The following is a 275,271-nucleotide window of genomic DNA, read 5'->3' on the forward strand; positions in this document are numbered from 1 at the left end:
GGGCATAGTAAAAGGAAAATAAGGAATTCAATTAACACTTAACTGGTTAACTGTATAAAAGAATAAAATCTATACATTCAATCCTTAAGGTTAAATTTACTCTTTAAGAAAACAAATCATTGTTTTAAGAATCCAAGCCCTGAAACTTTACTGTGTCTCTGTTCTAGGCTGAGTTAATAGCACTTTTGGCTTGCTTTTAAATCTAAGGTTGTGTGTGTCTGCAAACTGCCTGTCTGTTCTGGAAGGGGGGGGGGGGCACTGTCCCCCATAAGTAAGCCTGTAACATTGTATATGATACTTTTCAGGGAAAAAAAAGCTTTTTGCTTGCTGAAACAGTAACTGGCCAACACCTTGCGCTAAGGAAAAGCATTATAGCTTCACACATTAAGCCTAATCTGTAATACAAGAGAAAAATCAAGGCATGCCACCTTTAACTTAATAATTAAACAATAAAGTAATCCACTCAAACCCTCTAAAGCTGGTGTGCAAAATAAAAGCATACCATTGGGTAACAGGCTAATCAAAACTAACAAAAAACATCTGTAAAGAAAAAGTATTCTAAAATATAATGCACTACCCCAATATGGGTAGAAATGTTTTCTTGTCTTTCAGATCATCAAAAAGCGCTGGTGCCAGCTGAAGAAAAACAACAAACAACAACAAAAAACCATGGTTCTGAGTCATAACATAATAAGTTTGTGTTCTGTCCAAGTTTGTCTTGCGTGTCTTAATTGTAATACGTATTGCAAATATTGTTGTGTGTAGGATATTGTTTTAATAAAAGAATAATTTAAGTAAAGCAAAAGCATTAATTTAAACCAACAAAATTAATAATTGGGCCCAATCAATTGGCAACTCTAAACTTAATCAATTGGCAACTTTAAAATTCAGTGAAAGGATAATAGTTTAGTAATTGTTTAGGCTAGGAGAATGTTAACAATGTCTCCACAGGTAAACAAAAAAAAAAACTGGAAGGAAGCACGGAGCGCATCACGTAAACAGAAGGACTGGGAGTGGGGTACCAGCCCCTCCCCCACCGGATTGGTTTTGCTTTAATGGCTACACAAATAAAATATTTAGCTTCTGCAAATTTGCACACCAACCATAAAAGTGGTTTGGCCAGAGATAATAAAAAATCTATAAGAAACAACACGGGCAAGTGGGACATCAGCATATTTAAGTAAAGATGCCCACAACAATAAAAAAACTAGTAACCTCACCATTGCAATAACAGCTACTTGCCCTGCTACTCATTGGTACCTAATGCCTTAAAAGGCCTCAAAAATTATAAAATTGCATAGGTTCCTATTAACAATTAAACATCTGTAAACCATGCTTATTCCTATAAAAAAACGGTAATTCCAGTCAATAAAACCAAACTTCAAGTCACATACATAAAACAAATATACACTAATAGCAATAAAAAATACACGGCCTTGGGCCACCCCTCATTCACATATAATTATTTTATTTATAGTAACAACATAAACACTACAAAAACAAAAAATACACAGTCCTCTGAGTTAAAGTTTGTATGGCATATTGAAAAAAAGAAGCTAAACACTAACATCAGGCCACTAAAGTTAAACCTACTAACTTCCACTGGGGCTTACCACTTAAAGCCCAAACAAAGGTAACCCCTAAGACATGGCTGTCACTTGTTAAACAAGGGCCATTGCTAAATTGCCCTCATTTAGGTATTATTAACCAGGTCCTTAAGAACTAAATAAAGCCTCCCAGTTGTGTATCATGCCCTAAACAAACCCCTGTCCCAAAACCTAAACAATTGTCACTGGTCCTTACCTTGGCAATATTCCACACTGGTAAAAACTAAACTGGCTAAGTGGTTGGTAAACACCTAATTCAACAATAGGGCTTCACAAATACCATCGCAAATTGGTTTGGGCCTGGAAACTCTGTCGGCAACACTTATGTCATAGCCCAAAAATTGTATAAAATCCAAGCTGGTAAATGCAGTAATATCCGGTGCCTGTAAAGGCCTAAACACCAGCCAAGCTAATCAAGTAATCCTAAATAGTTTAAAGATCTGTCCAGCTCTGTGTCCACTTCACTAAACCTAACCAGATATTTGGACCAGAGACTAATTAAATTGTTAATTAATAAAACTAAATTAAAACAATTAGAAGGCCATTATTAAAGAATAGGGTAAGCTTTAGCCACTACCACCCAGCCCTTATAGAAGTAGTAAGTCCCCATCTTCCCCGTGCCTATCCATAAAAGTGGGAAAGTCGAAAATTCATAAGAACCCAAAGGCCCACCTAAACAGGCCATAGTATAACCGTTTGTTTTGGCCCCTCTGGGGATTCCTCACGCACAATAATCAAAATGGTAACCTCCCTGCCTCTACCAAAGCAGAAGCATATAAATAGAATAAAGGGCATTTCTTATTCTGAAGGTGTGGGAGCCTCCCTGTATCCAGGGATTATTGCACCCACTTTAATAAGGACATTTTATGTACCTGCCCATTTAACATCATAACAAATCTGCCTAGGTTTGATGTGGTTCTCACAAAAAAACAAATAAACATCAGGCTGGTCCAAATAAACAATACCTACTGGTGTTTAACTACCCAGACAGATCACTCCATCCTGCCCCTCTACATATCTGTCTGTGTGCATAACAGTCCCTCACCGGGCGATCCTAACCCTAACCCTCCTCCTCCACCTGGAAGCTCTCCTGCAGGGCTTCCTGGATCCGGACAGCCCCCCGCTGGGCCGCCTGGGAAGCGGCGGTGCGGGTCTACATGTACTGGCCAGCCATGTGGTCAGCCTCAGCCATCCAGGCTGGCAGGAAAGCCTTCCCGTTCCGTTCGCATAAATTGTGCAGCACACAACATGCTGCCACCACGGGAGGGATAGTGTGCTCGGCGAGGTCGAGGTGGGTGAGGAGGCACCTAAATTGTGCTTTCAGTCGGCCAAAGGCCCCTTCGACCACGATGTGGGCCCGGGTGAGCCTGGCATTGAAGGCCTGGTGGGAGGGGTTGAGGTGCCCCGTGTAGGGCTTCATCAGCCAGGGCTGTAGGGGATAGGCCACATCCCTCACCAGGCAGATGGGCATGTCCACGTCCCCAACCCTGATGTGGCGGTCAGAGAAGAAGGTCCCGGCATGCAGTCTCTGGCACACAGAGGAGTTCCGGAAAACCCTGGCATCATGTGCCTTGCCGGACCAGCCCACATTAATATCCATGAACTGTCCCCGGTGGTCAAACACGGCCTGCAGGAGGACGGAGAAGTACCCCTTTCGGTTGACGTACTGGGAGGCCTGGTATTCCGGGGCACGGATGTGCGTCCTGTCGATGGCCCTCCCACAGTAGGGGAAGCCGAGAGCACCAAACCCCCGGATGACGGCGTCCGGGTCGGTGAGGCGGACCACCCTGTGGAGCAGCACCCGGTTGATGGCCTTGACCACCTGCAGAGAGAGACAGAAAACCGCGAATCACTGGGGCGCCCAGGTGGCTGGGAGTGTTTGTTCCCTGGCACTGCCTCGTGCCCCACTCCTGGAAGCAACCCCCGCGGGCGGCGTGTAGTATGGCCGGGACAGACCGAACCCTCTGGTGCGGGGCACTTTCACCTCCTCCCCCCTACCTCCATTTTCCCTGGGGTGGCCCATCCTCTCCTTGCATCCCCCCCGGCCCAGTGGCTAGTGGGTTCCGTACCTGCATGAGCACTGCTCCGACAGTGGATCTCCCCACGCCGAACTGGTTCCTGACAGATCGGTAGCTGTCCGGCATGGAGAGCTTCCATAAGGTGATGGCCACACGCTTCTGGAGGGGGATGGCGGGCCTCATGCGAGTGTACCGTCACCGCAGAGCAGGGGCGAGCCACTCGCAGAGCTCCAGGAAGGTGTCCTTCTTCATCCTGAAGTTCTGGGTCCATTGTTGGTCTCCCCAGCTCTCCAGGATGATGCGGTCCCACCAGTTGCTGCTAGTGTCCAGACGCCAGGTGCGGCGGGGCATGCTGGTATCCAGGCGCTGCTGCCGCTCCTCCACGACCCCCAGGGAGGCCAGGGGGAGAGGCAGGGGGCTGACGTGCACCAGATGGTGCAAGGCAGTCTCCGCCCATTGCTGGCAGGCTTGCAGTAGCAAGTCCAAAAACTGGAGCAGCATGCCCAGGGTGAACTCTGACTCCATGGTGCCAACTGCGGCAGCGTCCCCAATGGGAAGCACCGACACAGGCAGGCGAAGAGAAAAACGCTTTGCTGTCCCTCGGCGAGGTAGGCAAGCAAGCGGAAAAGCTGAGAACCGGCTGTCCAGGGGGGTCCCTTTAAGCACGAGCCTCAGACAGCAGCCACACAAAGCAACTACTGACCTGATGCCCTGCTGGAACCGGTTTCAGCTGCCCTTAAATGCGCCATAGCGTCCAATCGGTGTGGACGCGCTAGCTTGAATTAGCAAAACACTAATTCGAATTAATTTTTAAGACTAGATGCCCTAATTCGAATTAGCTTAGTTCGAATTAGCTAATTTGAATTAAGTTAGTTCGAATTAGTGTTGTAGTGTAGACATACCCTTAGTGTGTTTGCCAACACCTCTGTGTTAGGGGAATCCAGGATCCCAGCTCCCAATCCAGTTCCACCCAAGTCCGCTTCCAATACGCCCCTGGGTCTTCTTCTTCTTCTGGTTCGGTCAATATATCATCATTGTAGCCATGCTGCCCTCTCCTTATGGAATGTTTGTGCATAGGGGGCAAACTGAGGTATGACCTTGGGCACATTTAGGGTCCAGCTCAATTTGCTTCAGCGATTGTATTGGAGATATAAAGACTTGCTCTCTGTGGTCCAGTTTTGCCACACATGGTCCATTTAATGGGTGTCTTCTTGATTTTTGCTAGGGCTTCCCCCCCCCCCCCCAAGCTGGATTAACTGCTCTGGGACCCCGGGGCTTGTAGATTTTGTGTGTCCCCTCGGCTCTGGGGTGGGGACAACAATAAGGGGTTCAATATGTGGGAGGGGGCTGCATGGGCCCAGGCTGAGGTGAGGTTTCAGGATTTAGGCAGGAGGCAGGATGCAGGAGCAGGCTGGGATCTGGGGTCTAGGAGGGTGGGAAGTGGAGGAGAGAGGTGGGTAGTCTGGGTGGGAGCTGGGGGTCAGGAGCAGCTGGGGATGGGGGTGCAGGATGTGGCTCTTGCCTTGGACTTTCTGTTCTCCATTCTCTATGCTAACGGAGTGATGCACACGAGGCGAGGGGAGCTTTCAGAGGGGTTTAGGTTAGGGATGTAAGCCTGTAGTCGACTACCCAATAACGGCACGTCTAGACTATGTTTTTCTTTGGAAAGAAGATATGCAAATTCGAATTTGCATATCTTCTTCCGATCGCTTTCTCGAAAGAGGTTTTTTCAAAAAAGCATGCCATCTAGGCACGGTTCTTTCAAAGAAAAAAACACCCCGTTTTCAAAAGAACACTGCACATCTCATTTTTTGCATATCTTCTTTCAAAAGAAAAACATAGTCTAGGCGTGCCCCTTGTATGGGCTTCTCAGGTAGTTGAGTCAACGACTTGCATTTCCCTCCCTCCCTCCCTCCCCTCGCCTTGCTGCCTCTGATACAGAGGCAGCAAGGGAGGGGAGCAGGAGCCAATGCTCAGGAACCAGCTTAAAACTGGTTCCCCCAGCACCATCTCTGAAGTGCCACCTACCCCCTCCTCTCTGCTGCCTCTTTCAAGGCAGCACCGCATGGTGGGGCCAGAGGTGGCTGCCACGAAGCAGCCTCTGATTTGGTTGAAGCAGAGACGGGAGTGGAGGGATGTCTTTCATAAGTCAGATAGGCTAGATACCACACCCTCATTTCCCCAGAATACAGAGCTGGTAGCAACAGACCCAACAGAATAAAACATGCTATAAAAAGGGAAAAAAGGTAAAATAAAATGTACAAATCAATGTACAAAGACTGCAGGAAGTGCTATGACAGGAACACCAGTGGAATTGCTAACTCCCATAACTAATAATCAAGTGAAGGATTTTGAGTATTAGCTTTTCAAACAAAAACAAATAGTGCTGTGACATGCATTGCACAACGATGATGTGGAGAAATGATGACATGGTGCATTGCACAATGATAACACAGAGAAATGAAGGCGTGGTGCGTTGCACAATGATCCCACGGAGGAATTATGACATGTTCACAGTAATAAAAGAAATAGAAATAACATTTGTAAAGGAGCAAAACTACAATTAACATGGGTTACAAGGACGGCATTAGGGAAGCTGTACCTTTAAGAGCACAGATGGGAAGCTGATGGTGACAGATACAGAACAAGGAGCAAGGTCTCAAATGGCTAGAGGGAGAGGACTAGGACAAACTATTTCCCTAGGAGGATGGGGAAATGTTGAGATGGGTTCCCTAGGGAGGGGTGGAATCTCCATCCTTACGGGTGTTTAAGTCCTGGCTGGACCAAGCCCTGGCTGGGTTGACGGAGTTGGGGTTGGTCCTGCTTTGAGCAGGGGGCTGGACTTGATGCCTCCTGCGGTCTCTTCCAACCCTGGGACTCTAGGATTCTGTGATCATCCACAGCTTCCAGCCAGCAAGTGGCTCGTCTCTGCAGGGTTACAAAACAGTTCCTGGCTATGAGTTTCTAGGGATGTCAAGTCCTCCTTTGGCCGTGGCCGCTGGGTCCCTCTCCTGCTCAGCACACTTGGGCACAGCTTTCTCCTCCTGTCGGATGCCCCCGGAGCCCTCGAGGTATCCCTGGGGATCTTTGGAGTGGAGGCGGGGTCACCCCCAAGTACATCAGCGAGCGCTTTGTGGTGCCTGCAGGTGGTTTGCTGGCCACGCCTGGTTTCACAGCTCCTTCACTTTGACCTTGCCTTGTGGTACGTCCCAGCCATGGCCCCTTTCAGTCATGCACCTAGAGATGTGCCCGTAGATATTGTAATTCCTACAGCTGGAGCCCAACAGCCTTCTCTCTCCAAACGCTGCTGAGGCCCCACACCTCGGCATGGCTCCAAGCTGGGGATCTCCTAGGGTACGTCTAAACTACATGGCTCCGTCGACGGAGCCATGTAGATTTGTTTGTTTGGCAAAGAGAAATGAAGCCGCGATTTAAATAATCGCGGCTTCATTTAAATTTACATGGCTGCCGCGCTGAGCCGACAAACAGCTGATCAGGCCAGTCAGGGTGCACCGTGTCCACACTGGCTAGTCAGGGTGCACCGTGTCCACACTGGCACCCGAGCATGCTAGCCACAGCGCAGCAAGCGCTACGGGTCTCGCAGAGCCCCGGGTCTGCTAGCACGCACTAAGTGCCTTGCCCGTGCGGACACCGCCAGCACAGGGGACTGATTGACTGAGCAGTAACTTGCCAAAGCAGACTTGGCCTTATCAAGCTGGCCATGGGGGGGGGTTCCTCTATGGTTGGGGCCATACATGAGAGGGAGAGCTAGGGGGAAAGGGATGGCTCAGGCCGGCTCATGGAGATCTTTGTCAGCTGGGTTGAGATTTGGGACGTGGAGACATGGAACATGCCCCTGCAGAGCTAGGGACAGGGTGGAAGTGGATGATGGAGCTGAGTTGGGGGAGACCGGCCCCCCCCCCATTGCCATCACATGATCCCAGTGTGTTTATCCATGTGGGGCTCTGCTATCGCCCTACGGTACAGGCAGGGTGGCTATGGGGCGGGAAAACATCTTGCTCATGCCTGACTCCTAAGCGAGCACCTCACCTGTGAGTCACCCGTCCCCCCCAAGACACCCCCGGCCAACGATTCCCTGTCACTCTCTCCCTGCAGTAAACCAGCGCCACCGCCAACTGTTCCCATCGCCACGGCCGCCATGCAGCTGCTGGTCCTTGCCGTGCCGGTCGCCAGGGCAGCAGCAGGTAGGAAAGAGCCTGGCGAGAAGCCAACTTTGGGTGGCGTGGGAGGGTTCGGCGGTTTCATCACAGGCCCTTCCTGGCGTGTCTCAGAGAGGTTGCAGAAGATAGGTTGATGATCAGGAAATGCAAAATTCTCGGCAGTCTCATGATCATTTCCTCTGCTTGCGAAAGGGAATTAATATTCTCCTGGACGCCAGGTTTGTTTCATCTTCATGGTGCTCACAATGGGTCCAAGCAGAGCCTGCCCTTCCATAGGGCGGCCAAAGGCAACAGTTGTGGGCCCTGTGCTTTGGGGGGGCCCATACTTCAGGGGGACACAAGGTCCAGGATGGTCTGGAGGGTAGAAGGAGGCCTGGTGCGGGGAGCATCAAGTGATCCGGCCCTAGCCCACCCATCCCCATCCCCCTGCTCTCGGCATCGCTCAGGGGAGGGGACTGAAGCTAGCAAGAGGCAAGGTAGGGCCAGACTGCTCACTTCTGCTGGCTCCTAGGCCTCCAGGCCACCTGGCCCCTGCATCGCCCTGAAGCGTGGGGGCCCGCCAAAGCAAGTGGTCTGGGGCAGTAGCCTCGGTCTCTCCTATGGACAGTTCGGCTCTGAAAATATCTGCCCATTGGAGCAGCCAGGCCCTTGTTCCAGAATATTGGTGGAGCACCACAGGCCCATAGAAACTGCGCTTAGGGACACATTTCCACTGTGTGTCCTGTTGCTGTTTAGTACGAGGAGAGCCGGCTGGGCGCCAGGGTTCCACAAGCTGTTTTCATCCCGAACCAGGCCTCATGGAAGCCATTTTGAAATTTCCCACAGAACAAAATGTTTGGGAGGGGGCGAGGGGAGAAAATAAACCTGCTTCACTGAGCACTTCAATGTCTTTACATTGACATATATCAGAGAATTAGGGGTATGTCAAAACCACGGCGCTATTTCGAGGACTCCTGAAATAGCTGTTCCGTGTCTTTAGAACCAGCCCGTTATTTTGAAATAGATTTCAAAATAATGGGCTCGCTATTCCGACGTCCCTGTAACCCTGATGCCACAAGAGTCAAGGGACATATCGAAATAAGCTATTTTGAAATTAGATCGAAATAAGAAACAATTTGCATAACGCAAATCGCATATCTGATTTCGACTTGCGGGCGCAGGATAGACGCACCCTAGAAGATTGACCTGGTGTTGCCAGGGTCCAACCCAGGGCGGGGCGGGGGAGGCAGCCTGGTCACCAGCTTCTTCCTGGCATGGCCTGCGAGGGGCGCACACCCTGGCCACTGGCTTCACCAGGAGGTTCTTGAACAACCAAACTCACAGATGTACAGACAGACACGCACACATTCCTAAAATACATAAATAGATATGTATTTATGTCTATATCTATAAAGTATATACAACTTTTATAGAGCATCTTTTCTAATGTAAATGCATTTAAGATACATGAAAAAAACAAGAAATTGTTTAAAAAACAAGTCAAAATGACCCTTTCTGATAATGTCCAATGCCTTCGTCAGACTGCTTAACCCTTGAAGAACCAGGCACCTCTTGCTGAGGAGAGGCTAGTGCATCATGGGAGTCCCTGGTGGTGAGGCATCATGGGAGATGCAGGTCGATTGTGAAGCCAAGCCCATACAGGAGACTGCTTCATTTTGATCTTTTTTAAAAAGTAATTAGCATCACAATCACCACATTCCTGTGGAAATTTTTAACTTTGACAAAATAGGTGTTCCGATCAGAACACATTCCATCTGAAAAAGTTTGACAGTTTCAATTAATTGTAGTGTGGCAAAGCCTCGAAACTCCAGCTGCTAACCCGCCCTCGGCTCTCCTGAGCATGTGTAAATTGTGGTTTTCAGAGGTTTTTAATTTAACCGAATCTTGGGATTTTTTTTGGGGGGGGAGACATCAAATAGCACCTTCCCAAATCCGGGGCTGTTTCCCTACAAAATTTCAAGTCCCTGCTGCTAAGGCATTAGAACCCATGGAAAAGTGGTTGGAAAATTGTTTGAACATTACCCAGATGACTTATCATTCCTGAACCTCATTCCTGGACATGGCAGAACCGAATCTTTCCGATGCACAGTCAGAGAGCCGGTGTGGAAATCTCAGCCGCAAGAGATTTGGCAAGGATTGCAGAAACAGAAATCAGGGCTTGATCAAGGGAAGTGCTAGGCATCCTTGACTGGAAGTGTTAATCTCAACGCCGCCTACAATAGTTTTAATCCCTGGCAGAGCAAGTTGGCTTTACACGCAAATTCTGCCTGCCCAAATATTCAGCTGCAGCAAAATGTGAATATCCTTAGCAGAAAATATCCTACAATTGTCCAGTCCAAAAGCCAAAGCATTCTGCTCCCTATCACAAAAAAATTGACAGGGAAATGCTACCACAATTCATCCTCTACCCACCGAGCTTTGTTGTCAGACTGCACCTCCCATGAAACACCACTCGTGGTGAGCCAAGGTGATGGCATTATGAGAATCCCTGACTGTGATGCATCATGGGAGATGTAGTCCCATTGAAGAGCACAGCCTATAGAGGAAAATGGGCCTCTATATTGCAGTACTTTAGAGACATGCTAACCCTCTGAAACTATTTCAAAATAGTACATCCACACGACAGGAAAGCTTCGAAATTAGTCCGAGGCAGGGTCCCTTAATGTGGACACGCTACCTCGACTTAGAGCCCCGGGAAGCACTTTAAATGTCTCTGCGGACATTTCGAAATAACAGCAGAGGGAGTTTTCAAAGCCAGCTGAAGACAGTAAGTGATTGCTTCCCACCCCTTACATAGAATTTCCCCAGGGCAGAAATCCTTTGATTCATTCTCCTTCAGTCTCCCCATTAAAGATGGATTCCAGCAACACGTGGCATGGTCACATGTCTTTGTAGGACAGCTTGGGCTGGTAGGAAAAACAAAACCGTTTACTGATCATTGTCTTGAGCACCAGGCCATTAAGTCCGCTAAATACCACTAATGGCTTTCACTAGAAGACCTGATTAATAAAACATGTTTATGCTTCATACTTCTAACTTCACCTACAAGAATGATACACACATACAAATAGAAACTACACATTCAGGGAAGCACAGGCTTTTGAACGATAGGCTACATGCCCTGTTCTGCACAAAGCATATTCGAGATACACATATTCCTATTAAAAAACATATTCTATCAGGGTGCATCTACACAGCACCCTTAGCTTGAAATAAGCTATGCAATTTGCGCTACGCAAATTGTGTAGCTTATTTCGATGCTATTTCGAAATACAGGCAGTCCCCGGGTTACATACAAGATAGGGACTGTAGGTTTGTTCTTAAGTTGAATTTGTATGTAAGTCGGAACTGGTACATATTGTAGGGGAAACTCTAGCCAAACATTTCTCCAGAGCTCAGTTTTATTCTCCCACACCTCACTTCCCTCAGTCCTTTATTCTCAAGCTGAGGTGTCTGCTGAGAAAAGCTGCTCCGCGTCTCCCTGGTCTGCTGGGGGGGAGCAGCTAGGGCGGGGTTGCCTCACCCCGTTTGTAAGTAGGAATCTGATGTAAGTCGGATCCATGTAACCCGGGGACTGCCTGTAGCTTATTTCGTAATTTGGCACTGTCAACACTGTGCCAAATTTTGAAATAACTCACTATTCTGAAAATAGCAAGGGTTACCAGGATGTTGGAATAAGACGCCTGTTATATCGAAATCTATTTCAAACTAACAGGCTGTTTCAATAGACGCAGAATAGGTATTTCAGGATATTTCCAGGATCCCGAAATAACTCCGCATTATGGACGTATCCTTACAAATATGGGGGCGCAGCGTGACACAGAGAAAGGAGACCAACGTGAGAGCAGAGCCACAGACCAACGGCCTTCGTCAGGCCGAGTCAGGATACCAGACAGAGGAGTGGTCCCCAACCTTTTGGGGCTGCTGAGCGCCCAGGGGCCGGGCCACTCATGTGCCGGGCACCTGGGGGCGGGGAGGCACACGTGCCGGGGGGCGGGGCTGTGCACGCGCACGGGGGCGGGGCCACCCATATGCTGCATGCCCAGTGCCGGTGCCACCTATGCGCTGCACTCCCGAGGCCGGCGCCGCTCCTGTGCCGCACGCTCAGGAGCTGGCATCACCCACGCACTGCGCACCTGGGGCCAGCGCTGCTCCTGCGCTGTGTGCACAGGGGAGGGGACGCCCATACACTGTGCGCCCGGGGCCGGCACAGCCCATGCACCGCACACCCAGGGGTGGGGCTACCCATGTGCTGCGTGCCCGGGGCCAGCGCCACGCCTGTACCATGCGCCATGGGGCCAGCACTGCCCTTGCACTATGCACCTGGGGCCAGGCCCGCCCATACGCCGCATGCCCGGTGCCGGTGCCACCCATGCGCCGCACTCCTGGGTCTGGTGCCACACCTGTGCCGCACACTCAGGAGCCAGCAGCGCCCATGCACTGCGCGCCTGGTGCTGGCACCGCTCCTGTGCCATGTGTCTAGGGGTGGGCACGCTCATACGCCACACGCCCAGGGCCAGCACAGCCCATGTACCGCATACCCAGGGACTGGCACCGCCCATGCACCACGTGCCAGGGCTGGCCCCGATCACTCGGCGGGTGCACAGAAATGGCCTGGAGGGCGCCATGGCGCCCGTAGGTACTGTGTTGAGGACCACGCTCTAGGGCTAGGTGGATGGTTCAGAGATTCGCTTGGGGCAACGGAGGAGGTTTAGATGTGGGGGTTGGGGACATGGAGAACAGGTTCCAAGTCACAGGACAGAGGTGGGGACAAATACCGGATTGGTCCCATTGATCCCCAGGATTGGGGTGGAGGGAGGTGCCTAGTTCTCGACATGTGGGACAGCTTCCCCGATATGGCAATCACGGGTATGACTCACCGGGCCGGGCCATTTCTCCGCGATATAAAGGAACCCGTCCCAAAACATCCTCAGCTTTCTCCAAGACGCGACTGCCGAAGCCTCTTCCGCTCCTGAAAGCCCCCTGCCAGGCGTTACAGGTGAAGCAGGGGCTATCCCGCAGTCAGGCTGGCTGGCGGGGAGAGTCATGGTGATGAGGTGGAAAGGAGAACGCGGAGGTTGCAAGAGCAAGGTTGGGTGGCGAGTTAGAGCACCGCCATGTAATGGGGTGATTATAGACATCTACCAGGGATGGTCCAGACGGTGCTAGGTCCTGCCAGGAGGGCAAGGGACTCGCATCGATGACCTCCCAAAGTCCCTTCCAGCTCTAGTGTTCTATGATTCCGTAATTATGGGGAGCCAGGGGGCAGTGCTCTGTTTTGGGGAGACAATGGGCTGCCACAGGGGCATGGCTGTGTATTCGGATGATTACGGGGTGGAATGGGGCACACAGTAGAGACGGATGGTTTGGTGGTTCACTGCTCAGCTGTCTTCTTACTGCTGGGCCACTGCAGCCTCTCTGTACTACCTGGGCCCAATCGCGTAGCTGCTCCGTGCCTCAGTTTCCCCATCTATACGGTGGGGATCGTAGCCCTGCCCAGCCTCATGAAGGAGCTCTGGGGAGAAATACGGCAATAGCTCCAAGGTGCTACAGTAATGGAGGCCAGCGGGCACCTTAGATCTAGTCATTTCTCTTTTAACAAGCTGGTTTGGGGGGAGTTGCCCTCCTTTGTTATTGTGGCAGCACATTGAAGGAGAACAGGTTGGCTCCAGCCAGCTCAGGGAAGCCTTTGACCTGTGGCTTTCCGCCCCAACAGATCAGATCTGGGGGGCAAGGGAGGCTAAAACCGGGCAGAGGAAGGGAACCTCAGGCCCGGAGGCCGGATGTGGCCCTTGGCTTGCCTGGATCCAGCTCTCAGGTTTCAGGTCCCCCCCCCCACAGCATTGGGGAGCCCAGGCTGGTGCTCCAGACCCCCTGCTACCCTCCCCCGGGGGCTAGAGTGCATAAAATCTAGCAGGCTGCCCCCCCCCCCCAGGCTCTGGTGCGCATGTGGAGTGTCTTTCTCCCACTCAGTCGGGGGCCACAGCGAGGGGTTTTTCCCCCGCTTCTCCCGTGTGTGCAGTCCCCGACTGATTTTTCTGTGGGACAGTGGCCCTGACCCAAAAAAAGTTCCCCACCCCTGCATTAGACCGTACAGCGCATCTATACGCCCACGTCCCCATTCCCTGCAATAACCTCCCGGGATAGGCAGGGCTGCCAAGGGGCAGAGGAAGTAGGAGGAAGAACGGACTCAAACATCGCTTTCCTGACACCAGAGCGAGCAACTTACCTGTGAGGCAGCCGCCCTCCTTAAGACACTCAGGGCCAACGATTCCCTTCCTATCTATTTCTCTGCAGTGAACCCAGCGACGCCACTGACTGTGTCCATCGCCACCGCCGCCATGCAGCTGCTGGTCCTTGCCGTGCTGGTCGCCGGGGCAACGGCAGGTAGGAAAAAGCCTCTCCCCCTCTCCCCCCGTGAGAAGCCAACATGGGGCAGGGTGAGCGGGTCCTGTGGTTTTACCGCAGGCCCTTCAGAAACGTCTCAAAGATTTTTCTGAAGACAAGTTGCTGCTCAGGAAATGCAAAATTCCTGGCAGTCCCTTTATCAAGTCCCCAGGTTACATAAGGGAATTAATATATTCTAATTTGTGTTTATTGTTCCCGGAACAGGCAGGGAGCCATGATTTCACAATGTGCTTTTATCTCAAATCAAGGCACAAGGAAACAGACATTTCCCACAAACAAAAATATTTCTGGAGGGGGAGGGGGAATCTGTTTCACTGAGATTTCGATGTCTTAAAATGTAAAGCGCTTTTAAAACTGTCACTTTTATCGAGCATCATTGCTCATAGAATGGCAAATCTCCAAAGAAAAATGTGCAACCAAGCAAAAAAGTCACAAAGGCCAGACTGCGTATCCCATAAAGCACCAGGCGCCTCTTGGTGAGGAGTGGCTTGTGCATCATGGGAGTCCCTGGTCAGGATGCATCCTGGGAGCAGTGCCGGACCAAGCCATACTTGCACCCAGGGCAGCAGACACATGGCACATGCGCGGCCCCACCCCCGGGCACGCGGCGCCTGATTGACATGGTAAGGGGCGCCGCAACCCTGGGCGTGCAGCGCATGTGCGGTGCCACCCCCCAGGCACCAACCTATGTGGGGCGCCTGACTGAAGTGGTGCCCCTTACCACTTCAATCAGGCACCCCCATAGTTTGGTACCCCGGGCAGCTGCCCGGCTAGCTCCCCCCTTTATCCAGCCCTGCCTGGGAGACATAGTTTGATAGTCTAGACCATGGGTTCCCAAACTGGGGGGTGTGCCCCCCCCCGAGGGGGCATGAAGAAATTCCAGGGGGGGCACGAGGCAACCCAGCCAAAAACACCCCCGTCAATCCCACCCCAAGCTTTGCTGCGATTTTTTTGGGAGGGTTTCTCAAAAATCAAAAAGGGGGCGTGATGCCGAAAAGTTTGGGAACCGCTGGTCTCTTCAGACGATTAGCTCATTTCGATCTATTTTTAAACCATTCGCATCCCATACAACACAATCCCGTAGACATTTTCAACTTTGAGAAAATGGCTGTCTCTGGAGGGAACACATTCCTTCTGAAAAACTTGGGCAGTTTTAATTATTTGTGTGGCGGGAAAGCCTAGAAAGGCCAGTCCCTGACCACTCCCCCTGCTCTCCGGAGCATCTCAGCAAATCCAGGTGGATTTTCATGTGAACAGCAAAAGGCTTTTCCCTGCCCCAGGGCTCTTCCCTAGTGAAAGTTCAAGTCCCGGCTGCCAAGTAGTCCAAAAAATGACTGGAAAATGGTTTGAACCTTGCAAAATGAAGGTGCCTCCTGGGTCGCTAGTCCAGGCCCTGCTCCTATGAATGTCTCAAGCGTGTGAGCGGTGGCTCATAGTCATCCTGTGGCCAGCCAATCCTCAGGGACATGCCTGATACTTGCCCCGCCCCTTTTCCTGCTCATGGCTTCTCTCCATTGCAGCCTCATTCTCAGAGAAGAATGAAGAACGAGTCCTCGGGGAGAAGCTCTGCGGCGTTGGCTTGCAGCCCTACCAAGCGGCTCTCCTCAGGAACGGCAACAACATCTGTAGTGGGAGCCTGGTGCACCCGAAGTGGGTGCTAACTGCTGCACACTGCAACATTGACATTGGGTAAGTCAGTGCGGGGGTGGAGAGGGATGGGGATGCCTGGGAATTACCCACGTCCCCAGATCTTATCTTCTCCCGTGGTGTCCTCCATCCATGCCCACGTCTCCCTCTTTTCCCCCAACCCAGCCCCAGCCACCTCTATTGTTTTCCAGCCCTCAAAGCATTTTTCTTCTCTGCACCAGCTGTGGTTTTCCAGCCACTTTCTGCAGATGTGCCCGTATTGGTCTGCCCTGCGGCGTGGGCAGGAGGGAACAGGCCCTGCACTCCCCAGCGTTACACCGTGTGGTTCCTGCTGCCGGCTCGTGGGCGGGCGGCCGAGGAGCTGGATGGAATGGGGGGGAGCTGTGGGAAAGATTTTCCCTTGACTCCGGCCGGATGCTGTTAGTTCTCAAGCTGGGGGAGGGGTGTGCCTGAGGCCCACTGTGGTTCAGGGAGTCCATGGGGCCCAGTAGCTAAACCCTGGAACCCTGAGTCCCAGCGCCTCCCACGTGGCTGAGGCCCCAAGCCTTGTGCACCCCGCAAGGCTAACGCCCAAGTGTGCCCACCCCCCAGCTGAGGGCTGGACAGCGGAAGAGACGGGCTGTGAGGGGCTCCGGGAACTACTCGATGAGAATGAAATCCCTGGAATGGAGGTGGGGTGTCCAGAACCATGGGGTGCCTCAACATTGAAAGCAATGGGGGTTTCCTTTCTAGAGCTCTGTCAATACTGCAGAGAGATCTGTCCTTCCCCTCCCCTCTGTGTGCCCTGACTCTGTTTGCTAGGACTCAGCAGGTACCTCTATTGCATTTAGAAAAACACGTTAAAGCACGTAAATAATATGTTACAGGCCCTTGAATAGCCACCCATTGATCTCATATATTGTTAATAGAAGAATTAGGGGCCACTAAATGAAATGAATAGGCAGCAGGTTTCAAACGAACAACAGGAAATTTGTCTTCACTCAGCACACAGTCAACCCGTGGAACTCCTTGCCAAAGGATGTGGTAAAGACCAGGACTTTAACAGAGTTCAAAAAGGAGCTAGATAGATTCATGGAGGTTAGGTTCATCAATGGCGATTAGCCAGGATGGGTAGGGATGGTGTCACTGGCCTCTGTTTGTCTGGAGGTGGGTAATGGGGGAGGAATCACGTGAGGATTACCTGTTGTGATCCCTCCCTCTGGGGCATCTGGCATTGGTCACGGTCGGCAGACAGAACACAGGGCTAGATGGACCTTTGGTCTGACCCAGAATAGCTGCTCTTATGTTCTCATGTTCTTCCTTTGTCCTGTCTCCATGCAGGACGTTGCAGGTGCATCTGGGGAAATACGATCTACGGGTGAAGGAAGACACGGAACAGATTCTAACAATTAAAAATGTCTTTGTGCACCCGGAGTATAACGTCCGCAGCCCTAGTGACAACGACTTCATGCTTGTGGAGTTGCAGAAGCCTGCTCAGCTCAACAACTTTGTGAAAACAATCCACCTGGCGACCCATTGTCCTGATCCTGGATTGCAATGCAGAGTCTCAGGATGGGGCTCCATCAACTCCACCCAAAGTACGCTGGGGCCAAGAGGGGAGGGGAGGGGACGAGGTCGGGTTCCTCAGGGGGAGGAGGTGGAAGCTCCTTCTGGAGACCTTGATAACAAGCTCTCAGGGGTCTTTGGCTTCTCTGGGGGGAATCAGCGTTGGTGAAAAACGCAGCTTTGAAACCACCAAATTGTCCCCCTGATTTGGGGTCAATTCCAAAACAAATATTCTGAAAGACCTTTGCATGTGAACCCTCTGAGATGCAAAGGCTTGATGGGCTGGTCCTTCTTGGGGCAGGGGGCTGGACTCGATGCTTCCAGAGGGTTCTTCCCGTCTTCTATGATGGGTAGATTTTGTTTCCATTTGGAAGGCCTCCTTTAGGAGCTTTCCTTTCCCTTCCTTTGCAAGGCAGTTCTAAAGCTTCGCACGCAATTCGCCTCAAAGGGAAATATTAAAATGGCTCATAATGCTAGAACTGCATGAAACTGTGTAATGCCAAAAGGCAGAACTGAACCTGCAACTTCTGGAGCAGGAGCGAGAAGCCAAGGGGCTCCTAGCTAAGACCGGAAGAGCTGAGTCATTACTCTCTGTCCAATTGGTCACTGTGTCACTAGGGGGGACTGTTCTGAACACCCGGGGAAACCAAGAGCATCCATGGGCAACAGGGCAAGGAGCGGGGGGGGGGGGAGGAAAGGGAGGTTTGCATCACTGACGGGGCAGGGCCTTGGGCAGAGCTGAGGCAGCCAACCCTCAGAGCTGTGCGGAGTCCACAGAGCACTACTCTGACCACAATTTCAATTGGTGGGCCTGGGCAATTTGCGCCCCCTGCCATGCCGTTGGGCGTGACCACACCCAGACGATGTGGGTTACACATTCATTGGCCATAAACTGGGGAGCGGGGTTTCTGCCTTTTCTCTTCACCCACAATTATCTTTTTTGGAAAATGAACATGGCCAGATCGCTACATGATTGGAATCTGCTGTAGCTCCACTGCAGTCAATAGGGCAGATCCCAGCTGGGTCATTGGGCCATAGCTCCACTGGAGTCAATGGGGCAGATCCCGGCTGGGTCAATGGGCCGTAGCTCCACTGGAGTCAATGGGACAGATCCTGGCTGGGTCAATGGGCCGTAGCTCCACTGCAGTCAATGGGGCAGATCCCAGCTGGGTCAATGGGCCGTAGCTCCACTGGAGTCAATGGGGCAGATCCCGGCTGGGTCAATGGGCCGTAGCTCCACTGGAGTCAATGGGGCAGATCCCAGCTGGGTCAATGGGCCGTAGCTCCACTGGAGTCAATAGGACAGATCCTGGCTGGGTCAATGGGCCGTAGCTCCACTGGAGTCAATGGGACAGATCCCGGCTGGGTCAATGGGCCATAGCTCCACTGGAGTCAATGGGACAGATCCTGGCTGGGTCAATGGGCCGTAGCTCCACTGGAGTCAATGGGACAGATCCTGGCTGGGTCAATGGGCCGTAGCTCCATTGGGGTCATGGATCTGTGTCGGTTTACACCAGTTGAGGGCCTTACACTAAGTTTTCTTCTTCTGCACCTTGTATTGAAACTCTTCTTTTCCTGCCATTGCCCAGGCCAGCCAACAGACGTCCTGCAGTGCGCGGATATCTACACCGTCAGCCAGGCCAGGTGTCTTGAGACTTACCCAGGCAAGATCACGGAGAACATGTTCTGCGCTGGTGTGGAGCAGGGCGGCATCGGCTCGTGCAAGGTACGTGTGTCTATTAGGGATGTCAGCGAGTAGTCGAGTACTCAACTGCTGAGGGGCAGCAGTGGGGGAGCGAACAGGAGCCGGTGCTGGGGGAGCCAGCTGAAGCACCGTCTCTGCAGTGCCGTCTGCCTACCCCCGCCCCACTGCCCTATCAGAGGCAACGGGGAGGGAGAGGAGGCTGCTCCAGCAGCAGCCCTGTTGACAGTGGCCCATGAACAAGGGTTGCTGGACCCAGTGCAAGCAGGGAAAGAGCAGGCTTGCTCCGGCTCCAGGAACCACCCATGCTGTGACTCTGCATTTAAATGTGGCCAGGGCCCGACGGCATTTCACAGGCAGATGCTCAGCACTCTGGAGCTGGCACAAGCCAGGACTGCTCAGTCCGGGCTCACGCCAGCTCGGGGAACTACCCCCGTGGTGGCTCTGTAGAGCGGCCCTTATCCGCTAATCGCATAGTCAATACAATTGTATCGACTTCATGACTAGCCCAATGACCGCTCCTTAGCATGCTTAGTGCCGGCGTGACCCTGCCGCCCCCTGCTGGAAGGTATGAGTCTGCTCTGTGTGCGTGCCCCCTGTGGAGGGACTGAGTCCCCGTGTCTGGGGTGCGGTTGTGGTTGCTGACGCTTGGCATTGTCTCCGCAGGGCGATTCAGGAGGCCCGCTGGTCTGCAACGGGATGCTGCAGGGTGTGGTCTCCTGGGGGGGGGGACATCTGTGGCCTGCCTGGACAGCCTGGGGTCTACGCCAATGTCTGCAAAGCTGCCGAGTGGGTGAAGAACACCATACAGAAGAGGCTGTCAGAGTCGGACTGAGAGCTCCCAGAGTGTCACACCCGCTCCAGTAACCCTCCAGCCCCCACCCCACCGTGCTCCTCCCCTGGCTGCCGCACCCAGCATGTGCTCACTAGGGCGTGGGGAGCTGGCCGGGGTGGGACGGGGATGGGGCGCTGCAGTGTGACCAGTCCAAAGCAGCCAACTGTTACTAGCCAGACCTGGCATAATCCTGAGCCTGGGTGGGAAATGGGGGTATGTCTACACTACAAAGTTAATTGGAACTAACAGACGTTAGTTTGAATTAACTTTAATAGGCGCTACACAGGCAAACCACTAGTTCGTATTTAATTCGAACTAGCGGAGCGCTTAATTCGAACTAAGTAGTTCGAATTAAGTAGTTCGAATTAAGGGCTGTGTAGCCCCTTAATTCCAACTAGTGGGAGGTTAGCCCTTCCCAGCTTGCCCTGGTGGCCACTCTGGGCACCACCAGGGAAACTCGTCTGTCCCCCTCCCGGCCACGGAGCCCTTAAAGGGGCACGGGCTGACTACGGTGCCCGTGCCAGGTGCAAGCCTGCCAGCACCCAGCCAGCAGACCCTGCACCTGGCACGGCACGAACCAGCCACCCGCTGCCACCCAGCCCTCCCCCTCTTCCCGGGACCAGGCTGGCGGCTCCCAGGAGCCTGCCCAGGTCCACAAGAGGCGGGCGCCGACCTGGTCTAGTGCAGACATCGTGGACCTCAACCATGACCTCCGCACTAGGCACAGGAAAGTGGCCAGCTAGGGCAGGAGAGCTGCCAGCCTGGCCACCCAGGAGCAGGTTTGCATGAAAATCAAGGTGGTCCACTGAGACCCCAGACCCTGAGCCCTGAGCTTACAATGGCCGTCCTGGGTCAGACCAAAGGTCCATCTAGCCCAGTAGCCTGTCTGCTAACAGCGGCCAACACTAGGTACCCTAGAGGGGATGGACCAAAACAATGACCAAGCCATTTGTCTCGTGCCATCCATCTCCAGCCTTCCACAAACAGAGGCCAGGGACACCATTCCTACTCCCTGGCTAGTACCACTCCATGGACCCAACCTCCATGAATTTATCTAACTTCTCTTTAAACTCTGTTCTAGTTCTAGCCTTCACAGCCTCCTGCAGCAAGGAGTTCCACAGGTTGACTATTTGCTTTGTGAAGAAGAACTTTCTGGTATTAGTTTGAAGCCTGCTACCCATTCCTTTCATTTGGTGTCCTCTAGTCCTTCTAATATGGGAACTAATGAAGAACTTTTCTTTATGCACCCTCTCCACACCACTCATGCTTTTATAGACCTCTATCATATCCCCCCTCAGTCTCCTCTTTTCTAAGCTGAAAAGTCCCAGTCTTTTTAGCCTCTCTTCATATGGGACCTGTTCCAAACCCCTGATCATTTTAGTTGCCCTCCCCTCTCCCACCCTCTCTCTTCCCCTCTACTGCCTCCTTTTCCCAATCTCCCCGAGTTTTGTTCAATAAAGGGAGTTTCTATTTTTGAACACACGTGTCCTTTATTTTGTACATCAGGAAGTGGGGGTTAGGGACGGGTAAGTGGAAGGATGTGAGGGAGGAATGGGGTACGAGCCCCCAATGTGGAGGACTGGGGTGGCTCTGCGGGCTCCTCGGGGTGGAAGCTCTCCTGCAGCCCCCCGATTGACACACCCCCCAGATGGCAGCCTGCAGCAAGTGCAGCCGGGCTGATGGCCGAGTGCTGTGATGTGCCGAGTGTGGGCACTCAGGGCACTCCAAGCCAGGACTGCTTTGCAAGCGGGGAACCCCTGAGAACTGTCTGTCTGGGGGGGGGGGTTGGGTCCCTTTAAGCACAGCCCTCGGCTAGCCTGAGACAGCAGCTCCACGCTCTAAGTCCTAATCTGATGCCCTGCCGGCACTGCTTCCGGCCAGCCTTAACCTCGGTTCAGGGTCCACTCAATGTGGACATGCTAGTTCGAATTAGCAAAACGCTAATTCAAACTAGTTTTTAGGTCTAGATGTGTTAGTTCAAATTAGCTTAGTTCGAATTAACTAATTCGAATTAAGTTAGTTCGAATTAGTGCTGTAGTGTACACATACCCTGGGTGAGTGGTTTACACAGCATGAATCAGCCCGACAATTGTGAGACTGGCTTGAAAAGATCACCAGACCTGCTTGAAATTCACAAGATTGACTTTTAAAAAAACCATCAGCTTGATTGAGAATGGGGAGGTTTGCTAAAACGTCCGGAGTCAACCTGACAACCACAAGATTGGTTGAAAAAAATCAGCAGCTGATTTCCACCTCCTGAGATTTGCTTTAGAATCATGGAATCCACCTGAAAAGCTACAGGCTCCCTCTGAAAATCGTCAGATCAGCCTGACAGTTGTGAGATGGGTTTCACGGTGAAGAGATTCGATTAGAAATGATGAGACGGGTTTCCCAATTCCCTATGTCACACACGGGTCTGGGATGTCTCTTGCCTTGGTACGGATGGGCTAAGGAGCTGTCGCCGCTATGAAGTCTTGAAGTCTGAGACGTGATAGAGTTCAAGTTTTATCAGGTGCCACTCCAGGAACAAGGCTGCAGTTACACAGCTGTTGTGCTTGTTGTGTGGACAAGCCCTGGGAAGTCATATTCAGCTGATTTTCCATCACAGCCCCCAAATCATTCTGGGCATGTCTACACTGGGGAAATTACTTCAAAATAACGTATTTTGAAATAAAAATTTCCAAAGTAACTATTTCGAAATAGCATGTCCACACTACGGGGAAGCCTCGAAATGAGTTTGAGGCCAGCTCCCTTAAAGTGGATACGCTACCTTGACTTAGAGTAGCTGAAACAAAAGACAGGACTATGTAGCACTTTAAAGACTAACAAGATGGTTTATTAGGTGATGAGCTTTTGTGAGCCAGACCCACTTCCTCAGATCAATTTGTGGAAGAAAATTGGCACAACCATATATACCAGACTAACACGGCTGCATCTCTGTCACTTGACTCAGAGTCGTTATTTTGAAATAGCAGCACTGAAGCATCCACACTACCGCTATTTTAAAAAATAATTTAGCGAATTTAGCATTATTTCTCGTAGAAAGCAGGAGTTTTTATTTCAAAATAACCATCCCATTATTTTGAAATAGCAGGCGCAGTAGTTAAACTAGATGGGTTTATGAAGGGGATGGTTTGATGAGATAATATGATCTTGGTAACTAATTGACCATTCATTATCAGTGGGAAATAGGTCAAGGGAGGGTTGATAGGAGTTACTATAGAGGATTTTCTGGCTGTCTGGCTGGTAAGTCTTGCCCACATGCTCAGGGTTTAGCTGATCGCCGTATTTGGGGTCAGGAAGGAATTTTCCTCCTGGGTAGATTGGCAGAGACCCTGGAGGTTTTTCGCCTTCCTCTGTAGCATGGGGCACAGATCACAGCTGGAGGATTCTCTGCATCTTGGGGTCTTCAAAGTATTTGAAGGCTTCAATATCTGAGGTATAGGTGAGAGGATTATTCTAGGAGGGGGTGGGTGAGATTCTGTGGCCTGCACTGTGCAGGGGGTCAGACTAGATTATCATAATGGTCCCTTCTGACCTTAAAGTCTATGAGTCTATGAGTAGTGTGGACACTCTACTTGTTATTTCAAAATAAGGGGAGTTATTTCAAAAAACTCCCTAGTGTAGACCAGGGCTCTGAGAGTAACTGCTAGTCTGGGTAGAGTCCCCCATCCTCTGAGTCTGGGCGACTTACTTTGCTTCTAGATGGATGAACTTACGTAAAGCCATTAACAACCCCATGTCAAACTTCAAGATCTGGCAATGATGAGACTCATGGACCCAAATCTCACATGATTTTAGGACAAGTCTCATGAGGATGGGTGGGTTTCACAAAGCCTCGAGCTCCTGGATCACGTGACTCATGGGAATCTGAGGTTTAGGCAAAAACAAAAAATCACTTTCTAGATTGAGGGTTGGGGAGGGGAAGCTGGGAAGCCAACGCTTAGATCCATCAAAAAACTGTGAATAAACAAGCCCAAGCTCTATTGGTTGGTTGTTTGGTGGTGGTTTATTTATTTTAATTCTGTGGGTTTTTTTCAGTCAATCTCACAACTTTGGGTTGGGCCCAGACTTGCTGATTTTGAACTCTTGGGGCAAGAGATACTAATGGCAAAAGATGGGGAAAGCACAGGCTGATTCTAGAGAAAAAGAGGCTGTGACAGAGAAAAGAGAGGTGGATTGCACTCATAAACCACAGCTGGCTGGAAAATGAGGTTCCCGTTCCATGGGAAATTCAGGGCTGCTTAGATATGCTGGAGGGCAGGGATAGACGAATTGAAGGATTAGGCCATTAGGCCAAAAGAAATCAGGATCAACAAGCACTAGTGCAGAGTCCTGCCTTTGGGACGGAAGAATCCCAAGCGTTGTTACAGGCTGGGGACCGACTGGCTAAGTAGCAGTTCAGCAGAAAAGGACCTGGGGGTTACAGTGGATGAGAAGCTGGATATGAATCAAGAGTGTGCCCTTGTAGCCAACAAGGCTAATGGCATATTTGGGTGCATTAGGAGGAGCATTGCCAGCAGATCTAGAGATGTGATTGTTCCCCTTTATTTAGCTCTGGTGAGGCTACACCTTGAGTATTGTGTCCGGACCCCCCACTATAGAAAGGATGTGGATACATTGGAAAGGGTCCAGTGGAGGGGGACCAAAATGATTAGGGGGTCAGCATATGACCTACGAGGAGAGGCTGAGGGAGTTGGGTCTGTTTAGTCTGCAGAAGCGAAGAGTGAGGGGGGATTTGAGACCAGCCTTCAACTTCCTGAAGGGAGGTTCCAAAGAGCTGGAGAGAGGCTGTTCTCAGTAGTGACAGATGCAGAACAAGGAGCAATGGGCTCAAGTTACAGTGGGGGAGGTCTAGGTTGGATCTTAGGAAAAACTCTTTCCCTAGGAGAGTGGGGAAGCGCTGGGATGGGGATGGTTGGGGAAGCGCTGGGATGGTTCCCTAGGAAAGTAGTGGAATCTCCACTTTATCCTCTAGTGGCCCCTTTTAGTGCTTCCCAGCGGGTTTCTAGCCCCACCTGCGGCTCTGTCTTTACAGAATCTCAGCCCTGGGTTGGGCTGTATCCTCAGGCTTCCCCCTTGGAGCCACTATTCTCTGGGGCTTCCCCCCGTCTCAGTCCTCACCCACCCTGCAGCCAGCCAGGGGCTCCCTCACTGCTCCCTCGGTCCCCCCTTGCAAATGGTCCTGAGCTCAGTCCAAGCTGCCAGCCAGGAGCCTCCTGACCCCCTCCCCTCGTCATTGCCTCCGACTTAGTCGTCGTGCTGCAGCTCCTGTCACTCAGCCATTTCCACGTCTCCATGCCGGATCCCTCCACCTGCCCTACCCACCCAGCCCCCGTAGTCCCAGCGAGCCACAAACTCGGAGCTGTGGAGGGACAGCAGGGACCTCGAAAGATCATGGAGAGAAGCCCATTGCCCCAGGCTGCGTCAGCAGACAGCGCATTGCGACCGTCCCTGACAGCTGCACGTCCAGCCTGCTCTCAATCACCTCCCGTCATGAAGGTTTCACCAGCTTCCCCGAACACCTACTCCCTGCTCAGCCCTGCAGAGAGGGAAAAGGTTTTCCTACAGGCAGAGTTGCCCGTAACAGCAAAGTGAAAACGAAATGCTCGAAATGACAATGGGACCTGACACGTTTTTTCCCAAAGGTTTTATTGAGGCCAAGTGACAATAGAACTTTCAAACAGCACGTCCCTGTGCAGGGTCAGATTGGTGGGCAAAGAACCACGCGAAAGAGTCAGGTTTAGCAGCTGGACCCTCATGTGCTGAGTGCACTGGGAAGGGTGGTGAACATCTAAATCCAGTCCACCTTTGGGCACGTTCCTTGTGAATTTCAAGCGGGTCTGGTGATTTTTTCAAGCCAGTCTCACAATTGTCAGGCTGATTCATGCTGTGTGAACCACTCACCCATTTTCCACCCAGGCTCAGGATTATGCCAGGTCTGGCTAGTAACTGTTGGCTGCTTTGGACTGGCCACACTGCAGCGCCCCATCCCCGTCCCACCCCGGCCAGCTCCCCGCGCCCTAGTGAGCACACGCTGGGTGCGGCAGACAGGGGAGGAGCGGCACGGCTGGGGTGGGGGTTGGAGGGTTACTGAAGCGGGTGTGACATGCTGGGAGCTCTCAGTCCAACCCAGAGCACCTCCTCCGTATGGTGTCCCTCACCCACCGGACGGCTTTGCAGACTTTGGCGTAGACGCCAGGCTTTTCTGGTAGGACACAGATGGGGCCCCCCCAGGAGACCAGGCCCTGCAGCCTCCCCTTGCAGACCAGCGGGCCTCCTGAATCGCCCTGCGGAGACAATGCTGAGTGTCAGCAACCACAACTGCACCCCAGCGCATGCGCACTGAGCTGAGCCACTCCCCTTCAGCAAGGACACAAATGCGCACACCCACACACCTACGCTCACCCCAGGACACATAGCGTCCAGGTACACGTATACACATGAACACATACAGAGCAGGCTTCATGCCCTCCAGCAGGGGGCGGCAGAGACACACACACACACACACACACACACACACACACACACACACATATGGACTCATCCCCTTTAGCAGAGGGTGGCAAAGACACCCACATAGGAAGGAATTCAGGGCAGAAATGGCTCCTACAGCTGAGCAGGGGGTCAGACAGCCCTAGTAGGGGGATGGGCCCAGCACTGAGGGCTCAATGCAGCTGGGGGGCAGCCTGGCTGCTCATCCACAAGGCACAAAGCCGGGCTGGGGCTGGGGCTGGGACCGAGTGATGATGGCCCCTCTGTAGAAGGCTGAGAAGAATTCGGAGGTTGTGTTGGATAAAGAGCATTGAGCCGTGGGAGTTCTGGCACCCGGCACCTTCCCCCCACCCCCAGGACACCTTCTTACCTGGCATGACCTGATGCTGCCACGTTCCATGCCAGCGCAGAGCATGTTCTCTGTGATCCGGCCTGGGTAAGGCTCAAGACACCTGGTCCGGCTGATGGTGCGGAGATCTGCACACTGCAGGTTGCCTAGCGTGTGGTCTGGGCAAAGACAGGAAAAGAAGAGTTCCAGTACAAGGCGCAGGAGAAGTAAACGTAGAGTAAGGCCCTTCGCTGATATAAACTGACACAGCTCCACTCACTCCAGTGGAGCTACGGCCCATTGACTCAGCTGGGATCTGCCCCATTCACTCAATGGAGCTATGGCCCATTGACCCAGCTGGCATCTGCCCCATTCACTCCAATGGAGCTATGGCCCATTAACCCAGTTGGGATCTGCCCCATTCACTCAATGGAGCTATGGTCCATTAACCCAGCTGGGATCTGTCCATGTTCGTTTTCCAAAAAAGGAAATTGTTGATGAACAGAAAATGCATAGAAAAAAACCCCTAATTTCAGGGCAAATGAAGAGTTTCAAAGAGATCTATATGGTATTTTAGTACTTTCTTTGGATTTGAAGCACATCTCTTAAGTTTTTAAAATGTTTTGAAAACAAAAGGAAAGGACATTCCGAAAGGAAACATTTTGACTAGGACACGGTCTCCTGAAAGAACTTCCACCTTCTCCCCATGAAGAACCCAACCTCGTCTCCTCCCCTCTATGGCCCAGCATACTTTTGGGAAAGTTGGTGATGCCCCATCCTGAGACTCTGCATCGCGTTCCAGGAGCGGGACAACGGGTCGCCAGGCGGATCGTTTTCACAAAGTTGTTGAGTCGAACAGGCTTATCCAGCTCCAGAAGCATGAAATCATAGTCAAGGCGGCGGAGGTTATACTTGGGGTGCATGAAGTAGCTGCGGATTCTTCTAATCTGTTCTGTGCCTTCCTTTACCTGTAAATTATAATCCCCCAGATGCACCTGCACTGAGCTGCATGGAGAGAGGACAAAGGAAGAGATGAATGGTGAGAGGCTATTCCAAGGTCAAAATGGGTACACATCTAGAATTGGGCCAAGTGATATCTATATCTATATCTATATCTATATCTATATCTATATCTATATCTATATCTATATCTATATCTATATCTATTAGAGTGTGTCTGTCTCTCTGTGGCTGTGTCTAGACTGCATCCCTTTTCCGTAAAAGGGATGCAAATCAGACACAGCGCAATTGCAAATGAATCGGGGATTTAAATCCCCCCCGCTTCATTTGCATAAACATGGCTGCCACTTTTTTCCAGCTCGGATTTAAATATCCCACGCTTTATTGGCATAAACATGGTCGACGTTTTTTCAACACAGTTTTGTTGACAAAAAACGACAGTCTAGATGTGGATCTGTCAACAATAAACCTTTTTTTGACGGATCCTGTAGACCTAATTTACTGAGGCATACAGGATCTGTCGAAAAAGGGTTTATTGTCAACAGAAACTCATCCAGACTGATGTTTTTGTCAACAAAACTCCTTGTCGAAAAAAGCAGCAGCCATGTTTATGCTAATGAAGTGTGGGATATTTAAATCCCTGCTTCATTAGCAATTTCTATGTGCTTCATTTGCACCCCTCTGTTGACAGAGGGATGCAGTCTAGACATAGCCAAAGTGAGGTCAGGGTTTGGCTGTGCCAGGATAACCGGAAGTCCCTGGAAAAGGACTGGTTTCCATAACACACAAAGGCTGTGTCTACACTGGGCCACTTATTCCGGAAAATCAGCCGCTTATTCCGGAAAATCAGCGAGCTGTCTACACTGGCCCTTGAATTTCCGGAAAAGCAACAATGCTCTACTGTACAAAATCAGCCACTATTCCGGAAAAACTATTCTGCTCCCGCTCGGGCATAAGTCCTTATTCTGGAACACTGTTCCGGAAAAGGGCCAGTGTAGACAGCCCAGTAGTCTTGGCGAAAATGGCGATCAGAGCTCTTTTCCGGAAAAGCGCGTCTACATTGGCCACAGATGCTTTTCCGGAAAAAGGGCTTTTCCGGAAAAGCAGCCTGCCAATGTAGACGCTCCTTTTCCGGAAAAACTGAAAACAGAATAGTGTTCCGTTTTAAGCATTTCCGGAAATTCATGCCAGTGTAGACACAGCCAAAGGGAGGGGCTGCTGTTCATAGGGACACGGTATGAGAGTGGCCACTGGGAGGCGGCTGCACAGCAAAGGAGAGACCAGCAGGGCTGGGGCTTCACCAACTTGCCTGGCAGCACTCTGCGTAAATAGCCCCCCCTCCCCTCCCACCGCCACAGATCCTTTCCCCCCTCCTGGTTCTTGGCTGCAGTGCTGGAAGGGAGAGAAAAAAGGTCACTGGTAGGCCCCTGGTGGCTGGACTTGGAGAAGAGAAACAGCCCCTGACCGGCAGGGCAGAGCCTGGCGGAAAAGAACAGGCCCTGGGGGGTGGGGTGAGGTCTGGAGAGAGAAAACAGGCCCCTGGCAGGTGGGACAGGGCCTGAGGGAGAGAACACATTGAAAAAAAGTGTCCTGGTTTTTCACACTTGCTATCTGCTCCCCCTCCTTTTGCGACCCACTTTACATGGTTATTTTTATTTTCCCTTGTGCTGGGTCACCGTGGCCTGCTCCTGCCAACTCAAATCTATATGCTGGAGCCCTGAGAATGGCAACCAGTCACATCTGCCTCAAAGAGTTTCAAATAACCTAGTCTTTCTAGGGAATTAAAAAATCAGGGAACCGCAACTTGGTTGGTCGTCATGAAACTTTTTGGAAAAGAGACTAACAGGGAAGCAGGGAAAAATCATGTTTGCCAAACGTCGACATCTATGTGATTTAATCCATGTAATTTAGAAAAAACATTGGGAAAAACTTCCTCGCTGTCAGGGCGGTTAAGCCCTGGAATAAATTGCCTGGGAGGTTGTGAAATCTCCATCACTGGAGATATTTAAGAGCAGGTAGGTTAGACATCTATTTGGGATGGTTTAGATGGGGCTTGGTCCTACCACGAGAGCAGGGGACTGGACTTCATGATCTTTTGAGGTCCCTTCCAGTTCTAGTGTTCTATGATACTATGCAATGTAATGACATTCTTTAATAGAATGAAGATACCTGCTGAGTCCTAACACAGAGAGAGGTGGGACAAAAGAGGGGAGGGGAAGGACAGATCTCTCTGCAGTATTGACAGAGCTCTAGAAAGGAAACCCCCATTGCTTTCAATGTTGAGGCACCCCCTGGTACTAGACACCCCACCTCCATTCCAGGGATTTCATTCTCATCGAGTAGTTCCCGGAGCCCCTCACAGCCCGTCTCTTCCACTCTCCAGCCCTCAGCTGGGGGGTGGGCACACTTGGGGGTTAGCCTTGCGGAGTGCGCAAGGCTTGGGGCTTCAGCCATGTGGGAGGCGCTGGGACTCAGGGTTCCAGGGTTTAGCTACTGGGCCCCGTGGACTCCCTGAACCACAGTGGGCCTCAGGCACACCCCTCCCCCAGCTTGAGAACTAACAGCATCCGGCTGGAGTCAAGGGAAAATCTTTCCCAGAGCTCCCCCCCATTCCATCCAGCTCCTCGGCCACCTGCCCATGAGCCGGCAGCAGGAACCACACGGCCTAATGCTGGGGCGTGCAGAGCCAGTTCCCTCCTGCCTGCGCCACAGGGCAGACCGATACGGGCGGCCCAGGCACATCTGCCGAAGATGGCTGGAAAACCACAGCTGGTGCAGAGAAGGTCCCAAAAAATGCTTTGAGGACTGGAAAACAATAGAGGTGGATGGGGCTGGGTTGGGGGGGCAGAGGGAGATGTCCGCATGGGAACGTGGGTAATTCCCAGGAACCCTCCTCTCTCTCTCCCACGCCTGCGCTGACTTACCTGATGTTTCTGCTGCAGTGCGCAGCAGTTAGCACCCACTTTGGGTGTATCAGGCTCCCAGCACAGTAGGTGGTGCCGTTCTTCAGGAGAGCCGCTTGGTAGGGCCGTGAGCCATTGCGGCAGGGATATCCAATAAAGAGCCGTTCTTTCACTCCCCCTGAGTCACAGCCTGCAAAGGAGAGAGGCACACGTCAGCCACAAGCAGGGAAGAATGCGGATAAATCGAGGCTAAGAATTAGAGGGAAGTTACTGAACAGCAAGGGAAGGTAGGTGTGAAGAGGGGAGGGGAAAAAACCCTCATTATTTCAAAAACGGTGCTTGAGTCACAGATACGACTGAGTTGCCCGTGGAAGCAGGGACTGGACAGGATGAGCCATGGGAATGTGATGATTATGCTGCTAATTAATTAAACCAAAGATCATAATGCAGCATTTTCCAGTGTAGACTGGACTCCACCATCAAACTACATCTCCCATGATGCCTCACAACCATGGATCCCCATGATGCACTGGGCTGTGCTCACCAAAAGGGGCCTGGTGCTTCATGGGATACACAGTCTGACCAGAGCATTGGACATTATCACAAAGGCCTTCTGAGATTTTTAAAATATTCTTTATACGTTTTTTAGCAGAATTAACATTCTACTAGAAGAATGCTCTAGAAAAGTGACACATTTCGATGTACGCTGAAAATTTAGAGACCTCGAAATCTCAGAGAAAGACTTATTGTTCCCAAACACCTTTTGCTTGGTGGGAAATCGCAACTTTGTTTCCTTGTTTCCTAATTCAGGAAGAAAACTCTTGTGAAACCACAGCTCCTTGCCTGTTCCAAAGCAATGGAGACTAATTAGAGACGAGGCCTGAATATGTTAATTCCCTTTTGCAATCTGTCCAATCGATGATGGGATAGCCAAGAATTTCCACTTCTAGCAACTTGGCTTAAGCAACGTCTGAGACACTCCTGTAGGGCCAGTGGTGAAACCCTCCCACCCACGCTGAATCCTCCCACCCCACCCAACGGTGGCTTCTCACCGGGCTCTTTCCTACCTGCTGCTGCCCCGGCGACCAGCACAGCGAGGACCAGCAGCTGCATGGCAGCCATGGCGATGGATACAGTCGGCGGCGGCGCTGGTTTACTGCAGGGAGAGAGTGACGGGGAATCATTGTCCGGGGGCGTCTTCAGGCAGACGGACGGTCTCCCATGTCCGGTGTTGGATTAGGATTCAGGAAAGGCTGGTTTGAGTGCCTGTTCTTCCTCATACTCCCATATGATCATGCAATTTCTCTGCGCCTCAGCTACCCTGCCTGTACCCGGGGGCGATAGCAGAGCCCCACATGGATAAACACACTGGGATCGTGTGGTGGCAAGGGAGCCCGGTCTCCCCCGAATCAGCTTCGTCGTCCACTTCCACACAGTCCCTGGCTCCCCCAGGGGCATGTTCCATAGAAAGATCTGATCTGCTGTGGGGGCGACTAAAACTGAAACCACCTGAAAAAGATCTCCATGAGCTGCTCTGAGCTCCCACCCCACCCCACCCCACCCCAGTTCCCCTTCTAGTTTGTCCCCCCAACAACAGAGCAGGGCAAAACTCCCACAATCAGCGTATTAAAAGAAAATTGAATAACTCTAAGGTGCTGTCTGGCCTCCATGATAGTATCTCAGCTCCTCCTGACTTCCACTGAATTCATCCCCACAAGTGCCTGCGGGAGAGCTGCAATCCCCATTTTACAGATGCAGAAATCGAGGCACAGAACAAGCAACAGAGCCCACATCCTACAAGGAGGCAGCGTGAGATTAGAAGCCACGTCTTCCGAGTACCCCCGGAGCACCGAACCACCAAAACATCCATCTTTCCTGCATGACCCATTCCACTCTGGGATCCCTCCAGTAACAGAACACTCATCGTGTGTTGCCGCAAGCCACCGCAATCTCCTGCACACCTGACCGCCATCCCCCACCCCCCAGCCAGACATCCTGATGTCAGAGGCTGGACTGGCCCTGCTTCACCTGTAGCTCCTGGTGGGGTCCTCGGGAGTGGAAGAGACACCAGCGGTTGTGACTTGGAAAAAGCTGACACTCCTCCAGGATGGGCCACTTTATATTCCGTGAAATGGGCCATCCCTGTGAGTCACTGTGGTGACTGGAGCGGGAGAGGTGTCCCACATGCGGGCAGCCAGGTGCCTCCCTCAGCCCCAGACACCTGGCTGCCGTCGGTTGGCACCGGGGAGCTGGGAGAGGGACCCAGCCTTTGCTCCCATCCCTGCCCCCTTCAGGGGAACCCGGCCCTTGGAACAGAACCTTCTCCACTGCCAAACCTGCCTCCTTGCGCCTCCCGCCCTGCTCGGGAGTGTGGCCTTCCTCTTCTCCCTGCAGTCCTGACTGAGGGGGTTGATCTCTGACCCTGCCCCACGTTTGCTGCCTCTGATCTCCCGGGAACCAGGCCCTGCCCCCTGACGCTCGGCGCTGGGCCTGCCTCGGACTCTGACCTCCGGGCGGGCAGCCCAGCCTGTGGGGCGGGGGGGCAGCGAGGGGCCTACTTGCTCGGGGGAGGTGCTGCAGTTGCCGAGTTGTGGGCCTGCCTCTGGCCAAAGGCAAAAACGACCCTCTGGTGGCTGCCACCCACGTGCCGATAGGTGACTGGGGCCCCTGCCATCGCTGTCCTGCTGCCATCGCCCAGCGCCGCAGGACTCGCACACGGACCTGAGTCTGGAAGAGACCTGGGCGTTTCTTCTTTCAGCACAGAGACAAGGGAGACGGAAGGTCCCTAAAAGCAGGGAAGCCAACCCGGCCTGTCCGCTGGCCCCTTCCTCACCCCGACCCTTCCCCCTGAGGCCCTGACTTCAGGCTGCTCCTTCCTCCGAGCTCCCAACCCCCGACCACCCCTTCCTCCCAATCTCCTGTCCTCGTGCCCCCCTTTGCTCTGCGGCCCTGTCCCCGTCCTGTTCTCTGGGCTCCCTCCCATGCCGCCCCTCTCCACCAGTCTCTTGGCCTCATCCTGTCCCTTCCGCCTATGCCCCATCCTCACGCCACCTCGCCCCCCCCCCGAAAACCACCTCCTGCTTGCTCCTCGCTCCCCTCACTACTGTTGCTCAATGTTACCGCATATAAAAAACCTCAGGGTCCCTCCTCTTCTAGGGACCCTGCATGGAGACGTCATTCTGCACTAGCATCCACACAAGTCTTCAGCCAATCACCAGGGCTGCGTCTAGATTGGCATGATTTTCCGGAAATGCTTTTAATGGAAAAGTTTTCCGTTAAAAGCATTTTCAGAACAGAGAATCTAGATTGGCACGGACGCTTTTCCGCAAAAGCACTTTTTGCGGAAAAGCGTCCATGCCAATCTAGACGCGCTTTTCCGCAAAAAAGCCCCAATTGCCATTTTCGCGATCGGGGCTTTTTTGCGGAAAACAAATCTAAGCTGTCTACACTGGCCCTTTTGCACAAAACCTTTGCACAAAAGGGACTTTTGCCCGAATGGGAGCAGACTAGTATTTCCGCAAGAAGCACTGATTTCTTACAGTAGGAAGTCAGTGCTTTTGCGGAAATTCAAGCGGCCAGTGTGGACAGCTGGCAAGTTTTTCCGGAAAAGCGGCTGATTTTCCAGAAAAACTGGCCAGTCTAGACACAACCCAGGTGAAGATCTGCACAAAGACCTTACTGGATGGGCTGCTACATTCAACATCCTAATGACGGTACCAGTTAATTATCGGGCATTTACACCCATTCTATTAGCCTCGTTTTGCACAGACACTCAAATTGGCAATTTTTCCCCCTTCTCCTTCCCTCCCCTCCCCTCTTTCTCTGCTATTTATTTGTGACTCTGGACCCCGTGCTCCATTCTTCTGAAGAAGTGGGTTGTGCTCACGAAAGCTCATGATACCATCTGCATCTTTGTTCCTCTAAGGCAGCAGTCACCAACCAGTCGATCAGGATCTGCTGGTAGATCTTGCAGCCTCTGACGAGTGATCCTGACAGGTTTGGCCACGTCAACTGTCCCTGTCCCCACTGCTGCGTATCTCCTGCCTTTTGCCTTGGAGCTGCCTCCCCCCATCCCTAGGAGCCTCCTGCTTGCTGGGCAGGGCAGGGAAGGGAGAAGAGGAACGCTGGTGTCAGGGTGCCCCCCACCCCCACCCTGTATTCTATCTCTACAGAGCAGAGAGGGGAAACAGGGCTTGGGATGGAGTTTGCTGGCTGCTTTTGGGAGTGGTGTGGGGCCAGGGTAGGGGCAAGTCTGCCTTAGCCCCCTGCACCAGCACCCAGGAGCCTCCTGAGGTAAGCAGTGTCCAGCCAGAGCTAGAATCCTGAGCCCCTGCCCCAGTCATGAACCCCCTCCTGCCCCCCAACCTCCTGCCCTAGCCTGGGCATCCCTTCATCTAAACACCCTCCCCGAGCCTGCACCTAGAACCCCCTCCAGCACCCCAAGTGTCTGCCCCAAGCTCAGCTCAGAGCCCCTCTCACACTCCAAAGAGCCCCTTCGTCCAAGACCAGAGTCTGCACCCCAACCCTCTTCCCCAGCCTGGTGAAAGTGGGGGAGGATGGAGTGAGCAGGGGTGAAGCCTTGTAAAAGGGGCAAAAGGTGGTGGGGCCAGAGTCTTTGGGTTTGAGGTAGATCTTGGGTTGCACTTAAATGGAAAAAGTGATCTCGTGCTTAAAAAGGTTGGAGACCCCTGGTCTACGGTGCTGTGGGACCACACATTGTTTTTTAAGTCTTTGTAGTTACAGACTAACACGGCTCCCCCTCTCAGACTTTTAACCAGGTGACCAGACAGCTAAGACAACTGGAGCTTTTATGTTGAAAAAAATGTTCCGAACACCCAAACGAAACGTTTACTTTCAGCTCAAGCAAAATGGTTTGGCTGATCCCAACTAATTTTTTTGATCCCAAAATTGCCGGCAAGCAGAAAAGTTTATTCTCTGCCCCGTGCTCTGTGCTGGCTTTGATGCTTTTCAGAGGAAACTGCTGAAATGATACTTCTCTTTTAGGGATGTGAAAACAGTTTGTTCAAATGAGATTCCAAGAGTGTGTTTTGATTTGATTGTTTTCATTCAGAAATTCATTTTAAAGATTTAATAAATATTCAGTGCAGTCAATAGAATCTGAGCAAGGTAGGGATGTGGGATGGGGCCGACGCCCACCTCTCATGAGCACCTCCTCCAGTTATGTGCGTCTGCATTATCCACTGGTGATCCCCCCGTCATGGCTCAATTCCCCAACCTGACACTCCGAGTGCAGGGATGGGGTGTCAGCTAGTAGAATAGCTCTGCAAAACCTGCCTCTGTGACTCCCAGACACAAACTTGTTTGATCTGAGTCCTCCTGAGATCCAAAAAGACAGAAGGTTGGTTCCTGGCTGCCACCACTCAAGTGATTAAAAGAAAATAGAAAATAAACCCTTTTCTAGGGAAGACATCACTTGGGAATCCCCTACCTAAGGTAAAGCTCTCCCCACTACCCCAACCTCCATTTTGCTTGGAGTTGGGAAAACGAACAGAGGGACTCTGCAGACAACAATGGACTGTTCCCAGGTAACTAGGCACGTAAACCTAAGGACACAATAATCAACCAATACCAGTTAATCAAAACAAAAGGAAAACTCATAGACTCATAGACTTTAAGGTCAGAAGGGACCATTATGATCATCTAGTCTGACCCCTGCACAGTGCAGGCCACAGAATCTCACTCACCCCTCCTAGAATAATCCTCTCACCGATAGCTCAGATATTGAAGCCTTCAAATACTTTGAAGACCCCAAGATGCAGAGAATCCTCCAGCTGTGATCTGTGCCCCATGCTACAGAGGAAGGGGAAAAACCTCCAGGGCCTCTGCCAATCTACCCTGGAGGAAAATTCCTTCCTGACCCCAAATATGGCGATCAGCTAAACCCTGAGCATGTGGGCAAGACTCACTCTTTTATTATCAAAACAAAACTGGGGTTGCAAGCATAATAGGTAACTAGGAGTTAAATAGACTCAGGGAATATCCCTGGGCTGTAATCCTTAGTTACAAAAATGGAAAACAATTAGCCAGCTCAGATATAATTTTCAAACCCCCAAACAAGGAAAACAACAAAACCTGATAGACTGTCTAAATTTTTCCCTACTTACACAATTCAAGAAGTCTGTTCTTGGAGAGAGAATGTCTCCCGTCTCCCTCAATACCTGAGAGAAACTGTTCTGATCTCAAAAAAGAAGAGAGAAAGAAAATCCCCCCCTCCCGCCCCAATCTGAAATTCTTATCTGCATTTTTATCGGCTGACTGCCTCAACCTCCTTCCTGGGTGCATCTCCAGTAGCTTAATCCTTTCCTCATTCTCCAGGTAAGTCAGACTCTCCTTAGCAGCTCCTATTTTTGACACTCCCTTGTTGTGGTTCTCAGGGGGGTTTACAGCCCCGCCTGGGACTCTGTCTTTATAAAATCTCAGCTCTGGGTTGGGGCTGCATCCCCAGGTGTCCCCCTTGGAGTCACTATTGTCCTGGGGCTTTCCCCCGGCTCAGTCCTCACCCAGGCCAGGGGCTCCCTCTCTGTTCCCCTGAACCCTTCCTTGCAAATGGTCCTGAGCTCAGTCTAAGCAGCCAGACGGGAGCTTCCTGCTCCCCCCATCACTGCCCCCCACTTAGCCGTCGTGCTGAAGTTCCTTCACTTTCTCTGGATCCTAGTAGCAGCTCAGTCCAAAAACTTGTACCAGCTGTCCCCTTCCACCCACCCACACTTTCCCCCTTTTATATGGCCCTCCTGGGCCCTGATTGGTTGCTTTCCATGCAGCCACTCTAGCCAGCTTGGAGGTCCTCCCCACTACTCTCTTCCTGGAATGGGTGTGGCAGAGTCCTGAGGTTTCCAGCAGGGGGCCTTTGGGTTTAGTCCACTCCCTCACAGGATGGAAGAGACCTCAAGTGTCACCCAACCATTTCCACCTCTCCATGCAGGATCTGTCTATCCACACAGCCGTCCACCTCCTCATTTCTAGCCATACAATCTTTGAAGGACATAGAAATTTGACACCGTGTAGGTTCAAGCATGGGGGTTTATTACGCACAGCGCTGGTGGAGTGTCACTTTGCTTCTTAGGCTCAGTGAGATTGCCATACAATGGATGACTATAGATTATATAGGGTGACAATGGGCGGAGAGAAGGGATGGGCGGGAGTTCCTGAGTCCCTGGATAGGTTCTAGCAGCAAGATGTAATGAGCACAGAAAGACAATAATCTAAAAGATTACATAAATGTTCCGCCCATGGCTCAGGTTTACATGTATGCTAATAAACAGGTGTTATGGGGCAAGTGTCCCCAGCCCTGCCTGCCTTTCCCCAGCCCTGCTCTGTCCCAGGAAGCCTCCAGCTTCCCTGGCAGCCAGGTCTGTCCTGCTCCCCAGCTAGAACAAGAGCCTCTCTTCCTCCCGCCTGAGCCCTTATTTATTTAGCCCCAGCTGGGCCCTAAGTGGCTATTATCAGCCCCCGCTGTGGCCTTTGCTCTCAGCCTTCTCCCAGGGTTGGGTTTTTACCCTTAAAGGGCCAGACCAAAGCAGACGCTCCCTCACATCGGGATAAAAGGGACCTTGAAAAATCATCAGATGAAATCCATTGCCGCTGACTGAGTCAGCACTCAGCACATTTAGACCATCTGTGAGAACTGTATGTCTAACTTGCTCTTAATCACCTGCAGCCATGAAAACGCCACTGTCCCAGGTAACCTACTCTAGTGCTAAATTCTGCATAAAGTTGGAAAGTTTTCCCTAGAATCTTAGACTGTGTTTAATAGTTTAACATAACATCAAAGTCAGGCCAAACTGCCAGTTGCTGGTGGCCAGTGGCTTCCAACTAGAGTATCTTCTGCCCCCTGTGGTCATTTCATGGTATAACTCCTTCCTGCCAGACCCCCCCCCCTTTCCAGTTTATGAGAAACAATCAAATTCTAGGCACATCCTATTGTCCTAGCACCAACAAACCCTGACCTTGCTTTAAATGAAGATAAGATGTAGCTACTTACCAAATTTGGTGTGTCACTTATCCTTTTAGGAGAAAGTCTTGAACAGACTCGCGGATGCACATTTCTAAAATATAGCTAGATTGCCCTCTTAATGAAAATAATCAAGTCAAAACAAAATATTGGGACCTAATTGAAATGAATTGTTTTGCCATCATCAAAACAAAATTATATTTTTAACTATTTCCTCTGAAAAGTATCAAAACTGACACAGAAAATGGCAGATAATGAATTTTTCTGTTCAGTGGCAATGTTGGATTAACAAAAACAAACCCTGTTTGAGAACAACCAAAACATTTCATCTCACCTGAAAGTAAACATTTCATTTGGGCGTTTGACATAAAAATTAAAGGAAACTTCTCAACAAAAGTCTTTTGGACGTGAAAGTTGAGGAAGGTTTTGTTCAGAAATTCTTTAAACAAAATGCTTTCACTTTTGTGAATTTTTTTATTGATTAGGTTTTATTATTTTTTTTTTTATCTAAAACATCCAGCCACACAGATGCATGCTCATCCTCCATGAAATGACAGATACTGAAGGTGGACCTGCAGGTAGCCTACAAGGCCAGTCTGGAATCTGCAGCTCTTGTCCTAGTAGGGCATTCAGTTCCCAGTGGAAGTAGCAGATGCAGATTGTCAAGTCGGGCTGCCGCACAACCTCCCCTCCTTCTCCATTTCCTTGTTTCCTGCTCTCATGGTTGGTCCTCGAAATGCTGGGATCCTTCCCACAAGGCCCTTCTCTGTTCTAGTCAGAGTAGATGGACAAAGAGACAGCCTCTCTTGATGGTGGTGCAGACAGGCAAAGGCTATAGCAGGATGGTGATCTCCAGTCGTCTTGGTTGCCGAGTCACCTGGTGTTTGGCTGAAGACTTGTGTGGACACTGGTACAGAATGATGTCTCCATGCAGGGTCCCTAGCAAGGGAGAATCCATGAAATTAGGCTCTCCCACATTTTACAGGCCGTAATGGTGAGCAATGGTGGTGGAAAAAGTTCCCCAAAAAGTTAGCTGAGTAAAAGTACTACTTTGAAAAAAATGTAACTAAGTAAAAGTCAAAGTATCCTTCTGGAAAACTACTTGAGTAAAAGTGCAAAAATATTGCATCTTAATTGTACTTAAGTATCCAGAAGTAAAAAGTAGTTGTTTGTTTGTTTGTTTGTTTGTTTGTTTGTTTGTCCTGAAAGAGCTAGAAACACCAAATTTTGCACGGATATGACTGATTTGCACGGATACTACTAAAAAGGCCATAGAGCAGTTTTTAAACTAAGAGATGGGGAAAAGCTGATTGGTGCAGAGATGCACATAAATCGGAGGGAGACTTCTCTTAGAGGAGAATCCATTGATAGAGATTCTCTAGCTATAGTCAGATAGAGAGGAGGGGAAAGGCCAAACCATGGGCCAGAGCAGAAAAACAACCGCATATAAAGAAATCCAATGCATCAGGGAAGGGCAGACAAATAAGCAGTGGCAAATTTTTAAAGTGCTTCTACACCTGTGGTCCCCAACCTTTAGAGGCTCCCGGGCGCCCGGGGGTGGGGCCATGCATCCGGGGGCACACCAGGGGATGGGGATGCCCTTGCACCCGGCGGCAGCACCGGCATGTGCCCCAGGGCCGGGGCTGGGGCTGCCCGAGCGCCTTGCGCCCAGGGCCGAGGCCGCCTAAGCACCTTGTGCCATGGGCCCAGGGCCAGCGCCGTCGCCCGAGCCGTGCGCCTGGGGCCGGCACCGGCGCTGCTCGAGTGCCGCGTGCCCGCATGTGCCCCGGGGCTGGGGCCGCCCGAGCGCAGCGCACCCGGAGCTGGTGCATGTCGTGCGCCTGGGGCCGGTGCCTTCCATGCACCAGGGGCGGGGCCAGCCCAGGTTGTCGGCGGGCACGCACAAATGACCCGGCAGGCGCCATGGCGCCCGCGGGCACCGCGTTGGGGACCACTATTCTACACAAATGGTAGGAGTTTGACTAATAAGATGGGTGAACCTCGTATTAAAGGAGGAGATTGACATAATAAGCATCACTGAAACCTGGTGGAATGAGGAAAATCTGTGGGATACAATCATACCAGGATATAAAATATATCGGAAGGATAGAGCAGGCTGGCTGGGTGGCGGAGTGGCACTGTATGTGAAAGATAATGTAGAATCAAATGAAATAAAAATACTAAATGAATCAACATGTTCAATAGAATCACTGTGAATAGAATTCCATGCTCCAATAATAAGAAATTAGCTGTAGGGATATATTATCGACCACCTAACCAGGACAGCGATACTGACATTGAAATGCTGAGGGAGATTAGAGAGGCTACCAAAATAAAGAACTCTATAATAATGGGGAATTTTAATTAGCCCCATATTGACTGGATACATGTCACCTTAGGAAGAGAAGCAGAGATGAAATTTCTCAATTCCTCAGATCAAATACTGGAAGGAAATTATCACAACCATATATACCAAAGGAAACAATTTTAAAAATGAACACATATGAAAAGGACAAATCAAATTTAGAACAGAAGGGGGATGGAAGTGGGGAAGGGGGAGAGGTAAACATCTGTGAGCTAATAATATTAGAGGTGATAATTGGAGAAGCTATCTTTGTAATGGGTAAGATAATTAGCGTCTTTATTCAAATTTGAGTGTAAAGTGTCGAATTTAAGCATGAATGACAGTTCAGAGGATTCTCTTTCAAGTGAAGTCTTAAAAGGTCTTTGAAGCAAGATGCAGGTAATCAAGTAGTTGAGACAATGTCCTTTCTGGTTGAAATGGCAAGAAACTGTTTTTTCTTTGTGATCCTTTCTGACATCTGTTTTGTGGGCATTGATCCATTTCAACCAGAAAGGACATTGTCTCAACGACTTGATTACCTGCATCCTGTTCAATTTATTTATAAATGATCTGGAGAAAGGGGTAAGGAGTGAGGTGGTAAAGTTTGCAGCTGATACCAAATTGTTTAGGATAGTCAAGACAGAAGCAGCAGAAAGAGATCTTGAAGTTATCGTGGATAGTTCTCTGAAAACTTCCACACAGTGTGCAGCGGTGGTCAAAAAAGCAAATGGGATGCTAGGAATTATTAAGAAAGGGATAGAAAATAAGACACAGAATATCTTACTGCCCCTGTATAAAACTATGGTACGCCCACATTTTGAATACTGTGTACAGATGTGGTCTCCTCACCTCAAAAAAGATATTTTGGGTTCAGAAAAGGGCAACTAAAATAACTAGGGGTTTGGAACGGGTCCCATATGAAGAGAGGTTAAAACAACTGGGACTTTTCAGTTTAGAAAAGAGGAGACTGAGGGGGGATATGATAGAGGTCTATAAAATCATGAGTTGTGTGGAGAGAGTGAATAAAGACAAGTTATTTATAAGTTCCCATAATAGAAGAACTAGAGGACACCAAATGAAATTAATGGGTAGCAGGTTTAAAACTAATAAAAGAAAGTTCTTCTTCACACAGCGTGTAGTCAACCTGTGGAACTCCTTGCCAGAGGAGGCTGTGAAGGCTAGGACTATAAGAGAGTTTAAAGAGAAGCTAGATAATTTCATGGAGGTTAGGTCCATACAAGGCTATTAGCCAGGGGATAGAAATGGTGTCCCTGGCCTCTGTTTGTCAGAGGCTGGAGAAGGATGGCAGGAGACAAATTGCTTGATCATTGTCTTCGGTCCACCCTCTCTGAGGTACCTGGTGCTGGCCACTGTCGGCAGACAGGCTATTAGGCTAGATGGACCTTTGGTCTGACCCAGTACGGCCGTTCTTATGTTCTTATGTTCTTATGATTGCCTAACTTCAATAACTGGATTGGTTATATCTCAACATTGATTCCGCCGGTTCCCCCAGAGCCCCAGTTGGGCCCACTGATAATTAGCTTTTAGTAGCACCTGATCATAGGCATTTGCTGGACTCTTCTATTAAGCGTGTCACAAACTGAAACTATGAGATCCTAGAGGATAAAGCATGTGGGCACCTGCAGCACCGTCACGGGAAAACCCATAGGGGAGAGGCTGCAGTGGGGCAGAGAATCAGCAACCTCCCTTAGACTAGGGCACCAGCAGGTCTCCAGGACAAACCCAAATGGGGCTGATGCTGGCTGGGGTCTAGCCTTGCTAATTGTGGCTGGAAGAAGCCTCCAGCTCTCACAGCCTCTCAACATCTTCATGCAGCCGGGCTCCGACTGAACCCCTTCTGGAAATTACAGTTGCTTCCCTCCCCACACACCCAAATGGCTCATCTCACCACTCGCCCTTCTTTGGGCTGCCTGCGTTCTCCTGGCAGGGCTGTGTGCGGTATCAGCAAGTGCCACAGGCATTATGCACTTTGCAGGATTCAGCTCACAGTACAAAGAGGAGGTGGGTAGGAGGACGAGGTTTTGAGCATCGTGGAGCCTGAGGAGGACACGGTACACTCAGAACAGCCTATTCTCATTAGAACAGGTACGGTCAGGTGCTGCATGTTCTGATCATCTAGACATCACTCATTGCACCTGGTCTGAAGGTGTTTCGCTTTGTCTGATCAATGCAACCGGTCCAGCTGCCGCTAGGAAGTCCATTCAGGTTGCCCCATGGAGTGTGCACTGAAGGCTCTCGGGGAGTGGCTACTTGGGGAGAAGGGATTTGCTGCTGCTGCAGAGCCCAGGAGACAGCCCCCCCATTTCTCAGGGCTTCTGGCAAGGAGGCTGCAGGCATTGGTTTGCACAGAGTCTTTAAGGGCAGATGGGCCTTCCTGATTTGTGGGGATTAATAAAAGAGACCCTATGGGATTTGTCGTTTTGTAAGCACATCACTAGCTATGTTAATTTCTTAAAGTAATATATAAGAGAAAAGTATTTCCAGTAAAATATGCTATGTTAATGTAATTGACGTAGTTCATTCATCACACCTTTTACTATATTTTCCCCAGGCAATGCCGGGTATTTCTGCTAGTATATATATATATTTTATATACATTTATATAATATATACACACATACTATCCATTTATATTTCAAAGCTGGAATTTAAATGTAGTCACAGCCTTAATTTATAAAGCTGAAGAGTGACCAAATTAAATACAGGAGTCAGATTACAGAAATGTATTTATTTTGCCCACATTCACAAGTGTGAATTTTGAGCCTTTGCCGTTTTGAATCCAGCTGGTCTAGTGTAGGAAGCAGCCATCCCATTTGTGCGCTGAACTCTGCTTGGAGAATATTTAGTGCCTTCGCCACTGGATCCAAGACCATGGCATATTTTGCCAAGAAGGCTAGCTCTGCTAGATTCAGCCTGTAGAATAGTTAAAAGACATTGTTAATTAAGTTGAATACAGAATTATCAGGGTTTTTTTTAACAAAAATAAAACTATAAAGCAAAGAACCACTACTTACATATTGGTTTTGAATGTTGGAAACACATTTCTGATGGTCCCTTCGCCTTGTTCATTTAGTATGCGCAGAATTTGGAGCGCAGGTGGTATTCTCTTCTATCCTTCCTGTCAAAGGTAGGGGCCCGGGCAGAGAGAGGTGCATTCTGGAGGTGAATGCCTGGCTGAGACGATGGTGTCACCAGGAGGGATTCGGCTTCCTTGATCACGGGGTGCTCTTCCAGGAAGGACTGCTTGGCGGAGATGGAGTTCACCTTTCCAGGAGCGGGAAGGCCTTGTTTGGACACAGACTGGCTAACCTTGTGAGGAGGGCTTTAAACTAGGTTTGTCGGGGGCAGGTGAGCAAAGCCCACAGGTAAGTGCTGAATGTGCGGTACTGGGAGATGGGTTGGAAATGGGGGGGACTACGGCCTATAATGGCAAGGAGAAAGGAGGGTCAGGGCACAACAGGGAGGCAAGATCAAATCAGTATCTTAGATGCCTATATACAAATGCGAGAAGTATGGGTAAAAAACTATCCAAAGCCCAAGATTTGGTGGTGATGGGGGACTTCAACTATCCAGACATATGTTGGGAAACTAACACAGCGAGGCACAGGCTATCCAATAAGTTTCTGGACTGCATTGGAGACAACTTTCTGTTTCAGAAGGTTGAAAAAGCTACCAGAGGAGAAGCTGTTCTGGATTTGGTTTTAACAAATAGGGAGGAACTAGTTGAGAACTTGAAAGTGGAAGACAGTATAGGGGACAGTGATCACGAAATAATAGAGTTCATGATCTTAAGGAAAGGTAGAAGGGAGACCAGCACAATTGAGGTAATGGATTTCAGGAAGGCAGATTTTGATAAGCTCAGAGAACTTGTAGGTAAGGTCCCATGGGAAGCAAGACTGAAGGGAAAAACAACTGAGGAGAGTTGGAAGTATTTCAAAGGGACGTTGTTAAGGGCCCAAAAGCAAACAATTCCGCTGTGTAGGAAAGATAGAAAATATGGCAAAAGACCAGCTTGGCTTAACAAGGAGATCTTGCACAATCTCAAAATAAAAAAGGAGTCTCATAAAAAATGGAAACTAGGACAAATAACAAAGGATGAATATAGGCAAGCAACACGGGAATGCAGGGGCAAGATTAGAAAGGCAAAGGCACAAAATGAGATCAAATTAGCTACAGGCATAAAGGGAAACAAGAAGACCTTTTATAAATACATTAAAAGCAAGAGGAAGACCAAGGACAGGGTAGGCCCACTGCTTAGTGAGGAGGGAGAAGCAGTAACAGGAAACTTGGAAATGGCGGAGATGCTCAATGACTTCTTTGTTTCGGTCTTCACCGAGAAGTCTGGAGGTGTGCCTAACGTAGTGAATACTAGCAGAGAGAGGGTAAGTTTAGAAGATAGGATACACAAAGAACAAGTTAAAAATCACTTAGGAAAGTTAGATGTCAGCAAGTCACCAGGTCCTGATGAAATGCATCCCAGGATACTCAAGGAGCTGATAGAGGAGGTATCTGAGCCTTTAGCTATGATCTTTGAAAAATCATGGCAGACAGGGGAGATTCCAGAAGACTGGAAAAGGGCAAATATTGTGCCCATCTATAAAAAGGGGAATAAGAACAACCCAGGAAACTATAGACCGGTCAGTTTAACGTCTGTCCCAGGGAAGATAATGGAGCAGGTAATTAAGGAAATCATAGGCAAACACTTGGAAGGTAATAAAGTGATAGGGAATAGCCAGCATGGGTTTGTGAAGAACAAGTCATGCCAAACTAATCTGATAGCTTTCTTTGATAAGATAACGAGCCTTGTGGATAAGGGAGAAGCGGTGGATGTCATATACCTAGACTTTAGTAAGGCATTTGATACGGTCTCGCATGATATTCTTATTGATAAACTAGGCAAATATAACTTAGATAGGGCCACGATAAGGTGGGTGCATAATTGGCTGGATAACCGTAGTCAGAGAGTGGTTGTTAACGGTTCTAAATCCTGCTGGAAAGGGATAACAAGTGGAGTTCCGCAAGGGTCTGTTTTGGGACCCGTACTGTTCAATATCTTCATCAATGATGTAGATATTGGGATAGAGAGTACGCTTATTAAGTTTGCAGATGATACCAAACTGGGTGGGGTTGCGACTTCTTTGGAGGATAGGGACATAATTCAGAATGACCTTAGCAAGTTAGAGAAATGGTCGGAGGTAAACAGGATGAGGTTTAATAAAGAGAAATGCAAAGTGCTCCACTTAGGAAGGAACAATCAGTTCCATACATACAAGATGGGAAGCGACTGTCTAGGAAGGAGCATGGCGGAAAGGGATCTAGGGGTCATAGTGGACCACAAGTTGAATATGAGTCAACAGTGTGATGCTGTTGCAAAAAAAGCAAATATGATTCTAGGTTGTATCAACAGGTGTGTTGTAAGCAAAACTCGTGAAGTCATTCTACCGCTCTACTCTGCACTAGTTAGGCCTCAGCTGGAGTACTGTGTCCAGTTCTGGGCGCCACATTTCAAGAAAGATGTGGAGAAATTGGAAAGGGTACAGAGAAGAGCGACAAGAATGATTAAAGGTTTAGAGAACATGACCTATGAAGCCAGGCTTCATGAACTGGGCTTGTTTAGTTTGGAAAAAAGAAGATTAAGGGGGGACATGATAGCGGCTTTCAAATATCTAAAAGGGTGTCACAAGGAGGAAGGAGAAAATTTGTTCCTCTTGGTTTCTGAGGACAGGACAAGGAGTAATGGGCTTAAAGTGCAGCAGGGGAGGTTTAGATTGGACATTAGGAAAAAATTCCTAACTGTCAGGGTGGTCAAATATTGGAATAAATTGCCAAGGGAGGTGGTGGAATCTCCCTCTCTGGAGATATTTAAGAACAGGTTAGATAGACATCTGTCAGGGATGGTGTAGACGGAGCTTGATCCTGCCTTGAGGGCGGGGGGCTGGACTCGATGACCTCTCGAGGTCCCTTCCAGTCCTATGATTCTATGATTCTATGATTCTCTCCACTGCCCGGAATACAGAGTTCCATCTTGTCTGGTTTGGCTGAATGAACTGTAGCTTGCATTCTGCTTCCACCATTTCTGCTCCAATAGTTGAGTGTTCAGTTTTATTCCAGAGTGCTTGGCATTTGGCAAAAGTGGACCTGGCCAGCTTTTTGTAGGTGTCATTTGATTCAGCCTGTACCACATCTACAGATGAAACCAGGTTCAACAAGCGACGGGCACAACAGCGGTATTTTGGTAGGTGGTACTCAAGGCCGTTATCTGTGTTCAGGTGCAATGTTTTGAAATTCAACAGATCTACAGAAAAAAAATCAGTCGGGGCTACATCTAGACTACGGGGGTTTTGCGGGATATGAGAGGTCCACTTTTTTTCGCGGAAGAGTAAATGTGCTCTGTTTATCTTGTTTCACGAGGCATAAGGACTCCCCTGAAAGAGGAGGCTTTTCTGCCATTTGCCAAATGGCGGAAAAGCCTTTTCCAAAAAAAAAAAAAAAAAGTGGAAAAAACTACACAAAATGCAAAAACATTGCAGTCTAGACCTAGCCTGAGAATACCTCAGGGTATGTCTACACTACAGCACTAATTCGAACTAACTTAATTCTAATTAGTTAATTCAAACTAAGCTAATTTGAACTAGTGCATCTAGACCTAAAAACTAGTTCAAATTAGCATTTTGCTAATTCAAACTAGCATGTCCACATTAAGTGGACCCTGAACCAAGGCTAAGGATGGCCGGAAGCAGTGCCAGCAGGGCATCAGATTAGGACTTAGAGCGTGGAGCTGCTGTCTCAGGCTAGCCGAGGGCTGCGCTTAAAGGGACCCGACCCCCACCCTGGACAGACAGTTCTCAGGGGTTCCCCGCTTGCAAAGCAGTTCTGGCTTGGAGTGCCCGGAGTACCCACACTAGGCACATCACACCACTCGGCCATCAACCCGGCTGCACTTGCCGCAGGCTGCCATCCGGGGGGGGGGGGCAATCGGGAGGCTGCAGGACAATATCCACCCCGAGGAGCCCTTAGAGCCACCCCAGTCCTCCCCATCGGGGGCTCGTACCCCATTCCTCCCTCACCTCCTTCCACTTACCCCTCCCTAGCCCCCCTTCCTGATGTACAAAATAAAGGACACGTGTGTTCAAAAATAGAAACTCTCTTTATTGAACAAAACGGGGAGACTGGCAAACGGAGGTGGGAGAGGGAAAGAGAGAGGGTGGGAGAGGGGAGGGCAACTAAAATGATCAGGGGTTTGGAACAGGTCCCATATGAAGAGAGGCTAAAGAGACTGGGACTTTTCAGCTTAGAAAAGAGGAGACTGAGGGGGCGGATATGATAGAGGTCTATAAAAGCATGAGTGGTGTGGAGAGGGTGCATAAAGAAAAGTTCTTCATTAGTTCCCATAATAGAAGGACTAGAGGACACCAAATGAAATGAATGGGTAGCAGGCTTCAAACTAATAAAAGAAAGTTCTTCTTCACAAAGCAAATAGTCAACCTGTGGAATTCCTTGCTGCAGGAGGCTGTGAAGCCTAGAACTATAACAGAGTTTAAAGAGAAGTTAGATCAATTCATGGAGGTTGGGTCCATGGAGTGCTATTAGCCAGGGTTAGAAATGGTGTCCCTGGCCTCTGTTTGTAGAAGGCTGGAGATGGCTGGCACAAGACAAATGGCTTGGTCATTGCCTTCGGTCCATCCCCTCCAGGGTACCTAGTGTTGGCCGCTGTCAGCAGACAGGCTACTAGGCTAGATGGACCTTTGGTCTGACCCTGTACGGCCATTCTTATGTTTTTATGTTCTAAGCTCAGGGCTCAGGGTCGGGGGCTCACTTGACCACCTTGATTTTCATGGAAACCTGCTCCTGGGTGGCCTAGGCTGGCAGCTATCCTGCCCTAGACGGCCACTTTCCTGTGCCTAGTGCGGAGGTCGTGGACATTGGAGGCTTCCCCCCAAACCTCGATGAGGTCCATGATGTCCGCACTAGACCACGTGGGCGCCCGCCTCTTGTGGACCCGGGCAGGCTCCTGGGAGCCGCCAGCCTGGTCCCAGGAAGAGGCGGAGGGCTGGGTGGCAGCGGGTGGCTGGCTCATGCCGTGCCTGGGGCAGGGTCTGCTGGCTGGGTGCTGGCAGGCTTGCACCTGGCACGGGCACCGTAGCCAGCCCGGGCCCCTTTAAGGGCTCCAGGGCCAGGAGAGGGGCAGAAGAGTTTCCCTGGTGGTGCCCAGAGTGGCCACCAGGGAAAGCTGGGGAGGGCTAGCCTCCCACTAGTTCGAATTAAGTGGCTACACAGCCCTTTATTCAAACTACTCAATTCGAACTAGACGTTAGTCATCATGGAATGAAGTTTACCTAGTTCGAATTAAGCACTCCGCTAGTTCGAATTAAGTTCGAACTAGCGGTTTACCTGTGTAGTGCCTATCAAAGTTAATTCGAACTAATTTCTGTTAGTTCGAATTAACTTTGTAGTGTAGACATACCCTAACATATCTCCCCATCCTTTAGTCATTTCTTTTCCACGCTGAAAAGTCCCAGACTTGTTAATCTCTCCTCATATGGATGCTGTTCCTTACCCCTAATCATTTCTGTTGCTCTTTCTGTACCTTCCAAATCCAATAAATCTTTTTTCTTAGGTGGGGTGACTAGATCTGCATGCAGTATTCAAGATGTGGGCATGCCATGACTTTATATAGAGGCAATTTGATACTTTCTGTGGATATGTCTACACTACCCCGCTAGTTCGAACTAGCGGGGTAATGTAGGCATACCGCACTTGCAAATGAAGCCCGGGATTTGAATTTCCCGGGCTTCATTTGCATAAGCGGGGCGCCGCCATTTTTAAAACCCCGCTGGTTCAAACCCCGTGCCGCGCGGCTACACGGGGCTCGAACTAGGTAGTTCGAACTAGGCTTCCTAGTTCGAACTACCGTTACTCCTCGTGGAATGACACAACACAACACTCATTGCTACTCCTCTCACCCCCTCCCAGCTTTTAAGTACCTGGCAATGTTTTCATGATGATCTAAGGATCCCTTAATTAACTTGAATGACCTGTCTTTTGTTATTCTTAATAACCCCTCCCTTTTTTTATAACAAACTCCCTGCCCCAAAGGCAAATCTGCAAGCCCTCAAACCCTATTGCAGTTAAGAGCTGCCTTTGGAGCCTGGGCATGCATCTTTAAGCAGACCTCAAGTATGAAATCCAGGAGTTCAGACTTGGTACCTAGCTCCCTCTAAATGGTACCCATGCGCCTGTGGCTATGTTTTAGCAAAACAGGATGCTGGCTTGTGATGCTGAAAGTCGTGAGTAACTAAGCGCTTCCAGAAATTGTAGTGGAGTAAAAAGTACAATATTTTCTAACAAAACTATTTGAGTAAAAGTCAATGGATAAAAAATGTACCTGAGGAGTGTAACGAAGTATTTCTACTTAGTGACTTTCCACCTCTGAGGGTGAGCAAAGGCAGCGAGGGAGGAGAGGAGAAAGTGGGGGGTGATTTTCAGGGGGGGCGAGGTGTCATGAGGCATAGGCAGAAGGGACAGCATGAGGCCAAGAGATTGGTGGAAAGAGAACTCAAAGAATGGGACGGGGACAGGGCCTCTGAGCAAAGGGGTGGCACAAGAATAGGAGATTGGGACGAAGGGGTGGTCGGGGGTGGGGAGCTCGGAGGAAGGGGCAGCCTGAAGTCAGGGCCTCAGGGGGAAGGGTCGGGGTGAGGAAGGGGCCAGCGGACAGGCCGGGTTGGCTCCCCAACTTTTAGGAACCCTTCCTCGCCCCATCTCCGTGCTGAAAGAGGAAACGCCCAGGTCTCTTCCAGACTCAGGTCCGTGTGCGAGTCCTGCGGCGCTGGGCGATGGCAGCAGGACAGCGATGGCGGGGGCTCCCAGTCACCGACCGGCACATGGGTGGAGGCCACCAGAGGGTCGTTTTTGCCTTTGGCCAGAGGCAGGCCCACAACTCGGCAGCCGCAGCACCTCCCCCGAGCAGGTAGGCCCCTCGCTGCCCCCTCCCCCCCGCAGGGAGAGGGGTCACAAATGGGTTATGGGCTGTCTGACCTAGTGCTCGGGAATCAGGCTGGGCTGCCCGCCCGGAGGTCAGAGTCCAAGGCAGCCCCAGGGCAGGCCCAGCGCCGAGCGTCAGGGGGCAGGGCCTGGTTCCCGGGAGATCAGAGGCAGCAAACATGGGGCAGGGTCAGAGATCAACCCCCTCAGTCAGGACTGCAGGGAGAGAAGAGGAAGGCCACACTCCCGAGCAGGGCGGGAGGCGCAGGGAGGCAGGTTTGGCAGCGGAGAAGGTTCTGTTCCAAGGGCCGGGTTCCCCTGAAGGAAACAGAGATGAGAACAAAGGCTGGGTCCCTCCCCCAGCTTTCCGGTGCCAACCAAGGGCAGCCAAGTGCCTCCCTCCACCCCCAGACACCTGGCTGCCCGCATGTGGGACATCTCTCTGTGTCTCTCGCTCCAGAAATCACAGTGACTCACAGGGACAGCCCATGTCCCAGCATATAAAGTGGCCCATCTGATAAGAGGATCCTTCCCTTCTACCAGGTCACGACGGCTGGTGTCTCATCTGCTCCCACGGGCCCCTGCCAGGAGCTACAGGTAACATCGGGTACGTCGGGCCTCTGTCACCAGCATGTCTGGCTGGGGGCAGAGGGCATGGTGGCTGGGTGCACAGGAAATTGCTGTGGCTGGGGGAGCAACGTAGGGAGGTGACTTGGGATGTCCCGCTGTTGTTGGGGAGGATTATGCTGTGCCAAGGGGCACTGCTCTGTTACTGAGGGATTATAGGGTGGCACAGGGCCCACAGTGAAGATGGATGGTTTGGTGGCTCAGCGGCACAGCTGGTACTAGGGAGACATGGCTTCCAATCACTGGGCTGCCGCTGCCTCCCTGTCAGACATAGGCCCAATAGCTTAGCCAAGCTGTGCCTCGGTTTCCCCATCGCTACAGTGGGTATTGTAGCCTTGTGCTGCATCACGAGGGATTGTGGGAATTGAATATTGTGGTGGGATGCAGTGCTCCCCTAATGGAGGCCAGACCGCATCTTACATCTGTTCAATTCTCATTTAATAATCTAGTGATGGAAGTTTGCCCTCCTCAGTTATTGGGGGGACAAGGCAGAAGGGGAACTAGGAGGAGGGGGTGGCTCAGGCCAGCTCAGGGGGACCTTTGGCAGCTGGGATAAATTTGAGGTCTCCTCCCACACACAAGAGATCAGATCTTTTCATGGAACATGCCCCGGCAGGAGACAGAAACCAGGTGGCAGTGGAGGAAGGAGCTATGTTGAGGGAGACAATCACCATTTTGAATCACAGAACCATAGAGCTGGAAGAGACCTCAGGAGTCATCAAATCCAGTCCCCTGCCCTAGGCAGGACCAATCCCAACTAAATCAACCCAGCCAGGGCTTTGTCAAGCCGAGACTTAAACACCTCTAGGGATACAGATTCTACCACCTCCCTAGGTATCCCATTCCAGTGTTTCACTACCTTCCTAGTGTGACAGACCGGGCCATGTCTGGGCACAGCTGAGGGCATCTGCTCAGGGCGAATTGCTCTACTTCGGGGCTCCTTACAGCCCCCAGACTGGTGACCTCTCCAAACAGGCCACCAACCAATCCCACAGAGCACTTCAGCTGCCTGCCTGAAGCCTCACGAGCAAAACCCCTCCGACACCCCAGCAATATCCATGCCCCAGAGGGTCCCGGGCCTCATAAACAGGTGGGGAGTCCTAGCACCCAATCCCACCTACCCCGAAAAAGTTCTGTCCGGTCCCAAGAAACCAGCCACAGATCCCTGGTCAATTTAGCCTTTGGACCTTACCCACAAATCATGCTGGGCCAATCCTTTAGCATCTAACATCTAAAGGTTTATTATTACAATAAAGAAAAGCATGAGAGTAAGGTTGTTAAAGAATCATACATTACATGCATCGAAACTCCCAGTTCTTGGTGCAGGCTCTAGCAGAGATGTTACAGCTGCTGGTTTAAAAGTCCTTGTTGCGCATCCTCGGATCAGGATGGGTCCACAGGTCTTTCTGGCTCTTCGATCCCTGCAATGCTGCCTCTGGGATGAAGTGCTGAGCTGAAGACCAAGATAGAGTCAGCCACATGGCCTATTTATCCCTCCTTCCTGGTCTCTTCTTGGCTACAGCAGGTCACCTGGCCCACGGCTTATTCCTGTGTTCCCTGCTGGTAGCCCTTAGGTATGAGTCACCACTCATTCTTTAGGTGTGTCCTTGGCCCATTGAGTGCCATTGTCCCACAGGGCCTCGCTGATTAGCATGTCCATAGGCACGGCTCTGCCCACTGCTCAACCACATGCAGAGAAATATTCAGTATCTACTCAGATTAGAGACTCCTAACTATACACACAGACATTATACAATCACATGACTAGCGTACATATGATTAGCAGACAGTAAGCTCCTATTCAACACCCCACATGGCCCCCTTTTATACCATTTTTGGGGCCAACACCCCCCCCCCCATGAGTGCAGCAGTGATCTGGCTGCTCCCATCAAAGTCCAGTAACGTGACACCTGGTGAAATAGTTTTTCCTAATATCCAACCTAGACATCTCCCACCGCAACTTGAGACCACAGCTCCTTTTTCTGCCATCCGTCACTACTGAGAACAGCCTGTCTCCATCCTCTTTGGAACCTCCCTTCAGGAAGCTGAAGGCTGCTGTCAAATCCCCTTTCTTTGTCCTTGTCACATAGGGCACTGCTGTTGTCCTCCTGGTACAAGCAGGGTAGCCGAGACGCAGAAAGTCGATGGCAGGAAGAGGCACAGGCCTAAGTTTTTCTGACTCCTAAGCAAATACCTCACTAAGAGAGTCACCTGTTCTCCTCACGACACCCGTGGCCAGCGTGTCTCTCTCTCTCCCTGCAGTAAACCAGCAATGCCGCCGACTGTTCCCATTGCCACAGCCACCATGCAGCTGCTGGTCCTCGCCACTCTGGTTATCGGGGCAGCAGCAGGTAGGAAAGAGCCTGGCGAGAAGCCACCATTGGGTGGAGTGGGAGGGTTCTGTGGTTTCACCATCCTTCCAGCAGTGTCTCAGGTATTCCTGAGGACAGGTTGCTGCTCAGGAAGTGTGAAATTCCTTGCAAACTCATCCTCAGTTGGACAGATTGCAAAAGGAAATTAACATATTCAGGACTCCTCTCTGATTAGCCGCCATATGATTTCACAAGGGGTTTTCATCCTGAATCACGAAACAAGGAAACAATTCTGAGTTTTCCCAGCAAGCAAAAGGTGTTTGGGAAAACAAGTCTGTTTCCCTGAGATTTCGATATCTCTAATTATAAAGCCTACGTAGAAATGTACCATTTGTACAGAGCATCTTTTCTCACTGTTTCTAATAGGAGCTGAATTCTGCTCAGAAGAAGATGCAAACAAACAATATTAAAAAATCACAAAGGCCCTTTCCAATAATGTCCCATGCTCTGCTCAGACTGCATGTCCCATGAAGCACCGGGTGGGTTTTGGTTGGGAGACGCTAGTGCCTCATGGGAGTCCATGCTTGTGGGGCAGCGTGGAGATGTAGTTTGATTGTGCAGCTCAGACCACAACTGTTTCATCTGTATTGAAAGAATTCGTATCATCCTCAGTGCACACCCATGGGAAATTCTCAGCTTTGACAAAATGGCTATTTCCATTGGGAACACATTCCATCCGAGAAGATCGGAGTGTTTACAATAGTTGTATTGCGGGAAAGCCCAGAAAGGCCAATCCCTGACCACCCCCGCCCACCGGAGCTTGTGTAAATTGCGATTCCCAGAGATTTATAAGATGAGCAAGTGTAGGTGGATTTTCACGCAAGCAGCAGAAGGCTCCTCCCTGCCCCGCAGAACTTCCCTGGTGAAAGTTCCTGGCTGCCAAGGCTTTAGAGTCTTTCAACAAACGACTGGAAAATGGGTTGGACCTTGCCAAAATGAAGGAGCCTCCTGGGTCGCGCGTCCAGCTCCCGTGGGCAACTCGGTCACATCAACGTCTCAAGCTCCAGCTTCGAAATAATGAGGCTCCCCCGCGATCCACGGCTCATCCCTCGCGGCCATAACGCCCTGCTAATTCTCAGCTGTGGCTGCTCCATCTGGGCCGGTTCCTCCCCCTCCCTGCCCTGCTGCATTTAGAGAGAACAAAGAGATCCCATCTCGGCCGTCCTGGCGCGCCCCTTCCATCTCCACGTGTTCCCCGGTCATCCTACTGCCCCCCTCTGCTGCTGCCCCGTTGGGATTCCTCTCTCTGCACGAGGGTGACGGGGCATCACGGTTTTCCCAGGGCATGAACGGGTCCCCGTCCCTGCTGCCTGGTGCAGCCTCGGATCGCCTTGTGCCTTTTCATGGCTGCATGCGAGAGGTGCCTCGTGATCCTCCTGCCACCCGCCAATCCGCAGGGACGTGACTGATGCTAGCCCCGCCCCCTTCCCCGCTCATGGCTGACATGCGCCTCTCTCCATTGCAGCCTCATTGGCAGAAGAGGATGAAGAACGAATCCTCGGGGGGAAGCCCTGCGGCGTTGGCTCGCGGCCCTACCAAGCGGCTCTCCTCAGGAACGGCCGCAGCTTCTGTGGTGGGAGCCTGGTGCACCCGAAGTGGGTGCTAACTGCCGCGCACTGCAGAATTGACATCGGGTAAGTCAGTGCGGGGGTGGAGGGAGATGGGGATGCCTGCGAATTTCCCACGTCCTCAGTTCTTATCTTATCATCCCCCATCTATGCCCACGTCTGCCTCTGCCCTCCCCCGCCCCCTCCAGCCCCAACCCCCTCCACCTGTATTGTTTTCCAGACCTCAAAGCATTTTTCGGGACCTTCTCTGTCCCCACTGAGGTTTTCCAGCCACCTTCGGCAGATGGGTCTTGGCCACCTGAATCGGCCTGCCCCACGGTGTGGGCAGGAGGGAACAGGCCCCGCACTTCCCAGCGTTAGGTCATGTGGCTTCCCGCTGCCAGCTCGTGGGCAGGTGGCCCAGGGGCTGAATGGAATCGAGTGGAGCTGCCTTTCTAGAGCTCCATAATTACTGCCGAGCCTGAAGACAGATCCACCTCCTCCCCTCCCTGTGGCCTAACTCTCTGGATTCATCCACACTGCAGCCCTCTTGCACAAAAGCCTATGCAAATCGACCGCAGATTAGCATATTGCTGCACTTCATTTGCATAATTAATGTGGGGGCGTTTTTGCACAAAAGGCTTTTGTGCCTGATACGTACAGCAACTGGGCTTGAAAATAACAGGCCCAGCCATGAAGTGCACGACAGCGCCGTTGGCACAGGGTTCTACTTGTGTATAAAACTGGGGCGGAGCCACGGGTGGGCCTGAGGAGACTGTGGGCTGCCATTTTGCATGCAGGCTCACCCCTGCACCCCACCGTAGCTCTGCTCACGCCGCAGTGCCCTGCCAGTCCGCCCGAGGGACCAGAGCTCAGCGGCTGTGACGGCACGTCGGGGTTCCTACGATCCTGCAGCCCCGTAGAAGCAAGAACAGATTCCACCAGCCAGTAGAATGGGGGGTTTATTGCTTCTCCCGGATACAGCACAGCACAGACGTGATGGAGTCTGGGCCACGCTGCCTCAGACCCCTTGAGTTGGGGTCCCTGGGCCCCTAGATCCCAGCCCCTCCTTAGTCTGTTTCCTTCATGGTTCCAGCCCAAGACAGCCTCACTCCCAGACCCTACCCCCAAACCAGGTGTTCGTCTCCACCTCCTTCCTTTGTCTCTCCCCAGGGAAAGAGCCTTGTTATCAGGGGTCTGGGGTAATACATGTTTTGGTGAGTCAGTGGAAATCACACATCACAACGCAGGGGGACACAGGTTACAGAGCAGACAGCTCCCCCCCCCCCACCCCCCATGTCACAGCAGCTTACACCGCTCTTCCAGGAGCTCCAGCTGAGGAAATGACTGGCCCCCCTCCGTCCGCCTGCATAGCAGGGCTAACACCCGCACGGGGACGCCGCCCCCAGCGGGCGGAACAGGGCCTGCCCCTGCACGCAGACCCTGCTCTCTGGGTGCACCCCCAGGTCTGCTGGACAGCACTTCTCTCTCCTGCACCCCAGGCTGGTGGAAGGGGACAGCCCCTCCCGTCCCCCTGCCCCGGTCCCACATCACTGCCCACCCAGCCAAAGTCGGGGCCCACCCAGTGGCTGTGTGATTGGGAATGGCAGTGTGACCCTTACCCACCCCAATACGTGACCCTGAAAGGATCTGTGAAGTGCCAGCGAAAAAGGAGATTGCACGAGATTGGAGTCAGACTAGGTTTGTGCAGAACTAAGCTGACGAGGACTCAGGCTACCCCAGCCTCACAAAATCCTTTACTGGCCTAACTCTAGTTGCTTGCCTGCTAGGACCTGTGACTAGCCTCCCACCGATCGCTGCCTTTGTCCTCTCCATGCAGGTCAGTGCGGGTGCATCTGGGGGATTATGACCTACGGGTGAGGGAAGGCACGGAACAGATTCGAAGAATCCGCAGCTACCACAAGCACCCCAGGTTTAAGGCCCAAGGTTTGGACAACGACTTCATGCTTCTGGAGTTGAATAAGCCTGTTCAACTCAACGACTTTGTGAAAACGATCCGCCTGGCGACCCGTTGTCCCACTCCTGGAACGCGGTGCAGAGTCTCAGGATGGGGCACCATCACGTCCCCCAAAAGTACGCTGGAGTATGGAGGGGAGAGGACAAGGCTGGGGCTAGCCTGGGGATGGGGGAGGCCTTTGTAACAGGCTCTTAAGGGTCTCTGGCTTTTCCAATGGAATCTTTTCAACCAAAAGGAGTTTGGGTGAAAAACCCAGCCTCAAACCCAACAAACGGTCCCACTAATTTGAGGTCATTTCATTCATTTCAGAAAAAATATCCCGAAAAACAACTTTGTGTTTGAAAGCTTTGAGGCACAATGGCTTGGTGTGTTTTTCTATTTGAAATGTTTCCATTCAATATGGCCTTTCCTTTTGTTTTCAACACAATTTTAAAGCATGACAGATGCGCCTCAGATCCGACAACTAAGTTAAAATATCACATAGAATGCTGGATCTGTTAGCAACTAATTACTTGCCATGAAAGGAGGGCTGGTTTTTTTCTAGATTTACTCTTCATCAAGAATTTCTTTGTTTGGAAGATGAATGTGGCCAGATACCAGCTGAGGTCAATGGGTCGTAGCTCCACTGAAATCCATGGGGCAGATCCCAGCTAGGTCCGTGGGTCGTAACTCCACTGGAATCCATGGGGCAGATCCCAGCTAGGTCAATGGGCCAAAACTCCACTGGAATCCATGCGGCAGATCCCAGCTAGGTCAATGGGCCATAACTCCACTGGAATCCATGCGGCAGATCCCAGCTGGATCAATGAGCTGTAGCTCCATTGGGGTCATGGATCTGTGTCGAGGACCTTACACTAAGTTTTCTTCTCCTGCACCTTGTATTGAAACTCTTCTTTTCCTGCCATTGCCCAGAGCAGCGACCAGACGTCCTGCAGTGCGCGGATATCTACACCGTCAGCCGGGCCAGGTGCCTTGAGACTTACCCAGGCAAGATCACGGAGAACATGTTCTGTGCTGGTGTGGAGCAGGGCGGCATCGGCTCGTGCAAGGTGAGGGGGCATCCCGGGGATGGGGGTAGGTGCCGGATGTCAGAGCTCCCTGGCTCAATGCTCTTTCATAGAATCATAGAGCTGGAAGAGACCTCAGGAGCCATCAAGTCCAGCCCCCTGCCAAGAGCAGGACCAGTCTCAACTCAGTCATCCCAGACAGGACTTTGTCCAGACGGGACTTAAACACCTCTAGGGATGGAGATTCCACCCCCTCCCTAGGGAACCCAGCCCAGAGCTTCCCCACCCACCTAGGGAAATAGCTTTTCCTAAGATCCAACCTAGACCTTCCCCACTGCCACTTGAGCCCTTTACTCCTTGTTCTGCATCTGTCACTACTGAGAACAGCCTCTCTCCAGCCTCTTTGGAACCTCCTTTCAGGAAGTTGAAGGCTGCTCTCAAATCCCCCCTCACTCTTCGCTTCTGCAGACTAAACAGACCCAACTCCCTCAGCCTCTCCTCATAGGTCATGTGCTCCAGCCCCCTCATCATTTTGGTCGCCCTCCGCTGGACCCTCTCCAATGCATCCACATCCTTTTTGTAGTGGGGGGCCCAGAACTGGACACAATACTCCAGATGTGTCCTCACCTGCCTCTTTATCCAACACAACCTCGAAATCCTTCTCAGCCTGCTACGAAGGGGCTGTCATCACTCAGCCCCAGCCAGGCTTTGTGCCCCGTGGGCAAGCAGCCAGGCTGCCCCCCAGCTGCACCGAGCCCTCAGTGCTGGGCCCATCCCCCTACTAGGGCTGTCTGACCCCCAGCTCAGGAGTAGGAGCCATTTCTGCCCTGAATTCCTTCCTATGTGGGTTTCCCTGCCACCCTCTCTTAAAGGAGATGAGTCCATGTGTGTGTGTGTGTGTGTGTGTGTGTGTGTGTGTGTGTGTGTGTGGTGTGTGTGTGTGTGTGTGTGTGTGTGTGTGTTTGTGTGTACCTGCCAACCCATGCTGGAGAGTATGAGACCTAGTTTGTGTCTGTGTTTTGTGTGTGTATTGTAACTGATGTCCCCTACTGAAGGGGATGAGGGGATGAGTTCTGGTGCGTGTGTGTGTATGTGTGTGTGTGTGTGTGTGTGTGTGTGTGTGTGTGTGTGTGTGTGTGTGTGTGTATGCCCCCTGCTGGAGGCTATGAGTGCTGGTGTGTGTGTGTGTGTGTGTATGCCCCCTGCTGGAGGCTATGAGTGCTGGTGTGTGTGTGTGTGTGTGTGTGTGCGCGTGCCCCCTGCTGGAGGCTATGAGAGCTGGTGTGTATGTGTGTGTATGTGTGATGCCTCCTGGTGGAGGGGATGAGTCTCGTGTCTGGGGTGTGGCTGTGGTTGCTGACCCTCAGCATTGTCTCTGCAGGGCGATTCAGGAAGCCCAGTGGTCTGCAATGGGAGGCTGCAGGGCGTGGTCTCCTGGGGAAAATTCATCTGTGGCCAACCCGGAGAGCCCAGGGTCTACTCCAACGTCTGCAAAGCCGTGCGGTGGGTGAGGAACACCATACGGAGGTGGTCGACTGAGATCTCCCAGCCTGTCACATCCACTACACAGTAACTCTCCAGCCCCCACCCCAGCCGTGCCGCTCCTCCCCTGGCTGCCGCAGCCAGCGTGTGCTCACTAGGGCGCGGGGAGCTGGCCGGGGTGGGACGGGGATGGGGCGCTGCAGTGTGGCCAGTCCAAAGCAGCCAACAGTTACTAGCCAGACCTGGCATAATCCTGAGCCTGGGTGGGAAATAGGTGAGTGGTTCACACAGCATGAATCAGCCCGACGATTGTGAGACTGGCTTGAAAAAATCACCAAACCCACTTGAAATTCACAAGATTGGCTTTTAAAAAAACCATCAGCTTGACTGAAAATGGGGAGATTGGCTAAAACGTCCAGAGTCATGCTTCTAGCACAAGTCCCATGAGGGTGGGGTTGTTTCACGACTACACGGACTTTTTTTGGCGGAAGGGGATATGCAAATTGCGCTGGCATTTGCATATCTCCTTCCGGTTCTTTTTGCGGAAGAGGTTTTGCCAATAAAAAGCCCGGTGTAGACTGGGCCATTTGTCGGGAAAAAAGCCCTCTTTCGCAAGATCCCTTGTTCCTCAAAAATCGAGGTTTATGGGATCTTGAGAAAGAGGGTTTTTTTCCCAACAAATGGCCCCGTCTATACCAGGCTTTTTATCTGCAAAACCTCTTCCGCAAAAAGAATCAGAAGAAGATATGCAAATGCAAGTGCAATCTGCATATCCTCTTCCTCAAACAAATGTCTGTGTAGCCATAGCCAAAGCCTCGAGCTCCTGGAGTCATGTGACTCTCGAGAATCTGAGCTTTTGACAAAAAGCACCGATTGCCAGACCTGGTGGCTGAGGAAAGAACACTGGGAAGCCAGCCTTTGGAGCAGGGGTGGGGAACCTTTTCTGGGTCAGGGGCCACTGGCCCACAGAAAAATCAATCGGGGGCTGCACACAAGTGAGAAGCAAAAAAGTCAAACCAAACCCTCACTGTTGTGATCCCCGACTGAGAAGGAGAAAAACTCTCCCCGCACCATAATAGAGGCTCAACTTAAATGTATACCCCAAATCAGGGCTCGTCAAACCGCGGCGAGCCCCACTCGCCAGCCATGCTATCGCCCGAACCCGGCTCTTCCGGGTTACAGTCTACTCGCCCATGGTGAGTAGATTGTATTATTTGTCGAGCCTTGCCCCAAATTTAAAAACATAGTAGAAGAACTAAAAAAGAGCCACCGTGACTTAACAACCATTTAAAGGAGCAGTGAGAGATAAAAAGGCATCTTTTAAAAAGTGGAAGTCAAATCCTAGTGAGATAAATAGAAACAAGCATAAACACTGCCAAATTAAGTATCAAAATATAATAAGAAAAGCCAAAAAGGAGTTTGAAGAACAGCTCGCCAAAAACTCAACAGGTAATAACAACATGTTTTTTAAGTACATCAGAAGCAGGAAGCCCTGCTAAGCAACCAGTGGGGCCCCTGGACGATCAAGATACCAAAGGAGCACTTGAAGACGATAAAGTCATTGTGGAGAACAGAGTGGGTGAGCCGGGCGGCTGCCCGGGGAGTCAAGCGATGGGGAGCGCCTGGTGGCAGCTGTAAGAGGCATCCCTTATAGCTGCCACCAGGTGCCGCGTGCCCGGCTCCCGCAGTGCCGGCCCGCCCCCATCCCTGCGGCGCCGGCCAGCAGTGCCCTGGCCCCCACGGCCACGATGCCCTGAATGTCCCAGCACACCTGCCAGCAGTGATGGCCGGGCTGGGCTGGCAGCACATGCACTGCACACCCCGGGGGCGGGCCCCGGGCTGCGCTCCTGAGGCCGTAGCCAGGCTGTGCATGCGCCGTGAACCCGGGGGTGGTGCCACGTGCCCGGGCCCAGGGCGTCAAAATGGCTCGGACCAGCCCTGGCGGAGAAACTAAGTGAATTCTTTGCTTCAGTCTTCATGGCTGAGGATGTTAGGGAGATTCCCAAACCTGACCCGTCCTCTGTAGGTGACAAATCTGAGGACTTGTCACAGATTGAAGTGTCATTAGAGGAGGTTTTGGAATTAACTGATAAACTTAACAGTGACAAGTCACCGGGACCAGTTCTGAAAGAGCTCAAATGTGAAATTGCGGAACTATTAACTATGGTGTGTAACCTATCCTTTAAATCAGCTTCTCTACCCAATGACTGGAAGATATCTAATGTAACGCCAAAATTTAAAACAGGCTCTAGAGGCGATCCCAGCAATTACAGACCTGCAAGTCTAACGTCAGTACCAGGCAAATTTATTGAAACAATAGTAAAGAATAAAATTGTCAGACACATAGAAGAACATAATTTGTTGGGCAAAAGTCAACATGATTTCTGTAAAGGGAAATCGTGTCTTACTAATCTATTAGAGTTCTCTAAAGGGGTCAACAAACATGTGGACACGGGGGATCCAGTAGATATAGTGTACTTAGATTTCCAGAAAGCCTTTGACAAGGTCCCTCACCAAAGGCTCTTATGTAAATTAAGCTGTCATGGGATCAGAGGCAAGATCCTTTCATGGACTGAGTACTGGTTAAAAGACAGGAAACAAAGGATAGGAATAAACGGAAAATTTTCAGAATGGAGAGAGGTAACTAGTGGTGTTCCCCAAGAGTCAGCCCTAGGACCAATCCTATTCAATTTATTCATAAATGATCTGGAGAAAGGGGTAAACAGTGAGGTGGCAAAGTTTGCAGATGATACTAAACTGCTCCAGGTAGCTAAGACCAAAGTAGACTGTGAAGAACTTCAAAAAGATCTCACCAAACTGAGTGATTGGGCAACAAAATGGAAAATGAAATGTAAAGTGGATAAATGTAAAGTAATACACAATGGAAAAAATAACCCCAACTATACATATAATATCATGAGGGCTAATTTAGCTACAACTAATCAGGAAAGAGATCTTGGAGTCATCGTGGATAGTTCTCTGAAGACATCCACGCAGTGTGCATTGGCAGTCAAAAAAGCAAACAGGATGTTAGGAATCATTAAAAAAGGGATAGAGAATAAGACGGAGAATATCTTATTGCCCTTATATAAATCCATGGTATGCCCACATCTTGAATACTTTGAGACTGGGACTGGGACTGGGACTGGGACTTTTCAGCTTGGAAAAGAAGAGACTAAGGGGGGATATGATAGAGGTTTATAAAATCATGAATGGTGTGGAGAAAGTGAATAAGGAAAAGTTATTCACTTGTTTCCATAATATAAGAACTAGGGGCCACCAAATGAAACTAATGGGCAGCAGGTTTAAAACAAATAAAAGGAAATTCTTCTTCACACAGCACATAGTCGATCTGTGGAACTCCTTGCCTGAGGAGGCTGTGATGGCTAAGACTATAACAGGGTTTAAAAGAGAACTAGATAAATTCATGGAGGTTAAGTCCATAAATTGCTATTAGCCAGTATGGGTGAGGAATGGTGTCCCAAGCCTCTGTTTGTCAGAGGGTGGAGATGGATGGCAAGAGAGAGATCGCTTGATCGTTACCTGTTCAATTCACTTCCTCTGGGACACCTGGCATTGGCCCCGGTCGGCAGACAGGATACTGGGCTGGAGGGACCTTTGGGCTGACCCAGTATGGCTGTTCTTATTTTCACATTCACTTCACTCACCAGAATGAGCGAGGGGCCTAGCCTAGTAGATTTTGTATGCTCCAGCCCCATGTCGAGATGGCAGGCGAGAGGGGGGCTGCAGTGCCAGTGCAGGCTCCCCACTGCTGGTGGGGGGAGCTCTGACTCTCGGGGGCCAGATCCAGGCAAACCAAGGGCCTAATCTGTCCCTCGGGCCTAACGTTCCCCACCCCCGCCTTAGAGCCAACAAAAAATAGCAAATAAACAAGCCCTAGCTCTGTTGGTTGGTTGTTGTTCTTTGGGGTTTTTTTGTTTTCATCTTGTGATTTTTTTCTCAATCAGCCTCACAATTTTGGGTGGGCTGAGACATGCCAGTTTTGAACTCTTGGGGTAAAAGAGACCAGTGACTGCAGACGAGGGAGGGAGCACAGGCTGACCCTAGACAAGAAGCTGTGCTCAGAGAGACAGAGATTGCGCTCATAAACCAGAGCCGGCTGGAAAACGAGGCTCCCATTCCGTGGGAAATTGCATGGTGGGGACAATCTATTGTGAATGGGACTGAAAAGCTGAAATGTCTAATGGCTGATGCAGCAGAAGACCGAAAAAAACCTGTTCTCCTCCTGCTGCAATTTAGTTCTATAATAAAAGCATGTCATTTCTCCTATCCTGCATGTTGGCGGGGGGCTTACACCAGATGCCCCATGCGGTCCTTTCCAGCTCACCAGTGCTATGAGTGTGCAATAATGTGAAAAACTTTTCACATCCACGGTGCATGCAAGAGACGTGCCCAAAGGAGGACTGGATTTAGACGTTCACCACCCTTCCCAGTGCACTCAGCACATGAGGATCCAGCTGCTAAACCTGACTCTTTCGCGTGGTTCTTTGCCCACCAATCTGACCGTGCACAGGGACGTGCTGTTTGAAAGTTCTATTGTCACTTGGCCTCAATAAAACCTTTGGGAAAAAATGTGTCATGTCCCATTGTCATTTTGAGCATTTCGTTTTCACTTTGCTGTTACGGGCAACTCTGCCTCTAGGAAAACCTTTTCCCTCTCTGCAGGGCTGAGCAGGGAGTAGGTGGCCGGGGATGCTGGTGAAACCTTCATGGCGGGAGGTGATTGAGAGCAGGCTGGACGTGCAGCTGTCAGGGACGGTCGCAATGCGCTGTCTGCTGACGCAGCCTGGGGCAATGGGCTTCACTCCATGATCTTTCGAGGTCCCTGCTGTCCCTCCACAGCTCCGAGTTTGTGGCTCGCTGGGACTACGGGGCCTGGGTGGGTAGGGCAGGTGGAGGGATCCGGCATGGAGACGTGGAAATGGCTGGGTGACAGGAGCTGCAGCACGACGACTAAGTCGGAGGCAATGACGGGGGGACAGGAGGCTCCTGGCTGACGGCTTGGACTGAGCTCAGGACCATTTGCAAGGGGGAGACCAGGGGAGCAGTGAGGGAGCCCCTGGCTGGCTGCAGGGCGGGTGAGGACTGAGCTGGGGGGAAGCCCCAGAGAATAGTGGTGTGAGGAAGTAGCCGTTTTGGGGGTTCAAAGAGGGGCTGTTGCTGGGGATATTGGAGGCTCTGCTGGGGGCTGTTTTGGGGGGAACTGAGGGCAAAGCAGGTGAGGCTCAGCTGGCTGCAGGGGGAGACTGACGTGAGGTTGAGGGCCCAGGCCGATTGGCCTGAGAGACCCGTTGCTGTGTTCAAACCTCAGTCCTCCTGTTTTGTGCTGGCTGAGTGTTGCTCTGGTCTGGAGAACAGGGGGGCACCGTTCCTTCTGGGAGTGGAGGCCCCGGGGGTCCAGAGGGAGTGGACCCCCCGAGGGGGCTCACGGCAGAGGCAGGCAGCTGAAGGCCCTAAGAGGCACCGTCCTGGAGGCAGAGGAGCGGACCCCCCAGGTGAGAGTGGGCACCCCAAGACAGGGTCACCACACTGGAGTGGACCCCTGAGGAAGGGCTGTCTCACTGCCGTGGGAGAGGAGTGGGCTCCCCGAGAAGGGGCTGCCGCACTGGAGAGGGGGGTTCCGCCCAGGAGCCGAGGGGCCAAGTGTGGGCACCACCTGTGAGTCGTGACAAGTGGCTCCAAGGAGGACGCCTGGGGATACAGCCCCAACCCAGGGCTGAGATTCTGTAAAGACAGAGCCCCAGGTGGAGCTAGAAACCCTCTGGGAAGCACTAAAAGGGGCCCCTGGAGCAGTGGTTCTCAAGCTGGGCTCTGCGAACGTCTTGCAGGTGATCTGTGGCTTGAGCTCAGCCCCACTCCCTTCCCCCCGCCGCAACAGGGAGCCCGAGCTGTCACTCCAACCTCTCCTCGCCCCTCCCCCCCGCCAAGGTTGTAGCGCCAGTGCTGGCTTCCTCCAGGGGGGAGGAGGAAGCCCTGAGCCTCTTCACTGAGTCTGCCTCGCTGGGAATAAGCGGAGACAGAAGCAGTTCCACAAGTTGCTGCTCCCCTGGCTGTGGGAACAGCTGCACATGGACCTGCTGCCTGGAGTCTTTCCACACTGCTCCCATTGGCCAGAATCCAGCCAATGGGAGCAGTGAGACGCTGCACCTGGGTCAATGCCTGGGAGCTGCACAGGGTGTGAAGTAAGTAAGCACACCCCCACCCCTTCATGCCCAAACCCTCCCGTCCCCACCCCAAGAGACCCTACAGCCCCAGCCCGTTCCTGCACCCTCCCCCCGCGACCAGACACTCTACCCTCACCCTGATCCTGCACCCTCCCCTCTGGCCAGACACCTTACTCCCAGCCTGCTCCCACACACTGTCTTCCACCAAGACCTCGCACCCTCACTACCTACTGAATCCCACCACCCACTCAGATCCTGCACCCCCATCCCTATTCCACTCACTGGTAGCCTTGTCCCACATAGTGATTTCCCCAGAGCCTGGGGCGGTCCACAAAGTCCACTAACCCCGGAACCCCAAATGAGTAAATTTGGCCTATGAGAAGCCCTGAGCTTCAGTCCTCCCTGTCCCTCCCCCCGCTCCATGGGGCTGAAGCACCATTGAAATAAGGTGTCAGTTGAGGGCCACATCAGTGAGGGTTGGGGAGTTTTGGAGGTGTTTTCTTTGCTTCTTTTTTTTTTTTTTTTTTTTTTCCCCCCAGCTGATTTTTCTGTGGGTCAGTAGCCCCTGGCCCAAAAAAGGTTCCCCACCCCCTGCCATAAATAAAGACAATGTTGAAACTTTTGGTGTTAGACATAAATTAATATTTTACTGTCTTTAAAATGAAATTTGGCAAACCAACATGAGAAAGTTAAAGCACTTGACCTGTTTAATAATTCTGATTAATATTTCCTTTCCTACTGGTTAATTAAACCATTCTCCCTCACTGCAGCACTAGCAAAATGGCTCAGGTGTAATTATATAATTAACGGCAAGTTTCCATTAGCAGCTGGAGGTCTGTAGAAAGGTTTGCATTCAGCCAAATGGGCCACAGGCCAAAAAGTTTGAGAACCACTGTATTAGGTATTATAAATTAGCAAGAAATTGTTTATAGAGTAATCCTGCCTGTTCCTTTGTACGAGAAATCGCTTTCTCTGAAATGAACTCTGGTGAGTGAGAGAGGAATGGGTGAGACACACGAGGCCGGAACCAGATGGTCAGACTCGTTAACAAGGAGGGGTGAACTCAGGCGTTGGTCAAATTTAGGGTGGCGGAAGAAGGGCAGAATTGAGGACTCTAGAGCAAAGGCGTGTGAACGAAATGGTGAACGAGGTAAAGCAGGTGCAGTCCCTCCCAGAATCTGATGGAACATGACAATAGAACCAGACTCCACGTAAACATCAATTAACAATTAGGTGACTCCAGCTTGACATTGTAAAACCCACAGACTGAAGTTGGAACTTACAAGCAGGGTGAGTAGCCATGAAGCTGTGGGTTTGGTCCTGCAATCAGTCCTGCAGTACGTCAGAGCACCACCTCACGATCACCAGAACCAGGCTCCTTCCTCCCGCCCCGCCTAATTGGTCACTGGGCTGGCATGAGCCCCAGTAAGAGTGGTAGCTGTGACACCATCTGCAGAACCAGTCTGTGTGTGATTGGAGCTCTGTGTGTGTGTATGAATGGATGCATATGCTGATTTCTATGCTGCAATAAACACGGCATATTGCCTTTTCCCTCAGAAAAAGATCCCGTGTGCTTTTTATGAGCATAACAGGGCTGCAGGAGCAGAGGCATAGCAAGGGTGTTATGCGCTCGGAGGCAAAGGCAAAATTTGCAGCCCCCAATCATTTGTTATTACGTATCTATTATTTATTTCTAAGTCAGCAAAAAATAAGAATGTTAAAAAAAAGAACAAATACTACTACTATCCACTGATACTGGGATCACCTAACAGATTGGTTAGTAGATCGTAACTATAGACAAATATAAATGATAGTTTTTGTGGTTTACATTCTGTTAAATAATTTCTTCTCTTTAAGTTGTTCATATCCCGGTCTCATTAGGTTCATGTCTTTCACATAAAAAATGTCAAATGCTTAAAATATGTAAGTTTTATAAAACACAAGGGAAATAAATGTTACAGCACCTAAATATGAATTTCATCACTATATTTCAATCAAGCATTTAAAACCACTGTTATAGCAAATGAGTAACTCGTAGCTTTAGTGCAGAGAAGGTCAAAAGATTTTGAGCATATCAAATTTATTGTAAGCAATCTGTAATGCTTCCTAACTGCCTAGTTACTTATCTAGTTAACTTAGTTGTTTTTCATACTATCGCACAGTGATAAACTAAATCATAGTTATGAATAGAAGAGATTAATTTACCTGTTAAAATAACATTCAGAAAAACTTTTGAATAAAACTAACACACAACACATGAATTGCCCTCATTTTCTTGAAGGTACTTCAAGCAATAAATAGCCTAAGGCTGTGGTTACACTGCAAGCATGGCTTTCTGTCTGCCACTAGGACTTTTTACTTCAGGCTGCTGTGAGATTCTATCCTTAAGTAAAGGAGGGTATGTCTACACTACAAAGTTAATTCGAACTAACAGCCATTAGTTCGAATTAACTTTGATAGGCGCTACACTAGCGCTCCACTAGTTCAAACTTAATTCGAACTAGGTAAACCTCATTCTACGAGGACTAACGCCTAGTTCGAATTAAGCAGTTTGAATTAAGGGCTGTGTAGACCCTTAATTCGAACTAGTGGGAGGCTAGCCCTCCCCAGCTTTCCCTGGTGGCCACTCTGGGCACCACCAGGGAAACTCATCTGCCCCTCTCCCGGCCCCGGAGCCCTTAAAGGGGCACGGGCTGGCTACGGTGCCCGTGCCAGGTGCAAGCCTGCCAGCACCCAGCCAGCAGACCCTGCACCTGGCAAGGCACGAACGAGCTACCCGCTGCCACTCAGCCCTCCGTCTCTTCCTGGGACCAGGCTGGCGGCTCCCGGGAGCCTGCCCGGGTCCGCAAGAGGCGGGCACCCGCCTGGTCTAGTGCGGAGATCGTGGACCTCATCCACAACGTCCGCACTAGGCACAGGAAAGTGACCGGCTAGGGCAGGATAGCTGCCAGCCTGGCCACCCAGGAGCAGGTTTGCATGAAAATCAAGGTGGTCCACTGAGACCCCAGACCCTGAGCCCTGAGCTTACAATGGCCGTACTGGGTCAGACCAAAGGTCCATCTAGCCCAGTAGCCTGTCTGCCGACAGCGGCCAACCCTAGGGATCCTGGAGAGGATGGACCGAAACAATGACCAAGCCATTTGTCTCGTGCCATCCATCTCCAGCCTTCCACAAACAGAGGCCAGGGACACCATTTCTACCCCCTGGCTAATAGCACTCCATGGACGCAACCTCCATGACTTTATCTAACTTCTCTTTAAACTCTGTTCTAGTTCTAGCCTTCACAGCCTCCTGCAGCAAGGAGTTCCATAGATTGACTATTTGCTTTGTGAAGAAGAACTTTCTGGTATTAGTTTGAAGCCTGCTACCCATTCATTTCATTTGGTGTCCTCTAGTCCTTCTATTATGGGAACCAATGAAGAACTTTTCTTTATGCACCCTCTCCACACCACTCATGCTTTTATAGACCTCTATCCTATCCCCCCTCAGTCTCCTCTTTTCTAAGCTGAGAAGTCCCAGTCTCTTTAGCCTCTATTCATATGGGACCTGTTCCAAACCCCTGATCATTTTAGTTGCCCTCCCCTCTCCCACCCTCTCTCTTCCCCTCTCCCACCTCCTTTTCCCAGTCTCCCCGAGTTTTGTTCAATAAAGAGAGTTTCTATTTTTGAACACGTGTCCTTTATTTTGTACATCAGGAAGGGGGGCTAGGGAGGGGTAAGTGGAAGGAGGTGAGGGAGGAATGGGGTAAGAGCCCCCGATGGGGAGGACTGGGGTGGCTCTGTGGGCTTCTCGGGGTGGAAGCTCTCCTGCAGCCTCCTGATTGACACCCCTCCACCCCCGGATGGCAGCCTGCGGCAAGTGCAGCTGGGCTGATGGCCGAGTGCTGTGACGTGCCGAGTGTGGGCACTCACGGCACTCCAAGCCAGGACTGCTTTGCTGTCCCTCATCGAGTTAGACAAGCGAGCGGGGAACCCCTGAGAACTGTCTGTCCGGGGTGGAGGTCGGGTCCCTTTAAGCACAGCCCTCGGCTAGCCTGAGACAGCAGCTCCACGCTCTAAGTCCTAACCTGATGCCCTGCCGGCACTGCTTCCGGCCATCCTTAACCTCAGTTCAGGGTCCACTCAATGTGAACATGCTAGTTCGAATTAGCAAAATGCACTAGTTCGAATTAGCTTAGTTCGAATTAACTAATTCGAATTAAGTTAGTTCGAATTAGTGCTGTAGTGTAGACCCAGAGAGAGATCTCTCTGAGACCTCTTCCAAATTTCACACAAGCCATTCAACTGAAGCCACAGATATCAATATTCAAGGCCAGCCCTGCCTTTGTCAGACTGCCTGGACAGATGTTCACAATCACAACATCCAAACACGTATCAGACTTTTAGTTGAGAAAGGCATGTAAATCCCAAGTCTCTGCTAGGACTGGGGGATGTGGGTGACCTGTAGAAAACACCAGCTTTTTCTCTGGAAAATCTACAACAAAACGTGGGGGGATCGATCACTTCAGTAGTGCCAGCTCCTTTAGAATGGAGGCCCTGATTCTCCAGCACCAGCTGAGTTCTATCAGACATGTGCACACAGTGCCTGCTCGATGTTTACCAAAACTGCTGCCTCCCCAACTCGCCAAAGGAGAAAGGAAACAGGGAGGCCAAAAGGATTGGTTTAGAGCAGTGTTTCTCACACCCCTAGCCCTAGGGTTGCCAGGTGTCCGGTATTCACCCAGACAGTCGGGTATTTTTGCCTCCTGTCTGGTAAAAAAAATTCAGAGAATACCAGACACCTAAAATGTCGGGTATTTTCTGATTTTTCCCCTGGCCAGGAAGCAAAAATGCCGGGCACCTGGCAACCCTACAAACACTCAGCGCCTGGCCTCCCCCCTCCTGAACCCACCCCTCCCCCCGATCCCCAACACACCCAGACCCCAGACCCCATGCTCACCTGGTTCCGCAAGGCTGCTGACACAAAATGACTACCTGCAAAAAGACTGAGAAGCAATGACTCCCCTGGGTCTTAGTGCTCAACCGCTCCCCTGTTCCTATCCCAGCACTAACTCTTAAAGGGGACATGCTGTTTTATTTTATGTATGTATTTATTTGTTTGCTCAATAAGTCTTTTTTTTCTCAACAACTTTGGTCTCCCCCCCTTTTATTTCTTCAACAGAGTGTTTCCCTGGTGGGTTTTTTTTGGGGGGGGCGGTATTTTTGTTTCAACCATCTGGCAACCCTACATAGTGCCCGGGGACAACTGCCTCCTCTGTCCCTCCCTCGCTATGCCTCTGTGCAAGGGTTAGGGCACAGGGGTGAGGGTGTGGGGGGAGGTGCAGGAGTCAGGGCAGGGGGGTGAGGGTGTGGGGGGAGGTGCAGGAGTCAGGGCAGGGGGCTGAGGGTGTGGGGGAGGTGCAGGAGTCAGGGAAGGAGCTGAGGGTGTGGGGGGAGGTGCTGGAGTCAGGGAAGGGGCTGAGGGTGTGGGGGGAGGTGCAGGAGTCAGGGCAGGGGGGTGAGGGTGTGGCAAAGGCGCAGGAGTCTGGGCAGGGGGTTGGCAATGGGAAGAAGAATTTTGGGGGGCTCGAGGGCCGGGTTACTTTAGCTGCCACTCCACAAGGGAGCTGGGAGCTGGCCTCATTCATTTTCCAAACAAGGAAATTCTTGACGAACAAAAAATCCAAAGAAAACCCCTATTTCATGGCAAATTAATAGTTTCAAAAGGATCTAGCATTCTGGGCGATACTGTAATATGTTCTCTGGATTTGAAGCACAACTGTAATGTTTTGAATTTGTTTTTAAAACAAAAGGAAAGGACATTTCAAAAGGAAACATTTTGACTAAAAAAAACCCCCATCAAGCCACTGTGTCTCAGAGTTTTTAAATGACTTTTTTTTCAGAATAATTTTTCTGAAATGAATGAAATCGCCCCAAATATGTGGGACCATTTGTTTGGGGGTATTCTTGAACCAGAACTTGTTTCAGTTGAAAAGATTCCTCCAGAGAAGCCAAAGAGCCTGGAGAGCCCATTACCAAAATCTCCTAGAGGAGCTTCCGCCCTCTCCCCAAGAAGAACCTGAACTTGTCCCCTCCCCTCTGTGCCCCGGCATCCTTTGGGGAGACAGGGTGATGCCCCATCCTGAGTCTCTGCATCGTGTTTCAGGACCAAGGCAACAGTTCGCCAGGCCAATTGTTTTCACAAAGTTCTTGAGCTGAGTGGGCAACTCCACAAGCATAAAGTCACAGTCAAGACGGGGAGGTTATACCCGGTGTTCATGGGGTGGCTGTAAATTCTTCAAATCTGTTCTGTGTCATCCTTCACTAGTAGATCATAGACCCCCAGCCAGACCCGCACTGAGCTGCAGGGCGAGAGGACAAGAGACCAGCATAGTGGAAGGCTATTCACATTTCATAGTGGGCACCCAGCTAGAATTGGGCCAATAACGTCAGCGTAGTTCTCCAAGAGCTCGATTTGACTCCAACCTCATCTGATCTCTGTTTTTTCTTGGCACACATCAAGACTCCACAGCGCAGGTCAGAGTCACGTAGACGTGGCCGTTACAAAGCGTGCAGCTGATCCGTGCCTTTCACGTGATATCGTGCACGTTATGTCCAATTCCTGTCCGAATCGCTCTTCAGTCTCCTGCCACGCGTGGGCGTATACTTCGCTCGGTTTCTCCCTGTCTGGGCAGGCTCCTTCCATGCATTCTTTGCCATTGTTGCTGATGCTATTGTTTCTAGCACCTGGTTCTACACAGTGGAAATGAACCATTTGGTAACCTTGTCTGGAAGTTGTGGGACGTTCTGGTGTTATTTAAGCCGCAGTTTTCACCAAAAATCATGAATTCTTTCTGCTTGGCTTCTGGGGAGGTTGACCAGACATCCCAATAACATCAGTATTGTCCCAGTATTACAGGTTTTGTCTTATGCAAGCGACTATCTGTCCCTGAAAAAAAGTGCCCCAATTTTCCACATTCTATTAACTCACTCTATTTTTGGAATCCATTTAATACAGTTATGTTTATTTCCTTCTGTCCTGGGTCACTGTGGCTTGCTCATGCCAAGTTGAACCTATCTACAGGAGCACTGAAAATGGAAACCAGTCACGTCTGGATTAAAGAGTTTCAAATTTTCCAGGGATTTCCATGATTTGAGGACTGGAAAACAAAAGAGGTGGCTGGGGCTGGGTTGGGGGGCAGAGGGAGACGTGGGTATGGATGGGGGACACCACGGGAGAAGATAAGAACTGAGGACGTAAGCAATTCCCAGGCATCCCCCATGCTGACTTACCCGATGTCAATTCTGCAGTGCACGGCAGTTAGTACCCACTTCGGGCGCACCAGGCTTCCACCACAGAAGCTGCGGCCGTTCCTGAGGAGAACCGCTTGGTAGGGCCGCAAGCCAACGCCGCAGGGCTTCCCCCCGAGGACTCGTTCTTCATCTCCCTCTGCCAATGAGGCTGCAATGGAGAGAGGCGCATGTCAGCCATGAGCGGGGAAGGGGGTGGGGCTAGCATCAGTCACATCCCTGCGGATTGGCTGGTGGCAGGAGGACCACGAGGCACCTCTCGCATGCAGCCATAAAAAGGCGCAAGGTGATCCGAGGCTGCACCAGGCAGCAGGGACGGGGACCCGTTCATGCCCTGGGAAAACCGTGAGGCCCCGTCACCCTCGTGCAGAGAGAGGAATCCCAACAGGGCAGCAGCAGAGGGGGGCAGTAGGATGACCGGGGAACACGTGGAGATGGAAGGGGCGCGCTAGGACGGCCGAGATGGGATCTCCTTGTTCTCTCCAAATGCAGTAGGGCAGGGAGGGGGCACCAGAGAGGGGGTGGAACTGGCCCAGATGGAGCAGCCGCAGCTGAGAATTAGCAGGGCATTATGGCCGCGAGGGATGAGCCATGGATCGCGGGGGAGCCTCATTATTTCGAAGCTGGAGCTTGAGACGTTGATGTGACCGAGTTGCCCACGGGAGCCGGACGCGCGACCCAGGAAGCTCTGTCATTTTGGCAAGGTCCAACCCATTTTCCAGTCGTTTGTTGAAAGACTCGAAAGCAGGGGTGTGCAAAAGGGCCTCTGCGGGCCACATCCAGCCCACCAAGTGGATAGATCTGGCCCACGGAGGCCCTGCTGCTCCTCCACCCCCAGGCCAATTAAGGCCTGGGGATGGGGGAACATGCAAAGCCTTCTCCGCTCTGGCCCCATCCTGCGAGCAGCACTTCAAAGAGCCACGTGTTCCTGGCAGGGCAGGAGGAAGCTTCGCGCGCTCCCCCCCCCCCCCAGTCCCTAACTGGCCTGGGGGAGAGGGAGCCCGCAAAGCCTCCTCCCACCTGCCAGGAGCACGTGGCTCTTTGAAGCACCGTGAGTTGCTCACAGGGGTGGGGAGAGAGCGGAGGAGGCTTTGTGTGCGCCCCCTCCCCCAGGCCTTAATTGGCCTAAGGGCAGGGGAACAAGGGAAGTCTCCTCCCACGCCAGGGGCATGGGCACCTTGGGGGAACGTAGGGTGGGGGCAAAGGCCTCCCTCACCCCCAGACCAACCATTATCTGGGGGTGGGGAACCCAGAAATATATTGGCCCTGCCCCTTCCACTCGGTGCCCCGCCCCTTCCTCTCCATGCCCCGCCCCTTTCCTGGGTGGCCCAGGGCCACTTTAAAAATTTTCAAAGTGGCCCCCGGCAAAAAATTATTTCCCACCCCTACTCAAAAGCCTTGGCAGCTGGGACTTGAAATTTCACCAGGGAAGAGCCCTGGGGCAGGAAGGTGCCTTTTGCTCTTGGCATGGAAATCCACCTGCCTTTCCTCAGCTTATAAATCTCTGGAAATCGCAATTCACACATGCTCAGGAGAGCGGGTGGATGGGGAGCGACTGGCCTTTCTAGGCTCCGGAGGCAGGGCCTGGTTACGGGAGATCAGAGGCAGCAAACTTGGTGGCGAGGTCACAGATCGACACCCACAGTCGTGCCGGGTCAGGGCACCAGGAAGAGAAGGCGGCGGCTGCACTCCGGAGCAGGGCAGGAGGCACATTTGGCGGTGGAGAAGGTGCCGTTCCAGGGGCTATTTCCTGCCAGGTCCCCCAGCACAGGACAGAGATGAGAACAAAGGCGGCAGCCAGGTGTCTGAGGGTGGAGGGAGGCGCCCGGTGGCTAAAACGTTGGTTACCTGCTTCAATCCAGTCACCACAGTGACTCACAGGGACAGCCCATGTCCCAGAATATAAAGTGGCCCATCCTACCAGAGATTCCTTCCCTTTTTCCAAGTCACAACTGCTGGTGTCTCTTCCGCTCCCGTGGGCCCCGTGCCAGGAGCTACAGGTGACCCAGGGCCAGTCCAGCCCCCCTGCTCCGAATGGCTGGGGGTCAGAGGTATGGTGGCTGGGTGATTTGGGGATGTGGCTTGGTGCATCCTGCTATTTTGGGGATAATTCTGGGCTAGTAGGGGGAATAGAAAAGTACTGGTGTGTCAACAGGATATAACTGGGGCTCTGCTCTGTTACTGGGGGATTATGGGAGTACGGGGGGCCTCAGGAAAGAGGGATGGTTTGGCCATTCAGCTGCTTGGCTGGTAGTAGGGAGACGTGGCTTCTAATTGCTGGGCTGCTGCTCTCTTCCTGTAGAACATGGGCCAATTGCTTAGGCACTCTGTGCCTCAGTTTCCCCATCTGTCCTGTTGTGGGGATGAATACAGTGGAGGTTAGGAGGGGCTGACAGCACCTTAGAGTTATTAAACTTTCTTTTAATAAGCTAAGAATGGGAGTTTTGCCCTGTTCTGTTGCTGGGGGGACAATCTAGAAAGGGAACTGGCGGGGGGGGGGCTCAGAGCAGCTCATGGAGATCTTTTCCAAGTGCTTTAATTTTTAGTCACCCCCACAGCAGATCAGCTCTTTCTATGGAACATGCCCCTGGGGGAGCCAGGGACCAGGTGGAAGTGGATGATGGAGCTGATTCGGGGGAGACCGGGCTCCCTTGCCACCACACGATCCCAGTGTGTTTATCCATGTGTGGCTCTGCTATCGCCCTCTGGGTACAGGCAGGGTAGCTGAGGCGTAGAGAAATTGCATGATTGTGGGAGTATGAGGAAGAACAGGCACTCAAACCAGCCTTTCCTGAATCCTAATCGAACACCGTACACAGGAGACCGTCCACCCTCCCGAAGACACCCCCAGACAACGATTCCCTGTCGCTCTCTCCCAGCAGTAAACCAGTGACAAAGCCGACTGTATCCATCGCCATGGCCGCCATGCAGCTGCTGGTCCTCGCCATGCTGGTCGCCAGGGCAGCAGCAGGTAGGGAAGAGCCCGGCGAGAAGCCAACGTTGGGCAGGGTCAGATGGTTCAGCAGTTTCACCACAGGGCCTACAGGAGTGTCTCAGAGATGTTGCTTAAGACAAGTTGCTGGCCGGGAAGTGGGAAATGTTTGGCCATCCCATCATCGATTGGACAGATTTCAAAAGGGAATTAACATATTCATGCCTCGTCTCTGATTAGTCTCCATTGCTTGTGGAGTAGGCAGGGAGCCATGATTTCACAAGGGATTTTCTTCCTGAATTAGGACACAAAAGAAAGAATTTTGATATTTCTTACCAAGCAAACTATTTGTTCGGGAAAAAGCAGACCTGCTTCACTGAGAGTTCAATGTATTTTCATTTAAAGCTTGTATAAAACTGGCCAATTTACTTATCGTTCTTGGGTCCTTAACTCAATCAAGGTGTTTTTTTGGGGGGGGAGGGGGGGTTAAAGGAAAATCTACATGCTTTATTTAAATGATTGCTTTTGTAAAAATACAGTTTTTATAAAGTCAATTTTTATTTTGTATTTCTTAAAAAAGGATTGTTACAACTTTTCTGTCAATTTTTCTTGGTATTTTTCTTTAAATAGGAATTCCATCAAGTCTATTTTTTCTTTGTCCCTATATATCCTTATCATTTGCTCTGTTTTAATAAAAAAGGGCCATAGTCAGTCTGGGTTCCAATAACATTTTCTTCTAGATTTAAAATCTTAAACATTGATTTAGAAGGGCCAAAACAGAGCACAAGTCTACATTTCTATATTTTCTCTCTTTTCTGTAATGTTCTAGGATCATCCTATTTTTCTGATGCATCTTAGTTCACTCTTTTTCAACTTTTGCTCAGTTTGGTCAATTTTGAGGACTGTACTCAGTGGTTGTCTCTTTTCTGTTTGGCTTTAAGAGAAGCAATCCCATTCGAGGCACATCCTGCTTTCCTGGCACAACCAAACCCCTATGTTGCTTTAAGTTATAAGAGGGAGATGTATACTGAATGTGGTGGGCCTGGCTCGTATTGTTTAGGAGAAGTTTTTGATTAAACAGACAAACAGAGAAAAACTTTCTAATATAAAGTGTACTGTCATGTCCAGCACGCTAGCCACTAGCCACATGTGGCTATTTGGTCGATTGAGCATGGCTAATTTGCTATATCAGTAGCCACTATAGTGGGACACCACGGATATACAAGTTTTGTAGAGCATCAGTACTAATATGATGTGAATTCTGTTATAAAGTGAATGAAAATTATTTACAAAATAAAAACAAATCAAAATGTCCCTTTCTGATAAGAGACTAACACGTTGGTTTGTGCTGAGTTCTAATACGTTGGTTTGTGCTGAGCATGCTCAGTAACACTGCTGCAGCTGCTATCCTCAGTCCGCCCCCTCATGCTCTCACTCTCTTCCCTCCTCCCCCCCCCCTGCCATCACGGCATGCAGAGGTCACCTCCTGCACCGAAATCTGAAATGGCTCCCCAACCCTGTTGTCACAATGTATCAAGCTCTCGCTGAGAATTGAGGAGGGTGTTTCCCCACCCCCGCTCCTGTTCTACAACTTCCCTCTGATTCTCAGCCCCAGTTTACCCACTTCCCCTGGCTCCCTCTGCCACATTTCCACGTTTGCCCTCTCCCTCCCTGTGGCGCGTCCCCCAACCTCCCGCTGCATTTGGCGAGCATGATCAGATCCTGTCTCGGCCTTCTCTTCAGGGGAAACCGTGGCGCTCTTTCCATCGCCCCTTGTACCAGGGGCCCTTATTTCCGCTGTTCATCCTAGGACCCTCCTCTGCCGCTGTCCCAGCTGAAATTCCTCTCCCTGGCACCTGGGTGACTGGAATTCAAGGTTTTCCCAGTGGCATTAGTGCGTCCTTATCCCGCCTGGAAATAGTTCACCTGCTGCATCCTAGTGCTTGATTGAGTTGGGGTTGGGCCTGCTTTGGGCAGAGGGCTGGACTCGAGGCCTCCTGCAGTCTCTTCCTGCCCTGGGATGCGAGGATTCTCTGATTACACAGCTGCATGCGCACAGAGGCTCGTGATCGTCTTGCCACACACCAACCCGTATGGACATGACTAATGCTGACTCCGCCCCCACCCAGCTGGCAGCTGACGCTTGCATCTCTCCATTGCAGGCTCAGACTTATACATAAACCGGCTTGTCGGGGGAGCCAACTGCTCTGTCGGCTCCCGGCTCTACCAGGCAGCTCTCGTGAGGAGAGGCCGTATCTACTGTGGGGGGAGCCTGATACACCCGAAGTGGGTGCTAACTGCCGCACACTGCAGCAAACGGGTCAGGTAAGTCAGTGCTGGGATGGAGGGAGAGAGGATGATGAGTGCAGGGGTAAAGAAACTTAAATTTCTTACAGGTACTGTCCTGTCAAAACACTCCCCCCCCCCCCCCCCATTGTGGAGAGATGGGCTTGGGGGGGCTGTAATATGACAGTACCTATAAGAAATGTAAGTATGGGGTGGAGTGCGGGGGGCCAGAGCAAGAGGGGGAGTGGGGAGAATTCTGGGAAGATGGGAGGGGGGGCCCAGGGGAGGGAGTGGGGGAGTGGAGGCGCTCTGGAGTCAGGGAAGGGGGTGGGCTGTGAGGTGCACAAAGGGGCTGCATTCAGAAGGGTAGTTTGCCAAGCTCCACCTCTTGTGCTGTCTGGGTAACGTGTGCAGGGGGGGCACTTTGGGTTTCTTGGTTTTCTGTCGGGTGGCTCCCGAAGAGTTAAACTGTAATCCAGTGAGGCCGCGGGCCAGACCGGGAGAGCGCGCGTGAGCTATACGGTGGGTTTGGGAGGGTCTCGGGGGAGAGGGAAGTTGGGATTTTGCAGTCTTCATGCCCAAGATGGTTGCCAGACACTAAACCTGCTTAGCTGCCCACCCAGCTTACCCCCAGCCCCAGCCCCTGCCGCCACCCAAGCTGTTTCTTCCCAGCCCCTACAGCCAGCTGAGAAACTGTTTGTGTCCCAATGCCTCACACACACACACACATCCCCCTCAGCCTAGCTCCCTGACACACACAAACACACATCCCCCCAGCCTAGCTCCCTGTCCCTGGACACCGGCTCGCCTGCCCACAGTCAGAGCCAGAGACCAGCCACCATCATGCAGCAAAACAGCTGAAAACCAACCAAGCCCGCACAAGGGGCATTGCACCAGAGAGCTGATTGGCCAGATGGGAAGAGCTGATTGGCTACATCCTCCCCGGCCGATCCTCCCCAGGTGATGAAGATGCTGGGTCTGCTCTCACCTGAGCTGCACTCTAGGGCGCCCCTCCCTCCTTTCACCTTTGGAGGCAGGTAAATAACCCATGTCCCCAATCCTCAGTGTCCCCAGTCCTTAGTGTCCTTAGTGTCTCCTCCCTTAGTGCCCCCACCGCTGGCCGGGGGACCCCAGGAACCCCTTCCCCATCCTCTTCCGTTTTCCTCCAGGCCTCAAATCACTTTTGTGGCTCTTCTCTGCAATTTCCCAGCATCTTTCTTCAGCCGTACCTGGGCCGGCGTGGGGGCTGGCATGCCAGCATCAGCCTCCGCAGAGACGGGGGCTGAGGGAAATGTCCCCCTCCCCGCTCTTGTAGCAGCTTGCTAGCACGGGAGTGGGCAATAATTTTAGATGGAGAGCCACTTCATTCATTTTTTAAGTGGCCCAGAACTGTCCAGGAAGGGGCGGGGCCTCTGGCAGAAGGGGCGGGGCCAGGACACTTCACACTCCCCCTCCCACAGACCCTGATTGGCCTGGGAGTGGGAGAGCGTGTGAAGTCTTTGCCCCGGCCTCCTACCCACCTAGGGAGAACTGCCAGCTGTTCAGAACAGCTGGTGGTTCTCTCTAGGCACCTGCCGCCTTGCAGGGCAAGAGGAGACTTTGTGTCCCCCCCGCTCTCAGACCAATCAGGGCCTGGGGGTTGGGAGGAGCACACAAAGTCAGTCGCCCCCCTGCCCCAGCCCTGCAAGGGGTGCATGGTGCTTGCAGGGTGGGGGCAGGGAGCGAGGGACTTTGCACACTCCTCCCACCCCCAGCCCTGATTGGTCCAGGGGCAGGGGAGTGGCAGGGCATCCGCTGGCCAGATCTACCTACTTGGGGGGCCGGATCCGGCCCACCCCTGCCCTAGAGGCTCTAGGAAGTGGAGACAATCAAGAGAAGCTCTAGGAAATAGTCTCCCTCGCCTCCAGGCTGACATTGTTGATTTTCATCTGGGATGGGGGAGGGGGCTGCAACCCCCTGTTGGATCCAAGGGATCCATGGGCTGAAGCCCTCAGTCCTGGTGTGTCTTGTGGGGGGAAAGTCCCAAGTCCACCAGCCCCACAGCTAGCACCCAGAGCCCCAGATGGAGCGGGGCGGGAGGCTGTGACAAGCTCCAGGAGCACCCATTGAAAGCAATAGAGCTCTGTAATTCCTGTAGATGCTGCAACCAAAGCTGCCCTCCCCCTCCCGCCTTTCATCCTCTGTGTGACGCTGGTAATGGGGTGGCATTTGCCTCTTGTGAAAGCCCCCCTCTAGCCACGTGCATGTGCTTCCCCCTCCCCCCACTGATTAGCCTCTTCAGCGCTTAGTGCTCCAGCCGAGTCACACACCCTGTGTGCAAATCAACAAACCCTTGCCTGGGTACACGGCTAACCGGGGCCCATCTAGGTGCCCTCTGTAGTGTCATTCTGAGTCCATTCCCCGCTTGGAAGAGAGGGGTGCATCCAGGGCTTCCCCCCACTGGAGGCAGCGTCTTCGCCCGTCCCTTAGGGCTTCATCTCAGAGTTACAGAATAGTCCAGCCATCTCCAAAAAGCTCTCCACACAGAGCTATCTATGGTGCTGCCACTCTCTCAGCCAGCTAGTTGCCTCGTCTGCACACTTTAAAGGTCTCAAGAGCAACTGAGGCTACGTCTAGACTGCGGGCTTCTTTTGGAAGAAGCTTTTTTTGGAAGAGATCTTCCGGAAAAACTTCTTCCCAAAGGCAGCGTCCACACTACCAAAGTGCATTGAAAAAGCGATCGTCTTTTTCGAAAGAGAGCATCCAGACTGAACGGACACTCTCGCATTTCAGCTGTGATTGCTACAGATGGAATGGCCACCAGGGCACCTGTGCTTTTTCCTCTTTCCTCTTCTTCCGAAAGAAGTCCCTCTTCCCCGTCCACACACGCCTTTTTGCAAAAGAGCTCTTTTGGGAAAAGGCTTCTTCCTTGTAGAATGAGGATTACCAGTGCTGGAAACACCCCTCTGTTCTTTTGATTTTCTTGCAGAAGAACTCAATGGCAGTGTGGATGTTCCTCAAGTTTTGTCGGAAAAACGGCTGTGTTTCCGACAAAACTCTGTAGTGTAGACATACCCTGACTGCTGCGCTGTTCCCCAGTTCCTTTTATTGGGCCTTCCTGGTCCCTGATTGGCTGCTTCCTTTACTTCCACTCTAGCCTGCATGGAGGACTTCTCTGTTGTTTGTCTGGGGCGGGGTGAGACAGGAGCACAGGACCTCTGGCAGAGGACCTCAGATTGATCCACTTCATCACAGGTTTATTTGGAAAATTCATTAAAACTCATAAATAATCTGTTAAAATATTGCAATGTCCCATGTCAACATTCTCAGTTTCCATTTAAGGCAACTTTTTTCTTTCAAAGTGCCGTTGAGTTTATTTTCAGGAATGTTTCGCTGCCACTGAAACAAACTCTTGATGCCTGATTTTTGAATTGGCTGGAATATTCAAAACTCTTTGACCCAGATTGAGTGGTTGTAAATTCTCAGGGCTCCCCCACGAAGCTGTAACTTGCGATGAGCAGGCTACCATTGTCATGGCTCCTTCCCCACTCTGGCATGATAAATGCAGAAGTGGGGGCCAGCAAGTGTACCCCAAAGCCTTATCTACCAGGCTTTGGCATAAAACTTCCCCCAAGATCTTAAAACCCTAGATCTTGGGAATAAAACTTCCGCTGCCACCACCCAAATGTTGCTAAAGAAACCAGGGGAAAGATCATTTGGGAAATCTCACCCCTAAAATAAAAATCAGGACACACAATTAACCACTGCCAGGTTAATAAAAGAAAAGAAAGAACTTTTTATTATTACAACAATATTCCTGTTGCAACATAATGACTAGATAGGGAGGTAACAAAATACACTCCTGGAGAAACTCCATGGGCCTAGAACTTAGTTGCAAAGAAAAGCCAAAACATCTTGTAAGCAGTGCCAGATCTCAGATCCCATACCCAATCCTTAAAACAATAAAACCTAACGAGACTACCTAAACTTTACCCTACTTACAGAAAATGAAGAATGGTGTCTTGGAGAGAGAGAGACATGCTTGTCCCTCTCTGTAGCTGCAGAGAGCTCTCTCAGAGAGACAAAAGGGAGAAAAGAAAAAAACCCAAATTCCTTTGTCCCAGTTTGAAAAGTCCCACCTACATTCCTATTGGTCACTCCACCTGGCTAGGTGTAGTTAACCCCTTAATCCCCAGGCTGCTGGCTAACCCTCATAATCATGACAACCATGACCTAGGACAACACGAAAGTAAAAAATAACCACGCAAAGTAGGTCCCAAAAGCAGAGTAAGCAGATGTCCCAATTTTTTGCATTTGCTTTCTAGGGCAGGATATAGTTGCATATTTATAACAAATCTCCTGATATTGGGACAATCCCAATCATATTGGGACATCTAGTAATCTACCCAAAAGCCAAGTATGAGGAATTCACAATTTCTGATAAAAACCACAGCTTTACTAATGCCAAAATGTCCCACAAGTTGAAGGTGAATTTACCAACTGGTTCATTTCAGTTGTGCACAAGCTGATGCAAGAAACAGTGACTAAAAAAGTGTGGAAGGAGACAAGACGGACAGGGAGAAAACAAACAAAATATACAGTGTGCATGTGGCATGAGAACAAAGCATGCTAGGTGCAGGAACTGGGTTTGAAAATAACCAGACTAACCCTCAAGTGCATGATATCATGTGAAATGCCAGATGCATGCATTAAGATAGAATTAAACCTGTATATAAAGTAACAAATAATTGGACCTTTAGTATGCCCCGTTCACACCAGTTCCTCATGACACTGATTATCTCTGTGAAATCTACATGTTTTCCAAGAAATAAACAAGATCGGACAAGATTGCAGTCAAACTGAGTTTGTGCAGACCTAAGTTGACGAGGTCTTGGAGGCATCACAAAATCCTTCCTTGTCCCAATTCATTGTGCCCACTATGACCCACTAATATCTTCCGCTGTCCTCTCTCCATGCAGCTCTGTGCGGGTACACCTGGGGGACTATGACCTCCGGGCGAAGGAAGGCAGAGAACAAATAAGACGAATCCGCAACTACTATGTGCACCCCAAGTATCACCTTCGTCCTCGGGACAACGACTTCATGCTTCTGGAGCTGGATGAGCCGGCTGAACTCAACGACTATGTGAACACAATCAAACTGGCGACCCGTTGTTGCTCTTCTGGAACGCAGTGCACCGTGTCAGGATGGGGCTCCATCAGGTCCCCCAAAAGTAGGGAACTCGGGGGTATAGAAAGGAGGGATTTGCATTTGGAAAGCATTGAGCCACAATTGCTTGTTTTTTCTTTCTATTTGAAAAGCTTCTCTATGAAACTTCCTTTCCTTTTGTTTTCAAACTATTTTTAACCCTCACAGACGTTCTTCATGTTGAAAGGCAGCATTATAGTATAACGCAAAAGACTGGACCTAAATGAAGTGATGCGTTTGCCCTGGAACGAGAGGGGTTTTTTCCAGCTTTTCTGTTCATCAAAATTTTCATTTTTGGGAAAAGGAATGTGACCAGATCCCAGCTGGGGTTGATCGGCTGTCGCTTCAGTGGGGTCAACGGATCTATGTTAGTTTACATCGGTCATGGGTCTTTCACTACGTTTTTTAACAAAGGCTACGTCTAGACTCTAGTGCTTTTCCGGGATCCCAGAAAAGCAATGCAGCATCTAAGGAACGCATCCACTTTTTTGGACAAATTTAAAAAAAAAACAAACGCGTTCTTTTACCATCCCTGCCAACCTCATTTTACAAAGACGAAGGGATGGCTTGAAAGGTCAGGTTTTTCCAAAATTTGGCGCCATGTAGATACGCCTAATTTCAGAAAAGCTTCTTTCGAAAGAAAAGCGGGAAAAAATATGCAAATTGCGGTTTGCACTTTGTGTATCTTTTTCCAACTTTTCTTTGTAGTTTAGACACAGCCTTAGATTCAGTCTGTCACTAAGGCTACGTCTAGACTGGCATGATTTTCCGGAAATGCTTTTAACGGAAAAGTTTTCCGTTAAAAGCATTTTCAGAAAAGAGCGTCTAGATTGGCACAGATGCTTTTCTGCGAAAGCACTTTTTGTGGAAAAGCATCTGTGGCCAATCTAGACGCGCTTTTGCGCAAAAAAGCCCCGATCGCCATTTTCGCGATGGGGCTTTTTTGCGCAAAACAAATCTCAGCTGTCTACACTGGCCCTTTTGCGCAAAAGTTTTGCGCAAAAGGGACTTTTACCCGAACGGGAGCAGCATAGTATTTCCGCAAAAAGCACTGATTTCTTACAGTAGGAAGTCAGTGCTTTTGCAGAAATTCAAGTGGCCAGTGTAGACAGCTGGCAAGTTTTTCCAGAAAAGCGGCTGATTTTCCGGAAAAACTGGCCAGTCTAGACACAGCCCCTGTCTTTCACCTTGCACTCTGCTCACGTACTCTTGGTTTTCCTGTCGTTGCCTAGAGAAATTCCCCAGAATCATGCAGTGCGCAGATCTCCAGACCGTCAGCCATGCCGATTGCAAGGACAGTTACCCGGGCAGGATCACGAGGAACATGTTGTGCGCTGGAGTAGAAGAGGGTGGAATAGGCACGTGCCAGGTAAGGGTGTGGGGTAGGTGCTGTGTGTCAGAGTTCCAACGGCTCAATGCTCTTTACCTCCATAACCTCCAAATCCTCCTCAGCCTGCTATGGAGGGGCTGTCGTCACTTGGCCCCTGCCCCAGACAGACTTTGTCCCCCATTAAGAGCAGCCAGGCTGCCCTCCGGCCTCACCAAGCTTTACAGTCTGGGTTTCATCCACCTTCCTGGCCCCACCCCGGAGCACGTGACCTCACATCTGCTCTATAAGCCCTCCCTATTGTTTGGCTGTAGCCCGACAGGGCTCAAAGTAGGGCTCTCCCCGTCCCTGGGTCCCCTCCCTCCAATGAGTCCCTGTAGTCCTTGAGCTCGGGCCTGTGATCAGACCAAGCCAACAGTGACTAGGTTAAAACCTCCCCCTCAGGGCGGGCCACACCAGACCTGGGGCAGCGGCTGATGCTCAGGCCAAGCCCATAGTCAATGCTCTAGCAGGCCTAGGCCCGGGGGCAGGGCGGCAGCAAGCAGCAGTCACTGCAGTCTAGGGGCCCAAGGCCTTGGTTCAGGGCCAGCCCGCCAACAAACAAACAATCGTTCAAATGGGGACACCCAAACAATTGCTCCGGCGGAGACCTGGCAAGTGCAGGCAGTTGGACTGAAGTAGCAGAAGCGGGAGACTGCCACCCAGGGATGAGGTGGGGGAGGGGGGACACAGGTCCACCCACTCCACTGCATCCCAGCCAAGGGCCCTACCAGCAGCAGATCAGCTGCTGACCCCAGCTCTGGCTCAGTCGGACCCCTTCCGGCTGTCCCTGGGCTCCTTCCCTTCTTCCCCTGGGCACATACCTGCTCCCATAGTGGGTCCTCTGGGGCATTGGGGGTTGACACCTCTGGCAGGGCTTGTAGTTCCTCTGGCTCGAAGTCCATCTGGGGTCCCAGTGATCCAAGCCAGTCCTCAGCCTCCTATAGGTCGTCAGCTGCCTTCCAGCTCAGGAGCACAGGGCAGGCGTCTGGTTCTGGGTCTGACTAAGCTCCTGGGCTGGCCTTTTATAGTGCTAGCCACACCCCCTAACTTCCGGTCACGTGACCAGTTGGGTCCAGGCTCTGTCCACGGGGGCTCATGGAGGGGCATTTCCTCCTCTGGGCCAGGGGGCGGCCACTCCACCACTCTGCAGTGGCCCTGGGTGGGTCCTTCTGCAGGAGTGGACAGGCCCCGCTCTGTACACATGCGCTGGGGTGGGGCTGTGGTTGCTGACACTCGGCATTGTCTCCTCAGGGTGATTCAGGAGGCCCGTTGGTCTGCGACGGGAGGCTGCAGGGCGTGGTCTCCTGGGGGTCATCTGTCTGTGCCCTGCATGGACGGCCCGGGGTCTTCGCCAATGTCTGCAAAGCTTTCCGGTGGGTGAGGAACACCATACGGAGGAGGTGCTCCGGGCTCGACTGAGAGCTCCCAGCGTGTCATGCCTGCTACAATAACCCTCCAGCCCCCACCCCAGCCGTGCTGCTCCTCCTCTTGCCATGACATTGAGCAACGGGGGAGGGAAGGGGCCTGAATACAGTGCCAGGAGCTGGCCTAGGTGGGACTGGAATGGAGACGCTGCATTGGGGCCAGCCAAAGCAGCCAATAGTAGTCAGGCCTGACCATATGCTGAGGTTGGATTAAACATGTGTGAGTGGTATAAAAAGCATGAGATCGCCTGCAAATTCACAAGGCAGGTTTAAAAAAGAATGAGGTTGCCTTGAAAGTCACGAATCAGCCTGAAGTGAATGAAACTGGTTGAAAAGAATCAAGCGACTGACTTAAAATATCATGACATTTGGATTAGACTCATCAGCTCAGCCTGAGAGCCACAAGTCTGCTTTGGAAATCATGAGATCGCTGTTAAAGTCACAAGATCAGCCTGACGCTTGTGAGATGGGGCTAAGGAGCATGAGACTGGATTCTGAGGCTGGTTTTAAAATGGCCCTCCAAGGTGCTCAGGGTCTGTGATCTGGTGTCTTGCATTGGTATGGCGGGGGAGGGCTTCACTTGCGTAGACGGCTTGGAAGTCCCGAAGTCTGAGGTCTGATAGATTTCAAGCTTTGCTGTGCTACTGAAACATAGTGACAACGACAGAGCCCTGGCACTTGTTGTGTGCACAAGCCTTGCGAGTTCCTGATCAGGTGATTTTCCACCACAGCCCCCAAATTGTTCTGAGAGTCTCTGCTTGTCCAGATAGAGTCTCCCATCTTCTAAGTCTGGCGAATATTCTTTTCATTTACGTATCATTACAACCCTACCAAATTCACAGCTGTGAAAAACACATCTGTTCTTTTATGCACTTTTACACAGATTTCACAGGGGAGACCACTGTTTAGGGAGCTTGTGGAATCTCCATCATTGGAATAGTGATAGAGATGTAGCCGTGTTAGTCTGGGGTAGCTGAAGCAAAATGCAGGACAATGTAGCACTTTAAAGACTAACAAGATGGTTTATTAGATGATGAGCTTTCGTGGGCCAGACCCACTTGTTTTGATCTGAGGAATGTTTTGATCTGAGGAAGTGGGTCTGGCCCATGAAAGCTCATCACCTAATAAACCATCTTGTTAGTCTTTAAAGTGCTACATTGTCCTGCATTTTGCTCCATCATTGGAGATATTTTAGAGCAGGTTGGATAGACATCTGCCAGGGATGATTTAGACCAGTGTTTCTTAAACTGTGTTCCGCGGCACACTGGTGTGCTGCAAGGCAGTTGGAGGTGTGCCATGGAGCACAACAGAATTCAAAATGGCCGCCATTAAAGGGACAGGTGACTTTTTTTTCTCAATAACTTTCCCCCAACCCTTTTTTTCCTCAATAATCCCTCGAAGTCCCCCACCCCCCACCACCACCACCACCACCACTTTTTTTTTTTCTTTTGGTCAACAAAAAATCTTTGGCGTTCCTCATAAAAATTATTGATTAGAGTTCCTCGGTCTTCAAAATGTTAAGAAACACTGATCTAGACAGTGCTTAGTCTTGCCTTAAGGGCAGGGGACTGGACTTGATGACCTCTCAAGGCCCCTTCCAGTTCTAGTGCTCTATGATTCTCAAAGAGGAGGTCCCAAAAGCAGGCTGTGGGGAGGTTATTTGGGGGGAGTCATAGTCTTGCCACCCTTAGTTCTGCATGGCTGTCTTCAAAGCTGGTTGGCTAGAGAGCAGTGGCTGCTAGCCAAGGGCCCAGCTCTGCATGCCAAAGAACAGAAATACAAGTGGCAATACCATACCATGTGCCAGTACTTCAGCACTGCTGCTGGAGGGAGCGATGCCCTCAGAGCTAGGTGGTTGGAGAGCAGTGGCTGCTGGCCAGGACAGCAGCTCTGAAGATAATATTGCTGTCAGCCAAAAAGCAGCAGTGAGGATGGCAGTTCTGCAGTCCTCCTCCAATTGCAGCCCCCACCATAACACCCTTTTGCGTCAAGACCCCCATGGTGACAACAGTGTGACATTTCATATTGAAACGTCTGAACTCATTAAGAAGCCATGAGAGAGAAGACAGAGGCCGTTTGTGCTCATAAATGAAAGCTGGTTGGAAAATGAGGCTCCTATGTCATGGGACATTCGGACATTTCCTGGTGGGGGCACCAATCTGTTGTGAATGGGAAAGCAAAGGTGGAATTCCCAATGCCCAATACAGCAAAATGCTCCCAAATTGTTTTCCTCATGTTGAAAAGTTATGGTTCAAACTAGATTTCAGAGGGGTCGCTGTGTTAGTCTGTTTCAGCAAAAACAATAAGAATTGTAGTGGCACTTTAAAGACAAACATATTTATTGGGGTATTAGAGCATAAGCTTCTGTGAGCTATAAGTCACTTCCTCAGATGAGAAAGAAAGAAAGAAAGAAAGAAAGAAAGAAAGAAAGAAAGAAAGAAAGAAAGAAAGAAAGAAAGAAAGCCATTTCTATTATCCTTCATCTTGTCACAGGCTTAGAGCGGATACCCCTTGTCGTCCCTTCTAAGCCTCTAGTTGTATGATTCGGTGATAATGTTCAAAACCTTCCATGCCAATGATGCACACAAGAGAAGTACCCCAAAGACAAGAGGTATTGAGAAATATATCACCCTTTCTAACGCAGTTCACGGAAGAAGGTCCTGGCCACACATGCAAAACTTTAGCCGTGCTCTTTCAACACTGATTTGATCTGGGTAAGTAACACGCAGTGTACCGTGTCTAAGTTCTCTTGTCCGAATGAATCCTTTTGGAAAAGAAAGAGCAAATGTTTCATGTCGACATTGTCAGTTTGAGTCCTTTAGTTTTGACTTTGATGTTACACAGAACACAGTCTAAGGTCCCAGGGAAAACTTTCTAGCTCCGAGCAGAGTTGAGCACTGCAATAGCTTGCCTTGGATGATGATGTCAAGGATGTTCTAAAGGTACAAATGCTGCCTCCATGTGGGGCAATGGACCTCACTCGATGACCTTGGAAAGTCATTTCCATCACTAAGGCTATGTCTAGACTGCAGGCTTCTTTCGAAAGATGCTCTTTCGAAAGCATCTTTCGAAAGAGCATCTTTCGAAAGATCGCGTCTAGACTGCAGGCGGATCTTTTGAAAGAAAAATCCGCTTTTTCGAAAGAGAGCACCTAGCGAGTCTGGATGCTCTCTTTCGAAGACGGCCTCTTTACATTGAAGAACGCCTTCCTTCGAAAGAAGAACTTTCGAAGGAAGGCATTCTTCCTCGTGAAACGAGGTTTACCGCCATCGAAAGAAAAGCCGCGTTCTTTCGAAATAATTTCGAAAGAACGCGGCTTGAGTCTGGACGCAGGGGAAGTTTTTTCGGGAAAAGGCTACTTTTCCCGAAAAAACCCCTGAGTCTGGACACGGCCTAAATTTCTACGATTTTATGGCTAGCAGAAAATACAGAAGGATGGGTAGGTAGGTGGATGGATGAGTGGGTGGGTGAACATAAGAACAGGAGAAATCAGCAGCCCTGCTGAGTCAGACCAAAGGTCCGTCCAGTCCAGTGTCCTGTCTGCCGACAGTGGCCAATGTCGGGTACCCCAGGGGGAATGAACAGAACAGGGAATCACCCAGTGATCCATCTTCTGTCGCCCATTCCCAGCATCTGACAGAGGCTAAGGACACCAACCCTGCCCATCCTGGCTAACAGCCATTGATGGACCTGTCCCCCATAAATGTATCTATTTGAACCCTGCTACGGTCTTGCCCAAAGCAGCTGCGGGTGGGAAGGGAGACAATCCAGTGAGTGATTGAGGGAAGGAGGAAAGCAGTGAGCAATAGGGGCGGGGCCTTGTGGGAGAGGCAGGGAAGTGGGTGGAGCTTTGAGAGAAGAGGTGGGGCAGGGATGGGGCCTTGGAGATCTGGTTACCAACCAAGGTGGTAACCTTAGGGGCAGGTTGGAGCACCAGGGTTCAAATTACAGGGCTGGGAAAGGTGCCCTGCACACAGCCCCCCCCCAGTTCCCCATGGATGTGGGCATGTGGGACGCTTTGCCATTTATACTTCTTTACAGTTAGAACCGTTATAGGGACAAGATGGCGCAGATCAGATCTTACTTTGAACTAACCACTCACTGCTGAGGGAAGAAATAAGCTTTGGCACTCACACAAAGCCTTCTTCTTCGGGCCTGGGAACGGTCCCTCAGAGAGTCCCAGCTAACTAGGAGGTGGAGCAGATGGCTTTAGCGTAAACAGTCACATGCGCTCAGGGCGGGATTAAGGGGGGGCTAGCCGGGCAGCTGCCCAGGGTGCCAACATATGGGGAGCGCCCGATTGCAGCTGTAAGGGGCCCTGCGTATCAGGCGCTGCCATCAGGCGCCACGTGCCCGATCGCAGCTGTAAGGTGCGCAGCGCGCCGGGGGGCGGGGCCACACATGCGCCGTGCTCCCGGAGGCGGAGCCATGCATGTGTCGTGCGCCCGCTGCCCGGGGCGCAGGAACGGCTCGAGCTGGCCCTGCATGCATTGCAAGAAATGATTCAAGATCAAGTGGGCAGTTAACCCCTCTGCAGTCATAAGACCAAGGTGGGTGGGTGGGCCCTTTAAATCTCTGCTGGAGCCCCATGCAGCACGCTGTGGACAGAACGTGGGGGGGGCAGTCTGGACAGCGCTGAGGGCCAGCTTTCCCAGCCCTGCCCTTCCACCCAAGGTCCTGCCCCTTTCGGGAGCATGGAGCCACCTCCCGCACACACACACACACACACACACACACACACACACACCACTTGGCCCAGGGACCTGGTGATTCTGTCAGCTTGTCTGGCTTGGAAATAGCTCAGTGGCAAACTGCCACCACAGTATTTGTCTGGGTCTACACTTTGCTCCTTGTGTTGGTGTCCTCACTCTGCTACACAGATGCAATTATCTGGCTTACCCATCAATGATCGCGGCTTCATTTACATTTACATGGCTGCCGCACTGAGCCGACAAACAGCTGATCAGCTGTTTGTCCGCTAAGCGCGCTAGTCTGGACGCTCCCCTGCCGACATCAAAGCCCTTTGTCGGCAGCCCCTGTAAACCTCATCCCACGAGGAATAACGGTGCTGCCGACAAAGGGCTTTGATGTCGGCAGGGGAGTGTCCAGACTAGCGCGCTTAGCGGACAAACAGCTGATCAGCTGTTTGTCGGCTCAGCGCGGCAGCCATGTAAATTTAAATGAAGCCGCGATCATTTAAATCACGGCTTCATTTGCCTTTGCCTATGTGTCTAATCTACATGCCTCTGACGACAGCGGCATGTAGTCTAGACACAGCCTAAGTGTAAACTTCTAGTGGTTGCCCTATATTTAGATCAGTCCCCTGAGGAAGGCAGATTGAACTGTCAGGATGGGGCATTGTGGGCTGGCTCCTGAAAGCCGGTAATGGTTAGCGGAAATGAACGATGTCTGTGTGGACGCTGTGTTGCCCTTACTGCATCGACAGTGACTCCACGCCACTCGTGCAGTGAAGTTATCAAGTCAGCGTAGCAGGGAGGTTTCGTTGGCGGGAGCACCCGTGCAGGCACCGAGTTAGTTCAACGGGAGCCAACTCTGTAGGGCAGACCAGGAAGGAACCCAAGAATTGTGTCCAGCAAAGTTATAAACTGAAGCTCCCTGGCTCTCTGTCTGAACGTGTTGCACGGGTTTCCAGACAGAGAGGTCAGATATGGAGGGTTTTTCCAGCTCTATTTCCAAGCCAGACAAGCCGACAGACTTATCAGGTCCTTGGGCAAAGTGGGGGGGATGGCTCCGTGCTCCCAAAAGGGGCAGGACCTTGGGTGGAAGGGCAGGGCTGGGGCAGCTGGCCCTCAGTGCCGTCTGGACTGCTCCCTCTCCGTTCCGTCCAGCGCGTGCTGCACGGGGCTCCGGCGGCGATTTAAAGGGGCCAGGGCTCTCACCAACACCGCTGCAGACTCCTTTGACTCTCCAGGGCCTAGGGCAGTTGCCCCCTTTGCGTCCCCTCCACCCTCCCTGTCCTGCCTCCCCCCATTGGCAGGCTTGTTCCCAGCAATCTGGAAAAGACACTTTTGTCCCGGAATAAGCGTATCCATATGGAGAGCAAATCTGGTGAGACTGTGGGGTCAGGCGGGCGCTCAGGGTCTCCCCGCAGCTTGCCAGGCTCCATGTCGCCATGGAGACGAGATGTCTGACACAACATGGCTCCGGCAGCTGGTGTGCCCTGAAACCCCTGTGCATGAGGTGCTAATGCACTTCCGAGCACCCCGGGCCACGCACTCAGGCTGGTCCTGTCCCGGGTGGGCTTCAGACGCACCCTGGGGCGAGCGCAGGCCGACTCCAGGCCTTCCTGTTCTGACACGCGCTGAGGAGTCAACCTCAGTTTTGAGAGGTGGACGCATGAGACGAGCTTCACTTACGTCCCCTTCCTGGAGCGGAGCGTGTCGAAACCAGCCTGCCTGGGTGGAGCTGTTGGAAACAAAATGTGCGGGCGAGCCTCGGAGGCCATTCATTGGCGCTGCAATTAAAAGCTACTCACCATCCCTGAACGCTCCTGCTTATCAGCTCATTGGACTGTGAAGCAGCGGTAAATGGCGCCCTGCAGACAATGATGGGCAAAGCAATCTAGCGACTGATTTGCTGGGCTGTAATTCAAGGGGGAACCCTGATACGCTGAGGAACCGGAGGACTTCGAGCGCGGGTGGCCTTAGCCGGGGATGCGCGTGGAGGACAGCCCCGCTGCTGTAGGTGTCAGGCATGTTTGGGTGGGCTCAGGGGAGACATCGGCCCACAGAGCTCCTGCAGAGGGGTTTTTCCCAACCAGGAAAATGCCAAATCGACAGAACTTTCCCCATGAATGTTTCTCGGGGCCAGGATGGAATTTCTGGGCAAAGTAAAAGAAGAAACTCGAGCGGGATGAAAACAGCCCAGAGCACTTCTCTGGCTGCCCCTGGACCTTTCTGGAGAGGGGCAGGAACACAGGTGCATGCCGTAAATACCTAGGAATCCAGAGGGAGGGGTGTTTCACACCTGCAGTCATGGTCACCAGGTGTTTGGCAAGATCACGCTTACGTGGACATCTGTCTAATTAAAACCATGCCGGACCATGGATGTTGCTGGACTAGAGAGGTTCCACCTATACCTATCTCATAGAACTGGAAGGGACCTTGAGAGGTCATCAAGTCCAGTCCCCTGCCCTCATGGCAGGATCAAGTGCCTGACATGAGTCTCAAAAGTAGGATCAGAAAGCCACCTGGGCCTGGAGATGGGGGGGGGGGGGGGGTGGAACAGGGTCACATGGAGTGGGGAGCAGGGTCAGACAGCAGCATAGGTGTGAGGTCAGAGAGCAGTATGGGGTGAGGAGGCAGGGCTAGAGAGAAGCATGCGGATAGGGGCCAAAAGCAGTCAGGTGGGGTCAGGCAGCAGTGCAGGAGCAGGGTCAGATGGCACTGTGGGGCTGGGTGGGGGTGCAGAGCTGTTGTTCTGGCCCTCTCTTGGATAGCCTGGGAAAGAGTCCGGTGGGGGAGGGGTCACATGGCTGGTGCCCCCATATGTCCTTTTCATCAGTCTCCCCTGCCCAGCTCCCAGCAGTCCACCGTCTTCCCATCATGCCCCTTGAGACAAATCCCAGAATGCACAAAGGCCACCAGAGAAGGCCAGGCAGAGGATCACGTGTTACTGGCACACAATGTCATAGTCGTACAGCGCAAAGTCCCTGTTGTGTAACCTCACTGACACAGACTGGGATGAATGAAATAGGACACAGCGGGCCCCGGGTAGGCAATTACCATGGTTTCTGAGCAGCGCACCAGCTAGCGAACGGCCACTTGCTGCACAGCACACCTCTGGCATGGGCAAGACTGAAAATTCGTTGGCTATGGCCCACAAGCTAATGAAATTAATGAGGTACATACCGAAGAGGCCAGCTCACTGACTCAGACCGACCTGGGTGGGTGAGCAGACTGCACACACGCAGACAAGGTGCATTTGAATACAGCTAAATGTCAAAGTAGCCATCCAGGAACGGTGAGCATCAGCCAGACATGCAGGCTCAGAGACTCTAGGCTGGGACGCAGCGACCGGAAAAGATTTGGGAGGCGCAGCGGACGGCCAGATGCTGGGAGCTCCCATTGTGAACCTGTGTCCAAAAGGCTAATGCGACCCTGGGGTACATAAACGGGGGAATCTCAGGCAGGAGCAGAGAGGTTATTTTCCCTCTGATTTGACCCTGGTGTAACCACTGCTGGAATCCCCAGCCCAGCGCTCGTGTTGACAATTCACGAAGGGTGTTGCTCAACCAAAGACGTTTCAGTGAAGAGCCACGAGACTGATTAAAGGATGGGAAACCTGCCTCCTAGTGATAAACCAAAGAGCAGACTCAGTAGCATAGCAAAGAGAATGTTCAGATGTGACGTGATCCCAGGCTGCAAGTATCTCCCCAGGGAAGAAATATTTAATACTGGCTCCTCCAGCCAGCCGAGAAAGCTCTCACATGACCCAATGGCTGGGGAAATTGAAGTTAGACAAATTCAGGCAGGATATTTTTAATGGGGAAAGTAATTAACTACTGGAATGGTTGCCAAGGGGTGTTGGTGGATTCTCCATCACTGACCATGTTTCAATCAGGGCTGGACGGCTCTCTGAAATATTTGCTCTAAGAATTACATTGAGGCGTTTCTCTGGCTGGCATTGTGCAGGTGGCCAGACCAGATGGCAGTTCCTCTCCTGTGAGTATTTTGTTGGGAGTTCGAAATGTTTTCCTGTCTTGAACTCATAGACTCATAGAATCCTGGGCAGGCAGAGACCTCAGGAGTCACCGGGTCCAGCCCCCTGCCCAAAGCAGGACCAATCCCAACTAAATCAACCCAGCCAGGCCTTTGTCCAGCTGGGACTTAAACACCTCGGCTATGTCTAGACTGGCATGATTTTCCGGAAATGCTTTTAACGGAAAATTTTTCCGTTAAAAGCATTTTTGGAACAGAGCGTCTAGATTGGCACGGACGCTTTTCCGCAAAAGCACTTTTTGCGGAAAAGCGTCTGTGCCAATTTAGACGCGCTTTTCCACAAAAAAGCCCCGATCACCATTTTCGCGATTGGGGCTTTTTTGCGGAAAACAAAGCTGAACTGTCTACACTGGCCCTTTTGTGCAAAAGTTTTGCGCAAAAGGACTTTTGCCTGAACGGGAGCAGCATAGCATTTCCGCAAGAACACTGACAATCTTACATGAGATCGTCAGTGCTTTTGCGGAAATTCAAGCGGCCAGTGTAGACAGCTGGCAAGTTTTTCCGCAAAAGCGGCTGATTTTCCGGAAAAACTGGCCAGTCTAGACACAGCCCTCTAGGGATAGAGATTCTGCCCCTCCCTATGGAACCCATCCCAGCGTTTCCCCACCCTCCTAGGGAAAGAGTTTTTCCTACTATCCAACGTAGACCTCCCCGACACGCTCCTGAAAATATTCACACAATGAAAAAGGATGTTTTGTCTTCATTTCAGGCAGGCCAGCCAATGGGGGAAGCAAAGGGGGCAGCTGACCCAGAGCCCAGTGATTCAAAGAGGCTCCAGCCTCCTGGCTGCCACCTGTGCTACTGTGGTGACAGCCGGTGCCCGGGGCCCTTTAAATCTCCGCAGGAGCGCCATGCACTCCGTGGTGTTCGGAGGACCTCAGGGAGGGTGCCGTGCTCCAGGAGGCACAATAGGCTGGCTATCTCAGCCCCACCCCTTCTGCCCCAGGCCCCACCCATTCTGGGAGCACAGATCTACCTCGGGGCCAACGAAGGCTCCCCAGATTGTGGGTCAGTGGAAACATTCTATTTCCACCATTTCAAAATGCCGGGTTTGATTCTGACCTTTCTTTCTTCTTTTGCTCTCTCATTTAGGGTTGCCAGGTGTCCGGTATTGTCCCGGGCAGTCCAGTATTTTTGCCTCCTGTCTGGTAAAAAAATTCAGAAAATATCAGACACCTGAAATGTCCGGTATTTTCTGGGGGGTTTCCCTGCCAGGGGGCAAAAATACTGGACACCTGGCAACCCTACGCACACTCAGTAACCGGGCCCAGCCCTCAGGCCCCGCCTCCTCCTGCTTACCTGGTTCCACAGGGGAGATGTCTTCTGACTCAGAGCAGGAAAACAAGATGGTTGCCAGCAAAAAGCCTCAAAGGTCTTTCTTAAAAGGGCCATGCTGGTTTTTTATTTATTTTTATTTTTTTTGCTTAATAACTGTTGGAGTACTTCTAGACTACAGGCTTTTGTCAACAGAGGCTTTGTCAACAGATATTATTGACAAAGCTTCTGTCGACAAAGAGCGTCAAGATCACATCTAGTTCTGTCGATAAAGCAAGCCGCCTTGTTGACAAGAGAGTGTAGACGCAAAGGACAGTGTAGATGCAATAACATCTTCTGTTGACAGAACTCTCTCGACAAAAGGCATTATTCCTTGCAGAATGAGGTTTACCGCTGTCGACAAAACTTCCAAGTTCTGTTGACGTTATGTCGACAGAACTCAGCGGTAGTGTAGACGCAGGTAAAGTTTTGTTGGCAAAAGTCCACTTTTGTTGACAAAACCCTGTAGTCTAGACACACCCTTGGGGTCCTTTTTTCTTTTTTCTCAACAACTTTGGTCTCCGCCTTTTTGTTTCTCAACAGAATTTTTTCCCCAGTATTTTTTCTGGGAGGGGAGGGGTGTCGGTATTTTTGGATAAACCATCTGGCAACCCTCTCTCATAGCTTAACCTCGGCCTTTTCTGCTCAAAATAAAATCGACCAAGTGCCTTCAGAATTTCAGCCCCCAGCTCAGCCTCACTCTTCTCAGACCCCTCCCCAACTTCCCAGCATCCTGTTTGATGTGCACTCCCCCTGAGCTGAACTCGGCCCCCAGGGAGTTCATAGGCTGCTGGCCCCATCAGGTCTCCTGGGTCCTTCCCAGCACCTCCAAGCTTCAGGATACAGTCACGTAACGTACCAAGAATGGAACCACTTTGGAGGTGAGAACTGTCTTTGCGTTCTGTGTTTGTACGGCACCTGACGCAGGGGGCTTCCTGCTTCCCATGACTGGGGCTCAGAGGCACTTATCCCACAATAATAAGAATAATTAATTAATTGTTTAATTAATTAATACTCTCCAAGCGATGGCCTTTGGCTCTTGGGTGTGTTATTTTGCAAACAGTAATCTCTTGGGTGTGTTACTTTGCTCCCTGGTCTGCCTAGAACCAGAACCCCCCTTGTAAATCTGGGCACATCGCCTGCTTTTCTGCACATCTACCCAAGCCTCCTGACACGCCTGGGCGTGGCTGGTGTTAGCCTCAATCCCTCAGCCCTGGCTTCATGATCAGGGACCCAGCCCTGTTATTATCAGCTCTGGGAGTAGCTCAGGATTACCACACCTCCTCTTGCAAGCTGCTGAGTGTGAGGCATTAGATCAGGGGTGGGGTACCTCAGGCCCGGGAGCTGGATGTGGGCCCCAGCTTGCCTGGATCCAGCCCGCGAGGCTCAGGGGGGGCCTCCAGCATTGGGGAGTCTACGCCGGTGCTCCAGCCCCTTTTCTGCTCCCTATGGGGCTAGAGCACCCAAAGTCTGCTAAGCTGGGCCCCCCAGGCTCTGATGTGGGAGGGGAATGGGGGAGTGTCTTTCTCCTCACTTGAGGGCCACATCAGTGAGGGCTGTTTGAGGGGGGTTGTTTTGTTTTGCTTTTTGCTTCTCACCCATGTGTGGCCCCCGACTGATTTTTCTGGGGCCCTCAGCCCTCGACTCAAAAAAGGTTCCCTGCCCCTGCATTAGCCCCACCCAGCCGGAGCGTAGTGGAGCTCTGTGCCCCCTACCCCCTCGGGAGGTGGGAGCCCAGCGGCGGACCGGCTCTCTGGGCTCTTTCTAGATGCCGCTCCCCACCTGATCCCCCCGCCACTCGCCGTGGCTCAATTCAGGAGTTGTGGGACGGGGAAAGAGGAGACTAGATTTGCCTCCGAGGCCACTTCAAAAACCCCTTGGTCCCGGGGCCCCACTGGTCCCAGACCCGGGCCTCAGATGAAGGCCAGGAAGGAGGCAAAGAAAGAACCGAGGAGACAGGATCCGTGGCAGAAGGAAGACGGGCATGCTTCCTGGCTCAGGAGATTCTCTGTGTGGGATGAGGGATTGCAGGGAGGCTGTGGGAAGAGGCCCGGATTACACGTCCGGACTGGCCCGAAAAAATTAGGCTTGGGCCCCAGCTCCAGGAATCAGGTGCAGGGAGCAGGGAATTCAACGCAGCCCTGCGGCAGCTATAGGTGAGGGCTGTGACGCTCGGCCTGCTGCTGCCGGTGCCACCCTGCCCCTGCTAAGCCGGCCTGAGGGAACACACCACCCAGGCCCAGCATGTATCTTGCTTTGCATTGGAAACTGCATCATGGGGCATCGGCCCTGTCCAGCCCCTGACAGGCTGCCTGAGGAGGCGTTTCTGAGCCCAGGGGCTCACCCCCTTGCTGGAGGAGAGCCTGCAGGAAGGGGGGACCAAGGCAGGCCTGCTGGCTCCGTGGGGAGCAGCCCTGCCGGTACGCCCCTCCCTGCCAGGCTGGCAGTGCTAGGCAGCTTTGCCTGCCACTCCCGGCCCCCCGGCCTTGCCCGCGCTCAGCCCAGCTCCTGCAGCATTGGGACAGGGCCGCGCGTCCTGATGGCGTCCTGGCGGTGGCTCCAAGCGGGCACTGTCAGGCCGGCCCTTTGTCCAAGCCTCACGATGCCCACCCCAAGGGCCTCTGAGTCATGGACCGGGGCCCCAGGGAGGCAGCCAGGGCCACTCCTGCAGGGCGCCCACCGGGAGGGCGTGTTCCCTGCCAAACGAGCTTCCACCCTTCCTGGCCCAGTGCCAAGGGAAGGTGGAGCTGGTGCGGATTTAAAGGTGACGAATTTCCCTGCTAATTAACCCGCCGCTCCTTGCCGCACTCTGCCACCCAACCCCGTGCTGCCAGGAGGCCAGGCTGCGGAACCACCCTCTAAGACATGGCCCTGCTGGCCCCGGCGCTGCTGCTCCTGCTGGCTGCAGGTGAACAGGGGACTGGTGTGCGTGCGGGGACGGGGGTGCACACGTGGAGGCACACCGGGCGCACTGCCTGGGCGCTTGGTGGTGCGCCGATGTGTGTGTGACTGTGTGAGTGTGTATGTGTGTGACATGGGCAAGTGTGTAAGAGTCTGTGCGTAACTGTGTGTTGGCATGCACAGGCGCGTGTGAGTCTCTGTGTGTGCACATGTGCACGTAAGCAAAGTAATTGTGTCTGTGTGCACGTTTTTGTGAGTAATTGTGAGTGTGTGTCCTTGTGACTGTAGCCACAGGGCTGTGGGTATGTGTGTGGACGAGTGTGGAGGGGAATGCGCACATGTCTGTGTGACTGGGTGTGTGCAAATACTGTACTTGTGTGCACCTGTTTCTTACTGTGTGCACATGGGTCACTTTGTGTGCCCATGTGTTATTGCCTATGTGTATGTGTTACTGTGTGTATGTGGGTGCGCTATTGTACGTGCCTCTGTGTGTTACTGGATGTGAGTATATTTGTTACTGTATATGTGTGCGCCTGTTACTCTGTGTGCATCATGCAGTCAGTATTACTGTGTGTGTGCTTGTGTTACCGTCTATGTGTGTGCCTGGTTGCTGCGCCATGTGTGCGAATAGATTACTCTGTGTGTGTGTGTGTGTGTGTGTGTGTGTGTGTGTGTGTGTGTGTGTGTGTGTGTGCAATACCACGTGCATCCATGTGTGTTACTCTGTGTGCATGTGCGTGTCACTGTGCAAGGACGGTTAGTGGTTCAGGGAGGGGGGCAATGAACTCTTATGCCCACTCTCATGCTCCTTACCCCTGCCCCACCCCACATGTTCCCCTACCCCGCTCCGTGCTCCCCCAGGGGCGGCCCTAGACTAGCTGCCAGCAACTGTTGCCCTAGGTGAACCATACAATTGGCACCCCCAGTGATATTGCACCACCATTTAGCGCCCCATTTAACTTGGCGCCCCAGGCGACCGCCTAGTTCACCGATATGGACAGGCCGCCCCTGTCTCCACATCCCCTGCCCTCAAGTCTGTGCTGCCATGAGCAGGAACCTCCACCAACAACTTCCCCAAAGACCCCTCACCCATGCCCTCCTGCAGCATTTCAGGTGGGGCATCCCCCCAGCCCACCCCCGGGGGCCCCTGCCCACCTCGGACATTGACACCCCGCTCTCCCCCGACTATAGTGGCAGCTGAGGATGTGCGGATCATCGGAGGACAGTCCTGTGGTTTGCTCCAGCTGCCCTACCAGGTGGCCCTGATGGGATCCCGCAACCTGGTGCGCTGTGGGGGGGCGCTGATCGACCCTAGCTGGGTGCTAACAGCTGCCCACTGTGACACTGGGCGGTAAGGAGTCTGGGGCCAGGAGGGAGGGTGTCGGGGGGGTGGCAATTGCAGCATGAATCGGGTGCTCGGGACACAGGCTTCCATTCCCTGTGCTGAAACCAACTCCCTTTGGGTAGCTCATGGGGCCGTCCCGTGCCTCAGTGTCCCCATCTGAACAGTGAGGATAACAGGCCTGCCCTGCTGCCCAGGGGCTGGAGAGTGGAAAGAGGCTGTAGTGATGTGCTGGGTGCTGTGAGGTGTGGAATTCAGAACGGGAGAAATTGGATCCGTTTTCCCTCCTTCTCTTCGTTGGTGCTTGTTTTGGAGTGTCAGTCTCCATGCAGGGCCTGTCTCTGGCTGGGTCTGGGCAGCGCCCAGCACAATGGAGCCCTGATCCCAGCTGGGGCAGGGACTCTCTGTGTCTGTACAGTGTCCCAGTCTGCACAGGGGATCTAGAAATGTGAGTTATGGCTCATTGACACCAGCTGGGATCTGGCCCAGCTTTGCTATTTTACCACCCGTGGCACTTTCTCCACGTCCCAGCCCTTGAGTCCATTGACTGTGAGAATATCGTGGCTTCCATTATAATAAGAAAAGAAAACGTCTCCCTTCCCAGATGTGGAGAAAAGCTGGAAAACTTGAGAAATCTAAAAAGTCAGGAACCAGGTGGTAAATTTAAACAAATAATAAAAATCCACGATCCTAGCTGTGTTTGAGCTGTAGTTTTAAAAATTGCAAGCAGTTTGCTGATTTTTAAAGTGATCCCATGATTTTAGGGGGCTGGATTTATGCATTTGGAATGCTTGGGCTCCCCAGTTCTGGAAGCCCAAGGGAAATCTCTCTCTCTCTCTCTCTCTCAATATCCATTTGGATGCCAAAAATAGGGCTGTGCAAAAGGACTGATTTTTCAGTCCACTGGCAATGCTGAAAACTGGGACGGGAGATTGTTTGGGGTTGACATTTTTCACTGTGTTCAGCGCATCAAAAAGGCTCACAGCCCTTTTTTGTTTTGGGCAGAACAAAGCGTTTTGTTTGAGTGGAAACGAAATATTTCATATTGATGCCAAGCGCTTTTTAATGGATTTGAGGGTTTTTCAAAACCAACCCAAGAAGAATTTTACATCAAAACAATTGAAGTTTCCCACTGTCAAAATGAAATATTTCGAGGTTTTTCACATTTTGGTTTTAAATGAACTATTTGGTGAAATTGATTCATTCAGTGTTGCCAAATTCAGATTGTTCACCAGAAAAAAGGTCTGGTTGAAAAATGTTTCCTCTCTCTAGATATGATAAATGTATTTTCTAGTATATTAGCACCCCTGATTTTTCCAATATTTACTTTACCTTCAAAACACTAAGTCCAGATCTGGAGTTGGGATGGGATTTGAAAGTCATCCCCTGGATTTTATGCCCAATTCCCATTTATTTGACTGGGAATTGGACATCCCAATGCATTAAAAGAGTTATCAGCCGGCATTCACAGCCTGCATGGTAATGGACGGAAACAATAGGCCATGCGGCATCAGCCTCTGATGGAATGGTTTATTACGTGTAACCAATCAGGGATGAGAGTTCAGTCACATGACCTATGTGTAACAAAGTGACCGTGTGTAAATCAGGAGCGTGCATCGTGATGAAAGAGGAGAGGTTTTATCTTGTCTCTTGTAAGATTTGATCTTTTTTTTCCTGGTGGAATCAAATTAGACTTCGGTTTCATTTTTCAAAAGTTCCTCGTCTTCATGATTGAAGAGCAAAGTGAACCCAAATGGCTCCTAAAACAGAAGCCCCCCACATAAATAAATACATACATACATAAATGAAGAGAAATATAACCCTTTTCTTTCAAAAGCACTAGCGATGTTTAAGTTTCAGAGGGGCATTTGGGTGAGTCTGTTTCAGCGAAAAACAACGAGGAGTCCCATGGTGCTTCAAAATTAACAAATTTCTTTGGGCATCAGCTTTTGTGGGCTGGAACCCAGTGATTCTTCACCCAGATGCCCCAGGGATAGAGGTGGGGCAGATTATCCATCATGCAGAAGCTGCGTGTCAAGACGGAGTGTCTTTCAAAGCTCCGCTCCAGCTCAGCCACCAGATGTGAGTTTGCACTCGATGATGGGGTGGAATTATGGCAAGGGGGCGAGGGGAAAGTACGCTGCTTACAGGCAGTCCTCTCATTGCTGGCTGGTGAGGGGAGGGAGTAGAAGAGTAAGTGACACAAGCTGTGTCCTTTCCTCTCGCTCCCTGATAGTGGGGGAAAGGGAAGAAGAGCGAGTAGCATCCTACTCCCTCTCCCCATGGGACTCTTGGGTTAAGGGCATACAAGCTAACAGGAGACCAGGCACTCTAGATCAGTGCTCGGAACTGGGCTGGGAGCAGCAATCCTTAGAAGTTCTCCAGTCTGGGCTAGGCAGGAGATCAGACTGGAGGGGCCGAACTTTCGGTCACTGCTAGCTTCAAAAACTATGACTTATGCTGCGACACTTTGCACCAGACCATTTTTTGGTTGGGAAATGCTGGCTCCTCAAAATGTCCATTTTGATGACATTTGGTTTTTTGGGAAGAGCATTCTGGGAGATTCAAAACCATTTTCTAACCGTTTACACAGCCTGCCTTCTGTACCTCAGCTGAATGGTTAGCACACTCCTCTGCAGTGGGGGAAACCCATATTCAAACCCCTTCTCCCCAGCCAGCAAAGGGGAATTGAATGCAGGTGTTCCATCAGTGGGAAGGGGGCAGCTTTAGAGGTTAAAATAGGAAAAGAGCAAGTTAAAAATTACTTAGAGAAGTGAGATGTCTTCAAGTCCCCAGGGCTTGATGAAATGCATCCTAGAATACTCAAGGAGCTGATAGAGGAGGTATCTGAGCTGTTAGCTATCATCTTTGGAAAGTCATGGAAGTCGGAAGAGATTCCAGAAGACTAGAGAAGAGCAAATTTAGAGCCCATCTATAAAAAGGGAAATAGGGATGACTCAGGAAACTACAGACAAGTCACCTTAACTTCTGTGCCAGGACAAATAATGGAGCAAGTAATTAAGGAATTCATTTGCAAACATCTGGGCTACGTCTACACTGGCATGATTTTCCAAAAATGCTATTAACAGAAAAGTTTTCCGTTAAAAGCATTTTAGGAAAAGCGCGTCTAGATTGGCAGGATGCTTTTCCGCAAAAGCACTTTTTGCGGAAAAGCGTCCGTGGCCAATCTAGACGTGGTTTTCTGAAAAAAAGCCCCGATCGCCATTTTCACGATCAGGGCTTTTTTGCGGAAAACAGTACTGTGCTGTCTACACTGGCCCTTTTGCGCAAAAGTCTTTCGGAAAAAGACTTTTTCCCGAACGGGAGCAGCATAGTATTTCCGGAAAAGCACTGACAATCTTACATGAGATCGTCAGTGCTTTTCCGGAAATTCAAGCGGCCAGTGTAGACAGCTGGCAAGTTTTTCCGGAAAAGCAGCTGATTTTTTGGAAAAACTTGCCAGTCTAGACACAGCCCTGGAAGATAAGAAGGTGATAAGGAACAGCCAACATGGATTTGTAAAAAACAAATCATGTCAAACAATCTGGTAGCTTTCTTTGATAGGATAACAAGTCTTGTGGATAAGGGAAAAGCAGTAGACGTGGTTTACCTAGATTTTAGTAAAGCATTTGATACAGTCTCACACGACCTTCTTATCAATAAACTAGGGAAATACAATCTAGATGGGGCCACTATAAGGTGGGTGCATAACTGGCTGGATAACCGTTCTCAGAGAGTAGTTATTAATGGTTCGTTGTTATGCTGGAAGGGCATAACAAGTGGGGTTCTGCAGGGGTCTGTTTTGGGACTGTTTCTGTTCAATATCTTCATCAATCATATACAGGGCTCGACAATCTATTGAATCTACTCACCCGTGAGGAATAGATTTCAGCCCGGCACCCCGTTTACCAGCGGCGCACGCATGCACAGTGCGGGGCTGGCGAGCAGCTTTTGCCGTGGTTTATCAAGCCCTGATAATATAGATAATGGCATAGAGAGTTCGCTTATTAAGTTTGCAGATGATCCGAAGCTGGGAGGGGTTGCAACTGCTTTGGAGGATAGGGTCATAATTCAAAATGATCTGGACAAACTGGAGAAATGGTCTAAGGTAAATAGGATGAAGTTTAATAAGAACAAATGCAAAATACTCCACTTAGGAAGGAACAATCAGTTTCACACCTACAGAATGGGAAGTGACTGTCTAGGAAGGAGTCCTGCAGAAAGGGATCTAGGGGTCATAGTGGACCACAAGCGAAATATGAGTCGTCAGTGTAACACTGTTGCTAAAAAAGCAAACATGATTCTGGGCTGTATTAACAGGAGTGGTGTGAGCAAGACATGAGAAGTCATTCTTCCGCTCTACTCTGTGCTGATTAGGCCTCAGTTGGAGTATTGGGCCCAGTTCTGGGCACCACATTTCAAGAAATATGTGGAGAAACTGGAGAAGGTCCAGAGAAGAGCAACAAAAATTATTAAAGGTCTAGAAAACATGAACTGTGAGGGAAGACTGAACAAACTGAGTTTGTTTAGTATGGAAAAGAGAAGACTGAGAGGGGACATGACAGCTGTTTTCGAGTACCTAAAGGGGTGTTACAAGGAAGAGGGAGAAAAATTGTTCTCCTTGACCTCTGAGGATAGGACAAGAAGCAATGGGCTTAAATTGCAGCAAGGAAGGTTTAGTTTGGACATCAGGAAAAACTTCCTAACTGTCAGGGTGACTAAACCCTGGAATAAATTGCCTAAGGAGATTGTGGAATCTCTATTATTGGAGATATTTGAAAGCAGATTAGACACACACCTGTAAGGGATGGTGTAGATGGTGTTTGGTCCTGCCATGAGGGCAGGGGACTGGACTCGTTGACCTCTTGAGGTCCCTTCCACAAAGACACCATTTATGGGGAGTTTGGGGGCAGTAGCCCCCCCCCCCAAGTTTGAACCCCTAGATTTCATCCTTGAGGTCTGTTTAAAGCTGCATGCCCTGACTCCAGAGACAGTTCTTAAATGCAAAAGTTTGAGCAGTTTGCAGCTTTGCCTTTGGGGCAGGGAGTTTGTTATAAAAAGAGGGAGGGGTAGGGTAATTAAGAATAACAAAAGGCTGGTTATTCATGTAATTGAAGGAACGTTAGATTATCATGAAAACATTGCTGGGTACACCACTTAAAAGATGGGGGGAAAGAGTAGGAATGAGTTGTGCTGGAGGGAGCTTCATTTGGACCACTGCTGTTAAACTTCTCACAAATGTTCTTGAAAAAGGGGGTGAATAGGAACTAATCCAAATGTGACTGCAAAGAGCTACAAAGGGATCTCACAAAACTGGGTGACTGTGCAACACAAATGGAACTCAGTGTTGAGAAATGAAAAGCAATCCACCTGGGAAAATATAATCCTAACTATAGATTAAAAAATGATGGGGTCTAAAATAGCTGTTACCGCTCAAGAAAGAATCAGTGTGGATAGTTCCCTGAAAACATCTGTTTGCTGTGCAGTGGCAGTCTTAGAACTAAAAAGCTAACAGAATATTGGGAATGATTAGGAAAGAAATAGATAATAAGACAAAATACCACATTGCCTCTATATAAAATCATGCGTGCAGATCTGGTCACCACACCTAAAAAAAAGCCATCTTGGATTTGGAAAAGGTACAGAAATGGCAACAGAAATGATTAGGGGTAAGGAATAGCTTCCATAGGAAGAGAGATTTACAAGAGTGGGACTTTTCAGCTTGCAAAAGAAATTATTAATGTCTGGGGGGATATGTTAGAGGTCTAGAAAATCATGAACAGTGTGGAAATATTCTTTCACTGTCAACTTGTGGGACTCTTTGCCAGGAGATGGTGGAAAGGCCCAAACTATAACAGGATTCCAGTAATAACAAAATAAGTTCAAGGAAGATGGGTCCATCAACAGCTATTAGCCAGAATGGGCAGGGATGGTGCCCCTACCTTCTGTTTGCCAGAAGCTGGGAATGAGTGATAGGGGATGGATCAAGATGATTGCCTCTTCTGTTTATTCCTTCTGAAGCACCTGGCGTTGGTCGCTGTTGAAAACCAGATACAAGGCTAGAAGGATCTTTGATCTCACCCAGTATGGCCATTCTGATGTTCTTTTAGGGTATGTCTACACTAGCCCCCTAGTTCGAACTAGGGAGGCTAATGTCGGCATTCGAAGCTGCAAATCAAGCCCGGAATTTAAATTTGCATCTTCCCGGCTGGTCGCCATTTTTTGAAATTTACAAATCCGGATTAACTACCCGTGTCTACACGGGGCAGGAACTCGGTAGTTCGAATTCCAGGTCCAAAGGGCTGCTTGCTCTCCCGCCGGAGCCCAGCTGAGCGGCGCCAGCGCTCGGCCAAACCACAAGGGAGGGAGGGGAAGGGGGGCGGGGCGCTGACGTATACGGCCAGGGGGCATGGCTGTGTGCGTCAGCGTTACAGACTCACAGACAATAGGCTACTATATATACGATTAGGTACAATGCTCCTGTCAGCTAACTGCTAAGTTGTCTGCCAAAAAAACCAGAGTTTTCCAGTGCCTGGATAGAGATGATGCATGCAGAGGGGAGGGTGGAGGGGGTTGGTTCCCCCTCCCAATTTGGTGCTTGGTTTGTGCTGAGCATGCTCAGTAACACTGCTGCAGCTGCTGGCCTCACTCTGCCCCCTCATGCTCTCACTCTCTCTCCCCTCCCCCATCAAGGCATGCACAGGTCACCCCACTCCCCCCCAAAATTCTGAAATAGCGCCCCTGCCCTTCCAGTTCTAGTGTTCTATGATTCTACATCAAACCTCGGTGCTCCAAGCCCAGTGCTAATGGTTAGTTCCCCACCACTGGCCATTTGGGGAAGGGCATCTCAGTTCCCTCCCACCTGACAAAAATGTGGGCCAACGTTTTTCACTGAATTTGTGCAAAATTGACAATTGAAGGGCAACTCAGATGGCTTTTTTGGCAGATTAATTACTCACTGTGCAAAAAATATTTGTCCAGAAAATGTGTCTTTGGGATTCCTAACCTTGTCTGGTGAATTAGGCCTATGCTGTGCATAGCAGATACTTAGGAGAGCTGTTATACTGGTAAAGCAGCAAACTGTGTCTCGAGTAATGAATTCAGAGAGTCCTAGATCCCAAGGACACAAGGGAGCATCTCGCCTGCTGCCTTCCTACGTCACACAGGCGAGATAATGTCCCCTCAATCATTCCTAGCGCACATCGTTTAGAAGAAACACGTCCAATCTGGATTTCAGCGTTTGCCGTGGTGGAGAACCCACCACAGATCTTGGGAGGTGGGGCCAATGATGAATGACCTTTACCATTCAAAACGGACACTTTATTTCACCGGTGTCAGCAGAGCAGCGTTAGAAGTTTACACCGACTCAACTATTTTGGGGTTGATTTCATTCTACCAGTGCCGTTTCCTACTGGGCTTTGCATGATGAATAGAATTGGGAGAACTCAGTTTTTATTTTTGTATCATTTCGACAGATCACATCAATGTTTATTTTTAAGCAGTTTCATTCCGTTTTTTAATGTGCATAGATTTACATTTTCAACACTTCACAACATTGTGGGGTTCAAACTTTTTTTTCTCTTTTAATCTATTTAAATGTTCACAATGGGGGAGCATTACGCAGTAGAGGGTTAAAACAATAATTATATTGAAATACACGCAGTAAGTACCCTGAAATTCAGGGGTGAGCAAGATACCTCTCATGGGCCGGACCCGGCCCGCCAAGCCACCCGATCTGGCCCATGGACCCCCTGCCTGGTCCCGCAAGCATGCAGCAGCCACTGTTTCAAGCGCAGGGCTGCTCCATGTGCCTCTCTCCTCTCTCCTCTCTACTGTGGGGGGAGGGGGAAGTTTCTCCCCACCTGCAGCCCAATTCTCAGCTCCTATTGGCCGGAAACAGCCGGGCAATAGTAACTGGTCCCAGCCAATCTCTCAGCTCCTATTGGCCAGAAACAACCAGCCAATAGGAGCTGAGAGTTTGGCCTGGGGAAAAGGGGGCTGCGCAAACCTCTTCCCCCCTCCGGGATCTGAGAGCCAGGTGGAGGGAGCAACCACAGTTGTAAGCAGTCTGGGGCTGCAGCAGGCAGGGAGCCCAGCCTGCCTTGGAGGTGCTGAAGGGCTGCTGGCCAGGAGTCACTTAGGTAAGTGCCTCCCAACCAGAGCCTGCCTCTGGCACCCAACCCCTCTTGCAACCCAACTCCCTTCCTCAGGTCACCATCCTGCACCCCCCTGTCCGAGATCACAACTCCCTCCCTGACCCTGTACCCCCTCCTACACCTGCTCCCCCCGGGCCAGAATCTTCTCCTGCACCCATACTTCCTCCCTGATCCTAAACCCCAATCCCCTGACCCAGAGCACAACCTCCTCCTTCACCCAAACTCCCTCTCAGATCTCACCCCGTCTCCTGCACCCCAGTTCCTTACCTCGTGCACCCTTCTGCACCCAGCCTCCACCCTAGACTTTGCACACACACCCCCAAAGAAAAGTGCAGCCCCTGACCACTTTACAAAATCTTGGAGTGGCCCCCGACCAAAAATTATTGCCCACCCCTGCTCTAATTAGTTCTCAAGCAGCAGCTTCTTTCACTTTGCCCTTGTGCACATTTCAATTCTTAGCAATGGAAATGTTTTTTCACCAGATTGTGTGTCCAGGCTGAAATCCACATTTACTGACATTTTGTGATAAAAATAAAATCCTTCCTGGCTTAATAATGACAGACTCAATGGATCTGGGAGGGGATGGTTGGCTGTGTACGTGGCACCAGTAGAAAGTCAGGATTTTGGGGTCCTAGGCTAGCTCTGGGATGGGAGTGGTGCCTAGTGGTTAGAGCAGGGGGGGCTGAGAGTCAGGACTCCTGGGTTCTAGCCCCAGCTCTGGGAAGGGAATGGAGTCTAGTGGCTAGAATGGAGGGTGGGAGACCAGGAATCTTTGGTTCTATTTAGAGGCGAGGGGGGGCCGGGACACTGATTTAGGGGAAGGCAGCTTCTGTTCTCCCCAACAAGGTTCTCCTGTCCTGGCATGACTTAAGGAGCCAGGAATGTAACAATTCCAGCACCTATCCCAAGACTGGGCAGCTATCCAAAGAGAGACTGGTGCTTGGGGAGTGGAGTGGAACAGTGGCCTTGCTGTGCTACAGAACTCCTAGGTGACTTTGGGCAAATCATTTAGTCTCGGTGTGCCTCAGTTTCCCCATTGGTGCAACAGGGACAATAGCCCTCAGAGGGGTATTGTGTGGATAAATGAGTGAAAGATTGTGTGGTGTGCAGCAACCAGGGGATGGGGCCCAGAGAAAGAGCTGACACAGGGGTGTGCAAATATTGGCCCATGGTCTGGATCCGGTCCACCAAAGTTAGCCCCTGCTGGGCCACACTGCTATATTTACCTACACCTCCGCACGTACAAGCAATCGCAGCTCCCGTTAGCTGCAAATCGCTGTCCCCAGCCAATGGGAGCCGAAGCAGGGACTAAAATTAGGAAACTGGGCACTGGGGTTTAAATAAAATCATGAGACAGGCAGGAAAAAAAACAACCAACCAAAAATCATCTGGGCATCAAAAACCCACAAGCTGGGTTTAAAAATCGGGAGACCGTCTGAAAAAATCGCAAGATGAACATAACCTCATGAGCCGGGGTGAAAATTGTGAGACTGGCATAAAAAGCCAAGAGATGAGAATAAAAGGACACGACATTGGCCGGAAAACACGAGACCGAGTGGAAATGCAGACTGACAGAAAAAAATGCTGAGGGGGCATAAAGAAATCATAGAATCATAGAACCATAGAGCTGGAAGAGACCTCATAAGGTCATCAAGTCCAGCCCCCTGCTCTAGGCAGGACCAATCCCAACTAAATCAACCCCGCCAGGGCTTTGCCAAGCCGAGACTTAAACACCTCTAGGGATGGAGACTCCACTACTTCCCTAGGGAACCCATCCCAGTGCTTCACCATCCTCCTAGGGAAATAGTTTTTCCTAATATCCAACCTGGACCCCTCCCACCACAACTTGAGACCATTGCTCCTTGTTCTGCCATCTGTCACTACTGAGAACAGCCTCTCTCCATCCTCTTTGGAACCTCCCTTCAGGAAGTTGAAGGCTGCTATCAAATCCCCCCTCACTCTTCGCTTCTGCAGACTAAACAGACCCAACTCCCTCAGCCTCTCCTCATAGGTCATATGCTTCAGCCCCCTAATCATTTTGGTTGCCCTCCGCTGGACCCTCTCCAATGCGTCCACATCCTTTTTGTAGTGGGGGGCCCAGAACTGGACACAATACTCCAGATGTGGCCTCACCAGATCCGAATAAAGGGGAATAATGACATCTCTGGATCTGCTGGCAATGCTCCTCTTAATGCAACCTAATATGCCATCAGCCTTCTTGGCGACAAGGGCACACTGTTGACTCATATCCAGCTTCTCATCCACTGTAACCCCCAGGTCCTTTTCTGCAGAACTACTACTTAACTGGTTGGTCCCCAGCCTGTAACAATGCTTGGGATTCTTCCGTCCTTGTTGAACCTCATCAGATTTCTTGTGGCCCAATCCTCCAATTTGTCTAAGTCACTCTGGACCCTATCTCTGCCCTCAAGCGTATCTACCGCTCCCCCTAGCTTAGTGTCATCTGCAAACTTGCTGAGGGTGCAATCCATCCTCTCATCCAGGTCATTAATAAAGATATTGAACAAAACCAGTCCTAGAACCAAACCTTGGGGCACTCCGCTAGAAACCGACCGCCATCCTGACATCGAGCCGTTGATCACTACTCGCTGGGCCCGGCCTTCTAGCCATCTTTCTATCCATCTCACTCACAATGTGGGTTTGCAAATCACAGGACTGGCCTAACACAGGGGTGGGCAATCCGCGACGGCCCATCGGGGGGTCAACGTGCAGCCTATATAGCCCCCCTCTGTCCCATCCCCTGTGCCTCTAGTGCCTGGCAGGCTGGGGGGTGCGCACTTCCTCCCCCTCCCTCCCAGTATTTCCAGAATGCTGTGAATCAGCTGATTTGTGGCATTCAGGCTCAGGGAAGAAGGGGGATGGGGTTCAAATCAGCTGATTCCCAGCACTACAGAATTGCTGGGAGGGAGGGGGAGGAGAAGGGACAGAAAGAGGCCAGGTGGACTGAGGGAAGGTTGGGGAGTAGGGGCAGGATCTGCAGCAGTGGGGAAGGGCAAGCAGCCCCTGGCAAAATGAGAAGTGACACACATTTAAAGCCAGGGCACTTGTGAGGTGCAGGCTGATTGCACACAACCTTGTGAGAGCTGTGTTCTCCCTCCGCTTCTTTGTGTTACCAACACTGTCGCTTTAATTTGCTTCTAATGTTGGATCACTTTATGTTGAAAAAGGCAAGATAAAGAAGGAGAATCAAGTGCAATGTATTTAATCTTTAAACTTATCCTTGATTAGTGCATATGCTGATTTCAGTCTAGTGGCCTTTGAGAGGAAGGAGGTCCGCTCCTAGGTCGCCCATCTCTGGCTTACCATCACAAGAAGGATTTTAAATTCATGGCAGCAAAGATCAGCAGGTTTTCAAAAAATCGTGGGTGTGGGATGAAAATCACGAGACTGGAATAAGAAAACACAACACTGGCAGAGAAGCTATCAGACTGGCTTGAAATGTTGAGTTGGGCAGAAAGCAATCACCAGACGGGTGTTAAAAAATGCTATTTCGGGGGGGGGGGAGAAGTCATGAAATTGTCTTTAAAATCATGAGACTGGTTTTAACGTCATGAGATTGGTTAAAAAAAAACCCATGAGACTTCAGAAGCACAATCCACATACGACCTGGTCTTTTGCCTCTTGGTTCCTGAAATGACTTTGAATCCACCAGGGCTGGACAATCCCTCTTCCTTTGAAATGAAACCTGAGAGTCTGCCAATACCCCAAATCCCTGGGAGCTGGGCATGTTAAAAATATTGCAAACGTTGGCAGTGCTGGAGTGGAGCTAAGTGGTGTGCAGAGGGGAGAATTTCACTGAGACCGAAAGTAGGAAATTGACTAACTGTAGGTTCTAGGCAGTTTTTTGTTTGTTTTGTTTTGATTTGATTTTGTCTGCAATGAAATACTTTGTAAAGATTTTTGGGCAATGGGGAATAGGGATGTTAAATTTAGATGAATTAACTAATCAAATTGTCGATGGGATTTCCATCGACTATTCTATTAGTCGATAAGGGCACTGCCGCCTTTGAATTGTAGCAAGAGTTCCCAAATTGGAAACCCCAGTGGGGCTCTTATACAGACCCAGTGGGGCTCTTGTACATTTCAAAAGCAGAATCGGTGGAAGTGGAGACTGCTTCTGTCCCTGCTCACACTGTTTCCCGCTGTGCCTCTACCTCCCCTCCCCCCGTGGAGACAGTACTGGGGGGAACCAGCTTTTAAGCCAGTTCCCCCCAGCACCATCGCCTGCAGGTTCAGCGTGTTCATTAACACAAAAGGAAATGTCTAGCCCTCATAGCAGCAGAGCCCTGGGTATAATTCATGCAGGGACGTCCTCATCTTGGCTGAGGACCGTACAGCAGCCAGCACTGTGTGTGGGCACTGATCTCAGTCAGTCATTAGCCCTTAATCCACCTAATTGGATCCGTTCAGTGTTGGCATGATCGATTTAATCACCACTCTCAGGGCTGGATGGAATGGGTGGAGGCACCAGGAGTTAATCACCCTGGTTTGGCAACAGGGACAGTAACAATAAGAGGAAGGATTGGAGTTAGGGGATTTTTTTCCCACACTTAACAAACGGATTCAGTTCCTGGCTCTTTCACAGATTTCATATGTGACCTCTGTGCCTCTGTTTCCCCATTTGTAAAAACGAGGGTCTGAGTGTTGCCCTACCCCAAATGGGAGGATACGTGTATTAAAGAGCGTGAGTGCTAGGAGGCTCGGGTGATTGGACCATATAAGACAAAACTAAGAAGACTCCTAAAGGAAGTTTGGGCAGTTTGCAAAGTGTCATTCCAGCTCTGTAGTTCCTGCAACGTTGGAGGCTTTTGCAAAAGTTATGGAGTGGTGGAAAGGGTTGGGAAATCAAGGGTTTTCCCTTGGAAAAAAATCAGGGACAACGAGGGGAAAAAAACTTGGCAAAATTTGTCATGGACAATTTTTGAGTTTTCAGTGCATGAAAAATTTCATCCAGGTTGAACGACATCTCCCAAGGGGCCCCGTGACTTGTGAATTGCCTCAGTGCAGCATATATGTGAATGGTTACGGAGTCTGCTGGTAGACTAAGGAGCCGCTGTCGGGTGATCCTGACTGGGTTGGCCAGGAAGCTATTAAGTGCCGGCTTCTCCTGCCTTCTGCCCCTAGGAGCCTCCTGCTTGCTGTGGGGGGAAGATGGAGTGAGCAAGGCAGAGCCTCAGAGAAGGGGCGGGGAAGGAGGTGGGGCAAGGTCTTTGGGTTTGAAGTAGCTCTTGGATTGCACTTAACTTCAAAAAGTGATCTTGTGCTTAAAAAAGGCAAGAGACCACTGATGTGTGTCCAGCCACCGCAGCGCAGCATGACAGATGTAGTCTAGCGGGGAAACCCCGCCCATAAAGGAAAACATGAGGCACTGCGACTGTATTTTCAAACTGAAGTTTCATAATTTTTAGATGACGCCTGCTGGCTTTGGGTGTTCTTTTCTGATGCAATATCAAAATTCTCCCATCAAGTAGATATTTTTCACAGTAAATTTTGTGCTGTCAATTTCCATTGAAAAAGAGTTTCCACAGAAAAATGTGGACCCAACCTGATACAGAAAAGGAGAAAAGGAAACCAAGAAACTGTGGGGGAGGGGGGAAGGGTGTGCTGGAAGGGAATGGCCCACAAACCTAGATCCCGGTCATCCTTTCTGCCTTAAGTGGCAGAAAATCAGGGGAAAGCCCAAACTCTGAATGTCTGAAAAAGTTTTGGATTTTGGAAAGAGACCCAAAGGGAATGTTTGAATGCAAAGCAATAACTGTTTCTTATATATCCCCATTAGAAATCGGCGCAAATTCCAAATACGCTATTTCGCCTGCCCCTTCAAAAGTTGCCTGTCATAGAATAATGAAACATCTCCCAAAAAATTAACCCCAAATTGTCCCTCAACTCCACAAGGGCACCAAAATGAAAAAAGACGGGGCTTCCTGCCACCTCTAATGGGGATGGCCCACATCTGGTTTTCGGAGCTTGGCCCATCCTGAAATGTGCAATTAGGCCTTTTCTTCTCAATGAAAAGTGATCACCACAGTCTGCTCCCTGTGGCGCCCAAGAAACAGTGTGGCATCCGCCTGTACCCAGCTGGGTTCCCACAGCTGTGTGTTTGTGCCAACTGGCGCAGCGTGCCCGAGGACGGTGAATGCCGGCTGATGGTACCAGAGCAGTGAGGTGGATGTGAGCAATGCAGAAATGTTGTTAGAGATGGAACAACGGGCCAGTCCAAATCAGGATTCTCTCTCTGCATCCGGATTGGTATCCTGCAGACAGAGCACTGTTTACACTAGTACTTGCTGCAGCGAAGTGTTCCTTGTGCAAGGGAGTGAAGGAGTTTAAACCCCTGTGATCGACAAAAGCTTTGTTGCTCAGCTGCCAATGCAGACAAAGCCTCTGGCTGGAAACACGCCGGACTGTGTTGATGGGAAGGGCGATTAACCGCGGCAACAATTTACCAGGGGTTAAGGTGGATACTTGGCCACAGACCATTTTTAAACCAGCACTGGCTTGTTCTTCTAAAAACTCTGCTCGGGGAATTGTGTTTGCAGCAGGTCTCTGACCTGGGCTTGCAGGGACTCAGGTTAGATTATCGAGAACTGAGGCCTTTTTGAATATAGCTCAACCACATGGCCCATCTAGACTGGCGTGTTCCCTCCCCCCACTTCTAGGGCTGCTCCCTGGCCAGTTTTCAACCGTCCTGGCCGCTTTTTGTTCTGCTTGCCAGTTCAAAGATGTAACGTGTCCGTGGCACAGCCTGGGACACGTTGGAGCACTTGCTAATTCACAACCTTGTATTCCGGCTTGTGGGGCCACGTGAGAGTGAGTAAAATAATAACATAACACGACAAATCTTGTGGGGAGGCAGTTTCTTGTTTGTTAGTCCAGCGCCCTCCATCTCCTCACCCCTTCTCAGACCCATAGGACCACCCCGCCGGGTATCCTGCAGCTTTCAACCCTTTTCAGTTCCATGGTCCAGACTGCCAGGTCTCCTAGATCTTCGGGCTTGGCAGAATTTGACCTTTTGTACAACATTGATGGTTCTTTGTATGTTTTGTTTTTTTCTATTTTAAAATGTCACAGTTGGGCATTTGGTTTCAGGAATTTTGTTTCCCTGGTCTTACCGATTTCAGGTCTTGTCTTGGGGCATGGGGCAGACAATGGGGAGAGATTGGACAATTACTTAATGACAGGAGAAGTGGGGAGTTAAACAATTAAAGCACCACTTTTCCGCATCACGTGACAAACCAGACAAAGCAAAGAGCCTGAAATCGAAAGGGCTCGAGCTGTATTTTTCTTGATTTGCCTTTCACTACGTTCGGGGGGAAGATTCCTTTTTGGGTTAGGGCCGCTGACCCACAGAAAAATCAGTTGGGGGGGCCACACACAAGTGAGAAGGGGGGAAAAGCCACAGCCTCACTGATGTGGCCCCTGGCTGAGAAGGAGAAAGACACTCCCCATATTCTGCTTCCACACCGGAGCAGGGGGGAGGGGGATCTTAGTAGATTTGGGGTGCTCCAGCCCCACAGGGGGATTGGAGCACCAGTGAGGGACCCCAATGCTGGGGGGGCCAAGAGTCTCGGGGTCCAGATTCATGTAAGCCAGAGGCCGCATCCAGCCGCCGGACCTGAGTTTCCCCACCCCTGCGCTACATGCTGATTATCAGCCATGGAAATATTTTTCCCACGGTCTGTGTGTGCTCCAATCTACCCCAACTGACGTTCATTAATAAAACTTCAACGCTCCAGAGTGTTTTCCCTTCGCCAGCTGCCCTGGGGCTGGTCTTGGCTGGCTCTCGTTTAGCTGAGGCTCAGCAAGATGCAGGGCACACCACAGAGCAAAGTGTATGTGCAGAGGAGCCTGGCCTCTCGAGGACCAGCTGTCCCAGTTTTAACTAAATGATTCTTTGGGCTCTTTGGGGCAGTGGTCCCCAGACTGTGGGGTGGGGGGCAGAGGAACTTCCAGGGGGACAGAGCAAAGCCCTTGCTGGCCCCACAGGCGTAGCCCCCAACTACGGCTGGGCCCTGCCCCTGCTCCAAGCCCCAGATCCCAGCTGCAGCGCTGCTCCCAGCAATGGTTTGTCCCTAGGGTTGCCAGATACTTTCACAAAAAATCCCAAAAATGGCAGGAAAAAAAAATTGGTTGAGCAAAAAAAAAAAGATGCTGCACCTTTAAATATCCCCATGCTCCTCACTCCCCCCACCCTCACCAGATGCAACTGGGGAAGAATGTCCCTGCTGGCCTTCTGTCCAAGAGAAACAGAAAATACCCAACATTTTACATGTCCAGTATTTCCTAGTTTTTTTACCCAACAAGGGCCAGAAATAATGGACTGTCCAGGCGAAAACCGGACACCTGGCAACCCTATTTGTCCCTCGCTTCCGACCTCTCTGCCTGGCCACTCGACCCCCCTGTGAGCTCCTGATCTCAGCCTCTAGCCCCTGTTTTCAGAGGTGGGGTGTGTTCTGGAGCGGCTTAGGGGATAAGGCACTTGCCTGAGAAGGGCAGAGTTCTGTTTTTACATTCCTCCCTGCCCCCGGGAGTGGCTGGATAGCTGCTGCAGGGATGGAACAGCAGGGCCAAGGCTGGCTTACTCCTGGCCAGGCCCTGCACCACTCCTGAAAGCAACTGGCATGTACAGCAGCAGCTCCATGTGCTGCCCCTGATCCACAGGCACCAACCCCACTGGCCACAGTTCCCTGTTATTGAGCAATGGGAGCTGCAGGAGTTGTGTCTCCACTGGCAAGGTAGCCGGAGAGCCAACACAGGATGCCCCGGGCATAGAAGTGGCTCCCCCATTTAGAAAGCAGGATAGGGACCCTCTGGAGGTGGGGGTGGGTTCTGGAGTAGCTTCCGGGATAGGGTATTTGCCTGAGGAGGGCAGGTTGGTTGGTTGGTGGATGGGTGCGTGAGAGGGTGGGTTCAAGTCCCACCCACTCACTCACTCACTCACTCACAAAGTGCCCTTGTCTCCCCTCTACCTCCCCAGCCCAGGTGGGCATGGAGGACAAGCCTAGGCTCTACTTGTCTACATGAACTGGTGGGACACCCCTGCTCCCCACAATGTGGACACACTAAAACTGGTTTCACCCTCACTCAAATCAGGCCAGTAATTACTTACACCAGAGTAGCTTTCCTGGTGCAGGGTAGGTCATTGTCACTCAGAGGCTTTGCAGCCTGACTCCAGTTACAGTCACCTTGTAGCTGCCCCAAACAGCAGAGGATTAGGAGACCTTGCAAAGAGAGCCAGGCTTGGTTATTCTTCCCCTCCCTCTGGAAAGGGGAGTGGAACTGGGCCCAGAGAGAAATGATTTTTCCCCTCCAATGAAAATGGGGGCGGGGGGGAGGAATCATCTTTGTGCAAATGTTCCACAGGAAATTGTAAGGGATTTGGGGGGGTTGCTTGGTTTTGGTTTTTGACAAAAAATATAAATCTGAACTATTTCAATATAGAAAGTCACTTCCTTGCCTTAGGGGAGCTGGAGTCTTGGTGTCTCACATGCCCAGTTTCTTTTATAGGCCTGGTTTCTTTGTCAGACTACACCTCCCATGATGCACCATGGTCTGCCCTCTTTGAGCCACTGCTGTGCCTCATGGGAATTGTAGCCCAGGTGCCTGATAAGTCCTATTCTCCTCTATAGAGTAGATTTCCTGGTTGGACTACCTCTCCCATGATGCACCACAGTCTCTTCTCTAGCATTAGGGTCAACTGACAAGCGTTAACATCCCACAGCCACAGGGTATCCCAGGAGGGGCAGCTGAGCTGCAGTGCCCTCCCATGACTGAGCTGCATCTCCCATGATGCAACATGTTCATAGGGTTAAATGTCGCACAGCTGCAGAGCATGATGGGAGATAGAGTCCAACTGGGGACCCTGGCCAGGAGAGGAGTATAATGGGGACACAAGGTTCTCTTGCCATATTTGTCAGGATGCGCTACGGTGCCATTTCAGAACTATGGATAGTCACATTTTTGGTGGTTTGGTGCATTTTGTTTTTTTGAAAATGGGAAATTTGTGTGAAAAATTTAATTGAGGCAGACATCCAATATTCTACCCCCAAAAAATCCAATGCTCTCTCAAAAAAAATCCAATATTCTCTCTCAAAAAACGTACATTTTCAACCTACCCTAAAGAAACCCAGCCAAGGTCACCGGGACAAACACACAAAAGCAGAGTATAGACCGGCTCTTCTAGGGTGAGAAGCTATTGTTGGCAGCCTGGAAGAATCTCATGGTTTATGGGACTGAGATGAAATTCAGAGCTTGTAATCCTTGATGTGTAAATGACTTCAAACTGTAATCAGTTTCTTCCTCGGTTTCCCCAGCTGAAGTTAATGTCATTTACTTCACTTTCTCATAGTGTTCATGCATGTGCAATGTTTGGAACATGCCCTCTGAATTATAATTATATAATAATAATTATTATTACAGCCCCATATTTCATTCAATGCAATTATAATTAATAGAGCTGGGTGAATAGCAAAAAAGCCCTGAGCTGGGAAGAAACTAAGCATCAACTGCAACTCTTTGCTGATCACTTTAAGGGACCTACCTTGGCCCCAACACTGTGGTATCACCATCATTAGAGTAGCAATGGGGAAATTGAGGCACAGAGACTTTAAGAGCCTTGCCCAAGGACAGAATTAAGCCTGGCTCTGTAGACAACACGCTCTCACTGTAACCCATAGGCCAGCCATTTTCTTTACTAAAAGAGAGGTGTTTGTGTGAGTAGTGTGTTGTGTGTTTCACACAGAGCATCACACAAACGTGTTAGTATGCCCTACTCACTGGTTTCCCTTCGTGAAGAGTTGTGCTGTTGTGAGGTCTTGTGGCTTGAAGGTTGTAGATACGGCCGGCATTTTTCAGTTGAAAGATAATTTAGGTGGGAAAATGACTTTTCCTCGTTCTGAATTTTTAAACAGTCACGTTTTCAGCTACATTTGTCAGTTTCTGAACAAAAATCAGACAGTTGTAACAGAAAGGATTTTCAAAAAATGATTTTTGACAGAAAATATTTTCAAATACAATGTTTTTAAATAAAACCCAGTTTTCAAAAAATGATTTTTTTCACCAAAAGGGGTCTTTCAAAGCAAAACGAAAAAAAGTAAATTGTGTTTGCAAATGTTTTTCACCAAAAACTAGTTATAAATTTTTTACCAAAAACATTTTTAGAAAAACTGATATTGCCACCCCTCAAAAAAAGAATTTATAAACATTGGGATTTTTACCCCCCAAAAGGTTTTAAAAACAAAGTTTTGATCTGAAAATCATGAGAGACAAAAATGGATTTTTTTTTACCAAAAACATTTTCAAAAAGTGAAGCATTTTACCAACAATGTTCCTGAAAAACAGTGTAAGAAAGAGTAAATACAGTATTTAAAAAACTCTACATTTTTAACAGAGTTTATATTCAAAGAATGCTTTTAACTGAAAATAATTTTCAAAATCAAACCAAAAAATTCAACATGTCATCCAGACTTTTTCAAGTGGAAACTTCTATGTAAACAGGTGGGGGGAATGGTTGTTTTTTATTTGATTTCCTGTGAACCAAATCAGCATGATCCCAGCAGATTAGATTTCCAGATTCATATCATCCCAAAGCAGACATAACTGTTGGAATCATCTCATCTGACCTCAAGTACTGCATAGTCCAGAGACCTGGCCAAAATAATCCCTGGAGCAGATCTTTTAGAAAAACATCCCGTCTTAACACAACGGTTGCCAATGGTGGTAAATCAACCAGGCCCTTGGGAAATTGTTCCAGTAATTAATTCCTCTTTAATTCACCATTGAAAATGTGTATTTTATTTCCTCTCTGAATTTGTTTTGTGTCAACTTCCAATCACTGGATTGTGTTAGACCTTCTTCTGTTCGACTGAAAAGCCTGTTATTAAATATTTGTTCCCTAGCTAGCTATTTATACACAGGGATCAGGTAACCCCTGAACCTTCTCTCCATTAAGCTAACTAGATTGGACTCTATCACTATATGGCAGGTTTTCTGACCCTTTAATCATTCCCCTGGCTCTTGTCTGAATCTTCTCCAGTTTATCTACATCCTTCTTGAATGCAGGGCTCCAGGACTGGATGCAAGATTCCAGCCCCGCCAAATACAGAGATAAAGTAACCGCTCGGCCCCTACTCGAGATTCCCATTTATGCCTCCCGGGATCCGGTGAGTGCTTTGAGCCACAGTGTCATGCTAGTAACTCCTAGGCCAGGACCCCCCCCCCCATCTTTTTCCAAGTCTCTGGGAGAGATTCCCCTGTTGTAAGGAGGGGACCAAGGAGGTGCCCAGCTGGGTTCCATTGATCTTTATCTGGCTCCATGAGCCATGTCCCTGCTACAGCCCCATCTTCGTGCGCCTGGGGGAGTACAGCCTGAGGACCCAGGAGGGGACAGAGCAGTCCCTCAAATCAACCCAGTTCTTCCCTCACCCCAAGTACAACTTCACCACACACGACTACGACATCATGCTGCTGAAGCTGCAGAAGGCCGTCCAACTCAGCAACCACATCAGAACCATCGACCTGCCCGACAGGTGCCCTACGTCCAACGCGGAATGCCTGGTGTCTGGGTGGGGCACAACCCAGACCCCTAAAGGTACAGGAGCAATCTGCAAGCGGGCAGGGGGGGCTGGAAGGGAGGTGGTGGGTCCTACAGGAATCAGGGCGAGCTCTGCAGATGTCGTGCAGTGAGAGTTCTCTGAACGTCCTTGTAATGGCCTTTCGGACCTCTCCGGAGCCCCTCCAGCATACTACAGCAGCCATGCATTGGGTGGATACACCATTAGATAGGTGTTCCTAGCAGAGAGATGCAAGGTGATGGATGGATGGATGGAGAGGCATGGCTGGATGAGATACGTACGAAGGTGAATGTGTATGAGGATGGATATATGAGTGAGGATGAGGATGGATATAAAGATCATAAAATCATAGAATCCCAGGGCTGGCAGACACTTCAGGAGGCATCGAGTCCAACTCGCTGCCCAAAGCAGGATCAACCCCAACTCAATCAGCCCAGCCAGGGCTTTGTAAAGCCAGGACTTAACCACCTGTAGGGATGGAGATTCCACCCCCTCCCTAGGGAACCCATCCCAGCGCTTCCCCACCCTCCTAGGAAAAGAGTTTGTCCTAATATCCAACCTAGACCTCCTCCACTGCAACTTAAGATACTTTCTGGGGCACTTTGAATTCTGTCACAGTAACAATCCGACATTTCTGTGTCTGTCCCTTTATTTCAAAGCTGACATCTTACCACACTCTGAGGGTATGTCTACACAAGCTCGTTAATTCGAGCTAGGTAGGCAAATCAGGCAACTGGAGTTGCAAATGAAGCCCGGGTTTTAAATATCCCAGGCTTTATTTGCATGTTCCCATCCAGCTGCCATTTTTAAATCCCCATTAGTTCGAACAAACTAAGGTAGAACGAGGTGTAACAGTTAATCCGAGCTAAGGACTTAGTTCGGATTAACTTTAAACTGCCGCGTGTAGCCGCAGGCAGTTCGTTCAAACTAAGGGGGATTTAAAAATGGCGGCCGGATAGGAACATGCAAATAAAGCCCGGGATATTTAAATTCCAGGCTTCATTTGCAACTCGGGTTGCCTGATTTGCCTACCTAGCTTGAATTAACGAGCTAGTGTAGACATACCCTGAGATCCCTCTCTTCCTCGCTGTCTTTGCCATGTGCCTGCAATGTTTGTGACCGTTTCCCAGCTACTTTTCAACTGACTAGTCAAACTTTTGACATTTTCGCAATTCTGATGAGATTTTCAACATTCCAAATTGTGATAAGATTTTCAAATTGAAGTTGTTCAAGGTGACGGCCAGATTTCAAAACTGCAGTGAGATTTGCAAGCCTGTTGTGAACTTTTGACCTGGGTGAGATTTCAAGTTTTGAGGAGTCCACATTTCCAAACATGGCTGAAATCCCCAAATTTTTAAATGCTAGCGCAATTTCCAAATTTTTAAATGATTTCCAAATTTCACACTTGTGATACCTTTTTTATTTTCGGTGACATAAATGGAGGAGAAACTTTTGGAAACAATGTTGCAAACTCCACTCTCCTACTTCCCCTTTTGCCATCAATCCTTATCACAAAGGCTGGGATTTTGTGCACCTAACTCACCTAAGTCTCTCTGAAATTCCCAGAAAAGATTCTGCTCCCATCCATAAGAATTTATCTCACAACCCCAATTCCATTTCAGATGGAGCTCCCCTGGGCTACATCTACTCTGCAGTTATTTTGGAATAAGCTATTCCAAAATAGCTTATTTCAAAATACCATGTCTACACTGCAGGGAAGCCTCAAAATTAGTCTGAGGCAGACTTCTCTAATGCAGATGTGCTATCTCAATTTAGAGCCCCAGGAGGAATAACTTAGAATGGCCCTGGTGAGGGGCTATTTTGAAATAGCAGAAGTGGAGCGTCTACACACGTCTTATTTTGAAATAGCTATTTCGGAATAGGTGTTAGTCCTCATAGAATGAGGTTTACAGAAGTCGGAATAAGCCATCCATTATTTTGAAATAACGGCATGGCTATGTAGACACTCCCATCATTGTTTCAGAATAACAGCCGTTATTCCGGAATAACGTTGCTGTGTAGACGCACGTAACCAAAGTGCTGGGTGGTGGCTGGAGACATGGATGCTGCTTTGGGCCCAAGTGTCCCAAAACACTTTCTCTCACCCTGTAACTCATCAGTGGATTTCTGGGGACTTTTTGTTGCAGTGCAGTATCCCGATGTTCTGCAGTGTGGGAAAGTCTATATCCAGAGCAATGCAGACTGCGATAAATCTTATCCTGCTGCCATCACCGATACCATGTTGTGCGCTGGTGTGATGACAGGAGGTGTGGATTCATGCCAGGTAAGCGGGGGCAGTGCTGAGGACTGTGGAGGAAGGGGAGCCCCTCGGATGGCTGCAAGCCCCCTAGATAGCCATACGGGAGGGTCGCATCTCCACCTATTCCTAACCACCTTGGCAGAGTCCTTTGAGATCTGCAAGCTTGGTGTTCTGATCATTGCCATGGAGATGGTTTCTCTGTCTCTCCCCCATCCCTAGGGTGACTCTGGCGGCCCACTGGTCTGCAACGGGAAACTCCAGGGCATCGTCTCGTGGGGCTCACAGATCTGTGCGCCGAAAGACAAGCTGGGCGTCTACACCAAAGTCTGCAGATTCCCTGACTGGATCCGGGCCACTATACGGGAGAACTCCAGCAACTGAGCCTCGGCCACCTGCTAGAAGCAAGTCGCCGCTGTCACCCACCCCACCAGCCCCTTCCCAAGATTCCTGTAATAAACCGTGTGGAGCACACCCATGGCTCGTTGCCTCCTTTGCAGCTAGCACCAGGTCTGCCAGCTTCTGTCTCTTGTCTGCGTCTGCTCTCTTCCTCCATCTGAGACAGATTCCCCCTCTTTCCCCTCCCCATAGGAAGCCTTACTGCAGATGCGCCAGTGTGAGAAGTCGACAGTGGGGCTGCAACCCACAATTTCTGCATCTAAAAGTCCAGGCCAGTGTTGCCTGAGCTCAAAGACTCAGCTCCCTTAGAACTTCTAGATGCATCTCTGCCACCAGTAGAGGGGGCAGAGCACCACGGTGAGTGGGCGTGGCTTAAATGTCCGAGTGGGCATGGCTTAAATGTCTGAATGGGCGTGGCTTATGCTAGCAGCAACAGCTTTATCTGAACCATCTGGGAAAAGAGGTGAACAAAGTTTGCAGACACTACAAAATGACTCAGGCTAGTTAAGTCTAAAGCAGTCTGCAAAGAGTTGCAAGGGGATCTCACAAAACACAGTGACTGGGCAGCAAAATGGCAGGCGAGACGCAGCGTCGATAAGCGCAAAGTAAGGCACACTGGGAAACACAATCCCAATGGCATGTACCAAACAATGAGGTCTGAATTAGCCCTTGGCATGCAAGAAAGAGAAGTTGGAGGCATGGTGGAACACCCCACTCCGTGTGCGACAGCAGTCAAGAGAGCTACCAGAATGCAAGGACCCATTCGGAAAGGAATCGGGAATACAGAAAATACCATCGCGCTGCTGTATAAATCCATGGCCTGGCCACACCTGGAACATAGTTCTCACTGGCCGGGCTGAGGAAAGACGCATTGGACTAGGATACGCTGCAATGAGGAGGGCTTGGAACGGCTGCTGGCTGCTGGCTGCCTGGGCCTTCCAGCATGGAGCAGAGGCAACCGAGGGAGGCTATGATAGAGGGCTACACAATCGTGACTGGGGTGGAGAAGGCAAGCAGGGAAGTGTCAATTATCCCTGCTCACAACCCACAATGCAGGCTTCTCCCAGTGACATTAACAGGCAGCAGGTTCTAACACTCAGTCCACCCAGGGAACTTGTTGCCGGGGCAACTGCTGATGTGGGACATGGTGGGGGGGGGGAGCATCGTCCATGTGACCACACCCCACGTGGCTCCTCCTCATGACACCTCTAGCCCGGGGGAGGGTGGGGGCACCTTCCCTACGCCCCTCACCCGAGCAGGACCTGGGGTCTGGTGCCAGCAGCAGGAATGCCCCCCCCCCCACCCCACACTCACTGCCAGTGGTGGAGCAACATGGTCCTAGCTCACTCTGCTCCCTCGGCTCCAGGTCACATGAGCGTGGGGGGAAGGGAGCCCAAACTCCTGCTGCCAGCACCCTTGCTGGTCCTCTGGCTGATGGCCCGTTACCCCTCCCACCCGTAGCATTTGGGACCCTTCCATGGGTCTGCCCAGCAGGGGATGTTATGAGGCCAAGACTGTGAGAGGGTATAAAAAAGAGGTAGCGAAGTTCATGGAGGCCAGGTCCCTAAAAATGGCTGATAGCCAGGGCATCCCTAACCCTCGGGCTGCCAGAAGCTGTGACTATACGACGGGCTGGCTCATTCAATACTTGGCCTGCTCTGCTCCTGTCCTCAGGGGCACCTGGCATCGGCCACTGTTGGAAGACAGGACACTGGACCCTTGAGCTGTGGCTGTTCTTACGCTTTCATGCCAGTGAAAATATTTTTCCTGGAGAAAATTTTGCCAGCAAAAAATACAGTTGCAGCCAAGATGGTTTTTTGCAAGGGAGCAAAATGCCAGTTCTGAGGTGGAGGAAAAATACAATTTTCCTGTGCAAAATGGGGGCGGGGATGTCATTTTCCTGTGCAAAACATCCAAGGGGGTAGAAAACACAGGAAATGTTTCAACTTAAAAGCTTGCTTTGCTCTTTTATAAGCATGCTCGAAGTCAAAGCAAGGCAGACGTTTTAGTTTCGAAATGATGAGTCAAAACTCGACTCCTTTTGGCACATCAGATTACAAGCCAGCAGGCTTCCCATCAAAATTTCTCCTGGGAAAAATATCGCCGTTTTCCAATCACTTTGAGGGATGGTATAATGATGCTGGTAATACCTCCATGCCACTAGATAGCGCGCTTTCTACTCCCAACTCTGGTCACACCCTCCATGCCGACGGTGCACAAGAATTCATCGAAACCCGCACATGGCTTAGTGTATTTCTGAAAGCCCCACTTACAGTGTCGTGATTACAGCTCGGCTTGTAACTGATTATTGGGCATGGTGGTCAAAATGAAAAAAATCTGAAAGAAAAATCCCAAATTATTTCAGGTCAACACTAAATGGATTTTTGTTGTTTTTTTCTTGCTGAAATCAACCCCTCTTCCCCCCAAAAAATGTTGGGGGAGGGGTTATTTTTTTGTTTCCTTTTGGTTTCATTTTCCGTTCCCTTTGTTCTCGGGGTCTGGAATAAATCTAGCTCACTTGCAAAATGAAACATCTTTTGGAAACAAACATTTAAAATGTTCCAGGTGGGAAATGTTTTGCCTTGTTAGAAAAATCTTACTTTTTGGTCAACAGAAGCTATTTGCCCAAGTTGAGACAAATTCGCAGGTTGTTTTGAGCAACTGCAAACTGCATTTTTCAACACACAATCAAGTCATCTGAAAATGTTTATGAAAATATAGGAGGGTTTTAGCTTTGTTTGAGGGGAAAAACGCTTTTTAAAAATACATCTCTAGACCTCACAGCTGCAAATAAAAGCCTGGCCAGATATTTTTCTTGAATTACAAGCTACCAGTCATGGAAATATTGTGGCCCTAGGTAGTAGTCTCCAAACTATTGTGGGGCACCCCCTGCAAGGCATGGAGGAATGTTCAAAAGGTGCATGGGGGGGCTGGGACAGCCCCCCAGGGAGTGGGGGAAGCACCACCCAGTCTTGCTTTGCCCCCAAACCTGCTCCAGCCTCTTCTCCCAGCTCCAGATCTGTCCCTCAGCTCTGACTTCAGCACAGCCTCCTTCTCCTGTCTGTGCTCCTCCTCCCTTCCCAGGGAGCAGAGGCCCCAATCTTGGGCCTGGCTCCTAACCACCCCTCGGCGGGGAGGGTGGGCAGAGCTAAGGGAGGTTGTGACATAAAAAGTTTGGGGACCCCTGGCCTAATGGTTCAGGAACCAGAAGGCAAATAAAAAGAACCCAACGTTTAAAACAAATCATCTCACGATTTTGATGCCAATCTCGTGATTTTGGGGGACCAGGCTTCTGATTTTTGAGCCACAGGCAATACTGCACCACAAGCCAGTCACAGCGACGCTCTGCAGATATTGCATTGAGCCATGAGCAGAGAGGCTCCGCATGGCTCGAAAGCTTGTCTGTTTCACCAGCTGAGCGGGGCCAGTAAAAGAGAGTTTCTCACCCTCCTTTCCACAATCAACCTGTGGAACTCTCTGCCAGAGGACGTCGAGAAGACCAAGACTATAACAGGGTTCAAAAAAGAGCTAGATAAATTCATGGAGGATCAGTCCATCAGTGGCTACTAGCCAGGATGGGCAGGGAGGGATTCCCTAGTCTCTGTTTGTCAGACACCGGAAATGGGCAACGGGGTGGATCACTTGGGTATTCCCTGTTCTGTCCCTTCCCCCTGGGGCACCGGGCATTGGCCACAGTCGGAGGACAGGGTATTGAGCTGGACCTTTCATCTGACCCAGTCTGGCCATTCTCATGTTCTTATATTTGTCTGTCAAGCAGACAGATCAGAGACCAGGTCTGAGTGCCTTTACGCCTTGTAAAGAGCAGTGTCTTCTCAATGGCCTGGGATAACTGGCGCAGAACTTCGCCAGAAAGAAAAGCACCCCGTGCACCACGCCAAAGTGGCCCTGTGGCAATGTCCCCTCTACTCTTTCCCATCTGTGTGCAGATTTTTTCCACCCATGAGCGGAATAATATTGTTGTGTGCACCCAGGCATGTGTGAATGTGCACCACCAATAGAAACACAAACCAAGCTGTGGGTGCTCTGCTAATCAGCTAAGCAGCATTTGAATCTCTCTTGGGCAGCTGCCCACACACCCAGCTTATTGGGAACCCTGCCGTGTGGTTCATAACGCACTGTCCCACCCGAGCAGGGGGCTGCGTTGGCCAACGCTCTCGATTCTATCCTAACTCTTGTGATTTTCAGTGTCTTTCTCCAAGCCCCCGTGGGGACAGTCGTGTGATTGAGACAGGAGCTCGGCTTTCCTTGTAAAATTAACTTACGTTTCTAGCCCTCCTGGTGGTGGAGAAGAGCTGGACAATGTAACTTTTCTGGGGAATTTCCGCCCCCTTTGGGCGTGTGTCCTTGCCTCCACCCCTTTGGAGATGTCTGGAGGCGGAGCTAACGCGGCGCTTTCAGAGAGAGACGCCAGCTCCTGCCAGGAAGGCTCCAAGTGATGTGGAATCCGCCCCATGCCTCAGGCACTTGTTCCCAGGGCTTAATTCCTTTTTAATTCCACTTGATTTCCAAGCACATGTCGAGGCGAGAAGGCCGCCTGACTCATGTGCTGGGCCTGCCCAGCAGCACGCGCGGCCTAATTACCATTTCGTCGGCGCAGGGTTCGCTCGGGATCCCGGCAGGTGGCACAAGAGCCCACCGCACCTCTCAGCAGTTCCCTCCAAACTCCCCCCCTTGCCTGGCCGCTCACTTACCCGGATCCCCAGCGGGGGCATTCCCAAGACAGTCCCTTGGCAAGGCCGGGATGGTTTCAGCGCTTGGCTTGGCAGCCTTCGGGCAAAGCAGGCGCCGGCTTTCGGGAGCGTGAGAGGGAGCAGATGTTGAGTTCCCTGCCCGGAGCCGACACACCGACAGCTGCTCCCGGCTCCTGTGGGAATCGCCCTCCTGAGCCAGGAAGCTCGGCTGGCCCGGTTCCTGCTCCCGCAACCCCAGGCTTCGCACCAGCTTCTGTGGAGGTTGGGGGGAGCAAGAGGGAATCTGCCGCACTTGCTCCAGTGGGCTTACTTGAGATTTACACCAGAGTGAGCGAAAGGGGGAATCGGCTCCACCAGTCCTGCCTCTCAGACCACTGCTGTCCCAGCCAGGCATCCCCAGCAGCTCTGCCGGTGCCCCTCGCTCCCGACCCACAGCCTCTACAGCCCTGCCCCCTCAGCCCTGCCAGTGCCCCTCACTCCCGACCCACAGCCTCTACAGCCCTGCCCCCTCAGCCCTGCCGGTGCCCCTCGCTCCCGACCCACAGCCTCTACAGCCCTGCCCCCCTCAGCCCTGCCGGTGTCCCTCACTCCCGACCCACAGCCTCTACAGCCCTGCCCCCTCAGCCCTGCCGGTGCCCCTCGCTCCCGACCCACAGCCTCTACAGCCCTGCCCCCCTCAGCCCTGCCGGTGTCCCTCACTCCCGACCCACAGCCTCTACAGCCCTGCCCCCTCAGCCCTGCCGGTGCCCCTCGCTCCCGACCCACAGCCTCTACAGCCCTGCCCCCCTCAGCCCTGCCGGTGCCCCTCACTCCCGACCCACAGCCTCTACAGCCCTGTCCCCTCAGCCCTGCCAGTGCCCCTCACTCCCAACCCACAGCCTCTACCGCCCTGCCCCCTCAGCCCTGCCGGTGCCCCTCACTCTCGACCCACAGCCTCTACAGCCCTGCCCCCTCAGCCCTGCCGGTGCCCCTCACTCCCGACCCACAGCCTCTACAGCCCTGCCCCCTCAGCCCTGCCGGTGCCCCTCGCTCCCGACCCACAGCCTCTACAGCCCTGCCCCCTCAGCCCTGCCGGTGCCCCTCGCTCCTGACCCACAGCCTCTACAGCCCTGCCCCCTCAGCCCTGCCAGTGCCCCTCACTCCCGACCCACAGCCTCTACAGCCCTGCCCCCTCAGCCCTGCCGGTGCCCCTCACTCCCGACCCGCAGCCCCTGCCAGTCCTGCGCTGGGCTCCCCTCCCATAGCTGCCAACTCCCTGGCTCTGCACCCCAGCTCCTTCACAGTCTGCCTGCGGTAACGGCCATGCCTGGGGAGTGTCTGTGAGGCTCCTAGCCTGCTCCTGCTTTAGCGAAGGGACCAAGCGACTAAAGGAGAAAAGAAACTCCGTGACCCTTTTAGATCCATATCTGCACATCCACCCTGCCCCTCTACATAGCCCTGGCTGGCGAACCTCCCCCAGGGATCCCTGCCTCCAGCCCACGTCTGTGGGTCAAGCAAAAGCACCCCTAACTCGCCTCCTCGCAGGTGTCCCCTTAACTCTGCCCCTTCGCAAATTTCAAGCCTGTGTCTGGTGGGTGCTTTTAGAAGGAAGCTGCCCTCTCCCGGACAGTCATTCTCAGAGTTAATTCCACACCCGGGGGAAATCAGTCCCATGTTTCCAGTCTCTCAGCAGTCGGATCTGGCTCTGCCTTTGTCCGGCAGATTAAAGAACTCCCCAAAATCTCCTCCCCAGGAGGGGCAGAGAAACCAGGATCAAACCATTTCTGAACCATCTGTGGGAGACTGAGCTCTCCGGCAGTCAGGCAGGTTTGCCAGGCCCTGTTGATCTTCTCTGGCACTGCCCCCGCCCCCCAATTTCTGTTTGACATGTGGTCACCCCAGAGCCAGGAGCAGCCCCCAGCCAGACTCCCCGGTGCCATATCCAGAGGGGATTCCCCCTCCCAGCTCACCCTTGCTTCTGCCAGGATCACACTTGCCCGGGTAGCCATAGGGGGGCTCATGAGCCGCTGGCCCCACCAGGACACCTGGGTCCGTCACAGACCGGCTGCTCTCCAGGGCACAGCCCGGCCGCTTGAGACCGGTTCCTACCATCTGCGTTCCTGTCTAGGAGCCCTGGATTGGGCTGGATTACAACCCAGCTGGTTCTAATGAGCCCAACTCCCAAGTGCTTTGGGTGGCTCTCGAAAGCCGTCCCCGCCCCATCTTCCCCCTCCCCCCGTTGCCAGCCACGGGTTTGTGTTCCTATAACACAGAGGAAGGTTTGAGAAGACACTGGGGGCGGGAGGAGCAGGGGGTGGAAAATGGGATTCTTCCTTTCATTGCATTCACTGAGAAAAAAAGGGGAGGGGCATGGGAAAATTCAGGCTTTTTTGGTTGGGTCTTTGCGGAGGTGCCGGGATGAGGGGGCATGGCCCCGTCACATTTAAAAGTGAAAAACCAGAGCTCAGATTTTACCAGGCATAAGGGTGAATGAGAGGGGCAAGTTGTGGGGGGGAGGCGGAGAAGGGCACACCAGGGGTAGGGCCTCAGGGGAAGGGGCAGTGTGGGGGTGAAGCTTTGGGGAAGAAGCAGGGCAGGGGCGGGGCCTAGGGAGAAGGGGCGGAGTGGGGGTGGGGTCTAGGGGAAGGAGCAGGTTAGGGGAGGGACTTCAGGGGAGGAGGCGGAGTAGGGGTGGGACCTAGGGGAAGCAGCAGGGCAGAAGCGGGGTCCCAGGGGAAGGGGTGGTGTGGGGGGTGGAATGTAGCAGAAGGAGCAGGATGGGGCAGGACCTCAGGGGTACAGGCAATGTGGGGGTGGGATATAGGAAATGGAGCAGGGCAGGGGTGGCACTTCAGGGGAAGGGGCAGTGTGGGGGTGGGGCCTAGGGAAAGGAGCAGGGTAGGGGCGGGGCCTCAGGGGAAGGGGTGGTGTGGGGGTGGGGCCTAGGGAAAGGAGCAGGGTAGGGGCGGGGCCTCTGGGGAAGGAGTGGTGTGGGGGTGGAGCTTTGGGGAAGGAGCAAGGTAGGGGCGGGGCCTCAGGGGAAGGGGTGGTGAGGGGGTGGGGCTTTGGGGAAGGGGCAGGGCAGAGACAGGACCTCAGGGGAAGGGGTGGTGTGGGGGTGGGGCCCAGGGAAAGGAGCAGGGTAGGGGCAGGGCCTCAGGGGAAGGAGTGGTGTGGGGGTGGGGCTTTGGGGAAGGAGCAGGGCAGAGGCAGGACCTCAGGGGAAGGGCTGGTACAAGACAGGGCCTAGGAGGAAGGGGCGATGTAGGGGCAGGACCTCAAGAGAAGGGGCAGTGTGGGGGTGGGGCCCAAGGAAAGGTGGAGTGAAGGGCGGGGCCTCAAAGGGAAGGGGCAGTGTAGAGGAAGGCAGGGCCACGGCTCTCCCCCAAACACACTGCCCTGTCCCTCCGAGGCCCCTCCCTCCAGGATCTTCCACTGCTCCTGGTCTTTGCTCTCCGCACAACATTCACTCCCTGCTCCCCGGAGCTACATTCCCTCACTGCGGCTGCTCTGCAGCGCCCAGGAGAGGAGGCGGAAAGAATTCTGCATGTTGAGTCCAGCACACCGGAGGCCAAGCCGGGATGGGTCGGCTCCCTACGGACACACTTGGGGGGCCCATAGCAGGAGGATGAGCAATTCACAGGACAGTCCCGGCACAGGAACAAACAGGCCGCGTGCAAACTCAGGCTGGAACTAAGAAGCAGGTTTCTAACCATCCGAGGGGAGAGGTTCAGGAGCAGCCTTCACACGGCAGCTGGGGAGGGCAAACACCTCAGTTCGCTTAAGAGCAAGGTGGACAGGTGTAGGAGCATGATTGTCTGAGGGGATGGCTGTGACGGTGAGGAGTGGGGGGCACCTGTGGCTTAGCTCTTATGTTCCTAACACTCATGCTTCAGGGCTCCGGCTGGCCTCTGGCAGGGGTCAGGAAGGGACTTTGCACCCCAGAAATAGTTATTTTTTAAATTTCTTCTGAAGCATCAAGGTTGGCCACACCTGGAGGTAGGAAGCTGGGCAGGGGCCAGGTCTCTGAGGTGGCACCGAGCCTGGTATTTCTCAGGCTCTTGGCTGGCTGGTTCGTGCTCAGAATCTAGCTACTCAGCAGAGGTGGAGCAGGGAAGGAATTTTCCTCCAAGTCAGATTGACAGGGTCCTTGGATTTTTTTCCCGCTTCGGCAGCTCGTGGGTGCCAGAGATTTGCTAGGATTTGGGGGTGTATCGTGTGTCTTTGCTGAACCTCGGCCCCTCCTAGTCTCCTCCTGTGGCGTATCATAGCCTGGCAGGCTTCGGTGTCATCTCAATGGGTGAGTTTAGTGTGGAGAGATGGGGGGGGGGGGGCGGGGGAGGGGCTGTGCTCCACAGAGTTCAACCATCTGGTGTTCCTATCATGCCCCCCCACCACGCTTTATGAAAATTGGCTAATAGATATGAATCTGGATAACTCAAAGATGCTTTATGGAAAAGATATGTAACAGATCCATGTTCTAGTTCCAGTCTGCTGAATGTGTCTCTCCTGCTTTTTGCACGTACCGTTCTTGTAGGAGGGGTTAGAAATATGAAGTGGGGTCTGTTTATAATTCTTAATGTGCTAACAAGGGACATTAGTGAAGCTCGGGATCTGAATGACTCGGTACTCAAGCCAACAACCTGCGAATGGCCTTGTTTGTCCTGTGAGCCAAACTGTGGTTGGTCCTAGAAAGACATGTGACCAAGCCACCTGGTACTGGAATCCATCTTGAGCCTGGTATTTTTCCATGGAGATGGGGGGTGTCGAAGAAAGAGTTCCCACCCTGGAGGAAAGTCTATTTAAGCAATGGGAAGCCACCCGTTTTTTGTCTTCAGCTGGCCTTTGAAACTGCCTGGCCCACTCTAGGAGGATACTTGACAACGAAGAACTCTGAAAAGCTGTAGACCCGGGCCAGAGCAGAGATCAATTTTGACGTGAAACACTTTACCTGAGGTGAGAACAGCCATTAGGGTAAGAATTTGCATGTAACAAGTTTCTTTGTGTATTAGAACTAGCTAAGCGCTTCTGTTCATTTGAGTTTAGCTACTTACTTTGATCTGTCTGCTTTCAGTGGCAACCACTTCAATCCTACTGCTTGTACGTAATAAAAACACTTTTGTTTATTATCAAGCCCTGTGTAAATAATGGCTACCCGCGGGGAGCAACCACGGTGCAGCTCTCTCTTTCGTTGATAAAGGGAATGGACTTCACGAGCTTTCACTGTGTGTAACTTTTCCACAGAGTAGGACAGATTTATGTGCAGTTTTGGTCCCTTTGGGGGGGTTGGATTCCTGGATGCTGAGTCCTTATAGCTGAGGGCTGAAGTGGTTCAGTGTTGCAGTGCAGGGGAGCGGTAACCCCAGGTCTGTTCCTTTGGCTGGGGGAGACCAGAGGATCTGGCCCAGCAGAAGGGGGTGGTGGGGAGCCCCAGGGAGCAAGTGGGTGGGTGTCTGTGGCATGATCAGCACACCAGGGGATAACCCCAAGGGGACGTCTGTGTTTCGACCTGTCACCGTTCTCTCTTAAACTCCATGAATCTGTGGGAGAAACGAGCCCAAGAAACAACTGCGCTGATAGGTTCTGGTGGTTCCTGCAGCAGAACATGATGAGCATCACCAGACCATCCCCAGGCAATGCATAAAGGGATACCGACCACTTCTACAAACTGGGGTTTCCTTTTAAAAACAAAAACGCTTTTCATAGACTCATAGAATCCCAGGGCGGGCAGAGACCTCAGGAGGCATCGAGTCCAACCCCCTGCCCAAAGCAGGACCCACCCAAACTCAATCATCCCAGCCAGGGCTTTGTCCAGCCGGGACTTAAACACCCCTAGGGATGGAGATTCCACCCCCTCCCTAGGGAACCCATCCAAGCGCTTCCCCGCCCTCCTAGGGAAACAGTTTTTCCTAAGATCCAACCCAGACCTCCCCACTTCCCTTTTCCAGCAGCACTCTCCCAAAACAGTTCACGTTTGAACCCACAAAACAGAAACACGTGTCAATATATGGGGGGGGAGTGAAGATTGCAAGATTCCCTTTCCTTTTCCCCCACCCACTGTGCTGTGGTTCCCTGGAGGATTTGTACCCAGTAGCAGCCGTGACAACTGGATTCATTGCTGGGCTGCTAGGAGAAAATTGGCATTACCCTGGCAGGCTTGGAAATGTGCTGTGGTGAGAAACCGATGCTGGAAAAAGATGAATTAGCAGATAAATTGTTTCTGCCCTAATTGTGCCCTCTAATCATCCCAGTCAGAACATCCCTGAGGTGTAGGTGGTTGTGGCTGGGAAGGTGCAGCTGTCTGTTGAGTGGCAGGACTTTTTGGAGAGGTTTATTAGCCCATCTCTGTTATTCAGACCTAGCGTTTCCATGGCTCTGAGCACAGCGGTGTACCACAGGCCTCCATTTGCCCTCCAGCACAACTCAGCAGCTTTCTCAGCCGTCCAGAGGCAAGCAAAATGGTCTCCAGGAAGAGTTTCCAGTGATGTGCAAACCAGTGGAGTTTCTATCTCTGGCAAGTCCAAAAAATCAGGGGGGAAATCATTGCCGGTGCCCCTGAACTGGAAAATTCTGGAAATTCCCAGCAACTCCAGAGGTGGGGGGAGATAGTCTTTGGCGCCAAACCATAAATGAAAACTGGGCACATTTTGGACAAATCGAAATTTGAAGGGAAAGCAATCTTTCTGAGGGTATGTCTACAGTAGTTCGAACTAGGGTGGCTAGTGTAGACATACCCTGAGAGAAAGTGGAACTGAAAACTTCTGAAATTTTCTGCGGGTGGAAAAGGCAGGCAAAAACGTTACCAATCCAACAAAGTGTTTCTTTTTGAAATAGTCTTGATGGGGCGAGGGGTGTTTTTAAATACACCGAAGGAAATTGTGAAAAGAGTAGGCGTTTCAAACCAGGAAAAGAATTGCTATGGTTTGTCTGAAAGATATCCGGAGGCAGCATTTTGATCTTCACAATTTTTCCTTCCTCTCTCTCGCTACTGAAACGAATCAGCAAAACCAACACGCGTCCCACCTCCATTATGGAGGGGCCAAATCTGTATTTTTTTAGCCAAAATCAGGTTTGGCTGAAAACTTCCAACCAGTTCTAAACATGATAAAGGCGGGTCAGTTCTATGGTCCGCAGGGTAAACCAGATCCGATTTAATAGAGACATAAACAAGGTCATGAGGACAGACACACACAGGGTCAGACCGAAGGTCCATCTAGCCCAGCATCCTGTCTTCCTTCAGTGACCTGAGCAAGGCAGCTACTGAGTGACCCATCCAATCCCAGCTACACAAGGTGCTGACTTTTATTTTTCTCAGTGGGTGCTCACTCTTCTATGCCCTCCCTCTCATGGGAGCAGTGAGCAGGGCCTCAGAAAAAAGAAGCCGGCCAGGGCAAGGCCTTAGGGGGGCATGTGGGCTAGGCGGTGGGGCCACACTCTGGGCCCTGGGGCCCAAGAATAATTAATCTGGCCCTGTGGGTCCAGAGCACCCGCTATTTTTTTAGTGGGTGCTTGAGTCCTGGAGCACCCCTGAAGTCGGTGCCCAGGGTCATTGGCTGCCCAGGAGCTGACAGCAAAGTGCAGGCCTCTGAGGGTGAGATGCTGCCTCCGAATCCCCAGCCAGCACACGCCCATTTCTTCCTGGGCAGATACCTCTCCTAGACCTCCATAGCTCTCCGCCCCCCGGCCCGGCAGACGAGCATAGAGCAGCCGGTCTGCCGCGGTGCACATCAATCTAGTGGCCTGTGAGCTGGACCATGAGGAGGGAGCGTGGCTCTGTCCCTCACGGTCCGATGCTCCCAGGCTCTGCAGAACGAAACCCAGAGAGCCACAGCAACCGCATCCCGGGCACACATCCGCCACTCACCCCAGCCACGTGGCGGTTCGACCATTTCCCAGCGCGTTTCAGGTGGGATTACAGATGAGAGAAGACTCTGACACAACGTGCTTGCCGGGCTGGCAGGAAGCGCGACTTCATTTGCAAGGCTAACGAGAAGCAAGGGAAGCTGGCAGGGTGAAACCGAAAAGCCTGCAGAACGCAGGCGCAACTCTTGATACAGGAGTAGTGAGCATCATTGGCCTCGTATGCTTAGAGCAAAACTAAAATTCTCTGTCGGGGCTACACTCCCACGGGAGGCACGTCTGCTGACAGAACAGGTTCTCCCACAGGGAGAGCCACCTCCCCGAGAGGCAGGAACTAGGCTGAGCGGAGGATTCGTCCCTCAATCTAGTGCTAGCTATGGAGGAGTGAGGTCGGCCAGCGCTCAGGCGGGTGGATTTTTCACCCTCGCTTCCTCGCCCTGGAGAGATGTAACCATGCCTGTGTTGGTTCCCAGGGAGACCAGCCCTCAGCCTCTTCTGGCAGGATCATCTCGCCCTTTCCTGAGGACCCCGAGAACAGCCTGACAAGGGGAATGCACCAACACACTGGGATCGACATTCTTCCGGGGGGAAAGCCACGAATCCCTTTCAAGGACGTGTTTTAAAGAGGGAAGGTCAAAAAAGGGAAGGTTGGGGCAAAGATTCTTCTCGCCACAGGCTGAGGAACGTGGGCAGCAGTGTTGCGTGGCTGGAGCAGGAGTCAGGCCTAGCAGTTAGAGCCAAGTGGGAGCTGGGCCTTGGTGCCCAGGCTCAGCGTTGGTGCTGGAGGGAGACAGAGGCCCAATGCAGCACGGAAATCAGGAATCAAAGCTGAGACACAGAACTCAGGAACTTGGACTGAGGCTGCACAGGGGCAGGAACAAGGAGGTAAGGAGCTGTCTGCTGACTCTCCCACCAAGCAGGCCAACTGCAGTCGCTTCTTAGGTCACCTGAAGACCGGCTCTGGCTCCTGAGTGTTGCTTTAACCATTGGACCACCCCCCCCTTTCCCGACAGCTGTGGTCAAGGTTTTCCTCTGATCTGTTCGCAGCACCGACTGCCACATGCTGGATCGAAGCATGAAACCCTCTCGCTGGCTGATCACAACCCCGCCCAGCTTTATTTCTCAGATCCTGCCCGAGCCCCAAGAACACAGCGAGACAAAGCAGGCTGCTCCCTGAGGCGGAAAGGCCCAATTCACATACACACACACACACTTCTCTCTCTCTCTCTCTCACACACACACACACACACACACACACACACACACACGCTCTCTAGGCTGCCAGGAGCCCAGTTTCGCACACCCCACCGGATCTTGCGCCGAGAGCTTTCATTTGAGCTGGCGGGTGTGACCGTGTGTCCTGAATTGAGCCCTGCCCTGGCCTGGGCTCACCCCACCCTGTCAATATGGGATCTTGCCAAGGTGTGAAGGCGGAAGGTCTGGAGAGGCTGGGCCTTGGGTGGTGTCACCTCGGCTCACCCAGGCCTCCTGGAACCGGCTGCCGGGAGCTCCGATGGCAGGCCCGGTGCGCCTACGCTGTCACCCCAAAGCGGCACGCCCAGGTCCCGCCATGGCGCCGGGGAGGTCACTGCCACGTGGATTTCGTGGTGGAATCCGGTTCCTTCGCCAAACACTGTCCCTGCCTGCTGGCTTCCCTCAGCACAGCTGGCTGCTTCCTGGTTTGGAAATCCCCCGGCCTCCCTTTCAGCAGCCCTGTGCCCAGAGTGAGGCCCAGAGCTCCCGTGGGTGCCCTGGCAGCAGCCGAGTCACCTCGCCCTGGCGTCTGCAACCAGGCAGCTCCCTCCCCCCACGCAGCTCCCGGCATGGGAGCCTGCCCAGTGCCACAGGAAGGGTGGCAAGACCACCCTTTTCATAGCCTCCTGCCCCCAGCCACTCCTCCCCAGTGGCCAGCCACTGGTGTCACCCAACGCCAGCGACTCAGAGAGCAGCGACCATAGAACTCAGCCTCTCAGGGTATGTCTACTTCAACAGAGAGCCGAAAGAATGGGGGGGGGGGGGGGGGGTTTCCGACGGCGGTAAACGTCTTTCTGTGAGGAAGAAGCCTTTTTCCAAAAAAGCTTTTTCAGGAAAAGGCGCGTGTGGACGCAGAGAAGAGGGTTTTTTCCAAAAGACGAGGCCTCCAGGAAAAAGCACCGGTGCCCTGGTGGCCACTCCGTCCACAGTCATCACAACTGAAATACGAGAGAGTGTCCAATCCATGTGGATGCTAGCTTTCAAAAAAGCACAGCGCTTTTTCATTGCGCTTTTGCTGTGTGGACGCATCTTTCGAAAGAAGATTTTCCGGAAAATCTTTTCCAGAAAAGTTTCTTCTGAAAGAAGCCTGCAGTCTAGATGTAGCCTCACATGGCTTCTGGAGAAGAGGGGATAGACATCTGCTGAGGGGGTCTGTGAACTGGGGATCTCAGCCCACCTCCTCTAGCCACCTAGCCCCACATAGACCCCTATCCATCTATCTATCTATCCCCACACACCCCCTATGTCTGTCTATCTATCCCCATACACCCCATCTATCTATCTATCTGTCTGTCTGTCTATCTATCCCCATATACCCTCTCTACCTATTGTCAGCCGACGGTCAGGGCAGTGTGTGTGTGTGTGTGTGTGTGTGTGTGTGTGTGTGTGTGTGTGTGTGTGTGTGTGTGTTCCGAGAAAAGGTTTAACGTCCATATCTTTACTGCTAGGACCGGGGTCCCGTCGCAGAGGGTGGCCCGCAGGCCAACAGACGCCCCAGCGGACCTGTCACCTGAGAGTGACACAAATCCAAACGCCCAAGCTCTTCCTATACCTGTCCTTTATGACCAGCTGAAGTTCTTTTAAATTGTGCTTGGTTCTGTTACAGCAACCGAAGGAGTCAGGTTAAAGCTTAAACAGTTACAGGTTTATTAAAAAGACTTATAAATCATATGGTTACAATGGCTATTGCTCTCTTTCTTAACTGTTAGCAAATACAGATTTTAAAAAATGGTTACAAAGAAAATAAAGATAGAAAATAGAAATAATGGTACCAAGTGACAGCTTAATCTTTAAAGAGCTCTAAGTCTATGTGTACACTTAAGACAAAGGACCACATCCAGGTACAATTTTTACCCCCTTCTGTGCCTCTCGACTCCAGCGTGTCAGGCCAGGGCCGGTCTCTCAATTCCTAGGAAAGACGAATACGAGGTGGGCGTCCTCATGGAACCTCGGGAGATCAAACACCTAACCCGACCAGCACATAGATGGTAGATTGACACTCAGAGTAAATGTGCTGCTGGACCCATCTTTATACCCCTGGGGGCCCGTATCCTCTTTCTTATCTTAAGATGCCAAATTGTACTGGTCCGTTTTGTGGCGCCAGTTCTTACAAGCAAGTTTCAAATTAATTTACACTTGCAAGAGAGATAACTAAATTGTGAGTACTAGACATTTTTTTACTGGGCGAGAGATTCCTCCCCCCGCGGACGGCTGTGTGTTCGTATCAATATGGGTTAAGTCAAGGACACTCCTTGGCAGCCTCTTGGTCAGCAATTGGCGTATCTCTGTTAACAGCCATTCACGGTCACACAGCCTGGGCCTTCTGCTCTGTGTGCCCTGCATGCTCCAGGCAAGCAAAAATGGATGTTACAAGGGGGGTTCCTGTCTGGCTACACCTAACTATGTATCCATCTATCTATCCCCATAAACCCCCTCTATCTATCTATCTAACTATCCCCATACACCCATCTATCTATCTATCTATCTATCTATCTATCTAACTATCCCCATACACCCATCTATCTATCTATCTATCTATCTATCTATCTATCTATCTATCCCCATACATTTTCACCTTATCAGACCAAGTCATTTCAACTTTTCCTCATTGAAAAGGCATATTAGGGTTCATTAGGAGGAGCATTGCCAGCAGATCTAGGGAAGTGATTACTGCTCTTTATTCAGCCCTGGTTAGGCCACATCTGGAATATTGTGTCCAGTACTGGGACCCCCATTACAGAAAGTATGGGAGCACAGTGGATGAGGCTCCATCGCTCAAGGGTGCGTCTAGACTGCAGGCTTCTTTGGGAAGAAGCTTTTCCAGATGAGAGCTTCTGAAAATCTTCCGAAAGAGTCTCCACACTGCTAAAGCACATCGAAAAAGTGATCTGCTTTTTCGACAGATAGCGTCCAGACTGAAAGGACGTTCTCTCGCATGTAAGATGGGATTGCTGTGGGCGGAGTGGCCACCAGGGCACCTGTGCTTTTTTCTCTTTCCTCTTCTTCCGAAAGAAGTCCCTCTTCCCCGTCCACACGCCTTTTTGCGAAAGAGCTCTATTGGAAAAAGGCTTCTCCCTCGTAGAATGAGGACTACCAATGTCAGAGAAAACCTTCCGTTCTTTCGATTTTCTTGCGGAAGAACGCAATTGCAGTGTGGACGTGAGTGAAGTTTTTTCGGAAAAATGGCCGCTTTTCAAAAAAACCTCTGCAGTGTAGACACACCCTTTGAGGTTAGCCATTGGCCTTATAAAGCAGAGGTGGTGAATTCAAATCCCACAGGCGGCTCAGGAGAAGTTTCTGGGGTTTGAAGAAGATTAGGTAGGCGTCTCTCAGGGATGAACTAGAACAGGGGTGGGCAAAACGGCCTCTGCTGGCAGGATCTGGCCTGCCACACCAGTTGATCTGGCCTGCGGAGCTCCTGCCATTCTCCCATGCACAGGTCAATCAGGCCTAGGGATGGGGGAGCACACAAAGTCTCCTCCTGCCCTCCAAGGAGTGCACAGTGCTTAGAAGCACCACAAGCTCCTTGCAGGACAGGGGCAGAGCAGGAGGACACCTTGCCCCCAAGCCCTGACTGGCCTGGGGGTGGAGTGCACAATGTCTCCTCTCACTTCCAGGGGCTCCAGGTGCCTAGAGGGAACCGCCAGCTGTTCCTGAAGTATCCCGAAATAGCGCCGCAGTGTAGACGTACGCTAAGAGTCCAGCGGACGGTGACCAAAATGATGAGGAGGCTGGAGCACATGACCTACGAGGAGCGGCTGAGGGATTTGGGCTTATTTAGTGCACAGAAGAGAAGAGTGAGGGGGGATTTGGTAGCAGCCTGCAACTCCCTGAAGGGGGGTTCCAAAGAGGATGGAGAGAGGCTGTTCTCAGTGGTGACAGATCGAGGAGCAATGGTCTCAAGTTATAGTGGGAAAGGTCTAGGTTGGATCTTAGGAAAAGCTATTTCCCTAGGCGGGTGGGGAAGCCCTGGGCTGGGTTCCCTAGGGACGGAGTGGAATCTCCATCCCTAGAGGTGTTTAAGTCCCGGCTTGGCCAAGGCCTGGCTGGGATGATTGAGTCGGGCTGGTCCTGCTTTGGGCGGGGGCTGGACTCGATGGCTCCTGAGGTCTCTTCCAGCCCTGGGATTCTAGGATTCTATAATGTTACCTCAGAAGGGACTCACCCCTGAGAAATGTCTGGGTTTCAATGAACTGGAATGCTCTGGCACACGTTTTGGGCCACCTCTGTACATGTGTACGGCCTGGAGGTTTTTGCGCCGCTGGGCGGAGGGGTGAAACCTAGGCCATGTTGGATGCCTTCTCTTTTCCTTTCCTCTCTTATGCTCTAGGAATGTGTTGGCAGCCTCTCAAACAGTGTGTGAACCCTCTAGTGGCGCGCACCCTGTTCGAGAGCTAACAAGCATCTGTATGTTGTAGAATCATAAAATCCTAGAGCGGGAAGAGACCTCAGGAGGCCATGAAGGCCAGCCACCTAGGGAAATAGTTTTTCCTAATATCCAACCTAGACCGCTCCCACTGTAACTTGAGTCCATTGCTCCTTGTTCTGCATCCGTCATTACTGTGAACAGCCTCTCTCCATCCACTTTGGAACCTCCCTTCAGGAAGTTGAAGGCTGCTATAAAATCCCCCCTCACTCTTCTCTTCTGTAGGCTAAACAAACCCAAACCCCATGTGTAGCGAGACCAGACCACTTTGTGTGTACCTCGTGAACAGGCTTACGGAGGGGATCCCTCTTGTTTTGTTTTGTTTTGTTTTGTGAGGAGCAATAAACACAACAGAGCATCTTTGTTCTTTACAGCCAACAGCTCTGTATGGCAATATCACAATGTACCACACCGTGGTTTTCGATACAGTCATAGTAATGCTAGACTACAACTAGGGGAAGCATCCGACTTTTAACAGTAAAATGTGAGTAAAAATGTTGATGTCCCAAAACACACCGACATCTACAAAACCACACTGCTAATGATCAAAATGCACACATAAGCAAAATGTGGCTTGAGAACTCGTTGGAGTTCAGTTTAAGCTTGGCATGTGCTGGCAACAACTCTATTTAAAATCACAACATCTTCTGTCAGTAAATCACAACCGCCTCATCCCACCCTGCCTTCCCACAGTTGTGAGCATTTATATTGCCAAAACTCATTTTTGAAAAAAAATGCTGAAAAAGAAACTTTGATGTCAACATTAGCGGTTTGGAACAGGTCCAATATGAGGAGAGATTAAAAAGACTGGGACTTTTCAGCTTAGAAAAGAGGAGACCAAGGGGGAATATAATAGAGGTGTGTACAATCATGACTGGTGTGGAGAAAGTGAATAAGGAAAAGTTATTTACTTGTTCCCATAATATAAGAACTAGGGGTCCCTACATGAAATTAATAAGAAGCAGGTTTAAAACAAACAAAAGGAAGTTTTTCTTCACACAGCAAAGTCAACCTGTGGAACTCCTTGCCAGAGGATGTTGTGAAGGCCAAGACTATAACAGGGTTCAAAAAGAGCCAGATAAATTCATGGAGGTTGGGTCCATCAATGGCTTTTAGCCAGGATGGGCAGGGATGGTGTCCCTAGACTCTGCTTCTCAGGCATTCCCTGTTCTGGTCACTCCCTATGGGGCACCTGGCATTGGCCACTGTCGGAGGACACGACACTGGGCTACATGGACCTTTGGTCTGACTCAGTCTGTCCAGGCTCATGTTCTTACTAGCAGACTGTTATCTCCTCCCCAGCCCACCCAGGGCCTGCTCCTTTCTCTCCCACTCTGCCCCTCTCCCCCCCCCCCCCCCCCCGAGCCACCAGGGGCCTCTTCTCTCCTTTCTCCCCTTCCCCCAGCACTGCAGCCAAGGAGGGGGTGGGAAGGGTTTGGGGCAGGGGGGCTATGTATTCAGTGTTTTGGCAGGCAAGATGGCAGAGCCCCATCGGTCCCTCTGCAGGATAGCTCTCCCTGTGCTCGCTGCCCCCCAAGGGGCATTCTCAGTATCATGTCCCTCCAAACCGCAGCCCCTCCCTTTGCATGTTATGGAAACCAGCCCTTTTCCTGGGGCTTCCAGTTCTCCTGGCACAACCAGACCCCGACCTTGCTTTAAGTTAGGAGAGGAGGAAGCTGCCTGCCAAATTTGGGGGCCCTTAGCTCTTTAGGAGTTCTTGGACAAACAGACTCGCAGACGGACACACAGACAAGACTCGCAGACAGGCACACTCTAAAGTAGATATAGGGAGCGATGCTCTGAGCCACTGAAATGGCACAAAATAAATATCGGATTCTCCTCAGCCAAACAACAGGCCTATGTGCGGGCAAGGGCCGCCCAGGTGTTTTGTCCAATGGGAGGCTGATTCCTCTGTGGGTGAAAGAAATAAGACATGATCCCATTGGCATGGGTGTCTCGCAAGCCTCCCCTTCAGTGCAGCGTATGGCCGAGAATCAGCACTAAGCAAATAGTAATGGAGCGGCGAAGGGAGCTGGCGGTGGCTGGCAGCCGTGGGTGGAAGAACTGTTGTTGAAATAACTCCGTGGTAAACAACTGCTGGTGAATGGCTCTTTCTTTCTTTTTCTTTCTTTCTGCAGCACCTAGTCCTTGCTCAATCTGTGACTCTAGCCAAACTAGAGCAATACTCTCGTAAGGTTAATTAAAGGGGGGGGAACAGCTGACACCTCGTCATTAGGAGATTAACAACTGCAACAGAGGCGTCGCCTCGCCCGTAAAGCCACCCAGCTGCCCCAGGGAGAGGCGGAGATGGGGCACCGTGCGGTTAAAAGCAGCCCAGCCTGGGGAAGAGGTAGGAGAACCGTGTGAGGGGCAGGAAAGCAGGCGAGGGTTGGTTCTGCCAGGCGTCGATGTAAGGTTCCATGTGAGTTTGCAGCCACTCGTTGCTGGGCCGGCCTTTGAAGTTGTTCTCTGGGTTACAGCCAGACCCACCCTGCTGGATTCTCTGCAGCGTGGGCGGTCACAAGAGCTCCCACCCACTCCCGGATGTATAGCTGGGACGCGGCCATCCTTGCTCTGGAGGTGACAGAGAAAGGACAAGTGAGCGCTCAACCCTGGTGAGGAGCAGCCTGAGAGGAAGAGCGGGCCAGGAACGACGGTAAAGGGGCCTGGGCTTTGCTCAGAGGGAAGGACTGGGGGAGGCAGCCATTGGCTTGGGGAAGGCAGCAAGCGAGGACCGGGCGCCTCTTTCCAACACAGCCTGTTGGACCCAGGAACACACCAGTCAGGGGATGGCCCAGATGCCATGGCCACAGCCCATCCTCCAGGAACCTCCTTTGACCCAGTTACAGCCGCGACCTTCACATCGTCCCCTGGCAGTGAGTCCCACAGGCCCCGGGTGAAAATCCTTCCCCGAGTTTGCTTTAAGCCTGCTGCCTAGTAATTTCACTGGGGTCCCGTGATATGAGAAGGAGTAAATAACACCTTCCTATGGACCTCTTCCTTATCCCCGTTCAACCTCTATCTTATCCCCTGAACAGCCCGGTCCTTTAAATCCCTCCTTATATGGAAGCTGTTCCATGCCCCTCATCATCTGCCACCTTCTCTGTACCTTTTCTAGTTCTGATCTCTTTCTGGACAGCCTCTGCACATTGCACGGGGGTTTTCCAGGCACTAGCCACTGTGACGCTAAGACCAGAGCTTTAACAGGGTTCAAAAAAGAGCCAGATTGATTCATGGAGGTTGTGTCCATCAGTGGCTGGTAGTCAGGCTGGGCAGGGAGGGTGTCCCCAGCCTCTGTTTGTCAGACGCTGGGAATGGGCGACAGGGGAGGGATCACGTGGTGATCCCCTGATGTGTTCACTCCCTGTGGGGCACCGGGCACTGGCTGCTGTTGGAGGACAGGGTACTGGGCTTTGGATGGGCCTTTGGTCTGACCCAGCCTGGCGGGGCTTATGCTCTTTCTTTAGTGGTAACAGCTGTCAGTGAGCCCATCACTTTGCACACGGAGTTGGGACGATGTTTTCCAAGGTGCTTCGCTTTTCACTGATCAAATGGATTTCATTTGCCACTTGCTTGGCCGGTCACCCAGTAGGCTGAGATCTCTTTGTAACGCTTGGCAGCCAGCTTTGGACTTAACTAGCTGGACTAATTTTATTATCTGTCTGTCTATTTATCCCACCCACACCCTCTATCTATTGATCCATTGATCGTTCTGTCTGTCTATTACCACACACACCCTCTGTCTATCTATCTATCTATTCTCATACACCCTTTCTGTCTATCTGGCTATCTATCCACACCCACCCCATCCATCTATCTATCTAGCTAGCTAGCTATCCCCACCCGCCTATTTATCTATCTATCTATCCCCCACACCCCCTCCATCTATCTATCTATCTATCTATCTATCTATCTATCTATCTATCCCCATACTCATACCCCCACTCTCTCCCCTGACATTGGCACTGCTAAAAGATCCATGTGCAGAGGACAGGCCATGCCCAGATTCTAATGGGGAAAAGGGGAGAAACAGGAGATTTCTGGGTTTCTGATTTTGATGCCCCCTGACCAGAGCTGTCCCAGACGATAGGGGAGGGGTCATTCTTTTGGAAACAGGCTACCGGAAGGCAAAGGGCACTAGGCCTTTGGGGAAGGGACCAGCTTTTGGCTCTGTGTTTGTACAGCGCCTAGCACCATGGGCCCTGTCTGCCACTTGCAGCTGCTCCTGTACCACTCCCAATCAATAACCACGATAAATACAAGCAGTGAGGGAATTCACTTGTTAAGGGGAAACCTCAGGGACATTGGTGTAGCTGCGAAAAGAATCAAGCTCTCAAACATGCCCCCAAAGAGGTCCAAGTGCCATTGGGGGCGTGAAGAGCTACTGAGCTGGGTTAGTGCTTAGGACACCTGGGTTGTAATCTCATCTCTGCCACAGGGGCCACTTATTTGGCTGGTCTGTGCCTCAGTTTCCCCACGTGTAGCACAGGCATGGTGATACTGACAAGAGCTGGCCAGGAAATGCTGACTCATTGAAATGGAAGTTCAGCTGGATTCATGCCTGGTCTCCCGGTCAATCACCTACTGGGCTACCGCAGAGTCAGGGAGACCAGGACAGATGAGGTCTGCAGCGCAACAGGTTCCCAATCTCAGCTGAGTCAGGGCCCATGTGTCACTATCACAGGAAGGTGTGTTGTGATGAGAACACTTAGGAATGGGGTCAGGATTCTTCCCTGCTGCCTGTCATGGGTGGAGTCGTCAGAGGCAGAAAGCGTATAGCCTGTCAGACTGCCCCTAATGACCGAGGGGAGGGGAGAGCTGCCACGGGGGGCGGGGAGGGGATAGAGGAGAGAGCAGGAGCTGCAGGGGGGCAACCTGGAGGGGAGAAACATGTCTGGGCAGCACCACGAGGGCCTGAGAGAACTGCTAGCTTCAGAGCTAGGTCTTGAGTATAAGGGAGAATGGACCGTGCACCAGACCATGGGGCATCTGCCATGCGGCCCCCTGGAGTGTGACTTCGGATTGGTCTGGTTGTCACCTGGGGCGCGTTCAGATCCCAACAGGATGCCTGTCGCCAAGGTGATGGGTTCGTGGGCTCCATGGAGGAATACCTGAAATTGATCTGGGGGAGGCAGGGCAGCCACGCTACAATTGACATGAGGGGCGGGCGTCCACGCTGCAATTGACATGAGGGGCGGGCGTCCACACTGCAGTCAGTTCTAGGGTAGGGTGGCAGGGGAGAGTGGAGAGAAGAGAATTGGTCTGGGGGAGGGGCACCGGGGAGGGCTGTTTTGGGGGTGCAGGCGGGAGAGACTGGGGCCTTGTGTTCCTTGAGTAACCTGGGAGTATGGATTGGGGGGGTGGAGAGGCTGGGGGGCTGGAGTAAAGGATGTGGGGAGACTGTTCAGTGTTTCCTAAGCAATTAGCGGAGCACTGCCCAGCAGTGATTCAAATGCCGCCCAGCCGATTAGCAGAGCACCCACAGCTGGTAGCGTGTGTTTCTGCTGGTGGTGCACATCCGCACATGCCTTAGTGCATGCAATATAATTTATTCCACACATGGATGGAACATTGCCCAAGACCATCAGATTTCAGCTTGGGAAATTTCACAATATTGGCTTTTCATGGCAACACATTTTCGAGATCTCCTGCCAGGAAGAAAATTCCCATCTTGCTGCAGCTGTGGGTCAGAGAGGGACGTAGTGGGAAGGAGAGGCCAAGCGGACCCTGTTCTCCTGGGCAGTGCTTGGACAGAGTGGGAGGGGTTGTCGGGGCTCAGCAAGGGATGGCTTGCGAGGGGCTGTGGGCACAGCTGGGACTGTGGGCACAGCCAGTGATGCAGGAGGTGCGGGCGCAAAGCAGCTGTGGGTGGTAAGGGGGGAATCCCTGCCCCCCGAATGATCTGCATTTGATCCCCCACTTAGTGACCTGCCAGAGCAACTCGATTCAATACCCGGGCAGGATGGCCATGGAGCTGCTCAATATTGTGTTGCTGCTAGTGCCAGCAGGTAGGCGGGAGAGTGTCTGTGCGTGTGCGTGTGCGTGTGTGTGTGTGCGTGTGCGTGTGTATGTGTGCGCACCTGCTGCCCCCTGCTGGAGGGGATGAGCCTTGTTCTCTGTGTGCGTGTGTGTGTGCTGCCCCCTGGAGGGGATGAACCCTGCTCTGTGTGTGCGTGTGTGTGTGCTGCCCCCTAGAGGGGATGAACCCTGCTCTGTGTGTGTGTGTGTGTGTGTGTGTGTGTGTGTGCGCTGCCCCCTGGAGGGGATGAGCCCTGTTCTGTCTGTCTGTCTGTCAGCCTGTCCAGCCCTGCTGCCTGTCCATCCCTGCTCTGTTCTGGATCTATGTCTGTGTGTGCATGTGTGTGTCCCTGCCCCTTTGTTTGCATTTCCCGTGAGGGCCAATTCCCCTTTTGCTTGTCCTGGAGTGACTCAGCGGTGACTCCCCTCAGTCAGCGAGGCGGGCTCCTCAGAAAACAGGGGTGAGCCTAGTAGAGGCCTGGGGTGTTTATTAGTGACTGTCACACGCACGCGCCCTGCCCCAGCCCAGCCTAGCAGGGTCCTGTCGCTCTCCCCTTGCAGCCCTGGCGCAGACGGACACGCGGATCGTCGGGGGCTACCCCTGTGAGAAGCCCCAGCCCTGGCAGGCCGCCATCTTCAATGAACACCAGCTGTACTGCGGGGGGGTGCTCATCAACAAGGAGTGGGTGATGACGGCCGCCCACTGCGTACTGAGGGGGTAAGTGGGGGGGAGCTGCTGACCCCAGCTGGAGAGGGTGGGCCCTGATCTCTGTGTGTTTCAAGCTTAGGCAGTGCCTGGCACAACGTGGCCCTGATCTCGGCCGGGGTCTGGGCTGTGCCCGGCACAACAGGGCCCTGATCTCAGCCGGCGTCTGGGCTGCGCCCGGCACAACAGGGCCCTGATCTCGGCCAGAGTCTGGGCTGTGCCCAACAAAACGGGGCCCTGATCTCGGCCAGGGTCTGGGCTGTGCCCAACACAACGGGGCCCTGATCTCGGCCAGGGTCTGGGCAGCGCCTGGCACAACGGGGCCCTGATCTCGGCCAGGGTCTGGGCTGCGCCCGGCACAACGGGGCCCTGATTTCGGCCAGGGTCTGGGCTGTGCCCGGCACAACGGGGCCCTGATCTCGGCCGGGGTCTGGGCTGCGCCCGGCACAACGGGGCCCTGATCTCGGCCGGGGTCTGGGCTGCGCCCGGCACAACGGGGCCCTGATCTCGGCCAGGGTCTGGGCTGCGCCCGGCACAACGGGGCCCTGATCTCGGCCAGGGTCTGGGCTGCGCCCGGCACAACGGGGCCCTGATCTCGGCCAGGGTCTGGGCTGTGCCCGGCACAACGGGGCCCTGATCTCGGCCAGGGTCTGGGCTGCGCCCGGCACAACGGGGCCCTGATCTCGGCCGGGGTCTGGGCTGCGCCCGGCACAACGGGGCCCTGATCTCGGCCGGGGTCTGGGCAGCGCCCGACACAACGGGGCCCTGATCTCGGCCAGGGTCTGGGCAGCGCCCGGCACAACGGGGCCCTGATCTCAGCCAGGGTCTGGGCTGTGCCCGGCACAACGGGGCCCTGATCTCGGCCAGGGTCTGGGCTGCGCCCCGCACAACGGGGCCCTGATCTCGGCCGGGGTCTGGGCTGCGCCCGGCACAACAAGCCCATGCAGCCTGATCTCTTAGCTGTTCTGTGGTCAGTTTCCCCCAAGAGCCGCTGTTTGCGTTTGCTTCCAGCACCACTAGCATCCGTGTGGGCGAGTACAACCTGAGGCAGATGGACGAGTCTGAGCAGGTCAAGATGGCGGCCAAGTCCGTTGCCCACCCCAACTACAACCCCGCCACCAAGGACAATGACATCATGCTCATCAAACTCAGCAGCCCCGTGCAGCTGAATAACAACGTGCACCCCATCGCCCTGGCCAGCTCCGCCGCCCCGGCTGGGATCGTCTGCCTGGTGTCCGGCTGGGGCACCACCACCACCCCCAAACGTACGCTGACCCACGTGGCACGGCGGGGAACCGGGGACCTCTGGCATCTGAACTCATGAGCCATTACAGCTTGAGTGAAAAGGCCCAGCTGTCTTAGCCAGAAGTGCAGTCTGTTCTGTCGCCACTAGAGGGGAACACTGAGTTTCTCACATACCTCCTTTAGCTGGGACGGGACGGGATGGGACCTAGGAGGGACAGAGGGGGGATGGGAAATTCCCGTCCCCTAAAAGATTTTCCAGCTAATGAGAAAAATTCCCATCCTGAACCAGGAGGAAAAATCATATTCTTGTTATATGAAAAAAATCAGTTTGGGGTCCATCGTGACCTTTCGTTTACAGCACTTCAGAAAGTTTCCTTTCACTTTCAGACTTTCCCCCTCCCTTTTACCCTCTCCAAAATGTCAAAATAAAATATCGTTTCCACTCCAGCCCCTCCCCCACAACATTTCCCCATTTGAACCCACTGAAAAACTCTTTGCAGTTTTGAACTCCATTACCCAGAAAAGCTTGGAGTTGGGAGAATGGCCGAAAACGCCCCCGTTTCTTGACAGGGTTCAGCACGCTGAAAAGTGTTGCTGCAAAACCAACTTATCGGCTCATTCCCCACGTGCCGTGATTTCCCCGTTTCGTAGCCAGAGTGGTGCGCAGGAGAATTCAGATCTGTTTACCGCTGATTGTTCTTTTTCCCCTGAATATACCAGCAGCCTCGTTCCCAGCCCTGCTTCAGTGCGCTAATCTCGAGATCATCTCCGATTCAGACTGTCGAAGAACCTACCCCGGCTTGATCACTGACAACATGCTGTGTGCCGGCGTGCCACAAGGGGGCACGGATTCCTGCCAGGTCCGAGGGCTTATTGGGGACGCGTTGGGTAGACATGCCAGGGAAAGGGGATCCAGTCCCGGGAAAATTTTCGAGCATCGCAAAACTTTTCCTGTCCTGAACCAGGAGGACAAATCGGCCTCTCGAAAACATTCACGAACCCACAAGGCCAACAATCTGATTTTCCCAGCGGTTTTGGAATCATTTCTTGGCGTCGCGGCCCTTTACAAAAGAAATGATGATACCAGGTGCTTTAAACTTTGAAACGAGCTGTCGTTTCGAACCAGGGGACCAGGAATGGTTCCATCTGAAATTGTGGAAGCAGGGCGTTTTGATCATTTCCGGAATTCTTTTCTGAAAAATTGGCCAAATCTAACCCTTTCCCGTGACAAATGTCAGTGCTGACGAAGCACCTCTTTTCCATAGAAAAGGGGTGAGGATCCTTTTTTGGGTCGAGGGCCGCTGACCCACAGAAAAATCAGCTGGGGGGCCGCACAAGAGTGAGAAGCAAAAAAAACCCCCAAAAACCTCATTGGCCCCCCCAACTGAGAAGGAGAAAGATGCTCCCTTCGTGTGTTAGTGGGGCCAGGACTAGTAGATTTTGTGGGGGACCTCAGGCCCTGGGGTGGGGCCAAAAATGAGGGGTTCAGTGTGTGGGAGGGGGCTGCCAGGAGCAGGCTTGGGGTGTGGGCTCTGAGCAGGAGGGAGAGCAGGAGAGCACAGGAGCAGGCTGGGAGGGGAGCCCTGAGCCTTGGAGGCCAGAGTCAGGCAAGTCAGGGGCCACATACGGCTCCAGGGCCATAGGTTCCCCACCCCTGCAAAACATTTTATTGAAACATTCCCGGTGCGCTGTGACGGGAAGGGGATCGGGACCTGCTGCTGGCAATGGATGAGTATCCTGGGGTCCCCCTTCTTTGCCCCTCCCGATGTTGCAGCAGCCTGTGTGTGTTGGGGGGGGAAGTATTGTAGCCAATTCCTCACACATGGGGCATCGGGGACCAAATCTGCCACTGCTGGGCCTTCCAGGAGCCCCAGCAACAAGGAAGAAGTTGAATGCAGAGGCCAACAGAGCAGGGTCAGTGGGGATTTTAGGGGTGGGGCTTCTGGACTGAAATCGACACAGGGCAGGGCCAGCCTGAGTTCTACCCAGCCCTGGTCCTTGTGCAGCTTTATGCAAATTAGTTCAGCAGTTGATTTGCATATTTGCATCTTCCACCACTGTGTGCTTGCCTGCTTCCTCCCCTCTGAGCCATTGATCTCCCCATCCCACTCACCCCCATGTCAGGGAGGGAGCACATAGCTAGTGACACAAAGTTCTGTCTCCACAGGGTGACTCCGGGGGTCCGTTGGTGTGCGGCAGGTCCCTCCAGGGTATTGTGTCGTGGGGGCTGGAGGAATGCGCCCAGCCTAACAAACCGGGTGTCTACAGCAAGGTCAGCAAATACCTTGACTGGATCCAGCAAACCATACGGGCCGGGTGAGTCACCCCGGGAGCCCCAATAAAGCCGAGGGACACAGCCATGCCTCCGCGTCTTCTTCTCTCCTCGCAGCGCCCGGTTTCCAGGGCAACGGTGGATGCAACGCTGCCATGGTGATGGGTCTTCCAGTCCCTCAGCCCCCGAGTGCATCTCGCTCTTGGGTGGAGCTGGCCAGAGAAATGGAATTTCTCTTCATTCGGACGCAGGCTCGAGGCCAAAGGAAAAGTTGTATCAAGGGCATTTCCTGCACAAGGAAATGCTCTCCAAAAGGGCTTGTTAATTGCTGCGAAAGCACTACCCATGGCGTCCAAGGCCAGAAGGGGTGTAGAGGCTGTTTCCCACTCTGGCACTTTGCGTGGAGAACATGGGGGCTCACAAAAGAGTTTAAAATACCCTGCCGCTAAAGGCTTGTGTTAAACACTCCCCAAGGACATGGATCCCTGGCCTTGGATTGGTATCGCTGCCACCACCCAAAAGCAAAAACCCCTTTGAGAACCCAGGAAGGCGCATTTGTGAATTCCTTCCTGTGGCTACCCTTGAGCGCTCTCACCCTTCCTCTGGAGGGAGCTTGAAAAATTGTAATTTCTCTGAACAGTTTGGCTTTGCCATCTCAGGCACTTGCATATGAAGCCTCCTGTCTTCTAGGACGCAGGAATCAGAGCATGGTCTTAAAAGGGTGACTTTTAATAACAAAGCAAGGAAACACACTTGGTGACACAGCACTTGGTGGCCAGGTGTTAAAGAGCAACTGTTCTTAAAAAAAGGATTCAAACACATAGAATTCTTCCTGGGGATTCAGTTTGGAGCGTGTAAAGGGGGTAGCTACAATGGGCTCAACACAGAGAACTCCAACAAACCCCCAAATAAAGAAAAAATCACCTGATCCTGTCTAACTAAACATTCCCTGTTCTACTCACATCTCTGTTGTTTTAAGAGTTAGTCCTTCCCTAGGCGTGGATGTTGCTGGATTCTCCATGCTTGGCACCCTGGCTTATTTCATGTCCTTCAAGGCTGCTCTGGACACACAGTAGGCTCAAGAAGGGATCTCTGTTTCCAGTTCAAAAGCCAACACTCTCTTTCCATTGGCTCTCCTGGCCTCCTGCCAACTCACTTCCTGCTTCCCTAGAATTCCTGGGGACTCTTGAGGAGCCACTATCTATGGTTTTAGCCCTTACGGGCAAGATAATAAGGGTTAGGTCTCAAGAGTTAACCACTGCGGAAAGACTTTAGATAACTGAATGGTTGGAATGTCCAGAAAAGAGTAACTGAAGCAAAATGCAGGACAATGTAGCACTTTAAAGACTAACAAGATGGTTTATTAGGTGATGAGCTTTCGTGGGCCAGACCCACTTCCTCAGATCAAATAGTGGAAGAAAATAGTCACAACCATATATACCAAAGGATACAATTAAAAAAATTAACACATATGAAAAGGACAAATCACATTTCAGAACAGGAGGGGGACGCGGGGGGGGGGGAGGAAGGAAGGTAAGTGTCTGTGAATTGATGATATTAGAGGTGGGGAGAGTGGGATGTCTGTGAGCTAATGGTATTAGAGGTGATAACTGGGGAAGCTATCTTGGTAATGGGTAAGAAAAGAGTATTACACACACCCCCATTCACCACAAAGGGGCATAGGAGGGGGATAAATTCCCTACTCTAATGCAGATGCTTCACGTGTGACTGTGGGCAAGTCACTTGGTGCCTCAGTTTCCCATCTGTAAGCTGGAGGTCAGCATGCTTCCCTGTTGCACTGGGGAGCTGTGAGGATAAATACATTAAAGTTTGCACGGTGATGACGTACGAAGATGAGAAGGACCAAATAAGTACCTGGGGGTACGTCTACATTTGCTCCCTAGTTCAAAACAGAGATGCAAATGTAGGTGACCGAAATTGCTAATAAAGCGGGGATTTAAATATCCTGCGCTTCATTAGCATGATCTCGCCGGCGCATTACTCCACTCAACAGCTGTTTCGAAACTGTAAGTGCACCCGGGACACGTTAGTTTGAACCAGACCCCTTGGTTCAAACTAAGGTTACTTCTAATTTTTTGACAACCCTAATTGTCATTTTTTGAGAGGTAACATTAGTTTGAACCAAGGGGTTTGGTTTGAACTAATGCATCCCGGCGCGCACTTTCACTTTCAAAACAGCTGCTGAGTGGAGTAACACGCCGGCGAGATCATGCTAATGAAGTGCAGGATATTTAAATCCCCGCTTAATTAGCAATTTTGGTCGCCTACATTTGCATCCCTAGCTCGAACTAGGGAGCAAGTGTAGACGTACCCTAAGACAGACAGACCCTATGGGTGAAATAATCTGTTCTAAGGTACAGAAGTGCCTTGCTACCAAGAGTGTGGGTCACACCCACAGCCTGAGGGCGCTGTGCTCTGGAAAGCAGTGGCTCTGGCAAGGACCCAGACATTCTGGTGGAACCATGAGTTAAGAGGGTGAGCCTGACCCTGAGCTGTAGCAGTGCGGGGTAGCAAGTAGAAGCCAGGCAGCTGGGCCCCTCTGCATCCAGCCTCAAGAGGAGCATATGCCCAGCTTTGGGGATCTGCATGTCAAACAAGACGTCAGGAAACTGGGGTTCAGCAAAGAGTGGGAGTGATCCAAGGGCTGGAAAACCAGCCTGCGAGCCAGACACTGACGGTGCTCAATGAAGTGAGTTTCTTCTGGAGACAGCAAAGAGGTGATTCGTTTGCTGGCTCTTGCTAGCACTCTGTGGAGGAGATTTTGGGAGGCAGAGGACTCTTTCACCTGGCAAAAAAAGGCAAAGTGAGCGCTGACAGTGGACAGACAAATCCAGACCTGAAACAAAGGGCAGACACCCTCAGTGGGGAGAATTGATCCTTGAAACATGTGCCCTAAGAATAGGGATGATTTTCCCTCCTTTGGAGAGTTCCCACTGAGCTCTGACGTCTCTAAAAGCTCTGCTCTAGCTCACTCACCAGATATAGGCTTGAAATGTTTGAAGGGGCAGAGTTAAGGGCATATATGCAAGGGGCAGCGTTAAGGGTGTGCTAGCTCAACTCAGGGGCCTTGACCCAAGGCAAGGATCCCAGGGGAGGTTCTACAGACTGGACAAAGCAGCAGGACGGGTCATGGTCTGTTCATAGCTACAAAGGTAGCATTAATGCAGCATGGCACTGAGGGGCTTGGAACGCTCCCCCACCATATCTCCTGTGTGGAAATATCAGTAGCCCCATTTCTATGACATGTAAACTGAGGCACAGAGCACTGAAGTGAGTTCACACAGGGTACTTTGTAGAAGGGGAAAGAGTTTAAACCAGATCTTGTTAGGCTCTGACCACTGTCTTCACCCCCAAGCCAACCTTTCCCCAAAGACAAACTCTCCTTCTTGTTCATTCTGAAACTGTCGGCCCCCATCCAGGGCACCTCCCCAGGCTGGTTTCTGGTCCACGGGCTCCCCTGATACCCCAGAATTGCCCAGCACCATGGGAAAGGGCTGCCCACGCCCCATCTTAGAATCAGCCTTTGCCATTCACAAGCTATAAATCCGGGGACCCAAATCAGCTGCCACGGCTTATGGAAGAAGCACCCACATTTCCCACCATGCAATGCAGCCCGTTGGTTGAAAGCCTCCCAGGGAAGCAATCTCCGGATTAGTGGCGTCTGCACCTGGCTTTGAAGTTGCTAAGTGGCGTGGGCCCTCGCAATGGCTGTAATTATGACTCAGCAGGTCTGTTCCAACTCCGACTTCAAAGGGGCAAATGCCTTGCCCGCAGCAGGCCATAAAGTCGTATTCGTTTGCTTGCTGCCAGAGTAAATGATTTCTAAGGAAGGCGCGTAATTAACGTGGATGTTCCAGGAGAAACCTAGAGGCCAGGATTAGAATGAAGCGATGTTGTTTCAGCAATGCTTAAAAAAAAAAAATGCAGATTCAGCTCCATTTCGCAGATCTGGGTCAATTTCTCCATGTTCTTTTGGTCAGGAAACTAACACCTGCAATTTCAGCTCTCGCTCCACCTCGGGCTGTTTGTGCTGGAAATGACATTTCCCGTCTCTGACTGTGCTTTTCACAAAGGGGTTTTTTAAGCCCCTATAAATGTTCCGCCTTTAAAAACACATCCAGTGGCTGGGTGCAGATGCTCAAGGACGTTAAAGAGAGACCCTTGTGAGCATGTGGTCTGACCTCCTGTGCATCACAGAGCACACCTCATCAGCCCGCTCTTGTCACAGCCCCCTAACTTTTGGCCCAGTGACCAGTGGCCTTGACTCGTGATTATTCCCAGATCATTATCTTAAGATCTGGGCCATTAAAAGTTCCTTAAGTACTGCTAATGGCCTTCATTAGCACATGTAAAGATAAAAACAGGCTTATACTTCATATTTCTAACTTGATATACAATAAAAACATTCAGGTGATTACAAACTCTCCAATGATAGATCATATCAGTCAATGGTGTGCCCCTATAGTCAAGAAGTTTAACAGCATATTAGGGTGCATTAGGAGGAGCAATGCCAGCAGCTCTAGAGAAGTGATTATTCCCCTTTATTCGACACTGGGGAGGCCACATCTGGAGTATTGTGTCCAGTTCTGGACCGTCCACTAGTGAAAGGCTGTGGACACATTGGAGAGAGTCCAGCTGAGGACAACAAAAATAATTACGGGGCTGGAGCACATGACTTAAGAGGAGAGGCTGAGGGATCTGAGTTTTGTTAGTCTGCAGAAGAGTGAGGGGGGATTTGACAGTAGCCTTCGACTACCTGAAGGGAGGTTCGAGAGAGGCTGGAGAGAGGCTGTTCTCAGTGGTGGCAGGTGGCAGAATGAGGAGCAACGGTCTCAAGTTGCAGGGGGGGGAGGTCTAGGTTGGATATTAGGAAAACTCTTTCACTAGGCGGGTGGGGAAACCCTGGGCTGGGTTCCCTAGGGAGGGGGTGGAATCTCCATCCCTAGAGGTTTTTAAGTCCTGGCTGGACCAAGCCCTGGCTGGGCTGATTGAGTTGGGGCTGGTCCTGCTTTGGGCTGAGGGTTGGAGTCGATGCCTCCTGAGGTCTTTGCCACTCTGGGATCCTAGGATTCTATATGCCCCATTTTCATAAAGCATGTCTGAGTTATGCATATTCATATTCAAACCCACATTTCCATAAGAAACACAGGGGTGCAGCATCACAATGGTTTAAAGGCTCCATGTCACAGAGAATCCACCATTTAGTTTAAATCCACAAGTGACCCATGACCCATGCTGCAAGCAAAGGCAAAAACCTCCAGGGGGCCCTGCCTTTCCATCCCCAGATCCGGCGCCCGAAGCTCCGTGCAGACAGGACCTGGCGGACAGCTGGAGAAATTGCTGGACAGTCGGCTGGGGAGCGGGCGGGTGGCTGCTGTTGGACAGGGCTGAGCTGTCCCGAGAGGGCTTCAAGGACAGTTGGGAGGGGGGGGGCACAGCCAGTCTCCACCCTGGGTCTCTCTTCAAGATGGTGGTTGGACTCAGGGCTGAGCCCTTCTTTGGCTGCCGTCGTCGCCCTCCAATGAGAGCCAGGAATGTCCTTTGGGAAGCACCCCGGTGGGAGCCGTGCCCATCACTCAAGCTCCACCCACTCGTGACATCATGAGACCCCCCCCCCCCACCCACCCACTGCAGGTGGTGGATGATGTCCTTGGCCAGGAACCCACTCAACTCCATGAGCTGCAGAAGACGTCATTGGCTGAGATGTTTGTAGGTGCCTCCAGGGGATGCCCACAGAGCAAGTCAAACTCATGGTGCCCCAGGGTCATGAGATCAGTTAGGAACTTGGCACTGGCAAGGGGGCAGACACAAGTGAGAGCCTGCCCACTGTGTGGGTGGAGCTTCTTTAGTGGGTGGGGCTTCGAAGAGCCACAGGAGCTATTTCCTCTCCAGTTTGTCCTCTGAGTCCCTGAGCTTGGCAGGCTGGATCCAGGCCTGAGGCTGCCCGTGCACTCGCTCTGGCCAATGAGGGGTGTGACGGTTCACAGCCCCACCCCATGCTTTATGAAATGGACTTGTGGACATAAATGTATGTCACTCAAAGACGCTTCGAGCAAATTACTCCATTTAACCTGCCTATCTTCATGTCTTACTCACCTGGATCTGTTCATCTGATTTTGGTGAATGGATCATTCTTGTGTGTAACATTAGACATGTGGGCCCAGAATGTTTTATGGGTTTTAAACGTGGGAATGAAAGTCATCAAGGGTGGTCCCACTGCTGGGAGGCCTCCATGTCCAGGCAATCATATGCAAATAGCCTTTTGGCCTTAAGTCTTAGCAGGCGTTGGTAGGGACGGGACAGGTGACTCCCCAGGCAATAAGGAAATCTTTCAAAACAATAGGAAAATAGGAGTTTGGGGTCTTTGTGCTGGCGGGTGTGACACACCCAAAGGAGGGGACCAGGGACCCCAGGGAAAGGGAGACTGCCCTGGGCTGGAAGGCTTGGCGGGGAAAGAAGCAGCTTTCGGATGAGTTTGTAGTAAGTTTGTAATAAGTTCGTGCTGAGGAGCTAGTGGCAGCGTTAGCGACGCGTTTTCTGTTTTCTTTCATTTGGAATCTACTTTGCTCGGCCTGTTCTCACCTATTACCACTAAAATCCCACTGCTTGTACTTAATAAAGTCACTTGTATTTTCTATCAAGCCCAGCGTAATTAATTATTACCTGGAGGAGCAACCAGTGTGCACATTAGCAATGAAAGGGGGAAAGGGACTTGCCCGCATCGTTCATTGGGGTTTGACCCCATTTGGGGAGGGGTATCCCAGGAGGCTGGGCCCAAAACTGCACTCTCCTTGGATCTGAAGAGGTTCAGTGTCTGTGCTGCTTCTCGGGGGGGCAGGATCTCAGCTCGGGACCTTGGCCAGGGAGCTGGCTCGGCAGGTCTGGGTGGTGAGAAGCCCCAGAGAGCAGGAAGGTGAGTGGCAGTGGCCGTGTCAGCACCCCAGGAAGCCGCCCCAAGGGGTCTTCTGTGACCGCCCCCCCTCACAAGGGGAAACAAAGCAAAGTGCAGAGAGAGCAGCTCCTGGTTCATTGTGCTCCCCAGTCTCAGCCCACCTCTTGCATTCAGCTTGCAAACCCTTTGGGGTAACCTGGCCGGAGGTCGCCCAGCACCAGCTGGGACTTAGCCACCTGGGTGCCAAAGAGGGTCGTGCCTGATCACCACTGATCTCACAGCCCCCCGGCACGTGTGCAAGGTGCAGCGTTGCCACCGGCCCCTGACAGTCCCGGCTGGAGAGTCGGTAAGTTCAGACGGGCGAGCAACCCGCTCCGCTCCAGCACCACGCGGGCAGGGCCGGGGCTGTCTCTGCGCTTGCGCTGGCTGCATGGCACGGCCGTGGGCACATGGAGTGGGTGGCTGATTGAGTTGGCCAGCCTGACAAGAGCTTGCCAGGCTCCAGGCGGAGCGCCCAGTGCCCGGGCACAGCATGTGCCTCACAGCCTGCTCCCAGTTCTGCGATTGCAAATCCCGCTGGTGGCATTTCCCTGGGCACTGGCGCCTGGCCTCCGTCCTTTCGTTAGCAGATACTTTTCCACACTCGGACTCAGCTTGCAGTGCGGCAGCGCTGCCTCTCCGAGGCACCAGGGGCGGGGTGTGAATTCCCCCGGGAGGGGTGTGAATTCACTGGAGGCGGCAGGGTGTGAATTCCCCGGTGATGGGCCTTGGGCTGGAGCCAGTTCTGTATTCTACCATGGGAAGCAAATTCCTAGATACTAACTCCACCCGGGTGGCGTCCAGCCCCAGATACACGAGCTAACCAGCCCTTCCACTTCTCTAAAAGAGCCATGGGGCCACGGGGCTCTCCCCCTGCCCCCCCCCCCCACCTCCAAAGGTCCCCACTACTCCCTGCTCCCCTTCCTGGGGACAGGGCAGTGAGGAGTGATGCGCAGAGTCGGCAGACTGAGAAGGCCGGGGGCTTCAGCAGGGGCGTGGCCTGGGGTGGAAGGGGCGGGGCTGGCGGACTTGCCTCCCCACAGTGGGGGTTCACCCACCTCCCCCGGCCACGAGGCTAATGAAAGGGTTAGAAAAAGTGCTTTCCAGTGAGAGAGTCCGGGAGGTCCAAAGCAGGCTCGGGCACAATGTGATCCCTGTTTATCAATGTCTCCCCAGGACCCCACATTTACTAAGGGACGCGCTGATACACACGGGAAAGGGCGAGCCTGACCCAAGGGCAGGAGCTAAAGCCAGAGGGGAAAGGAACAATTGTTTGTCAGTGAGAGGAAGGAGCCAGGAGAGCGATTTCCTATGGGACTCCGGCACCACCCATTTTATATCACACCTGGATGTTTCTCTCACTAAAGGATCGATTCTGGGAAGCATTTGGGTTTGGCTGGGACACAAGAGGTCAGATAGTCCCTGCTGGATTTGGAAGCTATGAAGCTCTAAACATTTTGCACATGAAACGAACAATATTTTTGTTCCTTTTTTTTCCTTTGCCCATCCTCCCCCAAAACACATTCCAAAATGAAACATTTTACAGAAAACAAAATCCATTTTTTTTTCATTTGAGATGAGCAGAGAAAATGTTGCTTTTTCCTTTGGGAAAAAAAAGAGGCAAAGATATTTTTTAAAGGTGATTTAAAAGCCCCATTTCTTTGCACTTATTTTTATTTTCCCCACTAGGAAAGATGCAAAAGTGGGGGGGGGGGTTTAAAAGCTTTTGAAACTTTATTCCTATTTTTCTGCTGGGAAAAAGATTTTCTTGCATTTTCAACTATCTAATTCCTCTCTCCTTCTCCCCCTCCCCCCACCCTAACCCTAACTTTTCCAAAGTCTTCCACTATGTTCCATTTTCCCAGGACAAAAAGTTTTGTTACATTCAAAATTGTTCACCATTTTATTCTGAGGTTTTTTTAAGATTTTTGTTGGGATAGATTTTTTTCACTGATATACCTCACTTTTCCAGTAAAAGAAATTTTAAGGGTTTTTTTTTCTCATTTTTTACCATGTTTCTGGTGGAAAAAAAGATTGACACTTCATTTTACCCAATTTTTCCAGTTAAAAAATCTTTGCCCCCGTTTTTCTAGTGGAAAAATGTCACCTTGCATTCAAAATCTTTCACTTTTCTTGATGCTTTTCAGTGACAACATATTCCCATGAAAATGTTTCCTTTTTTTTTTTTTTTTCTTTGAAAGGCAATTCCTCATTCAGTTTTTTGCTTTTTCCTGCTTTAGTTCCCAGTGTAAAACATGCAGAGAGCATTTTAGGAAAGGAAAGGAAAGGAAAGGAAAGGAAAGGAAAGGAAAGGAAAGTGAAGGTAAAACACCCCACACACATTTTCTCTCACATTTAAAACTTCTGAAAGGGAGTGGAGTTAAAAACTGAAAAAAAAAAATGAAATGAAAATGCAAAAGGGACATGAGGAAGAAGTCCGTTTTCAGCATTTTCATCAAAAAATGGGGAATTAAAGTGAAAAAAATCCAGCAGAATTTTTTTTTTAAAATTAACCAAGTGGGGAAAGGAGACGCCAAGGCTCAAGGGGGCAGCACTTGGTTTATTCTGGGGGGCTCAGTTTGCCCACATGGTGGCCAGGAGCCAGTTGTAGTATTTACAGACGTTCATGTAAACTCCAGGTTTCAGGGTGGAGAGACAAGGCACGTCCCCCCAGGACACCACGCCCTGCAGCTTCCCATCACACACCAGTGGGCCTCCGGAATCACCCTGAGGGGACCGACCACAGGGAGTCAGAGAACAAGGGCGGGACCCGAGGGGTTGCAGGAGACACCTCCTCAGACCCACAGACCAGCCTCCAGCACCACCCCATCCCACCCCCTCAATCACCCCCCTCCCCCACAGACCAGCCTCCAGCACCACCCCATCCCACCCCCTCAATCACCCCCCTCCCCCACAGACCAGCCTCCAGCACCACCCCATCCCACCCCCTCAATCACCCCCTCCCCCACAGACCAGCCTCCAGCACCACCCCATCCCACCCCCTCTGTGACCCCCCTCCCCCACAGACCAGCCTCCAGCACCACCCCATCCCACCCCCTCAGTGACCCCCCTCCCCCACAGACCAGCCTCCAGCACCACCCCATCCCACCCCCTCAGTGACCCCCTCCCCCACAGACCAGCCCCTCAACCCACAGAGCAGCTGGCTCATCCCACCCCCTCACCTCGCAGGAATCCGTGCCTCCGCCCCTCAGGCCGGCACACAGCATGTTCCCGTTGACGTGCCCGGGGAAGTCGGCCGCGCACTGCTCATCCGAGATGGTGTGGACCGTGCTGCAGTAGAGGATGACGGAGACGTTTTCTGAGAGAGACGGAGAGCCCCTGCTTAGCGGCACCGAGGGGGCTGCTGGATCTGCCCTGGCCCCATCTCGCCGGGTGTCCCGTGGCCAAGATGGACGGTGCGAGAACCAGGCCACAAGGCCAGGGAAATGATCTGCCCCCAACTACGGCTGCCCCTGGAATGCAGCCCCCCGGCGTCTGGGGGGGTCTGGGGCTAGAGAGAGTGAGCCTGGGTGCGGGGACAGACAGACAGACAGACAGACAGATAGAGGGGGTGTATGGGGATAGATAGATAGATAGATAGATAGATAGATAGATAGATAGATAGATAGATAGATAGATAGATATAGACTATTTGTCTGTCTGTCTTCCCTGCAGAGAAGCCAACAGCCTCACTAGGCCCCTTGGCAAGTGGGGGGCATCTCCACACCCCAGAAGGGGCAGTCAGCCCTCAGCACCGCCCAGACTGTGGTGCCCCACCCCTCCCCTCAGCACCTCCCGGAGCGGACCGTGTGGGGCTCCAGCAGTGACTTACAGCACCTGGGGCTCCTGCCTTTTGCTCCGTTCCCTCCCCACCGTCGCAGGCCTCACCGGTCACTAGCAATGGCCTCTCCCTGTCTCCTGCACTAGCCCAGGCTCCCGGGAGAGGCTGGTTCGGGCTGGGGGCCTGTGAACCTCACTCGAATGTCTCCAGTCCCCGACGCCCCCTGGCCCCCAGCAGCACCCCAGGCCCACGGCTCCCCCTTTCCCCCCACCTTGGGCGTTGATGGCGTTGCTCCAGCCCGAGATGGAGCACTGCTTTCCTGGCTCCGCGCACCGGGAGGCCAGGCCCAGCGGTTGGACGTAGCGGTTGAGCGCGGCCGGCGTGTGCAGCTTGAGCAGCATGATGTCGTTGTTGTGGTCTGTGCAGTTGTAGCCGGGGTGGATGAGGGCCTTGGCCACGGCTCGGTGCTGCTCGCTCCCCTCCCGCGTGTACAGGTTGTACTTCCCCAGCCGCACGTGGATGGGGCTGCGGGGAGGCAAAGGGCTGAATTGTCCGCACTGATTCTGGCAGGGCCTCTGCTCCCAGTAGGAACAGAATCCGCCTCCCTCACCCACGCCACTGGGGGACAAGGTGGGGAGAGGACTGAGATGGCACACGGCCTGGCTCTGCAGAGAGCCGGAGCCCATGCCTGGGATGGGGGAGCTGCCCTGATCTGAATCTGTAACACACCAGGTGAAAAACAAGCCAATGGCAGAATTGCCAGTTAACCTGTGGAACTCCTTGCCAGAGGATGTTGGGAAGGCCAGGACTTTAACAGGGTTCAAAAAAGAGCTAGATACATTCATGGAGGATCAGTCCATCAATGGCCATTAGCCAGGACGGACAGGAATGGTGTCCCTGACCTCTGTTTGTCGGACACTGGGAATGAGCGACAGGGGAGGGATCACTAGATGATTCCCTGTTCTGTTCACTCCCTCTGGGGCACCTGGCACTGGCCACAGTCAGCAGATAGGACACAGGGCTGGATGGACCCTTGTGCTGTAACCCAACCCCCGCCCCCACTCCCAGGCCACCTACCCGGTGTGGCAATGGGCTGCAGTCAGGACCCATCTCTGGCTGATGAGGGTGGCGCCACAGTTGTACCTGGAGCGGTCGAATATGGCGGCCTGCCAGGGCTGGGAGTGCGGGTGGCACGGCTGGCCACGCAGCTTGAAGCTGCCACCGGGCACAGCTGGAAAGTAAAACACAGACACCCTGGCAGCTCCCGCTAGCCCCGGGGACCCGTCGTGGGGCGCAGAAGAGCAGGGCTGAGCTGGGTGAGCTAGGCACGGGGGCGACAGCTGGGTACAGCCAATGGGGGGCAAAGAGGGCAGCTGCCCCGGGACCTGAGGCTTTAAAAGGCAGCCAGAGCACGAGTCCATTAAATCACCACCGGAGTCCCTCACGGTGAGGTCTGGGCTGTGCTGAGGGTGGGGTGCTCCTAGCCCCGCCCCTTCTGAACAAAGCCCTGCCCCTTTGGGGTGGTCCACAGCCGATCCCCCTGCCAGTGGCCATGCCGTGGCACAGACACACAGGGAGAGACCATCCCTCCGTCACCTCAGATCAGCACAGGTCAGGGTCACTGCCAGGAGCCAGGCACCTGAGTCTCCAGCCAGCCTCAAGCCCCGACCCTCAGTCTCCCCTGCAGCACAGCCAGCAGGGTGCTTCCAGAGGGTCCTGTATTCAGTCCACCTCTTGGGGTGGAGCTGCACCCCCCTTAACTCTGCCCTCTTGAATATGTGCCCTTAACTCTGCCCCTTGTAGATTTCAAGCCATGTTGCAGTGCTGAGTTAAGGAGGAGCTGTTAGATGGAGATGCCATGGGCTGTGTGTGTAGTACTGGGCAGGGCCATGTATGCGATGGGCTGTGTGTGTAGTACTGGGCAGGGCCATGTATGCGATGGGCTGTGTGTGTAGTACTGGGCAGGGCCATGTATGCGATGGGCTGTGTGTGTAGTACTGGGCAGGGCCATGTATGCCATGGGCTGTGTGTGTAGTACTGGGCAGGGCCATGTATGCCATGGGCTGTGTGTGTAGTGATAGCCTATGTACATACTGGTAGGGGATGTGGGTAGACGTACATACTAAGACATGCACAAGGACTCACATACTTCATACACAAACACACATACAAGGGCACACATACCCCCGCCCAGACTAACACACGGATGCCGTCACTCACACATTAACATACACACTAAAATAACTGCACACAGAAGCATATCCATATCTATGTTCAAAAACTGACACACAGGCACAGATGCACCACTAATTTACTAGTGTAGGCATACACAAACGCATCGTTGTGCGCACGCACACACACGCACACACTAATGCAAAGGTTTGGGTACACACACACACAACATAATGCATGGGTGGAGGCACACATCAACACACAGTTGCAGGCACTCACAAACACAAAGCTGAACACGCACACAAACACATGGGGACAGGCACACAAAACACAACTGTGCGCACGCACACACAGATTAGTGCACGGGTGAAGGCTCATATACAAACACAGATCTGCTCACACACAGACACATGGGTACGCACGCGCACACAGACCAACACATCAGTGAAGGTTCATACACAAACCACAGCTGTGCACACACACACACACACACACACACACACACACACACTGGTGCAAGCACTCTCTCACCTGCAGCGCCCAGGAGCAGAGCGATGCCCAGCAGACGCATGGGCCAAGCAGCAGTGGGCTCTATGGGCACATGGAAAAGGGGGTCAGGCCGCAGGAACAAGGCAGAGACACACGATTCCTCACCCCATCCTATAAACATCCCTCCCCCTCATCCCTCCCCCCCACACACCCCTCCTTCCATCCCTCCCCCTCATCCCTCCACCCCACACACCCCTCCTTCCATCCCTCCCCCTCTTCCCTCCACCCCACACACCCCTCCTTCCATCCCTCCCCCTCATCCCTCCACCCCACACACCCCTCCATCCATCCTCCCCCTCATCCCTCCACCCCACACACCCCTCCTTCCATCCCTCCCCCTCATCCCTCCACCCCACACACCCCTCCTTCCATCCCTCCCCCTCATCCCTCCACCCCACACACCCCTCCTTCCATCCCTCCCCCTCATCCCTCCCCCCCACACACCCCTCCTTCCATCCCTCCCCCTCATCCCTCCACCCCACACACCCCTCCTTCCATCCCTCCCCCTCATCCCTCCACCCCACACACCCCTCCTTCCATCCCTCCCCCTCATCCCTCCACCCCACACACCCCTCCATCCATCCTCCCCCTCATCCCTCCCCCCCGCACACCCCTCCATCCATCCTCCCGCTCATCCCTCCACCCCACACACCCTTCCATCCATCCTCCCCCTCATCCCTCCCCCCCACACACCCCTCCATCCATCCTCCCCCTCATCCCTCCACCCCACACACCCCTCCATCCATCCTCCCCCTCATCCCTCCACCCCACACACCCTTCCATCCATCCTCCCCCTCATCCCTCCACCCCACACACCCCTCCATCCATCCTCCCCCTCATCCCTCCACCCCACACACCCCTCCATCCATCCCTCCCCCTCATCCCTCCACCCCACACACCCCTCCTTCCATCCCTCCCCCTCATCCCTCCCCCCCACACACCCCTCCATCCATCCTCCCCCTCATCCCTCCCCCCCACACACCCCTCCATCCATCCCTCCCCCTCATCCCTCCACCCCACACACCCCTCCATCCATCCCTCCCCCTCTTCCCTCCACCCCACACACCCCTCCATCCATCCTCCCCCTCATCCCTCCACCCCACACACCCCTCCATCCATCCTCCCCCTCATCCCTCCACCCCACACACCCCTCCATCCATCCCTCCCCCTCATCCCTCCACCCCACACACCCCTCCATCCATCCCTCCCCCTCATCCCTCCACCCCACACACCCCTCCATCCATCCCTCCCCCTCATCCCTCCACCCCACACACCCCTCCATCCATCCCTCCCCCTCATCCCTCCACCCCACACACCCCTCCATCCATCCTCCCCCTCATCCCTCCACCCCACACACCCCTCCATCCATCCTCCCCCTCATCCCTCCACCCCACACACCCCTCCATCCATCCTCCCCCTCATCCCTCCACCCCACACACCCCTCCATCCATCCCTCCCCCTCATCCCTCCCCCCCACACACCCCTCCTTCCATCCCTCCCCCTCATCCCTCCACCCCACACACCCCTCCTTCCATCCCTCCCCCTCATCCCTCCACCCCACACACCCCTCCTTCCATCCCTCCCCCTCATCCCTCCACCCCACACACCCCTCCATCCATCCTCCCCCTCATCCCTCCACCCCACACACCCCTCCATCCATCCCTCCCCCTCATCCCTCCACCCCACACACCCCTCCATCCATCCTCCCCCTCATCCCTCCACCCCACACACCCCTCCATCCATCCTCCCCCTCATCCCTCCACCCCACACACCCTTCCATCCATCCTCCCCCTCATCCCTCCCCCCCGCACACCCCTCCATCCATCCTCCCCCCATCCCTCCACCCCACACACCCTTCCATCCATCCTCCCCCTCATCCCTCCCCCCCACACACCCCTCCATCCATCCTCCCCCTCATCCCTCCACCCCACACACCCCTCCATCCATCCTCCCCCTCATCCCTCCACCCCACACACCCTTCCATCCATCCTCCCCCTCATCCCTCCACCCCACACACCCCTCCATCCATCCTCCCCCTCATCCCTCCACCCCACACACCCCTCCATCCATCCCTCCCCCTCATCCCTCCACCCCACACACCCCTCCTTCCATCCCTCCCCCTCATCCCTCCCCCCCACACACCCCTCCATCCATCCTCCCCCTCATCCCTCCACCCCACACACCCCTCCATCCATCCCTCCCCCTCATCCCTCCACCCCACACACCCCTCCATCCATCCCTCCCCCTCATCCCTCCACCCCACACACCCCTCCATCCATCCTCCCCCTCATCCCTCCACCCCACACACCCCTCCATCCATCCTCCCCCTCATCCCTCCACCCAACACACCCTTCCATCCATCCCTCCCCCTCATCCCTCCACCCCACACACCCCTCCATCCATCCTCCCCCTCATACCTCCACCCCACACAGCCCTCCATCCATCCTCCCCCTCATACCTCCACCCCACACACCCCTCCATCCATCCTCCCCCTCATCCCTCCACCCCACACACCCCTCCATCCATCCCTCCCCCTCATCTCTCCCCCCCACACACCCCTCCATCCATCCTCCCCCTCATCCCTCCACCCCACACACCCCTCCATCCATCCTCCCCCTCATCCCTCCACCCCACACACCCCTCCATCCATCCTCCCCCTCATCCCTCCACCCCACACACCCCTCCATCCATCCTCCCCCTCATCCCTCCACCCCACACACCCCTCCATCCATCCTCCCCCTCATCCCTCCACCCCACACACCCCTCCATCCATCCCTCCCCCTCATCCCTCCACCCCACACACCCCTCCATCCATCCTCCCCCTCATCCCTCCACCCCACACACCCCTCCATCCATCCCTCCCCCTCATCCCTCCACCCCACACACCCCTCCATCCATCCCTCCCCCTCATCCCTCCACCCCACACACCCCTCCATCCATCCCTCCCCCTCATCCCTCCACCCCACACACCCCTCCATCCATCCCTCCCCCTCATCCCTCCACCCCACACACCCCTCCATCCATCCTCCCCCTCATCCCTCCACCCCACACACCCCTCCATCCATCCTCCCCCTCATCCCTCCACCCCACACACCCCTCCATCCATCCTCCGCCTCATCCCTCCACCCCACACACCCTTCCATCCATCCCTCCCCCTCATCCCTCCACCCCACACACCCCTCCATCCATCCTCCCCCTCATACCTCCACCCCACACAGCCCTCCATCCATCCTCCCCCTCATACCTCCACCCCACACACCCCTCCATCCATCCTCCCCCTCATCCCTCCACCCCACACACCCCTCCATCCATCCCTCCCCCTCATCCCTCCCCCCCACACACCCCTCCATCCATCCTCCCCCTCATCCCTCCACCCCACACACCCCTCCATCCATCCTCCCCCTCATCCCTCCACCCCACACACCCCTCCATCCATCCTCCCCCTCATCCCTCCACCCCACACACCCCTCCATCCATCCTCCCCCTCATCCCTCCACCCCACACACCCCTCCATCCATCCCCCCCCCTCATCCCTCCACCCCACACACCCCTCCATCCATCCCTCCCCCTCCATCCCACACGCTCTGTAGTAGTTCAGCGCAGTGATACAGTAAATTCCGGGTTCACTGGTGTGACATCCGGACAGATCTGCTCCGCCGGTGATGATCAGCGTCCGGCTGCGTTTGTTTCGTTTGTCCCTCAATATCCACGGCCAGCCCTGCTCATGGTTGACTTTACAAGAGCCCCCACAGACCACACACTCCGATAAGACAGTGGTGCTCGACCTTTTTTAATTCGCAATCCCCAGGGCCGGGAACATTTTTGTTAAGCAAAACAACAAAAAAACGCTGGGAAAATTTTGGTTGAGCCAAAAAAAAAAAGCACGCCAGGAACATTTCATTTAAAGTGCCGGTCGGCTCCCCTGCCACTCGCCCGCCCCCGCTGTGTGTATGTCAGGCACCGAGCTGGGAAAAGAAAATGGCGGCCGGCCCGGCGCTGCGACCCCCCCGAGATAGGCGCCCGGGTCGGGTTTATTGTCCAACAAAGGACAGTGAGAGGACTCAGTAGCCAGATGGCCCGCGAGCCCCTTTGTATTTGTACCCGGGACAGGCCCCGTCTGTCGTATGGATTCCTCTGTTGCCCCCTAAGCCTGCCAAAGAGTCAGTTGGAGACACCCCAAGACACAGACAGTAACGAGCAGCCTCCTATACACCCCGCACGTATCCTCTTGCGCATTCATGACACGGTTGGTGCCGCCCTTTGGCCTTTCCTCCAGAGCAGTCACAGCCCTTGTTGTTCTTACTCGCTTGTTTGATCTTGTACTCAGCTGAGTGTCCCTGGACTGTCCTGGTGCAATGTCTTTGGTACTTCGTGTGCTTCTATCCATGCCAGCCGCTCCAGTGCCCAGAAACACCCACTGGCAGGCGAACATCTGCTTGTGACACGGCCTGTCTCTGACTCAGTCTAACGCTTGCTCACTTTGGTTCAAGCACCGGGCCCATTCTTCAGCCTATCTCTTTCTGCTACACGCTCCATTCCCACCCCCCCATCCCTCCATCTGATACACTGCCCACTGCTCCTGACCATCCCAGCCACCAAACCTCCCCAGACACCATTCCACCCCAACACACAAAAGGGGAGGCATGGGAGGGTGGACAGATGTTCTTATCTCGATAGACAGACAGATAGAGGGGGTGGATGGGGATAGATAGATAGAGGGGGTGGATGGGGATCAATAGATAGATAGGTAGATAGAGGGGGTGGATGGGGATCAATAGATAGATAGAGGGGGTGGATGGGGATCAATAGATAGATAGAGGGGGTGGATGGGGATCAATAGATAGATAGGTAGATAGAGGGGGTGGATGGGGATCAATAGATAGATAGAGGGGGTGGATGGGGATCAATAGATAGATAGAGGGGGTGGATGGGGATAAATAGATAGATAGGTAGATAGAGGGAGTGGATGGGGATCAATAGATAGATAGGTAGATAGAGGGGGTGGATGGGGATCAATAGATAGATAGAGGGGGTGGATGGGGATCAATAGATAGATAGAGGGGGTGGATGGGGATCAATAGATAGATAGGTAGATAGAGGGAGTGGATGGGGATCAATAGATAGATAGGTAGATAGAGGGGGTGGATGGGGATCAATAGATAGATAGATAGATAGAGGGGGTGGGTGGGGATCGATAGACAGGTAGATAGAGGGGGTGGATGGGGATCAATAGATAGGTAGATAGAGGGGGTGGATGGGGATCGATAGATAGATAGGTAGATAGAGGGGGTGGATGGGGATCAATAGATAGGTAGATAGAGGGGGTGGATGGGGATCAATAGATAGATAGGTAGATAGAGGGGGTGGATGGGGATCAATAGATAGATAGGTAGATAGAGGGGGTGGATGGGGATCAATAGATAGGTAGATAGAGGGGGTGGATGGGGATCAATAGATAGATAGGTAGATAGAGGGGGTGGATGGGGATCAATAGATAGGTAGATAGAGGGGGTGGATGGGGATCGATAGATAGATAGGTAGATAGAGGGGGTGGATGGGGATCAATAGATAGGTAGATAGAGGGGGTGGATGGGGATCAATAGATAGATAGGTAGATAGAGGGGGTGGATGGGGATCAATAGATAGGTAGATAGAGGGGGTGGATGGGGATCGATAGATAGATAGGTAGATAGAGGGGGTGGATGGGGATCAATAGATAGATAGGTAGATAGAGGGGGTGGATGGGGATCGATAGATAGATAGGTAGATAGAGGGGGTGGATGTGGATCAATAGATAGGTAGATAGAGGGGGTGGATGGGGATCGATAGATAGATAGGTAGATAGAGGGGGTGGATGGGGATCAATAGATAGGTAGATAGAGGGGGTGGATGGGGATCAATAGATAGGTAGATAGAGGGGGTGGATGGGGATCAATAGATACATAGGGTGGATGGAGATAGATTAAGGGGGTGGATGGGGATCGATAGATCAAACTTCAACTCCCTCCCCCGCTAAGTGCATCCACCCCCTGCTGTCCCGGCACTGGCTTTCCCCCCAAAGCTCAATGGTCCCCGCTCCCAGCTCAGATCTGCGGGTTCATCGCCAGCCCGGCCTCCACACACCAAGTTCCCCCACGGCCTGAGCGAGGATGGGGCAGGTGAATCCAGCCAGCCTGGCGCCCCCCCCCTCCCCCCCGCCCATTCCCGCTCACATCTTGCTCCTGCTCTTACCTGGATCGGCACCAGACTCGGCTCCAGAGGACGCAAGCCAACTCCAGCTGCTGACACCCTGCTTTTAACCAGCCGCCCAGCTGCCCTGGGGGCCGGGCCAGCACTGACAGGGCGCCGGACGCCAGGTGGCCTCCCCGCCCACACCTAATGAGGAGGTGGCTCTCTCTAATTAGCATCGCGGCTAATCTCCATAGCGAGGCTTCAAAGGGGCTTCACCCTGGCCTCCTCCACGGCGCAGTCGTGGTGCCACCACTGGCACGGCTCACGTGCCCGGAGGGACGCGCCGAGACCCGCTGGTGCCGGTGTTTACCAGCTGTGGCCATTTCTGGGCCGGGCTGCAGTGCGGCAAAGGCAGGGAATGCCGGGTTCTCGCTGTGGTTTCAAGGCAGGAGCTGCCCGGGCTGGCAGGCAGCAGCCTGGCACAAGAGCTGTTCTCCAGGAGGGGCACGGTGGGAAGAAGGCCTTGAGAATGGGACGCGAGAATGAGCCAGAAACTCGGCCTGGATCTGCCAAGAGTCTCGCTGCTGCTGTAGTCACAGGCGGTGGGTGGGTGCAGCAGCCACCCCCTGCCCAGTTTGCCAACTGGGCCCTGATCCCGGCTGGGCAGGGCCTGGCTCTGGCTGGGTCTGGGCAGCACCAGGCACAACGGGGCCCTGATCCCAGCTGGACAGGGCCTGTCTCTGGCTGGGTCTGGGCAGCACCAGGCACAACGGGGCCCTGATCCCAGCTGGACAGGGCCTGTCTCTGGCTGGGTCTGGGCAGCACCAGGTACAACGGGGCCCTGATCCCGGCTGGGCAGGGCCTGGCTCTGGCTGGGTCTGGGCAGCACCAGGCACAACGGGGCCCTGATCCCAGCTGGACAGGGCCTGGCTCTGGCTGGGTCTGGGCAGCACCAGGCACAACGGGGCCGATCCCAGCTGGACAGGGCCTGGCTCTGGCTGGGTCTGGCCAGCACCAAGCACAACGGGGCCCTGATCCCAGCTGGACAGGGCCTGGCTCTGGCTGGGTCTGGGCAGCACCAGGCACAATGGGGCCCTGATCCCAGCTGGACAGGGCCTGGCTCTGGCTGGGTCTGGGTAGTGCCCGGCACTGAGCTTGGTTTTCCAAGGTGGCGGAAGGATTTATAAACCACATTTCATGGGGCAACACCCTGACCCTCCTGAGCTCAACAGATTTGTCCAGTTGCACCAGGGTTTCACATCCAAGTGTCTCATGGCCCTGGGCAACTCTGATTGCCCCGGCCTAAAACCTCCAGGGCTCAGACCCCTCTGTAAGCTGGGGTGGCTGCTGGCCCCGCCCCTCCTGCCCCAAAGGGGAACATTTGCCAAGCGCTGTCACAAAGCTTAGTCATCTGCTGCCACCTGGTGGTCTGTTGCGCAGCTGGGCTGGGAACTGAATTCCCGGAATAGCTTCACACGCCCGAAAACGGTTCTTCCAAAGTGGGATTCAACAGCCAAAATCTGGACATTTTTTAACCAGACAAGGAAATCCAGCATTGTTCTCAGCTCTGCTCACAGCCCTGGCCTGCTTGCGTCGTTCTGAGAGGACTTGTGTCCCAGTGGGCCTCTTTTTTAACCTTTACCTGGTTAATTTGCTGAAGAGCTAGATAAATCCATAGAGGACTTGGTAAGTCCAGCAATGGCTGGTAGCCAGGCGGGGCAGGGAGGGCGCCTCAGTCTCAGTTTGTCAGAGGCTGGGAATGGGTGACAGGGGGAGATCACTGGATGGTTCCCTGTTCTGTCCTCATGGGTGCCTGGCACTGGCCACTGTCAGAGGACAGGGTCTGACCCAGCACGGCTGTTCTTAAAGTGCCTACAAAGCTCAAGCCAGAAAAAAACAGAATTTGTGTCATTTTCAAAAAATGTCAAGATGTCAATAAATCCCCATTTCCTGCACCCATGGCTCATTTCTATACGGTGCCTGAGGTCACCCACAGGTGCAGGGGTGGCTACTTTTGCCTTGGGAGAGACGATTCCAGTCGAGGCCAAACGAAGCCTTTTCACATTTGTCAGTATTTTGTTTCATTTCAAGGTCTTGTAAAACGGAGCAGGCCTGGGGGCCCGAGCCAAAAACAAGTCTGGATTTTCTCCGCTGCTAAACACTTGCAGTAAAATTCGAAACCAGAAAGTTTCAAATAAAACAAAAATCCGCAAAATGTCTGAAGTGACTGAATGAAAGGTTTTAATATTTGGATTTTGTTTTCAATCAACGCAATTTGGTGAATTCAACTCAAAATCTGAAAATATTTTGATCTACTCAAAGCTGCGAGATATTGGTGGGAAGAAAAGTTGGCCTGCAATTTTTCACCCAGTTGCAGTGGCAAATGCCAATTTACAATTGAGCCCCCTGCTGCAAAATTAGTAGCATGATTCTGATGTACGCTAGTGAGGCCTGCCAATTCCCATCACATACCAGGAGACCGGTTCCAGGCTAACTGTTCGATCTCTGATCAGAGGAATAAGGTGGATTCTCCATCACTCCAACTGTCCTTTGAGATTGGATGCCTCTTTCTAAATTTAAAATAATGGAGATTGCCTATCTCCTAGAACTGGAAGGGACCTTGAAAGGTCATCGAGTCCAGTCCCCTGCCTTCTCAGCAGGACCAAGTACCATCCCTGATGAATTTTTGCCCCAAATCCCTAAATAGCCTCCGCAAGGATTGAACTCACTAGCACTAGCTCAGCCCCCAGATACTGGCAGGAGGCTGGGATCCCAGGGGGAAACTGGACTATAACACATCCTCCCTGGCCTTCAATTCTCATCCACCAGCCAGATCCGTTAGCAAACCTAGAACCAGGCAGCTGTTTGGTTCAGTGAAGAGCCCGTTTTATCTGCAGCCTCTCTGCCATCAGCATTCAATGCCTATAAGCATGTACAGATCTATCACACACAGACATACACCCCCAGCTGGCTGGGTGTCTGGCTCTCTCTCTCTCCGTGCACAAGCCACATGAAATGAATAGGTAGCAGGTTTAAAACAAAGTATTTCTTCATACAATGCACAGTCGACCTGTGGAACTCCATGCTGGAGGAGGCTGTGAAGACCAGGACTTTAACAGGGTTCAAAAAAGAGCTAGCTAAGTTTATGGAGGTTAGGTCCATCAATGACTGTTAGCCAGGATGGGTAGAGAGGGTGTCCCTCGTCTCTGTCAAGAGCTGGAAATGGGTGACAGGGGAGGGATCACTTGATGATTCCCGGTTCTGTTCACAACCTCTGAGCCATCTGGCACTGGGTTGGCTGACAGGGTAACGTACTAGATGGACCTTTGGTCTGACCCAGTCTGGCCGTTGTGATGTTCATATCTAGCTAGCCAGCGATGGCGATAATCCACCTCCTTCTGTCTGCACCTCCCCCCGTCCCCCCCCCCCCCCCACTCTAGCTCCAGCATTCACACCACTGGTGGGATCTCTGTACACCCCTCGTCCCTCTGCCTGCCTCCTCCCCATCCTTCGCGTCTCTGTTCCCAGGGCACCCCCCCTCCATGCAGCCATCCCCACGCGCCCCATAGTCACCTGTCCACCCCTCCCCGCAGATACCTCGTCTCCCGCTCCCCGCCCCTCCATTTCCTGCCCCCCTCAGAGGCCCGGCCCAGAGCTGTGGAGATGACCAAGGCATGGAGGGGAGGGGTCATTCAGTGACCCTGGTGGGTGGGCATTGGGGCTGCCCTGGGCAGAGCCACTGGAGGGCTTAGGAGGGCAAAGCCCAGGGCAGGACTGGAGCCAGCCCGCCAGGGAGCCAGGGATCTGCAGGCCTGCCCCTGGCCACGTCGCCCCCGTGAGAAAAGAGCCTTGAAACATTCCACCCTCAGCCATGGGGCAGGGGCTGTGGGGCGGGGTTGTGGTGCACTGGGGAGGGAGGGACTGCCCCCATTGGCATGGAGCGTTTCTGGGACTGCGGCCTGGGGGGGGGGAGTTCCTGCCTTATTTGGGGGCAGGTGAACGTAAGGCAAATGTGGCAATACGGCGCCTGCAACACTTCGGCACAAAAGAGTTTCGGGCGCGAGGGAAAGGCGCCCGCGGGGCCGCAGGGGCTGAGGAACCGGCTCCAGCCAGGCCAAGGGGCAGGAGCCCGAGGGGATTTGGGGAAAGCCTGGGGCGGGTGGCAGCCAGGCTCTCTGCAGACTCGGGCGGGCGTCGCTGGGCTGGCCACACTCAGCCCACGTGGGGCCGATTTGCTCTGAACTCTGCGTCACCGCTGCTAATCCACGGTCAGGGCAGGGCCCGGAGACCCAGCCTGGGACCCAGGTGGGACCAGGGCCCCGTTGACCAGACACACAGTCTGGCTCCCTGCCCCACATCTTGGGTGGAGCCCAAACTGAGCCCCCAAAGGGGGGATGATTTGCCCAGGGCCACCCAGCAGGTCACAGTGGGGCCAGGCCAGTGCGAGTCACAATGGGGCTGAAAAAGTGCCAACCTGGCCCTGCCCCTCAGCTGCAGAGACTCTCCCCGCCCCCCCCACCCCGCTGAGCCCTGCCCTGCCGTGACTGCCGCTGACATTGGCTAACCCGCTGCGGTGAGGGGCCGGGCTGGCCAGGCTGCGGGAGGGGGCTGCTAAGGCCTAAGAGGGTTGAGGTTGCTCCAGTCAGATGGGGCTGGGGCAGATTTGGGATGGGAGATGTTGGGGGAGGGGACGGCAGGTCCTAGGTCAGCCTAGGGGTCGGAGGGTGCCGAATGGGAGCGGTGGGGGAGCAGGAGAATGGGGCAAGCGTGGGCTTGGGTGGCCCATTAGGGGTTGGGTGTATGTGGGGTCACAGTTGAGGCCACTGGGGGCTTGGGGGTCAAGGGGACATTAGGTTTGGGGTGGGGGTTGGTGGACAGTTCAGAATTTAGGGCCACACTTGGGGGTCACGTGTGGGGAGCTGGGATTATCGGAGGGGGAATTAGGGTGGAAGTGTGAGGGCTGAATTGCGGTTGTGTGGGTCAGGATTGGGGCCTAGGGGCCAGGATACGGGGGTCACAGGGTCGTGGAGTGGGTCAGGGTTTGGGAGAATGGCAGGAAGTCTGGGGGTAGGTGTTTTGGGCCACAGCGGGCACTGGGGGGCAGTCTGGGGCAGTGGGAAGGGGCTGCTGGTGGGCATGGCACTGTGGCCCTGTAGATCTGGGGGGCCCTGACTGTGTCTCTTCTCCCCCCAGCCCCATGGATCCCATAGAGCACCACTCCCTACCTTGGGACAGTGACAGCAGCAGCTCCAGCACACTGGGGGGCAGAGCCTGGGGGGCCAGTATGGGGCCGATAGGAGCCAGCAGCCTGCACTGTAGCCTGGAGGAGCTGCTGGCCCAACGGGACTTGGGGGGGCGCCGGGAGGCCAAGCCCCGGGTGAGCCGTCCCTGCCGGTGCCCCCCACCAGCCGCCCCAGGCCTGGAGGGCAGCGACGGTGACACCTCCGACAGTGGGGCGGAGTCGCCCGTCTGCATGGAGCCCCCTCGGGCGCCCATCATCTGCCAGCACATCGCGGGCACCGCCACCGCACAGGTTGGAGCAGGCTGGGGGCTCAAAGGGGTTCTAGGTTTTGGGAGCCCTGGGGTCAAGGGGGAACTGGGCATGGTGGGCACTGGCTTTAAGGGGGTCTCTGGTCTGTGCCCAGTTGCGGGGTGGGGCCGGGGTCTCTGCATGGCTCCCATCTCTGTCCTGTCCCCCAGCTGTGGTGGGTCTCCCCCCACGGCAGCGACTGGGTGTCTCTCTACGAGCTGCGCCTGCAGGAGCCCAGCGGGACCCGCAGCCAGTGGTTTTGTGCCCAGGCGCCCGAGCGGCTGCAGAACCTGAGTCCTGGCACCCAGTACCGGATCCGCGTGCGGGCCCTTAACGCGGCGGGGCCTGGGCCCTGGAGTCCCCCTTATACCGTAAGTGGGGGCAGGGCAGCAGGACCTGGGGTCTGGGTGCATGGGGGGAGGTGACTGGGAGCACTGGAGGGATGTGGGGCTGGGAGCAAGGGAGGGCTAGGCACATAAGAACTGGGAGCACTGGAGGGGCTGGATACAGAGGGAGATGGGTTGGGTGCAGTGGGGGTTGGGGCTGGGTGCACTGGGGATGCAGAGGGGTGTCTGGCAGTGGCTGGGTGCAGTGGGGGACAGGGATGGGTGTCTGGCAATGGCTGGGTGCAGTGGGGATTGGGGCTGGGTGCAGTAGGGATGCAGAGGGGTGTCTGGCAATGGCTGGGTGCAGTGGGGGTTGGGGCTGGGTGCAGTGGGGATGCAGAGGGGTGTCTGGCAATGGCTGGGTGCAGTGGGGGTTGGGGCTGGGTGCAGTGGGGATGCAGAGGGGTGTCTGGCAGTGGCTGGATGCAGTGGGGGTTGGGGCTGGGTGCAGTGGGGATGCGGAGGGGTGTCTGGCAGTGGCTGGGTGCAGTGGGGGTTGGGGCTGGGTGCAGTGGGGATGCAGAGGGGTGTCTGGCAGTGGCTGGATGCAGTGGGGGTTAGGGCTGGGTGCAGTGGGGATGCAGAGGGGTGTCTGGCAGTGGCTGGGTGCAGTGGGGATTGGGGCTGGGTGCAGTGGGGGTTGGGGCTGGGTGCAGTGGGGATGCAGAGGGGTGTCTGGCAGTGGCTGGATGCAGTGGGGATTGGGGCTGGGTGCAGTGGGGATGCAGAGGGGTGTCTGGCAGTGGCTGGATGCAGTGGGGGTTGGGGCTGGGTGCAGTGGGGATGCGGAGGGGTGTCTGGCAGTGGCTGGGTGCAGTGGGGGTTGGGGCTGGGTGCAGTGGGGATGCAGAGGGGTGTCTGGCAGTGGCTGGGTGCAGTGGGGGTTGGGGCTGGGTGCAGTGGGGATGCAGAGGGGTGTCTGGCAGTGGAGGGTGCGATGAGACAGCGGGGGGGGTTGAGTGTCTCGAGGGGAGCTGGATGCCCAGGGTCAGCCCTGCGAGCGCCCTTCCCCCGACCCATGTTCTCTCTGTTGCAGTTTGCCACGGTGCCCGGCGCGAAGGAGGCCGTCTCCGTCATGGTCACCGTGCGGCGGCGTCTGAACCCCCGCAAGAAAACTGTCTATTTACCTGGCCCCTAGGGGTGCCACCGAGTGGGGGGGGCATGAAAATAAAATGGGAGCATCCACTTTACTCCTGTATCCCCTTTGTGCAAAGCAAGGCACCCCAGCCCGGCGCTCCCCTGCTCTCCTGCGTGGGCTTTCCCAGGGGACCGGGCCATGGGGCAACCCCGCCTCATCCCAGCCCTGGGCACACTGGGCGGTGGGGGAGGAGTGCGGGCAGAGCCCATGGGTTGAGGTCCACCCGTGGGGCAAGGATCCCTGCGAGATTAGGATTGCAGTGCATGATGGGAGCAGGACAAACTAATGGGAAGGCATTGTGGGAGCAGGACATGGTAATGTGAGTACATGAGGGGAGCTGCATAAGCCAATCACAGTGCATGATGGGAGCAGGGCATGGTGCAATGCATGATGGGATGTGGATAAGCTCATGTCAGTGCATGATGGGAGCAAGCCCAAGCAATCACAGTGCATGATGGGAGCAGGTGGAGGGGACTGGGCCCTGCTCTGCGGCTTTAGGGCAGGGTGCGATGAGCAAACCCCCTGCAGGAAACCAGGAGATTTGCCTTGAACCGGCCTGATTCCCTGCAGCACAACTGGGTGCAGCTAGGACTTTGGCCTTCCCTGGCGGGCAGGCGGGTGGGGAATACTGGACAGTGGGGAGCAGGACTGGGGACTGTTACATACACACAGGAACTGCCCAATGGCAGAAAGGGGGCTCGCCTATGGGCGGGGGAGCCTGTGCCAGCCACAGATGCCTTCCTCAAGCCCCCCATCCTCCTCCATAGCCATTCCATACTCAACCCACCCCCCCTCTGGCAGGCTCCATCCCCTGCTCTGGCCAACACCCAGCTCCATCCCCCTGCTCCAGGCCTGCCCCACACCCCACTGGCTCTTAGGCCGGTGGGATGCAAATACCGGCTGGCTCCTAGATCCGAGTTCAGTGGTCAGGGGGCCTATCCGTCCCGTCTCTCCCCCCCTCCCCCCAGCTAGGGAACCTCCCCTTTCACACTTGGGGCGACCCCAGCCGTGCAGGTTGACCGAGGCGTCTTCCAGCAGGGCCCTTGTGGTGGGTTGAAAGACATCACTTGGAGACCCCACCCCCACCTTTGGCCCCCTCCCCCACACGGGAAATCCGTGCCTGGGTTCTGACATGAAGGGAGAATTATGGGGCCCTGACATAGCTCATGGGGGAGGCGGGGGAACCAGGCCAGCGTGGGGGTGACGGGGGTTTCTTTGGGGCATGGCTGTGTGCGCAGGTGGGGGCAGTGGAGATACAGGGCCTTGGAGTTGCTCATGGAGAGGTAACAGGAACTGACATCTCAGGGGTGAGACGGTAACGGGGGGAGGGGTTAAGGGGCTCCGGCCCATCTTAGGCTCCAGCATCTCCAGGTGGGGGATTACACAGGCCCCAGCACCCGCATGGCGGGCGGCAGCTGCCCCCCAGCCATAGATCTGAGCTCCTGCCTGCTGCCTCTGGCTAAGGATCCCATGCCAAGTGGCAGGCAGGGGCTGGGCGAAGGGGCCTGAGGACTAGGGACCAAAAGCTGCCAACTCAGGGGTTGTGACCAGCTCGAGCTACGTCAAGCTCAGCCAGCCCCAGGAGACAAAGGCGGGTGCTGCCCCCACCAGCGAGGCTGGAGTCCCCTGGGTCTGGGGCACTGCAGCCTACCAGGGTCCTGCTCTTACTCCAGACTGGCACAGCTCCCAAGGACCCAGGCCTAGGCAGGCTGAAGCCCGCAGACTGGGAGCTTGCAGACCAGCACTCCATGTTCGTAGGGAAGGGTTCAGCAGCTCGAAACACCAACCTCCTGCTCCCAAACCTCTTGGCTGGGTGGCAGCCTGTGGAACTCCCTGCCACAAGATGTTAAGGCCAAGACTACAGCAAGGTTAAAAAAAGAGCTCGCTAAGTTCATGGAGGAAGGTCTGGCAATGGCTGGTAGCCAGGCTGGGCAGAGAGGGTCTCCGGCCTGTTAGCCAGACGCTGGGAATGGGAAACAGAGGAGGCATCACTGCATGAGTCCGTTTAGTTCTCTCCCTCTGGGGCACCTGGCACTGGCCGCTGACACTGGGGCCTGGCACACACCCCTCCCCCCAGAGCCAGGGGAGGGCATTGGGTTCGGGCAGGGAGGGGTATTGGGTTAGAGGGGGAGCTCTATTAAAAAAGGCTGTGAAATGCCAGTCTAACATCCTACCAACATGCAGGGTGGGGGTACGAGCCAGCCCAGCAGCACCTCCACCTCCCCCTCCCCCTCCCCTCGCCAAGAGCCAGTGCCAGGAGATGCAGCCCAGCCCAGAGAACAGCCCCTTGATGCACCACAGCCATAGCACTTCAAGGCGCTTGGGTTTTCGCTGGCTGATTACACCAACCCAGGGCACCTGCCACTCGGCCAGAACACCTGGACACCAAGCTCCCTTCTCCTGCCAGAGACAGCCTGACTGGCCAATTCCAGAGCCACAGGAGGGGCAGGCCTGGCCCCGGCTAGCCATCCAGGAGCCATGGATACCTCATCAAGCACCCTGGGCTGGCTGCAGTGGGGACCGGAACTCACCCAGCTCCAGCTCCGGGGGAGGTCAAGCCACAAAGACCTACCTGCTCCGGGGCAAGACGACATGCGGCCCCAGGAACGTGATTGTGGGTACAGCTGCCACATGGGGGCAGCCCTGGATGCGCGGTTGCCATGAATCGCCTCACCTCCAGCCTGCGGCCCCCAGTAGGCACCAGCGCAGGACACTGTCCTCCAAGGGACAAGACTCCTTGGGGGGAATCCAAGCTCTAGGGCTTCCCCACCTTGCTGGCAGGTCTAGAGGGGCACAGCTGTGGCACTAAGGTCTCCAAGTCAGCAGCAGCCTGCAGGGGATGGGGGTGGGAGGGGAGAGCCTGCCAAGATTGCCCTTGGGACAGGAAGGCTACTGTCCCAGTGTCCTCAAACTGTCCCCAGGGTCTGTCTCACTCCCCTGCCACACTCGCTAGGGACAAGACCCCAACTTCAGGGCCCCACCACCCCAGATGCTGCCCAGCTGGAATCAGAGCCCCATTGTGCCAGGCACTGCCCAGACACAAGGAGTTCACAGCCACTAAAGGGAGGCTCATCCCCCTGCTTACCTCTTGCCCCGCCCGGCTTCGCCATTTGCTGGTCCCCCCAGCCAGCAGCAGGCAGGGCTCCGGGCTCCCTGTGGGCAGAGGACGCCAGCAGAGGGAGCGGGAGCCGGCGGAGCTGCTGTCACTATTTTATTCACCACCCCCTCCAAAGCAGAGGCCCCAGGTCCGGCAGCGAGCGCGGGGGCCGTGCCGGGAGGGCCCGACGGGGCAGCCCCTCCGGCCTCTCCAGGGGAAGCCGCGCACCGTCTTTGGTACAATAAATTAAAGACAAACAGTACAGCACGAGCCACGGAGAGGGGGCAGCCAGCAGGCGCGGTGCCACCACGGCCACGCAGGGGCCACACAGCCGGCCTGGCTCGCTGCCACGCCAGGACCACAGGCCTTGGCCCCAGGGGGCTCCCACACACGCTGGGGGAGGGGCAGGGGAAAGGAGGCTCACGCTGGAAGGGGGGCAGGGCAGGGCAGGGCACAGGGCTCTCCCAGCACGACCCGGCAGGAGGGGGACCAGGGCGCTCCTTCCGCCCGGCGTGAGCAGCCGGGGTCTATAAATATTGGCTAAGGCCCTGCCGCCCGGAGCAAGGGGTGGTTTTAGCAGCAATTCCAGTTGGACAGTGGGGTGGGCAGCGTGGCCGTCAGTCCGTGAAGTGCAGAGGGTCCCTCTGTCCGGCCGGCAGCCCCCCCGGTGCCCTCTCGGCCCAGGGAGCCAGTGTTAACGAGGAACCATTTACAGTAGGAACCACACGGACATGGGGAGGGGCAGTGCCAGCTCCGGGCCCTGGGAGAGCTAGGGGACAAGGGCAGTACCAGCTCCCGGTGCCCACAGGCTCCGGCAAGACTGGCTGAGCCGTGGGACATGGGTGGCACCAACGGGCTGGCTCTCTGGCAGAGCAAGGGGCCACGGTGGCTGGGAGGTGGGCAGGGTAGCGTGGGGGGCGGGGTAGGGTGCTGTGAGTGCTGCCACCCCCTGGGGCTTGTGGTGGGCAGGGCCGCGCCCGGAGGAGGCCCGGCGCTGGCTCCAAGGCTCCCGAGGCTGTGAAGATCCGTGGGCACGGAGCCCGCCCCCGCCGCGAGGCGCATCCTAAGAGCGTTATGGCTTGAGGAGTCATCAAGAGCTGGCCGCCGTGCTCTGCGGGACGCACACGCCCAACATGGGCGCCGAGTCCTCGGGCTCCGCCCGGCTGCGCAGGTGGGCGGGGTAGGCCAGCGGCAGCCCCCCCTCGCCCGCCCGCCCCCCCACCGCCGCTCTAGTCCGGAAGGCTGATGAGCCGAAGGGGGCGCAGTCCAGGTGCCGGGGGCCCGGGCCCAGCTCCATGCACTCGGGGCCATGGGGGGAGACGGGCGGGCGGTGGTAGTGGGCGCGCCCGGGCGGCTGGAAGAGCGGGTGCGGGCCGGCCCCGTGGAAGTGCGGTGCCGCTGGCTGGCTGGGCGTGGGCTTGTGAGGTAAGATCGGCGGGTAGCCGTCGCTGGGCGGCGCCGGGACATCCCCCCCGGCCCAGAGACGGGGCTGCTGCTGCTGGGGAGGAGCCTGCAGAGAGAAAGAACAGGGTGAGGGGAGCAGTGCCTGCAGATGGCCTGAACGGGTGGGGGGGATACGGTAAGAATACCTGCAGTCACTCCACTGGTCGCTTCCCCCTCCCCCCCCCCATCAGGGACAGACAGCAAGGGGGCAGGGGGAGCCAGCGGAAAAGCCAGTCCCCCCAGCACTGGCTCGGCAGGGGACGTAAGTGTACTCCATTAACTGACACGCAAAAGCTGACAGGTTAATGCTACAGACCACGTGCACCTCCCCCGCTCCCCACCAGTACGCGTGTTAGCAAGCCCGGGCCCTGCTCCCGCTGCGGCTCTGCATTTCCAGCGTCTTGGGAGCCAGGTGGGCAGGCAGCCCAGCTCAGTTCCGGCTCGCGCTGGGTCCAGGAGCTCAGGCCCCTCTGGACAGGGGCTGCTGCCACCCTGTGCTTCTGCCTGTGTATCAACAGGGGGCGGCAGGCAGCCGGCCCACAAGGGGAGCTGGTTTTTCAACTGACTCCCCTTGTAGGCCAGCTCCTGCCTGGCACCCCACTCTGCTGCCTCTGATAGAGAAGCAGCAGCCCGGATAGAAGGGGGCTCGTCAGGCATGGGGCTGAAGCGCACTGGCTACCGGCCCCGCCCCAGGGACTATAGACTAGTCCACTAATGGATAAAAATTCATGAAGTTAATTGACTATTCAATTAACAGATATTTAACATCCCTGTTCCCTACTGCTGCACCTCTCTGGGAGCTCTGCAATGGGTGTGGGCGGCAGGGGACAGGGGGCCGTACCTGGGGGCTCTGCACCTCACAGTGGGTGTGGGCGGCAGGAGACAGGGGGCCGTACATGGGGGCTCTGCACCTCGCAGTGGGTGTGGGCGGCAGGGGACAGGGGCCGTACCTGGGGGCTCTGCATCTCACAGTGGGTGTGGGCGGCAGGAGACAGGGGGCCGTACATGGGGGCTCTGCACCTCGCAGTGGGTGTGGGCGGCAGGGGACGGGGGCCGTACCTGGGGGCTCTGCACCTCGCAGTGGGTGTGGGCGGCAGGGGACAGGGGGCCGTACCTGGGGGCTCTGCATCTCACAGTGGGTGTGGGCGGCAGGGGACAGGGGGCCGTACCTGGGGGCTCTGCACCTCGCAGTGGGTGTGGGCGGCAGGGGACAGGGGCCGTACCTGGGGGCTCTGCACCTCACAGTCAGTGTGGGCGGCAGGGGACAGGGGCCGTACCTGGGGGCTCTGCATCTCACAGTGGGTGTGGGCGGCAGGGGACAGGGGCCGTACCTGGGGGCTCTGCATCTCACAGTGGGTGTGGGCGGCAGGGGACAGGGGGCCGTACCTGGGGGCTCTGCACCTCACAGTGGGTGTGGGCGGCAGGGGACAGGGGCCGTACCTGGGGGCTCTGCATCTCACAGTGGGTGTGGGCGGCAGGGGACAGGGGGCCGTACCTGGGGGCTCTGCATCTCACAGTCAGTGTGGGCGGCAGGGGACAGGGGCCGTACCTGGGGGCTCTGCACCTCGCAGTGGGTGTGGGCGGCAGGGGACAGGGGCCGTACCTGGGGGCTCTGCATCTCACAGTCAGTGTGGGCGGCAGGGGACAGGGGCCGTACCTGGGCGCTCTGCACCTCGCAGTGGGTGTGGGCGGCAGGGGACGGGGGCCGTACCTGGGGGCTCTGCACCTCGCAGTGGGTGTGGGCGGCAGGGGACGGGGGCCGTACCTGGGGGCTCTGCACCTCGCAGTGGGTGTGGGCGGCAGGGGACAGGGGCCGTACCTGGGGGCTCTGCACCTCACAGTCAGTGTGGGCAGCAGGGGACGGGGGCCGTACCTGGGGGCTCTGCATCTCACAGTCAGTGTGGGCGGCAGGGGACAGGGGGCCGTACCTGGGGGCTCTGCATCTCACAGTCAGTGTGGGCAGCCATCGTGCTGGCGTAGTAGCGGTTGCTGTAGCGGTAGGTGCGGTTGTCCCGGTTGTCATTGGAAGAGCCGCTGGAGCCGCCTGTGTGGGGAGAAAGAGGACGGCATGGAGAAGATGAGTCAGTGCTGGAGCCCGGCTGAGCCCCACAGTGGGGCTGGAGGATATGGGGCAGGTGCAGTCCGTAGCATGAGACGGAGCCAGCAGCAGATGACCAGGGCTGGTATGGGTGGGAAATTGGGCATGGGGTAGATCGGGGCACGGCTGGGGCAGGAGAGTGGGGTTGTAGCCATGGGTCTCTCTGCGCCCACCCACCTCCTTTGCAGACCCACGCAGCAGCACTCACCTTCCTGGACCTGGACTGTGGGGCCATGTGGGGGGTGGGGCATCCACGGCAAGAGGAGGCTGCTCCAGCTGCCGCTGGGGCCAAAGTGATATTGGGAGGTGGCTGCCGCCAGGGCCGAGGCCACGTGGGGGGCAGCAGCTGCCGCCTGGGATTGGAACCGTGGGGCTGGCGGGGGCGGAGGAGGCAGGGGATCGCTGTGGAACAGGGCGGAAGATGGGGCAGCTCACACATTTGCACATAAGTGGAGCTTTCTCCCGTAACAATTTATTCGATCTAGTTAGTAACTGGCGGGCGCTGCGGTGGCACCATCCGAAGACGCGCCCGTGACGTCAATACTGGTGCACTAGACAAATCTTACTCCGCTCACGGATGGAAAATCTTAGAGGGACACTGGCTGTAGCTGAGCTGGAGAGGGGGCTGGTGAGGCGGGTATCCAAGGTGAAGAGGGGACTGGGGCAAGGGGAGATCAGTGGCCAGGCAGGGGTGGGGGCCGAACCCACGAAGGCAGGGGGATCAGTGGCTGGGCACAGGTGATGGCCGTATCCAAGGGGGTGGGTGCAGGGAAATGGGTGGCCGGGCCGAGGGGGTGGGGGTGGGGGCATCAGTGGCCTAACTAGGGTGGGGGCCGTACCTGAGAGGGCAACAGATCAGGAACCGGGCAGGGGCAGGGGCTGTACCCAAGGGGGCAGGGGATCAGTGGTGGCCAGGTGGGGGCCATGTCCAAGGAGGTGGGGGATCAGGGTCTTGGGAGAGGTCATACCAGAGGGGGCAGGGCGGAGGGATCGGGGGCGGGGAGACCAGGAGCCGTACCCGAGCTGGAGACGGAGCTGGTGGTGCTGGTGCTGTGGCTGTGCTCCATGGCCGGGCTGGTGGAGTTGCTGTTGCTGGTGTTGGTGCCCTCGTCGCTAGTCTTCTTAAAGAAGTTGTGCTGCAGGGCGTAGAAGGGCGTGATGCGGCTGCGCGGCTCGTAGTCCAGCATGCGCAGCACCAGGTCCTTGAACTTCAGGTAGTCGGAGGGCGAGTGGCCCAGCTCGCCCGCTCGGCGCCCCCCAGGACCCCCACTCTCCACCCCCAGCACCTCATGCAGTCGCCGTGTGCCCGGCACCTTGTACTCCTGCAAGGAAAGACGCTCAGGTCAGCAGGGTGTCCCGGCTGAGATGTTGCGGGAGGAGACTTGCGGGGGTCCCGGCTGGACCGTGGGGAGCACGGAAGACAAGCGGGGAGGGAAATGGACCCAAGAACCCTGACAGGCAGGGCAGGCTCGTGGGGATCCTGGCAGGGCAGGGATTGGGGGGGGCCATGCCTGAGATTCCGGGATCCTGATGGGGGAACCCAGCAGGGTGGGATGGGCAGGAAGAAGGAGCAGTGGCCCCAGGGTCCCTGCACCTTAGGGGACCAGGGAATCTCAGCAGTCAAGGGCCAATGAGAGGGATCCTGGCAGTGGGTGCTAGGGAGCAGTGCAGGGTATAAGGCAGGTGGGATCCCAGCAGCACAGGAATGGCCTGGCCTGGCCTGGCTCGGCATGGGGAGAAGGGGGATTCTGCAGGCGGGAGGGAGGGGGAAGAGAGCAGTAGTGCAGGATGAGGACCAGGGTGAGAGCCCAGGGGCCCCCATCACCTTTTTAATCTCCTTGTTCTTCTTGAGGGCCCAGCCCCCCTCGGGCAGCTTGTCAAAGTACTTCCGGGCCTTGGGCGCCTGCTCCAGCATGTGGGGGGGCGGCAGCCCCAGCACCTCCACAATCCTGTTCATCTGGTCTGCCTGCAGGAAAGGGGGGATGCGTCATGGGGCACCCGTGCTAGCCGTCCCCCTCCCTCCCCGATCATGGGGGCAGTCACGCCCAGCCTCTCCCAGGGGGACACATCCTGACTGCTGTTCAGTTTGCCCAAAGGTTTCCCTCTTCCACAGGGAGGTGGCGGGGCAGCCAAGCGGGAGGCCCATGAGCCAGTTCCACCCTGCTCAAAACCAACCAACTAAATACGCTTTGGTTTGAGTGTTCGTGGTTAAACTGCCCCGCTTCAGATAAGATGTAGTCCATAAGCTCTGGCATATGGAGCACTTTGGTTGAACTACATCTCCCATGATGCACCATGACACATCCCCGCTAAACAAGCAAGGTGCATCATGGGAATTGTAGTTTATATGGCTCATGCTTCCATTCTGTCCTGAGTGCCCTAGCTGGACTACATTTCCCACGATGCCCCACTCTGATGAAGTGCTGGAGGAGCATTACATTACTACAGCGCATCCTCAGAGATATAGTCCAGTCAGGATGCTTGGCCCAAGGCACCCAAACAAAAATTCCCATGACGCACCATGGCCTTCTCCCCGACAGGGCCTGCCCCTCTCCCACCCAGAGAAGGATTGTGGCTCTTGGGCTCTGCCCAGGCATCAATTCCCCCTCCCATCCCTCACCTCATTGGAGCCGCTGAAGAGTGGCTCCCCAGTGTGCATCTCCACCAGAATGCAGCCCAGGGACCACATGTCGATGGCCAGGTCGTACGGCATGCCGAGCAGCACCTCCGGCGAGCGGTAGAAGCGGCTCTGGATGTACTGGTAGATCTGTGGAGATGTGCAGCGTTGTGAGTCCCCGACAGGAGCTGGAGCAGCCCGCAGGGAGGCACAGCCTGGTCTCACAGGGCTACGTCTAGACGGACATGATTTTCCGCAAATGCTTTTAACGGAAACATTTTTCGTTAAAAGCATTTGCGGAAAAGAGCGTCTAGATTGGCACAGATTTTCCACAAAAGCACTTTTTGTGGAAAAGCGTCCGTGGCCAATCTAGACGCGCTTTTCCGCAAAAAAGCCCTGATCGCCATTTCCGCAATCGGGGCTTTTTTGCGCAAAACAAATCTGAGCTGTCTACACTGGCCCTTTTGCGCAAAAGCTTTGCGCAAAAGGGACTTTTGCCCAAATGGGAGCAGCATAGTATTTCTGCAAGAAGCACTGATTTCTTACAGTAGGAAATCAGTGTTCTTGCGGAAATTCAAGCGGCCAGTGTAGACAGCTGGCAAGTTTTTCTGCAAAAGCAGCTGCTTTTGTGGAAAAACTTGCCAGTCTAGACACAGCAACAGGAGTCCTGGCTCCCAGCCCCTCTCTGTTCTAACCAAGCCCTACTCCCTTCCCAGAGCTGAGTGACAATTCATGTCCTGGCTCCCAGCCTCTCCTCTGTAACCACTAATGCAGGGCAGCCCAGATCTGGCCGTGGGGCTGAGGTAGGGAGGGGACAGGCTGTCTCCTATCTGTATTCCCGCCTCCCCCCCGGCCCAGAGCGGGGCTAGGGGCAGGGCTAAGCACCCTGCTGGCCCCAGGTGCTGAAGTCAATGATCCTGGACCAGCAAAGGGCATGTGGGTATGGTTGGGCCATAGCAGAGGGGTGGTGCCTCGGCTCAGGCCCAGCACATGCACACGCTGGCCTAGCTGGCAAAGTTGATGATCCTGATGGCACTGCGCTTCGGGCTGGAGGAGAGGGGGTGGGGTCAGGAGCCAGGCTATTACACGGGGGGTGGGAATGGAGCTTGGCGGTGCAGCTGGCACACTTGGCCAGTGGCCCAACCCGAAAGCACTGTGCTTGAGGCTGCGGGGCGAGGCCGGCGCCCTCACCCGCTGGCCCAGCTGGCAGGAGCTGCCGAAGTCGACGATCTTGATGGCGCTGCGCTTGGGGTTGCAGAGCAGGATGTTCTCGGGCTTGAGGTCGCAGTGGATGATGCTGAGCTCGGGCGTGGCCAGGAAGAGCAGAGCCGTGCACAGCTGCTGGGCGAACTTGCGGGTGAGGTTGAGCGAGACGCCCCGGAAGTTGGTGTTGCGCAACAGGTCGTACAGGTTGTAGGAGAGCAGCTCAAAGACCAGGCACAGGTGGCTCCGGAACATGAAGTGGCGCTTCAGGTGCACTGTGGGGGAGGGAGCGTGAGGCACAGATCGGGGGGGAGGGGGCTACCCCCCCATGACCTTACAGACTTGCTGAGCCCCCCCCATCATGATGAGAAGAGCCTCCCTCGTAGAACCTCCTCAGCCCCCAACATCTGCCCCAGCCTCCAACATCCCTGCTCCCCGACATCCTCCTGCACCACAACAGATGCCCCAGCCCCCCCACTCTCTGACATACACCCCGGCTCCCAATGCATCCCCCTTCGCCAAAAGATGCCCCAGCTCACTCACGGATGTCCCACCCCCCCCTGCCTAAATATGCCAGTCGCCCCACATCCTCCTGGCTCCCCAACAGTCCACCACTCCCTGATTCCCAATGTGCAGCCCAGCCCCCCGACACATCCTCCCCCTCCCGACACATGCCACTGCTCCCCAGCATGCAGCCCTGCCCCCCGACAGCCCCCCCAGAGCGCAGCGGCCTGCCCACTCACCGATGTAGTACTTCATCTCCGTGTCGTGCTGGTTCATGAGCTCCAGCAGCCGCAGCTCGATCTGGGCCTGGTTCAGAAACGCCTTCTTGTTCTTGATGATCTTAATGGCCACCCACTCCTGGTCGTGGTGGTCGTAGGCCTTCACCACCTGGGGGGGGGACAGTGAGGTCGGAGGGACAGCCTGAGGGAGGGGCAGCGCGGGGGTGGATGTGACAGGTGCAGGTACCTCTTGCCTGCATGACAGAGACCTTGGCAACCAAGGAGTTGATTCCGAAGCAGGGGCAGCAGGGGCAGGGGTGCAGCAGGGATGCAGGAGGGCCAAGGGCTGGCCCAGCTGAAGGTGAGCGAGTCCATCTCGTTGCTGGGGTTAGGGATGTGAGGACAGTTTGGGGGGGAGGGGACTGACCTGGCCAAAGGAGCCCTTGCCAATGAGCGAGTCGATCTCGTAGCGCTCCAGCCAGCGCTCCCCGCTCTTGACGATGTAGTCGTAGTTGTCGTCGTCGTAGCCCTCGTTGTACACCTTGCGCTCCTTCTTGGTGCTCGAGTCCTCGGGGGGCACCTGCTGCGCCCGCCGCTTCTTCTTGGCGTAGTACACCTGGGGGAGGGGCAGCGTCAGCACCGGCCTGCTGGCATCCCAGTCAGGCAGATCCCGAATCCTCCAGGGAGCCTGCGGCCCAGGCCAGGGAGCCTGCCCACACCGAGCCCCGGGGAGCCTGCCACGCTGAGCCCCGGGGAGCCTGCGGCCCAGAGTGGGGAGCCTGCCCACACCGAGCCCCGGGGAGCCTGCGGCCCAGGCCAGGGAGCCTGCCCACACCGAGCCCTGGGGAGCCTGCGGCCCAGGCCAGGGAGCCTGCCCACACCGAGCCCCGGGGAGCCTGCGGCCCAGGCCAGGGAGCCTGCCCACACCGAGCCCCGGGGAGCCTGCGGCCCAGGCCAGGGAGCCTGCCCACACCGAGCCCTGGGGAGCCTGCCACGCTGAGCCCCGGGGAGCCTGCAGCCCAGAGTGGGGAGCCTGCCCACGCCGAGCCCCAGGGAGCCTGCGGCCCAGGCCGGGGAGCCTGCCCACACCGAGCCCCAGGGAGCCTGCGGCCCAGGCCGGGGAGCCTGCCCACACCGAGCCCCGGGGAGCCTGCAGTCCAGGCCGGGGAGCCTGCCCACACCGAGCCCTGGGGAGCCTGCGGCCCAGGCCGGGGAGCCTGCCCACACCGAGCCCCGGGGAGCCTGTGGCCCAGGCCGGGGAGCCTGCCCACACCGAGCCCAGGGGAGCCTGCGGCCCAGAGTGGGGAGCCTGCCCACACCGAGCCCCAGGGAGCCTGCGGCCCAGGCCGGGGAGCCTGCCCACACCGAGCCCTGGGGAGCCTGCGGCCCAGGCCGGGGAGCCTGCCCACACCGAGCCCCGGGGAGCCTGTGGCCCAGGCCGGGGAGCCTGCCCACACCGAGCCCAGGGGAGCCTGCGGCCCAGAGTGGGGAGCCTGCCCACACCGAGCCCCGGGGAGCCTGCGGCCCAGGCCGGGGAGCCTGCCCACACCGAGCCCCAGGGAGCCTGCGGCCCAGGCCGGGGAGCCTGCCCACACCGAGCCCCAGGGAGCCTGCGGCCCAGGCCGGGGAGCCTGCCCACACCGAGCCCCGGGGAGCCTGCAGTCCAGGCCGGGGAGCCTGCCCACACCGAGCCCTGGGGAGCCTGCGGCCCAGGCTGGGGAGCCTGCCCACACCGAGCCCCGGGGAGCCTGTGGCCCAGGCCGGGGAGCCTGCCCACACCGAGCCCCGGGGAGCCTGTGGCCCAGGCCGGGGAGCCTGCCCACACCGAGCCCCGGGGAGCCTGCGGCCCAGGCCGGGGAGCCTGGCCACACCGAGCCCCGGGGAGCCTGCGGCCCAGGCCGGGGAGCCTGCCCACACCGAGCCCCGGGGAGCCTGTGGCCCAGGCCGGGGAGCCTGCCCACACCGAGCCCCGGGGAGCCTGTGGCCCAGGCCGGGGAGCCTGCCCACACCGAGCCCCGGGGAGCCTGCGGCCCAGGCCGGGGAGCCTGCCCACACCGAGCCCCGGGGAGCCTGCGGCCCAGGCCGGGGAGCCTGCCCACACCGAGCCCCGGGGAGCCTGTGGCCCAGGTCGGAGAACTTGCCCACACCGAGCCCCGGGGAGCCTGTGGCCCAGGTCGGAGAACTTGCCCACACCGAGCCCAGGGGAGCCTGCGGCCCAGGTCGGAGAACTTGCCCACACCGAGCCCAGGGGAGCCTGCGGCCCAGGTCGGAGAACTTGCCCACACCGAGCCCAGGGGAGCCTGCGGCCCAGGTCGGAGAACTTGCCCACACCGAGCCCTGGGGAGCCTGCAGTCCAGGCCGGGGAGCCTGCCCACAGCAATCCCCAGGGACCCTGCGGCCCAGGCCAGGGAGCCCACTGCAGAGAGCCAGCCTCCCGTGTGCTGCCCGTGCCCAGAGCTCCAGGCCAGCCCGGCTCCGCACGCTGTCACAGGGGCTGGGGAGGGAGCAGCGCTGCCCCGAAGCAAGGCGTCCGCGGGGGGCACCGCGCTCCCCACCCCGGAGCTCACCTCATTGATGTGCTTGTAGGTTTTGATGAGGTCGACAGAAAGCTTGCGCAGCGGCGCCGTGGCCGAGTCCCGGAAGGTCAGGGGGATTCGCCTCTGCAGGACGCTCAGGTCTGGCAGGATCTGCGGTGACATGGATGGGCAGTCACGGTGGGGGACGGGTGCTCCAGGCACACCCATTGCCCTCCCCCCCACGGCTACCCCACCCAGCACCAAGCCCTCCCACGAGGCTGGCCAGGCTGTGCCAGGGCAGCAGGAGCCCTGGCTCTAAGCCCGTCTGCCAGGCGTTCCCGCTGGGGCCAGGCTCTGGGTGAGGAGGGAAGATCTCCAGCCCCTTGCAGGGCTCCCAGGCTGTTCGTCTGTCCCGCGAGGAGGCTCAGACCAGGCCCTCTGCATCCAGAATCCCTTCAGCCAGAGCCAGCTGCTCCCGCAGCCCCTCACCCGCTCTAGGTACCTGCGGGTGATCAGCCATGGACTGGATGCTGGAGAAGGGGGCATGACCGTGCTGGCTCGACATGTTTGGCTCAGTGGGAAGAGAGAGGCCCAGAGAGGCAGGCTGGCTGGCGGGCGGCAGCTGGCATCCTGCGCTGCTGCTGCTGCCACCTGTGGGGCAGAGGGAGATGGAGAAGGGGTCAGTGTGAGCCCTTGGCCTCCCCCAAAGTGCCAACCGGAACCCCAGCACCCGCCCCCCAACACAGCCCAGCTGCCCTCCCCCTCCAGCTCTAGCTGCCAGCTTTGACACCGCCCTGTGCCCTCAGCCCACTCAGCTGAGGCAAATCAGCTCGCTCACACACAGTGCAACAGGCCATCGCAGAGCAGTGCCTGCCACACGCAGCCTTTAAGTAACAGCGCCCCCCGTCTGCAGGTACAGAGACCAGCCCCACGGCCTGGGCCCAGAGGACGGGCTCAGGGGCTGCTGAATTTGGTTCCGCCCCAGCCAAAGTGAAGCTTTGTCGGGTTTTCTTTCCCACTGAAACAAGTTCACCCAGAAGGAATGTGCATGTTTGGGTGGCCCCCCAAACGAGGGTCCCCGGGACTTTCCTTCCATTGCTCCTTGGCCCGGGGTGAGTACGAGTCCAGCCAGAGTCAAAGCCTGGGGTCCTGGGGCACAACTGCCTGTGCGCTGGCCCTACGCCAGCCCCTGCGGGCCAGGATCCTGCACGCCTGGATCGGAGCCCCGTGACTGGCTCGGCTCTAGCGCTACCCAAGGAGCCAGCACACCAGGACTGCTCTCTGGCCTGCCCGGGTGCCAACCAAGGAGCATCTGGGCAGGGATGAGGGGCCTGCGACTTGCCCTGACACAGCACCCGCGCACACGCACAACTGGGGGCCTGTGACCCAACCAGGTGCCACTGGGGAAGCAAATCTGGAGAGCAGAGCCCTGGGGCCTGCCCAGGTACCAGACGAGGGGCTCACATCAGAATTGGGGCCCTGGGACCTGCTCTGGTGCCAGACGAGGGGCTCATGTTGGGATCGGGGCCTTGTGACCTGCCCAGCTACCAGACGAGGGGCTCACGTTGGGATCGGGGCCTTGTGACCTGCCCAGCTACCAGACGAGGGGCTCACGTTGGGATTGGGGCCTTGTGACCTGCCCAGCTACCAGACGAGGGGCTCACGTTGGGATCGGGGCCTTGTGACCTGCCCAGCTACCAGACGAGGGGCTCACGTCGGGATCGGAGCCCTGGGACCTGCCCTGGTGCCAGATGAGGGGCTCACGTTGGGATCGGGGCCTTGTGACCTGCCCAGCTACCAGACGAGGGGCTCACATTTGGGATCGGGGCCTTGTGACCTGCCCAGGTAGCAGACGAGGGGCTCACATCAGGATCGGGGCCTTGTGACCTGCCCAGGTAGCAGACGAGGGGCTCACATTTGGGATCGGGGCCCTGGAACCTGCCCTGGTGCCAGACGAGGGGCTCACGTCGGGATCGGGGCCTTGTGACCTGCCCAGCTACCAGACGAGGAGCTCACATTTGGGATTGGGATCCTGGGACCTGCCCTGGTGCCAGACGAGGGGCTCATGTCGGGATCCGGGCCCTGGGACCTGCCCTGGTGCCAGACGAGGGGCTCACATTTGGGATCGGGACCCTGGGACCTGCCCTGGTGCCAGACGAGGGGCTCATGTCGGGATCCGGGCCCTGGGACCTGCCCCAGTGCCAGCTGAGACACTCACATGCCAGGATTGGGGAGGGGCCCTACAACTGTCCTGCACTTGGCTGAGCACCATCAGAGAGCCAGCTGGGAGGCTGGGTGGGGCCCCAGGCAGCACAGCTGCTGGGGTTATTTTTAACCCCCTGGGAGCTAGGCAATCCTGGCAGCTGACTGAGGCAGCAGGGAGGGACTAGAGCCAACTGCTCTGGAGAGAAGGCTCCCCCGACTCTGGGATCCCCATGAGACACACACAGGGCAGGGAGATTCTCCCCCACCCTACACTGCACAGGGGGAAGGGGCCAGGGCATGTCTGGGCCCCAGGCTCTGGAAGCCCCCAGCACACAGCCTAATCCTGCTGCCAGTGACGTTCTGACATCTGCTTCACACCCCTTCCTCCCTGCCAGATATGCCTTGAGGCCGCCCTGTGGGCCAGGAGATACCTGCCCCCCTCTGACAAACCTGGACACCTCCCCCAGCTCCTCTCCACATCCAACCCACAGGAACACAGACGCAGCTCGGGGGGATCAGCCCCAAGGCTCAGCGCTGGATGCTGGGAGGACAGTGCGAGGCGCCTGCAGCAGGCGGGAATAACCTGCCCACAACAGCACTCAGACAGCTGGGCACTTCTGTGTCTCGCTGAGCTTCGGGGCTTATCACAACACTGGCCAGACGGGGTGAGACCAAAGGTCTAGCTAGACCAGGATCTCATAGTGGGCAGTGCCAGGTGCCCCAGAGGGTCTGAACAGAACAGGGAATCATCATGTGACCCATCCCAGTGCCCATTCCCAGCCTCTGACAGAGGTGGAGGATACTTTATAGCATTGTCTTGCATCCCTGCCCATCCTAGCCAACAGCCATTGACGACCTGGCCTCCAGGAACTTACCTAGCTCTTTTTTATTTTTTCTAACCCTCTTATAGTCTTGGCCTTCACAACATCCTCTAGCAGGGAGTTCCACAGGTTGGTCATGTGTGGTGTGAAGAAATCCTGCCTTTTGTTTCTGTTTTAAAGCTGCTGCCTCTTAATGTCACTAGGCAACCCCTACTTCTTGCGTTATGAGAAGCAATCCAAAACACTTCCTCATTCACCTTCTCCGCACCGACCACGATTTTATAGACCTCTATCTTATGGAAGGCAGCTCCCCAGGCCAATCACACAGTTGAGCACACAGCCTTTCCTCAGCCAGGTTTACAGCTCCCCAGGCTTTCCATTTTATCACATGCCCCCTAGCTGCAAGGCTGGGAGGACTGACCCCCAGACTCCCCTTCTCAGTTCCACCGATCCCTTCACGGATCTCTCCAGTGCCAACCCGCATCTCTCTCCAGTTTTTCCAGGCCATGGATCACTCTCATCCCCTTTCAGAGCTGGGGCGCCCCATCATGCACACACCACTCCAAGCGGCTGCACCATTGCTCTACAAAGAGGGGGCCAAGACACAAGTCGCTCATTGCACACTGCCCAGCTGAGCCCTTACGTGACTGTGGCTGGGCATGGGCAGAACTCTGCACCACGCTGCTGGCCTTCTCGAGCGCCTGTGGGCTGTTTTCACGCCTGTCTAGTGTCCGAGCTGCTTCAGCTTTTCCCTCTTGGACACACCCCTGCAGACAGCAAACCCGACTACCATCTGCTTCCGAGCCACCCTTTCCCCCAGCTTGGTGAGAGCTCCTGGGACCCTGCCTGGCCCCACGTCAGCCCCATAACTGAGGCATCTGTACATTTTGTCACCTGCCTGCTTGCTCCCACCTCCAGATCCTTCAGAGAGACGCTCACAACTCAGGACTAGAGTGGAAGGAACCTCAAGGCACCCGCTAGCCACCTTTTCTCAGACTCTTGCTCTCTCGGCCCCGTCTCCCAACCCCTGAACACAAATCCTGACCTCCCATCTCCATCACACAGGGAGGAGGCAGGCACCAGCCATCTCCCACCGCCCAGTGCCGGGGCCCACCTGTGGATGACTGCCTGTGGCAGCGGGAAGATGGCAGGTAGCACGCGGGCTCCCTCCTGCCCCAGTCCGTCTGCAGGGCCAGCAGCATGGCCGGAGGCGGTGGCACCTCGATGCTGGAAGGTATCACCATGGGGGAAAGTGTCCAGTTGCCCCCGGTGTGGGCAGCTGCTCCCTGCCCGGAGCCTGCGAAGGTGTGGGAGTGAGCGGAGGGTGCTAGCCCTGGCTCCCAGTCCCTCCCGGGGAAGCTGTCCTTGTGGCGCGCAGGCGAGACCGGAGGTCGGGGAAGGACGGCGGGGAAGGGGGGCTGGGATCAAGGCAGCTGTTTGAACAAAATGGCAAAGAGGAAACTGACAAGAAGAACAGCTGAACGACAGCCCCAAAGCAAGCCAGGCAGGAGCGCGACCAATTGAGCCACCCGGCCTGCCCTGCACGGGCAGGGCTGTGCTGCCACTCAACAGGAACCCACCCACCAGGCCGGGCCGCCGCCCCCACCGTCTGCGCGTGGCCTCCAGGCCAACCGCCTTTCTGAAGGAAACCCCGCAGCGCGCAGCTCTCAGCTTCCCACCAAAGGGGCACACTCCACTGCGGCCCCCTCAGGTCTCTGCAGAGGCGCCGCAGCCAAAAGCGAGGGCAAGGATCCATCCTGCTCAATCTTCTCTGTGGCACAGGTCAAGGAACCTTCCCCGGGGATCCCCGCGTTTGGCCGACGGCTTCTGGCTGGCGACAGTGGAAACGCACCTTTCTTGGGCCGTTCACTCCCAACTCTAACAACGACGGACTCCGGAAACACCGCGAGCAATCTGAGAGACAGCCACCGAACGAGGCTGTCTGGGATGCAGGGAGGCTGCCCGTTGAGCAAAGACACACGGCAGGAATAAGAGGCCTCACAGGCCCAACCAAAGGAATCATGCCCAAGAGACTTTGCCTACAAGCTGCTCCTATCCAGGTTTGGTCCTCACGCCGCCAGAATCCACTGCTGAGCACCAGCCTCCCCTGCACCTGCCACCAGCCAAGACGTGCCTCGCCTCCCCACATTGCATGCCACCAGCTCACTCCAGAGAGCCGTGCAGCACTGGGGGGGGGAGGCCGGTGGCATGACTCCAGGAGGCGGGGTCCCAGCTTGACCAGGTTTGTTACTAGGGATGTAAAATCCTGTTTAATTCGCTAACCAGGTAAATGTTAAGTTTAACCAGCTAACTAATAAAACGGGGGCAGGCGGGCTGGGGCAGCCCTCCCACCATGGCGTGGGTGATGTCTACCACGTAACCAGGTGTTAAATACCTGTTAACACCCCTAGCCCTTCTCCCTGAGACAGAAACAGTGGGCGGGCCCCAGGACACTTTCGACTGGACCTGGGGGAGGAACAGCACCCAGGCACTCTGCAATGGGACAAGGATCACGGGGAACTCCAGCATCCCTCAGGAAGCAGCCAGAGCATCCCTCTTGACAGGGCTTCTCTACCAGCCTCCTGAGCAAAGCTGCAGCCCCAGGTCCTGAAGAGCTGCTAGCTTGGGACGGCATCGCCACATCCTACCCTGGCGTGATAAGCACGATGGGGGACAAACCTCGCACCGGCCAAGCAGCTGTCCCGCTAGACTGCCAGCAGGTATCAGGGCTGCTCCAGGTGCGACCTGCCACCGCCAGGATGCATTCCTAGGAAGTGCCAGTCCCAGGAGGGGAAGTGGAACCTCAAGCAGGGGAAACACACGCAGTGCTGGCTACCTGCAACCCGGACAGCAAATATCTTGTTCTATACAGCACCAAGCACGCAGAGGTCATAGACACCATGGTAACACAGATAACTAATAACGCATGACAGAGAGCACAATAAAGGCCAGAGCACCATGGTAATACAAACAATAAATGTACAGCGCCTAGCACAATGGGGGCCTGGTACTCCTAGGTGTGACTGTAATATACACAATAAATAACAACCTGCTGCGCCCTTCATAATGGGGGCCTCACGTACAGAAAGAGCTTCCAGACACTCCCATAATACAACTAATAAACAATAACGTCGAGTGCTTCCCACAATAGGGCCCTGGCCTGGGGCTGCAGGCCCACAACAATGTAAAGAACAAATCTGTTAGCTTTCTTTGATAGGATAACAAGACTTGTGGATAAGGGAGAAGCAGTGGACATTGCATACCTAGACGGGCGTAAGGAATTTGACACAATCTTGCATAACCTTCTTATCAATAAACTAGGGAAATGCAACCTAGATGGGGCTACTCTAAGGTGGGTGCATAACTGGCTGGATAACCATTCTCAGAGAGTAGCTATTAAGGGTTCACAGCCAGGCTGGAAGGCCGTAACAAGTGGGATTCCGCAGGGGTCTGTTTGGGGACCAGTTCTGTTCAATATCTTCATCAACCATTTAGATGGCGGCATAGAGAGTTTGCTTATTAAGTTTGCAGATGATACCAAGCTGGGAGGGGTTGCAACTGCTTTGGAGGATAGGGTCATAATTTAAAATGATCTGGACAAACTGGAGAAATGGTCTGAGGTGAATAGGATGAAGTTCAATAGAGAGAAATGCAAAATACTCCACTTAGAAAGGAACAATCCATTTCACATCTACAAAATGGGAAGTGACTGTCTAGGAAGGAGTCCTGCAGAAAGGGATCTAGGGGTCACAGAGGACCACAAGCTAAATATAAGTCATCAGTGTGACAATGTTGCAAAAAAAAAAAAAAAAAAAAAAAAAAAAAGAGCAAACATGATTCTGGGCTGCATTAATAGGAGTGTTGTGAGCAAGACACGAGAAGTCATTCTTCTGCTCTACTCTGCACTGATTGGGCCTCACTTGGGAGTACTGTGTCCAGTTCTGGGCACCACATTTCAAGAAAGATGTGGAGAAACTGGAGAAGGTCCAGAAAAGAGCAACAAAAATGATTAAAGGCCTAGAAAACATGAGGAAGGAGGCAAGGCTGAAAGAATCGGGCTTGTTTAGTTTAGAAAAGAGAAGACAGAGAAGGGACAGGAGAGCAGTTTTCAAGTAGCTAAAAGGATGTTACAAGGAGGAGAGAGAAAAATTGTTCTCCTTGGCCTCTGAGGACAGGACAAGAAGCAAGGGGCTTAAATTGCAGCAAGAGAGGTTTAGGTTGGACATTAGGAAAACCTTCCTATCTGTCGGGGTGGTTAAGAACTGGAATAAATTGCCCAGGGATGCTGTGGAGTCTCCATCACTGGAGATATTTAAGAGCAGGTTAGACGGACACTTACTTGTCAGGGATGGTCTAGATGGTGCTTGGTCCTGCCGCGAGGACAGGGGACTGGACTCAATGATGTCTTGAGGTCCCTTCCAGTTCTAGGATTCCATGATTCTATGAACATTACGGTAATACCAGCAATACAAAATAACCCACGTGGAGTAGAAGGGTGAAACCCAGCACCCTGCACAAATCCACACACTAGCCTCTGCTCAGTGCACGCCATTCTTATGCAAAGCCAACACTTCCCACCCCTGGCTGCTTCAGGCACCTGGGGCTGTCACAACAACAGGGGAAGAAAGTGAGCTTGCAAAAGCGGGAAGCAATCAGATCCTCATTCCAAACCTGGTTTACAATCTGCAGACTGTGGGTCAAGCTGTTAGCCGGGCATCAGCAACGTGGCCCATGGGGACTTCTCTGTCTGAACACGCTTGCCCCAGCTAAAAGGACAGCTCATAGGCAGTAGCACCAACGCCTGTGAGCCAGTCACCTCTAGGGGATACTAGTGCCCCAGTGAGGGGGGCAGTGACACCAGGAGCCCTGGATTCTATTCCCAACTCTGCCACTGGGTGACTTGACCAAGTCACTTCCCCCCCTTTTGGGTCTCAGTTTCCCCATCACATGGGGAATGATGAGCAGAACTGAGTGGCCAATTGGTTTCCCATCGCACGAAAATGTTGAGGTTTTTTTTGGACTGCCCTTTTCCTTTCAAAATTCTCCAGCATTAAGACTACAGTCCTCAAGAGACTCAACTTCTGCGTGCTACACTGGCAGAGCAGGAGAGACCACAGTACACTAATGTCTGAGACCCCTGCTCTAAGGCACCAGAAAGCCACTGTCCCATTCTGCTTGGCACTGCCGTTGTCCTGGGTCCAGTTCTGGGTTCCCCGCTTCCCGAAAGCTGAGACAAACTGGAACGAATCCAGAGGAGGACAACAAAAATGATCAAAGGGTTAGAAATCCTGACCTACGGGAGGAGGTTAAAAACCTGGGCATGTTTAGTCTTGAAAAACAACCACGGAATAGGGACCTGAAAACAGTCTTCAAACCCCGTCAGGGCTGTTATAAAGAGGACAGGGAAGGACTGTTCTCACATACACTGGAGGTAGGACAAGCAGGAATGGGCTTAATCTGCAACAAGGGAGGCTGCGGTTATGTATTAGGCAAATCTTTCTAACTCTTGGACAATCGGCTTCCCCTTGCAAATTCTAGGTGCGCAAGTGCAGTTAGCAAAACTGCCCGATCCCAGGAGACCATCTGGGTTACAATGATTTTACGGCCTGAGACGAAGGAAGCCGCTCGTGTGGCCCACTCACTAGAGTAGGTTGCCCATTGCTGATCTATGATTACTTGGGTCCCCACAGCACAGGGGGCTGAATTTATTGACCTTCAGAGGTCCCTTCCAACCCAGCATTTCTATGAGTCTATGGCAGGGACTCAATCAAGTGAGGGAGCTACTCTGGCGAGCGAAGGATTAGCGCCTGCTGTAGAATTCTAACACTAGGAAGCATCGGCCCAAAGGAGAAGAGGGTCACAAGAGCAGGGATTGGCTCTAGTCCACAAAGGTCTCCTGGCCATGCATATCACCAGGGGCTAGACACCCACCCAGCCTTCGCCAGCGGCGCACTCGTGCGATAGCCAGGCACTCTGTACACATGCTTGGTAGCAGCTGCATGACAGGCAGATGGCACCGACAGATACGATTTGGCCACAGCCACCCAGAAGCAGAGTGGGGAACTGACCCCAAGCGTCCCAGTCCAGGGCTCTACCCACCAGGCCACACAACCTCCCTCACACTCTGCATTCCTCTCCCCCAATAGTTGAGACTGGGCCACATCTAGAAGTGGAGGAGCCTGCTGGCAGCTGAGAGCTAACAGGGTCAGTCGTCAGCAGAGATCTGTGCTTTGAGAGCCAGCGGTCCTAGGTGCAGTTCCGTTCCCAATGCCCCACCCACGGGCATGGCAGTACAAGCCTGGAAGTCAGGTTGGAACGAGGGGAAGATGAAACAGCAACTTGACAGGCAGCCGGCGCTCCCCGGAAGCGTGTGCAGAGCATGCAGCTGTTCTAAGTGCTCCTGTGAGCTGGGGTGACTTAGAAGCACGTGAATCAGATTTGCCTTCTGAAGCCTATTCTCAAGTGGCCTCTACCCAATAGAGTTAGCCCCAGCTTTATCCCTTCTCCAAGTCCAACTTTGCAAGTTGCCCACAGTGAAAAGTGCCGCTGTCCTAAGCCAGCAACGAAAGGCAGAAGCACTTCTAGCTTGCTAAATAATTCACCGCCTCACCCACCAGCATGCAGCACTGAGGCAAGCTAAGGCAGCATAGCTGAGAGCTGCTGTCTGCAAGGATATTGGAACCATCCGTGCTGACCTGGTTATCAAAGCACGGCTGCAGGAGTGTGCTTAAGGAAAATGAGATTGGTACTTTGTCAGAGATGCCGTATACAACCCTGCACGTGTCCCCACGCTTGTGGCATACAGGGCATGCTGGAACTCAAGGATTAGAGAATTCAAGCTGACAGGATGGTAGCGGAGCCAAGTTAAAAGCAAAAGGAGCAAATTTTAAGCTGCCTGACTTGATAATTGTATTGTGCAAACAGAGAATTCACTTCATCCAGCTCTCTGGAAGGAAGTTCCCAGGCTTTGTCAAACTTCAGCGCACAATCATCAATGCGACACTGACTCTCTATCACGCTATCCAGCCCCTGCTATCGCAGTACCTGCACACCTCACTACTTCACGGGATACCCTCACAGCCCGCAAGCAAGGCTCTGTCACCCCACTTTACAGCCAGGCAACATGAATGTCAATGACAGACGTGGGGAATGTGGCCCCACTCTCCCAAGTTGTAGGCGAGAGCTCTGCCACTGGCCCATCTCTCTTCGCAGGCTGCTGCGCTCTGCCACCTGTGGCAGGCATGACATTGTTCCTAGCAGCTAGCAGGGTTTATTAGTGCCGCCAGCACCCTCATGCCTCATCTACACACAAAAAGCTGCACCACTGTAACTCTGTTTATCTAGCTAATGCGGTACAATCTCCCTGTATTTAGACTGTCCACTCCCTGGTGTGGGGTCCTAGTGCGTAGGCACTCCAGCAAGACACGTGATACATAACAACACTAGCAGGGATGCAGTTGCAGCAGTGGACAAAGGTGTTTTATCACTGCAACTACCCATAGGGCTGGGAGGGACCTCAAGAGGTCAACAAATCCAGACCCCTGCACTGCAGCAGGACCATATAAATAGAGCCCTGCAAGTCCACAGCTGGCTTTATATCTGTGGATGTGGATGAGGATATCTGGCACATTTTGCGGGATACAGATGCATGCACAAATTTTGCATCCAGAACCCCGCAAATCCACAGATTCTCGCTTTATATACACAGATGTGGATGCCGATATCTGCGGATCATTTCTGCAGATGCAGACGCCAATTTTGTATTCACGCAGGGCTCTCTCTGTCTACAAATCTGACGAGGGATGTAAAAGTTGGTGAAAAAGGTAACCATGTAGCTGCTAAAAATCTCAGCGGTTACACGCTGCAGGCTGTGCCATATAAAAGCTTAAATAAGATTTATACTGCAGAACCCGCAGCGAAGCCTCCCCAGGACCAGGGCCACCAACCCCACTCCCATGGAGGCAGCAGCGGGGCAGAGTTAAACCAATAACATTAACTGATATGCACCAACGTCTCAGTTAACCGGTTAAACTCTAACATCCCAATTCCAGAGCGTAACTCCATTTAGAGTTAGAAAATTTTCCCTAATACTCTTGAGTCTTTGTAATCTAGGTGTCTTTGATTGGGGAATGCCCAGGATTCGGACCCTAGCATGGGGAAGAGGAAGTGACTCTGTGCTCCCCTATGGCACCAGCTCCTCCAGCCCCTTGCTGCTTCTGATAAGACCTGGCTTATTGGTTAATCGTGTGCTCAACTACATGTTGACATCCCTACCCCCACCCCTCTCATGCCCAGACCCCACACCCCAATCCTCATCATGCACTCTCCCTCCCTCCCTGACCCACCCCCAGCATACTCTTACATCCTCCCTCCCAGATCCTGCACCCCCAGAACCCTTCATTATGGCAAACATCCATGGTCTGGAAAATTCCATAATCCGGCATAGCCTGTTCCCCAAGGCTGCCGGATTAAAGAGGTTCAAGTGTACCTTCTGTCCCTTGCCCTAGATTAAACCCATTACTGCTTGCTCTAGATCAGTGGACACCGAGAACTGACAACCGTGCTCTTTGTAACAGCCTTCACATATTGGATGACCCTTATTGGCTCCCCATTCAGTTGTCTCCTCTCAAGATTAAACAAGCCCAATTGTTTTGACCTTTCCTCATAGGTCAGGTTTTCTAAACTTCTGATCATTTGTGTTACTCTCTTCTAGACTCTTTCCAACATGGCCACATCTGTCCTGCACCAGGGCATCCAGAACTGGCACAGGACTCCAGCGGAGGCCACATGAGCACCACGCAGAGTGGGACAGTTACCTCTGGTGCCTCACATACAACCCTTCTGTCAATGTGCCCCAGAATGACATTAGCCTTTTTCAGAACAGCATCACACTGCTGATTTACATTCAACCTGTGATCCACTGTAACACACACACACACACACACCCACCCACCCACCCACCCACCCCACGGCGATCTTTTCTGCAGTGTTAGTGTCTCTCCAGTTGTTCATAATTTCATAGTTGTGCATTTGACTTTTTTCTTCCTAAGTGAAGTTGCATTGTCTTTATTGACTGTCATCTTGTTGATTTCAGACCAGTTCTCTAATTTGTCACGGTCATTTGTGCAAGGAAAGAGGAAACAGCTTTGGCAATATAAGGCATATTTATACCAACATGTCTGCATCCACACTAGGGCCACACTCATTTAATGCTACTGGCAGAGAGTAACCCCTCCTACACAAAACAATTTCATCGGTACAAAAACTGGGGCTAGACCAGGCACACAGCTCCTCTGAAATCCCAGTCTTGGGGGAGCTGTGTGCTTGAAGAGTCCTGTCCAATCTGGCTTGCTTTGTGGACCTCAGCAAGAAATAAGCATCCAGCCATGGGGGGAAATTATGGACTTAGTACGGGCAAGTTACCCACAGCCACCACTGTACTGGCTTAACTGCCTAACACTGAGAACTCAAGGAAACTGGAGACAGACACTCCCAGACCTGGTGTGCTTTGTGGGTCTAATGGCTTTAAAGTTTAAAGTCCGCACAGGCAGAGAGAGAGTTATTTTCTACTGCCCAGCCACAGCAATAAATCTTCCATGCTGGAGTTATAAACCAAAGCTATTCTCCAACAGGTGGGGAAGTATGTGCCGCTCATTAGGTAGAAGTCACAGGGCAAGGTTTGCACCACTGGTTAGTCATTTTCCAATGCTTCTTATCAAACTGAAATGCAAAGAGGGTGTTTTCCAACCCACACAAAACCTCTACTAAGGAGTCAGATTAAAGAACAAACCACAAGAGTCACCTGCCTGGATCAGACGTGGGGGACCTCAAGTTGGACCAGGGGGCCCATCTAGCCTGATATTCTGTCTCCAGAAAGCGGCCAGCACTGATCCAGCAGACAGAGCATGAAGTGTCATGGTGTCAGGGATGGAATAACCTGACCTCAGAATCACAGAATACTAGGACTGGAAGGGATCTTGAGAGGTCATCAAGTCCAGTCCCCTGCCCTGTCAGGGCAGGACCCAGTACTGTCTAGACCATCCCTGATAGACATTTATCTAAACTACTCTTAACTCTCTCCGAAGATGGAGATTCCACAACCTCCCTGGGCAATTTATTCCAGTCTTTAACCACCCTGACAGGAACATTTTCCTAATGTCCAACCTAAACTTTCCTTGTTGCAGTTAAAGCCCATTGCTTCTTGGTCTGTCCTCAGAGGCCAGGAAGAACAATTTTTCCTCCCTCTTCCTTGTGATACCCTTTTAGATACCGGAAAACTGCTATCATGTCCCCTCTCAATCTTCTCTTTTCCAAACTAAACAAGCCCAATTCTTTCAGCCTTCCTTCATAGGTCATGGTCTCAGAAATCTGAAATGGAGGCCTGTTTTAGAGGATCACAGTATTGATTATACCTGCTCTGGCTGTTCTTGTTGGTCACGACGACAAATCCCTTTCTACCTAGATGGGCACCTAGCTCTCATAGCTAGCTCTTTCCACCCACAGATCTCAAGGCCCTGAACATACCTATATTGTCAGTCCCTTTTCACAGAGAAGGAAACTGAGGCACAAGGAGGGAAGGATCTTACAGGATTATATCACCCTCCCATCACCACTGTATCTCCTCATCTCACAATCTTTAATGTATTTATCTCACAACTTAAGTGTGGTAGGATGCACTATTGAGCTCTTTGTACACTGGGAGAAACTGAGGGACAGAGAGGCTAAGGCTATGCCTGCACAGCAAAGAAAACCCACAGCCAGGCCAGGCCAGCTCACGCTCGAGGTGCTAAGGCTGCTGGGCTGTTTCACTGCTGTATAATACACAGGCAGAAGAGAGAAGGCCAAGCAACAATCCAAGGCTGCCAATGCTTGTAACAGGCTCCCATGACTCACTGACTGTAAGGGACTAGCACAATCACCCTCTGAACACTGCAGGCCACAGAACCCCGCCCACCTACTCCTGTAGTACACTCATAACCTCTGAATGAGTTACTAGCAGATCACAATTAAAAACTTGTTATCTGTACTGCCTTCCTCACAAACCAGGGCCCCACCGTGCAAGGTGATATATAAACAAAACATAGTAGATGCCCATACGCTGGCTCCCGGCACCACCACTACCACCACCATGGTCTCTGGCTACAGAATGGGAGCAGCCTGCCTCTGCTGCTGCTCAGAGCTTTGCCAACAGAAGCAGAGTGAAATTGATCCGAATCTTGTCAGTTTCATGGCTGACCAACCATCTGGGTTACTGTGACCAAAAGCTGGGTGCTGGGGTTCTGTGGCAGCTTGGCAGAGCTATAAGCAGGGGGAACTGAGCATGGCTGGCTGCCTGCCTGCCTGCCTGCAGATGTAGGAAACAACATTGCATTGTCAGCTTCACCACTGGAAGATTTAACTTCCCTACCCAAAGGGCTAGAAACCATTTGCCTGAAAGCTTAGAATCTGTAGGAATCAGAGACATTTCCTAGATGAAGTAGTAACTGAAAACTGGGGGATAATTATAACAGGATAAATCCCATCTCCAAAAGATATAAAAAGCTCCTCCCATCTTTTCCATCCATGTGCGAATTTTTCCCAGCCATGTGTGAAATATTTTTTTCTCTGTGCACAAAGGCATGTGTGAATGTGCACCACCAACAGAGAAACAACCCAGTCATGGGCACTCTGCAAATCCCAGCATACAGGGAACAGACATGTCCTCCTATGCAGGAGGATTTCATGAGTTTGAACATGTCCTGTGCAGCAGTGAGGGACAACACTCACAATTTGCAATCCTCTGATGAGCTGTGACCCGGGACAGGAGGGGAAAGGATATTTTTACTGTGTCTGCCTCTTGCAAGGCGCTTCAACCCACTCTAGTAAGGCACAATGCCTGGCTCTCCTGGCAAAGGACCATGTCTGCTCTTTGCTTCTAGGCCAGAGGCTGTGAATTAAAAATTGGTCTTTGGCAGGGCAGGATGGGCACCTGGGAGCTTGATCAAGCCCTGCGGTCCAAACAACAGATCCCCATTCTGGGCCCCTGCAATCCCAGCTTGAGGGACACCTGCCCCACGCTGGGACCCGGAGGCTGCAACCCGGATGCCCTGACAGCAGATCTAGGGAAAGCCTGCCTCGGAGTCGCTTCTGTGCAACAGTCCTCTGCCATGGCAACAGGCTCCCCATTGGCCAGCAGGAATCCCTGGGAGCCAATGGGGAAGCAGCCCGTGTTGCTAGGCTCTCTGGGATGCGGTGGGGACGATTATGCCCAAACAAAGCGTGAAACAGGAGCAGGGCAGAGAGGCTCCAAAAATACCCGCCTGGGAAGAGCCAGATCTCCTTCCAGGAACGCAGGGCTATAAATAACCCGCTCCCTGCTCAGCCGGCTGCCCCGGAGACAGCGGAGCCCGGGCCGTTGGCACCACGCCACAGAGGGATCAAGACAGTGCCCGCTTCTCTGGAAGCGCAGCGCCACCCGGGCACAGACAGGCAACAGCCGGGGGCGAGGCAGAGTGACAGCACCGCCTCCCACGCCCACAGGCCACCATGAAGCAATTCACACAGCGCTGCCATGGAGCCTGGGTCTGACACTACCCGACTTCCCTCAAGTGCCCCCAACAGTCACATGTCACGCCAAGGCGGGGGGTGGGGTTTGCAATCCAGCTCCTACCACCACATGATCCATTCTGGGGATCCCCAGCCATTCCCTCATATTCACAACCAGGGCAGCACCTTGCTATGGCATGGCAGGCACTTGCCACCTCCAGATCTGAGCACCCAGCGCGGCGGGCACTGGGAAGCGTCAAACTCAGCCACTTGCTCCCTAAACGGGACATGTCACTGAGCTATCCCAGCTCCTCTAGAGTTCTAGGCCCTAGCCTCTTTCCAGGCAAAAGCCTCAAGAAGCAAGAGATTCTGACACTGTCGGGCTCCTCTCCCAGCCCATAGCCACCAGGTCTCAATGCCTGGGCACACCTAACGCACACAGCAGGAGTCCCCAGTTCCCAGGCAATGCCCTCTAGAAAGTGGGTCTTGCAGCTCCTCCTGTGCACTCGAATAGAGGAGCCAATCTGCTACAGCCTAAGGAGCCCTGGCTCTGCTGTCACTGCTCATGCTTCTTGTTCTGGAGGTTGCCAATTCAACTCCCCAGGGTGGTGCCCTACACACACAGTGAGGGACCAGGCAAGGTACCTTAACTCTGCCCCCTTCTGCAACTTCCCCACACATTAAACACAACCCCTGAGAGAGAAAGGGTCACTGTGATTGGCTCCTCATAGCATCTGCTTGGCGGGGCTGGAGCTATCAGAAGAGAAAAAGCTACTGCAATTAATTTTGTGGAAGATGCTTAGCTATCGCAATGATGGGCTGCAGTGTCCAAAAGCAAAGATTTAGAAGGGAAGGTTAGAGACACACCACAGCAGTATAAAGAGTGGGTGCATCCTCTTCACCTCTCTCACAACACAGACAACTAATCTGGTTAACAGACAACTGCTTTAAAACCAGGTAGTGGCCCTTTAAGCAGTTTGTAAGACCTTGAACAGCACTCACCATGTTGCATACCAAAAAGCCAGCCAGAGCAGCAGTGCCTATGTTAGGAAGAAAAAACAGGACTATGTAGCACTTTAAAGACTAACAAGATGGTTTATTAGGTGATGAGCTTTCGTGGGCCAGAGTAGGTCTGGCCCACGAAAGCTCATCACCTAATAAACCATCTTGTTAGTCTTTAAAGTGCTACATAGTCCTGTATTTTGTTTCAGCTAGACCAGACTAACACGGCTACATTTCTATCACTGCTCTATGTTAGGAAGGTGTGTGTGTTACAAGCAGGTTATCTGGAACCCAGCTGGGCATGTGTGGATTCACCATAAAAATACACAGCAGCAAGATTAAAGGAAAAGTTGTCTTTGTGCACACTATGCTGTTCACCTACAGACCTCACCACCACAAGAGAGGAGCCGTGATTGGAAAATGGATTAGGAGGAACAGGAATAATGAATGAAAACTTCAGAATTATGTTACATGGGATTTTTTTTAAATAAGTTGCTTCTTTGGGACAAACATTCCTGCCTGCGGGTTAGGAGACAAGATCTGCCTATGGATCAGCACTGCCCTTATTACTGGGGTATTACTAGGAAGGCTAAGTCACAGACCAGGTCTCATTGTGTTAAGCACTGCATACTGTTTATCAGATGTTCGACGGTAGTACCTATGCCAAGAAACCCGCAGCATGAACAAGGCTCCCCCTTGTGCTAGATGCTGTACACTGGTATTTATTAGGTGTATTATGGCAGTCATAGACCAGGACCTCACTGTGCAGAGTGCTGCGCGTTATTTATTAAATGCACCTAAGAGCCCTACCAACAGATCAGGACATCACTGGCCTAGGAGCTATAGGTTATTGGTTTGTTAGGCGTATTATGGTAGGGCCTAGTGCCCCAGCCATGAACCAGATCTTCCTTGTGCTAGGTGCTGTACAGACACACATTCAATGGACAGTTACTTCCCCAAACAGCTTCCAGTCAGTTCCTGGGTTACTCAGGCTTGTCTCGTTAGGAAGCACTACCCTCTCTATGATGTGCAGACATTGTTCTACCAAGGCAACCCATATGGGCAGAGTTAAGGTGCTTTGGGTGGTCCCAACATGCATCTGCCTGGGACAGCCACTACCACATCCTCTAGGCCCAGTTAATGGGACTGGTACTCTCGGGGATAGGCTCCACTCCAGCCACAGCAGAATGGCACCATAGCTCAAGGCACAACCAAACCTTGCAGCATGGGCCATCCACATGGTTGCCCTACAGTATTTTGAAGGGGTTAGTCTCTATCTTATGAACTTATGCAGCTCACACAACAGGATCTGAGCATGCCACCTTTTCTAAAGCCTCACAAGGCCATTATCCACATGATGCAGACGGGGAAACTGAAGCATTCAGAAGCTAAGTGACTTGCCCAAGGCCACACAGGAAGTATGTGGAGGAGAAGGGAACTAAACCTGGGTCTCCCAAGTCCTCGGCTATTGCTCTAACCACTGGGATGCCTGTCCTCTCAGAGCTGGAAATTCTAGCAATTCCCCAGTATCAAGTAAGGCGAACCCCAGACTGCTGCCTCCCACTCTGAGACAGAAAGATCCCCTTCCAGCTAAGCCTTAACGTGAACAGATACCCAGCCACTGTTGTTCCAGGAGTCCCTTCCTTCTACTGCTGAGGAAACAGGGAAGGGGAAAATAGTGGCCATACCACTGGGGGAACCAGTAGGAAAGATGGGGACAGATCCACTGGGTGAGAGGATGAGGAGAAGAACTGGCAGAGGGCAGGCACACAGAGTAGGAAAGAGAGAAATGGCAGGGGGCTGGCCCATGAGCAGGGGAGGGAAATGAACACTCAAGATGACATCAAGGCCTTAAGTTCTGGAGCAGCTGGGACAGAACAATGGCAAACCCAGCAAGGCCCAGGGAAGGGAGATGCCCTGAGACCAGGGCCCAGCCATGAGATGTAGGCTCTCCAGGGATGCCACATGGCTGACAAAGTAGAGGTGCCCAGTCAGGATCCAAACACAGCGGAGGTGCCCGGAATGGAACCAAACACAGTCTTCTGCTCTCCCCACTTCCCTGGGAACAACACTGTTCAAATTGCTCTGCTAGGGAACAAACTAGAATGAGGTGGGTGTGGATGTGGGTGAAATTACCCGGAAAAAGCACCAATGGCCATGGCCTCTTCCAACATCTGTGCTGCTACAATGGGGCCCACCAGCCCCAGAATCACATTTCTTTTTGACACTGGGAAATGAGGTCTTCACCACCCATTTCTATCAGGCGACTCTATGGACAACTGGAGAACTGGCAGGTGTGTGACTGCGCAGACCCTCAGGTACACTGGAGTTCTGACAACAGAAGGCAGCTTACGTTGACCTAAGTGTTAAGTGTTTAAACTAAAGTGTAGCTCCCACCGATGTAACTCACCCACTATGCCGACTTAACTCCACCTCCGCAATAGGTGTGGCACTTAGGCCAATATAGTTAAATTAATGCAGTGTCAGAGCAGATGTGGTACTGCCTACATCAACTGCTGCTGCCTTTCAGAAACCATCTCACATGTCCTCACACCAGCAGTTAAATTGAGGAAAACATTCCTGGGGAGGATGCATACCACCAACACAAGAAGTATAGCATGGCCACGTAACATTGATTCAGTTACTGCAGTACACTGACATAATTCAGGTGGACTTAATTCAGTAGCATAAACATGCCCTCAATAATGGAAACCAAGAGTAGGCCTACTCGTAAAAAGTTATAGCATGTCAAAGAAAGAGTGTCTCCCACTGGCATAGTTAACCCACCTCCATGAAAGGCAGTAGCTACACTAGGGGTTAGATCAGTATATCTGTCTTGCTCAGGGCCATGGATTTTTCACATCCTTGAAATATCCTAGTTATGCCAATGTAAGTTATAATGTAGGGTTGGCCTCGTTAAGAGATTGTCAGTCAGACTTAAAACCTCAGCTTTTGCTTGTACCAATTTCATCCAGACACACCTCCATACAGATCCCCTCCATTCCAGACCTTAACTAGCCACATATCCATACCACAATCCCTGTTCAAACTCGGATCCTCCCAACCCAGATCTGTATCACTCCAATGCAGATACCCCCACAATGCACTGAGTGAAAACACCACACACATCACAGATACAAATACCCCTGTAAAGTGCAGGCCTCACCACAGACACAATCATAAACACATAACAGCAGCAAAAACTCCACCCAGACCAAGATCACCCATCACCTTGCAAAGCTTGCAGAGGGAGTGAAAGTAGGGCAGATAGGCCCAGGGGGTGATACCTGAAGACGATGTAGGGCTAGGGTAGGAAAGGGTTGTCAGGATTAGACAGGGAACTGAGATGGGAGGGATTCCAGGTTCTCAGAAGTGGGAAGGGAGCCAGGTTCCTTGGAGTGGAACAGGAATGGGCTGCACATTTTGGGGGGGATGAGAGAGCACAGGTTGGGACAGGGCCATAACCAACATGTAAGAGGAGATTTCTAGGAGGTGCCATTTAAAATCAAGAGTACCACCCCAGTAGTAAATGAGGGCAACATAGTGAAGGGATCTAAGGGGAGATGGTATCAGAAGAAAGTTTCTGGGTGGCACCAGATAAGAGAGCCCAGTTTCCAGTCAGTACCAAAAGAGAGGGAGTTTGCTTTTGGAGAGGGTGACAAATGTAACAGGTTTCTCAGGCACCAGGAATACGCAGGTGGGATCAGGGTTAACATGAAAGATGTACAGGAAGATATTGAGGGGGTGAAAAAAAGCAGTGAGTAGATTCCAAATTGTTCTCAAGTATGGGCATGAGCATTCCCAGGCAGGTATCGGAGTGTGAGGCTGGGGTTCCCAAGGGGGAATTTTTCAGGTGACATTTGTTGATGACAATGCATTGTGAGAGAAGATAAGGCTAGTGTTCCCAGAGACCTGGAGGAGCCGGATTGACAAGGGGCAGATTCAGGAGCAGCTACAGCAAGCAGGAGGCTATGGAGAAGGGGGAGTTGTTTCCTGGGCAGTGGGTTCCATAGCAATTGCAGTAGGGCAGCAAAGGATTGCTTTCTATGTGATGGTATCTAGTGCCAGGTACAAATACAGTGGGCCAGGGACAAGAGGGAAGGGGCTCACTTTCTTTATGATGGTTACCAGGGCAAGTAGAGCAAGGCAGCAGTGGGTTGGTTCCTAGGCAAGTGCAACATTATGGGGGGAGGTCAGTTCCTAGGTCATGATTTCTGAGGCAGGTTAGATCTAAGGAGTCAGTTCCCAGGAATGAAGATTAAGAGCATGTACAGTAGGGCAGTTTGGGGAGTCAAGGTAAGGAGAAAGGAGTCAGTTTACAAGAGTCCTCTGAGTTGTTCCAGACAGATGAAGCTCCAGGCAGAGAGCAGGAATCCTGGCTGGTCAAACCTGTGGCACTGACCATGGCAGTCGAGTGTACAGGTGGGGAATTAAGGGTCGATGTGGGCCCACCCACAGCTGTGGCCCTGCCAGATAGTTAGGGTTCCTGGTGGAGCGAGGAGAAGGGGCAAGGGCAGGGGTCACACGGGCAGGACGCAGGCAAAAGGGGGCGGGAACAGCAGTGGATCTCCAGCCAAGCAGGGTAGGGGCGAGGGCCAGGCCCATCTCACTGTGCAGCTTCCCTGACAGGCGAGGGGGATTCAAGGTGGCACCGGCCCCGGAGCCCAAGAGCAAACGGCCCCCCGCTATTTCTCTGCTGAGCTTTCCCCTGGGACTCCCCTGCCCCGCCCGCGGCACCTGCGCCCCCCCGTCCTGTCAGGGCAGCTGCCAGGGATGAGGCGGGCCCGGCCAAGGGGATGGGCCGCGGCCGGGCGGGAAGTCGGGACTCCCAGGCCGGATCGAGCCGGGGGAAGGAAGCGGGCCCCGGGGGAGCCGGATGGGGCGCCGGGCGGAGCCGGCCGGGCCGGGCCGGAGGATGCGGGGCTGGGGCGGGTCCCAGGCTCGGGGGAGGGGCCGGGCTCACCTGCGGCAGCGGCCCTGGCGGAGGACTCTGGCGCGCCCGGCCCGGCGCGGGCGGAGGCAGATCCCGGTCCCGGCCCGCTGCGGGCGGCGCCCCCCGGCGGCGGGTCCCGGTCCGGTCCGGCGGCTCCTGCGCGCGCCCCGGGATTTCCCAGTAATGCAACAAAAAATGGCGACCACAACAAACCGCCGCCGCCGCCAGGGCACCGCGCATGCGCCGCGCCGGCCGCCCACGTGATCCGGGCCAAGCAGAGTGGCGTGCGCACGCGCGTGCGGCCGACAGCCCACGTGACGAGACCGACCAGAAGGAATCTACGCATGCGCGCTAGGCAGAGGCGCGTGACCAGTGGAATGAAACGCGCACGGCAGAGGCGCCGTTTGATGGGGTCATCAATTATCGCCAACGGTATTGCCTCATTGGCGCTGAAATACCATGTGATCACTCCGGGTGGTGCGCAGGCGTTGTTCCCACCCCCCAGGCACGCGCCACTATGTGACGTTTCTCCCGTACGCAAAGCTCAGGAACCTGCAAGGAAGGAGAGCGCCAACTTCGCATGCGCATCTCCAGCCAATCAGGGGATTCGACCAGCAGCCCCACTATTTCTGAAGGGCTTCTACCCTCACCGTGGGGGGCGGGGGAGCCAGAACCCTCCCGCTCCATGGCCCCTCCCCTTCAGTAAAGGCCATGCGCACCGACCTAGACCCCACCCTGGCCCATTCCTCCAATTCACCTCCCAGTATCCCCCCCCCCCCCCCACCTTGGAGCTCTACCACTGCCTGGCAACTCCCCATCCCCTGCAGAGCAATCCCGCCCGCAGCCCCCCGCCCCCCCCATCCCGGGGCACTGCCAGCCCCCCCCCCCCATCACTCTTTGGAGAAATGAGGAACAGAGCCCTGGCTTCCCCAAACCCCACCCGTCCCCAGCAGGCAGAGCTTCCACAAGAGCCACAGGAGACAGGGTGTGACCTATGCGTGTGAACTGCCTGCCCAGCACACACAAGCCTGCCGCTGCCATTTTCTCACATTTTAATAAAAATACATCTTCAAAAAAATTCACAAAGAATACAAATGAGTCCTGGGGGAAAAGAAGGGTGGGCAGTGAGAGGAACCCACAGCCACGAAGCACACCCAGACCCAAGGCAAGAAGAGCCAGCATACGATGGGATCCAGCCTGGGGCCTGGTGACAAGGAGCTCCACAGAGATACTACTTCTTCTGTTTGGGGGGAGGTCTGGAAGAGAAAGGTAAGGGTAAGACCCATCCCCCAAAGAGAGCAGCCCCACAGGTCCAGGCCTTTACACCTCCATGCACATTAGGGATGCCGGCTATCGTGTAACTGAATAGTCATATCTGCATAAAGCCTTAGCGGTTACAGGACTATTCGACAGCCCCTGGGGCTGGCTGTATCAGAGGCAGCAGAGTGAAGTGGGCAGGAGGGAGCTAGTTTAAAAAACGAGCTCCACATGCAGACCAGCTGCCTACCACCTTGCACTGCTGCCTTTGATACAGAGGCATCAGCTTGGCAATGTCCACAAGCGGTCTGAGCTCCCTGCAAACAGAGGCTGCTGCTGCAGACCAGCCTCTGTCCACAGTGGGGCCAGGCTCACCATGGACAAAGGCTGCTCCAAGGGATGCAGAGCGGCCTCCACCTGCAGTGAGCTCGGACCCCTTCATGGACAGGGACTGATGCTGCAGACCAGCCTCTCTCTGTGGCAAGCCTGGGCCGCCGTGGACACAGGCTGCTTTGCACCAGCCTCCTCTCCCCACACCCATCTCCTGCTGCCTCTGATAGATGCAGTAGCAGGAGGGGTGGGGAGGCAGGTGGTACTGTGGAGACTGCCCCCCCCCCCCCTCGCTGCCTCTGCAAGAGGCAGCCAGAGGAATGGGGCAGGTGGATCCACAGAGCGGCCACAAACCGGGAGCCTGCTTGAAAGCTAGCTCCCCATATGTAATGGCTCTAGCCTGCCCCCCTCACCCTCCATGCTGGTGCCTCTATATCAAAGGCAGCAGTGCTGGGGCAAAAGGGCTGAGAGATCCGGTGTGCGTGGGGAGCCTGTTTAAACCTAGCTCCTTGCAGGCACTGTCTCCCGCTCCCCTCCCTGCTTGCAACCTCTGATACAGAGGCAGTTGGGGGAGGGGGAGAGAGATGTCATTGACAAGATTAACTGATAAGCTCAGGTTTACTGGTTTATCATGTAGTTGACTACACACTGACATCCCTAATGCACATTCCCATCGGGGATATATGGACATATCCCAACCCCTCTGCTGGGCAAACCCAGCCATTCTTTCCTCCCACCCTCACAATCTCTCAGCATTGTTACTACTATACCTGTAAATTCCCACCACCACAGCATGGTCTCGCTCGTAGGGCTCCAGTGTCAGCTGCTCCTGGGGTTTCATGTTCTCCTGTTGCATCTTCTTCACCTCGGAGGCGAAGACCGCCTCAGGAGCCGCTGTAGAGTCAATGCAGTTGGCCTGGAAGGAAGCATTGTGCAGTTAAGCAACTTTCCCCTCCAATGCAAATGGTTCTGTCACTAGATATCCCCTCCCAATGCTGAAAGTCACCTCCCTGGCAGTCCTGAACCTGCCCCACAGCTGAGACCCCTCCTCCAGGGACACAGGGTGGCCAATAGTTGAGGGACCAGCACCACCCCAAGAGATCCAAAAGGTTTTCTCCACAAGAGACAACCTCAGTGTGTGGCACCTGCAGGCAAAGGGATCTAACATGGGCCAGAGGACCCACTGCCCCTCCCCCCCAAAATAAATCCAAAGCCATAGGGACTAGCCAAAGCCTAGAGGTTACAGAAGAGCCAGAGCAGTTGGCCCACAGAACCCCGATAAAGGACCCTAACACATGAGTGTGCAGTGCAGGGCAGCTTCCCTGTCCTTGTGCAGCACCTTGCACACCAGATCCCCCATTCCTGGCTGGTTCTTGAGGACTACTGCACTGAGATCGAGGACTCAACAGCTCACGGGTCCCAGTCCTGGGGCCCACGGAGGGGCAGCAGCCAGGTTCCACTGCTCTTACCTTAATGGAGATGACGAAGTGCCCGCCATTCTTCAGGAAATTGTGAGCGTTCAGGGCCACAATGCGGGACTGGTCAGGCTGAGCCACATCGGCAAAGATCACGTCCACCATCCCTGCAGGGAGAAGAGGCTGGTTTAAATGCCAGCCTCCACCATTCCCTCACACAGGGGCAGATCCAGCCCCTGCCCAAGCCCCCCCACCACAACACCTCATGATCCAGCCTGAGCACAAGGAGCCTCCAGCTACTCAAGAGCCACCCAACCAGCAGCTGCAGAGAGGCACCACATTGCCTCCGCCCCCACCGTGCAAATGGGCATTATCAGCCCAGACCTTGTGCACGGCAGTGAGCCTCACTTGGTAGCTCCCCCAGTGCAGGGAAGCCATTCTGTGGGAGGGGTCCACAGGACATCGTGCATGGTGGGAGACCCCTTGCTTTGTAGCGTGCTCTCCTCCCATCCCCGCCTCTCCTGGGCCATGCTAACGTAATTTCTCTCAGTAGGGGCTGGGAACGACAGGGGATCCTTGGTCTGTAGACTGACCCCTGCCCAGGAAGCCCAGAGCCCTCACCGATCAGCATGCGATACTTGTGCGGATGCCGCGCATCCTCGATGACGGGGATGATGTTGGTGCGTTTCTTCGCCACATTGATGAGGTCACGGCCGGAGCGATGGGAGAACTCCACAGCATAGACCAGGCCTTCCTGGGTGGGGTAAAAAACCATGGTCAGCCATCTCCCCCAAGGGCAGAGCAGCTTTTCTTCCCATTCTCCCCTCCCCCCACAATGCAATCAGGCACTGCCTTCTCTCAGCACAGCTGAGTCATACTCACTAGACACTTCGTCCCTGCCCCCACCCCCATCCTCTTCAGACCCAGGCCCAACAGCAGCTCCTTACCGGCCCCACGATGTCGGAGACATGTGAGACTGTGGTTCCAGAAGCAGCTCCCAGGTACAGGACCTTGGCTCCCGGCTTGATGTGGATTTGATCAATGCCACCTAGGATGGCTGCTGCCAGCTTGGAGCGGAAAGGGTTCCAGGCACGGTACTCTATCTTCAGCTCACCGTCCTGCAGAGAGAGCAGCAGGGTCAAAGCTCAGCTCAGCTCCCCCGGGGCTGTTAACTGGCTGCGAGCATGCTCCACTGTGGCAGTCGCCCCAACCCTAATACCCTTCCTGCTGGGGTAGTGTCCCTCTAGAAACATGGGAGCTGCCTTAACAGGCTGGCACCATCCCACCCCTGAGTCCTGGGGCAGCCAGTGCTGCCCAGAATTTCCCCCATTACCACAAGGCCGCCTACCTCCACAGAGATCCTCTTCTCTCCATACACAGACTCGCCGGGCACCAGATTCTTCGTCACCAGCGCATCCTCCTTCCCCCTGCAGATGAAGACGCCTGGGTGGAAGGAGGAAACGGATGGGAAGCTGTCAGAACAGGGACAACCCTCTTCCCAAGTCTAAGGAGAGCAGGGGGAACATTCCCTGCTATGGGAAGGAGTCAATTGCCCTTGCAAATCATAAAGGGATCACAGCAGGGCTGCCAAGCCATGGATCAGCCATGTAACCTCCCATACACAGTGCCTCCAACACTGGATAGCAATCCACCCCAGCTGTGCCCTGATCAATCCAACATCTAGCAGTGAATCCCAGCGCTGTCCAGTCCAGGCAGACCACCTTGGCCACAACACCTCACTGCTCCCAGGAGACAGCACTATTTTGTCCCATGCTGGTTACCTTCATGCCTGTGGGGCTCCACCGTCACCTTCTTGCCTCCTTTAAACCCTCCTCGGCCGCCCCGGCCTCCTCCACCGCGGCCTCCTCGGCCTGGCCCGCCTCGTCCACGGAAACCACCGCCACCTCCTCTTCCTCGGAAGCCTCCATCACTCCCACCCGGAGATTTAAACCCACCACCTACAAGGGAGAGAAGAGATGGAGTAGAAGCACATTGGCCCTGTGCCATTGTCCCCGCCCTGCATGGAAAGCAGAGGGGCAGAGCAGCTGTTCACTTTGGGACAAGATATGAAGGCGGGGATCCAGTGTCCCTGAGATCACGAGGGGAAATAACCCAGGCAGGGGTTGGACCATGGCACACTGATGGAGCTGGGACAGGATGTGCTGTCCACACAGCAACACAGCCCAAAGTCAATGGCCACTGAACTGAGGTGCGGTGGGAGCAAAATTCTCCCAGTATTCACTGGACAGGAAGGTCTCCAACAGTGGGTGTTGCCTGGGACCGAGGGGAGAGGGGGAGGTGCAGCACACAGGTGCTCAGTCGTAACCACAAAGCCCTCCCCTCCCCAACACAGCGATGCCACTGGGGCACAGAGAGCACTTACCTCGGCCTCCTCGGAAGCCCCCTCGGCCTCTTCCACGGTCCCCAAACCCACCGCGCCCTCCACGGGGACTGAAACCTGCAACCAGGAGAGAGTTAGAGACCACACCCCACCATGACCCTCCACCCACACCATAGAGAGAGAGAGCGGCCTGAACCCGAACACCACTCCCCACCATTGCTCTCCCACCATGGATACAGCCCCACCCCATATCCTTCCTGGTCACCCCATCCCCTTGAATTGATTAACTGGTTAAACATAGGTAAACCAATTAAACGGGGGCAGTGGGAGGGCCTGCCACAGGGCTGGACCTAGAGAAGTAAGGGATCAGTCTATTAGTCAACCAGGGAGTTAACTATTCACATTCCGCTGGCTTAAAAGCCGATTCTCCCCAGCACGGTCTCCGCGGAGGTAGGGGCAGGGGCTTCTGCCGGCTGGGCAGGCAGCCCAGCTCAGCCCCAGTTCACCTCACTGTGTCTTTGCAATTGAAAATGCAGTAGGAATTAGGCAACCTGCCCCCAAGCTCCTACCGCCTTTAAACTGCAGAGACACAGCGGGATTTGGTCCCAACCCTGTACAAACCGGGACTGAGCCAGCTGCCTATTGACTAATCGAGTAGTCGATAGAATTTTTATCGACTACTCAACTGGTTAAATACCCGCTTCTTAACATCCCGAGCTAGAGCAGCCCCCACCATCCCCTGCCCGGGAGGCAGGGACTGCTCCAGCCTGGCCTGCGCAGCCCCCCCTGGTTAACCTTAACTGGTTAAACCTTCACCTCCCTTGTCCCCACCCCAGCACGCTGCTAGCCCGCCTCCCACCTGCCTTTCCACGTCCCTCTATCCCCACTGTCTGCACCTTCTCGGGTGCGCCCCAAAACCTCCACCCACCAGCCCCCATCTAACAGTAAAACCCAAACACGCGCCCCCATCCCACTACCCCCCCAGGCTCCTGTGCAGACACGAGCCCCCCGCAGGGGCACAGAGACCCCCCCCCCTTCCCGCACCTGGACACCCCCCTGGGCCACGCGACCCCCCGCAGCCCGGGCCACGTGACTGCTCCCCACTAAGCACCCCCAGCCCCGGACCCCCCCCCGGGGTCACGGCCCCGCACTGACCTTGTCCCCCCCCCCCGGGGTCATGCCCCCCCAACTGACCCGTCCCCCGGGACACGGCCCCCACTGACTGCCCCTCCCCGCACACGTGGGCCAGCCGCGCTCACCCGGCCTCATGCTACTCGCCCAACGCCGCGAGCCGCCTCACTGCGCAGACACCAGCACCCTGGCCACTGCGCACGCGCAACTCTGCTCCGCCAAGAGCCGCCGCTGCGCATGCCCACAATAACCCCGCTTTCCCCATCTCCGCCAGAAGGAGGCACCACGGGAAATGTAGTCTCCGCTGCCAGCACATGCGCACAACAACGGAGCCGCTGCAAAAAGAGAGCGCTGCGCATGCGTGTAGTACTCCCCCGGCCCATCCCTGGCCCCGGTGTTAGGTCCCCTCCCGCACCAGGACTGTTGAGGCCAAGTGAGTCCACATCAACACATGGCTGATGAGGGCTGGGTGCAGCTGCTGGGATGGGGGAGCCCTGCAGCATACTAGCCTGTTAACCTGTGGAACTCCTTGCCACTGTGACCCAAAAAAGGCATGGATGACTTCTTTGGCTATTAGCCAAGAGAGCCAGGGATGTGACGCCCATGCTTTGGGCTTCCCTAAACCTCTGCCTGCCAGAAATAGAGAGGCAGGGGGGCGGGACTGGCAGAAAGTAAAATTTTGTGAAATAACCATTCTGAAATTTTGCATAAAAATAAAATTATTTCCTATAAAACAAAAATGTTGAAATTTTGTGCTGGAAATAATTCCCTTACTCTCAAAAAAATTAAATATTTTCCATGAAAAAATTCTGACATGTCCTGTTGATTTATTTTCTGCAAAACACAGGTTTCAAATATTTGATTGCAAAACATTTTAAAAAGTAAACAAAAATTTATCCTAAAACCAGGGCTACTCAATTTAGGAAGCCCCAGGGTCCACAATGATACTCACAGCACATGCCAAGGGCCGTGACTTAAGTGTGGTTGCATATACATGCACATTTATATGCAAATATATGCAAATAGCTTCTTTCACACTGACCTGCATGAATACAAAGATAAAACCTCAAGCCACCATGGGCCAGTGTGAGCCAGTCAGCACCTGTCAGGCTCTGTCCACAAGGCTAAGCAGCCAGCACTTCCCACAATGCCCCAGCACTCCTGGCACCTCTTCCCTGGGGGCTAGAAATGCCGACACCCTGTACCGGTCTGTTCCAGCCAGCCCGTCTGCCTGCGTCTTTCAATGCTCACCCCGTCTGAGAAATGCTCACCGCTGTGAAGCATAAGTGGTGAGGAGTCCTGTGGCACCTTATAGACTAACCGAAGTGTTGGAGCATAAGCTTTCGTGGGCAAAGACCCACTTCATCAGATGCATGTAGTGGAAATTTCCAGAGGCAGGTATAAATATGCAGGCCAGAATCAGACTAGAGATGACGAGGTGGATTCAATCAGGGAGGATGAGGCCCACTTTCAGTAGCTGATTTGGAGGTGTAAATAGCAAGAGAGGAGAAGCTGCTTTTGTAGTTAGCAAGCCATTCACAGTCTTTGTTTAATTCAGAGTTGATTGTGTCAAACTTGAAGATGAACTGTAGCTCAGCAGTTTCTCTTTGAAGTCTGGTCTTGAAGTTTTTTTGCTGCAGGATGGCTACCTTTAGTTCTGCAATTGTGTGTTCAGGGAGATTGAAGTGTTCCCCTACAGGTTTTTGTATGTTGCCATTCCTAATATCTGATTTTTGTCCATTTATTCTTTTACGTAGGGATTGTCCAGTTTGGCTGATATATATAGCAGAGGGGCATTGTTGGCACATGATGGCATATATTATGTTAGTAGATGAGTAGGAGAATGAACCAGTGACAGTATGGCTGATCTGGTTAGGTCCTGTGATGGTGTTGCTGGTATATATATGTGGGCAGAGTTGGCACCGAGGTTTGTTTTATGGATTGGTTCCTGAGTTAGAGTTATTATGGTGCGGTGTATAGTTGCTGGTGAGAATATGCTTCAGGTTGGCGGGTTGTCTGTGGGCAAGGACTGGCCTGCCTCCCATGGCCTGTGAAAGTGAGGGATCATTGTCCAGGATGGGTTGTAGGTCACTAATGATGGGGTCCAGATGATGAAGATGTCATTGATGTAGCGTAGGTAGAGAAGGGGCGTAAGTGGATGAGAGCTGAGGAAGCGTTGTTCCAGGTCAGCCATAAAAATGTTGGCATATTGTGGGGCCATGCGGGTGCCCATAGCAGTGCCACTGGTCTGGAGGTATATATTGTCACCAAATCTGAAATAGTTCTGTGTGAGGATAAAGTCGCAGAGCTCAGCCACCAGTTGTGCTGTGGCATCATCAGGGATACTGTTCCTGACAGCTTGTATTCCATCTATATGTGAGATGTTTGTATAGAGAGCCTCTACATCCATGGTGGCTAGGATGGTGTTTTCTGGAAGATCACCAATGCATTGTAGATTTCTCAGGAAATCAGTGGTGTTACAGAGATAGCTGGGAGTGCTGGTGGCATAGGATCTGAGTAGATAGTCCACATATCCAGACAGTCCTTCAGTGAGAGTGCCAATGCCCGAGATGAGGGGGGTCCAGGATTTCCAGGTTTGTGGATCTTGGGTAATAGATAGAACAACCCTGGTCGGGGCTCTAAGGGTGTGTCGATTTGTTCCTGTGTTTGTTTAGGGAGTGTCCTGAGCAGATGGTGCAGTTTCTTAGTGTATTCCTTAGTGGGATCTGAGGAAAGTGGTCTGTAGAATTTGGTATTGGAGAGTTGTCTGGCAGCCTCCTTTTGTAAGTCAGGCCTGTTCATGATGACAACAGCACCTCCTTTATCAGCCTCTTTGATTATAATGTCAGAGTTGTTCTGGGGGCTGTTGATGGCATTGCGTTCTGCACGACTGAGGTTACGGGGCAAGCGATGCTGGTTTTCCACAATTTCTGCCTGTGCACGTTGGCAGAAGCATTCTATGTGTAAGTGGGGGAATGGTCCCGCTATTGTGGGGAACTTTCCTGGCTTCTATACACCCCGGTGAAATGGACCAGCGAAAGGATCTGAGTCCCCACTCCCACTTCCTTTACCCCACGGCTTCCCTGATCCTGAGGGCTCCCCCTCCACTCTCCTGAGTAGCAGAGCCCTCGAAACCCCAACAAGGCTGGGCCCAGGTTTCCTGGGGCTTAATCCCCGACCTTGTAGTCACTAGGGGCAGGAGTTAGGGTGTCCCCACTCCGAGGTGCTCTCTTTACACTGCAGGCCTTCTTGGCCCAGCGATCACTTCATAAGGTTCAAAGCAAATACAATTTATTAAACATCAACTGATTAAAGAGAAAATAATAAGAAAAAATGAGAATGGTTAAATGAGAACACACAGCCCTGCTCTGTAGCACAGGGACATCAAAACAGCAGCCTGCAGAGTGTAAGGTCAGTCCACAGTCTCTTCCTTAGAGGCCCCTTAGAGGCCTTGGATGTGCTGCAGGGGGCTGCAGGCTGGACACGCTTGCTCTGGCAGTGACCACACAGCCTCAAGCTCTAAGTGGCCAGACCCCTCTCCCAGTCCAGAGCCTCTCCCCATACTTTGCAGTTCCCAGCTGCTCACCACATCCAGCTGCAGGCTGTGCTGCGTGGCCAGTCTCTAGCTTCTTGCGTTGCTTCTCTGTTCCTTTTGGCTCTCTGAGCACTGCCAGTCTGCTGCTCAACACAGGGTCTGCGCTCCTTGAGCTGTGTGTGTCTGGCTCAGCTGCTGCAAAAACTGCCCCTCAGCACACAGCTTGCTTTGCTTGGGCTGTCTCTCAGCTCCCTGTTTTTGCAGGACTTCTTCTGCACACAGCTTGCCCCCCTTGGGCAGTCTCTCAGCTCTCTGTTTGCTCAGAGAGAGCCAGAACAATCCCAGCTCACAGGGAGGACGGGGCCTGGCCTCTTGCTTTTCTCACTGGCCTGTCCAACTTGTCAATCAGGCTAAGCTGGAGTGTTGGCTGCTTTCCATTGTCTCTGGGGTCTGTCAGTCTCATGGACCCTTCCCCTGTTGACACTGGGAGCTGGCAAACTAAAAAACTCCCACAGAGTATAAGGGGCTAACAGTCCCCTTACATATGTAGTGGTCCAGACTGTCATTTCGACCCACAGGAGGTGTCCATATGGAGTTCTTCTTCTTGTGCTGTTGGTGGGAAGGTATCTGTGTGTCAGTGCACTGTTCAGTGTTGTGTTGGAAGTATTCCTTGAGATGGAGACAGCGAAAGTAGGCTTCCAGATCACCACAGAACTGTATCATGTTGTGAAGCGTGTTCCCAGTGGAGGCCATGTTCCAAGGATCCCACCCACAGGCCGGATGTTGAGCCCCATGTAAACCCAAACTGCACCAGGGGCCACAAATAAACAGGTCACAGGCCACATGTTGAGTAGCCCTGCTAAAAAAAATTCTGAAATTTCACACAAAAGTAAAAAAACAAAATTTCCTATCAAACATTCCAACATTTCCCACAGAAAATAATTATTTAAAAAGATAAAAAATTCCTGTATAACAAAAATTCCAAAATTTTCCAAAGGAGAAAAGCATGCCTCTAATGTAAAATTATCCCATCAAACCAATTTCTGGAATGTTTCATAACATGTTTAAAGTAAACATTTTCCTGTAAAACAAACACATTGAAATTTCCCCCAGGAAAAAATCCCCTCCACTGATTGCCCCCAATACCAAAAGACTGAAATCTCCCATAATCTTCTTAAATCTCAGAGGAGTAGCCATGTTAGTCTGTATCTGCAAAAACATTGTGGAGTCCTGTGGCACCTTAAAGATTTATTTGGGCTTAAGCTTATGTGGATAAAAACCAGTTCATCAGATGCATGGAGTGGAAATCACAGAGGCTGGTGTATTAGCAAGCCAATTCAGACAGGGTGGATGTGTTTCACTCCCAGCAATAGATGGGGAGGTGTGAATACCAAAAGAGGGAAAATTGCCTTTGTACTGAATAACCATTCTAAGTTCTTATCCAGTCCTAATTTGATCATAATAAATTTGCAAATGGTTGCAGCTCTGCTGTCTCTCTCAGTAGTCTGGCTTTGAAGGGATTTTTTGTTTTGTTTTGTTTGTGGCTTTTTTAAGGTAAAAGGATGGCTACTTTTAAACCTGTTACTGTGCGTCCAGGGAAGTTCAAGTGTTTTAGTATGCAACCTTTCTTGGTGTCTGATTTGTGTCCATTTATCCTCTGGCACAGAGACTGTCCAGTTTGGCCAATACACATGGCAGAGAGGCATTGCTGGCATATATCACAATAACGGATGTGCCAGTGATGTAGCTGATGTGGTTAGGTCCTATGATTGTGTTGCTTGTATATCTATGTGCACAGAGTTGGCAACAGGGTTTGTTGCCATAGGATTCCTCATAATCTTTTTTTAAATCAACATTCCCATTATTTATTTTTAAATCACAATTTTCTGATTAAAAAATACTCTAAAATTTCCCATGGAAAATATAATATTTTTTTCCAAATTTCCTGCAAAAACATTTCCAAAATTTCCCATAAAAATATTCCCTCCATAAAGTTCAAAATGTCTAGGGAAACAGAAATTTCCCATGAAAGGAACATTTAAAAGAAATACAGGTGGTAACTTTGAAACATTTTTGTTTCAATAGTGTCACAATACTTAGACTCAATCCATTTCAACTTTTATATTAAAATATTGAACACAGATTGGAATAGCTAGAATTTTAGTAGGGAATGACTGTAAACATTAATTTTAGAAACAAACGGGAAAATATTTCCATTAACAATAATTGAAGCAGAGTAAAATAAAAACTGCTTGAGACCTTATTAGTTTGGTTTAAAGATGTTTACTTTGCATATGTGATGTTGACATTTTTTATAAAGATTACATTTTTTTAATCTCATTGCCTATTGTCATTAAATTATTGCCTGCCATCATTTCCAACAACTATCAAAAGTTTTGTACAAGATAAGCCACGAGGTGTCATTGAAAAAGCTATGATTTTCTGAACACGATTAGCCAATTTGTATGCCTGTATCACAGAATCATAGAACACTAGAACTGGAAGGGACCTCTAGAGATCATCGAGTCCAGTCCCCTGCCTTCAGGGCAGGACCCAGCACCACCTAGACCAGTGGTCTCTGACCTTTTTACACCCAAGATCACTTTTTAAATGACAGAACAAGCCAAGATCTACCACCCGGCCCATTCCTTGAAGCCCCACCCCTTCCTTGAAGCCCTGCCCTCTCTATTCTCCTCCTCTCCACCACTTCCTATCCCCAACCCTTATACTGCTGCTTTTTTCCCCAATTCTTCTGTAGGAAGAGGTTTTTCCAACATGTGGCCTGTCTAAACTGGATCAAATATCAGAAAACCCCCTTCTTTTGGAAGCCCCCTTATTCCTGTGGAAAGAGGAATATGGGGGTGACTGAAAGATCATGTTTGCTCTTCCACTAAAAGAAGCAGAAGAACAAATGCATCCCTGGATGCAGAAGAGTTTTTCTGGGATATCTCCGGAATCCTGAAAAACTCCTGCAGTCTGGCCGTACCCTTGCTGGGTTGAGACAGGATGTGTGGGCACCGGGGTGGGACTGAGGGATTTGGGTGTGGGAAGGGGTGAGCAGTGCAAGCTCTGGGAGGAAATCTGGATGCAGGAGGAGGTGGAGAAGGGAACACTGGCTCGGGGAGGAGGCTCCAGGCAAGGCAGTGTTGGGGTCAGATGTAGGGTTAGGGTACTAAGCAAGCCACACACTTCTGGATGTGAAGGTTCAGGAATTTGGGTTGGGATATGTGAGGGGCTCAAGGCAGGGGGTTCCAGTGTATGATAGGCTCAGTTGTAGGGTCTGGGGGAAAGGGGAGTGCAGGAGTGTTATGATGCTGTGGCCAGATGGGGGCTTGTTGGCCAGGCTTCATTTTTAAATAAAAGACTATGTCAAACACAAAAAGTTTCTGCGTTGTCTTTATTTCTGAGAAGGGCAGGGAACCTGCTTTGAGTCAGGGGTCACTGACCCACACAAAAGTCAGTTGGGGCCACACAAGTGAGATGCAAAAAAACCTCCTCCAATCCAAGCTTCACTAATGTGGCCCCAACTGTGTTGGTGGGAGTAGGGTACATAGTAATGGGGAAGGGTGCTAGTGGGAGCTTCGGCAGGGGACAGGGTGCCAATGGAGACAGAGTTCTGTGGCTGGGGGCAGGGGAGAGGGAACAGGGTGCCGGGAGGTCAGGGAACAGGGTGCCAGTGGGGGCAGAGAGTCCCCTGCACCCTCCTCCTCCCAGGATTCCCCCCGCCCCCGAGGGAAGCCGGCGCATGCCTACTCTGGGCCTGACTCCCCCCTTCCATGGAGCAGGGAACCCCCATTGCCAGGGCCGGACGGAGGCATGGGTGAGCCGGGCAGCTGCCCAGGGCTCCAAGCAACGGGGGGCGCCTGATGGCAGCTGTAAGGGGCATGCAGCATCCCTTACAGCTGCCATCAGGAGCCGCGCGCCCGGCTCCCACAGCGCCGGCCAGCAGCGCCCTTCCCCCACGGCTGCAGGGCCCTTCATGGCCCGGCGCGTGTGCCAGCAGCTCTGGCCGGGCCAGGCCGGGCTGGGCAGCGCCTGTGCCGTGCGCCCCGGGGGCAGGCCCCTGTCTGAGCACCAGCGGCCTTGACCGGCCTGCGCATGCGCCCTGCCTGTTGCGCGCCTCCCCTGGGACCAACTCCCCCCTCCCGCGGGGCAGGGAAACCCCCACATGCACCTCCCCCGGGACTGACCCACCCCTCCAACAAAGCAGGGAAACCCCCGCGCACGCCTTCCCCAGGGCCGACCCCCCGCCCGTGGTGCAGGGAAGCCCCCGCACTCCACCTCCGGGGCTGACGCCCCTCCCGCAGCATGCCCAGCATGCCACAGACCTGAGGGAGGGGAGCAGCCAGCACACTTCTGGTACCCCCGGAAGTGGCGCAAAGCTCCAGGACTTCCATCCACCTCATGGGAAGCCGGCACTACCTCCATTATCACTGGAGGTAGGTATGGGGGCTTTTCAGGGGTGGGGGGGTAATGGGGGGCCCGAACATCTCACGATCGACTGGTCGAGGCCATCGACCAATCGGTGACCACAGGCCTAGACCATCCCAGATAGATGTCTATTTAACCTGCTCTTAAATATCTCCAGAGATGGGGATTCCACAACCTCCCTAGGCAATTTATTCCAGTCTTTAACCACCCTGAGAGGCAAGAAGTTTTTCCTAATGTCCAACCTAAACCTCCCTTGCTGTAGTTTAAGCCCATTGCTTCTTGTCCTGTCCTCGGAGGCTAAGGAGAACAATTTTTCTCCCTCCTCCTTGTGACACCCTTTTAGATACCTGAAAACCACTAGCATGTCCCCTCTCAGTCTTCTCCTTTCCAAACTAAACAAGACCAATTCTCTGAGTCTTCCTTTATAGCTCATGTTCTCTAGACCTTTAATCATTCTTGTTGCTCTTCTCTGGACCTTCTCCAATTTCTCCACATCTTTCTTGAAATGTAGTGCCCAGAACTGGACACAATACTCCAATTGAGGCCTGATCAGCACAGAGTAGAGCGGAAGAATAGTGTCTTGCTCAGAGCACTCCTGTTAATGCATCCCAGAATCATGGTTGCTTTTTTTTGCAACAGCGTCACACTGTTGACTCATATTTAGCTTGTGGTCCACTCTTACCCCTAGATCCTTTTCTGTAGTACTCCTTCCTAGACAGTCGCTTCCCATTCCGTATGTGTGAGACTGATTGTTCCTTCCTAAATGGAGTACTTTGTATTTGTCTTTATTAAACTTCATCCTGTTTACCTCTGACCATTTCTCCAGATTGTCCAGATCATTTTGAATTATGACCCTAGCCTCCAGAGCAGTTGCAACCCCTCCCAGCTTCATATCATCTGCAGACTTACTAAGTGAACTCTTTATGCCAATATCTAAATTGTTGATGAAGATATAGAACAGAACCAGTCCCAAACCAGAGCCCTGTGGAACCCCACTTGTTATGACTTTCCAGCAGGATTGTGAACCATTAATAACTGCCCTCTGAGAATGATTATCCAGCCTGTTACGCTGGATAACCTTATAGTAGCCCCATCTAAGTTGTATTTGCCCAGTTTATTGCTAAGAATATCATGAGAGACCATATCAAATGCTTTACTAAAGTCTAGGTATACCACGTCCACTGCTTCTCCCTTATCCCCAAGACTTGATATCCTATCAAAGAAAGCTATCAGATTGGTTTGACATAATTTGTTCTTTACAAATCCGTGCTGGCTGTTACCTATCACTTTATTATCTTCCAGGTGTTTGCCGATGAATTCCTTAATTACTTGTTCCATTATTTTTCCTGGCACAGATGTTAAACTGACTGGTCTGTAGTTTCCTGGGTTGTTCTTGTTTCCCTTTTTATAGATGGGCGCTAGATTTACCCATCTATATGATTTTGGCATCTGACGGTATGAATGTTGATTAGGGATCTGTTATTCAAATAGGCTCACTTTCGAAAACACTCATGCCCTTCAGCCCTTAGATACAACAGTGAAGAAGCCAGATGAGGCTGATGACCCATCAGCAAAGACAAGGGACTGTGGAATATGTCAACCTTCCTGTGAACATTTTGGCCAGACAGAGGTGGGGAAACCTACGGCCCGTGGGCCATATCTGTCCCACTGCTTTATTTCATCCTGCAGGACAGATGCCCCAAGCCTGTCCCTGTAGCCCCTAGGTGTACAGGTGATCAGAGAAGCTCTGTGTACTCTCTCTGCCCACAGCGTCCGTTGGCTGGGAACCACACAGACCCTCCTGGCCCGTCTGCCTGGAGGCCTGACATGCCGTCCACTTCCGGGGCTAGCGTGGAGCCAGGGCAGGTAGGGCTGTCTCAGCTCTGCGGCCACCCATCAGGAGCAGCCTGAGGCAACCTCTACCTGACCAGACCCTGCACCCCAAATCCCTCATTTATGCCCCTACACCAGGGTCTAGGGGAAGCCTCAAGCCTCCACACTGCCCCGCAGGTCTATGTGTGGCCCACACAACCATAGACTCGAAGGACTGGAAGGGACCTTGAGACCTCATCTAGTCCAGTTCCCAGCACTCAAGGCCCCTGCTAGAAAAAAGGCCATCCTCACCCCATCCCCGCTGTAAGCAGGGGCTGCTATAACTCTACAAAGGTGTGTGATCAGACCACATGTCTCTGGACCCATCTGGGGATGTCAGTATTTCCCACAAACTGGTCTAGGAATCACGCTTTGACACAAAGGATTCCTGCGAGCTGGAATGGCCAGATGTGCCAATTTTATAGGAACTGTCCTGATACTTGGGGCTTTTTCTGATATACCTGCCTATCACCTCCCGGCCACTGTCCTGATTTTTCACACTTGCTCTCTGCTCACCCTTGCCCTGTGTGCTAAAACAAGGCAAGGAGCGCCACCATCCAGTGTACTTCACTCCGCTAGGCATGGGCTTTGCCTTCCCAAACTGCTAGGCATGGCCCCACCCAGGCTCCACCCCTTGAACGCCTGTTCGGGGGAAGGAGTATTGCTGCCCTCAGCACCCGCCCTCCTGGAGCTCTGGGGCTAGGGAGGCTGGGCTGGGCCATGCAATGTGCCCTCCTCTGGGGCTGGAGCCATGCTGTGTGCCCACCAGGGCCGCATTATGACTTTCGTGGGCCCTAGGCACTTTTGCCTTTGTTGGCCCTTTCCCCCATTAAAAAAAATATTAACAATTATTTTTGATGTAACTTTAAATACTTCAACATTTTATTTTTTTTCTGTTTTAGGCAAAATGTAATAGATTTTCATGGTCCCTAAAAGTTTCATTTTTCTCTGATGTGAGAAAAAAATTAAAACATTGTCTTCGACCCTAAAAGTCCATTTTTTTCTTCTGATTTTAAAAGACATTAAAACATTTTCATGGGCCCTAGGCACTGTGCCTACTGTGTCTAATGGATAAGTCGGCCCTGGAGCCCACCTGTTCCCCTCCCTGTGGTTAGGGGCAGGGAAGGGGAAGGGAATCAGCAGAAGGGGCAGTGTCTCCCCTAGACCTACCTTCTCCAATCACCTATGCCACTAGGGTTGAATTGCACAGACTCAAAAATTCCTTGCCCCCCCCATCCTGCTCCACCCTTTCTCTGAGCCCTGTCCCCCGCCCACACACACACACACACACACACTCATTTCCCTCCATTGGTCCCTCCCCCTCCCCACTCACTTTCATTGGGCCGAGGCAGAGAGTTAGGATGCGGGAGCGGGTGAGGGCTGTGGCTGGAGATATGGGCTCCAGAGTGGGACCAGAAATGATGCTGGGAGGGGGCTCAGGGCTGGGGCACGTGATTGACATACAGGGGGAGGTGAGGGTTCTGGCTGGGGATTGTGGATTCTGGGGTGAAGCTGGGACTGAAGTGTTTGGAGTGCAAGAGTATGCTCAGGACTGAGGCAGGGTGTTGGGGTACAGGAGGGATTTCAGGAGGAGGGCTCCAGGAGGGAGTTTGGGTGTAGGAAGGGTTCAGGGCTTGGGTAAAGGTGTAGGGTGCAGGTTCCAGGGGGAGTGAAGAGCTGGGGAAGGGAATACAGGAGAGGGTTCAGGGATGGGCAGATGGTTGGGGTAAAGGGGGAAGTGTGATACGCAAGATGTAGGAGGGAATTTAAGTTTGGGATGTGATTCTGATTGGGGGCAGGGGATTTGGGAGCTGGAAGGGCATTAGGGTGGGTTCCAAGATGGGGCAGCAGGTGCGGGTGTGGATTAGGGATGTTAGCTATCAGGTAATAGAATAGTCGACTATCTGCAAGAATTCTTAGTGGTTACACAACTATTCAATAGTTACACAACTATTCAAGGGCAGGGCCAGCAGCCAGTGCAGTCTGGCCCCACAAGTCCACTGTCACCCCATGCTGCTGCCTTTGTATCAGGTAGGAGCTGGTCTGTGGGAGGAGCCAGTTTAAAAATTAGCTCTCGGCACAGACCAGCTGCCTGTCATCCGGCACTGCTGCCTCTGATTCAGAGGCAACTGCACAGGAGGTCCCAGTTGAGAGCTGGGACCACCCACAGACAGGGGCTGCTGCCGGAGCTTCTCAGCAGCCTCTCCCGGTCTCACCCAGGCACTGCTGCCTCTAACAGAAGTGACAGCACAGCAGGGGAGAACAGGTGGCCCCACAGAGACACAGGTGGCCTCACAGCAGCCTCTCCTACTTCCCCCCACTTTGCTGCCTCTGATACAGAGGCAGCAAGGGGGGAGAGGATGCAAGTAGTCAGATAGATTAACTGATAAGCCTAGGCTGATTTGTAATTGACTAGTCGACTGCTCGCTTACATCCCTAGTGTGGATGTCAGCTCTCAGCGAGTGTTAGGGTGCGGGAAAGGGTTCTGAGCTGGGGCAGGAGGTTCCAGATCTGGGAGGGTGTTTGGGTGCAGGACAAGGTTCTGAGCTGGGGCAGGGGGCGTGAGTGGGGGTGCCATCTCTGAGGGGGTGTGGAAAGGGGTTCCAAGCTGGGTGCCAGCTCTGAGGGGGTGTTAGGGTGCAGAAAGGGGTTCCAAGCTGGAGGGGTCCCAGCTTTGAGAGGGTGTTAGGGTGCAGGAGGGGGTTCTGAGCTGGAGGGGTCCCAGCTCTGAGGGGGTGTTAGGGTGCAGGAGGGGGTTCTGAGCTGGGGCAGGGGACTGGGGTGTTGGCTCTAACAAGGTGGCGCTCATCTGAGGCGGCTCCGGGTGGCTCGGCATGGCGCTGTGCCCTCAGGTCCCCATTGACACAGGGTGTACACTGCCCTCCACAGCTCCCCTTGGCCAGGCGCCCTGAGGGGAACCCTTCTCAGCCATTCCCAACTCTCCACCTTGCTCCCCTCCTCCCCCGCCCCCCCCCTCAGCCTCCTGCACACGCCAGAGCAGCTAGTCCCAGCGGGCAGGGAGTGGGGTGAGGGGCAGCTGCCTGGGGGCTTCCAGCGCTCAGCACCCACCATTTCCCGAGAGTGCACCAGCCCCGGGGCACCCATGGAGTCAGCGCCGACGTCTGCACCAGCGAAGGAAATTGCAAGGACCGCTCAGATCCCGTTACCCCGCCCCCCGCCCCGGGACCTCTGCTCGTCAGGGGCTCCGCGGGGTCCGGCCGCCCCAGCGGCGCTGCAGCCCGTTCCGGGGGGGGGGGGCGGATTCTGTAAAACCCATTAATTTCTGTGCAAATGAACTTCCCCCGGGAGCAGCAGGAGCCGCCTTTTGCCCCCCCGCCGGACACAGGCTCCCTGGCGAGAGGGTCTGGGGTCTGACCGGATGGGGGGTTCCCCCTGCTCCAGCCCCTGCCCCCGCCACCCCAACAGCTCCCCCTCCGGGGCGCCGGCAGCGCAGGCAGCCCGCGGCGCGCTGAGCGCTGCCCGAGGCGTGGCTGGAGCCAGGGTCGGGAGGCGCCACCCCCTGACCCGCCTTTTCCCACTTGCATCGTTCCCCTCCCGTCACTGGCTGTTCTCCAGCTCTGGCTCGTCTCTGCCTCCCTCTGCCGGGGCTGGGACACGAGCTGCTGCAGCCTGACAAGGGGCCAGCCAGCAGGTAAGAGGCAGCCCCAGTAGGGAGGCGGCTGGGAGGGGGAAGCAGAGGCTGGAGCAGAGGACAAGGAGAAGGAAGCAGGAGGTGGCAGCAGGGAGTAGGGGCAGACTGGAGGAGGGAGCAGGGGCAGGAAGGGGAGCACACTGGCTGTGTCTAGACTGGCCAGTTTTTCCGGAAGATCAGCCACTTTTCCGGAAAAACTTGCCAGCTGTCTACACTGGCCACTTGGATTTCCACAAAAGCACTGAGGATCTCATGTAAGATTGTCAGTGTTCTTGTGGAAATACTGTGCTGCTCCCGCTCGGGCAAAAGTCCTTTTGCGCAAAACTTTTGTGCAAAAGGGCCAGTGTAGAGAGCCCAGATTTGTTTTCCGCAAAAAAGCCCCAATCGCGAAAATGGCGATCGGAGCTTTTTGGCGGAAAAGCGCGTCTAGATTGGCCACGGACGCTGTTCCGCAAAAAGTGAAAAGTGTCCGTGCCAATCTAGACGCTCTGTTCCAAAAATGCTTTTAACGGAAAATGTTTCTGTTAAAAGCATTTCCGGAAAATCATGCCAGTCTAGACGTAGCCTGAGTGTCAGAGCAGGCGTGGGATGAACAATTAGTCAGGGGCATCTCACTCACAAGACAGTTCAAGTGTCACTGAAGCCGCGTGAAGTTTCCTGAGCCCCCGGAGTCAGGTGAATGGCTGGGTCATGCCCACCTGGCTGCAGCAGAAAAGCTAGAAGCTGAGGCTCACAAAGGCTCAGAACCAGCTGCTCAACAAACTCCACCAAACCCCTCTCCCTGCTCCCTGGGGACAAGCCCTCAAGGGGCCTCCCCACACTTGGGCTGTCCCACCAGTGGGGACGGAGCCAGTTCTGGGAAGTGACTTGGGGTATTTTGGTGCATTTCAGTTTCACAAGAATGTGAGAAGAAACCAAAACCAGAGGGGGTAATTTAAGTCAGGGCCCGGTTATGCCGTGTCTCTCCAGCTTCTCTGGGAGCCAGCAACCTCAGGCGATTCCCCATTGAACATGCCCCCTCTTCTCTGAAACCCCAGCACTGAAGGTGATTCTCCCCTGTCTCAGGAGTACCCTTAAGGGCACTCGAGAGGAGTCTGGGGGGGTTCGTCAACACAACTGAAACTTGGAGAAAACTGAATTTTTGTTTTAAGTTTTACAGTGTTTTATTATTTTTGTACTTTTTACACCCAAAAATGTCATCGCCCGCCCAGCTACGATTAAGTTGTTTAAACAAATGTGTTGCAACAGTAGAAAAAAGTTTGCATGTCTGAAAACTGTAGGTACTGGGGATACTTATCAATTTTTTAAAGGGGTACTTTGTAAAGAAAGGTTGAGAAAAGTGGGGCTAGGACACTCGCCTTGGGTCTGCCTACCAGCTCGCTGCACCCTACCCTGCACAGGCCCTTCTCCATCCCCAGGACCTTTCCCTATGAACCACGGTGGCCTTGTTGCCCACATGGAGCCTAATGTAGATCAGAGTCACCCCACCCACAAATGGGCACCCTGCCCCCAAATTCCAGGCTTTACTTTGCCCTATGGTGCCCAGGTGCCCGCAAAACTAGTTTCCCATTGTTCCAATCTAGCTTGTACCAGTGCACCTGGACGAGGGTGGGTGGGAGGGACAGAGGAGGCCTGGTGTCATTGAGGTGTGGAGGAGTCACTGGGCCCTGCGCCCCCACCCATAGCCAGATAGGGCTTTCAGCAGAACAGAAGGTTTATTGGTTCCCAGTGACACAGACTGGTCAGCACAGGAATCAGAAGCAGTCAGCATGAGCCTCTCCCTGCACCCCAAGCCAGCTGAAATTGACTTAACCCCAGCTCCTGGTCCCAGACCCTAGCCTGGCTCTCCCTCTGGCCTTTGTCCTGCTTCTCAGGCAAAAGGTGTCACCTGGTCACACCTCCTCACTGCTCTGGTTACTAAGGGCATATGCCATCCCGCCTTAGGTCTCATAATTCCCATCCCCATCTAGGTATTAGTACAATGCCCAGGGAAACTTCAACAGGTTCTGTGTTGTGTTGCTAAGAGGGGCCCCTGGCTGTGGAACCCAGCCGGTTGCTGCCGGCTCCCCCTGGCACAAGAATCCACTGTGGTCACAGGCCATTTAACTTCCACCGTTCCCATTGACGGGTCTGGCAGCTCCATGGTGAGAAGCCGGCAGGACCCTTGGGGGCTCTGCCTGGGGGTGGAGGACTAAAGCAAACTGCAGGTGCTTCCATCTTTCCCTTGCGTCTTGGTTACAGGAAATAGGTCACTTGCAGGGCAAGGCAATGGTGGGGGCCCGGTGCCTGAAGCATGGCTCCAACCCCAATGCTGCCCCATCCCCAGGGTCCCACGCTCCCTCTTTCAGAAAAGGCTTTATTTTCCAAAAGATCCCCGTCTAGACTGGCGCTTTTTTCTGGCAAAGCTCCGAGCCGGAAAAAAGTGGCAGCCATGTTTATGCAAATGAAGTGGGGGGGATTTAAATCCCCGCTTCATTTGCAATTGCGATGTGTCTAATTTGCATCCCTTTTACAGAAAAGGGATGCAGTCTAGAGACAGCTGAGGTGTGTGGGGGCTGGACCTGCCATAGTGATAGCATAGAAACCACAAATCCTGTGACCATGACGTTATCTGGAAATTCCACATTCAGTGATTTAAATACCCAGTGATGAGTAACAGCTGTTCAGCGCATTCTTCAGGAGGCCCCACTGCCTGTGCTGACGCCCCACTGCCTGGTTCCCCATCCCTTTGGCCACTCAGTCTGCCGGGCTGCTCCGGTGAGTACATCAGTGATGTGGGTTACTGCTCTCAGACAGCATTCCCCTCTCTGTGGGGCTGGGATGGGATCTGCCACAGGCCCTACAGTGTCTGATCTAGCCTCTAGTGCAGGGATGGGCCTCTAGAGGGGAGCCACTCCAAGACTTTGGAAAATGGTCAAGGACTACACTTTTCTGTGGAGGAGGTGCGGGGTCTGGGACGGAGTTTGTGTGCAGAAGGGAGCTCTCTGAGTAGGGGACTGGGGTGCAGGGGAGGATGTGTGATCTGAGAAGGAGTTTGGGTGAAGGAGGGGGTTGTGATCTGGGGTGCAGGGTGTGGAGGGTGTTTGGGTGCAGGAGAGGATTCTGTCCTGGGGGAGGGGGAGTGTAAGAGGGGATGCGGGATCTGGGTAGGAGTTTCGGCCAGATGAGGGGGTGCAGGTTTGGGTGGTGACCTGGCACAGGGAGTTGAGGGAGGGAGGGGCTGGGGTGCCAGAGGGAGGCTGTGGCCAGGAGGCACTTAGTAGGTGGCTTCAGCCAGCAGCCCTGCAGGACCCTGAGGCAGGCTGCCTGCATGCAGCAACCCCAAGGTGCTCAAAATGGCTGGCTGCTCCCTGTGCCTCTCTGCTCCGGATGTTGGGGGTAGGGAGGAGAAGGAGACTTCACATGCTGACCCTACTGCCCAGGAAAATCTCTTACCTCCTATTGGCCAGTTTCCAAGCTGAGAGATTTTGCTTGGGTAGCACGAGCAGCATGCAAAGCCTCTCTCCCCCCCTCCCGCCCCATCCTGTGAGCAGAGAGTCACAGGAAGCCACCAGCGGCTGCTGAGAAGCAGCTGGCCTATCTGTGCCTGAAGGCCCTGGTGGGGTGGCCTATGGGCCGGATCTGGCCTGCCCCCACTCCAGGGCACAGACCATGTGATCTCTGAGCACAGATGGTGTGGTGCAGTGAGAGACAGGGAGGAGATGGAGCTTGTGGGTGGGACAGGGGGCTCAGAAGGGTGTTGATACCCTAGAAACAGGGCTGGCTAGCCTGGCTGAGCCACTGCATTAGCAGGCAGAGTCCATAGGATGGTTGGGAGTGGCCACCTCAGGCCCCACACTTTGGGGGGCCCCACAGCAGTTGTTGTACTAAAAGCCCTGCACAGGAGCTTTTCGGGGGGGGAGGGGAAATGCCACATTTATCGGTAATACACATAGCAATTAACACTTATCATGCATACGATCTATATTACATTCACAGAGGCGCACACGCACACACAAGCACACTCTGTCCTGTTGTTACCAATAGTTGCTTCCCCTAACCGCACTGGCTAGGTGGGGGAGGGTTGGAGCTGAGCTTGTGCCAATCCGAATCGATGCTCCCATGTTGACAAGACGAAACCCTGGGGTCCCCCTGCAAGATGCCTTTGATTTATAGTAGCTCCCTTCTCATGCAAATTTATCATCTTATGCATATGCAAAATCTGTGAGTCATCATATGCATACACAGTTAGTTGTCTGTGGTGCCTTCTTCTGGGGGGTGTCTTAATTAGGGATGTTAAGGACTAGTCGACTACTTGACTATCAGATAAGCAAATGCTTATCAGATAGTCAGTCGACTAGTCAGTCCCTCCCCGCCCCCCTGATAGAGGCAGAAAAGCAGGGCGGGAGAGAGGGGGTATTTCAAAGGGGCAGCGCTGCAAAGATGAGCTGGGGATCAGCTGTGCGGCTGCCCCTTTTACACTCCAAGGCGGTGTTCAAAGGGGCAATGCTGCACAGCTTATCCCGGGCTCAGCTATGCAGCACTGCCCCTTTGAAACGCTGCCTCGGCATTTCAAAGGGGCAGTGCCGCACAGCTGAGCCCAGGATCAGCTGTGCGGCGCTGCTGCAGGTAGAGCCCAGGATCAGCTGGGGACTTGCCAGCTGATCCCGGGCTCCAGTGTGGCATTTCTGCGGAACCCAGGATCAACTGGGGATCAGATTGGCAGCGCAGCATGAACCCCGGGCTCCATGCTGCACTGCTGCTTTTAAATGCACAAGATCCCCCAGTGGGGAGTGAGAGGGACTTCCCCAGGTTGCAGGGGGAGTTCCACATTCCTCCTTTGAAATGTACAAAAGCCCCAGCAAGAGGTCAGGGGGAGGGGCTTGTACATTTCGAAGAAGGAATGCAGAAGTGCCTGTCAACCAGTCAATGGAAATTCCATCGGCTACTGGACTAGTCAATTAACTGTTACTTAACATCCTTAGTCTTAATGCTGCCACCTTCATCTTCTGACGCCCAACGGGTCCATATGTTCAATTGTCTTTCAATGAGCTCACTTAACAAGTCTTATTGTTCTTGGATCTGGCTTCCATCCCCTCTCCAACCCTTGTAAGTGCCTGGAAGTGCTTGATTTTCACGCCTTTTCCATTCGCACCTCATTCACTCCACAAAGCAATCCACTCAGCACAAGGGGGGAGATCTAGTCTGGTACAAAGACATTCTCTTGACCTGACTTATTTGCAGGGACTATTTTACCAAGACATAACATAATGTTTCTATGTTCTGTATGAAAAGCTACAAAGTTTCTGTATAAAAGGACGTGATACCAAGTTAAACATGTAACAGAGATTCTATGAAGATGATCCCCACTCACATGAAATACGGAGATTTGTGATTCACGCAGAGACGTGTCTACAATGCTGCCTCAACTGTCCCATGGGCAGGCCAGTCCCCATCTTAGTCATGGGGCCCAGGGTGGCCAGGGGCGTTCCCTGGAGGTGGGGCCTGGCACAGGTCAGCAGCAGGGATCAAGCTCTCCTGTACACCTCGCAGCGGTAGGAAGCAGAGTGACCTGGGCTTTGGCCGTGGCCCCAGCCCTGGCCTGCTTCCCTCGGTGATGTAGGGCTCAGGGGAGCTGGCTGGGGCATTTGACTCCCTGCCACTGTGGTGAAGTGGAGAGACCTGGCTGGGAGAGGGCGGAGTGGAGCAGGCTGCTGGATCACGCTGCTTCCCGCAGCTCCTGCCATCATGGGGAGGCCCAGCCTCTGCTGTGCCCCTCACAAAGCCTCCAACTCCCCCCCCCCCGATAATCCTCCCAGGTTGTGTCTCTCGGGACAAGGGGTGCAATGGGGATCGGAGGAGCGGAGCATAGGCAGGAACAGGTGGGGTGGGAGGAGGAGCAGGGCGGGGACAGGAAGGGTCAGGGGCGTGGCCTGAGGTGGGTGGGTTGTCCCGGGCCCCGTGACTCCCTAGGGACTGCCTTGTTCTCAGATGGGGCCAGTGTTTGTTCTCTGCTGAGCTGGGGCTGGGAGGAAGTTGCTGGTTTGAGCAGGGTCCCACTTGGGAGCTGGTGGAGAATGGGGGCATAGCTGAGAAATCCGTTCTTAGGGCGCTGGGGAGGGGTTGCTTGGCCAATCAGCGTCTCTGCTTCCCTTGCAGGACAAATCTGTGTCTCCACAGCGTGGGATGAGCCCTGGCCCTTGCTCCCCCATTTTCCTGTTCCTGCTGTGGGGAACCCAGTGGGGTGAGTATCTCATCACAGGCCCTGCTATCCTGCCCCATTTACAAACCACGTGGTGTTTCCCAAACTCGCCTGTAGCTCAAGAAACCGGCTTCAGGGGGGAGACTCGAGTTCCCGACAGTACAGGGAAGCGGTGTTATTGAACAGTAACGGGAAAACGAGTCGATATTTGTTCCATTCCCTAAAACCGTGTTGATTAAGAAGCCTCCTCTCCCCGCACACTCTGCCTCTTCCATCCCCGAAGGACACAACTTGATGGTGACATTGCGAGTTTCACAGCAACCCTGGCTCTGGCTGGCTGTGAATAACACAGGAATTATTTTGTTAAAAAGGAAGACTTTAGCCCTCATGTTTGAGGAGAAAAGGTTGGAAGTCTGAGCTGGGACATGGATTTTCATTGCCAAGAAAAACACCAGTGGAAAGGTTTGGGGGGGTTGCTGAAATTTTTCTTCAGAACTTTTTGGGTGTTTTCATTGAAGCCTCTGAAAACCAGAACATTGAAAATATTCAATCGAGTATTTAATTGAATATTGATTGAAATGTGGGGGATTTGGGCTGCCTCAAACCGTTCAGCAGTCGGGGGCAAGGAGCACATGTGTTCCCTCTGGGCCTCAGAAGCCCTTGTTTGTTTGAAAAGAATGTTTCAGACCAAACTTTTAACCTGCTGAATTGCAGACTCCGCCCGGGTGCAGCCCGAGGCTCTGATGCCAGAAAGCCAATGAACGCAATGGCCCTTGTATTGTTCGCTACAATCACCTGATTTTTAAGCCAAACTTATGGCTTTTGAGGGCCTGAATGACAAGGGTTTGAGGGTTGGGGGCCTGGCACCATGGAACTCCCTGCCTCTCCCCTCAGTGTTCAGACATCTCTCCAGCCTTTCCCATGCTAAGGGAAAGAGCTTCACAGAGAGCCTTCCCTCACCCCACCATTTCCAACTGGCCCCACTGCTGTGTTGGGGGACAGCTAGAGATGAGCCTCTGGCACCTGTCGAGCCTTTGGCCTCTGCTGCTGAGCAAAGGACCAGGCGGGAGGGTGGTTTTATTGCTGTGGATGGCCAGGCCTGCTAGGAACTGGGCTGAGACCCACCAACTCATCTCACATATGAGCCACTGACTAATAACTGAGAGGAGAGAGGTTCCACGTCCCAATCCAGTCAGCATGCCAGATTGGATCCTCTTTCGCCTCTCCTGCCCCCAAACTTCCATCCCATGTTGCTAGCTCCTGGGGTTACGGCGGCCCCAGGGCAGGTGAGGGGGACAGAGCCATGGCTAGGATCTTTGCCCTTGACCCCGTTTCCCTTTCAGGACTCATCACAGCCGAGTCGCCCATCACTGCTCAGTTTGGGGGAGACGTCACCCTGAGCTGCCTCTTCCCGTCCAAGCCGAGTATGAACCTCGAACGTCTGACCCTCACCTGGCAGAAGGAGCCGGAGCGGGCAGGGGCAGAGCCCCGGGTGGTTCATAGTCACTACTATGGGAAGGACCAGCTGGAGAGACAGGACGCGGCTTATCGGAACCGGACGTGGCTGGATGCCGAGGGGCTGGCCCGGGGGAACGCATCCCTGGTGCTGAGGGGCGTCCGCACGCAGGACGATGGCGTCTATCACTGCCGCGTTGCCTCGGAGCTGGGCCTGACGCTGATGACAAGGCAGGTTGCAGTGATGGGTATGGTGCATTTTGCCTGAGCTTTCCCCTTAGGCTCCATTGTCCTTTGATATCAGACGGGCTGAGAGAAGCTGCTTTATTCAGAGATTATTTCGCCCTAATGCTAACGGGCAGCAGCCCCAGAGAGGCCTGCTCCTGGCACTGTGCTTATAATCAGCACTGACGCCAGATGCTGACATAGGGTTCCAGGCTCTGCTAGCTGCCCTGTAGAAGATAAGAATCTGCAGGTTAACTCAGTCCCATGAGGCCACCTAGCCTGGTAGCCCATCTCAGACTGCTTGTGAGGCAGAGACAAGGGTACCTGCGGCAAGGAGTTCCACAGGTTAGGTGTATACTGTGGTGGGAGAAATATTTCCTAGGACCAATCTTTACTGGTTTATGAACTCCAGTGAGGGGTCTGGGGCTCAAAGCAATGCACCACAAAGGGCTGAAGTATGGCAGAGATTAGTAGTAATCAACAGATTCAGAAATGTGTTCTTCTAGGCTGGTCACCAGCATTCCAAACTCTACAGTTCCCACTGGGGCAAGGTAGGTAGAACTAGAGGCACAAATTGGGTTCTGTGTCTTCAGCAAAGCCAGCTGTCATCGATATAAGGGAAGGTCCTCTCATGGATCTGCTTAAAAGACAGGAAACAAAGGAATAAACGGTCAGTTTTCAGAATGGAGAGAAGTAACTAGTGGTGTCTCCCAGGGGTCTGTACTGGGACCCGTCCTAGTCAACATCTTCATAAACAATCTGGAAATAGAGGTAAAGAATGAGGTAGCAACATTTGCAGATGATACAAAACCACTCAAGATAATTCAGTCCAAAACAGACTGCCACAAAGGGTTTATTTTTTTATTTTTTTATTTTTTTAAAATCTGGGTGGTGGGCCAATAAAATGGCAGATTAAATTCCATATTGAAAATACAAAGTACAGGGCATTCCTGCTCTAAGTCACCTTGGCATACATCCATTCTGCAGGACATTCATTATGTTTGTAGGAACTGATGCATTATGTCCTCCCATTCCCTGCTATAAGTCGTGTAAAAAAAACCCTCCCAATTTGCTTAAATGGAAGTCAGCCGCAGGAAAAAAAATCTCACTTTAGGTTGTTTATAAGTTCAAGTTTTTTGGACTGTATCTTAGACTTATAGTGAGGACGGCATGTAATGCACATTAGGAAACATAATCCCAAATATACATACAAAATGATGGGAACTAAATTGGATGTCACCACTCGAGAGAGATCTCAGAATCACTGTGGAGAGTTCTCTGAAAACATTCACTCAGTGTGCAGCAGCAGTCAAAAAAGCAAACAGAATGCTGGGAATCTGTAAGAAAGGAACAGGTAATAAGACAGAAAATATCATATTGCCTCTATAAATCCCTGGCATGCCCACATCTTGAATACTGTATACAGGTGTCGTTGACCCATATCAAACTAGATATATTGGAATTGGAAAAGATTCAGAAAAGGGCAACAGAAATTATTAGGGGTATGGAACAGCTTGATAGCCTAACAAGACTGGGACTATGACAGAGGTTATTTAAACTCATGGCAGCTTTTGAAATCGTACACAAGAAAGTGTTATTTACTCCTCATTACACAAGAACTGAGGGTCACTCAATGAAATTATGAGGTAACAATTTTAAAACAGGCCAAAGGCAGTATTTCTTCACACAATGCACAGTTATCTGTGGAACTCCTTGCCAGAGGATGTGAAGGCCAAGGCTATTAAAGGTTCCAGCAAAAACAAAATAAATTCAAGGAGGATAGATCCATTAATGGCTACTAGCCAGGATGGGCAGGGATGGTGTCCCTAGTTTCTGTTTGTCAGAAGCTGGGAATGGGCTACAGGGTTGGATCACCTGATTCCCTGTTCTGTTCACTCCCTCTGGGGCACCTGGCATTGGCCACTGTGGGCTAGGTGGACCTTTGGTCTGACCCAATATGGCCGTTCTTATGTTCTTAAATATCAGTGGGAGGAAAATGAAGTTAATGTTGGAGACACAACTTAAAACCCCAGGACAAAATTCTCAGCTGAGTTATCTGGCATAGCCCCATTGACTCCAGTGGAGCTACAGCCCATTGACCACCTGGAATCTGGCCCCATTGACCCATCCGGGATCTGGCCCCATTGACTCCAGTGGTGCTACAGCCCATTGACCCCAGCTGGGATCTACCCCATTGATTCCAGTGGAGCTACGGCCCATTGGGCCAGATCCCAGAAAACATGTTCTGCAGAAGGAAACCAGGAACCCTGCAAGTGGTAACTGGCTCTGGCTGGTCAGACCAAGAGAGGGGGAGTGTTCTGGTGTGGTGTGGACACTGTGGCCTCCTTCTATGGATGTATGGCAGGCGCTGTCTCTCCTTAAAGCTGGATCAAGCCTTCATGGCTTCCCTTCAAGCTGTGCAGCTTAACCTCTTGTGCCGTGTTGCTGGGTGGCTGAATTCCTGCACTGGGGGAGCAATTCCTGAGTTTGGAGCCTGTCAAGCAATGGGAGGAAATAATTTCCAGAGACATGGGAAATAATTTTTTTTCCCCTTTCAGCACCCTACAGTGAGCCTCATCTGACCCTTGACTCCTTTTGGCGGGACCACACCCTCTTGACGTTCAGCTGTGCGGGTGGGTACCCGCAGGCGAGTGTGGAGTGGAGGGACTCGACAGGAACCAACCTGACGGGGCTCAGCAGCAGCACAGAGTCCGTGGACGCCCAGGGCCTTTACACCGTGCGCAGCGAGCTGGCCGTGCCCGTGGGACAGAGTGCCAACCTCACCGTGTTCCTGGTGACAGCACCGGGGCAGGAGCGCCCCATGCAGCACATCACAATGGCAACAGGGAACAGTGAGTGGGCAGGAGCTAGGAATGGTCCAGGTGCTGCCTACAGTGGGACGGGGGAGGGGATTAGTAGCTGTGTTTAGTTCTAAAGGAAAAACTATGCAGCACTTTAAAGACTAACAAGATGGTTTAATACAGTGGTCCCCAACCTTTAGAGGATCCCGGGTGCCCGGAGGGGTGGGGCCACTCACGCGCCGGGCGCCCGGGGGCGGGGCCGTGCGTCCGGGGGCACACCAGGAGACGGGGATGCCCTGGCGCCGGCATATGTCCCAGGGCCGGGGCTGCGGCCGCCCGAGCGCGTTGTGCCGTGGGCCCGGGGCCGGCGCCACCACCTGAGCCGCGTGCCTGGGGCCGGCACTGGCGCTGCTCGAGCGCCGCGTGCCCGAGCGCCTGCATGTGCCCCGGGGCTGGGGCCGCCAGAGCGCCGCGCCCCCGGCGCGTGTCGCGCACCTGGGGCCGGCGCCTCCCACACGCCGGGGGGCGGGGCCGTCCCAGTTTGTCGGCAGGTGTGCACAATGCCCCAGCGGGCACCATGGCGCCTGCGGGCACTGCGTTGGGGACCACTGGTTTAATAGGTGATGAGCTTTTGTGGGCCATCTATTAAACCATCTTGTTAGTCTTTAAAGTGCTACATAGTTTTTCCTTTTGTTTTAGCAAGATCAGACTAACAGGGCTACCTCTCTATGACTGTGTTTAGTTCTGTGTCCCACTGTCGCTCCCCCACCCCCCCGCAGGCAGAGTTTGTTATTGCTGCTTGGCAGCCCGGAGTTTGGGCTTCTCCCCATGGACCGGGGCGGGAGGCTGAGTGATGCGCTGAGCCTGAGCAGCTCATGCCAGCTCTCCGGCCGTGTTCACAGGGTGCTCTGGGCTCTCTCTTGCAGGGCAGAGATGCAGCTGGGTCTGGTTGCTGGTGGCCGGTCTGGGTGCCACGACCCTGATTGCCATGACCTTGACTGCGGTGCTGGCTGCAGGGACCCTTTGCCCTCCCAGCCGGGAGATGTGGGGACGCTGCCCAGGGAGTTGCTTCACCAGGACAATGGATGTGGAGGATCCTTCGCCCCAGAGCCACCCAAAACCTGGCACCTGCCCAGCTACTCCCACCACCAGCCTGGGGGCTGATCTCCTGGCAGCTCCCTCGCCTTGACACCACAGCGCTGTAACCCGGAGCTACACCCTGCATTGGGACTTGGCTTTCTGGGCCCTGCTTTTTTTTCCTGATCCTTGCAACATAAGAACTTCCTGTGAAGCTGAGAACAAGCTGTGTCAAGACAATGGGGCTCACGCTGCGGCCTCCAAAGGGGGAACGTAACCAGCTCATGCAGGGCAGCTTTGTCCCTCTGTCATCACTGCCCCATGACAAAGCAGTTGGCAAGACCCCTGTGGAAGTCTCGAAGGTATTTATAGAACCCCCAGGAGGTGGGGCTGGCAGGGACCGTAAGAGTGCAGCCCTCCACCCTGACCAACACCAAGTAACCCCTGCTCAGCTCTGACAAGGGTTTTTCCAATCCAGTGCCAAGGATCAGGGCCATCCTTAGGATTTATGGGCCCTGGGCAGTACTCATGCCCTGTGCCTATTGGCAGCTCAGGGGAATGGGAGATGACTTTTTTTTAGAGATGTGATTCTATAATCTTCAGCGATGCACTGATAATATATTTTTAAAGGGGACCTTTTTAACAAAGGTCCTGAACTGGATGGGCCATTATAAATCCTGCTGTCCTTACATTCAACACCCAATTGACATCAAAAGGTCTAGAAAACATGACCTGTGAGAGAACATGGAAGAATTGGGTTTGCTTAGTTTAGAAAAGAGAAGACGGAGAGGGGACATGAGAGCAGTTTTCAGGTATCTAAAAGGGGGTCATGAGGAGGAGGGAGAAAACTTGTTCATTCTGGCCTCTGAGGATAGAGCAAGAAGCAATGGGCTGAAACTGCAGCAAGGGAGGTTTAGGTTGGACATTAGGAAACACTTCCTACCAGTCAGAAACAACTGGGCAATAGGAACTGACCCCAGGCAATCTCTCTGCTCCTATTGGCTGGAAACAACCAGCCAATAAGAGCTGAGCGATTGGTCTGGGGCAGTGGTCGGCAAGCCGCGGCTCGCGAGCCACATGCGGCTCTTTACACGCTTTAATGCGGCTCTTCTGTGTGCCGGGCACCCGCTCCCCTCCCTCCTCTCGGGCGGCCGCCCCAAAAGTCTAGTTACTAGACCAAACCGCAATTCAAACCGCATTTGGAGTGGGGCGGGGCCGCAGGGGGCGGGTGGGCGTGGGCCAGGATCCAATGGGGCTCCGGGGGCGGGGCCTCACCTGGGAAGGGGGCCGGGTGGTGTTTCTCGGCACCTCCTGCTGCTCAGCGCCGCTTCGTGTGAGTGCCGGGCCGGGGGGCAGTGAGACGGGGGGGCGGGAATAGGAGGGCATAGAGATAGTGGGGGGGGGTAAAGGAAGGGGGCTAGAGGCGGGGACGGGGGGGGGCGCCGCCCGGGCAGAGTGGCGGGTGGAGGAACCGTGGGACGGAGGGGAAGATGGGGCGGGGGGGAGAAGGAGGGGGCAGGGGTGGGGAAAGGAGGGCAGTGGGGCGGGGGGGGGAATGGAGGGGGCAGGGGCAGGGGCGGAGGGGGAGAAAGGAGGGGGCAGGGGCAGTGGGGTGGGTGGGGAATGGAGGGGGCAGGGGCGGAGGGGGAGAATGGAGGGGGCAAGGGCAGTGGGGGGGGGGGGGGTGGCGCCCGGGGCAGCACGGCGCCCGGCCGGACACACAGCGGGGCGGGGGAGTGGACGAGACAGGGGCACTGGGAAGGGGTAGAGGACGGGGCGGGTCAGTGAGGCGGGCGGGGATGGAGAGGGCAGACGGGGAAGTGGCAGGAAGGGTGGGGTGCGGGAAAGGACAGTGCGGACGCGTGGAGGAGGGGCAGATCAGACACTTCTTTTCGTTGCGGGAAGTCGGGGTGTCTGCATTGTATGGTCGGGGGGTGGTGGCGTTGGGGTCTCTACACGGAGCTGCCTGTCTCTGGTGCTGGGACCCCAGTCTCTTGGGGCGGGCTGCCTTTGCTCGCGGGTCTCACTCCTTGCTTCACAGCTCGTTTGTTTTGTTGCGGAGCCTTTTCTCAGCTGAGACCCCCACCCTGGCTGGCCTGTGCTGCTGTTGCGCTTTGAACGTTATGCTAAGCATTTTGGAGCATTTAGTTTGAACCTGTGTAAAACACTCCTGGGCAGATAAACGGCCCGGGAGAGTAGAGGGGTGGATTTTAGCGATGCTTCATTCTGAATTTTTGCTTGGTCTGAAATGAGAGAAGAAGTTTCTTTCTGTGTGAATTAAACAGTCTGTAAAATACTAGTTCTTTCTTATCGTAATCACTCGGAGGGGCCTGTGCAAAGATACTCAGTGCAGAAGGTCCCTTATCATGATAGCCAGAGACCCGACAACACACAGATACCTCTAAGAAGTGTTAACAAGAACAGCCGGGATTCTGGAAACTGGAAGCTCTCTAAAAATCCAGTGCAGTCTTCACCCTTGAGGTTACTCACTTCTTGCAATTGAACAATGAAAATAGGGCGATTGGGTTGCAGGATTTGGTTTTTTTTATTGTAGCCTTTCTGTAATTGTTCCAGTGAGTTAATGCACTTCCTCATGTTTGGATTGCAGATACTGCTGGGGAAGCTTTGTTTATTTAAAACTGACCTGCTGGGAGGGGGTTGTTCCTTTTGTGCTGCTTTGTGATGTGTAACTGTAGCCTGAACATTTTAAGGTTTTATTTGCTTTCTGTGACCTTATAGTTAGGAATTTCAAGCTTGAGATGTGAATTTGGACAGAGGGAGACTGATCTGAAATACTGAGCTGGCAGCATAGAGATGGTAGTTGAACTTCTTTGCAATTTAGTTTACTTGGCTATAAGGTATAGATGAAGAGCCCTATACAACTTCCACAGAAAGATGGAGTGGGGATGAGGATTTTCAGAAAGACCTATTGATGGAGGATTAGAGATGTAGGGGAATCAGAAGAGAACAGTTCACTGCTGAGGAAAAGGGTTTTAACTCATGCTCACTAAGGCACAGCAATTTAGCTTTAAACTTGGGTTAGCAGTGCTAGCTCATCTGAGGCTGCCCTATAGACTTTAACAGTATACTAATAAGAGTTAAATGCTGTGTTGCTGTATCTTCACTGTTTTGTCCTAAATTAGCTACCCTTGAGTTAAGCATACTTTTTTTATGTAGACATACCCAAGAGTGGTGAAAAGGCATACTTGCATGCAGAATATTCTCAATAAAAACTTATTGAAACTAAAAACAGTGTACCATCCTATGTATTTTCGGGTTTAAAAATGTGGCTCTCAAAATAAATTTCAATCGTGGTTTTGGCGAGATTTGGCTCAGTTGAAAAAAAAGGTTGCCCACCACTGGTCTGGGGGATGGAGGCCGAGCAAGTCTTTTTCCCCCTCCTGGAGCTGAGAGTCCCATGGAGGGAACAGCCTGCAATTTAAAGTAGGGCTGCTGGCCAGGAGCACCTCACAGCCAGAGCCTGCCTCTGGCATCCCTGCCTCTCCCACATCCCAACTCCCTCCCCACAGTCACCAGCCAAATCTTCTGCACCCCCCTTCCCCAATCACAACTCCCTCCCAGATCCTGAACCTCCTCCTACTCTCCTCTCCCAGGCCAGAATTATCTCCTGCACCAGACCCTGCACCCATTCCCCTGCTCCAGGTTACCTGTCAAACCCTCTGCAGTCTGCACCCCCTTTCCCCTTCTTCCAGGTCATAATTCCCTTCCAGACTTTGCACCCCCTCCTAGAGCCCTTTCTCCAGGCCAGAATCCTCTCCTGCACCCAATCTCCTGACCCAGGTCACAACCCCCTCCTTCACCCAAACTCCCTCCGAGACCTCACGCTGTCGCCTGCACCCTGACCCTTACCCCATGCTCCCTTCTGCACCTAGCCTCCTTCCTGGACCTCACACCCCTGCCATAGTGTGTGTGGCCCTTGATCACTTTCCAAAATCCTGGTGTGATCCCCCACCAAAAATTATTTCCCACACCTGATCTAGGTGGTGCTTGGTCCTGCCATGAGGGCAGGGGACTAGACTCGATGACCTCTAAAGGTCCCTTTGAATTCTAGAAATCTATGATCTTATGAATCTATGATTCTATGAAAAGCTAAGTATGGAATACTTCCAGCCTACTCAATTAGCCTTATTAGCACTACAATTAATAGGTCCTTTTTTTTTTAATCCCCTCTCCCTTTTTCTGTTGGGGGTACCTGTTCATATACATAGAGAATAGTAATAGAGAGGTAGCGGTGTTAGTCTGATCTTGCTAAAACAAAAGGAAAAACTATGTAGCACTTTAAAGACTAAGATGGTTTAATAGGTGATGAGCTTTCGTGGGTCAGATATAGAGAGAGAGAAAGAACCCCCCCCCCCATATATATATATTGGTCTCTAAGGTGCTACAGGAGGACTACTTATTGTTTATAAGGTCTTGTGGACTAACACAGTAAATGCAGAAACTGAGAATACCTGTATATATTTGCGATTGGCAAACCCCTTGTTAAATGGTTTCATTACCACTTGAATGGCTCTTTCTCAGGTTTAGTGTCTGCTCATAGCTCTGGCTGGCTTTTCACTTTTAAGCTAACTTGCTCCAGGGGTAGAAAGAGGCAGGTGGGGTGACACGAAGGCCCAGATGTGCCTCAAATGTTTGGGCACCCTATGCAGCTGCATATTCTGCGTATGAGTAAGGATGACCATGCCTGGGAGCTGGCAAGTGGTTCCCGACCTACCGTACCCTCACTCTCCCTTGCTGTGCCATTGCTGCTTGTCCTGCCTCCAATGGACATGGAGAACAATTAATCACTGGGGGCAGGAGGCAGAGCAGTAGGCATGGGGGATTATGAACAGCCCCTCCAATCAGGCCTAACATGACCGCCCCAAATTGTCCCTTGAAATCCTCCGTCCGTGCTCGGTTCCAGCTGGCTGGAGCACCCAGCTCTCATGCACAGGCACCAGCAGCCCCAAGGGCAGAACTGACTCTTTTATTTATTATGTTTTAAAATGTTGTGATTGTGAAGTTAATTTTATGATTTCTGGGACCTGCCTCGTGGGATTCTGCAGCGCAGGATCGGCTGGGACAGGTGGCAGGAGCTTGTAGGGCTTGGGGACAGCCAGGAAGTTATTGCGCATGTTGGGCAGCTATTGATGGTGCTGATTTATTTCAGCTTAGTAAACAGAGCGATTTTCTTTGAAAGAAATGAAAGGCTTTAAAAATGTTTATTTTTATAAAAATATGTATTTTGTATGGGAGGTTGTGGAATCTCCATCCTTGGAGATATCTAAGAGCAGGTTAGATGGACATCTATCAGGGATCATCTAGATCAGGGTGGGCAATAATTTTAGAAGGGGCACCATTTCAGAAACTTTTGAAGTGGCCCTAGGCTGCCCTGGAAGGGACGGAGCCTTGGGCAGAAAGGGAGGGGCCAGGACACTTCTGTGCTCCCCCACTCACAGATCCTGATTGGCCTGGGAGCGGGGAGCCCAAGAAATCTTTGCCCCCACCCCTCCCCCAGATAGAACCACCAGCTGTTCTGAACAGCTAGTGGCTCCCTCTAGGTACCTGTGCCCCTTGTGACGGCAGGAGACTTCGCACACAACTCCCCCCTCCCCCTGCCCGTCAAGCCCAGGCCAGTTGGGGCCTTGGGGCAGGGAACATGCAAAGTCTCTTGCTCCCTGCCCCCACCCTGCGAGGGATGTGTAGAGTGAACTGCCAGCTGTTCATCGGATGGTTCACTCTAAATGCCGTGAGCCACTGCTGGGGGAGGAGACTTTGCGTGCTCCCCCATCCCTAGGCCCTGATTGGCCTGGAGACGGGACCAGCAGAGTGTCCATGGGCAAATCAACCTGCTTGGTAGGTCAGGTCCGGCCCACAGAGGCTCTCTCGCTCACCTCTAATCTAGATGGTACTTGGTCCTGCCAAGAGGGCAGAGAACTGTTCTGGATGACTGCTCGAGGTCCCTTCCAGTTCTAGTGTTCTAGGTTTCTATGAAATACCAAAGAGAAATGGCTTTAAGAAAGCCCAAGTCCTGCTTCTTCATGCACCAGCCCACATGACTTGCAAATCCTTTCTTTTTGCTACGCCCGAACGTAGAAATACCTAGGAAATGGTGATCCTCCCCCCCCCCCCCCCCCCCCCCCCCCCCCCCCCACAAATGGCTTTGCAGGAGCCCTGGAAGCTGGTCTCTGGGATGTTTACTGGGATCTAAGCAGAAGGGAATTGGGATGTTACATTTCTAGCAATGGCTTCCTTCTTCCAACCTGTTAATTGATCAGTGGAGTTAAGCAACCAGGAACAAAAACAAATCTGGACTCAAAACTTGATTTGTGGAGGAACCCTGGGGACACGCCTAGTCTCTGCTTCATGACTCAGTTTCCCTAGCCATAACTAGTATAAGAGGCAATGGTGCCTCCCACTCTGTTTATTACAAGGGTTATTTTAACAATCTGGTTGGTGCTGGCTATAAAGGGATCAAAGTGCATGGACGCTGGAGGTAGGGTCAGAAATTCAACCCTTTCCGCTAAGTTGGACTGACCCTCCTCTCCGGTGGAGCTATGGTTCATTGACCCCAGCTGGGATCTGGCTCCATTGGCCCTGCAGTGGATAGGAGGAGTGCTGGCCTTTTCCGAACATCCCAACTTTGTTAATGTTACCCTCAGGGGAGATTGAATCAAGCTGTGATCAGTGCTGTGTGCTTTGTTTTGCTTGACATCTTAATGCCAGTCATAATAAAAGTTGTTTTAATTTGGTACTGTCCTCATTGTAAGTGTGGCTGCTGTTGAGGGCCCCCAGATCCACCTCCAGAAATAGCTTTATAGGCCTCAACCTTTTGTGACCTAGGGAAGGAGAGCAAACTTGGAACCTTCTAGTCAGATTGGCAATCCACACCCATATAGATTATATTATACTTCACCCCCAGGCAACACCGGCTCCTGAGGGGCAGCAGGCTCCCCGGGAGTAGGGCCGGAGCCCCCTGGCTGCTAGCCCCACTTCCGGGGGCAATAGAACAGTTGAGTAACCGATAAGAATTCGATTAACTGATATTTAACGTCCGTACTTTGGACTGGGGAGCTCGCTGAGGGTGAGGAAGGAAAGCCCCCAGCTGGGGATCCTGGGGCTTTCACACAAGGGTCTCGGGAACCAATCGTGTCGCAGCCTGTGCTAACATTTTCCTTACAGGGGCCTGTATCCTGGGCCCCACAGTGCCCCCTGCTGGGGTTGGAATGTCTGAGCGCTCCCTCGCACAGCCAGGGTCCCTGCATTGGGCCCCACCGCACCCCCTGCTGGGACTTGCATGGTTGGGAGGTCCTCCCATGGAACCCTACCCTGCTCCCAACAGTGCCCCCGATGGAATTGACATGTCTGGAAGCTCCCTTCCCTACAGCCAGGGCCCTGGCCTGTGCCGAGCCTCCTGCTGGAGTTGTCATATCTGGGAGCTCTCCCCCCTCACACAACCAGGGCTCCTGCACTGTGTTCCACTGACCCCCTGATGGGGCTGGCATGTCTGGGAGCTATCCTCCCCCTCCCCCCATTCCCCACAGCACCCCCTGCTGGGGTTGGAATTGCTGGGAACTCCCCCCCCCCCCCCAGCCAGTCATTCTGCCCTTCTCCCAAAAGCACTCCCTGCTGGGCCAGACTGGGGCTGGAGTAGCCAGGAGCATCCTCTTCCCCCAGCCAGCTCTCCTGCCCCACATGAAAATGGCCGTACTGGGGGAGACCAAAAGCCCATCTAGCCCAGTGTTCTGTCCTTACAGTGTCCCCTTGTGAGCCATGTTGGGGCTGGAGTGGCCAAAAGCTCCCCCTCAGCCAACATCCTGCCCTGCTTCCTCTAGTACCCCGGCTAGGACAGGCCAGCCTTTCACACACACATAATCCAAAACTCACTGCCCTGTGTTTTCTGCTCCCTGCAGTGCAGTTGGTACCAGCCGTAATAGCTCATTTCAGGGGGACGTCATCCTGAGTTGTTAGCCCGACACAGTTAGATCTATGATTTTACAGGTCAGAAGATGGGCTGTCGGCAGTATCCTACACCCTCCGCATCTATCATCACTGTTGAGTGTAATTGAGACGCAGGGAGATTCGATAAAACAACAAGATCTTTCTTAGCTAATACAAATAAACTAACTGGCTACGTCTACACTGGCATGATTTTCCGGAAATGCTTTTAACAGAAAAGTTTTCCATGAAAAGCATTTTTGGAAAATCACATCTAGATTGGCAGGACGCTTTTCTGCAAAAGCACTTTTTGCGGAAAAGTATCCGTGGCCAATCTAGATGCCAGTCTAGACGCGCTTTTCCGCAAAAAAGCCCCGATCGCCATTTTAGCCATCGGGGCTTTTTTTCAGAAAACAGTTCCGTGCTGTCTACACTTTTGCCCGAACAGGAGCAGCAAGGTATTTCCGTAAGAACACTGATGATCTTACATGAGATCGTCAGTGTTCTGGCTGCTTGAATTTCCGCAAGTGTAGACAGCTGGCAAGTTTTTCCACAAAAGCAAACGATTTTGCGGAAAAACTTGCCAGTCTAGACACAGCCACTAGGACTCCCTGCAACAGAACAATAACGGCTCAGGTGTTAACACGGATGTTACCAGAGATGTGCTGACCATCCATCCTGCAAAATCCGGGACAGTCCCGGTTTTTAATCTCCTGTCCCAGTGTCCCCGTGAAGCACTGAAATAGCCTGAAAAGCCCCAAGACTCCACATGCAGCTGCACCCTGCTGTTTCCCCTCCTCTTCCCTTGCTGGGGGAATAGGAGTCACGGACACATTCTGCTCTGTGGGAGCAGCCAGAGGCAGGGCCTGAGGGAGCACAGGAAAGCAAGTGATTTGCAACAGATGGGAACCCAGCATGGGGCTCAGCTGGACTGTGGGGGATGGGCAGGGAACCTGGGTGCAGGGCTCAGCTGAGCTGCAGGGAATGGGGGGGAAGGCACAGGGAACAGATGAGCAGCTCAGCTGGGCTGTGAGAGGGGCAGGGAACAGGTGCAAGGCTCAGCTGGGCTGTTGGGGGAGGGGTACAGGAAACTGACCCAGGCAGCATTTCAAAGGGGCAGTGCCACACAGCTGGTCCCAGGCTCAGTGCAGTGCTGCCCCTTTAAATGCTGCCATGGCATTTCAAAGAGACAGCGCAGTGTGGAGCCTGGGGTTAGCTGGGAAATCCCAGGTTCACGGCTGCTGCAGGACGTGCCCCAGGGTTCTCTGTTCACAGTCCCTCGTGTGGGGCTGGTGGCAGCCAGGGCTGCACATGGACTCCAAGTCTGTGGCCCTCGGCGACTGCTGAGGTTGCCTGTATCTACGGGCCACCCCAGCAACAAGCGTGCCAAGCTGAGCAGAAGTCTCACATGCCTGGTCTCTCTTCCACCCTGTGGGGAGGGGAAGACTGGCTGGACCTGGTGCCTCACTGAGGCAGGCAGGCAGGCATTGGAAGGGACAGAGGTTGGATCAACCTCCCACTAGCATCAGGCAGGACTTTCCCATCCTGGGGAGGGAAATAGAGCCTAGGGGCCAGAGCACATCTGGGAGGAGTGTGTGTGTGTGGGGGGGGGGGGGGAATAGGGGCTGGGAGGAACTAGTTCCTTAGCACATCCCATTATGGCTCCCAAGGAACACGAGACATGGATAACAGGTTTCATCCCTTTACTTTTATCACCAGTTTGTAAGACTCAGACTCTGTCCCAGGGCAGGACACTGAACTCTCGAGTGAAGACAAAGACAATCAAAGAAGCAGCCGGAGGCATTGGGCAGAGCAGAGCCACTGCCCCTTGAGGCAAGGGGGCACTAGTGGCCGACACACCAACACCAGCCAATCAGATCTTGCCGGGAAAGGTCCCTTCTTCCCTGCGTTCATCCCAGGCATTGACCTGAAAGAAACCAACATTTGTCATGGGATCAGAAGGAAGGCGCTTGGGCTGGTGGCAGAATGGGATGGATGGAGATGGCCAGGGCTGAAGCTGGCTGAGTAACGGCTCTTTCCCTTCCTGCCTGGCAGAAAGCTGGAATTTTCGGCATCATTCTGACCGCAAGATAGAATTGTGATTAGTGCCTCATGGGAGTTGTAGTTCAAAGACTTCACATCTCCATTCTATATCAACTGGGCATGCTGATGGACTACAACTCCCATGATGCACCACAACCTTCTGTTGGGGGAAGCAATTCAGTCAGGGCATCCCCTGACCACAGTGCATCATGGGAAACAGAGGACAAGGAGGAGAATGTAGCAGGCCAGGGTCAGCAGCATGATTAACAGCAGCTGTTTAGCAGCACATGCTGCTGATTCACTCCAGACCCTGCCACCTTCCTAGTGGTTCCACTAGAGGAAGGGCAGGCCCATGGGTGCAGTCCAGGACTTCCCATCCAGGGGACAAGGCAACTATTCCAACTGCCCTCCCCACAGGGGTGCTGCGACCAGAGTGAGGTGTGCAGGAACCCAAGTGGGGGGCAAAGATGGGGCACTGATCCACTCAGCTATGCTCCAATCAAGGGGACCCCAGCTGGAGATTCTTAAAAGGAACTTCCTGGATCCCACAATCCTTTGGGCCTGCAAGGGATTATGGGAGCCGAGTCTCTAGTGGGGCACTGTAGTTAAAGGCACTCACACTCAGATGCATTTTGGCTTCCCAGAAATGCCAAGTGGCTCTTATGTCTTGTCTCTAGTTGGAATCCTCTTCCCTACCCTCCTCACCCCGCTTTCTAGCCAAGAGCCTTCCAGCCCAGCTGAAGGAGAGACACCCAAGCAAACACCCAGCCTTCTGCAGCGACCTACCCAAGAAATGGGACAGAGTGACTTGTACACACGACGGTACCACTGGCAGCACGTGGCGTCAGCTCCCTTGGCCGCCATGGCTTTCTCGCAGCGATGGAAGTCTGAGAGAGAAGGGGGAGGGGAGAAATGTTCAAGTAAGGATGTTAAGTATCAGGTAATTGACTAATCAAACAGTTGATGCATTTTGCATCAACTAGTCAATAGGGTGTCTCCACCTCTGAAGTGCAGCAACAGCTCTAGGGCTGTTGCTATACTTCAATGGTGAAAGCACCAAATGGAGCCCAGGATCAGCTGGGGACTCTGAGTGGCACTGCCACTTTGAGACACCACGAGGAGCCTGATGCTGGGCTCCCCGCAGCTTTTCAAAGTAGCAGCGCAGTACGGAGCCTGGGGTCAGCATTTGCTTATTGGATAGTTGACTAGTCCTTCACTTCTGTAGTTTCAAGGCTAGAAAAATTCCCCAAGGGACACCCGCTGATGCTTTCCAGGATGGAGGAGCTGTTTTATGGATTCGACGTCCAGATGGGACCACTGTGATCATCTGCCTCCCATCTGCCATAACCGTCCCGGAGCAGATCTTTTAGGGAAACAGCCAGTGGGGACTTTCATCACCAGTGATAGTGAATCCGCCATGCTCCTTAGGGAACCGTTCCAGTGGTTAATACGCACAGGATTCCCAGGCTGACATTGTCTAGCTCCCACTGCCCGCCCCTGGATGGGGTTAGACCTTTGCTGGACTGAAAACCCACAAATATTTGTTCCCCAGCACAGGAACAGAAGCCCACATAGAATGTGGGTGAACAGTGGTTTGAAATCAAGTTTGGACTTTAGCAGGAGCAGCCAGCCCAAAGCACGTGGCCAAAACGAATGAGATGGGGGAAGAGGAACAGCTGAGAGGAACAGGTAAGGATCCTTCGTGCTATCAGTGTTATCTCACTTAAGAAAAGTTAAACAAGGTTAACTGCGTTGCAGCACAATATATTGGCTATTTAAGAAATTGCTTCATCTGGGCATAGCTGAAGTCTGATAATTGCCAATGACATCACAAGTGTTCTCTGCTAGTACCCACCTGACCAGGTTGGAGGTGACAAAAATGGGACCAGGTCTAACACCACAGGTCTGCAGTGTAGAACAGTTCCTTGTGGATCCACTCCCCGCCCATGAAATAGAGTTATACTGACCTTAGTGCTATCTTTGAGGGAGGGAAGACTATGTGGACAGGAGAGCTCCTCCCATCAATACAGCTAGCACGGCTCAGGGAGGTGGACTAACTAGTCGACAGGAGAGCTCTATTGACGGCATAGGAACCTCTTCACTAAGCGCTGAAGAAGCATTTTAAGTGTCAACCTGCCTTGGCTCTAAGCCAGTGTTTCCTGTAAACTGTGCACTTGTGCTGCCGCTCAGGAGAGATTCAAATGCTGCCCAGCTGATCAGCAGACTCCCCGCAGCTAGATCTGTTTCCTATTGGTGGTGCACATTTATACATGCCTCGATGCACACAAAACTATTCTGCACATGGATGGAAAAGATGAGCGGAAACATTGAGTCTAGCCTGTTTGTAAGTATCTTGGTCAACTGCTTGTCAATGTTTTGTTGCTGTCTGGAGGCAGCAAGCTGCTTACTAAATAAGTGTCTTTAGAGTAACTGAATCAATACTGCTCGGCCTTTGGATCTGAAACAGGCATTTCTGGTTAGTGTCAGGGAAATTCTGTTGGTAATAGCTCCAGCTACTAGGTAGGTACTTGCAGACTGGGATCAAGCCACCTTTAATCTTCTCCCGAACCTAAACATTCTGAGCTCCTGCCTAACCCTTTAAGTTCTCTAACCCGTGAATTTTTCTCCTGGCTCTTCTCTAAACCTTTCCCAACTTCTCAGCCTCTGACTTGAACTGTGGTCGCACCTGTGCTGAATATAAAGGGAAAATCTACCGCCCGGCTCCTATTCAGGATTCCTCTGACACATCCCAGGACTGCAATGGCCCTTTCGGCCATACAGAATGTGCGTTCAGTTGATTACCTGCCATTACCCCCAGATCAGTTTTGGCCACTGCTGTCTGACTTCTTGCCAGTCAGTGCAGTGAAACAGACGTTTATTTTTGTGGCTGGTTCGGTATATCTCATGGGAGACTAACCACCGGTTCTGGGGTGTGTTTGCCCTGCGTCTTAGCAGTGTGTCCTCAATCTGACACGCCCAGTTTTACCCATTGAGGCTCGGCTCCTCTTATTCCCAATAGGGATGTTACATTGCGTTTAATCAGCTAATCAACTGGTCAATGGAATTTCCATCAACTACTCGATAAGGGGAAAAACGGCAGAGCTGCAGTGGGGTTAGCTCCAGGCCCCGGGAGCTAACCCCACTGCTGCTCTCCCTTTTAAATGAGAGAAGAGCCGTCCGATATGCTGATCAGGTGTTAACTAATGGCTTACATCCCTAATTCCCGAGAGAGAGCTCTCCCAAACGAAAGGCTGAGGGTTTCAAACACCAGCGACTGACAGCATCGGTGTAGCTTCCTTCAGGCCTAATAGTGACAGGTGCTGATCATGGGAAGTCAGTGGATATTGACAGCCAGGTGATAGCCCTTCTTCTGTACAGCCCCTGCGGACACAGCCTGCATCTCCTCTACTTTCTAATGCAGCTTAGATTGAGGGCTCGGCACTAATCTGCCCCCTCCCCCCATTACTGTAGTATCTGAGCACCTTTAAAAATTTTCCATGCATCAGTTTCACCAGAATTTAAGATTTTGCAGGAACATGCTGCTTTTGATCATTTTCATAAGAACGGCCTGACTGGGTCAGAACAAAGGTCCCTCTGGCCCAGCGTCCTGTCGGCCGACAGTAGCCAGTGCCAGGTTCCCGAGGGAGTGAACAGAACAGGGAATCATCATGTGATCCCTCCCCTGGCGCCCATTCCCAGTGTCCGACAAACAGAGGCTAGAGACAGCCTCCCTGCCCATTTTCAATGGGAAAGAGCCAAAACAAGTCCTTCTATCAAGGCAAAAAAGCGTAGTTGCTACTTTATCATATTAAAGCGAATACGTTAAAATATAAACAATTATAGATTATATTTATTAGCAAAGTCAAAGCAAAACATTGTGATGACTCTGAATCAAGTTGGGGGGGGGGGGGAGAATTTTGTTCCATGGAGAATTCTGAAAATTCAACTTTTTGTTCTTATTTGGTATCAAAAAGTTCAGATTTTCCCACTAAAAAGAAAACCCAGCTTCTAACTGGCTCTGTTTTAATGGGTTTATTCTTACCACACTCCTGTGAGGCAGGGCAGTGCTGTTATACCCATTGCTGGGGAAACTGAGGTACACAGCAAGGCTAAGCAACCAACATCACAAATGGAGCAGGAACCAGGTCTCTGCAGTTCCAGGCTAGCAATGCCCTAACCACTAGGCCATCCATTATTTCATTACCGAGATAATATGTTAGCAAAGCACTGAAAAGAGGATATTTAAGCTGAATATTATTTAGGTCTTGTATGATAAAAACTAAAAAGCCCAGAGCTAGATCTTCCCTTGCAGTGCTAGAAACCAGACAACAGCGATATGGTTAAACACACATGCCACACGCAGATTTTGAAGGTTCTCTCCACCCTTCCCAGAGCACAATAATTCCTATTTTCCATCTTTCGCGGGTGAGATTTGAATGAAAGCTGCTGCAATATCACCCACACGGGCCCTGTTGAACTACTCACATGAGTAACAAGCTGAGACGTGGAGTAACTCAAGAGCCTGAGAAAAAATGAGGTGTTCAAAGCAAATCTGGATTCATGGATAGCTCTTCGGACCAAGTGAACTAGCCATCAGGAAGCACAATTCAGGATGGATTGCCTAGGACCAGATGGCACCACCAAGTTCGAGCAACTACAGCAGAGCATCTAATGAAGCCTTGTTAAGTTAGATTAACACCACCCTTGATCACCTTGGGGGCAGGATTTCTGTATTGTGCACTGCACAACAGCTAACACATCAACTGTCTCACTGGTGCCTCAAGCTTGCGGTGGCATGTGTCAGAGCTTTCTATTTCCTGGTTTTCAGAGCCCTCCCCTGCATTCTGGAGGGCAAGAGACAGGAACGGGCTGGCTTAAACTGCATGAAGACGACCACTGACATGCGCTTAATGGAATGTGAAACAAACTATTATTGCGCTCAACACATGAACGGCCAGGTACAATCTAGGGATATAAGCAAGTAATTGAGTACTCAACTACTCGCTCCCCGCCCCCGTATCAGAGGCAGCAAGGGGCAGATAAGCAGGAGCCAGTGCTAGGGTGGAGCTGGTTTAAAAGCCGGTTCCCAATACTGTCTCCATGCTGCTGCCTCTATCAGAGACAGCACATGGGGGGAGGGAGGGAGCCAGGGGAGGTTGCAGCGAAGCAGCCTCTGCCCCCGGTGGGCCCAGGCTCTCTGTGAACAGAGGCTGCTCCAGCAGCAGCCCCTGTCCATGGGTAGTCCCAGCAGGGGGAGGGTGGATCTGGCACAAGCCAGGATTGCTCAGTCCTGGCTCGCACTGGGTCCGAAAGTTACCCCCTGCTTACGCACCTGGCTTTTACTACATTTAAACTGCAGAGCCTCAGCAGGGGGACATAAGAACAGTCATACTAAGTCAGACCAAAGGTCCATCTAGCCCAGCATCCTGTCTGTCATCAGTGACCAATGCAAGATGCCCCAAAGGGAGAGAAGAGAACAGGGAATTTCAAGCAGTCCCTCTCCCATTACCCATTCCCAGCCTCTGACAGAGGCTAGGGACACCATTCCTACCCAGCCTGGCTACTAGCCATTGATGGACCTAATCTCCATGAATGTATCTAGTTCTTTCTTGAACCCCAGCCTTCACAACCTCCTCTGGTAAGGAGTTCCACAGGCCGACCGTGCACAGCATGAAGAAAAACTTCCTTTGGTTTGTTTTAAACCTGCTACCTATTAATTTCATTTGGTGGCCTCTAGTTCTTATGTTATGGGAACAAGTAAATAACTTTTCCTTATTCACTTTTTCCCACACCAGTCAAGATTTTATACACGTCTGTCATATCCCCCCTTAGTCTTCTCTTTTCTAAGCTGAAAAGTCCCTGTCTTTTAATCTCTCTGCATATGGCAACTGCTCCAAATGCCTCATCATTTTTGTTGATCTTTTCTGAACCTTTTCCAATGCCAATATATCTTTTTTGAGATGAGGTGACCACATCTGTACTCCGTATTCAAGATGTTGGCATACCATGGATTTATATAGAGGCAATAAGATGTTCTCTGTCCAGATAGCTCCTAGACTGGCACCAGTCAGGACTGAGGAAGCCTTCCCTCATTGACTAATGGCGTAGTTGAACAAAGAGGTAGTTGACCAGTCTCTTAACATCCTTAGTACAATCCTCCGGCCTAGGTTATCTAGTAGTTCAGACTATGAGTGAATAGGTCCTGCTAGCTTTTACATTTATTAATCACACCCAGGGGTCTTCAGAGGATCTACACACCATTCATGGAACCCTGTTATTCTGCAGATACCCCCTTATAGCCACAGACCAGGTGTGGATTGGTTGCGGATAACATTCTGTATCCATGTGGGGCTCTAAGCAAGTGTGAAGTTAAGTGGGTTCTTAGGTCTTTGCCAAATTAGAGCTTCGGGTTATAAATTCCTCAAGGCAAAGATTGTCTTTTCATGGCATGTGTACTAAGCACTCAGTACAATAGGACCACCCCATGGATTGAGGCCATTAGATGCTACTTTAACGATGCAGAAATTAGTTAGCTAAAGGAGGGGAAAGCAAAAGTTTTCATTATTGCCTTGGGATTTCTAACAATTTACAGACTATGAACAATCTAAACTATTGTCAGGAAGTGAAACATCCTAGGCTGTGTCACCACCAGTCAATGCAAACAAGCTACATCAGAGTTCAAATCATCCAGCTGCTATTAGCCTCTCTCACCAAGGTAGTTCTGCCAGCAGTTGCGAGTCTGATTTTGATTCGGGAACCTGCTGTCGAATGGAGCAGTCCTGTAGTTGTCCAGCTTGGCCTGGATGCTGTCCGCCATTTTTGTTCTAGACAGAGGGAGGAAAAAAAATAATCCCATCATTTGTATTGTGGCAGCACTTTAAGATTCCCAACACTGCCTGCCCCAGCTAGGATTAGGGCACCGTTGTGCCAGGCACTGCAAGAGGCAGGCCCTGCCCCAAGGAGCTAACAATTTAGCCCAAGCAAACCCTCTGAGCCTGGAGCAGCAGGACCCCCCAGCAAACACGAGGGCATCCAGATCATCGGCATCTCCCCACTTCGCTCTGGGATCTGGGGGGGATTTACCGCTACGTTCCCACCCCAGGAAGCAGCAGGGGCAGCCCCCTTCGAGCTACCGCAGCCGCTGGCCCGTTACAGCTCGACACCGAGCAGCGGGGCGGAACGGACTCAGCAGGCGAGTCTGCACCGCGGGCCTGTCGAGCGGGGCGGGGCCTTGTGGGGGAGGGGCCCGCTGGCGCCAAGCAGGGAAGACCCCAGTTAACCGGCTCGATGCCGGGCTGGGGCCTCCCCGCCCCCGACTCGGGCCAAGCGGGGGGGGGCTCCCGGCCTCCATCTCCCCCGCAGAGCAGCCCCCGGACACGGGCCCCCACCGCAAACAGGCGGGGGGGGGGGATCCGCCCCCTCCCCAGTCCCGGCCTCACCCGGCTCTGCCTGAAAGTGACTTTCACCCTGCGCCCGACGGCCGGAACCACAGAGTCGGGAAAGACTAGAGCGGCGCCGGAAGTGACGATGTCAAGACGCGAGGTGCGGGGCTAGAGCGGCGCCGGGTAGCGGAAATAGCTGGGAGCAGCGCGAGGCCCCCTGGGAGAGTGGGCCGCCAGCGGCTACCGTATGACACGTAATACCCGGGCACACGGTGACCGTAATGCACATAATAAACCAGCACATGGAGGCGAGACTAGATACAGCGCTTGCCTCCCGCCCCCAGACCGTGCAGCGCGGGGTCCCAGAGCCGGGCCAGCCCCCTGCGCCGGGGGGCCCGGTGCCTCCGCCCCGCACTCGCTGGCAGCTGCACCTCCCCCTGCCCCGCTAGTCTTCCATGCCACGTGAAGGAGGCTGCTCGATGCTCTTCACGCCCCGGGGGCTGCTGCTGGGGTCCAGGTTCCAGGATATCCCTGGAGAGCAGAGCCCCATGCTGGGAAAAGCACCCGTGCAAATTTAGACGCTCTTTTCCACAAATGCTTTTAACGGAAAACTTTTCCGTTAAAAGCATTTGTGGAAAATCATGCCAGTCTAGATGTAGCCGAGTAGTATCGTAAACAGGGCAATTACTCTTGGCCCTAAGTAGGATGCATGCAGACAAGGCCCGAGAGTCAGGAATTGTTATGCAGAACAATGCAGATTAAGCCTAGTATGTGAGACCACGTCAAAAAAACACAGAACAAGCAGCCTTGTATTGGTACTTCCGTTCTGATAAGCAAAGAGTACAGATGCAGTCATAAAACTGTTAACTGCGCACGTAGCAGCAACGTCCTGAGTAGCAGGGTGTACCCCAAATAGGGGCATTGGGCATTTGACGTATCCTACGCAATACATAATCAATTGGTAAATATTAGAATGCACAAGTCTCGCTTTGCAATAAATTGGGTTTAGTAAGAACAATCGGTGGGAAGGAATGAGCAGAATTGACCCACACGTCCTGCTCCAGGTAACTAGAAGTGATTAGGCTCTTCACACCGGCTATGTCAGTGGTAGAGTTCCTATGGGTGGGAAAAGATGGAACCACGACCTCCTGCCTGGCACTGTAGGTAGCTTACGGGTGAGGTGTAAGTGAATTAGGGTTATTATTTTATATAGTAGATCTTTTAGTAACTGCTTTTGCATTGCTTTGCGCTGCTATTTGCTTTAGAATTTATCATATTCTAATATAATTTATCATATTTAAGGTTGTAAAACTTAAACAACTATATTAACTGCTTAAAGCTTGCAATAAATAAGAATGTGGTTAAGTAGCCCTGAAGTGTACTGGCTTTCCTTGGATCTAAAATAAATTGAACCACACGACATTAGCAGACGGCTCAGAGCCAGGCCCATAATCCAAGGGCTACAACAGCAGCACCTCCCCTGGCCCAGGGCAGCTCCTTCCCTGGAGGCTTTCCAGGTCCCACGACTCTGGAAAGCCTCTTTATTCCAAGGCAGCAGCCCTCAGGGGCCCAAAGCCTCTACGGCTCTTTCTGAGGCTCAGTTGTCTGCACAGGGGCCTTGCTGGGTTGAAAATGGGCGTCCGTGCATGTCAGCAGGCAGCTTCTGGTGTGCAGCTCCCAGTGTTAGCAGGGGAGCCGTGTTGCTTCCAGCAGAGAGATCTCCTGCTTCAAGTGGCTACGGGCCTGGGTGGAGGTTTGGAGCTGACAAACCGGAAGACTTGGGATGTCACTAGTTGCTGGGTCTGGTGCTGGGTTGCTCCTAAGGCACCTGCAGAGCCTTCATCCTGGACATCCTCAGGAGCCGAGTTGGGCGGCAGGCATCCTCATGGGCCTTTCCAGTCCCTCCCCAGCCCTACCCCAGCCAGAGCAGTCCCTCTTGTGATGGACCGGGCCCGGTCCGGGCACTGCTGAGGGCATCCGCTCAAGGCGAATTGCTCAAAACCAGGGCTGCTTACAGCCCCTTTTCCAAACAGGTCACAAACCAGTCCCACCGAGCACTTCAGCTGCCAATCCAGCCAGTAGGAAGCCTCACGAGCAAAACCCCTCAGACACCCCAGCTCTCCCTGTGCCACAATCAGCCCCGGGCCTAACACAGGTGAGGGGTTCTAGAACCCAATCCCACCTACCCCGAACGGGTTCTCCCGGTCCCAAAGAACCAGCCAGATTCCCAGTCAATTTACACTTTAGATCAGCAGTTCCCAACCTTTTCCGGATGCGGACCCATTTTGACAATTCAGGAAGACAAAGGCTATGTCTAGACTGCAGGCTTCTTTCGAAAGAGGCTCTTTCGAAAGATCGCGTCTAGACTGCAGGCGGATCTTTCGAAAGAGAAATCCGCTTTTTCGAAAGAGAGCACCCAGCGAGTCTGGATGCTCTCTTTCGAAGACGGCCTATTTACATTGAAGAACGCCTTCTTTCGAAAGAGGAACTTTCGAAAGAAGGCGTTCTTCCTTGTAAATTGAGGTTTACCGCCATCGAAAGAAAAGCCGCGTTCTTTCGAAATAATTTCGAAAGAACGCGGCTAGAGTCTGGACGCAGGGGAAGTTTTTTCGGGAAAAGGCTACTTTTCCCGAAAAAACCCCTGAGTCTGGACACGGCCTTAGTGACCCAGGGCAATTGAAAAAATGTGTGAATGGCTCCTTAAGAGCCACCTGGGGAGACACCTGGCGACCCTTTTGAATGTAATGGTGACCCATATTTGGGTCCCCACCCCTAGGTTGGGAAACCCTGTTTTAGATCTTACCCACTAGATCACGCTGGGCCAGTCCTTTAGAATCTAAAATGGAAGGGTTTATTAGTAAAAGAAAGAAAAGGTTGAGAGTGAGGTTAAGGAGAATACCTCACATGCACCCATCACCCAGTTCTTGATGCAGGCTCTCAGCAGAGATGTTACAAGCTGCTATCTTAAAAGTCTCTGGTGTACACTGTATGTCAGGACGGGTTGACAATCCTTCCCGCTCGCTGTCCCTTGCAAGGCTGCATCCGGGATCAGTGGCAGAATTGAAGACAAGATGGAGTTTGCCTCATGGCCCTTTATAACCGTTCCTGGTACCTTCTAAGCTGGAGCGGGTCACATGGCCAAGTGACCTATCCCCGTGTCCTGTGTCAGTGGCCATTAGATGCAGATGGTCTGCGGGTTTCCAGACGCATTCCTCAGGTGTGTGTTGGGCACCTTGAGAGCCATTGTCCCCGGACCTGTGCTAATTAGCATCGTCATTTGTTGGACAATCCTTCTTTCCAACAGGCAGCCCAGGCCCACTGCTCTGTCTTTGACAGAGAACATTCCCAGTATCAGCACAGAGCCCTATTCACAACTCCACATACAGACATCACACAAGTACACGAGTAGCACACACAGAATCAGGAGAAGAGGAGCTTTCATTTGACACCTCACACAACCCCCTTTGTATAGATTTTGGGGCAAATACCTCCCCCCCCCCGCCATGGGTGCAGCAGTGATCTGGCTACTCCCCTTAAAATCCACTAACGGGACACCTCCTTCCCCACAAGGGTGCAGGAGCCAGCGACACCCTGGCAGGAGTTCATGGCACGGGCTGCTCCCAGCCTGGTGCTGCAGTACCTGGGGAGCCTCCTTCTAGAGCGGGGATCAGTCGCAAAGCCCATCAGTTGCTGGCTCAAGCAGCCCCCTCTTCCCGGCCAGGCTAGAGAAGGAACCAGTCGCCGGGCTCCGCCCCACGTCAGTTCCACCAAGTCCCTGGGCATAGAAAGACCAGGGCCCCCTCGGGTCCCATTGATTCCCATGCTCAGCAGCCCACAGGGCTTGGCCCAGCTCAGCCTGGGTGGGACCAGGCTCCCACAAGGGAAGGGCTGGGAGCCCCAGGCCTGGTACGTTTCCAAACGCCCTGGAGACAGGTTCTGAAAAAGCCCTGTCCAGCCGGGGAGCCAGGGCTGCTGGGGGCTGTTTGCAAATCCCCTCTCCTATGGCAGAGACTCTCCCCAGACAGACGGGGGAGCCCCAGAGGAACCTGCACATGCTGTAGGGGAGGACCTGAGGAGCCGCCCTGCCCCAGCCGCAGGAGGGGATGGCGCTGGGTGATCACCTGGCTGTGAAAACAAGGGTCTGTCTGGCTGCCGAGGGAGGCAGAAACCCAGCCAGCGGCAGGGGGCAGACGGCACCTCCCAGCTCCTGACAGCTGGCACTTGCACACCTCCAAGAGCCCTCCCCAGGCCCAGGGTGTAGGGACTGGGGCCCAAACCCTGCTGATGGGAATCCGGCCTGGGGTCATTGTGAAGCTCCTGGCTCCAGATCACATCAAGGTCAGAGCCATGGATGGGACCCAGCAATGCCTCTTTCCAGGCCCCATTGCTAACCACTGCTGCATGCTGCCTCCCACCTCTGGCCGTTCCCACCAGGCCCACATGGCCAGTCCCCTACTCTGCTGGAGTGACTGGAGCATGGGTCTGGAGGCCAGGACTCCTGGAGTCCATTGCGGGTTTTCCTATTGACCGGGGTCTTTGGGAAGCTGCTCCCCTTCTCTGGCTCAGTGGGGCTCCCATCCCTGAATGGATTGAAAAAAGACAAAGGCTGTAACGTGGCTCTCACCATTTCCGGCTCCACTAAACAAAACTTTTTAGCTGGGTTTAGAATTCTGGGCACTCAACAGCTTGAAGCATCTCCCTTTCTCTCCCCATATCTCAGCCAGGCTCACGGCTGCCCGGAGCTAGACTTCCATCCCTATGTCTATTGCACAGACAGGGACGCTGAGGCACAGAGAGGGGAAATGACCTATCAAAGGTCCTGCCCAGCAAGGCAGTGGCAGAGACAGGCCACAGTCCTGACTCCTGTTCTAACTAACAGACAATAAGCCCCCAGGAGCAAGACAGAGCCCAGGAATGAAGATGGTGAGAAAGGGTCATTTTCTGTCAAAACATCCTAGCCAGACTAAACCAGTGGGTGTGTCTAAACTACATGGCTCTGTTGATGGAGCCATGTAGATTAGGCTGATCGGCAGAGGGAAATGAAGCCGCGATTTAAATAATCGCGGCTTCATTTAAATTTAAATAGCTGCTGCGCTCTGCTGATCAGCTGTTTGCCGGCAGATCGGGGCAGTCTGGACGCACCGCTTTCGACAAGGAAGCCTTTATTTTCCGAAAAACAAGGCTTTATTTTCCGAAAGATCCGCGTCTAGACTGGCGCTTTTTTCCGGCAAAGCTCCGAGCCGGAAAAAAGCGGCAGCCATTTTTATGCTAATGAAGTGGGGGAGATTTAAATCCCCACTTCATTTGCAATTGCGATGTCTAATTTGCATCCCTTTTACGAAAAAGGGATGCAGTCTAGACACAGCCCTGAGTGTTTTCTGGAAAAGGTGGCCTTTTTTCGAAAAAACTTCATCTGCACCTAGACTGCTGTTGTGTTCGTTTGAAATTAAATCGAAAGAATGCCGGTTTTTTCAAAATCAGTAAACCTACTTTACCAAGAAGAATGCCTGTTTTTGAAAGAGCTCTTTTGAAGAAAGGCGTTCTTGACCGCAAACAGGGCTTTTTCAAAAGAGAGAGTCCAGATTGCCTAGGTGCTCTCTTTCGAAAAAGTGGCTTGCTTTTTCGAAACCCTTGGGGGTGTCTAGACAATCTCTTTTGAAGGAGGCTTGTAGTCTAGACGTACCCTTTGTGTCACTTATTTCGAGTCAGTTTCGAAATAAGGTGCTATTCCAAAACGCCTCAACGCTTGTGCAATGAGGTTTGCAGGGACATCGGAATAGTGAGCCCCTTGTATTTCAATATAACGGGCTTGTTCTTAAGATACAGAATAGCAGTGTAGATGTAGCCTAAGAACTCTTGCACAAGAACATGTCCACACTGCCATGTGCTTTTGCGCAAGAGCATCCATGGCAGTGTGGACGCTCTCTTGTGCAAAAAAGCTCTGATGGCCATAGGGCTTTCTTGTGCAAGAAATCCCTGCCGTGCATCCACACTGCCCTCTTGAGCAAGGGGGCTTACACTTGTTAGAAAAGAGCGTAGGTCTTGCGCAAGAAGCCCCGTCTTCCAATGCCATACTGAAAATCTTCTTGTGCAAGAGCAGGCAGGCAGTGTGGACGCTCTGCGGGTTCTTGTGCAAGAATGGCCGTTCTTACACAAGAACCCACCAGTGTAGACATAGCCTAAGGCTGTGTCTAGACTGGCAAGTTTTTCCGCAAAATCATATGATTTTGCGGAAAAACTTGCCAGCTGTCTACACTGGCCACTTGAATTTCCGGAAAAGCGCTGACGATCTCATGTAAGATCGTCAGTGCTTTTCCGGAAATACTACGCTGCTCCTGTTTGGGCAAAAGTCTTTGTCCGAAAGACTTTTGCGCAAAAGGGCCAGTGTAAACAGCACAGTCGTGTTTTCCGCAAAAAAGCCCCGATGGCGAAAATGGCGATCGGGGCTTTTTTGTGGAAAACCGCGTCTAGATTGGCCACGGACGCTTTTCCACAAAAAGTGCTTTTGCGGAAAAGCATCCTGCCAATCTAGACATGCTTTTCTGAAAATGCTTTTAACGGAAAACTTTTCTGTTAAAAGCATTTTCGGAAAATCGTGCCAGTGTAGACGTAGCCTAAGTGTTTAAGAAGAACTTAACCATCAGAGGCTATGTCTAGACTGCAGAGTTATATCGGAAAAAAACACGCAAACTACGAACCCCAATTTGTGTATCTTTTTCGGCTTTTTTTTTGGAAGAGGCTTTTCAGAAATTTGGCCCATCTACACGGGGCTGAATTTCGGAAAAAACTCCTCTTTCGGAACATCCTTTCTTCCCCATACAGTGAGGAATACAGGGATGCTGAAAGAATGCCTCTGCTTTTTTGAAAACTGTTCTGAAAAAGCAGGCACGTTCCTTGGACGCAGCAGAGCTTTTCTGGGATACCGCTGGCATCACAGAAAAGCTCTGTAGACATAGCCAGAGAGAGTGTGGGAGAGGAACTGCTCAGAGACAGAGTGGGGAGAAGTCAAACACATCTTTGATTATAACTTATTTCTTTGGTTTTAAAAGAGAACCCAAAGGACCCAAGTCATCTTCCTCTAGATCAGAGCTGGGCAAGATGTGGCCCGGGTGCCAGATCTGGCCTGCCTAACACTTGGATCCGGTCCACGAACTGTATCTGGTCACTTTCTATTTATATCCTGCTGCCCGTAGGATTACCAGATGCTTTCAAAAAAATACTGGACACACTTCATCTTAGATCGAGGGAGGGGGGGACAGCCAGGAAGGGAGCAGGGCAGCCTGGGAGGAGGTTGGGGGGAGTGGGGTTGGCTGGGGGAGATCCAGGGGGGGCGGGAACCGGCCAGCGAAAAGCAGGGCTGGCCAGGAGGAGGTCGGGGGGCATGGGGCTGGCTGGGGGAGATTATGAGGAAGGAACTGGCTGGCGGGAAGCAGGGTTGGCTGGGAGGAGGTTGGGGGGAGTGGGGCTGGCTGGAGGAGATCGGGGGGGCGGGGACCGGCTGACGGGAAGCAGGGCTGGCCGGGAGGGGGTTGGGGGGAGCGGGGCTGTCCGGGGGGAACCAGCTGGTGGGGAGCAGGGCTGGCCTGGGCACATGCAGATCCGGGGGTGCTGCCCATCTCACACACAGTCCCAGTGGGGCACATGGGCGAGTCCAGCCCCGGGGATTCCATCCCGCCCCAGCCTCACCCCCCATCTACTGCGTAGTTGCGTACTGCCTGGCTGGTAGACATGCTCATGCAATGTGAGTGTGTCTACCAGCCAGGCAGTATGCAACTACATACTGCTACTCATGATGATAATAAAACTTATTTAATTAGAAAATACCCAACATTTCTATGTCTGGTGTTTTCTCAATTTGTTTCCCAGACACAAAGCTCAAATACCAGACTGTCTGGTTCAAAACCGGACACCTGGCAACCCTAACTTCCCACGCCACTGAATTTCCAGGCAGTCCTGCTACCACATTTCCTGGGAGCCACCTGGGGCTGCTGTGGCTATTTCAAAGGCTCCTGGTCGTCACGCTACAATGTCAGGAGCCAGAGCTGTGAGCCCTAGCAATAGCCACAGTAATCCTGGCCAGCTCTCAGACAATGTGGTAGCGGCAGGGCCAGGAACCAGGAGGAGCCCTTGGCTGTTTTTAATTCAAAGCCTCTGGCCTCAGACAACTCTGGGGGGAGGCTAGTCCCCAGCTCTGCCCCTTCCACCCGAAGCCCTGCTCCTTCCTGGAGGGGCTGGTCCATGGCCATGTAACAACATTCATTAAGTGGTAACTTTCTAATTATTGCCCACCCCTGGTTTAGATGGCCCCATGGTTGCCCAATCAGCGTTGAGCCACCGAGAGGTGGGAGAATCACACAAGGTGACCCAAAGATGGGCCAGGACACCACCACAAGGGATCCCTCTCAGAGCGCCATTCCAGCCCCACCTCTGTGTGAGGGCCTCCCACCAAACTCACACGGCTCCTGGTGCTGGGAAGGGAGCAGAGGCAAGAAACCAAGAGAAAGGAGGGAGGGGTGGGGGGAGAGGGAAACCAGAGAGGAGATGTCCCAGCGTCCCCAGTGATTCGAAGGGAGGAAGCCCTAGATGGAGGGGGAAAGTCCACCACTTCTCCAGTTTTCTGTGTCTAGAATTCAGCCGGTATCTGGTTATTTCAAACTGAGCAGGTGCCAGGCCTCTTGGAGGCTCTTCCCTTCTAAGCAGGGGCATCGGTTTTCCAGCAAACTCAGTAACAGGAAAGGAGGAAACTCCAAGGATGGTCCTCCTGGTGCTCACCCCTGGGAAGGGCCACACGCTCTCAGCCCTCAAGGAGAGACTTGCTGAGGTAAAGCCACAAGGCTGCCCCAGCCCTGCCCCCCTCTCTTACCCACATGATGTCAGGGGCTCTCTGTGAGGTCATCACCTCCCCACCACCTTCGACCAATAGGCTGAGGTTCTGCTAATGGTCTTTGTGATGTCACAGCCACACCCACCACTCAACTGCGGGGCTAGTGTCCTGCCAAGGTTGTCATAGCCAGGGGTGGTAGTGGGGATAAGCTCCCACTGTCTATAAAGTACCCCTATACGGCGTGCGTCTCCAATAGCCTCTGACAACCAAGTCCAGCTCCTGGCCTTCACGTGCGGTTTAGCTTGTAAACCCGGCGGAACTGTTTTAACTGACAGGAGAAGGGGCGCAGGCGGGTCACTGGCGCCTTATAACCAGTTGCTTCGGGGAGATGATACTCGTCAGCCTAGGAAGGCAGTTCATCTAGGGGAAGGAAAACCCTGATTTTAAACCTCCGCTGCCTTGCGGCTATATTCTTCCATGGAAAAGGCTTCAGGAGTAAACCTCGAGGAAAAATCCGGAGTCGGAGTCCCTAAGGCAGTTCGACGCTGCTTGCAGCCTCGCTCTGGCAACTCCTGCGACGGCGCCGATGCCAAACTGTAGCAGCCCTGCTGTTCCTTTGGATCCATCGACGACGTGGAGAGGGGGGACCCGCTACGTGGGCAATAGCCTGTTCCTCCATATTACATCGCCCTGGCTAGTATCCGACTACCAACATATCTCGCAACCCTGGAGAGGACACTCCAGCCTCGCTAGCGCTACTAGCGCGGAAACAACACGGGGAGCAACAGTTTACCGGTTATAAGCCACAGCTCAATTGGCGTAGAGCATGGCGCCAGGGGTTGTTCCCGACGGTGGGAGGGATCTTCGGGTCTCACTGGGCAGTTACCGCCCGCCTCAAGCTGGGCAGCCCCCAGACAGTCAGGTACTGCCCCGCCACAGTCTGCTTTCCTCACTGGGTGCATGGGGATTAGGAACATTCCGAACGGCAGGCTGCAACCATCGCACCAGGCAACAAAACACTGAGAAAGAGACCACCTCTTAAACTGGGATGTTGGAATGTCCGTACAATGTTGACGGGCCTCTCCGAAGACGTACGGGACATTGACGACCTACGAAAGACAGCAGTCATCAACAACGAACTTCTGAGGCTGAACGTAGACATCGCCGCCCTACAGGAAACACGACTGGCAGACTCAGGCATTCTGAAAGAAAAAGACTACACCTTCTACTGGCAGGGAAAGGCCCCAGACGAGCCCAGACAGCATGGCATAGCTTTCGCGGTGAAAAATAGCCTACTGAGTATGGTGGAACCAGGCAGTAATGGCTCAGAACGACTCCTCACCCTTCGTCTCAACACCACCACAGGCCCTATCACCCTCGTCAGCGTATACGCCCCAACTCTGAACGCAACATTGGAAACTAAAGACCGGTTCTATGAGAACCTAACATCTGTCATCAACAGAATCCCCGACAAGGAACAACTCATCCTTCTGGGTGACTTCAATGCCAGAGTAGGTGCGGACAATGACTCATGGCCTTCGTGCCTTGGAAAATTTGGCGTCGGCAAAATGAACGAGAACAGCCAACGCCTGCTCGAGCTCTGCGCTTTCTACAACCTGTGCATCGCCAACTCATACTTCCAGACCAAGCCCCAGCATAAGGTCTCCTGGCGACATCCGCGCTCGAAACACTGGCACCAGTTGGACCTTATACTAGTTCGCCGCTCAGCTATCAATTGCGTCCTGCACGTACGCTCTTATCACAGCGCTGACTGCGACACAGACCACTCCTTAGTGTGCTGCAAGATCAGGCTGAACCCGAAGAGGTTTCATCGTTCAAGGAAACAAGGAAATCCTCGCATCGACGTCAGCAAGATGTCGCAGCCTGACCTGACGCAGAAATTCGCAGAAGCGCTTGAGAAGGAACTTGACGCCACACAGACAGGAGACTCTGCCATGGAAAAGTGGGAAACACTGCGGAACATAATGCACCGCACTGCCCTGGCAACCTTTGGAAAGAGGACCACAAAGACGCACGACTGGTTTGAAGCAAAGTCCTCTGTGATGATTCCAGTTATAGAAGCCAAGCGCGCCGCCCTGGCAGAATACAAGCGGTCACCAAGCCAGAGGAACCTACAAATTCTCAGGGCTACTAGGAGCAAGGCTCAACAGGTTGCCAGACACTGTGCGAACGAATATTGGCAGCAGCTCAGCAATGACATCCAGAAAGCAGCCATATCAGGGAACACAAGAGGCATGTACGACGGCATCAAGAAAGCGCTGGGCCCTACCCAGAGCAAAACAGCACCCCTCAAGTCATCTACTGGAGAAATAATCTCCGACAAGCAACAACAGTTGGGGAGATGGGTGGAACACTACTCTGACCTCTACTCCAGACGGAATACGGTGACCTCCGCAGCATTAGATGCCATTGAATGCCTGCCAACCATGGAAGAACTTGATGCAGAGCCAACAGTAGAAGAGTTCAGCAAGGCTGTTGATAAACTGGCCTCAAGAAAAGCCCCCGGCAGCGACGGGATTCCTCCAGACCTGCTGAAACAGTGCAAGTGTTCCCTACTGCACCCTCTTCACAAAGTGCTCTGTCAGTGCTGGAAAGAAGGAGCCGTACCGCAGGATATGCGGGATGCTAAGATCGTCACCCTCTACAAGAATAAGGGCAAGAGAAGTGATTGCAACAACTACAGAGGCATCTC

At 53.1% G+C, this 275,271-nt stretch overlaps 10 protein-coding genes across 14 annotated transcripts; 5 read left to right on the plus strand and 5 right to left on the minus strand.

The window, feature by feature from the left end:
- The first annotated feature begins 12,756 nt into the window (after positions 1–12,756).
- On the plus strand, positions 12,757–21,170 carry LOC102446377 (trypsin-3-like). Its single transcript, XM_025187719.2, is given in 7 exon segments — positions 12,757–12,805; positions 14,104–14,193; positions 15,735–15,903; positions 17,182–17,438; positions 18,996–19,132; positions 19,775–19,831; positions 19,833–21,170. Coding segments are annotated over 6 exon segments (777 nt in total). The 5' UTR covers positions 12,757–12,805; positions 14,104–14,147; the 3' UTR covers positions 19,944–21,170.
- Positions 16,807–53,361, minus strand: LOC112546801 (trypsin-3-like). 3 transcript variants are annotated; one of them, XM_075908165.1, is made up of 6 exons: positions 52,869–53,361; positions 31,697–31,785; positions 30,651–30,819; positions 27,518–27,771; positions 26,809–26,945; positions 16,807–17,212 (listed from the first exon to the last, which is right to left on the minus strand). In XM_075908165.1, the coding sequence occupies exons 1-6, from the start codon at positions 52,877–52,879 to the stop codon at positions 17,150–17,152; spliced, it is 723 nt and encodes a 240-aa protein (XP_075764280.1). In that variant the 5' UTR covers positions 52,880–53,361; the 3' UTR covers positions 16,807–17,149. The 3 variants fall into 3 exon arrangements, with proteins under 3 accessions (XP_075764280.1, XP_075764277.1, XP_075764278.1); XM_075908162.1 differs by lacking the exon at positions 16,807–17,212 and adding an exon at positions 25,565–26,233 and having other exon boundaries at positions 52,869–53,349; XM_075908163.1 differs by lacking the exons at positions 16,807–17,212; positions 52,869–53,361 and adding exons at positions 25,566–26,233; positions 32,658–32,812.
- On the plus strand, positions 51,393–89,098 carry LOC102447103 (uncharacterized). The gene is made up of 11 exons (XM_075908263.1): positions 51,393–51,547; positions 53,840–53,928; positions 55,415–55,583; positions 57,337–57,590; positions 58,387–58,523; positions 59,863–60,050; positions 76,257–76,408; positions 78,532–78,694; positions 83,614–83,867; positions 85,075–85,211; positions 86,463–89,098. The coding sequence occupies exons 2-11, from the start codon at positions 53,850–53,852 to the stop codon at positions 86,628–86,630; spliced, it is 1,701 nt and encodes a 566-aa protein (XP_075764378.1). The 5' UTR covers positions 51,393–51,547; positions 53,840–53,849; the 3' UTR covers positions 86,631–89,098.
- A 10,351-nt stretch (positions 89,099–99,449) lies between these two features.
- On the plus strand, positions 99,450–152,895 carry LOC102444765 (transmembrane protease serine 9-like). The gene is made up of 11 exons (XM_075908264.1): positions 99,450–99,598; positions 100,783–100,942; positions 121,443–121,696; positions 123,827–123,963; positions 124,159–124,317; positions 144,705–144,756; positions 148,491–148,574; positions 149,146–149,302; positions 150,302–150,555; positions 151,256–151,395; positions 152,703–152,895. The coding sequence occupies exons 1-11, from the start codon at positions 99,556–99,558 to the stop codon at positions 152,853–152,855; spliced, it is 1,593 nt and encodes a 530-aa protein (XP_075764379.1). The 5' UTR covers positions 99,450–99,555; the 3' UTR covers positions 152,856–152,895.
- Positions 152,896–162,124: 9,229 nt separating this feature from the next.
- LOC102447357 (kallikrein-15-like) lies at positions 162,125–172,628 on the minus strand. 2 transcript variants are annotated; one of them, XM_075907578.1, is made up of 6 exons: positions 169,871–170,774; positions 166,244–166,303; positions 164,618–164,771; positions 163,812–164,065; positions 162,942–163,078; positions 162,125–162,486 (listed from the first exon to the last, which is right to left on the minus strand). In XM_075907578.1, the coding sequence occupies exons 2-6, from the start codon at positions 166,281–166,283 to the stop codon at positions 162,334–162,336; spliced, it is 738 nt and encodes a 245-aa protein (XP_075763693.1). In that variant the 5' UTR covers positions 166,284–166,303; positions 169,871–170,774; the 3' UTR covers positions 162,125–162,333. The 2 variants fall into 2 exon arrangements, with proteins under 2 accessions (XP_075763693.1, XP_075763692.1); XM_075907577.1 differs by lacking the exon at positions 169,871–170,774 and adding an exon at positions 172,493–172,628 and having other exon boundaries at positions 162,127–162,486.
- A 5,204-nt stretch (positions 172,629–177,832) lies between these two features.
- LOC142819739 (fibronectin type III domain-containing protein 8-like) lies at positions 177,833–179,538 on the plus strand. The gene is made up of 3 exons (XM_075908483.1): positions 177,833–177,965; positions 178,133–178,333; positions 179,385–179,538. The coding sequence occupies exons 1-3, from the start codon at positions 177,906–177,908 to the stop codon at positions 179,484–179,486; spliced, it is 363 nt and encodes a 120-aa protein (XP_075764598.1). The 5' UTR covers positions 177,833–177,905; the 3' UTR covers positions 179,487–179,538.
- A 3,946-nt stretch (positions 179,539–183,484) lies between these two features.
- On the minus strand, positions 183,485–215,029 carry LOC102447848 (dual specificity tyrosine-phosphorylation-regulated kinase 1B). The gene is made up of 12 exons (XM_075908482.1): positions 214,699–215,029; positions 197,323–197,505; positions 193,685–193,833; positions 193,234–193,353; positions 191,094–191,282; positions 190,688–190,835; positions 189,933–190,219; positions 188,745–188,891; positions 187,950–188,090; positions 187,143–187,446; positions 185,955–186,070; positions 183,485–184,093 (listed from the first exon to the last, which is right to left on the minus strand). The coding sequence occupies exons 1-12, from the start codon at positions 215,012–215,014 to the stop codon at positions 183,674–183,676; spliced, it is 2,520 nt and encodes an 839-aa protein (XP_075764597.1). The 5' UTR covers positions 215,015–215,029; the 3' UTR covers positions 183,485–183,673.
- A 674-nt stretch (positions 215,030–215,703) lies between these two features.
- On the minus strand, positions 215,704–221,346 carry FBL (fibrillarin). Its single transcript, XM_006129009.3, has 9 exons — positions 221,271–221,346; positions 220,054–220,128; positions 219,452–219,628; positions 219,019–219,113; positions 218,618–218,788; positions 218,292–218,424; positions 217,725–217,837; positions 217,026–217,171; positions 215,704–215,924 (listed from the first exon to the last, which is right to left on the minus strand). The coding sequence occupies exons 1-9, from the start codon at positions 221,278–221,280 to the stop codon at positions 215,900–215,902; spliced, it is 945 nt and encodes a 314-aa protein (XP_006129071.1). The 5' UTR covers positions 221,281–221,346; the 3' UTR covers positions 215,704–215,899.
- Positions 221,347–237,296: 15,950 nt separating this feature from the next.
- LOC142819514 (CD276 antigen-like) lies at positions 237,297–247,706 on the plus strand. Its single transcript, XM_075907260.1, has 5 exons — positions 237,297–237,389; positions 240,771–240,855; positions 242,157–242,516; positions 245,052–245,345; positions 246,221–247,706. The coding sequence occupies exons 2-5, from the start codon at positions 240,798–240,800 to the stop codon at positions 246,481–246,483; spliced, it is 975 nt and encodes a 324-aa protein (XP_075763375.1). The 5' UTR covers positions 237,297–237,389; positions 240,771–240,797; the 3' UTR covers positions 246,484–247,706.
- Positions 247,707–255,995: 8,289 nt separating this feature from the next.
- On the minus strand, positions 255,996–263,940 carry COX6B1 (cytochrome c oxidase subunit 6B1). Of its 2 annotated transcripts, none has more exons than XM_006129011.4 (4): positions 263,792–263,940; positions 263,064–263,176; positions 257,139–257,239; positions 255,996–256,236 (listed from the first exon to the last, which is right to left on the minus strand). In XM_006129011.4, the coding sequence occupies exons 2-4, from the start codon at positions 263,167–263,169 to the stop codon at positions 256,183–256,185; spliced, it is 261 nt and encodes an 86-aa protein (XP_006129073.1). In that variant the 5' UTR covers positions 263,170–263,176; positions 263,792–263,940; the 3' UTR covers positions 255,996–256,182. The 2 variants fall into 2 exon arrangements, with proteins under 2 accessions (XP_006129073.1, XP_006129074.1); XM_006129012.3 differs by lacking the exon at positions 263,792–263,940 and adding an exon at positions 263,436–263,566.
- Positions 263,941–275,271: the final 11,331 nt, after the last annotated feature.

This window comes from Pelodiscus sinensis, chromosome 24 (assembly GCF_049634645.1).
Source record: "Pelodiscus sinensis isolate JC-2024 chromosome 24, ASM4963464v1, whole genome shotgun sequence".
NCBI classification, from domain to species: Eukaryota; Metazoa; Chordata; order Testudines; family Trionychidae; genus Pelodiscus; species Pelodiscus sinensis.

What these genes read in the sequence shown, in the direction of transcription:
- LOC102447357 (XM_075907578.1), bottom strand. Translation starts at nt 166,283, where the DNA reads ATGCGTCTGCTGGGCATCGCTCTGCTCCTGGGCGCTGCAG. An exon ending in GCAGCCCATTGCCACACCGG is followed by an intron (nt 164,066 to 164,617) that starts GTAGGTGGCCTG and finishes GCCTCCCCGCAG; the next exon opens with CCCCATCCACGTGCGGCTGG. An exon ending in GAGGCACGGATTCCTGCGAG is followed by an intron (nt 162,487 to 162,941) that starts GTGAGGGGGTGG and finishes CGGTCCCCTCAG; the next exon opens with GGTGATTCCGGAGGCCCACT.
- COX6B1 (XM_006129011.4), bottom strand. Translation starts at nt 263,169, where the DNA reads ATGGCGGACAGCATCCAGGCCAAGCTGGACAACTACAGGACTGCTCCA. An exon ending in CTGCTGGCAGAACTACCTTG is followed by an intron (nt 257,240 to 263,063) that starts GTGAGAGAGGCT and finishes CTTCTCTCTCAG; the next exon opens with ACTTCCATCGCTGCGAGAAA. An exon ending in CACTCTGTCCCATTTCTTGG is followed by an intron (nt 256,237 to 257,138) that starts GTAGGTCGCTGC and finishes GGTTTCTTTCAG; the next exon opens with GTCAATGCCTGGGATGAACG.
- LOC102444765 (XM_075908264.1), top strand. Translation starts at nt 99,556, where the DNA reads ATGGCCCTGCTGGCCCCGGCGCTGCTGCTCCTGCTGGCTGCAG. An exon ending in GTTGCTGCTAGTGCCAGCAG is followed by an intron (nt 148,575 to 149,145) that starts GTAGGCGGGAGA and finishes CTCCCCTTGCAG; the next exon opens with CCCTGGCGCAGACGGACACG. An exon ending in GCCCACTGCGTACTGAGGGG is followed by an intron (nt 149,303 to 150,301) that starts GTAAGTGGGGGG and finishes GTTTGCTTCCAG; the next exon opens with CACCACTAGCATCCGTGTGG.
- LOC142819739 (XM_075908483.1), top strand. Translation starts at nt 177,906, where the DNA reads ATGGAGCCCCCTCGGGCGCCCATCATCTGCCAGCACATCGCGGGCACC. An exon ending in CGGGCACCGCCACCGCACAG is followed by an intron (nt 177,966 to 178,132) that starts GTTGGAGCAGGC and finishes CCTGTCCCCCAG; the next exon opens with CTGTGGTGGGTCTCCCCCCA. An exon ending in CCTGGAGTCCCCCTTATACC is followed by an intron (nt 178,334 to 179,384) that starts GTAAGTGGGGGC and finishes TCTCTGTTGCAG; the next exon opens with TTTGCCACGGTGCCCGGCGC.
- LOC112546801 (XM_075908162.1), bottom strand. An exon ending in CATCACCAACTTTCCCAAAA is followed by an intron (nt 26,946 to 27,517) that starts GTATGCTGGGCC and finishes GTCTTTGCCCAG; the next exon opens with ACCACACGCTAGGCAACCTG. An exon ending in GCAGCATCAGGTCATGCCAG is followed by an intron (nt 26,234 to 26,808) that starts GTAAGAAGGTGT and finishes TTGTCTCCGCAG; the next exon opens with GGCGATTCAGGAGGCCCGCT.
- FBL (XM_006129009.3), bottom strand. An exon ending in TCTCCGACATCGTGGGGCCG is followed by an intron (nt 218,425 to 218,617) that starts GTAAGGAGCTGC and finishes TACCCCACCCAG; the next exon opens with GAAGGCCTGGTCTATGCTGT. An exon ending in CAAGTATCGCATGCTGATCG is followed by an intron (nt 217,838 to 218,291) that starts GTGAGGGCTCTG and finishes TTCTCCCTGCAG; the next exon opens with GGATGGTGGACGTGATCTTT.
- LOC142819514 (XM_075907260.1), top strand. Translation starts at nt 240,798, where the DNA reads ATGAGCCCTGGCCCTTGCTCCCCCATTTTCCTGTTCCTGCTGTGGGGA. An exon ending in AAGGCAGGTTGCAGTGATGG is followed by an intron (nt 242,517 to 245,051) that starts GTATGGTGCATT and finishes TTCCCCTTTCAG; the next exon opens with CACCCTACAGTGAGCCTCAT. An exon ending in CACAATGGCAACAGGGAACA is followed by an intron (nt 245,346 to 246,220) that starts GTGAGTGGGCAG and finishes TCTCTCTTGCAG; the next exon opens with GGCAGAGATGCAGCTGGGTC.
- LOC102447848 (XM_075908482.1), bottom strand. Translation starts at nt 215,014, where the DNA reads ATGCGTAGATTCCTTCTGGTCGGTCTCGTCACGTGGGCTGTCGGCCGC. An exon ending in GGAGATGAAGTACTACATCG is followed by an intron (nt 190,220 to 190,687) that starts GTGAGTGGGCAG and finishes CCTCCCCCACAG; the next exon opens with TGCACCTGAAGCGCCACTTC. An exon ending in CCTGCCAGCTGGGCCAGCGG is followed by an intron (nt 188,892 to 189,932) that starts GTGAGGGCGCCG and finishes ACATCTCCACAG; the next exon opens with ATCTACCAGTACATCCAGAG.
- LOC102447103 (XM_075908263.1), top strand. Translation starts at nt 53,850, where the DNA reads ATGCCGCCGACTGTTCCCATTGCCACAGCCACCATGCAGCTGCTGGTC. An exon ending in CCTGTCACATCCACTACACA is followed by an intron (nt 60,051 to 76,256) that starts GTAACTCTCCAG and finishes CACCGTACACAG; the next exon opens with GAGACCGTCCACCCTCCCGA. An exon ending in GTGGAATAGGCACGTGCCAG is followed by an intron (nt 85,212 to 86,462) that starts GTAAGGGTGTGG and finishes TTGTCTCCTCAG; the next exon opens with GGTGATTCAGGAGGCCCGTT.